The 238,913-nt window shown below is 30.3% G+C and overlaps 21 protein-coding genes across 32 annotated transcripts; 13 read left to right on the top strand and 8 right to left on the bottom strand.

Moving 5' to 3' along the window:
- Positions 1-2,846: 2,846 nt before the first annotated feature.
- Positions 2,847-5,496, top strand: LOC132939280 (zinc finger protein 120-like). The gene is made up of 4 exons (XM_061006366.1): positions 2,847-3,570; positions 3,641-3,995; positions 4,109-4,261; positions 4,326-5,496. Exons 1-4 carry the CDS (start codon positions 3,410-3,412, stop codon positions 4,614-4,616), a joined length of 960 nt encoding a protein of 319 aa, XP_060862349.1. The 5' UTR covers positions 2,847-3,409; the 3' UTR covers positions 4,617-5,496.
- A 513-nt stretch (positions 5,497-6,009) lies between these two features.
- LOC132939275 (mitochondrial ribonuclease P protein 1 homolog) lies at positions 6,010-7,926 on the bottom strand. The gene is made up of 3 exons (XM_061006360.1): positions 6,822-7,926; positions 6,608-6,744; positions 6,010-6,338 (listed from the first exon to the last, which is right to left on the bottom strand). Exons 1-3 carry the CDS (start codon positions 7,732-7,734, stop codon positions 6,144-6,146), a joined length of 1,245 nt encoding a protein of 414 aa, XP_060862343.1. The 5' UTR covers positions 7,735-7,926; the 3' UTR covers positions 6,010-6,143.
- Positions 7,927-8,747: 821 nt separating this feature from the next.
- On the bottom strand, positions 8,748-16,173 carry LOC132939283 (receptor expression-enhancing protein 5-like). Of its 4 annotated transcripts, XR_009663965.1 has the most exons (7): positions 15,956-16,168; positions 15,787-15,844; positions 15,296-15,460; positions 12,275-12,507; positions 11,905-12,040; positions 10,727-10,847; positions 8,748-8,948 (listed from the first exon to the last, which is right to left on the bottom strand). XR_009663965.1 is itself a non-coding variant. In XM_061006370.1 (5 exons), the coding sequence occupies exons 2-5, from the start codon at positions 15,423-15,425 to the stop codon at positions 10,801-10,803; spliced, it is 546 nt and encodes a 181-aa protein (XP_060862353.1). In that variant the 5' UTR covers positions 15,426-15,460; positions 15,956-16,167; the 3' UTR covers positions 10,723-10,800. The 4 variants fall into 4 exon arrangements, 1 of the variants encoding a protein (XP_060862353.1); XR_009663966.1 differs by lacking the exon at positions 15,787-15,844 and having other exon boundaries at positions 12,275-12,423; positions 15,956-16,173; XR_009663964.1 differs by lacking the exon at positions 15,787-15,844 and having other exon boundaries at positions 15,956-16,167.
- Positions 16,174-17,462: 1,289 nt separating this feature from the next.
- Positions 17,463-18,209, top strand: LOC132939287 (ragulator complex protein LAMTOR4 homolog). Its single transcript, XM_061006373.1, has 3 exons — positions 17,463-17,666; positions 17,768-17,876; positions 17,944-18,209. Exons 1-3 carry the CDS (start codon positions 17,604-17,606, stop codon positions 18,066-18,068), a joined length of 297 nt encoding a protein of 98 aa, XP_060862356.1. The 5' UTR covers positions 17,463-17,603; the 3' UTR covers positions 18,069-18,209.
- Positions 18,210-18,424: 215 nt separating this feature from the next.
- Positions 18,425-22,263, bottom strand: LOC132939281 (ribonuclease H2 subunit B). 2 transcript variants are annotated; one of them, XM_061006368.1, is made up of 8 exons: positions 22,044-22,263; positions 21,820-21,984; positions 21,515-21,653; positions 21,355-21,451; positions 19,945-20,065; positions 19,692-19,865; positions 18,781-18,980; positions 18,425-18,718 (listed from the first exon to the last, which is right to left on the bottom strand). In XM_061006368.1, the coding sequence occupies exons 2-8, from the start codon at positions 21,905-21,907 to the stop codon at positions 18,623-18,625; spliced, it is 915 nt and encodes a 304-aa protein (XP_060862351.1). In that variant the 5' UTR covers positions 21,908-21,984; positions 22,044-22,263; the 3' UTR covers positions 18,425-18,622. The 2 variants fall into 2 exon arrangements, with proteins under 2 accessions (XP_060862351.1, XP_060862350.1); XM_061006367.1 differs by having other exon boundaries at positions 21,820-22,263.
- A 748-nt stretch (positions 22,264-23,011) lies between these two features.
- LOC132939279 (protein prune homolog 2-like) lies at positions 23,012-34,022 on the top strand. Of its 2 annotated transcripts, XR_009663963.1 has the most exons (3): positions 23,012-23,587; positions 28,867-31,734; positions 32,269-34,022. XR_009663963.1 is itself a non-coding variant. In XM_061006365.1 (2 exons), exon 2 carries the CDS (start codon positions 28,887-28,889, stop codon positions 29,865-29,867), a length of 981 nt encoding a protein of 326 aa, XP_060862348.1. In that variant the 5' UTR covers positions 23,012-23,587; positions 28,867-28,886; the 3' UTR covers positions 29,868-34,022. The 2 variants fall into 2 exon arrangements, 1 of the variants encoding a protein (XP_060862348.1); XM_061006365.1 differs by having other exon boundaries at positions 28,867-34,022.
- LOC132938820 (protein slowmo) lies at positions 25,931-26,446 on the top strand. The gene has a single exon (XM_061005827.1). The coding sequence runs from the start codon at positions 25,931-25,933 to the stop codon at positions 26,444-26,446; it is 516 nt and encodes a 171-aa protein (XP_060861810.1).
- A 1,621-nt stretch (positions 34,023-35,643) lies between the features above and the next one.
- On the bottom strand, positions 35,644-37,928 carry LOC132939282 (enoyl-CoA delta isomerase 1, mitochondrial-like). The gene is made up of 6 exons (XM_061006369.1): positions 37,494-37,928; positions 37,240-37,364; positions 37,028-37,174; positions 36,394-36,512; positions 36,119-36,300; positions 35,644-36,049 (listed from the first exon to the last, which is right to left on the bottom strand). The coding sequence occupies exons 1-6, from the start codon at positions 37,588-37,590 to the stop codon at positions 35,892-35,894; spliced, it is 828 nt and encodes a 275-aa protein (XP_060862352.1). The 5' UTR covers positions 37,591-37,928; the 3' UTR covers positions 35,644-35,891.
- A 500-nt stretch (positions 37,929-38,428) lies between these two features.
- On the bottom strand, positions 38,429-40,392 carry LOC132939278 (uncharacterized). Of its 2 annotated transcripts, XM_061006363.1 has the most exons (2): positions 39,246-40,392; positions 39,016-39,169 (listed from the first exon to the last, which is right to left on the bottom strand). In XM_061006363.1, exons 1-2 carry the CDS (start codon positions 39,726-39,728, stop codon positions 39,158-39,160), a joined length of 495 nt encoding a protein of 164 aa, XP_060862346.1. In that variant the 5' UTR covers positions 39,729-40,392; the 3' UTR covers positions 39,016-39,157. The 2 variants fall into 2 exon arrangements, with proteins under 2 accessions (XP_060862345.1, XP_060862346.1); XM_061006362.1 differs by having other exon boundaries at positions 38,429-40,365.
- Positions 40,393-41,026: 634 nt separating this feature from the next.
- On the top strand, positions 41,027-46,862 carry LOC132939270 (mitotic spindle assembly checkpoint protein MAD1). Of its 2 annotated transcripts, XM_061006353.1 has the most exons (12): positions 41,038-41,321; positions 41,466-41,679; positions 41,744-41,925; positions 41,990-42,157; positions 42,841-43,044; positions 43,260-43,390; positions 43,477-43,752; positions 43,875-44,019; positions 44,080-44,420; positions 44,500-44,672; positions 44,731-44,921; positions 46,416-46,862. In XM_061006353.1, the coding sequence occupies exons 2-12, from the start codon at positions 41,490-41,492 to the stop codon at positions 46,602-46,604; spliced, it is 2,190 nt and encodes a 729-aa protein (XP_060862336.1). In that variant the 5' UTR covers positions 41,038-41,321; positions 41,466-41,489; the 3' UTR covers positions 46,605-46,862. The 2 variants fall into 2 exon arrangements, with proteins under 2 accessions (XP_060862335.1, XP_060862336.1); XM_061006352.1 differs by having other exon boundaries at positions 41,027-41,679.
- A 2,330-nt stretch (positions 46,863-49,192) lies between these two features.
- Positions 49,193-50,809, top strand: LOC132939286 (uncharacterized). The gene is made up of 3 exons (XM_061006372.1): positions 49,193-49,662; positions 49,765-49,972; positions 50,565-50,809. The coding sequence occupies exons 1-3, from the start codon at positions 49,554-49,556 to the stop codon at positions 50,608-50,610; spliced, it is 363 nt and encodes a 120-aa protein (XP_060862355.1). The 5' UTR covers positions 49,193-49,553; the 3' UTR covers positions 50,611-50,809.
- LOC132939277 (glucose-fructose oxidoreductase domain-containing protein 1) lies at positions 50,794-52,444 on the bottom strand. The gene is made up of 2 exons (XM_061006361.1): positions 52,280-52,444; positions 50,794-51,951 (listed from the first exon to the last, which is right to left on the bottom strand). Exons 1-2 carry the CDS (start codon positions 52,308-52,310, stop codon positions 50,828-50,830), a joined length of 1,155 nt encoding a protein of 384 aa, XP_060862344.1. The 5' UTR covers positions 52,311-52,444; the 3' UTR covers positions 50,794-50,827.
- A 4,458-nt stretch (positions 52,445-56,902) lies between these two features.
- Positions 56,903-71,706, top strand: LOC132939272 (uncharacterized). 4 transcript variants are annotated; one of them, XM_061006356.1, is made up of 13 exons: positions 56,903-57,070; positions 58,724-58,785; positions 60,643-60,726; positions 60,981-61,106; positions 65,867-66,052; positions 66,350-66,508; positions 67,225-67,392; positions 67,684-67,875; positions 69,046-69,105; positions 69,407-69,517; positions 69,586-69,901; positions 69,974-70,149; positions 70,934-71,706. In XM_061006356.1, the coding sequence occupies exons 2-13, from the start codon at positions 58,745-58,747 to the stop codon at positions 71,376-71,378; spliced, it is 2,064 nt and encodes a 687-aa protein (XP_060862339.1). In that variant the 5' UTR covers positions 56,903-57,070; positions 58,724-58,744; the 3' UTR covers positions 71,379-71,706. The 4 variants fall into 4 exon arrangements, with proteins under 4 accessions (XP_060862339.1, XP_060862337.1, XP_060862340.1 ...); XM_061006354.1 differs by having other exon boundaries at positions 56,904-57,234; XM_061006355.1 differs by lacking the exon at positions 56,903-57,070 and adding an exon at positions 57,737-58,045.
- A 2,209-nt stretch (positions 71,707-73,915) lies between these two features.
- Positions 73,916-79,992, top strand: LOC132939273 (zinc finger protein 436-like). The gene is given in 10 exon segments (XM_061006358.1): positions 73,916-74,416; positions 74,493-74,654; positions 74,729-74,800; positions 74,887-74,955; positions 75,620-75,665; positions 75,741-75,864; positions 75,924-75,963; positions 76,185-76,233; positions 77,483-78,469; positions 78,471-79,992. Coding segments are annotated over 10 exon segments (1,893 nt in total). The 5' UTR covers positions 73,916-74,351; the 3' UTR covers positions 78,750-79,992.
- Positions 79,993-83,802: 3,810 nt separating this feature from the next.
- LOC132938819 (zinc finger protein 845-like) lies at positions 83,803-97,500 on the top strand. Its single transcript, XM_061005826.1, has 14 exons — positions 83,803-84,005; positions 85,045-85,206; positions 85,281-85,352; positions 85,442-85,510; positions 86,176-86,221; positions 86,297-86,420; positions 86,480-86,519; positions 86,741-86,789; positions 87,836-89,100; positions 93,420-93,581; positions 93,656-93,727; positions 93,817-93,885; positions 94,542-94,590; positions 95,759-97,500. The coding sequence occupies exons 1-14, from the start codon at positions 83,941-83,943 to the stop codon at positions 97,058-97,060; spliced, it is 3,546 nt and encodes a 1,181-aa protein (XP_060861809.1). The 5' UTR covers positions 83,803-83,940; the 3' UTR covers positions 97,061-97,500.
- Positions 97,501-100,411: 2,911 nt separating this feature from the next.
- Positions 100,412-103,643, top strand: LOC132939285 (uncharacterized). Its single transcript, XM_061006371.1, has 5 exons — positions 100,412-101,301; positions 101,378-101,539; positions 101,614-101,685; positions 101,775-101,843; positions 102,500-103,643. The coding sequence occupies exons 1-5, from the start codon at positions 101,237-101,239 to the stop codon at positions 102,591-102,593; spliced, it is 462 nt and encodes a 153-aa protein (XP_060862354.1). The 5' UTR covers positions 100,412-101,236; the 3' UTR covers positions 102,594-103,643.
- A 5,097-nt stretch (positions 103,644-108,740) lies between these two features.
- LOC132939274 (zinc finger protein 391-like) lies at positions 108,741-112,151 on the top strand. Its single transcript, XM_061006359.1, has 6 exons — positions 108,741-108,930; positions 109,007-109,168; positions 109,243-109,314; positions 109,400-109,468; positions 109,883-109,928; positions 110,694-112,151. The coding sequence occupies exons 1-6, from the start codon at positions 108,866-108,868 to the stop codon at positions 111,897-111,899; spliced, it is 1,620 nt and encodes a 539-aa protein (XP_060862342.1). The 5' UTR covers positions 108,741-108,865; the 3' UTR covers positions 111,900-112,151.
- Positions 112,152-113,394: 1,243 nt separating this feature from the next.
- On the top strand, positions 113,395-114,317 carry LOC132938817 (protein FAM200B-like). The gene is made up of 2 exons (XM_061005825.1): positions 113,395-113,896; positions 114,223-114,317. The coding sequence occupies exons 1-2, from the start codon at positions 113,395-113,397 to the stop codon at positions 114,315-114,317; spliced, it is 597 nt and encodes a 198-aa protein (XP_060861808.1).
- Positions 114,318-115,008: 691 nt separating this feature from the next.
- LOC132939269 (myb-like protein P) lies at positions 115,009-124,346 on the bottom strand. The gene is made up of 6 exons (XM_061006350.1): positions 123,729-124,346; positions 121,120-121,226; positions 120,949-121,035; positions 117,631-117,767; positions 117,400-117,550; positions 115,009-117,334 (listed from the first exon to the last, which is right to left on the bottom strand). The coding sequence occupies exons 2-6, from the start codon at positions 121,149-121,151 to the stop codon at positions 115,405-115,407; spliced, it is 2,337 nt and encodes a 778-aa protein (XP_060862333.1). The 5' UTR covers positions 121,152-121,226; positions 123,729-124,346; the 3' UTR covers positions 115,009-115,404.
- A 5,645-nt stretch (positions 124,347-129,991) lies between these two features.
- On the bottom strand, positions 129,992-234,457 carry LOC132938346 (amyloid-beta-like protein). 2 transcript variants are annotated; one of them, XM_061005128.1, is made up of 11 exons: positions 233,888-234,456; positions 141,932-142,117; positions 141,085-141,211; positions 135,700-135,915; positions 134,389-135,110; positions 134,060-134,250; positions 133,815-133,975; positions 133,451-133,743; positions 131,398-131,541; positions 131,194-131,307; positions 129,992-131,078 (listed from the first exon to the last, which is right to left on the bottom strand). In XM_061005128.1, the coding sequence occupies exons 1-10, from the start codon at positions 233,948-233,950 to the stop codon at positions 131,194-131,196; spliced, it is 2,217 nt and encodes a 738-aa protein (XP_060861111.1). In that variant the 5' UTR covers positions 233,951-234,456; the 3' UTR covers positions 129,992-131,078. The 2 variants fall into 2 exon arrangements, with proteins under 2 accessions (XP_060861111.1, XP_060861112.1); XM_061005129.1 differs by lacking the exon at positions 129,992-131,078 and having other exon boundaries at positions 131,190-131,307; positions 233,888-234,457.
- On the top strand, positions 148,423-150,812 carry LOC132939076 (uncharacterized). Its single transcript, XM_061006094.1, has 2 exons — positions 148,423-150,071; positions 150,153-150,812. The coding sequence occupies exons 1-2, from the start codon at positions 148,781-148,783 to the stop codon at positions 150,305-150,307; spliced, it is 1,446 nt and encodes a 481-aa protein (XP_060862077.1). The 5' UTR covers positions 148,423-148,780; the 3' UTR covers positions 150,308-150,812.
- Positions 234,458-238,913: the final 4,456 nt, after the last annotated feature.

Here is a 238,913-nt window from a genome sequence, read left to right as displayed (position 1 = left end):
TATCCAAATTTATCCGTTTTTACGTAAATTAGTAGATTACACTTTACTTTGTAATAATATTAGCTCAAATATCAAATTATAGAATTATAGAAATATATCTAATATATAATAATATAAATATAAATATATTATTTAATATATCACAAAATATACTACACTCATATTAGTCAAATAGTCAAATAATATAAAATAAAATGTAAAACAATTTGTTTTTATGAATACAGTATACTGTATACACTCAATGAAATAAAATAAAATATTAAATAATTTGCTAAAAACATGCACGCACATAAAATGTAAAATAATTTTTTTTTATGAACACACAATAATATAAAATAATTTGTTAAAAAAATGACTACCTACACTATTTTCTAAAAATTTAGAAAAACGTTTTTAAAAATAGAAAAATTTATTTTATTCTCTAATAAAATTAGCAATAGCATTTAAAAAAATTGGAATGTCCCTACTTCCATCATTGTACTCTTCGCAAAGATGTTTTAATATATGTTTTCTTTTATTTTTCGATGGTGGTCCAATAGTAGGTACCCAGTTGATGCTGTGCGACTTTGGTTTCGTCTGCTGCATTTTCATGCCGCATCTTAGTAATCAATGTTCAAATTGTTGGATGTTTGTGATTCACCTTAATTAATATTTAAAAAATTAAATTGAATATTTTAATTGAATTTTAATACCTAATAATAAATAAGTACTTACTAAGTTTGAAAACCGATTATTCCATCCCTCACATACATTGGTAGTCCGATCTCCGTTGTTTAATGTTGTGTCTCTTACATTCCAGACAGATGGTGGAAAATGAGGAGATGTTTTTCGCAATTTTATACGGGTCTCCGATTGCCCGTTCCCAATTCTTTTATACGACCCTACATATGTGAGCTCAAAATACTCGACCAAATCTGTAGCTTCATCAGGCATGACACTTTTTAAATAATTTAAACCTTGAACAAATCAAACTATTTATAGATTCTTTTTTCTAAAAAGTTAGTCGACTCAAAAAGCTTGACAATGTAATACAATGTTACTTATAAGTAAGGACTTGATGACCTAAAACGAAAGTACTATTGAATTTTCAATTTTGTGTGACGTAAGCTGAATTTCAATAAAGATGAGCCTCAAATATAAGCTTAAAAAAAAACAAAGTGCAAATGCATGAAGTTCCGGGCCCTACTCATAAGTTTTTAATATAGCAGTACAAAAAAAAATTATTTCTGAAGTTACAAATTTATAAAATATTGAATACTACTACCTACTGTATAATAAAATAAATTACTTCAATAGCGTATAATACTATCATCACGAACTATACTAAAATTAGTAAAATGCACATTAGAGGGGTACCCCTCTTCCCATTTTTTAAATTATCAAATTACTATTTACCTGTATTAATATCATTTATTGGTAAAAACTAGGGTGGAGGAGTGCTTTGGGTCTGTAGCACCCCCTAAAAAATCGTTTAAAAATTTGAAATTAAAAGTTGATTATTTATCGAATTACAATTATAACACAATAGCATTGTTTATAATATAACATTGTACCACACCAAGTATGATTTTTGTTTTGTTTCTGTTTTTAAAAATAATTTGGACTGTCTTGTGTGGGCCCGGAATTATGGTTTTTGTTTTGTTTTAGTGGTTGTGTTTACTTGTTTACATAATAGTCAAATAATGGTGTTAGTTCCCATTGAGTCACAAAAAAAAACTAGAGCTAAGCACCTCCTTGTTCAAATGTCTAGTGGCGCCCTATATTAAAATACTAGTCGTTGATATTGTTATTGTTGTCTTTCTCTCTGATCTCCCTAGTGTGAGCTTGTATACTTCTAATATTGGCACAAATCTAGTTTAGTACCCCCTCGAAATTGCTAAACTAGATTTATACCCGAATCTCTAAATGCTTATAAAAAAAAAATGTGCCTATGTATTTTTAATATTTTTCAACTGCTATTGTAACAATATATCAGGAGCCTTGCATTAAATTTTCATGCTTTTTTACCCAACAAATAAAATTTTATTAATATTTATAGAAAAAAAAACTAAAAAAATTGAAATCTGACAATGTTCGTAAACAGATCAAAAAAGAGTCAAAATATTTTCAAAAGTGTATGGTATATAGAAAATGAAAATATAAACATTCAGTGAAATTTTCAAGTATCTACAGTCATTCGTTTTTAATTAAAATAAAATAAGAAAACCACTAAATGAGAAATCAAGTGAATATCCAATATTGTAAAAATATGAATTCTAACACTCATAAAAATAAAATTTGATTTTCTTGTAGGTATTTTATTTTTTGATAAAGGTAGACAAACTTATGGATAGTTTTGTATTACATTTTAAAATCTTAGATTTAAAAAGAAAAATTTTTATGAATTCTCAACACTTATTTGCTAATTTTCGTGATTTTTCCGTATTTTGTCAAGATTTGAACTTTAAATTCTTATAAATAAAAACTGTGACTAAGGATTTATAATATTTTCAAATATCATTGTAACAATATAGTAGTAGCCTTGTATTCAATTTTCAAGATTTTTTACTCGACAAATAAAGTTTTATTGACATCCATGGAAAAAAATACTAATAAAATTGGAAACTGAAAATGTTCCTAAACAGTTCAAAACAAATCAAAATATTTTTAAAATGTTTTCGTCTATAGAAAATGCAAATATAAACAACCAATGAAAATTTCATGATTATACTTCATTTGTTTTAGAGTTACACCAAAAACCAAAATCGATTTTCTCAAAAACTGATTTTGCGTAAAAATTCCCGTTTTTCCTTAATTTTAATTTTGTTTTTCCGAGCGCTTTTGAAAACTATTGTGAATTTTGACCTCCCTAAAGTACCAACTAGATTCATTTTTCCATCGAACAAAATACTGAAGTTGAAAATCGAAGCATTTTATCGACAACTAAATCGTATACAGACTCAAAAATAAAAAATAAAAAATAAAAATAAAAAACATCGCATGTTGAGGAGTATGATATAGGTAACTTAACAAGCACTGTCTACCGCCATTACTGCTGTTCTCTTATCAATACAATACTGCTTATACATAACTATTATCGTTTTTACTAATTTTTACCAGAAAATATAATTTATATTTTTTAAATATAATAACAAAAAATTAAAAATTGTATAAAAAATTACGTAATGCTATTTTATAACTCATTTGTTATTTGTCGTCAATTTTAATAATTGTTGTATTTTTCTACTAGTTTTTAGTTTTTAATGATATTTATTAATTGTTAATCCAAAAGGTTTTATAATAACAATATGAAAAACAAATTCGTATTAGAATTAATGTTTCCTTAATTGTTAGTATTAAATTTTTATGAAGTTTCACAATTTACATTAGCTTTACATTAATCTGTAAAATGTAATGATTTCTTACAATTATGAACTATTTAAATCAATATAAAATCCCTACACTAAACGCAATGCACCAAAATCCTTTTTCTAATTCATCAAATAAAAATTGTTCACCCCGTTTTCATCACCCAACAACCCCAACTATAGTTGACCGCATTGTTTTTCCACAAATGGTTAACGATGTCAGGTAATGATGAATGCATTTTAATTTTACCTTGAATATTCTGAAATTAATGTATTTTAACATTATATTTTAGGTACCAATCAAGTAATATATTTGATCCTAGACATTTAGATCTACAAAACACGTTGAAATTAGATACTCATTTCAATGGTAATGTGGATTTTTTTAAAAATCATGACAAGAATGAGTTCTATGACAATTATAGATATGTGGACACACAGTTACCTTCAAAACAAAATTCTTATAAAAATTCTAGTCGCTCACAGGTTCTTGAAGTTAAAGCAAGGATATCAGTAGACGTATCTACTATGACCGATCCTTTGACTTTAGAAGAACAAGAAAGGCTCGGTCAATGGGAAGGTTTTGCTGCTGTACAGTCTGGTAACAAAGTTGCTGAATACTTGACTAGTCTGAGAGAATTTCTTAAGGTAATATAATAAAATAAATAGTAGATTTTAATGATATTTCTTTCAAAGCTTTCAGAATTTTTTGAAATCTTGAATGCAGAAATTAATCTAAATATATAAAATTGTTTTAATAGTTATCTCCACCACAAGAAGGAAAACGAAGACAAGGATTGGGTGATGTTAGAATAGTTACATCACCTGATGGTTCTCGGCTATATTGCTGTTCTGAATGCTTAATGGCATACACGGATAAAACAGTTTTGGAACATCATTTAGCTAATCACAAGGTAAAAAGCTTAAATAGACTTCAAATACCATATTAGTGTATTTTAATGATTATTTTAAGTTTAGGTAGAGCGTAGATTTATATGTATGGAATGTGGAGCTGGTTTGAAACGAAAAGAGCACTTAGATAGACATCAATTAAGTCATAGTGATCAGAGGCCATACACCTGTGCAGCTTGTCCAAAGACCTTCAAACGTAATGAACATTTAGCTCGACATTATATTGTACATTCTGGAGAAAAAGCACACGTCTGTGTAGAGTGCGGAAAAGCATTTTATCGTCGTGATCATTTACAAAAACATGTCCAGGGTCATATTACTAAAAGACTCAAAGCGGTAATCAATGCTGTTGTTTAATCAAAATAATAATTAGTTTAAGCTCACATAATTATAGTGCCTTTCTTTACACATCTAGTCATTGTTATTAATCTGTGTATTATTCTGAATATATTAGTGAAATATTTTAACTCTGATTTAATTGAACTAGGGAATATTTAATTGTTTAATATATAATATTTTAAAGCCATCAAATTTAATCTAGAAATAATATTAAAATAACATCAATTATTTAAGATATTAAATTTTATTTTAAACGTTGGTTATTAGTTTGCAGTATATGCAATATAAACATTTGATGGTTGACAATTATACAGGACAATTAATGCTCAATGGTTTAATTAACTAAGAGAAGAGGGGTTTTATCTGGCAGATTTTTGGATAGATAATAATACAATATTTGGATAATTATTTACAATTGGCATCTTTAACTATTGCAATTGACTCCTGGAACAATTTTATGAACACTGAAATGTAGTTCCAAATAGTATTTAGTTTGGTGTAAATAAATATTAACTATGATAAAACTTTTTATGGATTAAGTTAATTAGTTTCGAAAAACTATTGTTAATTTGTAATAACAATTTTGTATATTTTAAAATATGTTATTAACAAATGATTAAAATTGCCTAAGACCATACATAATTATTATTTATAACATTTAAAAACTAAAGCTATATCTTATTAGATTCTGCAATAGTTGTGTTTTTTTACTTAGTGTTTTAAAATTTGTTAAATATTTTGTTATGTTTTTGTCATATTATTATTTTAGTTACCATAAATATTATGTACAGTTACCTTATCTGAAATTATTGTGTAATACTATATTAGTTCACGTATTATGTATTTAAATTTTAAGTATATGTTTATAATACAAATTATAAATGTTTATTCGTTTAAATTTATACTGTTTATTATATATTTATAACTGGATACATCTTTCCAATCCAAAATAGGGAGATTGTCTAAATTCTATAAACTATAATTCATGATTTATCTAATTGATAATTAGTTTTCTGGAAACATCCATTGTAATGTTACTTTTTAAGCATGGGAATACTAAAATGTATGTGTATAATAACACTTAATAAGTCTTACTTGTTACATATTCTTTTATCACATAATTTAAACAATAAATAGCAACAAAAAAGTTCATTTTCACTTATATTATTTGGATAAAACCAAACCTATTTAGGTGTCAAGTCTATTTAAGTGATTTTGATTTATAAATACAAAAAATAATAATAGATTAACTGATTAACAGTAAATATCTAATATGAACCAACTTAATTTGTATGCTTTTAAGTTTTTTAAAAGACCATTATCATAAAATATTATCTATTGAATTTAGTAAACATTTGTAAAAATTATCACCATTCACAACCCTACATTATAACATTTTTTTACGACTAAGTGACAGACCATCATACATTTATTTCCAAATCAAATACATTTTTTTTTCAAATAAATATTGAATGTCAGATTTTAAATTGATCCATTGTATATTAAATTAATAATTTCAAAACATATCTATAAATGTATTATGTACTACTTTTTAATTAATAAACTGTACACAGAATTTCTTCTAAAATCTTCTCTAATTCGTTTTGCTGATATTTTATGATTATGTCCAACAAGTCCTCTTTGGTAAGCGTCACCTTCTAAAAGTTTTCTTCTTGGTATATGTTTTAAAGCGTTAACCCAATTATTATCAATTTTTAAGTCGGCCATAATCATAATCATCTAAAATAAATAGTAAAAATTTAAAATATGTATTTAGTTGTTAAAAACATTGTTTAATATACTTTGTACCATACATAATATTTTACTTGGTTAAGATTTAACATAATAAAATTAATATTACTATCTTGTATGTAAGCAATTATTATGGATATTATTTAAATATTTATAGACAAATTATGAATGTTTATTGAATTAAAGTTTAAATACCTTTCCAAATTCTTATAGTAAATACATTTTAATATAGGATAACAAGATTGTAGTTAACATACTTGATTAATGGTTAAATTTTTAGTTCCTTGTTTCCAATCTAAATATAAATCAAGTGGTAATTTAGCCATTCTTATTTTATCTCGTTTCCCCTTAGCTAATGATAAAGGCTCAACTTTCATTTTATCAACCATTGCACCTTAAAAGTTAAAACATTGGTATAATTATATTATTATTTATTTATAAAATAATTAATTTTATTGTTGTAAACCTTACCAACGATATATACATCATCATGATTGTATTCTTTAAGTTCTTCATTACAATGAGGAGTCAAATACACAAGCTTCTCTCTTGGATAAAGATCTAAGTAACTTTTTTTTGTATAATTTAAAGGGAATGTTGGCTCATCAATAGTTGGTATGGTTTTGGATAAACCTTTGAATACTGTACCTTCTCTATCAACATTACAAAATATAATATTAAAAGGATCCTTGTGGGTACGATTGTAGGACCACATTAACAGTAATTGTTTAGCGCAGTTTGTTTGTTCTTTCAAAGACATGTGTCCATCATAACTACAATCAATTAATATGTCTTGTCCATACAACATGGCTTGACATAAACGGTAATTATAAAGAGAATTCATTTGCTTTTCATAAATTCTATGAAACATACTGTTCCTCAGTAATCCATACTCAATGTGATTATTTTTTGGTTCATTTTCATATCGTTCTATGCGTTCAGCTCTTTTTTCTAATTTTCGCACAACACGGTTTTCTTTTTTTTTTTCAATTAAAAACAAATATTTTAAGTGTTTCATTCGCGATGACCGGCTACTTAATTGTAGTAGGCTTTGCCATTGATCTACTCTGAGGCGGCTTGGTACTTGTTCACCACTCTCATACAGTAAATCAATCTCTAAGATCAAACGTTTTAATTTTGACAATGTTTCTTCATCACCTCCAGTAATTGAATCATAATCTATATCATCAAATGGTTTTGGTGTACTTGGTTCATAATTTAATGTATCTGAAGGACCTTCTAGTTTAATACAATAATACCGACTTGCACTAGTTACCGGTTCAAACAATTTTAATGAAGACGAACATTTTGATCCTTCAACTAAACTTTTAGTACGAAATGCCAACTTACTTAATATTCGAAGACCACATCTGGATATTAACATTTTAAAATCTAATTTAATATAGTTGAAAATAATTTTCAACTATATATTTAAATATTTATTAATAATAAGTATTTTTTTGTGTATAACACTGTATACTGTATAAAACTAAAAAAACCAATATAAAATATTAAAATTAAAAATGATTCAAACTTCAAAACATAACATCAACTTATATACCATAACATAACTACTAACTACATAACCCTTAAAATAAGATTAAAAATGTATGATAGTGTTATCACTTATCTTAATTCATGAATTTCATATCATATTATTTATAATTATACAATTATATTGTATAATATGTAAAGTATCTATGGATTTATTGCATAGAACACGGAGTGTGGACTAATATTTTGTTTATAGAATACAACCGTCAACCACAGTTTATATAATCTTTGATCCAACTTGTTTGTTTTTTGTCTAATCTCAAAATCTCAAATATAGAGAACGTAGACACGTCTAGACTTATAATGTATAAGTCTGATTATGATTTATAATAGAGCATTAGAGCATAGTAGCATACTATAATTGTATAGACTACCTATCAGACAAATTCTGACTAATCAGCCTGCAGCAGCCAGGGCAATAGGAATCCAAACTGCTTTGAGTCATTTAAAATGTTTATAATAATTACATAAAATTGTTTCTCAAGAAAAGAATTAAGTTATAAATGCAAATTAATTATGTTAATTCTCATAGCTGTGCATGGTAAAATAAAGTATTGAATCCATAAACTAAGGTATATGATATTATATTATAATTTCTTAGTTTGTGATTAATCTGAAAAACGGACTGACTATAGGCACCAACTAACCAAAATTTGGCGGGAAAACTATGAATTTGGTAGTGAGTTGTATGGGAGTATTATAATGGGCTTTGATTAGTTTCAGTCTCTTTAGACTCAGTTTGCCCACGCTAAGGCCCCAATTCAGTATATTAGATCTATCCAACTGACATCACAATGTGTTTACTATAGTACATTTTACCTAAAAATGAAAACAACAAATAAGTAAGGTTTAAAAATATTTTATTAACACTTATGAAATTATATTTTACAGAAATAGAAAACTTAATGAAATTTAAAAATATAATATAATGACACTTTACATTGATAATCTAAACATTTTTCGTCGTAATATTCTAATAAATAACTGTTAATAAAAGACCGAAAATAAAATAACTTGTAAAACAAATTTAGTTCTTGTTTGTACCTGAAAATAAAAATAATTTGATTATTGAGACATACACTATACAGTACAAACAATTTATTGTAATGAAATTAAATAAAACAAATGTTATATATTAGATAAAATATAACGAGTGGTTAATAATTAGCATATTATACAGTATTTTGATACTAAAAGGTACCACTAAATATTTCTGCTAGATGACAATGGATATAAATGGAATTTTTAGGAGGTTAAGGGTGTGACAACATCTCAATTTGCTGTTTTGGAATGTGCAACTTATTTATTTTAAATAACAACATCACTTTTTCTCGATACAGATTGGTTGGACAATTATTGTGTTATAAGTTTTTTTTTCTAATTATAAAATAATGCACGAAGTTAGAGTAAGTTAAAATTTAAGAATAATCTAATAACCTATTAATAACACCACTTCTATTTTTTATAATTTTCAATTAATTGCAAGACAAAATGTAATGAAATGAAAATTATAAAAATTAATATATTACAAATTCGTTTGTTTAATTCTTATCTGTGTAAAAATAATAATAATAACATTGGATACACAATAAATAAAATTAACATTTCAAAACAGAATTGTAAATTCCAACTTACTAATTTTGTAAATTTTGTAATTAAAAATCATTCAATAACAAAAACACTTTATATAAATAGTTAATTGTTGAAAATGAATAGTTTTTTTATATTATTTGTTTTATTTAATATCGGTTCATGATTTTATGCATAAAAGTTGTTTTCAATGTATCGGGAAAAAATGGTATTAATCATCACTACTATTTTTTTACTCACTTTCACCTCCCAAAAATTTGATTTAATCCAAGGTTGTCCAACTAAAAATATTTCTTTGTATCTTTTAATGAGAAAATATTGTATAATATACAGTGTTTTGAAAAAGGCAATTGGAAAGAAAAATTATAGGGTTGAGTTTATAGTTAATCACATAACATAAATTTAATATGCAATGTTTCAATATAAGCTATACCCAAAGTTAATATAAATAGTTCTCATTAAAATCAGAATAATTAGAAATCAACACAAAATTGTTTAATTTAATTTAGTATAGAAATCTTGATAACATTCAAAATAAACTAAACTAGAACCATCATGGCTCTCTGTAATTTGTAATAATGTACTGAAGTCTCCTTAATCTTCAGAAAGCTGCATGGGGTAAATTATTACTCCACTTATTTTAATTATTATTCTAGTTGGTGTAAGAGTGAGATGAAAAATAATATACTATTTATTTGTCTAAAAAGTAATACAAATAAACAATTGTAAAATGAAAAGTATTAATTACATTTTGTATACAGAATAAAATTTAAAATGTACTTTTAATTAAATGTATTTTAATGTGGTTAAAGTGTATTAAAAACACAAACATGTTGTTCAATTGTAATTTACTAATTTACTTTTGTTAATTGTATTAATAGTTTAATGATGTATAAAATGCTCTAATTAATACATTAATCAAATGTCCAAAGATTTTAATTTTAAAACGTTAATTAACTAATAATCTTAAACTATACTTACATAACGATAACTCTATGAATTAAGTACAAAAACATACAACAATTTTGATTGAAGAGAATCAAAACTATCATCTATTATAAAGTTCTGAAGTGATCCAGACTATTAAAAATTCTACATACCAATATTATGGCATAATACAAAAAAATAGGTTTGTACATAAAAACCGAACACCAATAACTCATTTTATACTTATCAAATTATCACTAAAAGTTAAATATTTTTTAATCAATATTTTCTATACAAAAACTTACCCTTTTCAATTTTATTGATGAAACCTTTATAATGAATGTTCAACAAATTTTAACCCCAAAACTAATTGTATTATTTAATTGACTTTTGCAGTAACTAGTTTCTCAAATGCAACATCAGTAGCTAAAAAAATAAAAAATAAAATCAATTTATTATAAATCAATAACAAATTATTTAATATTGTTTACCAATCACATGGAAATATAGAAAAATAATAGTAATAAATTATAGATTTTCATTAAGAATGTAAAAGATAATACTTCTTTTAACATTTTTTATAATTAAGTATTCTACCATAATGTTTATTAGATAAATTATGATAAAAATGATAGTTTACCATTAAAGTATGTTACATTGAGTCTATTTCAATCCATGTAAGAGTGATAATATGAGAAATAGATTAATATATAAAAAATAAGTAACTAGTGAAGAAATAGTTTGAATACTAATAATTAATATATACTTGTATATATTGTACTAAAACGTTGTCTTTTTACAATTTTCACCCTGTGCATATGGTAAAGTAAAAAAACAAGTCTTTAAAAATAACATAATGGAACTGCTCCTATATGGTCATACATCCAAATGTATGTATACATATTTTAAAACTTGCATTTAATCCTCGCAAAATAATAATAAAATTACATTCAGCCACACGTAGAGAATAGATCCTAATGACTCAAATTTGTGGCCAAATATTGTTGTAGATTTCTACATATGTTTTAACAATAAAATAATAATATAAAGCAATGACAAGTGAAGGTTTAAAACTGCTAAAATAATTACTATGAATAATCATAAATATTGATGTATTACACAATAACATATTTAGGTATATAGAATAATTTATGGAAGTTAGGTATTCAATAATGTAATACATAAATATATGTGAGGTGTCTTAAAAATAATTAAAAACTTAAGACTGTAGAGGGATAATATATGTCACCCTACCTAAAAATTTAAAATTAATTAATATATGAAGCACATTTTGCATAAGCATGATCAAAAGTTGAATCAGTTACTAACTAGAAAAAGTGAGTAGAAGTTATACAATAATTCCTCATTATTTTTTTATAACATTACCAGAGTATTAAATTATTATAAATTAAAGTAATTTAAAATTGATTGAACAATTAATTAAATACTTTGTTTAAGTGTTGGTAAAAACATATTTCTTTACCTTTTTTGGAAAGATCATTTACCGCTTGATCAATATCTCCTTGATGTTTTAAAAAGTATGGACGTATAAATCTATTATATACAACCACAGAACCATTATTGCTGATTGGTATAAAACACCACACAAAAAAGATTGTCTGAAAACAAAATTACACAACTATTATTTACTTAAACTATTTTGTTTCTAATTATTAACTTGTTGAAGAAGCAATAGTTAATAATTTAAATGGTTGAATGAATATTATTATACTGTAAATTAAATTTAAATTAAATTCTACCAAATTGAAATGAGTTTTATACATCCATAACAATATACATTAATTTCCAATTTTTATTTTTTGGTATATTTATTTAAAATTACAAAAACTTACTTTGATTAAAGAATAAAATGGTATCCAGCTTAATAAAATTGCAGCTGGTAATTCAATAAGTGTAATAAATGAAAATACCACCCAATATGTCAACCATTTTGTGTCATCATCTTTTCCACTAGATTCAACCGCTTTAATTGATGCATATGCTGGGTATAAAAAGCCAATCAAATTACTTAATAACAAGGTTCCATATCCTATTAATAAGTAGAATACAAGGAACACCGCTAAACCTAAACATTTTTTTAATAATTAAAACAAAATATTTATTAACATAAACAAGAAGGTAGGTAATTTGAAATATATATATATATTTTAAATATCTCTTTCTCTTTTTAGTTCTTCTAGTGAGTCTAATTTTAATTATTTTAATAGCAAACATTGAAACATCCAATAAGTATAATATTATAATGTTTTACTTCTAACCTAAAATTACTTAAAATAAAAATGATGAATCATGATGAATAACATTATTTATTTATTTTTATTTATTCTTCAAGAAGATAATGGGCCCCACTGAACATGTCCGTGTATTATAACAATATATTTTATAAATAAGGAAATAATATTGTGCAATTAAAAAATCTATTTATTTACAATTTTAAATGGCAATATTGAAAAATGTTTACTTTATAGTTTATATGATTATCATTATTATTTATAAAAACGTTAATTAACTATTATCAATTTATAAACAAATAAAAAGGTTAAAGGGCTACTTAAAAGTATTTTTTATTATTTGATAAAATAATCACAAATTGTAGAATTATATAAAGGAATTTCATGTTTTAAAAAAAATTATTTGTCAAATATATGTAAACTTAGTCTGACATTATATACATTTTATGTCAAAACTAAATAGATTCTATAAAATATGTGACATATTATGAAACAAAATTTGAAATATCTAATGAATATTATATTAAGTACCTAAGATAGTCATATCAATAAATTAATCAATGATATAATCTTTACCTAATATTTCATTAATATAAATGACTCAATATTAGTATAGAATATAATAAGAAATACTTAATACATAAATCAAGACTAATTACCTAAGTATGTATGATAACTGAGTATAATAAAGTAATAAGATCAGAGATATAAGCATTAATTGTATTTATTTAAAACTAGCTGTATAACAAAAAAATTAACAGATTTACCATACGTCGCTATACAGATGTATCTATTTTAGTACAACTCAGTTCACGGGAAAATCGGCACCGGCGTAACTCGATATTGCAACAATGTATTTTCACTTAGTGACTTAATTCAACCAAGATTAGAATTAGCACATCAATAGATTGGATATACCATTACCTAGTTGTATATTTTCGAACGTGGTTCATACATCATACTACCCTCCAAACTTAAACCTGATTTCTCTAACTACCCCTAAAACTTTAGTCAAAAATTGGATGAGTAGTTTATAAATTTATAAGCTACTACCGCACGGACAATGACTTTTGATGTACATTTGAACCATTTGAATAACAAACAATTAATAGAATATTATTTTTTTTATTTAAAAAAATCCCATAGCAAAGCGGTTGGACTAGTCTATACCATTTTTGTTAACCTGAGTACAGACATAGAACACATGTTGGTATTAATAAGTATAAGTATGATCTAAATTCTAAATAGTATTAAGTTATTAACATAAAGACAGTAGCGCCAATCACCTAATTTATCTAGGACATATGTCATATTAGATTATTTAGATGGGGGCCCACCATAGGCTCCTGCAGGGAATACTGCTGTAGATCCAGAATTTACATTAAAATGTAAAAATAAATTATTAAACATTGAACTATATGTAGGTGCTTTGATTGCATCTAATTCTTATACCTATTAAAAAAGGGGAGATTATAGGGGGTCCCTTGACATACAATGTCATAGTATATTTTAAGCACTTTGGTGCCACTGCATAAAGATGATAAATTATTACTGATTAATGATTAATATTCAATGAAAAACAAAAGCTGTAGGTAATTGGTCCTACTATATTTAAGATAGTGATATTTTATAGAGATTTTATTCAAATAAAATTTAAAAAATATTTGTTGATTTGTTTTTTTGGACATTTAAACTTTAACCTTAAACAAATTTTAATGTCATATAGATAAGTAAATAGTAAATACCTACATTATAGTGTAGCTATTTAAGCAGGGATAGAAAATAGGTATACATTTAATTTGTAAAAGGTCCAATAAATGCTTAATATTATTATTTGTAATAATAAATGAAGCAGTAAAAAAATAAAATAAATAATTGAATGGTTCAAGTATCATCAAATCACAGACCCAGAATAGTATGTGTATGCGTGTAGGACACAGCTTAAAAAACTGTGATTCACCATAAATTCCCAAGCTCCGGCCACAATATATTTATCAATATTAAGTACAAATTGTTTTTGATTTGAGTTTATTGTACATTTAAATTGATAGATTTATTGAATCAGTACCTTAAATTGCGCAGTTGTCCAATCGTTTTTTAGTTGAAATTGTTTTCATTAGTTTACCACCGTATGGTTTTAAATGTAGGTATTACTAACGTATTTAAAATAAAATGAACCTTATGTAAATTTATTTGTATTTATTGTTTTACTTTTTGTTAATAGATATATTCAATAATTATGTCCAATAAGTTAAAAATATTATTTCATCATTTATTCAAATTGAATAAATACTTAAAAGGTTTTTGTATATTATAATTTAACATATTATTATTTTATTAACGTATTAAACATTGTTAGAATTGAAATATACAGAACATTGAGAAATTACATAAATAATAAATTAATCTAATATTGATTGTAAAATCTAAAATGTTTGTACAAGAAACTTATAAGCAAAAATGTAATACTAAATAATATTTTCACAAAGGGCTAGTAAAATAAGGGCACCAAATTGTATAAACTATAGATGGCAAATTGATAACCAATAACCCTCACTGAAATTGTTTTTATTAAATCAACTCCCTGATAAAAAGCACAGTTGATAATTTTAAATTTCTTACCAATAAATAAATTCAGTCTATTGATTCCTGTTTGTGCTTCAGCCCAACCGAAAAATTTACACCAGGGTTTAGATTCATCATATAATGAATCTTTGATGGCTGATTTAGCCGAATCGAGGTGAACTGCCATATTAAAATCTTTGATCAACTTGACTGAAGAAAGAACTGAAAAAATAAAAAGTACTGAAAATTATTCACAATAGGTGGGTACTTCACAAGTAACTGACAGTTTGAATCACCAAACAAGTGTAAAATTATTAAAACTAGAACACTGTTAACAAAAAATATTTTTAAAATAAAGTTTACATTAATTACTTGTAAACCTTATTTATTTTTATAACTAGGTACACCAAGACTAGGGACTTGATAAATAGGTGATAAGTTAATATAACTTTTCTCCTGAGAACGGAGGGTTTGTGATTTCAAATATTTAAACCAAACACAATGCAAAATATATTTGGCGATTAAAATTATGAAATGCATTTAAGTACCTAACAAATACTGTGTAGACTGCTATTCGACGTAACCTGATATTTTTGAAAACTAAATCTGTAAAGTATATTAAACTAGTATGAAAATTACACAAAATCACTGAACTAAAAAAAAAAACATGTAAAATCAAATAAGTATGTCAAATTTAAAATAAAAAATTATAATTACAGTTTAAAACCCGGCGGCCAGTCTATTTGTTGAAAAACCCGGACGTCGGCACGGACCACTTAATTCTGTGCTTGTAGTGAGCGGTGGTCGACTCTCGAAATAAAACAGTAGACTATTCGCTGGACATATAAATAATATTATAATAAATACATCATCAGCAATCACAATGGTAAATATTGTAGTAACCTATCATGGCATAGTCATAAATTTGTAAGGTAAGATAATGGTGGCAGAGTACAGGCTGGTATATTATATACCGTAACCACTTTTACATAGATAACCTTGAACCGGCTGCCGAGTTGCAACGTAGGCAGGTACAGACGTCATGTAAAATTGTAAAAGTGTATAACCGTAATCACTAATCCGTAGTACAAAATTGGATAATTCGATTTCCGATTTTACAGAATAGAGAACACGAACTGCTTGTCTTGGTCGCCGCTGTCTATCGGTCCCACGCAGTGTTGTTAGGTTTCAAAAAAAATGCTTTGGTCACAAACTACAGTTGTAATTTACGCGGTTAAAAGCCGCTCCAATATCAAAAAACCTAAGCAAAAAAATGTAAAACCATCTTCCTCGCCAGCTAAATTTTAATTGTACATAGTACATACCCAGTGGCCCGGTATCCCAACATTATATTATTATGAATTTTATATTTATTTTTTTTGTAAATATTTAGTATGTTTTGAATGAATATTTGTACGTCCATTTTCTAAATTCGTACGATTTTAGTTTTTGCCCCACAAACAAAAAACTCGGGTGGTGCTGTACACTCAGTGGCGTATGCATACATTTTGTAGGGGTGGGGGGGGGGGTCAAAAAAATTTGAACCTATAGGTACCTGCACATTAAAAGAGTCAATAACAAAATATAGGTAATATATAATTAGGTACAATAGCATGTCTATACATATTAAAATTTGAGTTTAAATAATGTAAGTAAAAACTTAGTATTATTAGGTATACTAGGTACCTATATTCATAATATATTAGATTATTACATGGAAAATAAAAAGATTGAAATTTTGGAGCGTAACGAGGAAAAAAATGTTGTAATAATTATTATATTACATTATATTATATTAATCTGCTGAACTTTTTTTTGGCCTACCTACCTATAATAGTTGTTTGCATACTTTTCATATTTTTAATTTATATCTACAGTGGTTGGCAGGTGTGACTGCCAGATTTAATAATTACATGTACCTACGATTATGTATAAAATAAAGAAATAAAGACCACGGGTCAAGAAGACGCGACAATATCGTTACGACTTGCGGTATTCGACAAAGAAATCATAACTGTATCAATTATAGACTATTTACAGTAATATATAGGTATATAGTTTGAGTGCACACAAAAAGACAACAACTGAACAACACATCTTTGGATAACCGATACATTTAAATATTTTACTCAGGCTACAGTTTGTTATAAATGTTTAGCCCGAAAAGTAGTTAAATGCAACCAAACAGACATGGTTTCTTATCATTGAACTATTTTTGATATGACATAGATTGACAATTTAGTATGGACTATTCACGATTAGATAAACCTGTATAACTGTTACACTAGCATAATAGGTACTTACTCTAAATAAACTAAAAGGATTTGGATTAAAGTTAACCAGTGTATTCAAATAATTAAGAAAGATGGAAAGGATCCCAGAGCAAATGGGTTATTTGATCATGACGATGGACGGGGCTGTGATTTCCGTGAGTAAAATTACAAGAAACATGTTTAGAAAATTAACTTATTATGAATAGCTAATGATCTATCCTTTATGTTTATACAACAAATTAATCGATCATTTCAGTCCGGTGGTGATTTAGAGAATAATGAAAAAATTGCTGACATCATATCGAAAACAATTAGCACAAGTAAAAGCTTATACGTGCCCGATGAACAATTCCAGAACATGTCAAGTATGTTGAATTAAAAATTGAACCGTTTTTAAAATTAATATTTTTTTAATTTGATTATTATTAATAGTTTTGTTTCAACATTATCATTATTCTGTTTGTGTGTCAAATAAGAAAATCCACGTTTCCAAAATTAGACATGATCCCAATGCATTAGAAAATGATGAAGTCAGAGTGGTTACCGAAGGTTCTTGATTGGAAAAACTAGTATTATTTTTATATTTTAAAGTACATGATACAAATATCTAGGGTATGTGATTACTATTATATAAGTACTACCATTTGATATACAAAGTTAATAATTTTTCAAATGTATTAAATTTATTATAATATTTATACTTTTGTTCATATTATTATTAAAACAGTAAGTTAAACCATTAAAAAGGCACTTGAGCCATAAATTGTTTTTAAAATATCTCCATTTACGATAAATCAAACTTGGTTACAACCTACATTCAACTATAACCAAATATGATGTGAAGTTTTGTTTATTACCTTATGATCGTTGTAAATTGACATTTAAAACATGAATTCAAAAAGTAAAAACTATATAAATTTAATATTGAATTTATTTTAATTTTTTAAAAACAAATATCATTTAGCTTTTAAAAATACAAAATACATACATAATTGAAACATTTTTAATTTTTAATTCACAAACCAAGACAATACAAATTATAACAATCTGCCATAGAAGTATAGAACAAGAAAATTATACCAACCATAATTTATTTCATAAACACATACAATTATACATGTTTTTTAAAAAATGATGATATAGACTTTGTTCCCGATGCAGCTTTTTTTAATGCTTTGTCTTTAGCTGTTAACTTTGGAGTGACATTCTAAAAATAAAAATGAAGTTGAATTATAATTTAATAAAAAAATATAACTAAAAATAATTTACCTTTATAACTTGAAAAGGCATTTCATCATATTCAACTTCTTTGTGTTTCACCTTTTTATTTACATCACTTTTATTTTCATCGGCTTTACGTTTATTACATTCTACTATTTCTGGTAACTCGAGATGTTTCAATAATGATTTTTGAATATCAATGTGTAAATATTCCGAAATTATATTGTATGCATATCTTTTGAACTGTTCTATATTAAAAATACAATTATGAAAATGATTGATTAATATTATACACTAATTCATTTTAAAAAGCATAACCCATAAAATCATTAATGACGATTAATTGGCAAAACTATATGTTAAAACAGTTATTATAGTGATATTAGTACAATTAAAAAAATTATCTGGTTAAAAGATTTAGGAATAAGGGATTTTAACAAGTTTATTAATTATGATTATATAATAAATATTTTTTCAAAATAATATATTGGGTATTGCTGGTAAAATTATGTTAATATTAGACATTTTTGAAATAAATATTTTAATTGTTATAAAATTTAAATGATTTTTGTAAAATGGGACAGCGCTTGGGCTGATTTCTAATTGATTCCAGTAGACATTTTTTTAAATATATAAATAAACAGTGAAGTATTTTTGAAAATCTTTACTCTGTTATATTTTATTCCACCAATAGAACATGCCGGTTCTGTGTATGTAGAATAAGGTCTGTCGACCGACTACCCCATCATATCCCCTCCATGCGGCCAAATGTCACCGAAAACAACTGATCATAGTGCACAAGACAATTAATTTTATCGGCTGTAATCGACATAGAGCGGCTGTGCTACAATCGTGACACACCTATCAAGAATTCGGTGTTGGTAGTGCAGAGCAAACACATTTTGTTATAACGCGCGGCATATTCACTCGTGGAACAGAGTGTAGCAAAAATATTTTACCGTCAGTTGCCTTTAGGCTTGTTTCGCACACTTTAAACGAAGATGAAATGGCTGCATTTTGATTAACATTTATTTGTTGTGTGATTAACACTTTTGATACTTTTTCAATTTTAGGTGTAAGCCACTCCAAAGTTTTATTTTCATTGTACTGCCACAAAATTAAATCTCCAACTTCTATAAAAAATGTTTAAAAATATTGATTAATGAAATTAATCAAAATTAATTTTATTTCCACTTTTATAATATGTTATACCTTTTTTAGTAGCAATTTGTTTTAAATTGGTCGATTCTGATAGTTTCATTAATAGGTTATTTAATTCTGGAAGAGATTCATCCACTAAAATTTGATCCAATGGACAGAACATAGAAGAACACTATAAATCATAATATGATGTAAAAAAAAAATTAAGTTAATTATAATTATTATTAACTTTACCATTGAGTAATTACTAGGTATAGTATAATATTTTACTGTTATTTAAAATAATTTTTTAATCAAAAAGTATCAATAAATTTCTTTGTAAAATTACTACAGATGGGTAAAAGGATGGCTAATAATTTATTTGGGTGTATACTCTAATCTCTGTAAGTTAACCCACTTTTTTTTTTGTGCACACAGAGTATGGTGAAAATGGTGTGACAATGTAACTTGCCATAGTTCTACAGTTTCACGTCGCTAAACACCACGGTGTATACGTAGTGAACTATATTGTCACAACAGATTCAATATACACTGCGTGCGCAAAAAATAAAAAGTGGGTTAACTGGAAATATAGTATAGTGACAGAAGTAGGTCACTCACTCAATCAAACATTTCCCTTGGATAACATTAAATTGAGTCCCGCAAATACTTTTGGGTTATCGGACTTGAGACTCCCCAATATTGTTAGGTTGTTCGAATTGAGTCCCTTCAGCCTATTAGCGTTACCCAGGACACACCACATGGAGGTTGGCTGAGCAATCTTCCAAAAAAAAGGTTTGTGATTGTTTACACTTATTTTTTTTATTGTAATAATAGTATAAAGAGACAACTAATTAAAAATAATAATAATTATATGTAATATAATGTGCATGGTTAAAGGTCGCCACCAGCTAATAGGTAGTTATGATATTTTATCTATACGGACTCAATTCAAAGATATTAAGATAATAAGTTGGACTCAATTCAAACACATAAAAGTAGCACGGACTCAATTAGATATCACAGGTTCCCTCAACTTGTCATGCCAAACCACCTCGGCAGGTAAGAATATGAAAAACAGAATTATAATGCATTAAATCACTAGGTTGTAAGTTACATTACCTAGCAATGAAAAAAAGTATTTATAAAATATTTCTCAAACTTTTCAAATTTTAAAGTGTTATAATTTTGAAACTTAGGCCAACCTATAAATTCTGATTGCATCTTATTTATTTTCATCCGACCTACATAGCTATAAATTAAAACATTTGGGATTAAATAAGAACTATCCCTTAATTTTTTTTGAAATAATAATCTAGATGAGCACTTTAATTTTGTGTCAAAAATGTTAAAGTCTCATGGTTTTTTAGTTATTTAAAACTGTCAACAATTTTGTTATCAGTCTTTGAACTTTGTGAACTGAAATACAAATAATACAGCTTTAATAGAGAATATCTTTTTAGGCTATTGTATTATACTTACTTTCACAAAATACGGTAGAAAGAGAAACATAGGATCAACCAACGTTACAAAATCAACTCTATCTATAGGAATGACATCATTGCCTTTAAAAAATGACCTGTAAAAGTAATTTTACATTGGAAAATTCAGCAAGACAAAGAACAATGAAATATATATTTACCTATGACTAAACGGTAAGGATCGCATTTGTGCTAGAGTTTTATCATTTTCTGAATATACAAATATAGCCAATTCGTTAGTTTGTGGATGACGCAGTTTTATCAATTGCCGATCAGAATTTTCATCCTTTGTTAAAGCATCTAACACAAGCATAAAAATATGAATTGCAGACATTTTCCCTCGATAGATTTTTGATATGGACATTTTCCTCAGTCGGAGGGAAAATGTCCATTTACCATAAATACATAATATTTTTACCTATGATACAATTATTAATGCATATGAACAACTGTGCTGAAGACTTACCAGGTAAAATGATAAAACGATTTTTTTCAAACAACTCTGTGTTTTCTTGTTCGTTTTTTATTTTTGGTTTTCTACCTCGAGGAGCCATCACACTATAGTTGATATATTATATGGGACGGTTTTAATATTGTTTTTTACGATAAAGATTCAAAATCGAACACTGCACTAAATATTAAATAACAATAATTAATATCTTGACTTGTCAGCTTATAGTAGATAATTACTGTCGTCACTTTTAACTTTTACACCAGTCTCCAAAGGGTATAGAACTAAATTGTACAGTAAGACATAAGCCCTAAGGAGCAAGGGCTACAGCATAAAAAAAGAAAAATCTAACAAGAATAATATCACTTTCAAATCTCAATATTTATAAAAGATCACAAGAACAGGTTGGAAAAAAACGCGCGTAAAACGAATAGAGATAACGCACATAACCTTACTTAATACCACGAATATAGAATTTACTATGGTTGCACGGCGGCCCATATTGGATCACAGCGCTGAGCGGCGCCGAATGTTCTTATCAATTCTGACAAAAAATCGCGTTTTACTAGCGCCCTCTACAACCACGACTAGGTTACGTTAACCAACCCTGGTTACCTAGCCACTGTGGAGCGCTAGTATGACGCGACTTTTTTTGAATGGTTACTATGTATGCATATATGTAACATGTTAAGAACATTTGGCGCCGTTATATTATTGCTCGTTGTGCAACCATAGTATTTATATCCGTGCTTAATACCACGATTGAAGATATTATACAGGACGTTGCCTATCGGCATCAGTATTCTGATAAGGCGTGAATGAATTATGAAATGACTAGCAAAAATTAACCGGTAGCGCTCCAACCTACAGTATTACAATTAACTGATTATAGATATATAGGTGTAAAATTAGTTCTAAATGTCGACACATATGGTTAAGTGTTGACATCAAGCGCTAGTAGTTAATTATTAAATGCTGTTTTATATAGTCACTTTGGAAATCAATCTGAAAGCTGTTTATTATAAGGCGATGTGCAACCTGTATATCTTTAATCGTGCTTATACCTATTGGCCAGATCGGTACCACAAAGGAAACTATACTCCACCATAGAGTTGTTGGTGTACTCGACATATTTTGCATTATATATATATATATATATTATCCCTGATCTCGCACATATTATTACGTCGCATCAGCAGCTGTTCATACTTCATATCACGGATTCGGACTAGGATGATAAGCGGGCCACAGTCCTGAAAATTTTCTTGAATTTTCTGAATTTTCTTTGGTGGTGAAATCGATAACAGATGCCGTTTACGTTTTTCCTCCATGATTGTGCCGTATTTTTGCATAATCTGCCCACTATGGCACTTCGTCCGTATGTCGGGCGATATTCGACCCTTCCGTCTTTCTCTTTTTTTTCCCCGACAGGTACTCACGTTCTATAGCTCATTATAGGGAGAATACCTACGACGTACACGATTTGTGCGCCGAAAAAAATTATTTTGGACTTCGAGTTTGACGGTGCGCGTCCGTCCGGTGTATGGGTATTTGTGGTCTGTCTTAACTCTTAGACCTTAGTGCCGTTTAGTTCGTTGTGTGGCTCTTGCTGACTGCTGACCGGTTGTCGAACAAGCTCGACTATGAAATAATACTAAAATACGTATCGTATTGCTGTCCAGAAGCAAGCGCACACACATTGGTTGCAACATATCCTGTCCGTATCACTGTACGATCATTACGTTCAAGGATCATTTACTCGAATACTATAAACACGTATCAGGTGAGCCGAAAGATCATCTATGCACCTGCCATATTAATTAATAACAATACTATAATTTACATAAGTTTATATATATTTACTATTATTAGTCTGTTGCCTAACAAAAATTTTAACATTGTTCTAACAACGTTACCTCATTTTGGGTTTGATGTTTGTGGTTATTATTATAGTAGAGTGGTGCGAGAACATTAATATCTAATATAATAAATAATAATGTGCCTACTTATTCTGAACCAGAATTTAATATGATGACTGTCTATCCAATTTAATAGTAATATATAATCATACTAATGCATATTTGTCATCAGTAGTATGTCGTCTACGGTTTCATTTTAAATTATTTTATTTTTTTAATTGACACATTAACATAATATCTTTCTTCATATATATGACCTCTGAACTAAGATTTCTATTAAATACCATTATGGTCATTGACTGTACGCTCATAAAATCAGAGTATACAATATTTCAATGCATAATATATATCTTTGTATAATATGTGGCCCACTGGCCCATTTAAAAAATTAAACAAGCCATTTGCATATTGTATCTATATCTATAAAATTAAAAATACCCTATATAAATATTTCTTTAAAAATCTAATGAATTGACCTAGGTAGTACACTAATTAATATAATAATTTTAAGTATCTAAAATATTTCAAATTTTAATGCTAGGTACTTAGTTTTTATCCATGTAATTACCTAAATAATACCTAGTTTCATTAAATTGAATACTTAATTATTATATACCTGATGTGCATACCTAACTTTATAACATATTTAACTATTTATTTTATTTTATTTTACTAATTCATTGTTTTTATATGGTATGAAATAATTTACCTTCAATTTTTAATAGATTGTTCCTACAGAATACTAACCGAACATGTATAATAGTTGGTTATGGAAGTTTGACTTATGTCTCTAGTGATGTAGATTATAAAAATGTCATGACCTTATGGTAAATATATAATATGTATAAAATCCATAACCCTAATACTCATTTATTTTTTAAATATCTGTCTGTAGTTATCTACAAGGAAAAAAAGTTAAATGGTTAAATTAAAAAGATACCTATTTTAGAAGATCACTTAAATTTATAGTTTTTATGCACCCATTTAATAAATATATTCATATTGTTAAAGTTTTCTTATTATTTATATAATATTAATTTTTACTGTACTTAATATTAATTTTAATAGTCTACATCAATAGGACATAATTATTTGCCCCTCATGAAATAAGCACAGTATAATATTGAAAGCTATATTTGTATACAACCCAAGTAAAAGAAAAAATTAAAAATATAGGCACCTAGTTGTAACTTAATCATTTTATCATAAATTATATTTTAATATAGGTATAATACCAATTGAATCTATAATAGTATACACATTTCAAAACCTGGGACCCATTTACTCTTGCCCATATGAACTATGTTAACAAAATGTTTCTATTTTTCTAAATTGGTTGAAATTTCCAAGAGCAGTATATTCAACTTTAGCTCAGTATGGAAATTAATTATTTGGGATCTAGGTACCTATGTAAAATTGACTAAAATAAATAAAACATAAGTTAATTTTAAATTTTAAAGTGGTAAGAGGGTTATTTGAGCAAACAATTTGTAATTTGCTTGTAAAACATTTCTTGAAGTGACCCTGGCTATTAATAAATGCATGTGATTACTAAAGATTACAATAAATAAGCTCTGTTATGTTTTGTTATATACCTAGGTATATATAAAATATAAATTATAATATTTATGTAGTGTGATTATTCATTGACAATTATACGAATCCGTCAATATTTCTTTTTTAGAAGAATTTATTAAGTGAAGGTACCTACCTATTTTTTTTTTAAATTCTGTACTTTGCAGAAGTTTTGACATGTTTACACTTTGTAATTTGTTAGTGCATCAACTTTTAGTTTTTAATAGTAGTCCATAGTTACTATTACTAAATATATGGTACATCATATTTTAAATGGGTAGATACCTACTGCCAACTTATTAAAAACCATATACACACGTTTTTTTGTTAAAAAATCTAGGCTATATTCAATATTCATTCTTGACTAGTTCGTGTTGAAATAATCACTCTATAGGTATGTTTATTTATTGTAATCAGTCCATAAATCATAATGAATAAATATGTATCAATGATTTGTTTTAATTAGTTAGTAATAATAATAAATAATACTAAATTATACACATTAATCCGCATTCTTTTTAATAAAATAATTACTCATTTTCTATCTTAAATATTTTTTTACATCAAAAGACATTGGTGTGATTTAATTTAGGAAATATCGTGAAAGCTGATACCTGTGATCTCTCTTCATCATGAAAATCTGGACTGTTCAACATACATTTAACTATCCATGGGAGACAGTGGTTCAAGCAGCTTGGAACAAGTACCCAAATCCAATGAACACAGCTGTCCTCGGCATAGATGTTATTGATCGGCAAGTAATTAATGGAGAATTACATTCACATCGGTTAGTTACTACTAGATGGACATTACCGAATTGGGCATGTGCATTAATGGGTCCAATAAGTACATTTTATGCCAGTGAGTATTCTAAAGTTAATCGAGATCGTCGCCAGTTAAAGCTAGATAGTCAAAACTTATCATTGGGACCATTTGTCATAGTACGAGAAAAGCTCACATATAAGCCACATCCTGATGATCCACAAAAAACTTTACTCAAACAAACAGCTTATGTCACTGTAGAAGGCTTACCATGTAGTGGATATATAGAAAATATACTTACCAGTAAAATTTCAGGCAATGCAGCAAAAGGAAGACAAGCTATAGAATGGGTTATTGAAAAACTACAACATAAACAACCATTATAATTTAAAATTGTTATTTAGGCCTACAGTTATATCATTATATTGTGAAATTAAACTTTATGGTTATACCGATCAGCCATAAAATTTACAACACTCCTAATTTATATATTATATATTATTATTATTAATTTTTTTATATAATATTAAATAAATTGGAAACATTTGTAAGAATTGTATTAAAATGTAGAACATAATAAAAAAAATATTATATTAACCCTGAGTTTAATTTTGATTTTACTGATCTATATTTAGTTATAAAATAAATATTTAAAAGTCGAATTAAGATTTGAAGTAAACATCTGGATGCAACTAGAGTTTAGTTGTGTTGCTTTCTTATAGTAAAATAAATATATATTTATTTCTCAGAAGTATTAAGTTTTTTGATTGTTGTTACTTATAATATTTGCAGTGGTAGAATAAACATTAGATTACCTACATTATTGAATGTATACATAATGATAATTTTAATATTAACAATTATGAATATTATATATTAAGATTTATACTCTGTCCAGTCCCCAGTGAGAGAAATTAATATAATAATTAAAGGGGCCTACTACTCAGTGATGACCTATACCCATTTGAATATTTGATACTTTTTCAAAACTAAGTAATAATTACATTTTTAAACAATTCAAAAAAGGTTAACCTATAGGTTAATTTTATATGTTTATATTTTAGCTTATAAAATATTATTTAAAAATAAATTTAAAAAAACATTCATTTGATAAATATTTTTTATTATAAATTTGGATATAAATTTCACACCCACTAAAATGTATTCAAATTTTTAAATTAAATTCCTGACAGGTGTAAATAATTTGGATTTTATAATTTTGCCATGTCTTTGATTAACATGTGGCCTGCCATGCGGCCAGTCACACAATATGTATCATCGGTATGCCAACTATACCTATAGTGTCATTTGAAATTTGTATATACTATTGTATTTGAAAAAAAAAATCTAAAGAATGATAATGATTCCCGTTACACCACGTCACTTTTTTAGTTTATTATTGTAGCGCCATGGAAAAGTTAACAATATAAAACCATATTAATTTACAGTCGCCGGCGGTTGCAAAAGTATATTAAGTAAACTTGAAAATTACAGATGACCGCATGGCAGTCAACATGTTCAGATAGTTAAAATCTCATAAATAGTGATAATTTTATATAATGTTGTATTCATATTATAATAAATTATTAATAAATCCTAGGTACAGTTATGTTTTACGTATAAAAACATGATGTAACAATCACGCTGAGCCAGTCTACCGTACATATTTCTTAAGGGTATTCGATACCGTGATTTTCTGTTTTTGTCTAACAAATGCGCGACATATTATTTTAGACGTGTTACTTGCCAAACATTCCAATTGATCTATTGAAGCGATAAGAATTCTGAAAACAGATTTGAATTTGTCGTCAAGTCTAGTTGAAATCGATTTTCCCACATGTTTGATATTATTCCACAAATTCCTATAAATGTCATTAAAAAGAGTATTTAAAAATTGTCGTATTTTAATTTTTGGAGAAGTTAAAATCAAAAATGTGGGAAAGTCGATTTCAAGTAGACTTGACGACAAATTCAAATCTGTTTTTAGAATTCTTATTGCTTCATTAGATCAATTGGTATGATTGGCAAAGAACCAGTCTAAAATCCTATGTCGAGTGTATGTTAGACAAAAACAGAAAATCACGGTATCGAATCCCCTTAATAAATGATAAATGGAAAGATTGATGGTTATTTATTTATTAATTTTTCATTAGGTAATTAAATATTTAAATTAATTTCACAAACTCAAATAAAAACCAAACTTTGATATATTATTATTTATTATAAACCAAGATTTGAGTGATTTATTAATATTTATTATAATATAGAATGTGTATCTATTTATATTTACTACTTGTATGATCTTCATGCAGCACTTAAAAACTTAAAAAAGTTGTTTGTATTTAAATTATACTTTTATGTCTATTTAACATTATAAGTATTTTTGAATATACATATTATGTTGTAAATTATTTTAGGTTTATGGATTTTATTAAGTTTCCCTCATGTAATACAAACTACATCAAGTTTTACCTTTAATAAACACAATATGGTTTAACAAATTTAGATATTCAATCCAAATTCATTTAGTTTACTAGTTTGCTATTGAAAACTTGTAATCTACATGTTACTCAGAATGTACATATTTTATAATATTAGAAATTACTTATAAATAGTTATAAAAGCAACAGTGTGGTTGTCACTAAAGATAATGATGCATTTATATATCATTTCATGTTAAACATTTCACTCGTTCGTCTATCCCTGTTGCCAATTGAGTTCAATTAATTTTTTCAGTGGAGCAAAATATAAAAATAAAATAATAACAAAACAAAATGGAATTTAATGAAGAATGGTTTGGTTTCAGTCGTGTAAGATACATACACTATGGACAACGAAAAGGACATTGAGAGCGGCCAATCAATAAATGACAATAATATGGAGGATATTTCTCAACCAGATTTGCTGTGCCATACCTATGCAGTTGATTCTCAAGTGGCAAGTAAAACACATTTAGACATAAACCATTCATTGTCATTTAGTAATGCTTCTTGTGAACATTCTAAAATTCAAGAAGAAGAATGTGCTTTTTTAACAAATAACCTACAAAGTGTTCATCTGACACGTGACAATCCATTATCCATTAATCTTCCATCACGGAGACGTCGATTGATACCTATCAACAATAAACCTAATGATTATGACTATGAATCAAGTTCCGGTAGTGAATTCAGTGATAATACTGATAGATTCTTAAATGTGGACCTCGGAAACAAATCAATACCTGAGTTAACAGCTGAAGAAGAACTCAAAGATGAACGAAACTGGAGGTCTTGTACGGTAACTGGTGTTGTTAGTAAGATTGATATGAAAGTAATAGAGCCTTATAAGTGTGTGCTATCACATGGTGGTTATATGACAACTGGTTCACACAATGCTATTATTGTATTTAGTGCATGCTATTTACCGCATCGTGATCGTGTAGACTACAATTATGTTATGAATAATCTATTTGCATATGTAGTTTCAACTTTGGACCAACTAGTTACAGAAGATTATGTTCTAGTCTATCTTCAAGGGGGTACTTCTAAGGATTGTGTTCCTGGTTTCTCTTGGCTGAAACGTTGTTACAAGATGATTGATAGAAAACTAAGGAAAAATTTGAAGTTTTTGTATTTGGTTCATCCGACGTTTTGGTTAAAAACTCTTGTATTAATGATCAAACCATTTGTAAGCTCAAAATTTGGCAACAAGATACATTTCATCAACAGCTTAGATGAACTCTATGACTGTGTGCCAGTTGAAAGAGCTAGTATACCAGATAGGGTGAAACAATTTGATTGTACAAAATCAAATTCTAACAAGTAGTATTTTTTTTTACCCAACAACTATTTTTTAATATTATTACTATTGTTTAAAACTCTTCCTTAAACCTATATACTAGCCTAATTTTATCAGTTTGCATTAGTTATATAGCCCAGGAAAATAACTACTCATTTTATAACAAACTGTTATATTTATTATATATATTTTTATTTTTTATTCTCTGTAGTTATGTTATTTATTAAAAAAATAAATATTTACCCTTATAGCTAAATCAACTTATAAGATAATTTTTAAATCTAATATTGACTAATTATTCACCATTTTATATTCTTATCTATGCACAATTGTATAATAAAACGCTCTAATACATCTTTGTTTAACATACACATTGAAATATTTTTCTCATTAATCTAAACACCTAATAACATACTAAATAATAAAAATAGGAAAAAAAATAATATCAAAACAATTACGACTACTGTTATGTAGTATAATACCTAATAAATAATTAATAATACAATTTACAAAGAAGAAAATTCGGTAAATTACATTTAGTGTTGTTAGTTTTAATATTATGCTGCGTTTCACATAAAACTTAAATGTAACATCATGGTCTGTGTTTTCTTAATATCAATTAAAAGTTTTAAATTAAAGCAGTAGCGTATTTAAGGGGGAAGGCTATATGGGGCCTACCCCTCCCCTAAATTCACATTATTTTATACTTTTTTTCATAACACAGAGTATTAACCTCTCTTACTAATTAAGTGTTATGTTGCTATCAAACATGTATTTTGGTTATTTGATTAATAATTATGTTATTATTTTGAGATGGAAAGTATGAGTTATAACTTATAACAATGTAAAATTTTAATTTTTTCACGGTATAAGACATTTTTAAATATGCCCATAAATTAAAGTATTATGAATACACCACCTAACAATTTTGTGACCTTAAGGTTTGATAATAGGTAAGTTTACAATAATATTAAAACTAACAAAACTATACGTGAACTTAAATTTTCAATATAAGATGAAGACAACAAATGCAAGTATGGCGTTTATTCAAGAACTCAAATGTTAAAATTGCTTTCACTATTAAAAAAATATTACTTTTGATTTAAAATATTCATGAACATCAAATTATTATATAAACAAATGTTCTTAATTTCAATACTTAATTTTTAATTAGTAAAAATCTTTATTCACTCTTGATTAATATTATCTTTGATATAATATTGTAATATAGCCATAAGTAAGAAATATTATTACCAGTAATATATTACATTAGTTGTACACATTTTAAAAATTAAAATCAAATTTTTTCTATTTTAGTCCAGTGACATATTAAAGACAGTCATATTTAAGTAACACACGATAGCATCTATGTAAGCTAATTAATATATATTTTTGTTAATGTTAGTAAAAATGTTGTAAAAATTCAGGAAGCAATGTGTTTTGTCAAAATGTATTTTTAAACAAATGATAATAAAATTTCAATTTTACATAAAAAAAAAAATGTTCTAACATGTTGAATTCCTGGGCTTAATATACAAACTGCAAAATGTATTAGTGTAATACAGTATTATTTAAATACCTATCTAGTCTAATTTATTATCATCATGCCATGGTTTTACTAGTGTATATTTACTTTTGTGATAATTTTAATCCTAGTTAATATATTATATTTTTTCTATATTGCAATCCTATGTAGCCATGTTATATTTTTACGTTAATATGCACTTCAATTTTATTATTTGTTTGTATTGCATATTGATAATCATAATGACACAGTCAAACGTAGTCAACTCAAAGTTGAAGGGACCGGCCAGAAAGTTTGAGTTATTCAAGAATTCAAGTTATCCAAAGATAATACAATAGGAAATTCTAGGGACTGGGGAAAATGTTTGAGGTATTGTCAATTTTGACTTAAGACGATGGCACACCCGTGCGTCTTGTCTCCGTTTTACAAATGTACAACATACCAAAAACTGTTTTGCGCAGGGCAACTTTTCTCCCACCATATTTGTTGTAGAACTACCAAATTTTCACAACACGTAAAGAAGAACTTTATTTGTGCAACAAAGTGCTTTTTTTTAATAGCACTATCCAATCATTTTTTATAAGCAATTGAAAAAAACAAAAAAATCAAATGCTTAGAAGCAAATAACTTTTATTGTATTTATGTTATCTAAAATATGGGCACGCCGTAGTATAGATAATTTTCCACCCTATATGTTTAGAAATTTATGATCCACTACTACAAACTCAAAAGATAAAAATTGTCCCACGCAAAACAGTTATTGCTATGTTGTACATATGTAAGACGGAGAAAACACATACAGGTGTAACATCTTCTTAAAGAAGTTTGAGTTAATGTTCAATTGTATTATAATTGATTTTTACAAAAAAAATTCAAATATATTAATTTTGCAAATTTTTCCAGAATAATTTTTTTGTGGATAACATTAAAATTGAATTTGAAGCAAGACTTTCATAGCCTCGTAGGTGCCTTTTGCCTATAATTATAAAAATCAGAAGGAGAGATATAAGACATTACAATAATTAATAGTAAAACATTTTTTATTGTTTACTTTATATTGAGACATCGCTTCCTATGCATAAAATTTTAATTGCAATATATGAGTTTTACATCGTTTTTCAAACAATGTCCATACATATATTTATCATATATTCATATTGCAACCATAAAATTTATTAACTAGGATTATTATTCCAAAAACTATTTAATATTTTTAAACACACTTTTATAGTAGAAATTAATATTAATTTGTCTCGTGTTGTATTGTAATTTTTTTTTATATTATATTGTAACTAGAAAAAGCACAAAAAGACTGTTATTGTTGCTGATTTAACAGCATTTATTTTATGAAACTATAACTACTACTATAATATTATGTAAATCAAAACAAAAAATAATACAATTTTGTATAAAATTCTTTTACTGAATATGGATTAAAATCAACATATTTTTTCTTAGATAAAATTGTATTTTCAATTTAAAATTGAACATGTTTGCTGTTAAGTATAATATTATATTGTATAATATAACTAATATGAGTTCAAAATTAAATAAATTTAAAAAAAAATCTTATTCAAGCTTAAATGCAGTTCAAGATTTTTGGTTTTTATTGTCATAGTAAGTACAGTGTTCATTATTATTTTGTTGTATAATAAACCACTGTCAAAAAAATTCTAGACAAATTGAATACCTAATGTTCAATTTTTATGTGTTTATCATTAACCATAAAAAGTATTGTTCAGATTAAACATTGCCACATTGGACAATGCAATTTATTGCCGCACAATATTTTATGATAATGTTTGTTCGTTTGATAACCTTTTAGAAACAAAACTACTGTCCAATTTTAATTTTAGCCACATTGATACTGTTACATAAACATTTAAAAGACAGGCCTTGAACAACGAAATACTGCCAGTAATTGCCAAAACTTTTCATTAAAATATTAAAGCTAGGAACAATGCAATCAAGGTTAATACATCAACAGGTACAGGCTACCAATCATGCTCTCAACCTTTGGATTAATCTCAGTCCATAATGTACAATGTGTCCCTGCCCAAACTGACAGGTTGGCATGCGGCTCATAATTTCCTAATTAATTTCCCTCCTCTTCATCATTAGACTAAATTTAAATGACATTTTTTCTTTTCGGCCTCAATTTTTCATAATTTATTAGTGCTTTCTTTTTCAATAATCTAATCATAATAAAAGCTATCCTCCTTTTTTCCTATTCAAACTTTACTTTTCTTCTGTTTTTTTATTTTGCTCTGTTTAATATTAATCTTATTATAATTTATGATAGTTGAGAATTTGAGATACATTAACTCATTTTAGTATTTCATTAAACAAACAGCAATCGAGGTCACATAACAATAATTGAACTGTTTAAATCAAGAATAATCTACTACATAGTTTATAAATACTATTTCATTTTAGTGAGATTATTATGCAATATTAATTTATATAATTATAATTATACAATCAACACAGTCTCTCGACAGATTAAAAGTAATATTTATTAGATTAGAAATTTTAGTTACAATATAAAATAAAACTTAATGATGTAGGTATTAAAGTTATGTTAAATTAATTGTATTTATATTTTATAAAATAATTATAACTTGTAAAACTGTACAATGTTTCTTATTTCTAACCAATTCTTGATGTGATATAATTTTTTTATCATGAACCACTCATTATTTTAAAAAGTATTGATGTTTTTGAAAGACAAAATTTTACACGTTTTCCAGTTGAAAAATAACATTTAAAAACTTTTTTACTTTTTTGAATGACAAAATACAGTTTTAATTCATATGCCAATTCAGAAAAATTTTCTGAGTATCTCGATACATAAAAATCAAATTTATGGCAAGTAGTTAATGAGTTATAACTTAAGTTTAGGTAAGCAGAGTAGTGGACCAACATCTTACAGGGTAACCGCCAGAGCCTGATTGGTTAGGCTAGTTACCGTGAAAATCTCGGTAGGCCGGTCATGTGAAAATAAATTCATGTTTAAAATACAATTTGGTCACCTCTAAGCTCATAATAATTTTGGGCCTGTGAATAAGCAAATGGGCCGCTTTGAAGTGAAAATCTCGATGGGATGATACCTACCAATCCGCCCCTGGTTACCGCGTACCACTCTACTCGCTTATCAAAACTAAATTATAACTCATAAACTATTTGTCCTAAATTCAACTTTTATATAACAAAATATTCAGAAATATTTTTTGCTTTTAAAGATTAAATAAAACTGATCTTGTTATTCAAAAAAGTAAAAACTTATAAAATTATAAGGATAAAAAACTGTAAAAATATAATTTTTTAAAAACGTGTTAAAATATGAATGTTGATTAAAAATTAAAAATAATGAAAATTTGGAGGTTATTTTGCATTAGAAATTCATTAAAAATGTTCTTTTGATATGAGATTTAAATATTTAATACAAGATTCCTTCAGAAGATTTCTACCTTTAACAAAAAAAAGTTTACCGTAAATTCCCATCAACTGTTTTTGAGGGTTTGACGTTAAATTTCCATAAATTAAAGATTTTATTATTTCATTGTAATTCAAAAACAAATTACTAAAGATACTTGATATGTTCACCTCATAAGGTTGTTATAATAGCAGTTTAAAACTAATATGTCAAATCCTTAAAAATATTCTCTATAATTTTTGTGATTGGTGATTGCGGCATTGCGCAAGTGTCTGAGAATAAAAACAAATATTGCGCTAACATCCTCTCTTCATAATTAGATGAGAAAAATGAAAATGGAATAAAAAAAGGGAATAAACCTAGAAATGTGAGATAGAACTATAAAATTGAATTGTGAAAGGACTAAGAAGACTCAATAAAAGGAATTGTGTCAATGTGTCTCTGATTAAAAATGCGGGATACATTTAACTCTATGAATAGGCCGGATATGGTAAAAATCATGACACCTTTAGAGAACAAGCAACAAATTATAGGAATTTACGTTAAGCCCTTTTAATTGCTAATGCATCTAATGATAATTGAAGTCCCAAAGAACAGATCCGTACTTGAGAATATGATGGACAGACCAGGAGCAATAGAGAACCTTTAACAAACGGTCCAATTTCAACTCAAAAGAGATATGTTGCCTTAAGGTTTTAAATGTTTTACAAGAAAGATTTCCTGAATATAGAGTTATATCCTTTGGGGATAAGTGAAAACTTTTGCCTTAGCCAAAATCAGAAGAACTGATTGGGAATATCATGGATGGTAAAATGGTGTAATCAACAGTATTTTGTTTCACAGCACAAAAGTAAGTATTTAATACATTTAGAAATTACTTAAGTATACATATTTTTATATATAAAGTAAATATAATTAATAAAATGACAAATTAATTTGAAATAATATTATCCACCATAACACTTTGAAAATACCGTCGTTATAAAATTTGTATTCATTTTATACGTATAAAAATTGATATAGGTACCTATTTGTTTAATATTATAAAGAAATTAAATTAAAAATCCAAGTATAAAATTATATTGTTATCTTATTTTTTTAAAGATTGTAAATAAAGTCCAAGACTTTTTTGAACTTCTGGAGATTGCATGAATTTAAGAACAAAATCAAGATCTTTTTGCTTGTTATCAATTAACCATTGAACAGTTGGTTGACGACTAATATCTTTAGTCATCTTAAATGCCCAAGCTGTAAAATAAATAGTGAAATATTATAATCTCTACAATTTAATTTAATGCATAACTAAATGCTACTCACGAGATATTCTTTGAAAATTATTCAAAAACTGTGTTCCTTTCTTAAGAGCACTATCTGCATCTGGCAAACTTTCATCGACCAAACCAACTTGTAATGCTTCATCAGTAGTATACATTTTTCCTGTGGTCAATGACACTTCAGCTTTCCTCTGACCAATAACTGCAACCATAGTATCTTGAAACCTAGTAGATAATTAATACAAAATGTATTTGTATAATGAATTTAAGTTTTGTATTTTAGCTATTACTAAAATTATTTTGCTAATTTAAATTTACCATTTTGGAGCAACAATTCCTAATTTAGTCTCATTAAGTCCAATAGTATACTTTGGTCCAACCATAACTCTGTAATCACAACTCATGGCAAATAAGCAACCTCCTGCTGGACTATGACCCTTTGTATAATTTTAACAAAACGTAAGCAATAAGAATATATTTTTGTTTAACATTAGATAATAATGATAGGTCTTGGATGTTGCATTAATTATATGTTTTTAACTCAACATTCTAATTTGTTGCTTTACAGTTTACACCTCAATTTGTTAAAAACAATGAGTGTAAAAACCAATATCTAAATACTATTTTGAACAATATTATTTTATTTGTATTAAATTTAATGAAATTATTTTAAACTAGCACAGTTAGATGACTGTCAGGAATACTTTATAAATAAAAAATGAAAAAAAAAATCAATTTTGATAATCCTTGAGTATAACACCCAAGCTCTTATTATAAATATTATTATATCTTATCATACTGCATGCACTAACTTACTGATATATAATAATTATTTTTTAATATAAAGTTTGAATCAATACAATTTTTTAATGTTTTTCAAGCATATTAATTTAAATTTTTACTGTTAATATAAATTGCAACACTTTAATCAATTAATATGTAATTGCTTTACATTAATGACAGCTACAGTAGGAAACGATGCCATATAAAGCGAAAGCCATGTATCTTGTAGGACAGTCCAGAATTTGGCTAATCTGTCAGGATTTGGATTATAAAATTCTGTTATATCTAATCCTGCACAAAAAACTTTCTGCAAACCCTGAAATTACATTTTAATACAAAATAGTTGAGCATGTATATGTTTACGTACAAATATATACATACTGATGTCAATATCATTCCTCGGATTTTATCTTTTTGTAATTGATTAAGCTGAGTATTGATTTCATCTAAAAACTCGAGGTTTAAACTATTAACGGGTGGCTTATTCATTGTCACAGTAGCTATGCCTATAAAAATTAAATTTAAATTTAAAATGAGCCGGTATCTCAGTATCTGGTATAAATAAGGAATAATAAAACAAAATAGATGTAAATTGATGAAATAGAAAATTATAACTATAGATTAAATAATGGTACCTGATTTTTCATCAACCGTAGACTGTAACATTGATTGGGAGACATGCCGACAATTGACAAATTTATTAGTAGTGTGTAAAATATACCTTCTCAACATGTTAAATTTTTTTTTAATGAATATTTTAATTGAGGTCAATTAAAATTAACAGGATATTTAAATGTTGATCAAATATTGATGCTATAACGAAAATAATTATTTAAGAAGTGAACAACTTGAAAGATAATACAAAAAATTTTTATAAACAAAAAATCAATGATAAATTAGTAATTAGTTAATTTTTTTTTAAAACTTTTGAATTGAGATTAAGAAAGCTATTATTACAGGACTTCTGGTATTTATCTTACTCTTATTTACATGGTCGGTCACATTAGTAAATATCTTTGGAGTTTAAAGTTTTAGACCAACCTTGGATAAAAAATTTTATTTTACCTGTGAAATATTTACTTATTTGTTATCACTTATCAGTAATTATTTAACAACAGCTGTTTATGTTATCGTTTACAAGCAAACCAACAAGTTGTTGAATAATGCATTTTTTAAAAACTATTAATTTAAATTTGTATTTTTAGTTTAAATAACTGTTCCTGTCCATTTAGTCCATATTTTGAGTTTAAGTGTATTGTTTATCATAGTATAGAACATTTATCATAAATTCAAACAAGTAGTTTAAAAAAATGTTAAAACTACTAATACTGTATAGATAAATACTACCTATTCGACAAATATAATTTGTTTCGTTCACACTTAACTTGGTAATAAGTAAACATTACATAATTATTAACAATCATACAATTTGACAAAATCTTGAAAATAATAATTAAAAAAAAAAGGTTTATTCAGTATAATATTAAAATTAAAATTGTAGGCAATTTGTGTTACTATGAATAATATTATGTTCTTAATGAGATTTTTATAACAGAATAAGGATATAAAATTAAAAATACAATAGTTATTTCCATTTATTATAACATTATATATTAATAAAAAAATATAGAATATCATTATTTATTATACATAACAATGATACATTATAAATGGAATGTTTTTGTACAAAATATCTTAATAAATACGGACAATTAAACAATAAAATTAATAAAAATCATTAGATCATCACATTGTAATGAGTGATAATAGGGATAATTGGCAATATAATTTTACAATTTTTTATGTAGAAATTATTCAACTATATCTGTTAAATCTGTGAATAAATAAGATTTCCGCGATTTCTCAATTCCGGTTAAACAAGTTCCAATATGGAATTGTTTGTGAATTTCAGTTAAATATTTGATTGCACTCTGATACATTCTTTCTGATATTTGTATTTCTGTCACAAAGTAATCATTCCTCCATTTTTCCACAAAATCTGTAGATGTATGCCAAATAATACTTGAGCAATTTTTTCTTTCAAGTGTAAGAATGTTATTACAATTAGGATTTAAAGCAATAGCGAATTCACTTTTTTTAATGACTTTCATTAATATATAATGAAAGACATTTTCAGAATCTTTGAATTTCATTATAACATGTGAAATTGGTCCAAGCATTGTTCTAACAATATCATCAATTAAAATAGCAAAACAGTCATATGGTGGGGCGTATGTTTGTTCATCATTATTTCCAAATTTAAAACTGACAGAGTCTAACCACAATCTTAGACCGTATTCTACACATACACCTAAACACAAATTACAGTTTTTACATTTGACGGAATTGGATGATGTCCAATGTTTATTTCTAATATAGATAGATACTTTGTCGAAGTAGCAGTCATCTTCTTGCGGATGGAAAACTAAATTGTCTGTACCTCCGTGACAAAACATATGATCAACTTCATATAACTCCACTGGTAAGACTCTTCGAAAATTAAATGATTTTGTGTCAAATAACTTTTGACATGAGCAACATGTAATGAAGACTTCTTCAGCACTTTTCACTTCAGGCATGTATTTGGGTACAAATGAGAAGCATGACGATTCAGTTTTGGGGCAACTATTCAACTGTGCACGAAACAGCAATTTGTTGCCATACACTTTGATATCTCTAACTTCATCTTCTTCAAGTGTATATTCTTTAATGTTTAAAATGTATATATCTTTTTCTGCTAATGTTATAGTAATTGATTTTACATCAATTTCGATGTCATAATCGATAGGTACATTATCAGAAAATGTTATATAAACTTGACATGATAATACATATATTTCAAATTCAATACATACATGTTTAATGTGCATTTTGGGGCATATAAACAATTAAATTAAATATAATTTACAGGACAAATAAAAACAGTCCGTTTACGTTAATAAACTAATAAAAACCATCAATATACAACTTAATAAAATCTGATAAATCGTTTGTCTTAAAAAAATTTGAGATTCCGGATCCCCAAGAGATAAAGTCAAAAATTAAAAATTGGAAAAATTAAATTTAAAAAAATAACATTTAAATCCAAATGTAAAAGTAAAAATCATAACCTCAAATCTCAATATTTTTGTATCAACTATTAAGCACTTATCACCTCCTTCTACCAGGCTTATTATCTTCTTTGAAAAAAGATAATAATGTTCACATTAAATTTGTCCATTCGTGTTGTGTACCAATATTAATATATACCAAAACACGGTAGAAGACAATTATTATAATATTATACAGTGTACCAAAATAATCAATAGGTTTTTCAATTTATTTTTGGATCCCACAGAGATTATTAATTATTATATTCTGTGCTAAGATCATTCCGGCTTAACTACACTGACTGGTGGATATAAATTAATTTATTACAATTTATAGTGTCTATAGCCTATATAGGTATTTTCATAACTAATGTTTGTAAATTTTAAAACACAATTAAATTATAACCCCGATTTGTACTTCATTAAATTAATATAAAGACGACTCTTGTGGAGCTACAATGCTATACATGGTATATAATATAATGGTATAAACGATAGAATATAATAGTAATAATAACATTCCTTAAGTATTATTTCAATATCATTCTGTAGAAATAACGTTCCGTACATTTCGCAGATTTCTATATAGTAGTTACTGTAGTGAATAGTATTGAATACGTCCGTGGTACATTAACCACGATTAAAGATAATATACAGGTTACTCAACGCCGTATACATGGAAACTATAAAAATAGTGCGTTTCCGCTTGAGCGCTTCCCGTAGGCCGTAATGACTAATGGAGGTCTGAGGATAAACACGACTGGGCAATATGGGCATCATTGCATCAACAATAATGCTCCGTTGAGCACGAATTAATGTATTAATCCGTGCCGTTGAGTGACCTGTTACAGGTCACCTCACTCACCCGTGACACAAAATATATTTTCCCGATAAGTTCCTGAATGAATATTGTAAAGCCCTCCGATTTTCGGATGACGTGTTGTACATTTATATATTCGATGTAATGTCGTATAATTCAAGTGTGTTAACCCCTATACAAAATTACCAAAGCAGTTAACTGTAAGTTGTGTTTTGTATATTATGTTGTATGCTGCATGCCTGCATGATAAAATAACATATTGTGTTACAGAGTGCTACAGAGTCGGCAATCGGCATTCGGCAGTTCTTCGATCTTCGGTAGTTCAGTCTACTTGAGTTGAGTTGTTAAGTCTAAACTACTACTATTGAACCACTTAACATTAAACAGTAATATCAGTAAACACTTTAATAGTCTTTAATAGTAATTGCTAATCGGCAGACGGTTTCTTCCGAGTTCCGGAGAATGGACATTAATCGTTATTGTCGATTACACTTGTTTAAAGATGAATTATTAAGTTATCATGTTGTTTGACGTTTATTAAATATTGTTTAAAGGTTTTTTTTATTTTATTATTCCTGTTTTACGTGTATTGTTTTGATAATTATTATATCGATAATTTTAAACTACATTATGGTTTTTCAATAAACAATTTAATACTTTTAATTGTACGCTAATAGTTTTGTTAATTCTATTACCAGTTCTACTTCTAAATCATAATCATAATGAATAAATCTAAAGATAATGATCAAACATTTGTAATTAAAATATTGGACGATTTGCGATCGAATAATAATCGGACAAAGTCATCGGGGATGAGATATGATACCAGCATGATGTCTTCAAATGATTCATTGTTACTATCAAATAAACGACGACGATCTTGCAGTCCTGATCTACAAGAATCTATACTCAGTATGTTTGAACATTTAAATAATAAAAACTTATATTGTTATTAATAAAAATGTTGTATTTTTAGCACCTATAACTTCACCGTGGGAATCTCGTCGCATAAAACAAGAGTTGATTAATGCTCGTGCAGAAATTGCTTCACTCCAAGAAAGAAATAAGACTCTTTTCAATCTTAAAAAAGAATCTGATATTTTATTTGAAAAAGAAAAGTCTGCTTTAGAACACAACATCAATAAATCAAAATTAACGGTTTGAAATATTTTAAAGAAAATATTTGTTTATATATTTTGCTATTCTGTTTAAATGATTTTAGATTGATCAGTTGGATAACAGGCTTAAAGAAATCAGATACGAAAAATCAAATCTAAAAGAAGAAAATGATAATTTAATGAAAAAACTTGAGTCCTTAATGGAAGAAAACCGGCATTATACATCAAATCTGGAAAAAGAAAATAAGGAACTTGAAGATAAACTAACCAGCGTAAATATTTGAATTATATTTCTTATAATTTTGTACACTTTTTGGTAGAAATGTATTATTATTGAAAATTAAAATAGCATAATACTGTTTAGTATAATTATTTATTAGTATTAAAACTCAGCACAAATATAGTATACATTAATATCCATAAACACTTCCTGTGGATCACACAAATTGACGTCTTTTAGAACCATCCATGAGTGCTGAATGACACCATAACATGTCATGTACCTTGTTATCAGCTTACTCTTCTAAGTGTGTTGAAATAGATTTTAGGTGCCATGACCCGATGTGTTTTTGGAAGTGGTGATCCTGTTCACCAGACACCAGTGTGTGAAAACATCATTATAATAGTTACTAGTATAATTGCAGGATTAGATTCTTTTAATATAGTCATAGTAGGTTGCATGTAAATAAAAGTAAACTTAGGGTGGTTCTCGTACAAATAGACAATTGTCGAGCCTAATAAGGAAAATAGTAAGCCATGCCACTGTTTGTTATTTTATGGTCTATAATCCACCGATCTAAAAAAATGTCTATTTTAATTTTGTAAAAAAAATCCTCAAGACTTCAAATTATATAATAAATTACATAATAGGCATATGTCCATAATTTACAAGTTAAATTGTAAAATGTTAATTATGTTTATTATTAAATAAAAATTTTTAAAACAATATTTATAGGTGACTTTAGAGCTTACAAAATACCAAAATGAAAGTGCATCAAGAAATTGTACCGATTATGAATTAAATGAACTAAAAAAAACTCTACGATCAAATGAAAAGTACATTGAAGAATTAACCAGCAATTTAAGAAAAAAACAAATTGAAATTAATACATTGGAAAATGATCAAGTCAAAATGAACACTGCTAATCAAAGAATTAAAGTAATTAAAACGATTAATTGTAAAACAAAATATATATAATCTATATAATGTAGGTTTTTCTTTATTTGTTTGTATGTGTTCATATTTTAGTTAAGTATTTGTAACTATACTTAATTGTTGGAACATATTAATTAGCTTCTTTTATATTTTTATTACGTATGTTAGCTATTTGTTCTTATTTTTAAACTACCGAAACTAATAATTTTTATTTTTAGTGTTTGGAAAATGAATTAGCTTCTTTACAAGAAAGTGCTATGGTAGTTAACGCCCAACGAGAAAAATTGAAACGGTTTAATTCTATGGAAAATGAACTCATTTCATTAAGAGAAGAAGTAGCTATTTACAGGTGACAATTTACTTTTACAATTTATTGTAAAAAAATCAAATGTTATAAAATTCAAATTAATATTTTTTTTTTTTTTAATTTCTTAGAAATGATGTAAAGCAAACAGAAATTTTGGAAAATACAGTCGCTACTTTAGAAAGTAAATTAAACAAACATGAGTTAATTGAAAAAGAAGCTATGCAATTGCGATCAAGTTTAGCAGTTAGTGAAGATCGTTTGAAAACATGGATAGATGTTTGTCGAGAAGTCTGTGAAAATGTTACTGAAACTCAGTGTTATCCAGAATATTTGCGTTACTATGTTGACAATCTAAAAAAAAAAGATCTATTATTAGTCAATGAGAAAGGAGAATTACAAACCAGGTAAAATGTTGTTGAAATATTTGACTTTAGTCATTGTTGTCATCTATTGTTCGTAAAAAATTATTTTTATTTATTTCCCTACAATATTTGTCTATGAGTATAATTCATAATATATTTTATAGTATTGCTCGATTGGAATTAAAACTTAAGCAGATGGAAGTTATGTTGCTTAAAGCAAGAGAACAACTAATTATTGGAACAAATAATAATAACAAAAATGAATTAACCATTAAACGGTTAAAGAAACAAAACTACATTATTACATGGGTATTTATAAATTGTATAAACGAATATAGTATATATTAAATTAATAAACCAATATTTTAGGAACGCAATGATTTGAGAGAACTTTTAGATTCATTTCAAAAAGAAGTAACTGTCATAGGCAATATAAATGGCGAAGATACTAGAATTGAAGTATTAGAAAAAGCTATAAATGGTTACAAATTGCGTATGAATCAAATTGAGACAGATCCATCTATGTATGTGCCAATTGATAATAATAAACGCTGGATAGATGAAAAAAATTTACTTTTAAAAGAAAAAGAAGAACTTGTTGATAAATATAAACAATTGGAAGCCAAATGTATTGATTTAAATGATCAAATAGATCATAGAGCTTTGAAAGGAGATTTTAACTTAAAAGAAACTAAAGTGTTACATTTCAAGTATGTACCATTTATCACTCATTGCTTATTAAGTTTCTACAATTATCTAATTAATTCTTTTAAATGTTTTTTTTTGTAGAATGAATCCTGCATCCGAAGGATTTAACCATTATCAAAATGAATTAGCCAAAGCTAAGCAAGAAATAGAAAAATTAAAGGAACGAATTAAAGCTATGCAGGAAGGTATTTCTATGAATCTGACACAAGTAGTAGATAATAGAGTTGAAACAAATGCATCTCAGGAAGTAGAAGGTTAGTGCATTTTTTTCAAGTTATAAAAATTGTAATTTATGATGTTTATTACATTTAGGACTTAAAGAAAAATTAAAATCTCAAGAAATTCAAAATCAAAGGCTACGTGAAGTTTTCAAAAAGAGTAGTCAAGAATTTAGAGAGTCCGTTTACACATTGTTAGGTTTTAAGGTTGATGGACTTCAGAATAATATGTATAGACTAACAAGTCAATTTGCTTTTCATGAGGAAGACAACTTAATGTTCCAAGTATTTATTTGTTTTATAACTATTTAAAAAATTTTATTTTTTTACAATCGGTAGGTGCTCTGTGTCGATAATTAAATTTGATGTAACATAAAATACATAAATGGGCACACAGATCTTTCTAACCTGACCTGAACATTTATTATTAGGAGCTATGATTATACGATTTAATTAAATTTATTAAACTCTGGATAGGTTTAGATTGCTTGAGTAGAGTCTTGGGTTGAAGTTGAGAATATGAGTCTGTTGTGATGATGTTGCATTCGGAAATTAAGTGTGGAGTACAATTTGGAGGTGTTTTTTTTTATAGCTTTTATGTTTAGATCTGCGTAACAAGTTGTTAGTGACGAACCAAAGACTTTTAGCAACCAATCTAAGACGAATGGTTGTCTTGACGTTAGATAATTTGTAATAAATACCGTGAATACTGTATTATCAGATTGGTTTATATGGCATTTTTATAGTAAAAGAGAATTGAGCTGCTTAAGTTTGTTTTAACGTTTGAGATGAGTGTCGTCAGTCTTCTATCAAGTATAAAATCAAGATATTTTACTTCATTTAATTGAGAAATAATTTTGTTGTACTTAATAGCTAGACAGCGAAAGTCCTTCAGTAAAGTATTAGTCAGAAAGTCGATTATTTTGTGATAAGATCGTGGCCTGGAGGTTCATTATTTTAATTTATTTATGCTGGAGATTATCTTATCAGGAAGATTGTTTAACAGAGAAGTTATGAATTGTTTGACCTGAGGAAATCTAGGTTTTGTTCATTAGTAATTTTGGTGGTGTTCCATAAGAGTATAGTAAATTTGTTAATGTTTTATTGACATTTAGGAATAATTTTTCTTCAACTGGCGAGGAATGAGACTAAAGGATTTATTAGTTATTTTAAATCATTAATGTATGAAGCAAGTTGGTTTGTTAGGATCTTTGGTGCACTGGGTTAAGACGTTAAGTTGTGATTTTAATCACAACTAACACACTTAGGATGGTGGTTACAATAAACATGGGTTTGACCATATGATTGATACAACATAAAAATTGTGAAATAAATTTTCTAGCACGGCGCTTTGACTATAATTTTATTGATTTGATCTAAGTCAAAGAGATGTATCGACGCTAAGGGAATCTCTGTTGCTAGTATTGGATTTATTTAGCGAAACAGTAGGTTTATTTGACCACTGATGCAAGACTGGAATAATTAACTAAAATAAAGTATAGAAGACTGTCCAGTGTCCAGGCAGTAAATCACTGTATACAATTAACTACCACTATTCATTTTGGTAATAAATTAAGTTAAAAAAAAAAAAGGAAATAGTAGCTCTGGATTGCAGGTTCTTTATGTGATCCTGGAGTATAATAACTATTTTTTGGCTAGATTACATTTTTTAAAATAGAAAAAAGATGTATAACTTAATGTAATGATTGATAAAATTAAAATATTTAACTGCACACATAGTCAATGATACAAAATTAACTGATATATTTTTATTTTTAGTTAAATGAAGGTTCAATGCATTTGCTAGAAACTCCTTTTTCAAAAACTATTGAAGAAATGATAGCCCTACACCTTGGCCAACAACGTTCAATACCAGTTTTACTATCTAGTCTGACTATTGACTTGTTTAGTAAGCAAAGTATGATCATGACTGCTGATTCGACAAGGCTTGAATCAGCCATCAACTAGACTAAAAATTCAACATGACTTGAAATAGCCATCTATCAATATTTATTTTTAGATAAATGTATAAATGTTAAATATAACTATTTTTTTTATTTTCAAGAATTTACAAGAACTCTGAATCCAGACTTAAAAAAAAAAAAAAAATCTTCTATGTATAATAATAATATTATATTGTTTGACTTGCATCAAAAAATACTTTATAAATGTTTGCATTACATATTATTATTAAATAAATTATTTAATCAATAATACATTCAACCATGCTTTTGTTAGTTTTTTTTGGTCTAATAAACTACAGGTTTAACTGTTTATTCTCTATCGATAACATAGACGAAAATTTTAGTAATTTTTATTAGTATTTAAAAGCTTAAAATTTAAAGTAATCAGGTCCTAAAAATCCAATAAAAATGGCAAAAATATTTTAATGGCCATACAATGTAATCAAACTGCTTTTTAATTTTTGTTACTAGGAGTTTAGGTAAGTTAATGAGTTGTCCCACCTAATAAGTTTATCTAAAGGGACGGCGGAGGTTGTCATTCAAAAAAAAGCACAATGCAATCAATATTTTGAAACAAATTATAAATCTAACATAAAAACTTTTGTGGTAAATTGCTTTGGCCTTTAGTGTATACTGGGTGAAGTTGTACAAATCTATTTTGAAAATTTTAGGTATGCACTCATATGTATTATTCAAACTAGTTGCATCAATCGGTTATTTACCAGACTACCGCTATTTTTGCACATTTTTGTATACTATGAGAACCCACTATGTGGGAAAACCTTGCATTAAATGTTAATTAATCATTTTGACTAGGCTTATAAATGTTAATCATTACTCAAAATTTAAAATACCTATTAGGTAATAACTTAAATTTAGTCTAAATATTTTTAAAATTTCATTGATAATGATAATCTAATAAGTTTAATTTAAGTGGAATGTTACTTTAATTATTACTATTTGAATTTCATATATTTAAGGAAACTAAAATAATTTATTAATGAGAGATCATTATTTTACACAATTATTATAACATTTGAATGTCCAATTTATTAAAAATTTAAGCAAATGGTCAGAAAAAAAATTTGTGGAATTACACAATTTTTTTTATAATTCTTGTTAGCAAAACTTATTTGAAAAATGGAACTATGCAATTCCGATTTTTCCCTAATTTTAGATTCTGAGTGGAACGATGAATGTATTGATTTTACATTGATGTGTGTTTTTTTATTTTTATTTTTTGTGTGTTTACACGATTAGTAGTCGAAATAATGCTTCTATTTTCAACTTCAGTATCTTGTTTGATGGGAAAGTGAATCTAGTTGGTACTTTTGGGAGGTCAAAATTCCCAATAGTTTTCAAAAGCGCCCGGAAAAACAAAATTTAAATTAAGGAAAAACGGGAATTTTCACGCAAACTCCGTTTTTGAAAAAATCTATTTTGGTTTTTGGTGTAACTAAAACAAATTAACGTATATACATGAAATGTTCACTGGTTGTTTATATTTGCATTTTCTATACACGATAAAATTTTAAAAATATTTTGATTTGTTTTGAACTGTTTAGGAACATTTTCAGTTTCCAATTTTATTAGTATTTTTTTTTATGGATGTCAATAAAACTTTAATTGTTGGTTAAAAAAGCTTGAAAAGTTAATACAAGGCTCCTACAAAATTGTTACAATGATGTTTGAAAAATATTAAAAATCATTAGTCACAGTTTTTATTTATAAGCATTTAAAGTTCAAATCTTAACAAAATACGGAAAAATCACGAAACTTAGCAAATTATTTTGAGTTGAGAATTCATAACAATTTTTATCTTTAAATCTAAGATTTGAAAATGTAAAGATTATCCATAAGTTTGTCTACCTTCATCAAAAAAAAAAAATCTACAAAAAAGTCAAATTAAATTTATATGAGCGTTTGAAGTTATTTTCACAATATTAGATATTCACTCGATTTCTCATGAAGCGGTTTTATTATTTTATTGTTATTCGAAAACGAATAACTGTAGATACATGAAAATTTTACTGAATGTTTATTATTTCATTTTTTATACACCATACAATTTTGAAAATATTTTGACTCTTTTTGAGCTAGTTTTGTTTTTATAAATATCAATAAAATTTTATTTGTTGGGTAAAAAGCGTGAAAATTTAATGCATAGGCACAATTTTTTTTCTATAAGCGTTTAAAGTTCAAGTTTTGACAAAATTTAATAATTATTTTGTAGTTAAAAATGTATGAATCATAGACCCGTAATCTTAAATCGTGTTGAACAACATCTACTATCTCATTAATCGCATCGAAAAATTAAATTAATTGTGTAAAATACCTAGATAATTTTATATCGAGTGTACAATAATAAAATGTTTTAGGTATTCATAATATTCATAAATTAATTTATCAGCATGACAAAATAGATAGGTAGGTATGTCAGCAACTTTTTGATACGCATCGTGTTCGCCGACCACTCCTCACCCCGTCAATTAGCTGGAGCGCCCGCTCTATGTTGGCCAATGAAATGAGGCGAACTACGACTATTGTTGAGAAGGGTGGGATGCGCCAACCGGACTACATTGTTCAATTGTTGCCGACATTACCTATACTTTGTCACTTTCAGTGATCACTATTCACTGTTAATAATTGAAACATTTCTGCACTCCATAGTGTCGTTGTGATCGAGTGAATGATTGATAATAAATTGTATGCAATCGATTAATTATAATAATATTTTATTACGAAATACGATAATCCCAAGTGTCAGTTTTCATCACGAACTAAGATAATATAGCGTATCTTAGTTCGTGGTTTACATGTTGATTAATTATTTACATCAATGTCATTCGCGTATAACGTACATAAACGCGTTCGTGGTAAAACTGTAGGTTAATACATAATTTGTATTTTGTCAATATCGAACAAAAAAGAATTTGTAAACATCATAAATAAAATGAGCAATAAAAAACCTCCTATACCGCAGTGTCCTACACTACCAGTAGAAGAAGAAATCGAAGAAGATTTAAAAACAATAGACGAAACAGAAGCTCCATTGTTGACAGGTAAATTATGATCCTAATAGTTTTATATACCTGGATATCAAAGCCAAAATTTACAGTTGATTATGAAAGTGAACATTTAATTATGGGAACATTTTTTCTTAGATGATGCTAAGGTTTTATTAGAATCTATTGGGACTGAAGTAATTAAAAATGATACACAAGAAACAGCTCAAAAGCTCGTTGATAACGTTGATGAATTAGAACAAACAATTAGTACATTGGATAAGAAGCATAATGAATTGATGACTTGTGAGAAAGAATTAGAAGAAATTGAAGAAGAAATAGATAAACAGATTAAAGAAATGAATAAGTATGACATTTTACATTAAACGCAATATTTATATTTTTATTATTAAAATCAAAATGTTTAGGTACCTACTCCGTTTTTTTTTATGATAAACAATTTTAAATATAAACTGCTTAGCTTGTTAAGAAATGTTTAATAACAGATATCGAAAGTATTAAATTAATTTGAAAATCTACACCATTATATACAATTAAAATACATTATTAATAATTACTCATGAGCTGATAAATTCAATAAAAATGTTTTATGGCTAAAGAAGCTCTAAAATGTCATGCACCACCTATTTATATTGGGCACAGATTGTGCATCAAGATGAGGATTTTTGAATTTTTAATAGTTATTAGTTATAATAATTATTAGGAAATAAAATAAAGTGAAAACTTTTTTGAAAAAAAAACCAGAAATAAAGTTATGAAAATGTGTTGGTTAATGTGACGCATTGCATTATTGATTTAATATCTAAATTTGAAATACCAAAATGTATACAATCTTAACAATAAAACATGAATAATTTGGATAGCTGTGACTAAAGTACCCATTGCATATTATAATGGTTGACTTGCGTTTTAATATTTAATTTCACTTTCTGTTTCAGCTACATATCTGAAATTCAATCAAATGCTACTCCTGCAGTAAAGTAAACATGTTTAATTATCTTATATTAAATGGACCAATAATTGCTTCTATTTTTATATTTGTACAAATTAAAATTTATTACTTACAAAATGTTATAATAAAAATGAGATCTTTGTAAAAAGATTAGTTATATTTTTGTTATAAAATGTATACAATAATAATCTGTTATTTAAGTAAAAATGCCAATAAAGAAATTTAATAATATGTTTATATTTTTTTAAATTACATGGACATGCCACTCTTTCTTACAGCGGCGCTCAGTAAAGGATTAGGATCTGGTTCTTCTGTGATTACCTCAACTTTAACCCATTCTTTGTTTCCACTAGAAGACCGTATTGCATCAATCACTGCTTGGACGTACAAGCTGTCTTCAAAAGTGGCTGCGGATGAAACGGGTTCTTTTACCCAACCCCTTTTATCTTCAACTGGCAAAAATGCCTCTCGTAAAGCACTGATCATTTTTAGTAAACCTTTCATACAAGGTCTAGGCATGATATCCGCGGAAACCACATTTATCGCATCTGACTTTTGTAAGTCTTCCACATCCAAATACAATACTTCGTCTTTGTCCTTATATAAATCTCCACCTTTGACAATTAAATTACCCTCAGTGCCACACATAAGCACTTCTTGGATATAAGTTCCAGCAAGATGATTATTTAATGTAACTGTAACTAAAGACCTGTCAGCCATTTCCATTTGGAAAGTACAAAAGTCTGGACTAGTCACTTGCCTTACACCTGTCATACACTTAAAATCTTTATTAAATGTTTTAACAATACCATGAACGCGGATAGCCTTTTGATCAGTTAAATATGTAACCAAGTCTATAACATGACTTCCGACTAAAGTCAAGACCCCACCACCCATCGTTTTATCACATAACCAGTTATAATTATCCCCATACAAACGGCCCATCTGTACTTTGACATCGCATAAAAACACATTTCCAATTTTGTTCTCAATAATCTGTTTCTTCATTTGCACAAATGCTGGTAAGAATCTCAAGCTATGGTTGACAACTGATATAAGTGAAGGATAGTATTGAGCAGCATGTACCATTTTAATAGCTTCACTCTGGCACAGACCAGCTGGCTTATCGCACAGAACATGTTTCCCAATACCCAGTGCTTTGACGGCTATTTGTGCATGAAGATTTGGAGAGCACACAATGAAAATGAGATCTACGTCTTTTCTTAGAAGCACATTATCGATTTTGTTAGTCCAAAAAGGTATTTGAAGACGTTTAGCAGCTTCTTCAGCTTCATTCATAGTACGTCCCCATAGTGCTTCTACTTTGAAACCCTTATCACGCAAAAAGGGTACGATTATTTCAATAACTTTACCTGTTGACATATTAAATAAATTAATTACAAACATAATAATTGTTATTTGTTGATTTATTAATTAGTCACAGTTTGTATATTTTCATAACTAAAAAGTTGATCAATTTTATTGTTTTTCTTTCACATAAACTATGTTATAAAAATTATTATCCAACATAATATTATATAAAATGATACATTTAGTTAGAAAAACCGTTAACATAAAATAAAATCAACTGTATAGCAAACGATAAAAACAATATTAATATTGTAATTATTTAAAATTTCATAAGATATTTTTTTTTAATTCAAAATATATTAGATACAATTTTATATAAATAAAAATTACCTGTTCCAAAAACACCAATACCCGGCAACATTCTCTTAACGAGAAATCTTAACTCTTAAGAGTTAACTTATAGTTATTAATATTAAATCATTTAAATCGAGTAAGTTTTACATTTTTTTAAATAAAAAACATTTTATTCCAAGTACCTATAGTTTCAATTTTATTTTTCTGTGATAATAATATAATATTATTATTATGTTCCACAAAATATTTGTTCCAATAGTCTTTAGTTCCAAAATTTTTTGGAACAAAAGATCATTGGGACGAATGTCTTATGGAAAAAGTGGTTACTGGAAGAAATATTTTTTGGAGCAAATAATTGGAAGATGTTTTTATGGAAGCAAGGAGGGCCATTGGAGTAAAATATATAATTTGAAATAGAACTTCAGTGGACAAATTACGTTGAAAAAAAAATTTGTAGGGTTGGGTTAAACGAATAGATTTCAGCCAGTAAAGGAAAGAGTGAAAGACTGATATGACGTGATAGGTCATAAAGGGTTAGTTAAGTTAAGGGTAGGATACAATATGATATACATATACAATATTAATATTAATGAACTACCTATTACTTAATAATAAGAAATGCATAATATTTTCATTCTTTTATTAATGACACTAATGGTAGACATGATTTTTTTTTAAAAAAACTTGTAATGAACCTAGCCTCGTTTAAGGCCCCTGTCATTTTTAAGGAGTTGTGTTTAGGCAATTATTTTGTTCCTGCTATTACTGATCGTCTTTGTGTGTGTAGTAAATGATCATTAGTGTGTGTTCAAATGGGTACAAAAAATGAGATTTGTTAGAGGGGTTTTGACAATTTACGGACGACGCACCTCCCGCGAACCACATCAATTTACAATACATTGTTATTTCTTATCTGATTTATGGTCGCACGCACGCACATGCACAAGTCAATCAATGTTTAGATCAAAATATTCAAAACCAATTTATGGACGTGAAATAGCCGTCGCACTGACAAAAATTAAGGTACTTCTAGGGGTTCGATTTAAAAATGTAGAGATGTTTGTGTTGGTAAACAAGTTTCCTTTGCATCGATCGGAGAACTTTTTCAGTTTTAGCTAATTCTTGACGAGAATAAATATTTTACATTTTTTAAATTGAACCACTAGAAGTACTATAATTTTTGTCAGTCGCTAAGGTCGTTTTGATGAAAAATAATAGGGTTTGCAGGGGCCTTAAATGTTTCCCCCCTCGACTGTGAGGTTTCAGAAGATCACGACACAATTTCCGTGGGTTTCGAAGAATGGAAGGCACTGTGGGATTCCGTATTAATGGGTTTCTGTATGGGTGCTTAGGGGTTAGACGGTTATGGTGGAAACATTGGTAAGTATCCAATGTATTTTATCTATTCTTCATGAATTTATTTTAATTTTAGGTCGGAACGTATTAATGTAATATGTATAGTGTTGTTTGAAACGTATAAGCAGTAAGTAAGCATTAACCAATTATCTGAGTGCTTTATTGTTTTTGTTAACTCTATTTAGGTTTGATTTTTTTTGCATTTGTCAATATAATTAATATCATTTGCCAAGGATATCTAAGAATTATGATGCGTATGCGTTGATATGTCCAGACTGGTTTAATTATAGATTTATTAATGAGTCGCTATTAATTATAATAGTGTTGATGTTAGTTTTTATTACCTATTATATTATTAATAAATGTTTTGAGTAGGCTTAATCAAGAATTTATTTATAAGAGTCGAAATCGTTTCAAATTTTAACGGTTACGCTTTCGGTTTGAGAACGGTTTTTTACATTTTCTGGCTTTGGTTTTGGTTTCAAAAAAGGTTTTTCAAATTTATTGGTACCTATCAAGAACGGTATTTGAAAATTTTGATTTTTTTCATTTACCTAATATATTGTACCTAACTCTTCGATAATTTTTTTTATAATGTAATTTGGTTTCGCGTGCGACATGTATAATTATACCCATGTCCTATATATTATATACCTGCCTAATGCCTATACTGTATTTATAAATTTCTAGTAGTTTTAAAAGACCTTTAAAAAGTTGTTAAGTTTTTTTTGGTTTGTTTAATAGCTAGTCCAATAAGTATTATTTATTTTAATGTATATTACAATTTATTATTTGAATTGTTCAATCTCGTACCGAAAAAAGTGTGTCATCTCATCGTTTACAGCATGGTTAGAAATTTCGAATATCCTCGTAAGTCATACTATTTATAATTTTGGGCATATTGTTTTAGTTCTCTCTTCATCTTGAGTAGACACCATAATTTTTTTATACATAGTTGTACAGGGTGTAGCAAAAGTCGGTTCCTCAATTTAATAATAATAAGCAGTTTTTCGATAACAAAACAGCGGGAACCGACCCTTGCCGCTCTCTGTAGTTTTGTTATTCCGTTTATATACTTGTAAGTTGTAATCGTGTATACTAGTATATGTGCCTACGTCGGGATACCAGTATACCACTGTAAAAAAAACGCATCGTTATGTGTAATACGGTATTTACTAATACCTCATGAGTCATGATTTTATAAAAATATATAATAGGTACATCCGGTCATATATAGTTACCGGAGTTTGTTATTCGATATAATATCTAAGGTGGTGCAGTTGGAAAGGTGCACAGTTCTACTTTAATAAATACCTAATATGAACTTTTAACTATTTATCCAAAGTCCAAATTGTACTGTAAAAAAATAGCATAACGTCTGTGGTTCTATTGTCTGTGATTTACTAGTATATTTAAGCCATGAATTCTATCTTAAGATAATGTCAGCGCACTATTTGTTTTCTCTCTCTGGCCCACGCGCATAACATAGACAAAACGCATTTATGCAGAATCATTTTTTCTAAGTTTTCAAGTAATCTTAGAGTAAAAATGTAAAATTACCTATTACAAAAAAGATAGAGAATAATATTTTTGAAGGAATGACGTATCGATTTGTCTAAATATTGTCTCAAAACCATTTTAACATAATTTAAATTTACAATATTTTTTTGTTTATTTTGAAAGTCGAATAACAATAAAATATAAAATCGATATGTCATTCCCTCAAAAATATTATTCTCTGTCTTTTTTGTAATGGATGATTTTACTCTAAGATTTCTTAAGAACATTGAGACGTTGTCTCTTTGTCTCCTATGACGCTTCGTCACTGGTCACCATACAAAAACGCTTGCCAAGTCAGGGATCGGAACGTAAACTTTCTTGATTTTTTAGAAATTTATTAACTGATCACACCCAAGCAGTATAACAATTTGAATCCAGAAAAATATAGGTGTGACCAGTGGCGGCGCGAAATTGTGGAGGCTTTGAAGCATATTTTATACTTTAAATATTTTTACCACCGTACCCTTCATTGAACCAAAATTAGCAGCAGGGGGTCATTAATAATTATTAATTATAATTTATAATATTTTCCATGATATTTGTGTTGAGGCTTTACGATTATATATATATTTATACACCCACCCACCCATTTCAGACATGAAGCAATTGCTTCAAATAATCATATATCCCGTCGCCACTGGGTGTGACAGCCTCACAAAAGATCATTTTCACTTTCATTTGGCGAGATAGATCTCCGAAAGAGGAGAGCGGATTTTATTGTTTGGGGTCTTGTTAGATTCACATTGGTTAGGAGAACTGCAGTGAAGATTTTCAGAACTTTAACTTTAATTCACTACAGAACATTAAAAAAAATTAAAACAAATTTTATTGGGCGTTTTTTTATGTTTTTCAGCTTTACTGCTTAGTAGTGTATCTTCACTGCACTTCTTCTAGCCAATGTGAATTTAATAAGACCCCAAACAACAAAATCCGTTCTCCAATTTCGGAAATCTACCTCGCCAAATGAAAATCTAGCAAAAAATAACTCTTTTTTTCATCTGTAAAAAATTAAATAATTGTTTTAAAAAAATTTTAATTCCACATTTAGTATCCACTTGATAATCTTTTTTTAACGAGTTATCAACCAACTTTCTAGCTATCATGGTTTAGAAAAAAAGTTAAAAAGTTGACATTTTGGGACTGTTCACTCCGACGTTTTTATGGATTCATGTGGTTATACCGCCTGGGTGTGATATCAAATCTCTCTCATTAATATTTTATATTAAAGCTAGCTAAATTACCCTCCTACTCATTATCATTACTGAGTTACATTTTTATTATTTTCCTATTTAAAACAAATTCTTGAAGTTTTCAAAATTCAGACTTTTTTCATTTCTATTACCATACTTACTTGATTAAGAATCAAGAAATTAAAATGATTTTGCGTTAATGCGTTTTGTCTATGTTGCGCGTGGGCCAGAAAGAGAAAAAAATAGTGGGCTCTCATCAAGAACCGTGGTGTTTAGTGACACAAATAGACTGTGGAACAATTGGTCGTTGGAACAAACATTCTGAGAAATAAATACGCTTCGGAACAAACGTAGGTATGTTTTGGATATTAATTAAATTCAAAGAATTTCGCTTTGGAACAACTATTTTCCGAAAGTGAAATAAGTATATTATTATAGACAATCACCTTATCAGTAGCTGATACTCGATCGCGGCTGTGCGCCTAATTCAAATTCTACCATAGGCCGAAGATACGGTGGTTTATATATGAATTCGACTGTTTTCTTAGATAAAATTAATTTGTGTTATCCATAGGTGAATAGGCGATAAACTATAATAATAATATTATATAATAACATATTGTATAAGTAATATAAGCCTATGGAAATGGCGCAGGCGACAGATTACGGACATCGAGATTTTATATTTCACAACAATATACATTATATCTATTCTGTAGTAGTGAGTACAACTGAGTAGTCTATGGTTTTATGTTTTATCATTTATCACGACCTCGCGTTAACCGTTGTTAGTTTTCCGTCGCACTCAATAATTTATTTTAGGCTTTAAATTAGTTTAGAATGCACGAGTCCAGAAATATTGTGTAGTCCAGAGATACTGTGTCCGTAAGTAGTTGTCTAATGGCTGCTAAGTAGGTACTAATTATTATTAATAACAACGGTAGTCCGAACTCCAAAGTCTGATTAAGAGTTAGGAAATGACGGTAGTCAAAACGTGTCGACGTTGAAGAGTCCAACGCGTATAAACTAGCCATAACAATCAACACAATTTCATGGTTTCACATGGTTTAAACATAATAGTACGTGACACAAACACGTGTTTTAAACATTTAAACGTCATAAAATCGTATTTTGTACCAAATAGGAATAATGGCGTGGACTTTGTATTTTATAAAGATATAACAAATTTGTCGTAAATCGTAATATGTCGTATTATCTGACCTGTCACGTCATGATATTCGTGAATTCTTTAATCTATCGTCATATTATAATATGGATAAAAAAACCTCAAACAGTGTAAATATTATTCGCAATCATAATTATACTAGTATATTGTTTAAGTGCTATAGTTGCTCATTAGGTACATGTTATTATTGTTAAACGAACCAACCGAATTTTGTTTGATTATTGATAAATTATTATAATATAAGGTTGCTGATTGCTAATTGACATTCAATGATGATAATATGCTATAGATTTCCCAAGTAGTTCATGCAATTAATAATTATTGTAAACTTTATGATCATATTTGTATCGAATAAGGTACTTAATAAATATAATTAGATGGTTATATACCAAAATATTTTCAATTATTTAAGTTTGATAAATTTATGCTGTATGATTATTATTTTTCCTGTTGCTGTAAATTAATTTGATATAATTATAATAAAGTTTTCTTGGATTGGACGTTTTTTCTGTAAGTATGCTGAAATGTAGGTTATTACCTATAATATTTTATATAATTTTAAATTAAACACACTTTTGTATAGGTAATCTTCACAAATACCTAAATTTTAAAATGTTTTTTTTTAATAAGTGTAGGTAGAATAGGATAAAATAAAACTTAAATTTAATGCTATCTTCATTTAAATTGTGATATTACCACAGGGTACCTTAAGACATATAACATTTTTTCCGAGGCATGATTATTAGTTCTTGTAGATACCTCTTCAGTCATGAAACAAATCATTTATAAAACCAACAATTTAACAATAATTATTATTATGTATTTATTATAAAATAAATAATCTATTACCATTGATTAAATATACAGTATAATTAATCAATGCTATTTACTTAGTATAGTTACCGAACCCAAACACTAAAGTAACACCATGCGTATAGTATGTTCTCACAAATATTTTCCTTTCTTACCTTTTCAAATTTTACAAAGAGCAAATAAACATTTTATGTTAATTTTAAGATACTAATATACTTTTTTATTCAGTTACTTTTGCTTATTGAAATCACTGTAATATAATTGCTGTAAATTGTAATCCATTTACAGTAATAAATTCTATGATAGACTCAAAATAGTACTGGATATTAATTTTGTACTGATACCTACATAAATGTAATTTTTTTTTTAATCTAGAAAAACTAATTTCTGTCAAAAATGGACAAAATGGACGAAAAAAAAAGTTCTCAAACTAAAAGGTAACTGGTACTATACTTTATTCAGAATAAGAACAGACCAGGCGGCAAACGAAAAAACGTCGTTTTTTGCACATCCATCCCCACTGCGGCTGCCTCCACAAATACTCACTGTTGGGTACCAAATAATTAACGAATCCTCCAAAAAGTGGTCTGGCAGCACCAATGTCAGTTGCGATGCGGTCTGTTCTTATTCTGAATAGTGTTTATACTACTATAATATTATATACTTACCTTTTAAAATATTTAATTTAATTATGTATCCATTAAAAATCAAGCGTTCAAAAAGTTAACATGTAAGATATGATGTCAGCGAAACAGCCCGACTAATTCTGTCAGACCTAAACCTTGAATAAGTGAATACTTATTTATACTCATCAAATTTTGTTTCTTGAAAATTCTTAATTTTACTAAAATGTAAAAACAAAATTAAACTTTGGGCTATCTTGTCGTATGCGCTCTACCGGCAACATTGCGACTGGAGTATGCGCTCTACCATGTCTTGCCACTCTACAATTATATTAAGATTTTAGACAATATATTCTCATAATAAGTGGGATGATGTTAAGGTGGTTTTAATGAAGATCTGGAGCAATGAAGCAAATCTGGAATTGTACCACACATATTTTTCATAATTTTTAGCCTCAGAGGACGCCATAAACTTTCAATCTTTTGGGTATGTGCCTGCCTTTGATATTGGATCTACGAAATTTTCGATATGATTTACAACGTAGTGGTTGTACCCGTGTTCCGAGAGTCCATTATATCCTGACCAGCTATCGGAATGTATTGAAGACCCAACAATAACCTCTCTGTATAATTTCGTGCAAAATCTATCCCTTTTTTGGACAACAAAATACCTTCCTTCGTTGTTGTCACACAAGCCGAATACCCATGGCCCATCAAGCCGTCTTCCATAGTTTCTTGCCCTGTCTTCTATAGGATCAACGACTAAATATATGATCAAAAATTATATGATGCAGGAAAAGAGAGTCCTAATCTTTATTATCACGATAATAAAGATGTAAATTGCATAGTAGAGCGCATATAACATTATAACAAGTGTCCCGTAATCGCAGGTAGACCGCAATCTGGGGTAGAGCGCATACAACAAGATAGCCAAACTTTGAACTAGTGGACTCTCTAGTTAGGCATTCTAGACATAAATAGTAATTGATATACATTATTCTATCATAATATAAAAATCAATTCAAATTTAATTTAATAAAAACTAATGTAAATGTTTGTTTAGTTAACTGTTCTTAGTCTACGTACTGAAGTATCTGTGGCGTATTTAGACTCTGTTCGCCGAGAGAACACGCCGCGGCCCGACAAAAATCGGTTCGTTTTGCACATCCCATAGCTGCCGGCGACAGGATGTGACTGCCGACTAGCATAATGGCGTTGCTAGCATCAGTTTTGGTCGCCTATTGTCGTCGGGAATCTTGAAGGGGGAAATAGAGCCTCGGCGAGCGAACAGCCGTCAGTCTGCATGCACAGAACTGGCATGTTCTCTCGGTGAACAGAGTATTGGAATTTTTCATCCAGGGTCAACCCTTTTGATCAATCCCCCTGGTAGAACACCATTGTGAAGTATAAATATTATGATATAATATACATTTCCATGTTGCATTTTATATTTATATTTTAGATTAATGACATGGAATATAATTATATAAATATAATCTTTTAATTTAACTCTCATGTATTTTATTAAAATGTATATTATCTTTAATTTAAAAGAACTATTAAAGTTAATCATTCTTTTTCAACATCAATATTTTAGAGTTTTGGTTGCATAAAACTATTTATAAAAATAATGTTTATATTTATATTTAAATTTGTAATAAATTTATTTAGGAACATAGTAAAACCAACAGATAATAAAAAGAAGGATGTAAAGAAGAACCAAGTTAAAGATAAGAAACAAGGAAAAAAAGATAGGTATGTTTTAAGAACCTATGAATATATTATTTTAGAATAATTTTCTTTTTAACTATCATATTTAATTACTATTTAACATTTTTAATGCCTAATTGATTTTATTCTGTTAAAATATAAAATTAAGCATTATTTTTAATACATTTTTGTGAGCTTATAATATCAAAGATATTTACAGAAATTTCTTTATGTGTTTGTAAATTGTAATAAAAATAAAAATAATATCATTAATATTAAGTTAATTTATATTTAACTAGACCGAGTGACGATGAAGATAACACAAATCAAGGCGGTGATCAATCTTTTTGTGAAGATCAAAAGGATTCTAAAAAAATTATTTGTGAAAAAGATTTGAAATCATTGAACAATGATGATGAAGAAGGGTAAGTTGTCAGTTATTTATATTCTTTACTTGTCTCTGTTTATTTAAACAATTTTGTGTATCTGTCATCATCTAAAAAAACAAAAAAATAATAAGAATCAGGTATTGATTATTGTTTGGTAGCTGAGTCATTATTTTATTATTTTAGATTCTGAGTAATGGAAAAATGAATGTATTGATTTTACAATGTGTATATTTTAGTTTTATGACTGTGTATACATGATTTTAAGTAGAAAAATTCTTGTGATTCAATACTGAGAGTTGTTTCTGATAGCATATTGATCTAACTTCTAGCTGGTAATTTTGGGAAATCAAAATTGAAAATACCACCCAGTATTCTTCAAAATAATCAAGAAAAACAAAAAAAAAAATATTAAAGAAACTGGCATTTTTATGCAATACCAGTTCTAGACAATATTGATTTTGTTTTTTGGTGGAACCCAGTGATTCCCTACATTGAAGGCTTTTTAATTATGAGGAAGTGTTAATTTGTATTAGATTAAGAACTTTGCATGTAAAAATATGAGGGGTATGAGATTTTTCAAAATTTAAAAGGGGCGATGAGTAAAAAAAAGTTGGGAATCATTGGTGTAACTCATGAATGAATACATCAAATGTTGGACAACATGTCCAATATAATTTTATACTAGTATCTTTGTTTGTGGTATAATTTTAAAAATATTTTGATCATTTTTTAACTATTTAAAGATTTGAAATTTTCCATTTTTTTCTATATATTTTGATAAAAAAAATTTATTGATAAAAAGCTTGAAAAATTAATACAGAGTTTCTATTAAGTTGCCATTATTGATATTTGATCATATCAAAAATATATAGATGAAAATATAGACACATTTTTTTTGTAGACATTTGAAGTTGAAATTAGATATTTATACGAAGAATAATGATTATTGATTAATGAATATTATTCTTGGAAACTTTAGACTTTTACAGTTTTACATAAAATATTATATTTTATAACGACATTTTCAAAACATTTAGATTAATTTCATGCTATTGTCTATTACTTTCTTGATTTTTAATCAAGTAAGTATGGGAATTGAAATGAAAAAAGTCTGAATTTTGAAAACTTCAAGAATTTGTGTTAAATCATAAAATAATAAAAATATAACTCAGTAATGATGAGTAGGTGGGTAATTTAGCTTGCTTTAATGTAAAATATCAATGAGAGAGATTTGATATCACACCCAATATAACCACTTAAATCCATAAAAACGCTGGCGTGAACAGTCCCAAAATTTCTATTTTTTAACTTTTCTCCTAAACTATGATAGCTAGAAAGTTGGTTGATAACTCATTAAAAAAGGATTATCAAGTATCTAACTTAATGTGGAAATAAAATTTTTTTAATTAATTTTTTACAGATAAAAAAAAAGAGTTATTTTTTGCTAGATTTTCATTTAGCGAGGTAGATTTCCGAAACTGGAGAACGGATTTTGTTGTTTGGGGTCTTATTAGATTCACATTGGCTAGAAGAAGTGCAGTGATACACTACTAAGCAGTAAAGCTGAAAAACATCAAAAAACGCCCAATAAAATTTGTCTTAATTTTTTTTAATGTTCTGTAGTGAATTAAAGATAAAATTAAAGATAAAGTTCTGAAAATCTTCACTGCACTTCTCCTAACTAATGTGAATCTAACAAGACCCCAAACAACAAAATCCGCTCTCCTCTTTCGGAGATCTATCTCGCCAAATGAAAGTGAAAATGATCTTTGTGAGGCTGTTCACACCGATATTTTTCTGGATTCAAATTGTTATACTGCTTGGGTGTGATCAGTTAATAAATTTCTAAAAAATCAAGAAAGTTTATGTTCCGATCCCTGACTTGGCAAGCGTTTTTAGTACTCATGCAGCGAAAATGTTTATACTGTTCTTCGGTGTGTCTGTACTGAGTCATAAATTAATTTCTATAATATATAATATAAAATACACACTATCAGGGGCGCCCTTAAAAAATTATCTTAGTGGGTACAAAATTAAATTAATGTTATACATACATACTTACATATTTACATTATTATACACTGATTTTTTAGTTCATTAAAAGCCCCTGTACATTATTATAATGGTTAAATATTAATAATATAATAAATGCATTGTATTCAAAATTAACTAATTCAACTAATAGTAAAATAAATTACTATAGGTATTAGATATCATAAAATATATTTAGTGGCATAGACTGAAGTCACCGTCTTCACTCAGAATTGTTTTCAGTATGCTATGATTTATCTTTGAATTCATATTTAAAAGCCAATTATATTATTTTTATTGAGATTTTTATTGCATGATTAATGAATCATTATTTTACTATTTTCCAGTGACACGGTAGTGTTGCGAGCTAAGTAAAAAAGACAAAGCACTCGACTGTGTATATATACAAAAACCTAAACATTCCCATTTAATATGTGTTAATATTTTGGTATTCTTTATTAAAGGCTGTAGGTCTAATAAATAGATTAAATCGTTAGAATGAGGTATCAATCGATAGAGAAAATCATAGGCTACATGCTTTTATAATTTTCAATGGAAACGGTTGTATAATATTTCAGTTATGACTTATGAGCAAAAAACTGGATATTTTAGTGATCATTTTATATTATTTTCGCCGCCAGCTGCTGTATTATACGCGTCATGTGGACGGGGACGAGTGACGAGGATTTTTGCGACGGCGGCGTACTTCTCTCACTACTATAGCTTTCCTCCTAGACACATGCAATACAATAACACAATAACACATGGACATGGTTTACTATTGGTAATTGGTGCATTCCGTAATTTCGTCTCGCGATCGACGTTCGTGTTTTGTCTACATTAAAAATGGTAACCAAACTCCAAAAGGCGCAAGCTATGCGAAAAAAAAATATCAGGAGTCTACTTAGTCTAAGTACGTGGTTGAAAGTAGTAATAGTACTATATTGAACCGTGCAGTATTAACATGGTACAGGAAGTAGTACAAAAATCAGTAAAAAGATAAAAGCCAAAACCGAAACAGTTATTTCCATTTTATGTAAATATTGAAAAATGTACCAACAGATTAATTGATAAATTAAAAATGCCTCTGGTTATAGGTAGGTGTACTGCCAATAAAGTAATAAAATGGGTGTTGAACTATAGGAAACAAAATGTAGTGTTGTACAAAACGACATTTAAACATCTTAAAAAAATTATATATAAGAAAATTAATCATTCTGTGGTAGTACCAAATGATGATTAATTAGATTACCCATTACTAAGATTTATTTTAGGTGAATCTCGCCACTCTAAATATATGGAACCTTTCTATTGTGATACTATATTACCTTTCACGTTTAATAAAACATTAGAAGTTAATGACAAAGGTAAAATTATGAATTTATTTCAGCCCATTGACTACAAGCATACTCAATACTCATGAATATTTGTACTTTTAAATTCAACTTTGGAGTGATGTGGACCAAAAATTACAAACCTTCAAATAAATGCATTACCCGCTACTAAACTTACGGTTGATAGTAAATGTTATACTTTAAACTCTGTCATTTGCCATCATGGTCAATTTATGACTGAAACCCATTATACATTAATAATAAAACATAAAAATAATTGGGTAAGATGTAACAACGATACATCTGTACTATTTGAACGGTGGCCTCGTGGTGAAAAAGATGTTAACGTAATAATAATGGAAAAAAAATTAAAAATATTTTGACCCTATTAAAATAGATTTGATTTAAAATGCTTAAATTCTACCAAAACAATAAAAAAATTAACATCATTGTAAAATCATAAGATCTTTTACTTACATCAAAATCTAAAAGTATCTAGTATTTAAATAATATTAAATAATCTGTCGTTAGGCGCACGGGGTAAACAATTACCACAGACATATTTAATACAGTATATTATTAAATATGATAATTTATAAAAACTAATGGTATCCCAACAAAAACACTCAGTCAACTCCGTGTAAAAAAACGCTAAGTAAAAAAAAAAAATAAATATAAATGCTATAAAATGTGTGATATAAGGTAGAATCTAAGTAAATGGTCTAATGTGTAAAATGTATATATAAGCATTGATTATAAATACTATAGATCGCTCAGTGGCCTGTATTTACGTAACTCGAAATATTGACGAAAAATGGATGTGGCTGTTATGACAGCGCATCTTATTAATTATAATCAATAATATAAGTAATTAATTCAAATTTAATAAAAATTGGATGTTTATATTAATTTATAATGTGAATTATTTTAACTAAAATTGATCCTAATTTAGTTTACTTGGCCGGAAACAAATTTATTTATTTTAATGGGGTCTGCATTATTTATTACATAAACTTAGTACTTGGCTATACGTTTTTAGACTGAATCTTCCGGCCAAATAGAATAAATTTGGATCAATTTTAGTTAAAATAATTCATATTATAAATTAATATAAATAACCAATTTGTATTAAATTTGAATTTTTACTTATACATTTTACATATTAGACTATTTACTAAGATTCCACCTTATATCACACATATTATGGCATTTATATTTATTTTTTTTTTACTTGGGGGTTTTTTTTAGAAGAAGTTGACGGAGTATTTTTGTTGGGATTTTTAAATTTCAAATTTCACAAAATAACATTTCACACGAATAATCACAATAGTTTTAAATAATTGTATTATTGGGCACTTAAATAATATATTTATGCAATCAGCATTCATAAAAGTTATAAAATTATTAATATATTTTATTTTTTTAAATTAGATGGTGTGTACAAAGAAATAACAAAAAAAAAACTAGTCACCAAAGTTTGAGTGAAGAACAAAAATGTCATAAAAATGTTCCAGAGAAGAGCAAATTGTCTGATTCCAAACAGAATAAAACACATGATAATAACAACATTGATTCACATGAGGATAAACAAAAATCAGTAACTAAAATGAGAAAAAGGTATGTTATCAATTATTAATATTAATTTTTTCTTACTTACATATTTTTAACATGTAATCATCTTAAAGTTATAGTTTTTTTTTTTTTTAATTAATAAAAACTTAATTATGATAATTGTCCGAGAATATTTTATTATTTTTATACTACCTACAAATGTTTTCTTTAAATGACATGTTAAAAAAATAATAATCACTAGTTTTAAATCATTGTTGTGGTCACTAAAATGTATTTATGTAATTAGCATTCATAAATAATAATAGTAATAAAATCATTAATATTTTATATTGTTATAACTAGACGGAAGGATAAAAAAAAAATAAGTCAAGAGCAAAACGATATTTCTGACATGGATTTGACCATAGATGATAAATTTAATCAGACAAAAGTACATGATGGAAACAACATTAATGTGCATGAAGAAAATACACTACATTTATCAAATGATGATTCAGCAGGGTATGTTGTCAATTATTAATATTCAGCATTGACATTCTTTTACTTAAGTATCTTTATATTATACTTAAACTGTGAAAATGTCATCGTTTAAAATAAAATGTTGGTATATAAATTATTGTATGGTAATAATAATGTTTACTAAATAAATAAATATATGTAACACCCCTAAAGGTAAGAGTACAGTATTGAAAGACTAAAATTATCGTTAAATTGATACATGAAGACAACAGTTGAAATAACTGAGAACATGATAGTTGAATCATTATTTAATTATTTTTAAATTTTAAATTTCATAAGATTACAGTTTACATAAATAATCACAATAGTTTTAAATAATTGTTTTGGTATAGTCCTGTCCACGAGAGAACATTGCCAACATGTCCAATCTTTCACATCCCCCATTCAATGACAAAGGTTGGTTAATGTTCGGTAACACTCGACGCTATAATTTATATATATACCTTCACAGCACAAATTGGGGGAAATTGTGTCTCAGACCTTTTACTACCGTCAGTCTACATGCGCGAAACAGTAATGTTTCTTGTGGGCAGGAATATACCAAAACAATTATTTGAAACTATTGTGATTATTTATGTCAGCTATAATCTCATGAAATTTTAAATTTAAAAATAATAAAATAGTAAAAAGTATAAAAATATTTAATTAGTATTCATAAAAGTAATAAAATCATTAATATTGTATATTATTTTAACTAGACGGAGGGATAAAAAAAAAAAAAAAAATAGTCAAAAGCATAACGATATTTCTAACATAGATTCATCCATTAATGATACATTTAATGAGATAAAAGTACATGATGGAAACAACATTAATGTGCATGAAGAAAATACACTACATTTATCTGTAAATAATGATTCAAAAGGGTATGTGATCAATTACTAATATTCATCACTTACATTATTTTACCTAAGTACCTATATAATATTTAAATAAATTGTGAACATACAAAAAAAAAAAAAAAAGTTTGATAGTTGAATAATTATTTAATTATTTTAAAATATAAAATTTCAGGAGGTTAAATTTTACATAAATAATCACAATAGTTTTTGTTTTATACAAGTTTTAAACAATTGTTTTGGGTAGTTAAAAATATTTATGCAATCAGTATTCATAAAATTCATACAGTTATTAACATTTTATATTATTTTAAATAGATGGATGGATGAAAAAAAAAACAAAAAAACAAGCTGTCAAAGTTTGAGTAAAGAACAAAAAAGTCATAAAAATGTTCAAAAGCAAAACAAATGGTCTGAGAAAGATTCCATTCATGACAATATGAAACAAGCACATGATAGAAAAAAAATTGATTGGCCTAAGAATACACGCAAATCAGAGGAAGTAGAAAGGTATGTTGTCATTTATTAATATTTATCTCTTCTTACTTACATATTACTGCGGAACCATATTAATCCAGCCTAATTTGGGCTCATGATTATCTGAATTGATGAAAGTCTAAAAAACCTAACAAATGGTCCAAGATACTTATTTAAACACACGAGTTCAGTAAAAAAAATGTATAACATTACAGATTTAAGTAATTTTAGTATACAACATAATATAATGGCCTAAAAAATACAATATAACTAGTTATTCCGTTTATCTTTCTGATAATACTAATAATATTATGTATTATTCAACGGCTGTTTTTCAATAACCACTTTGATATTAAGCAACGACTTAATATTGTGAATGTCTTCGTTATTTTCATTCGGGTAGATCTCCACAAAGAATAGTGGAAGAGGACATCTATTTTTGTCTTAAGCGTTAAAAACGTATACAAAGGAAGGGTGTACATTTCTGATGGTGAACCTGTAAGGGCATTGGAAGTTAGGTAAAAATGTATGAAAACTAGCGTCAGTTTCATTAAGTGAGAAACAATTTGGTGAAAACTATTACGATTTGAAGGTTGGGCGATGAGATGAGAAGCCGAAGACTTGCAAGTAAAATTGTTTGGTTAATACTTGTCAGAATGGTGTTGAAGGCGGAGTAATTTGCAATATTCTTTATGTAGAGTGGTGGAGCTGGAGGATCAATATCCTGAACGGTGTGAGGTGACTTAGTGAGGTCTACTTTAGAGCTGTTTGAAGGTATAGAAACATTATCACAGGCATCATTATTGATGAGAATGGCAAATTTGTTTGGTGAAACAAAAAATTTTGATTTTTTATCATCCTGCCCTAGTTGACAAAGACAAATTTGACAAATGGCGTTTTGAAGTGCTGCGTGTACTTGGCAAATCATTACCAATTTTTGAGTATTTTTATTCATTGACATTGTTAATTGAAAGCGACCGATAGTCTACACTGAAATAGACAATGCGCACACTACAAGATAATACAAATTACGTGTGTTCATGTTAAATGTTACAGTTGACCTGATATTTGCATCATTATTTTATTATTTTTATATTACTAGTTTTAAACCATTGTTTTGGACACTAACATGCATTTATGTAATCAGCATTCATAAATCATAATTGTAATAAAATCATTAATATTTTTTATTATTTTAACTAGACCGAGGGATAAATACAAAAATAACAATGGTCAAAAGCAAAGCAGATTTTCTGATGCATGGTATGTTGTAAATTATTTTAATTCATCAATCTTCTTCTTTTATTAACCTTTATTTATTTATTTATTTATTTAAATTTATAACAAATTATCTATCGTTGACTTGAATAAATTGAGAATTATAATGATTATTGTATAATAGTTCCACTAACTATATTATTAACTTGTTCCTTTACAAAATATTTTTGTTTTTACTTTATGCCTTAATGTTTATAGATTTAAATTTTGAAGACAAATTTAACATTATTTTGGAATATTTTATTCAGTTTAAAATGTATTTAAAAATGTTTCATTGTTATTTAAGTGTTTTAGAGGAAATAGATGAAGACATTTTCAAATTATCAAAGGAATATTCTCTTGCTCATTGTGTTGCTGAAGACTTACGAATGGGTGCGGGCATAGCTGTTGATTTCAAGTAAAAATGTCTTATTTTTGTTTATGGTGGTATATACTCAGTTGTAATTTATTTAATTTACTTTCTAGAAATATCTTTGGTGGTGTTGGTAAACTAGTTGATCAGAAATTAAAAATAGGAGATGTTGGTATAGTTAAGCGCCACGATCAATATGCATTTTATTTGGTAACAAAAAAAACTAGTAATGGTAAACCTACAATGATTACAATGGAAAAAGCTCTCCATTCACTTTTAAACAAGATGAAAGAAAACAATTTAACAAAATTAGGAATACCAACAATTGGTTGTGGATTGGATAGACTTGATTGGTCTGATACAAAATCGCTCATAAATAAAATATTTTCTGGATCTGGTATTCACATAACAGTATGTGTACCTTCAAAAGTAAGTGTTACAAATAATCACTGCTAATTACTAAATATATTAGTACGTTTATTATTATAAAAATATTGTCAGTTATTAGATTCGAAAAAAACGCCGAGATTAACAGTTTACATTACACCAAAACATTTATGGGAGATGGAAACCGAAACTATTATTATTTTATTTATTGACATAGAAAAAACATGCAACAAGAATTGGACAGATCATATAATGGATAAAGTTGACGCCAAATACCCATTCAAAGAAAAGTATTTATATTTTTGTTTAATTCATTCCATATATTCATTGACTTATAAGACTTAGAAAATAAGAAATTGTTGAATATATTAGATATAAGAGCCATTTTGTTCAAAAATAAAAATATTAAATATTCTGTAAGGTAGGTTAAGTAATCAGATACTCTAATCAGTTGCTGTACTACCATTAGTCAAACATTTTTAATAATAAAAAAGTTATTTCAAAATAATGATGTTCTAGTACTCTTGGTAATAAATAGGTTATCACAATATGATGAATATCCATATTCCAAGTAACGTATGGTCCATGTTCAGAATTTTCTTGTCATTCACAAAATTAATTAATATTGACTATCTAAAATTATTTCATTAGTGATAACTTATAATCAACCCACAGTGGAAGAGTTGAATATTTTCAACTATTTGGTATATTGGGGTAACGACTAATTGGTTAACTACACAGATACACGGCTTACATGGAATACAGAGACAGTGTCATAGAGCCTTAACTGTGTAAAGTAAAAATCTAATATGTAAAGAGATAAAAAATTTTGATTCAAGTTGCCATCATTTTGTAGAATATTTTTCAAATAGAATTAGCATTATACCGTCACTAATTGGTTTTTTTTTATGACAATTAACTTATCCACTTATTATATTTTTTCAAGATTTTAAGTTTAGTATTTTTTCAAGTCATGGAAGGGGGTAATGGAATTTTACAATTTAAATAAATTACAACATCATTAAACATCTTGTATATCAAATAATGAATAAATTATATATTATTTGTTTGTAGTTTATTAAAAGATATCAGAAATAAGAAGCCTGACCCTGGTGACATAAAAAACTACAATGTTAAGAACGAAGTTATAATTTGTATATTTACCACTGAAAATACATATTACGGTTCTCTAGAAAATGGATTTAAGACCATAGATCATAACTTCAAAGGATATAAGTATTTGGCTATTCAAAGTGACCCTATTGATTACCCTAGCGACAACTTTCAACGTATATCATGGATAGTATTAATATCTCGTTCGGTTATTCACTCTTCTGAATTATGGTTATGTGGTGATGTCAAACAAAATAATTACAAGGTGTATTATGATGAATATTGTAAAAATGTACTCTCTATGAATAATTCATTTCAATATAATTCTCCAATTCAAAAATACAACAGATATAATGATGATCGTCGTAGTAATTTTAATACAAAAGAAACAAGTAATCAACGATGAGGGTGTCAAAATAGTTTCTATATAAACAGATGCATAAATCCATACGGTCACCTGAATAATAAAACTACTAGGACATATTGAACATGTGATACTTGTATAATCTGTTAAAATAAATATGTCATTATTTCCAATTAGTCAACATAATCTTTTACTTGAAGTAGTTATTTATATTTAATGTTTCAAATGTTTTATAATCCTACTGTAAAAAATTTATTTTGTAATGTATTAAATACAATAATTATAATATGTTTTGTACTTGAATATCTATTGAAAGTTACATTATATAATAAAATACATTATGTTTATTAATAAATGTTCTTATTTAATATTTATAAATAACTTATTTATTCACATTACATGTTACATGGAATTACAATGGCGTAGCCAGGATTTAAAAGTGGGAAGGTGGGTGGGGGCAAAATATTAAAAAAAAATATTCAACAACTAACAATAATATTTTATTTTTATGTTTTGATATGGCTAATGGTGGGAGGGGGCATGGCCCACTGCCCCTTCCACCATGGTTACGCCACTGATAATAATAAAATTAATTTAGAGTAAACAATTTAGTTAGGAAACATTTAATGTGTATTTGACAAGTTATTATTACTAATTTTTTTTTTTTTTTATTGATCATGAAGTCTGTCCAGCAACTGGTCATTTAGGTATTAGCTGTTTTTGTTTGTAAGGGAGAAAATTATAGGTTAGTAAACACGTGTGATTCTGATTTAGCAGATTTTTTAGTGGGCACCTGTAGGTATCTGCCATGCCCAGGTGGGGGATGGCGGCACTTCTCTCCGGTATTTCTAAATTATAGGGATTTGTATTTTAGATATTAAAAGAGACTTAACATTTAACCTATGGCAAATCGATGGAAGTAGAGAAAATTTGAGATCAGTATTACCTTTAATTAGATGACAAAATGTGAAATTAGGATACCTATTTAAGATTTTGTTGTTTATACCTTATTGTACTCTCTAACTGTTGTTTGTGAAATGTATTAATTTTTTTAGTACAAATTTGATTTAAACAAGTGAACATTTTTAAATAACATTGTATTTAGCTATTTAACAATTAAATCAGCAATGTAATATTGTGTTAGAATTTTTAAATAAGATATTTCAGTTTTCAGACAATTTATGTACACTTAAATTTAACTAGCTTAAGTGTAGACTAGCAGTGGATTCATAATACCGAATAGGATACATTTGAAATAAATAGAGTAGTGGCATAGCCAGGAATTACCCAAGGAGAGGGGGGATTTTGACAATTTTTTTAAGGCATGACTAAACTATTATGAGTTTTTTTATACCCATGATAATTTTTTCAAATTTTATAAATTATTATTCAGTTAGAAATTCATAATTTTTTTTCTTTTCATAGCCAACATTACAAATTTGAATAGAAGACTCCCCACAAATTGTTTTACTTAAACAAAAAAAAATTTCAGTGAAATATCACGCTATTTATAGCCTCTAGATATTTTCGATTATTATATATTTTTTTTAACTATTAAATTTGATTATTTATGCAATACATATAGGCTGACATAACGTCTCCGCTCAGAATCGTTTTTCGTATACAATGATTTATCATTGAAAAAAATTCAAATATATAGCACATCCATTACAACGACATGCTCGACAACCACTGTACAGAAAAGCGGTACCCACTTGTCTACCTTTTTTTAAAATATTGGCCAAAAATATTTTCCTTTTTGATTTTTTTTGTTCCATTATCCCTAATTCCTATATATTGTTTGTGACATCTTTTCTTTCATAGGTAGGAAATGTTAAAATTATTTATGAATTATACTTAGATATAGTTAGCTAAAACTTAATATTACAGCATTAATTATAAATTAGCAAATGCGTTTTTTTTTTTTAATAAAATATTAAAATGTTACCATTGATATGATAATTTTAGGTAATTTATAAAATAAAATTTTTTTTAGCTTATTCAGTCATTGATACCAAAAACTTGGTAAGTTGAAATTGTTATATGCTATCTATAAACATTTAATTTTTTTTATGCAAAAAGTAAAAACATTGTTTACACTATGCAGTACTGAATTTGGCCCCACCACTACATGTCATTTTAAAAAATAATTAGATAGGGATTTTGCGATATTTTATAATACATAGGTAATGATTGAGGTTGTGATTTCGATGTACTTTAATTTGTTTTCTGAATCTAGCGATACTTGTTTTATAACTTACGCAAATAGAATAAGAAGTTTTTATTTTGCATTTTTAATGATTTTAAAATATTATGGACATTTTGAAAAATTTAAACGCTTTTACATAATATTAATAATATCATCAAATATACTTAGTAATATGCGACCGTCTTCGCTCAGAATCGTTTTTCTTATACAATAATGATAATATTGTATCATTAAATTAAAATTTAGCACCATCCATTACAGTGACTAACTTGTAACCTACTGTACAACAGAGCCACACCCACTTGCCCACCTTTTTTTTTATAAACATTATAATAATAAAGGTTTTATTACTAAAATAATTCAAAATGTAATTATTATTTAAAGAAAATATATAGTTTTTTATTGAGAAGAATTTTACTTAAGAAGTTGGATTATTGGTGTGTTGGAAATTATAAGTTAAGAATACTCCTCTGCACCACCAGAAATTGGATCCAATTTACGCATCTGGGAACATACAAAATATATAATATTATTTCTGGAACTAGGAACTTCCATATGTAGAGTAACCTGGGGTATTATAATGGCGCATGGGGCAAAAATTGCCAAAAAAAATTATTATGTATATCTCATTGTATATTTAATAATTGCTATCTGGTCAAACATTTTTGTTATTATGATTATGTTATCATGGCCAAACGTGATAAACATTTGGAATGTTCTCCTTTGGAAAATGGAAATTTGAATTCTCTAATTACGTTGCGTACCTAATTAATTGTAATTTGTATTGTATTAACTAAGAAGAAAACATGGTCCATCGTTGTATATTGTGTTGTAGTGCATCAAATACACACAAAGACGTCAGTTTCCATCAGTGAGTCATAAATTAAAATTTTGTTTTATATAGCAATATAATTTTAAGTTTATACTTTTGACAAACATTGTTATAGTTTTCCAAAGAATGAAACTAGACGATCATTTTGGATTGACTCTTTAAGTATAAAAGAAGTTGTTAAAGACTGGCATCGAATTTGTAGTGCACACTTTTCTCCAGATCATTTTACTTTTAAAAATGAACGTAAGATTTTAAGAATAGGCGCCATTCCAAAAATGTAAATATTTGTCTTCATAATATTTATTCTAGTAATTTAAGTTATTTAAATATACTATTTTTATTGATTTATAGGAAAGAAGATAAAGATGAAGTCGGAAATTGTGAAACTTCCTTAGAATATGACGTCAATTTAATAAGTAACAGGTATTAAATTACATTTTTCAACTATATATACTCATAATTTTTATTTAATATAAGTATTAAATAACTACATAATATCTTGTTTTTAGTTTAGTTGATGTTGATTGTTGTCCTGATATTGACTTTTTAAATGAATCTCCACCAAGTACAAGTAAAAGGTATAATAATAAAGTATTTCAACCCATACAAACCCCTTACGTATTTAATTAATTTTATATTATCTATGCATTATAGCCTAGGTTACTCTTCCTTTTTCTGTCGTGTAGGAACTAACAAATATATTTTTTTACCATATTTTCCTAAGGATAAGCACTATTAGTTGTTGTGTAGAGATTTAGTTAAGTATGTCTTTTACAAACATTTGAATACCTGTTTTAATTATTGTTCATTATTATCAATAATAAAATAAAACTACAATGAAGTGCATAAGCTCATCATAAAATTCCATTTAACATTACAACATGTTTTACTATTATTAATAACACAAGACCGGATTTCTAGGTTCTTAAAAGTTTAAATATGATTCTAATATGTTCAAAAAAAAAAATCTTAAAATGTTCACTTAATTGTCCATAAACTTGAATATACTGAAAATATGTTTTTTTACTTCAAAAAATTTATATTTATGTTCATGTTTATATTTACTAATTACTTAAACATAATTATTACAAACATTTTATCTGATTATTTTATCTAGGTAATATAATTTAATACAAGAATGATAAACATTAGTGTTATAAGGAATATTGAAATTTTAATTCTAAACTAACTTGTAAAATAATCATTTATTTAATGTTAAATAACAGTTGTTTTTTTTCGTAGGTTACAGAAATTAATTATAAAAAAAAAAAAGAAAACTAATCAAAAGGTTATATATTTTTCTTGTTGTTTCATTAAAAATTTAAAATAATTCATAAGCGTTTTATGTTTTTGTTTGCTTTAGATTCAACTTATATGTAATTTGGAAAGTGAAAATGATGTGGTTCATATACAAGAAGCTAGTAATATAAATGAGTGTACTGAAATGCTTTCGGATTTTAATGAACCACCCAATATAAATCATAATTGTTAGTATTTTATCAATTAATTATGTGGACAATGAGAATTAATTACACTTGTTGTTTAGATTCGGCCGCCACATCAGATATAGAATGTGTTAATAATTTGTGAGTATTGTATAAAATGATTAAACAAAGTTTAGGTAATGTGGCTATGGTTTGGTTTGGTTGGGTATGGTTTGGTTTAAATGTATGGTATTATAAATTTGTGTTTAGACACAGATAGTTTCACTTATAATTTGTATTTTACTTTGTACACATAAGAATATTGAAGTATATGTTTATTATTTTACTTCATTGTTTAGTGAAAAACTGTATTTTTGTCTTAGGTTGAAAAGTCCATCAAAAAACACCAAGAAAAAAAAGAAAAAATCTAAGGTATTCAATGTTTTATTTGTTTATACTATTTTGCAATTTATTTGAATTATTAGAAATATTTGTCTAATGCTGATAAAAGTAGACTTTGAAAGCTGTTTGGCATTTTTGTAACAGAAATAAACATGCTGAGATTCTTAAAAATTTTATTTTATTTTATATTAGCATTGTCTATATGCGATACAATTTTCAAAAAATATTGATTCGTTTTGAAGTGTAAACATTGATTTTTAATTGGACGTTTTCAGTTTACAATTTTTTTAGTTTTTTTTTCTGACAAATATTCATATTATTTTAAATTATAAATTCATAAACAATTTTCTTTTGATTTGAAAATATAATAAACGATTCCACATAAGATTGTCTATCTTTATCAAAAAAAAATGTCTACCAGAAAGTCAAATTAAACTTTTAAGTTCTATTTTTACAACATTTGATATTCACTCAATTTCTCACGTAGCAATTTTCTTATTTTGTTGTTATTCAATATTGAATAACTTAGATACTGTGGAGTTTACTCCTAATGTTTATTTTATCAATTTCTATACGTGATATAATTTTCAAAACTTTTTGACTTGTTTTGAAATGTTCACAGGAAAATTCAAATTTAATTTTTTTAGTTTTTTTTCTATTATGAATAATAATAATAATAATATAGATCTGCTGGTATGAAAATGTAACACAAGGCTCTTGATATATTGTTACAATAGTAGTTGAAAAATATTAAAAATACAAAGAAAATTTTTTTTTATAAACATTTAAAGTTCAAATTTTGACAGAATGTATAAAATTTAAAATTTAATAGTTATTTTGTAGTAAACATTTATAACATTTTCGACTTTTATAGATAATAGCTAAGGATTGAAATTTTAAAACAAGGCTCTACATTAATTACTTTATTTACAATAATATTATTAAATATATTTATTAATATCATTGGCTGACTGTCCGTCTTCGCTCAGATTCGTTTTTTCTTACTAAATGATATTATATCAATAAATTCAATTTTAACACTATCCATTACATTGACCCACTTGTAACCTACTGTACAATAGAGCGACACCCACTTGCTCACCTTTTTCTCATTGCAATTAAAAATCCCAACATTTTAAAATCACAATTTGTTTTTATTTTTTGATTTCACCTTTTTAGAAATTCATATTAATTTGAAGTTAAAATTCACTACAGTTTAGCAAGTTTTCTTAATTATACCGTGTATGTAATTCGGAATTATCTAATGAATATTTTATAGGTTATAAATAGTAAAGAAGCAATGTCACCGAAAAAACCAAATAAATTTAAACAACGGACGTCAAATAAAGAATACAAAAAAACTGATACCTCTCAATCAGTGGACACGGAAATGGAGACATATGTTAGTAATAATTATATTGGTGAAGACAGCGGCAAGAAATCAGAATTTTTTGATTCTCTGGATGAGCACACTTCGGAATATCGTACCATGGCCGACACAAGTATTTATTTAAGCCAATATTGTAATCAAACGTCTAAAAATGCCTACAGTGACAAAAATGATCTCACTGGAAACACTCCTCTCCAGTGCGACTTTTGCTTCAAAACCTTTGCGTACAGATCTAATTTGCTTGTACATAGAAGAACGCACACCGGTGAGAAACCATATGGGTGTGACATTTGTGGATTAGCATTTATGATGCAAAGTCATTTAGTTAGACATCAAAGAACGCACACCGGGGAGAAACCTTATGCATGCGATGTTTGTGGAAAATCATTTCCGGAAGAATCAACTTTAGTTAAACATAAAAGGACACATACCGGTGAGAAACCGTATGAGTGCGATGTTTGTGGACAATCATTTTCGGAAAGAGGAAATTTAGTTAGACACAAAAGAACTCATCCAATGTCTAACAATTCTTCTCTCCAGTGTGACTTTACCGTCACCGGTGAGAAACCATATGAGTGCGACGTCTGTGGATTAGCATTTAATATACTAAGTGATTTAGTTAGACATCAAAGAAAGCACACCGGAGAGAAACCATTCGCGTGCGATGTTTGTGGAAAATCATTTTCGCTGCAACATCATTTGGTTACACATAATAGAACACACACCGGGGAGAAACCATATGCGTGCGATGTTTGTGGAAAATCATTTACGCAGAAAAATCATTTGGTTGCACATAATAGAACGCACACCGGGGATAAACCATACGAGTGCGCTGTTTGTAGCCGATCATTTACGGAAAAAAAAACATTTGGTTACACATACTAGAACGCACACCGGGGAGAAACCATATGCATGCGAAGTTTGTGGAAAATCATTTTCGCAACAACATCATTTGGTTACACATAATAGAACGCACACCGGGGAGAAACCATATGCGTGTGACGTTTGTGGCCGATCATTTTCTGAAAAAGGAAGTTTAGTTAAACATAATAGAACGCACACAGGCGAACGACCATACGAGTGCGGTCAGTGTAAAAAAAAGTTCTCAACAAGCCGTGACTGTAAAAGACATACACTAGGTGTTCATAGAAAATGATTTTAAATTTGATATTATTATTGTTGTATGGACCTATTACTCAAGAAAAATAATCTATAAACATCAAATTATATATGAAAACGTCCAATCATCGCGGCAAGGGTTGAGAACTCTTAAAACGCTATCACTACTTCGTAAAATCATCAATTTCCAAAACGTTGTTGTGTGCATTATATGTTAATTGATGTATTGCTTCTCCCTCCACAGTTTAAATTAAATAATTTTTACTCCAGATTACTTTTGTAAGCATGTAGTATTAGCTACTCAACTAAAATTAGTTATTTATATAATGTACTTATTAGTTATAACTATAGTCTGTTGTTCAATGACTTTTTTAATACATACTATATAATCATATAAAACAAAAATTAAATTAAGTTTGTTTAAAATTAGGTTTGTTCTGTGTAAATTAATTCTATTTATAGACAATACAATAAAAAAAATTAGAAGTTGTATATATAATAAAAGTCCAATCATTTCGGTAAGGATCTACTGTCTAGAAAACGCTATCACTACATCGTAAACGATTGATTACCTCTGCTCGGGCGTTCGGAACAAAGAAGTAATACCATTATGTCCACAATGTTTACGACAATCGTATGTTGTGAATTAAACTTTGAATACAACTTTGTAGTATTGGTGCAATGCTCACTATTTAGTGTCTTACTGTCTTCAATCGTACTCGAAAATGCTCGCACTGGAAAATCTTTATAATCGTGAGGGCGATGCTTGTACCAACATGTACATCAGTTTATACAAATTCTCTGAACACCGAAGACGATTGCACGTTGGTTTAAAACATCACGCGTTTGACCTTTGTGGTATTTGCTTTTTTGTAGAAACTACTGTTGAAAAACCACTATAGAAACGCATACCGTAAAATCTTGTTACATCATTTCAAAATGCATACCAAAAAGCTATTTTGATATTTTTGATTTGTTACAAACATTATTAAAACCATCAACAACCAAAAGGTTGTTATGTGCACATTACAATAATGGATGTATGATTTTCCCTCCACTGTTTAATCAATGAAAATATGAATAATCCTACTGTAAAAATTGATTCTGTAATGTATTAAATCTTATAAATATATTGTGTTTTTTATTAAATATCTATTAAAAGTTACATCATATAATAAAATACATTATGTTTATCAATAAATGTTCTTGTTTAATATTTATAAATAACTTATTTATACACATGCTTGAAAATTTAATACAAGGCTCCTAATATATTGTTACAATGGCGTTTGAAAAATATTAAAAATCCTTAGTCACAGTTTTTTTTATAAGCATTTAAAGTTCAAATTTTGACAAAAAGTATCAAATTTAAAATTTAATAATTATTTTGTAGTAAAAACTTATAAAATGTTCAACTTTTATAGATAAGGATTGAAATTTTAAATCAATTTTCCAGTTATAGACGACTGACCTTTACTCATAATCATTTTTCTTATACATTGGTTTATTATTGAATTCAAATTTAACTCCATACATTACAGTAACCACTTGTAACCTACTGTACAGCAGAGCGACTTTCCCATTTGCCCACCTTTTTATTTCTTGATGCTTTACGAGATTGTCATACCTGCATATTAGCATATTATTATCACAGATTATTATTTTATATAATCGGCAAATTGATTTTTGAGCTATTTATAGCCTAGAAGAATTTTTCAAATTTTGTAAATTTTTTCTGTTAAAAGTTCATAAAAGTTATGCTCTTCATAGTTAACATTAGAAAGAAGACTCCTGACAAATTGTTCTTCTTTTAACAAAATAAAATGTTAAGCGCAAAGTGACGCTAGTATTATTGCCATAAGATATTCTAGTTTTTATAAATTTATTTTATTATTAAATTTGATTATTCAATTTATTATGTTAGGACTCAGGATAACGCAACATCAAATTCAAATAACACATCCATTCCAACGACATGCTCGACAACTACTGTACCCACTTGTTTACCTCATTAATTTCTAAAATATGCAGACAACTATAGATGGCTACTTTTAATATGTATATAAAATGTTACAAAATATAAATTATCCATAAAATAATAAACTTAAAAGAATAGAGACAAAAAGAGCACACTTCTGAAAAAAAAAAGTATTAATATTTATAGAGTTTACATTTTTAATGAGCAACAAAGTGTACTGGGTTATTTTATTTTATGTACATAGGTAGAATATATATATATAATATATTATTTTGATTAAGCATGTATAACTATCAGAAAAATATTCCAATAAGCAACATTCTAGTAGTAGCTCAAGTATAAAATAATGATAATTTATAAAGTTATCAATTAAATATATAAAAAAATGTTTTTAATTTATGTATCTTAAATATTAAAAAGAATTTCATTTTGAAATTTTGAAAATTAATTAAACCCATCAGCTGCTACTATTTTAATTTTATCTTTTTCATTTGTAGATAATTTTGTTATACCATGTAATAGCCTATTTTACTTTGACCATATAAACTAGTTTTTGACAGTTTAATTGTATATATTTTGAGTAAAATTAATTGTTTTTAAGATCTGTTACAATTGTTATTAAAAAATTTACACTAAGATGTCAAATATTCTTCTTCCAAACAGAAGGTTTCTTAATCATTTCAACACTGTACTCTGCAGGCCCATATTAGCGTTTATGCACTAAATGTACTGTGCCTAGGTCCTACGATAGTGTTAATTCGGGCCGGCCTACCAGTGCCATGGCTTCAACTAAATTTATATTTTCAAATTGAATAAGTTTACTGAGAGTTAAACTTTTTTAGTTATTTGCTTATGCTAAATACTTTTGCCAGCAGATATATAGCTAAAATAAATGTAGGTCGCATAATAGCACACAAGAGTTGGTAAGCTCCTGATAATAAATCTCTGTCCGGTCATGTAGAAATAATCGGTGATCTATCAACAACTGCATCAAATAATTCCATAAAAGTAATTATGGACTATGGAGTCATGCCTATTGACCCATCTAGTTGGACAAAGTAATTTTAATTTAGTAATCTGTGATCTAGGATAAACACATTTTATTGAATCTAACATTACGTTTTGTTGTTTAGGGTATTTAAAAAAAACGCATACTTTTACATTCTTGATTTTTAATCAAGTAAGTAGTAGGGTAATTGAAATGAAAAAAGTCTGAATTTTGAAATCTTCAAGAACTTGTGTTAAATAGGAAAATAATAAAAATGTAACTCAGTAATGGTGAGTAGGTGGGTAATTTAGCTAGCTTTAATGTAAAATATCAATGAGAGAGATTTGATATCACACCCAATATAACCACTTGAATCCATAAAAACGTTGGCGTGAACATTCCCAAAATTTCTATTTTTTAACTTTTCTCCTAAACTATGATAGGTAGAAAGTTGGTTGATAATTCATTAAAATAGGATCATCAGGTAAATACTAAATGTGGAATTAAAATTTTTTTTTAAAAATTATTTAATTTTTTACAGATAAAAAAAAGAGTTATATTTTGCTAGATTTTCATTTAGCGAGGTAGATTTCCGAAACTGGAGAACGGATTTTGTTGTTTGGGGTCTTGTTAGATTCACATTGGCTAGAAGAAGTGCAGTGAAGATACACTACTAAGCAGTAAAGCTGAAAAACATCAAAAAAACGCCCAATAAAATTTGTTTTAACTTTTTTTTAATGTTCTGTAGTGAATTATCTAAAGATAAAGTTCTGAAAATCTTCACTGCAGTTCTCCTAACCAATTTGAATCTAACAAGACCCAAACAATGAAATCCGCTCTCCAGTTTCGGAAATCTATCTCTTTAAATGAAAATAAAAATGATTTTTTGTGGGGCTGTTCACACATGTAGTAAACCGGCAGTATTACTAATATTCTCAAAGTACATTCTCACGATAGGACAACAACAACAAGAAGGTTAACTACATCAACGATTCACCAAGAACCACGTACAATGTACCTAGAGTTTGACAGCGTAATTAAAAAACATTTTGCATTTCCACGATAATACGAAAACCTATGAAAATAATCCGTGAGTGACAGCGCAATTTAAGGACTAAGTAAACGGATTATAAATATCTGCAAAACTTAATTAACTTTGTACCAATAAGTGCCAATCATTCGCTCGGGTTGTTTTTGCAATAACAACGTCCAGCTCCGGTTCCTTTCAAATATCCACCTCCTGGACTCTACCGTGTACATTTGTATCCATATAGATTTTATATAAATATAAGATAGAATCTATAGTAAGATTAGATTTAGTACAAAGTCTGCACTACGCACACGCTGAGTCTCGGGCAGATGCTTTTCGTTCTGTCCTCAAATGTATATATGAAATTAATTACTTTTTAATAAATTACTTATAACTAACTTGTGCAACTTGTCTCTCTACAACCTTCTCTCCTACATTAACCATCAACGTCGACGAACTCAAAAATATAAGCGAGCAGTGAGGAATCACTACACACAGACATTTTTCTACATTCGAATTGTTATACCGCTTGGGTATGATATCAGTTAATAAATTTCTAAAAATCAAGAAATTTTACATGCCGATCTCTGACTTGGCAAGCGTTTTTATATGGTTACCAGTGGCGAAGCGTCATAGGAGACAAAGAGACGTCTCCACTCTTAAAAATTAGAACACTGGACGAATAAATAATGATTATGTTTTATAAAATATTACAAATGTGAATTTTATTTTATATTATAAATAATAAATATGATGTATGTTTTAATATTTTAAAAGCTAAATACAATATTATTTATATATCGTAAAACTTGTTTTCATCAATTTTGTAGGTACTACAAAAATTAATAAATCTCACTAACAAATAACATAGTAGCAAAACTGCTAAAGAGTAGACTAAGTCCCCCTAAGCCACCATCTATTAACGCTAATGAGTATGCGCATTAACATATGTACCTGTTTTTTACCTTGTAGGAACTTACATATGTAGAGTAACCTGGGGTATTATAATGGCGCATTGGGCAAAAATTGACTATATCTCATTGTATATTTAATAATTGCTATCTGGTCAAACATTTTTGTTATTATGATTATGTTATCATGGCCAAACGTGATAAACATTTGAGATGTTCTCCAGAGTTTTCTTTGAAAAATGGAAATTTGAATACTCAAATTACATTGCGTACCTACTTAATTAATTGTAATTTGTATCGTATTAACTGTAAGACGAAATCATGGTCCATCGTTGTATATTGTGTTGTAGTGCATCAAATACACACAAAGACGTCAGTTTCCATCAGTGAGTCATAAATTAAAATTTTGTTTTATATAACAATATAATTTTAAGTTTATACTTTTGACAAACATTGCAGTGTTGGGAAAGTTCCTTTTAAAAAGGAACTCGTTCCCGTTCCTCGTTCCTACTGTAAGAAAGGAACTCGTTCCCGTTCCTCTTTCCTGTCCCGAAATAAGAACGCGTTCCCGTTCCTTTTTAAAAAGGAACGCGTTCCCGTTCCTTCATGTTCCTTTTTTTGCAATTTGAGTGGTGGTCAATGGTGTATTTTGCGAACAATTTTTAAGTCAGAAATAATCGAACCGAGAGAGTTAACCGATTATTTCTGACTTAAAAATTTTTCGCAAAAAACACCATTGACCACCACTGAAATCGGTTAACTCACTCCTTTCTAGGAGCACCGATTTTTAACAAAAATGATTTGTCTTAGATTTTTTTTGTTATAATTCAAAAGTTGTATAGCGTAGACTTGAAACTTTATATATATACATTCATATTGCATAATTGCATAATATTATACATTTATATTACTATAGTAGTATAGTATACAGTGTATAGTGTGTACTATACACGATACACCACACATAGAGACATGCTATAGGTTATAGGCTTATAGCCCATAGGAGTATAGGACATAGTATGATACAACAATCTGTTTTTTTTTTTAATTCAATTTATTTGAAAAAATATTTTTATACTGACATTTTGTTTTGTTTGAGAAGAACTAATTTGGCGCGCGGAACCGGAAACGACCCGGAACACGACACGTAGTCGACCGACGGCGTCGCGGCTCAGTTTTGGCGCGGAAACACACTATATGCGCTTCATAAAATATACTGTGGCACTCAACGTGTTAAAATTTTTTCATTATTTGAGGAACGGAAATTTTCGTTCAAGTTCCTTCAAAATAGGAACTCGTTCCCGTTCCTCGTTCCTATATTTTAAATGGAACGCGTTCCGAGCTTCGTTCCTATAAAAGGAACGCGTTCCAGGAACGCGTTCCTCAAGGAACGCGTTCCTTCCCAACACTGAAACATTGTTATAGGTTTCCAAAGAATGAAACTAGACGATCAATTTGGATTGACTCTTTAAGTATAAAAGAAGTTGTTAAAGACTGGCATCGAATTTGTAGTGTACACTTTTCTCCAGAACATTTTACTTTTAAAAATGAACGAAAGATTTTAAAAATAGGCGCTATTCCAAAAATGTAAATATTTGTCTTCATAATATTTATTCTAGTAATTTCAGTTATTTAAATATTCTATTTTTATTGATTTATAGGAAAGAAGATAAAGATGAAGTCGGAAATTGTGAAACTTCCTTAGAACATGACGTGAATTTAATGAGTAACAGGTATTAAATAACTTTTTCCAACTATATAATATACTTATAATTTTTATTCAATATAAGTATTAAATAACTACATAATATCTTGTTTTTAGTTTAGTTGAAGTTGATTGTTGTCCTGATATTGACTTTTCAAATGAATCTCCACCAAGTACAAGTAAAAGGTATAATAATAAAGTATTTCAACCTGTACAAACCCCTTACGTATTTAATTAATTTTATATTATCTATGCATTATAGCCCAGGTTACTCTTCCTTTTTCTATCGTGTAGGAACTAACAAATGTATTTTTTTACCATATTTTCCTAAGGATAAGCACTATTAGTTGTTGTGTAGAGATTTAGTTAAGTATGTCTTTTACAAACTTTTGAATACCTGTTTTAATTATTGTTCATTATTATCAATAATAAAATAAAACTACAATGAAGTGCATAAGCTCATCATAAAATTCCATTTAACATTACAACATGTTTTACTATTATTAATAACACAAGACCAGATTTCTAGGTTCTTAAAAGTTTAAATATGATTCTAATATGTTCAAAAAAAAAAAATCTTAAAATGTTCACTTAATTGTCCATAAACTTGAATATACTGAAAATATGTTTTTTTACTTCAAAAAATTTATATTTATGTTCATGTTTATATTTACTAATTACTTAAACATAATTATTACAAACATTTTATCTGATTATTTTATCTAGGTAATATAATTTAATACAAGAATGATAAACATTAGTGTTATAAGGAATATTGAAATTTTAAGTCTAAACTAACTTGTAAAATAATCATTTATTTAATGTTAAATAACAGTTGTTTTTTTTCGTAGGTTACAGAAATTAATTTTAAAAAAAAAAAAGAAAACTAATCAAAAGGTTATATATTTTTCTTGTTGTTTCATTAAAAATTTAAAATAATTCATAAGCGTTTTATTTTTTTGTTTGCTTTAGATTCAACTTATATGTAATTTGGAAAGTGAAAATGATGTGGTTCATATACAAGAAGCTAGTAATATAAATGAGTGTACTGAAATGCTTTCGGATTTTAATGAACCACCCAATATAAATCATAATTGTTAGTATTTTATCAATTAATTATGTGGACAATGAGAATTAATTACACTTGTTGTTTAGATTCGGCCGCCACATCAGATATAGAATGTGTTAATAATTTGTGAGTATAGTGTAAAATGATTAAACAAAGTTTAGGTAAGGTGGGTATGGTTTGGTTTGGTTGGGTATGGTTTGGTTTAAATGTATAGTATTATAAATTTGTGTTTAAACATAGATAATTTCACTTATAATTTGTATTTTACATTGTACACATAAGAATATTGAAATATATGTTTATTATTTTACTTCATTGTTTAGTGAAAAACTGTATTTTTGTCTTAGGTTGAAAAGTCCATCAAAAAACACCAAGAAAAAGAAGAAAAAATCTAAGGTATTCAATGTTTTATTTGTTTATACTATTTTGCAATTTATTTGAATTATTAGAAATATTTGTCTAATGCTGATAAAAGTAGACTTTGAAAGCTGTTTGGCATTTTTGTAACAGAAATAAACATGCTGAGATTCTTAAAAATTTTATTTTATTTTATATTAGCATTGTCTATATGCGATACAATTTTCAAAAAATATTGATTCGTTTTGAAGTGTAAACATTGATTTTTAATTGGACGTTTTCAGTTTACAATTTTTTTAGTTTTTTTTTCTGACAAATGTTCATATTATTTTAAATTATAAATTCATAAACAATTTTCTTTTGATTTGAAAATTTAATAAACGATTCCACATAAGTTTGTCTATCTTTATCAAAAAAAAAATGTCTACCAGAAAGTCAAATTAAACTTTTATATTCTATTTTTACAACATTTGATATTCACTCAATTTCTCATGTAGCAATTTTTTTATTTTGTTGTTATTCAATATTGAATAACTTAGATACTGTGGAGTTTACTCCTAATGTTTATTTTATCAATTTCTATACGTGATATAATTTTCAAAACTTTTTGACTTGTTTTGAAATGTTCACAGGAAAATTCAAATTTAATTTTTTTAGTTTTTTTCCTATAATGAATAATAATATAGATCTGCTGGTATGAAAATGTAACACAAGGCTCTTGATATATTGTTACAATAGTAGTTGAAAAATATTAAAAATGCAAAGAAAATTTTTTTTTATAAACATTTAAAGTTCAAATTTTGACAGAATGTATCAAATTTAAAATTTAATAGTTATTTTGTAGTAAACATTTATAACATTTTCGACTTTTATAGATAATAGCTAAGGATTGAAATTTTGCAATTAAAAATCTCAACATTTTAAAATCACAATTTGTTTTTATTTTTTGATTTCACCTTTTTAGAAATTCTTCTCAATGATTAAAATATATAAGTTATTTTGTAGTTGAAATTCATTACAGTTAAGAAAGTTTTCTTAATTATACCGTGTATGTAATTTGGGATTATCTAATTTATATTTTATAGGTTATAAATAGTAAAGAAGCAATGTCACCGAAAAAATCAAATAAATGTAAACAACAGACGTCGAATAAAGAATACAAAAAAACTGATACATCTCAATCCGTGGACACGGAAATGGAGACATATGTTAGTAATAATTATATTGGTGAAGACAGCGGTAAGAAATCAGAATTTTTTGATTCTCTGGATGAGCACACTTCGGAATATCGTACCATGGCCGACACAAGTATCTATTTAAGCCAATATTGTAATCAAACGTCTAACAATGCCTACGGTGACAAAAATGATCTCACTGCAAACACTTCTCTCCAGTGCGACTTTTGCTTCAAAACGTTTGCGTACAGATCTAATTTGCTTGTACATAGAAGAACGCACACCGGTGAGAAACCATATGGGTGTGACGTTTGCGGATTAGCATTTATGATGCAAAGTCATTTAGTTAGACATCAAAGAACGCACACCGGGGAGAAACCATATGCATGCGATGTTTGTGGAAAATCATTTCCGGTAGAATCATCTTTGGTTAACCATAAAAGGACACATACCGGTGAGAAACCGTATGAGTGCGATGTTTGTGGACAATCATTTTCGGAAAGAGGAAATTTGGTTAGACACAAAAGAACTCATCCAATGTCTAACAATTCTTCTCTCCAGTGTGACTTTACCGTCACCGGTGAGAAACCATATGAGTGCGACGTCTGTGGATTAGCATTTAATATACTAAGTGATTTAGTTAGACATCAAAGAAAGCACACCGGAGAGAAACCATTCGCGTGCGATGTTTGTGGAAAATCATTTTCGCTGCAACATCATTTGGTTACACATAATAGAACACACACCGGGGAGAAACCATATGCGTGCGATGTTTGTGGAAAATCATTTACGCAGAAAAATCATTTGGTTGCACATAATAGAACGCACACCGGGGATAAACCATACGAGTGCGCTGTTTGTAGCCGATCATTTACGGAAAAAAAACATTTGGTTACACATACTAGAACGCACACCGGGGAGAAACCATATGCGTGCGAAGTTTGTGGAAAATCATTTTCCCAGCAACACAATTTGGTTACACATAATAGAACGCACACCGGGGAGAAACCATATGCGTGCGACGTTTGTGGCCGATCATTTTCTGAAAAAGGAAGTTTAGTTAAACATAATAGAACGCACACAGGCGAACGACCATACGAGTGCGGTCAGTGTAAGAAAAAGTTCTCAACAAGCCGTGACTGTAAAAGACATACACTAGGTGTTCATAGAAAATGATTTTAAATTTAATATTATTATTGTTGTATGACCCATTACTCAAGAAAAATAAACTATAAACATCAAACTATTTGAAAATGTCCAAAAATCGCGGCAAGGGTCTAGAATTCTGAAAATGCTATCACTACATCGTAAATGTTTGAATACCTCTGCTCGGGCATAAGCAAATACCTTTGTGAATATAACCTTGAAGACTGCTGTGTAGTAGCTTCATATCTCATTGTCTGGCATCATACTGTCGTCAATCGTACTCAAAATTGCTCGCACCGCAAAATCTTCACATTTGTGGTAAGGGCGACGCTTGTACCAACACGAGTACATCAGCTTATATAAATTCTTTATACACCAAAGAAGATAGTACGTTTGTCAGAACATTTCAAAAAGCTATACGGATGTTTTTAATTTGTTACAAACGTAAATAAAATCATCAATCACCAAAATGTTGTTGTGTGCATTATATGTTAATTGATTTATTGCTTCTCCCTCTACAGTTTAAATGAAAACATTTTTACTCCAGTTTTCTTTTGTAAGCATGTAGTATTAGCTACTCAACTAAAATTAGTTATTTATATAATATACTTATTAGTTATAACTATAGTCTGTAGTTCAATGACTTTTTTAATACATACTATATAATCATATAAAACAAAAATTAAATTAAGTTTGTTTAGATTTAGGTTTGTACTGTGTAATTTAATTTTATTTATAGAGAATACAATAATAAAAATTAGAAGTTGTATATATAATAAAAGTCCAATCATTTCGGTAAGGATCTACTGTCTAGAAAACGCTATCACTACATCGTAAACGATTGATTACCTCTGATCGGGCGTTCGGAACAAAAAAGTAAAACCATAATGTCCACAATGTTTACGACAATCGTTTGTTGTGAATTAAACTTTGAATACAACTGTGTAGTATTGGTACAATGCTCACTATTTAGTGTCTTACTGTCTTCAATCGTACTCGAAAATGCTCGCACTGGAAAATCTTTATAATCGTTGAGGGTGATGCTTGTACCAACATGTACATCAGTTTATACAAATTCTCTGAACACCGAAGACGATTGCACGTTGGTTTAAAACATCACGCGTTTGACCTTTGTGGTATTTGCTTTTTTGTAGAAACTACTGTTGAAAATCACTATAGAAACGCATACCGTAAAATCTTGTTACAACATTTCAAAATGCATACCAAAAAGCTATTTTGATATTTTTGATTTGTTACAAACATTATTAAAACCATCAACAACCAAAAGGTTGTTACGTGCACATTACAATTATGGATGTATGATTTTCCCTCCATTGTTTAATCAATGAAAATATGAATAATCCTACTGTAAAAATTGATTTTGTAATGTATTAAATCTTATAAATATATTGTGTTTTTTAATTAAATATCTATTAAAAGTTATATTATATAATAAAATACATTATGTTTATTAATAAATGTTCTTGTTTAATATTTATAAATAACTTATTTATACACATGCTTGAAAATTTAATACAAGGCTCCTAATATATTGTTACAATGGCATTTGAAAAATATTAAAAATCCTTAGTCACAGTTTTTTTTTATAAGCATTTAAAGTTCAAATTTTGACAAAAAGTATCAAATTTAAAATGTAATAATTATTTTGTAGTAAAAACTTATAAAATGTTCAACTTTTATAGATAAGGATTGAAATTTTAAATCAATTTTCCAGTTATAGACGACTGACCTTTACTCATAATCATTTTTCTTATACATTGGTATATTATTGAATTCAAATTTAACTCCATCCATTACAGTTGCCCACCTTTTTTTTATATAGCATATTTTTATCACAGATTATTATTTTATATAATCTGTAAATTGCTTTTTGAGCTGTTTATAGCCTAGAGGAATTTTTCAAATTTGTAAATTTGTTTTGTTAAAAGTTTATTACATTTATGCTTTTCATAGTTAATATTAGAAAGAAAACTCCCGACAAATTGTTCTTCTTTTAACATAATAAAATGTTAAGCGCAAAGTTACACTAATATTATTGCCATAAGATATTCTAGATTTTTATAAATTTATTTTATTATTAAATTTGATTATTCAATTTATTATATTAGGACTCAGGATAATGCAGCATTAAATTCAAATAACACATCCATTCCAACGATATGCTCGACAACTACTGTACCCAGTTGTTCACCTCATTAATTTCTAAAATATGTAGATAACTATAGATGTCTACATTCAATATGTTTATTAAATGTTACAAAATATAAATTATCCATAAAATAATAAACCTAAAAGCATAGAGACAAAAAGAGCACACTTCTGAAAAAAAAAAATTATTAATAATTATACATCGAAAAATATTTACTAATTGTAAAAAAATGTCATAAATTAAATAATTTTAATATTATTAACAAAAATTAAATTTTTTTACTTTTAGACAACTCATTAAGTATTAACAGAATTTTGATAATTGTAATAGTCTTCAGAAAAATAGCAAAATAAAATATATTATTGTAGAATATGTCAACTTTCATACGTTATCATTATTTAGACAAGTTAATCATTTCTATAATAATTCCAAATTTGCATTGTAAAGTAATGCTTGCACAAGTATTTTGAGATTCAAGATGGCCGATGAAAATTGTTAAGTGTCAAAAACCATTACATCAAATAGGTATTAAATAACGAATTGAACAAAGTTTAAATCATATAGAGTTGACATTTTTAACGACCAACAAAGTGTTCTGGGTTATTTTATTTTATGTACATAGGTAGAATATATATATATAATATACTATTTTGATTAAGCATGTATAACCATCAGCAAAATATTCCAATAAGCAACATTTTAGTATTAGCTCAAATATAAAATAATGATAATTTATAAAGTTATCAATTAAATATATAAAAAAATGCTTTTAATTTATGTAATTTAAATATTCAAAAAAATTAATTAAATGTATCTTTTTCGTTTGTAGATAATTTTGTTATACCATGTAATAGCTTATTTTACTTTGACCATATAAACTGGCTTTTGACATTTTAATTGTATATATTTTGAGTAAAATTAATTGTTTTTAAGATCTGTTACAATTGTTATCATATTAAAAGAAATAAAAGTTTAGATTTGAATTTTATGCTGTAAATATTTTTTGTTATTAAAAAAAATAACACTAAGATTTGAAACTTCTTCTCCCAAACAGAAGGTTTCTTAACCATTTCAACACTGTACTCTGCAGGCCCATATTAGTGTTTATGCACTAAATGTACTGTGACTAGGACCTACGATAGTGTTAATCCAGGCCGGCCCTGCCAATGCCATGGCTTCAACTAAATTTATATTTTCAATCAAGTAAGTAGGGTAATTGAAATGAAAAAAGTCTAAATTTTGAAATCTTCAAGAACTTGTGTTAAATAGAGAAAATAATAAAAATGTAACTCAGTAATGGTGAGTAGGTGGGTAATTTAGCTAGCTTTAATGTAAACAAACCTAACAAACCTAACTGGCCAGGGTGTTCTCTTTGATATATTGACACTTATGTAAGTTCCTACACGGCAAAAAAAGGTGAGTACCTACCTACGTTAGGTTTTATAATCATCATATATGTATTTGTGAAAATGCGTTATGCGATTTGTATTATATTTTATAACCATCATATTATATTATACACATAAGAATTTACATAATATATAATATTATTTCTACAGTATACGCATACGCCCAAAATGACTAAATTTTTTGGGGGGACTCCAGCACCACTCCCATAGGCCATATTGCTTAGTATCAAAGAATATAAAAATTAGTACTAATTACTGGATTATGAACTGGGGGGATTTGACCAAGATTTGGGGGGACTAAGTCCCCCCAAGCCATCCTCTATTTACGCCAATGAGTATGTGCATTAACATATGTACCTGTTTTTTTACCTTGTAGGAACTTACATTATGTAGAGTAACCTGGGGTATTATAATGGCGCATTGGGCAAAAATTGCCTATATCTCATTGTATATTTAATAATTGCTATCTGGTCAAACATTTTTGTTATTATGATTATGTTATCTTGGCAAAACGTGATAAACATTTGGAATGTTCTCCTTTGGAAAATGGAAATTGGAATACTCAAATTACATTGCGTACCTACTTAATTAATTGAAATTTGTATCGTATTTACTGTAAGACGAAATCATGGTCCATCGTTGTATATTGTGTTGTAGTGCATCAAATACACACAAAGACGTCAGTTTCCATCAGTGAGTCATAAATTAAAATTTTGTTTTATATAACAATATAATTTTAAGTTTATACTTTTGACAAACATTGTTATAGGTTTCCAAAGAATGAAACTAGACGATCAATTTGGATTGACTCTTTAAGTATAAAAGAAGTTGTTAAAGACTGGCATCGAATTTGTAGTGTACACTTTTCTCCAGAACATTTTACTTTTAAAAATGAACGAAAGATTTTAAAAATAGGCGCTATTCCAAAAATGTAAATATTTGTCTTCATAATATTTATTCTAGTAATTTCAGTTATTTAAATATTCTATTTTTATTGATTTATAGGAAAGAAGATAAAGATGAAGTCGGAAATTGTGAAACTTCCTTAGAACATGACGTGAATTTAATGAGTAACAGGTATTAAATAACTTTTTCCAACTATATAATATACTTATAATTTTTATTCAATATAAGTATTAAATAACTACATAATATCTTGTTTTTAGTTTAGTTGAAGTTGATTGTTGTCCTGATATTGACTTTTCAAATGAATCTCCACCAAGTACAAGTAAAAGGTATAATAATAAAGTATTTCAACCTGTACAAACCCCTTACGTATTTAATTAATTTTATATTATCTATGCATTATAGCCCAGGTTACTCTCCCTTTTTCTATCGTGTAGGAACTAACAAATGTATTTTTTTACCATATTTTCCTAAGGATAAGCACTATTAGTTGTTGTGTAGAGATTTAGTTAAGTATGTCTTTTACAAACATTTGAATACCCGTTTTAATTATTGTTCATTATTATCAATAATAAAATAAAACTACAATGCAGTGCGTAAGCTCATCATAAAATTCCATTAAACATTAAAACATGTTTTACTATTATTTATAACACAAGATCGTATTTCTAGGTTCTTAAAGGTTTAAATATGATTCTAATATGTTTAAAAAAAGAAAATCTTAAAATGTTCACTTAATGGTCCTTAAACTTGAATATACTGAAAATATGTTTTTTTACTTCAGTTTAACAAAGTTTAGGTAAGGTGGGTATGGTTTGGTTTGGTTGGGTATGGTTTGGTTTAAATGTATAGTATTATAAATTTGTGTTTAGACATAGATAATTTCACTTATAATTTGTATTTTTCTTTGTACACATAAGAATATTGAAATATATGTTTATGATTTTACTTCATTGTTTAGTGAAAAACTGTATTTTTGTCTTAGGTTAAAAAGTCCATCAAAAAACACCAAGAAAAAGAAGAAAAAATCTAAGGTATCCAATGTTTTATTTATTTATACTATTTTGCAATTTATTTGAATTATTAGAAATATTTGTCTAATGCTGACAAAAGTAGACTTTGAAAGCTGTTGGGCATTTTTGTAAAATAAATAAACATGCAGAGATTCTTAAAAATTTCATTTTAGTTTATATTAGCATTGTCTATATGCGATACAATTTTCAAAAAATATTGATTTGTTTTGAACTGTTTGAACAGACGTTATCAGTTTACAATTTTTTTGGTTTTGTTTTCTGACATTTGTAATACATTAAAAATCCAGTCAGAATTTTTTTATAAGCAATTAAAGTTTGAATTTTTTAAAAATCGCGAAAATATGCAAATTACTTTGAGTTAGAAATTCCTAAATAATATCCTTTTTAAATCTCAGATTTTAAAATTTATTCTAAGATTCCATATAAGGTTATCTACCTTTATCAGAAAAAAAAATTATAGTCGGTACCTTCGGGTGAAATAATTTAAGGTGTTATTGAATTCAAAAAATTACTATAATAAAAATATACAATATCATAAAAATTATAAATTCAAACTCTCATAAAAAAAATATTGTTACTTAACGCTATACTTATTATTTTGTTATAAATATAAAATTTTGTTGGGAACCTTTTATTAAAATTTCTTATCTTAGGTTTGAAAAAAAAAATGTTACTAATAAAAGGTTCCTCATAAGTTTGTGTATCTTTATTAAAAAAAAGTCTACCAGAAAGTCAAATTTAACTTTTATGTGCGTTTGAACTTCATATTTTTACAGCATTTGATATTCACTCGATTTCTCATGTAGCAATTTCCTTATTTTGTTGTAATTCAAAAACAAATAACTGTAGATACTGTGGAGTGTTTTTTTTTCTATAGTTAATAATATAGATTTGGTGGTGTGAAAATGTACCACAAGGCTCTTCATATATTGTTACAATAGTCGTTGAAAAATATTAAAAATACATATTATAAACAATTTTTTTTTATAAGCATTTAAAGTTCAAATTTTGACAGAATGTATCAAATTTAAAATTTAATTATTATTTTGCAGTAAAAAATTAATAAAATAACTAACCTAACTTTTATAGCTAAGGATTGAATTGATACACATTATTGTGTATCTAATTCGAGAATATCTAATCAATATTCTGAATTAATATTTTATAGGTAGTAAATTGTAAAGAAGTAATGTCACCGAAAAAATCAAATAAATGTAAACGACAGACATCGGATAAAGAATACTCAAAAAGCGATATCCCTCAATCAGTGGACTCGAAAGTGGAGACATATGTTAGTATTAATTATATTGGCGAAGATGGCGATAAGAAATTAGAAATTTTTGATCCTCTGGAAGATCACACTTCAGAATATCGCACCATGACCGACACAGGTATGAATTTAGGCCAATACTGTAATCAAACAGTTAACAATGCCTACAGTAATAAAAATGTTCTCGCTGGAAACAATCCTCTCCAGTGCGACTTTTGCTTCAAAACGTTTGCGTACAGATCTAATTTGCTTGTACATAGAAGAACGCACACCGGTGAGAAACCATATGGGTGCGACGTTTGTGGACTAGCATTTATGATGCAAAGTCATTTAGTTAGACATCAAAGAACGCACACCGGGGATAAACCATATGCATGCGATGTTTGTGGAAAATCATTTTCGGAAGAAGGAACTTTAGTTAAACATAAAAGAACGCACATCGGTGAGAAACCATATGAGTGCGATGTCTGTGGCCGATCATTTTTGGAAAGACATAAATTGGTTAGACATAAAAGAACGCATCCAACGTCTAACAATGCCTACAGTGACGAAAATGTTCACACTGGAAACACTTCTTTCCAGTGCGACTTAACCGTCACAGGTGAGAAAACATACGAGTGCGATGTTTGTGGACTAGCATTTCACCAGCTATGTCATTTATATAGGCATCAAAGAAAGCATACCGGGGAGAAACCATATGCGTGTGATGTTTGTGGAAAATCATTTTCGCAGCAACATCATTTGGTTTCACATAACAGAACGCACACTGGGGAGAAACCTTATGAGTGCGCCGTTTGTAGCCGATCATTTTCGGAAAAAAAATATTTGGTTACACATATTGTTAGAACACACACCGGGGATAAACCATATGAATGCGATGTTTGTGGACTAGCATTTAACATGCAATGTAATTTAGTTAGACATACTAGAAAGCATACTGGAGAGAAACCATATGCGTGCAAAGTTTGTGGAAAATCATTTTCCCAGCAACACAATTTGGTTACACATAATAGAACGCACACCGGGGAGAAACCATATGCGTGCGACGTTTGTGGCCGATCATTTTCTGAAAAAGGAAGTTTAGTTAAACATAATAGAACGCACACAGGCGAACGACCATACGAGTGCGGTCAGTGTAAGAAAAAGTTCTCAACAAGCCGTGACTGTAAAAGACATACACTAGGTGTTCATAGAAAATGATTTTAAATTTAATATTATTATTGTTGTATGACCCATTACTCAAGAAAAATAAACTATAAACATCAAACTATTTGAAAATGTCCAAAAATCGCGGCAAGGGTCTAGAATTCTGAAAATGCTATCACTACATCGTAAATGTTTGAATACCTCTGCTCGGGCATAAGCAAATACCTTTGTGAATATAACCTTGAAGACTGCTGTGTAGTAGCTTCATATCTCATTGTCTGGCATCATACTGTCGTCAATCGTACTCAAAATTGCTCGCACCGCAAAATCTTCACATTTGTGGTAAGGGCGACGCTTGTACCAACACGAGTACATCAGCTTATATAAATTCTTTATACACCAAAGAAGATAGTACGTTTGTCAGAACATTTCAAAAAGCTATACGGATGTTTTTAATTTGTTACAAACGTAAATAAAATCATCAATCACCAAAATGTTGTTGTGTGCATTATATGTTAATTGATTTATTGCTTCTCCCTCTACAGTTTAAATGAAAACATTTTTACTCCAGTTTTCTTTTGTAAGCATGTAGTATTAGCTACTCAACTAAAATTAGTTATTTATATAATATACTTATTAGTTATAACTATAGTCTGTAGTTCAATGACTTTTTTAATACATACTATATAATCATATAAAACAAAAATTAAATTAAGTTTGTTTAGATTTAGGTTTGTACTGTGTAATTTAATTTTATTTATAGAGAATACAATAATAAAAATTAGAAGTTGTATATATAATAAAAGTCCAATCATTTCGGTAAGGATCTACTGTCTAGAAAACGCTATCACTACATCGTAAACGATTGATTACCTCTGATCGGGCGTTCGGAACAAAAAAGTAAAACCATAATGTCCACAATGTTTACGACAATCGTTTGTTGTGAATTAAACTTTGAATACAACTGTGTAGTATTGGTACAATGCTCACTATTTAGTGTCTTACTGTCTTCAATCGTACTCGAAAATGCTCGCACTGGAAAATCTTTATAATCGTTGAGGGTGATGCTTGTACCAACATGTACATCAGTTTATACAAATTCTCTGAACACCGAAGACGATTGCACGTTGGTTTAAAACATCACGCGTTTGACCTTTGTGGTATTTGCTTTTTTGTAGAAACTACTGTTGAAAATCACTATAGAAACGCATACCGTAAAATCTTGTTACAACATTTCAAAATGCATACCAAAAAGCTATTTTGATATTTTTGATTTGTTACAAACATTATTAAAACCATCAACAACCAAAAGGTTGTTACGTGCACATTACAATTATGGATGTATGATTTTCCCTCCATTGTTTAATCAATGAAAATATGAATAATCCTACTGTAAAAATTGATTTTGTAATGTATTAAATCTTATAAATATATTGTGTTTTTTAATTAAATATCTATTAAAAGTTATATTATATAATAAAATACATTATGTTTATTAATAAATGTTCTTGTTTAATATTTATAAATAACTTATTTATACACATGCTTGAAAATTTAATACAAGGCTCCTAATATATTGTTACAATGGCATTTGAAAAATATTAAAAATCCTTAGTCACAGTTTTTTTTTATAAGCATTTAAAGTTCAAATTTTGACAAAAAGTATCAAATTTAAAATGTAATAATTATTTTGTAGTAAAAACTTATAAAATGTTCAACTTTTATAGATAAGGATTGAAATTTTAAATCAATTTTCCAGTTATAGACGACTGACCTTTACTCATAATCATTTTTCTTATACATTGGTATATTATTGAATTCAAATTTAACTCCATCCATTACAGTTGCCCACCTTTTTTTTATATAGCATATTTTTATCACAGATTATTATTTTATATAATCTGTAAATTGCTTTTTGAGCTGTTTATAGCCTAGAGGAATTTTTCAAATTTGTAAATTTGTTTTGTTAAAAGTTTATTACATTTATGCTTTTCATAGTTAATATTAGAAAGAAAACTCCCGACAAATTGTTCTTCTTTTAACATAATAAAATGTTAAGCGCAAAGTTACACTAATATTATTGCCATAAGATATTCTAGATTTTTATAAATTTATTTTATTATTAAATTTGATTATTCAATTTATTATATTAGGACTCAGGATAATGCAGCATTAAATTCAAATAACACATCCATTCCAACGATATGCTCGACAACTACTGTACCCAGTTGTTCACCTCATTAATTTCTAAAATATGTAGATAACTATAGATGTCTACATTCAATATGTTTATTAAATGTTACAAAATATAAATTATCCATAAAATAATAAACCTAAAAGCATAGAGACAAAAAGAGCACACTTCTGAAAAAAAAAAATTATTAATAATTATACATCGAAAAATATTTACTAATTGTAAAAAAATGTCATAAATTAAATAATTTTAATATTATTAACAAAAATTAAATTTTTTTACTTTTAGACAACTCATTAAGTATTAACAGAATTTTGATAATTGTAATAGTCTTCAGAAAAATAGCAAAATAAAATATATTATTGTAGAATATGTCAACTTTCATACGTTATCATTATTTAGACAAGTTAATCATTTCTATAATAATTCCAAATTTGCATTGTAAAGTAATGCTTGCACAAGTATTTTGAGATTCAAGATGGCCGATGAAAATTGTTAAGTGTCAAAAACCATTACATCAAATAGGTATTAAATAACGAATTGAACAAAGTTTAAATCATATAGAGTTGACATTTTTAACGACCAACAAAGTGTTCTGGGTTATTTTATTTTATGTACATAGGTAGAATATATATATATAATATACTATTTTGATTAAGCATGTATAACCATCAGCAAAATATTCCAATAAGCAACATTTTAGTATTAGCTCAAATATAAAATAATGATAATTTATAAAGTTATCAATTAAATATATAAAAAAATGCTTTTAATTTATGTAATTTAAATATTCAAAAAAATTAATTAAATGTATCTTTTTCGTTTGTAGATAATTTTGTTATACCATGTAATAGCTTATTTTACTTTGACCATATAAACTGGCTTTTGACATTTTAATTGTATATATTTTGAGTAAAATTAATTGTTTTTAAGATCTGTTACAATTGTTATCATATTAAAAGAAATAAAAGTTTAGATTTGAATTTTATGCTGTAAATATTTTTTGTTATTAAAAAAAATAACACTAAGATTTGAAACTTCTTCTCCCAAACAGAAGGTTTCTTAACCATTTCAACACTGTACTCTGCAGGCCCATATTAGTGTTTATGCACTAAATGTACTGTGACTAGGACCTACGATAGTGTTAATCCAGGCCGGCCCTGCCAGTGCCATGGCTTCAACTAAATTTATATTTTCAATCAAGTAAGTAGGGTAATTGAAATGAAAAAAGTCTAAATTTTGAAATCTTCAAGAACTTGTGTTAAATAGAGAAAATAATAAAAATGTAACTCAGTAATGGTGAGTAGGTGGGTAATTTAGCTAGCTTTAATGTAAACAAACCTAACAAACCTAACTGGCCAGGGTGTTCTCTTTGATATATTGACACTTATGTAAGTTCCTACACGGCAAAAAAAGGTGAGTACCTACCTACGTTAGGTTTTATAATCATCATATATGTATTTGTGAAAATGCGTTATGCGATTTGTATTATATTTTATAACCATCATATTATATTATACACATAAGAATTTACATAATATATAATATTATTTCTACAGTATACGCATACGCCCAAAATGACTAAATTTTTTGGGGGGACTCCAGCACCACTCCCATAGGCCATATTGCTTAGTATCAAAGAATATAAAAATTAGTACTAATTACTGGATTATGAACTGGGGGGATTTGACCAAGATTTGGGGGGACTAAGTCCCCCCAAGCCATCCTCTATTTACGCCAATGAGTATGTGCATTAACATATGTACCTGTTTTTTACCTTGTAGGAACTTACATTATGTAGAGTAACCTGGGGTATTATAATGGCGCATTGGGCAAAAATTGCCTATATCTCATTGTATATTTAATAATTGCTATCTGGTCAAACATTTTTGTTATTATGATTATGTTATCTTGGCAAAACGTGATAAACATTTGGAATGTTCTCCTTTGGAAAATGGAAATTGGAATACTCAAATTACATTGCGTACCTACTTAATTAATTGAAATTTGTATCGTATTTACTGTAAGACGAAATCATGGTCCATCGTTGTATATTGTGTTGTAGTGCATCAAATACACACAAAGACGTCAGTTTCCATCAGTGAGTCATAAATTAAAATTTTGTTTTATATAACAATATAATTTTAAGTTTATACTTTTGACAAACATTGTTATAGGTTTCCAAAGAATGAAACTAGACGATCAATTTGGATTGACTCTTTAAGTATAAAAGAAGTTGTTAAAGACTGGCATCGAATTTGTAGTGTACACTTTTCTCCAGAACATTTTACTTTTAAAAATGAACGAAAGATTTTAAAAATAGGCGCTATTCCAAAAATGTAAATATTTGTCTTCATAATATTTATTCTAGTAATTTCAGTTATTTAAATATTCTATTTTTATTGATTTATAGGAAAGAAGATAAAGATGAAGTCGGAAATTGTGAAACTTCCTTAGAACATGACGTGAATTTAATGAGTAACAGGTATTAAATAACTTTTTCCAACTATATAATATACTTATAATTTTTATTCAATATAAGTATTAAATAACTACATAATATCTTGTTTTTAGTTTAGTTGAAGTTGATTGTTGTCCTGATATTGACTTTTCAAATGAATCTCCACCAAGTACAAGTAAAAGGTATAATAATAAAGTATTTCAACCTGTACAAACCCCTTACGTATTTAATTAATTTTATATTATCTATGCATTATAGCCCAGGTTACTCTCCCTTTTTCTATCGTGTAGGAACTAACAAATGTATTTTTTTACCATATTTTCCTAAGGATAAGCACTATTAGTTGTTGTGTAGAGATTTAGTTAAGTATGTCTTTTACAAACATTTGAATACCCGTTTTAATTATTGTTCATTATTATCAATAATAAAATAAAACTACAATGCAGTGCGTAAGCTCATCATAAAATTCCATTAAACATTAAAACATGTTTTACTATTATTTATAACACAAGATCGTATTTCTAGGTTCTTAAAGGTTTAAATATGATTCTAATATGTTTAAAAAAAGAAAATCTTAAAATGTTCACTTAATGGTCCTTAAACTTGAATATACTGAAAATATGTTTTTTTACTTCAGTTTAACAAAGTTTAGGTAAGGTGGGTATGGTTTGGTTTGGTTGGGTATGGTTTGGTTTAAATGTATAGTATTATAAATTTGTGTTTAGACATAGATAATTTCACTTATAATTTGTATTTTTCTTTGTACACATAAGAATATTGAAATATATGTTTATGATTTTACTTCATTGTTTAGTGAAAAACTGTATTTTTGTCTTAGGTTAAAAAGTCCATCAAAAAACACCAAGAAAAAGAAGAAAAAATCTAAGGTATCCAATGTTTTATTTATTTATACTATTTTGCAATTTATTTGAATTATTAGAAATATTTGTCTAATGCTGACAAAAGTAGACTTTGAAAGCTGTTGGGCATTTTTGTAAAATAAATAAACATGCAGAGATTCTTAAAAATTTCATTTTAGTTTATATTAGCATTGTCTATATGCGATACAATTTTCAAAAAATATTGATTTGTTTTGAACTGTTTGAACAGACGTTATCAGTTTACAATTTTTTTGGTTTTGTTTTCTGACATTTGTAATACATTAAAAATCCAGTCAGAATTTTTTTATAAGCAATTAAAGTTTGAATTTTTTAAAAATCGCGAAAATATGCAAATTACTTTGAGTTAGAAATTCCTAAATAATATCCTTTTTAAATCTCAGATTTTAAAATTTATTCTAAGATTCCATATAAGGTTATCTACCTTTATCAGAAAAAAAAATTATAGTCGGTACCTTCGGGTGAAATAATTTAAGGTGTTATTGAATTCAAAAAATTACTATAATAAAAATATACAATATCATAAAAATTATAAATTCAAACTCTCATAAAAAAAATATTGTTACTTAACGCTATACTTATTATTTTGTTATAAATATAAAATTTTGTTGGGAACCTTTTATTAAAATTTCTTATCTTAGGTTTGAAAAAAAAAATGTTACTAATAAAAGGTTCCTCATAAGTTTGTGTATCTTTATTAAAAAAAAGTCTACCAGAAAGTCAAATTTAACTTTTATGTGCGTTTGAACTTCATATTTTTACAGCATTTGATATTCACTCGATTTCTCATGTAGCAATTTCCTTATTTTGTTGTAATTCAAAAACAAATAACTGTAGATACTGTGGAGTGTTTTTTTTTCTATAGTTAATAATATAGATTTGGTGGTGTGAAAATGTACCACAAGGCTCTTCATATATTGTTACAATAGTCGTTGAAAAATATTAAAAATACATATTATAAACAATTTTTTTTTATAAGCATTTAAAGTTCAAATTTTGACAGAATGTATCAAATTTAAAATTTAATTATTATTTTGCAGTAAAAAATTAATAAAATAACTAACCTAACTTTTATAGCTAAGGATTGAATTGATACACATTATTGTGTATCTAATTCGAGAATATCTAATCAATATTCTGAATTAATATTTTATAGGTAGTAAATTGTAGAAGAAGTAATGTCACCGAAAAAATCAAATAAATGTAAACGACAGACATCGGATAAAGAATACTCAAAAAGCGATATCCCTCAATCAGTGGACTCGAAAGTGGAGACATATGTTAGTATTAATTATATTGGCGAAGATGGCGATAAGAAATTAGAAATTTTTGATCCTCTGGAAGATCACACTTCAGAATATCGCACCATGACCGACACAGGTATGAATTTAGGCCAATACTGTAATCAAACAGTTAACAATGCCTACAGTAATAAAAAATGTTCTCGCTGGAAACAATCCTCTCCAGTGCGACTTTTGCTTCAAAACGTTTGCGTACAGATCTAATTTGCTTGTACATAGAAGAACGCACACCGGTGAGAAACCATATGGGTGCGACGTTTGTGGACTAGCATTTATGATGCAAAGTCATTTAGTTAGACATCAAAGAACGCACACCGGGGATAAACCATATGCATGCGATGTTTGTGAGAAAATCATTTTCGGAAGAAGGAACTTTAGTTAAACATAAAAGAACGCACATCGGTGAGAAACCATATGAGTGCGATGTCTGTGGCCGATCATTTTTGGAAAGACATAAATTGGGTTAGACATAAAAGAACGCATCCAACGTCTAACAATGCCTACAGTGACGAAAATGTTTCACTGGAAACACTTCTTTCCAGTGCGACTTAACCGTCACAGGTGAGAAAACATACGAGTGCGATGTTTGTGGACTAGCATTTCACCAGCTATGTCATTTATATAGGCATCAAAGAAAGCATACCGGGGAGAAACCATATGCGTGTGATGTTTGTGGAAAATCATTTTCGCAGCAACATCATTTGGTTTCACATAACAGAACGCACACTGGGGAGAAACCTTATGAGTGCGCCGTTTGTAGCCGATCATTTTCGGAAAAAAAAATATTTGGTTACACATATTGTTAGAACACACACCAGGGGATAAACCATATGCATGCGATGTTTGTGGACTAGCATTTAACATGCAATGTAATTTAGTTAGACATACTAGAAAGCATACTGGAGAGAAAACCATATGCGTGCAAAGTTTGTGGAAAATCATTTTCCCAGCAACACAATTTGGTTACACATAGATAGAAACGCACACCGGGGAGAAACCATATGCGTGCGACGTTTGTGGCCGATCATTTTCTGAAAAAGGAAGTTTAGTTAAACATAATAGAACGCACACAGGCGAACGACCATACGAGTGCGGTCAGTGTAAGAAAAAGTTCTCAACAAGCCGTGACTGTAAAAGACATACACTAGGTGTTCATAGAAAATGATTTTAAATTTAATATTATTATTGTTGTATGACCCATTACTCAAGAAAAATAAACTAATAAACATCAAACTATTTGAAAATGTCCAAAAATCGCGGCAAGGGTCTAAAAACGCTATCACTACTTCGTAAACGTTTGAATACCTCTCCTCTGGCATAAGAAAAACCATGTAGTTCACACTGTTACAACAATTGCCTGTTTTGAATAAAACTTTGAATTCAGCTGCGCGTATAGTAGCTTCAGTGATCACTGTCTGGCGTTGTGTCGCGTGCACTTTACATTAATGGATGTATTGCTTCTCCCTCCACTGTTTAATATCAATGAAAATATTTCTACTCTAGAATTTTATTGTAAGCGGATAGCGAGTCTTACCTACTCGACCAAAATTATACTATGTACATATTAGTTATAAGTTATAATCTTAGACTGTAGTCCAATTTGATTTTGTAATACATATACCACTTAATCATAATAAATTCAGCTTGTACAGAATTAGGTTTTTGTTGTGTACATTTATTTTATCTATAGCGATAGTTGAATAATAAAAATATAAAGAATATAAAGGATTCGTGTATATAATTACAGTTTTTTGTTTAAACATTTTTTAGAATTATTTCTAACGTATTGATTTTACTCTGATGTGTGTTTTTTTTAAACACTTAATTTCTTCAACTTTGAAAAATAACAAAAAAAAAAATTATATAGTAGAAAATATCAATTTTCATACATTATCATTATTTAGACAAGTTAATCATATCTATAATAATTCTAAGTTCGCATTTTAAAGTAATGCTTGCACAAGTATTTTGAGATTCAAGATGGCCGATGAAAATTGTTAAGTGTCAAAAACCATTACACCAAATAGGTATTATATAACAAATTGAACAAAGTTTAAATGATATAGAGTTGACATTTTTAATGAGCAACAAAGTGTACTGGGTTATTGTATTTTATGTACATAGGTAGAATATATATATATAATGTGTGAACACTGTACACACACACACACACTAATGAACAGTCATTACTCATTACACACACGGTCACACAGCACTTACGATGGATGTACAATATTTCCTAAATCCGACCCCTTCAAAATGGTTCGCTTTCGACAGCCTTAACTTTTAATTTTTATCCGACATAGGTATAATATAATATAAGTAAGTAAAAAAAAAATTTCGGGGGAAACATGTGCTCCCAACGCTCATCCCCAGGCTACGACACTGCCTTAAATCATGCATATATATGATATATATTAAATCGTTGTTCAAATTATTCAGTAATAATTATCATAGTTACTCTATATGGTTCAAATGTATCCTATTAGGTATTATGAATTCACTACTCGTATACGCTTGAGCTGATCAAATCTAACTGTGTATAAATTGCCTGGAAATTTAAATATCTTCATTAAAAATTCAAACACAAAATTACATTATTGGTAAAAGCTAAATACAATATTATTTAAAAATCGTAAAACTTGTTTTCATCAAATTTATACTAGAAAAATTAATAAATCTCACAAACTCGGAACTAATAAATAACCGAGTGGTTAACCTGCTAAAGAGTACAAGTACAATACTCAACAAAATGTTTATAGTAGAACTACTAGGTACTATTTTTTTGCTTATTGGAATATTTATAACTATCAGCCAAAATGTGTAAAATTTTTAATAAATGATATTATAATGAATAGGTGCGAGGTGCCTATACCTATTATGTATATGCATTTAATATATTTAACAATTTTACACATTTTGCTAGCGGTGACTGTACAGTTTCGTATAGATTTAATGTCACATGTATCGGATATTGCTAGGTTTAAACAATGTGACGACGCAGTGCATTTTTTAAGAAATGTTCACTTGGCGACAAAAAAATGTTTTCTCAAAATAAATAGTCAATTATTTTACGCTCACCCCTCGTAGTTATTAAAAATAAATCTTAGGAGGATGTCAGTGCACTATTGGTTTTCTCTCTCTGGCCCACGCGCAACATAGACAAAACGCATTTGCGCAGAATCGTTTTTTCTATGTTTTTAAGTAATCTTAGAGTAAAATCACCCATTACAAAAAAGATAGAGAATAATATTTTTGAGGGAATGTCTTATCGATTTCTCTAAATATTATTTCAAAACAATTTAAACATCATTTAAATTTACAACATTTTTTTGTTTATTTTGAAACTCAAATACAAAGTCAAATAACAATACAATCGAAAATCGAAACGACATTCCCTCAAAAATATTATTCTCTATCTTTTTTGTAATGGGTGATTTTACTCTAAGATTACTTGAAAACAGAAAAAACGATTATGTGCAAATGCGTTTTGTCTATGTTGCGCGTGGGTCAAAGAGAGAAAACAAATAGTGCGCTGATATCCTCTTAATAATAGAAGTAAATGACGGGTAAAAGTTATAAAAAACCATAATTTATTTAAAAGAAGATGTTATTTTAAGAAAGCTATAATACACAATATTAAATTATTAACATTTTTAATATAATATGTATAATGATCACTTATTTATTCCAGAGTCTGAAAAAATTTCAGTTTTTGTTTTGATTTTGTATGTAAGTTCCTATTTTTTTCGATTTTAGTTTCAATTTTTCAATATCAGTATTAGGGAATTTCGGTTTCGGTTTTGGTTTTGTCTACCGTTTCCAATTTTTTTTTTCCTTAAATTTGATGTAAAACTGTCAAGGCCCTCTTAATCAAAATTATTAATTGTTTTTTTTCAAATTGTTTTTTTGTTTTTTCCAAAATGTACAATTTCACACAGATAAATTATTAAAACATATAGTAAATTAATGTATTTTTTTAATATACTTTTGAAAAATATTAATAATAGTATTACAATTTAAGTATTTAAACTTTTTCCATAAACGCTTAAAGCACAGAATATATATTCTGTGCTTAAAGTTTATAGAAAATAAGCACTGATAGGATAACTATATAAATATATCAACCATTTAGCATATTGCATATAGATATGTTTCTATCCCCAAGATCTCTGTTAATAATATATAATAATATATAGGTAATAGCATTGATTTTATAATATACTTTAAATACTATAAATTTATTATAAAATCAATGGCGATAGGTATAACTGAGTAATAAATGCTTAAAAAAAGGTATACAAAATATATGCATTTTGGTAACACATATAGTTAATATGAAAAGCTACTAGTATTAACCTCATTATCAACATATTATGAATTGTATTTAACATCCATATATTAATAAATAATATATAATTATTATTTGTTAATTGTAACACTTTGAAAGCATTATGTATGATCATTTAGTAGTGGATTAACTCTCACATTTTTCATATATTTTTTTTTTATAGGAAATTTAAAAATGACAATATTTAATAATATTATTAACTGTATTTGATTAAAAGAAAGTATTTAAATACATGCATATAAATAATTTAGAACATAGAAGTCATTATTATCCAATGAAAAATTTTGAATTTTATTCCTTAATTAATCATAATATATTTACAATTTTCTATAGCTTTGATGTACAAAACTGTTCATTTATCGGCCTCTTTAGGACATACAGCGCTCCCGGTGGTGACGACTTTCTATATTAAAATTTTCAATCAAGTTTTCAAACAAGGGACGACACCTTATCAATACACCTTACTATATAGATATCTGTGCTATCAGCTGTCAAACATTTTTGTTATTATGATTATGTTATCATGGCATAACGTGATAAACATTTGAGATGTTCTCCTGAGATTTCTTTGGAAAATGGAAATTGGAATACTCAAATTACATTGCGTACTTAATTAATTGTAATTTGTATCGTATTAACTGTAAGACAAAATCATGGTCCATCGCTGTATATTGTGTGGTAGTGCATCAAATACACACAAAGACTTCAGTTTCCATCGGTGAGTCATAAATTAAAATTTTGTTTTATATAACAATATAATTTTAAGTTTATACTTTTGACATACATTGTTATAGGTTTCCAAAGAATGAAACTATACAATCAATTTGGATTGACTCTTTAAGTATTAAAGAAGTTGTTAAAGACTGGCATCGAATTTGTAGTGTACACTTTTCTCCAGAACATTTTACTTTTAAAAATGAACGAAAGATTTTAAAAATAGGCGCTATTCCAAAAATGTAAATATTTGTCTTCATAATATTTATTCTAGTAATTTCAGTTATTTAAATATTCTATTTTTATTGATTTATAGGAAAGAAGATAAAGATGAAGTCGGAAATTGTGAAACTTCCTTAGAACATGACGTGAATTTAATGAGTAACAGGTATTAAAAAACTTTTTCCAACTATTATACTAATAATTTTTATTTAATATAAGTATTAAATAACTACATAATATCTTGTTTTTAGTTTAGTTGATGTTGATTGTTGTCCTGATATTGACTTTTCAAATGAATCTCCACCAAGTACAAGTAAAAGGTATAATAATAAAGTATTTCAACCTGTACAAACCCCTTACGTATTTAAATAATTTTATATTATCTATACATTATAGCCCAGGTTACTCTAAACATTTGAATACCTGTTTTAATTATTATTCTTCTTTTTTTTTTTTTTTTATTGGTCTTGAAATCTATAAAATTTCTGCTTCGTCAACTTGGTAATTTGCATGCATTAATTATTATTCATTATTATAAATTATAAAATAAAACTACAAAGCTTACGCACTTCATAAAATTCCATTTAACATTAAAACTTGTGTTACTCTTATTTATAATACGACCATATTTCTAGGTTTATAATTTGTATTTTACCTTCCACGCATAAGAATATTGAACTATATGTTTATTATTTTACTTTATTGTTTAATTGATAACTGTATTTTTGTTTTAGGTTAATAAGTCCAAAAAACACCAAGAAAAAGAAGAAAAAATCTAAGGTATCCAATGTCTTATGTATTTATATTATTAGAAAACTAGGTTCATTCGTTTTTATGTTACAACAAAATATCAAAAATTGATTGATGAAAATAACCTAACCTAACCTAACCTAGGAAAATCCAATATCGTAAAAATTTTAATTCAAACACTCATAAAAAATGAATGTTCCTTTTCGGTAAACTTTTTTTTTTTTATTAAGGTAGGTAAATTTTTCTTCTTTCAGCATTTATAATGATAGCTTTGAAAAGTAAACCATTTATGAATTTCTAACTGAAAATATGTTCGATATTTTGTTGAATTTTGTCAAAATATATGAAAAAAAAAATCTTACCGTAGATACATGAAATTTTCACTGAATGTTTAGCAATATTAACACTTTCTCAACAGCATAAAGTTTTCAAAATATTTTGACTTGGTTTGAGCTGCTTACGGACATTTTAAGTTGTCAACATTTTTTTAAAATCAATAAAATTTTATTTGTTGGGACAAAAAAACTTTAAAATGTAATACCTTACATTCCTAATAAATTGTTACAATGGCACTAAGGCAGTTAAAAAATATTAAAAATACATATGAACAATTTTTTTTATGAGCATTTAAAGTTTGATTTTTGACAGATTGTATCAAATTTAAAATTTAATAATTAGTTTTGCAGAAAAAATTTATAACAAGTTAAACTTTTATAGCTAAGGATTGAAATGATACATATATTCAAATTCTAATTCAAAAATATCTTATGAATATTTTGAATTAATATTTTATAGGTTCTAAATTGTAATGAAGTAATGTCACCGAGAAAATCGAATAAATGTAAGCGACAGACGCCGGATAAAGAATACTCAAAAAACGATACCCCTCAATCAGTGGACACGGAAGTGGAGACATATGTTAGTAATAATTATATTGGCGAAGATGGCGATAAGAAATTAGAACTTTTTGATTCTCTGGAAGATCACACTTCAGAATATCGCACCATGACCGACACAGGTGTGAATTTAGGCCAATATAGTAATCAAACAGTTAACGATGCCTACAGTGATAAAAATGTTCTCACTGGAAACACTCCTCTCCAGTGCGACTTTTGCTTTAAAACGTTTGCGTACAGATCTAATTTGCTTGTACATAGAAGAACGCACACCGGTGAGAAACCATATGGGTGCGACGTTTGTGGACTAGCATTTATGATGCAAAGTCATTTAGTTAGACATCAAAGAACGCACACCGGGGAGAAACCATATGCATGCGATGTTTGTGGAAAATCATTTTCGGAAGAAGGAACTTTAGTTAAACATAAAAGAACGCACACCGGTGAGAAACCATATGAGTGCGATGTTTGTGGCCGATCATTTTCGGAAAAATATAGATTGGTTAGACATAAAAGAACGCATCCAACGTCTAACAATGACAAAAATGATCTCACTGGAAACACTCCTCTCCAGTGCGACTTAACCGTCACAGGTGAGAAAACATATGAGTGCGATGTTTGTGGACTAGCATTTCACCAGCTATGTCATTTAGTTAGGCATCAAAGAAAGCACACCGGGGAGAAACCATATGCGTGCGATGTTTGTGGAAAATCATTTTCGCAGCAACATCATTTAGTTGCACATAATAGAACGCACACCGGGGAGAAACCATACGAGTGCGCCGTTTGTAGCCGATCATTTTCGGAAAAAAAACATTTGGTTACACATACTAGAACGCACACCGGGGAGAAACCATATGCGTGCGAAGTTTGTGGAAAATCATTTTCGCAGGCACACCATTTGGTTCCACATAATAGAACGCACACCGGGGAGAAACCATATGCGTGCGACGTTTGTGGCCGATCATTTTCGGAAAAAGGAAGTTTAGTTAAACATAATAGAACGCACACAGGCGAACGACCATACGAGTGCGGTCAGTGTAAAAAAAAGTTCTCAACCAGCCGTGACTGTAAAAGACATACACAAAGTGTTCATAGAAAATGATTTTAAATTTGATATTATTATTGTAGTATATACTAAAATTATCTTACCTACTCGACCAAAATTATACTATGTACATATTATTTATAAGTTATAACCTTAGACTGTAGTCCAATTCGATTTTGTAATACCACTTAATCATATTAAATTCAGTTTGTATGGAATTAGGTTTTTGTTGTGTATAGAGTTTTTGTGTATTTATTTTATCTATAGAGTATGGATGATAGTTGAATAATAAAAATTAGAATTTTTGTATATATATATAATTACAGTTTTTTGATCAAACATTTTTTAGAACTATTGTTTGTAGAACGTATTGTTTTTACACTGATGTGTGTGTGTGTTTTTTTTAAACACTTAATTTCTTCAACTTTGAAGGCATTTGATGTTGTTTTTTGTAATCGGTGAGAATTTCATGTATTTACGATAATTTGTTTCAGGTAACGCATCAAAAGCCAAAATCGATTTGGCGTGAACATTCCCGTTATTTCTTAATTTTTATTTAGTTTTTCCTGGTGCTTTTTTAAACTATTGGGAATTTTAAATTTTGCCCTCCTTATTGGCAACGGGCTGATCGGAAATTTTTCCGCAACAAAGGAAATGTCTCCACGGATAAAACGATCAGTCACAACTCGTCCTCCTTTGGTTGCAAACTTGCGACCTAAGACTTGCAAAACGCCGATTTATTTATTTAAAAATAATAAGCCGAACCTGAATGGTATTGAAGTCAAGTGACCAAAATTATGAGCCTGTCACTCCACCTATACCTGTTAGAAATTTTATGTAGCTTATACGATTGTATATAATATACATAAACGAAGCAACTGGCAATCTACTCCGTAGGTATTAGGATATTATTAGGTATTATTTTGCTGGATTAATATCCACCTCGGAGCTTGTATATATTGTCGACCGTTTCCATTTACAACCCTTAGATCATAATACTATACATTTGTATATGATATAAGGTACTTAAAGGCAGATACAACCAAATAGTGTATAGCAGCGGTTCCCAAACTGTGAGGCGCGCCTCCCTTGGGAGGCGCAAGCTTTTGGCAGGGGAGGCGCGAGCCGCGTGGTAAATATTGATATTTTTGAATCAACAATAATTTTGTTGAAATGTCATAACTATTCCAAACAAATATTTCATACTGATGAAAAAAAATAATAATAAACCAAATTACTCTATAGAATTGCTTATCTATGTATTATAAAATCAATGGTATTACTAATATAAAGTCGCGTTATATTCGTACAATAATATACTTGATTCGGTGATTTCCGTAAATGTCGTTACAGCATTATCGCATTATCGATAACCGAATATTATTGCGTCTACCCTACCTAATAGTGTAGAATTGTAATAAGTAATGACCAATATTAATATATTTGTACGGCAATAGCAGCAGTAGTCGTCGTGAATGAACCGTACGTAAGGTGTATTCGTCATTTTCGAATTGCGCATTATCAACTCGTGTTTTATATCTTTTCTGGAAAAATGGAAAAATTTCTTAATATTAAGAGTACAACCAAGCGTTTAAATGAAGACAACAATAAAGAAGAAAATAAACGTAAGTTCAGAAAATACGATGATAGTTATTTAGACTTTGGTTTTACTTACATTAAAATAGACAACGAAGAACGTCCGAAATGTGTTATTTGTTTAAAAGTATTAGCTGCCGATAGTATGATTCCAAATAAATTAAAGCGTCATTTTGAAACTAATCATGGATCGTTAATTAATAAAAAACGTGATTATTTTGTAAGGCAACGTGAACAATTAGAAAAACAATCAACCAGTTTTATTAAACAGACAAGTGTTCCAACCAAAGCACTTTTAGCTTCTTATAAGGTAGCATTTCGTGTTGCTCAGAGTAAAAAACCTCATACAATTGCTGAAGAACTCATTTTACCATCAGCAATTGATATGGTTTCTACTATGATCGGGGAATCTGCTGCAAACCAACTTAAAAATATTCCCTTGTCTAATAATACAATAAGTCGGCGAATTCATGATATTTCTGAAAATATAAATGAACAGCTTATAAAATATCGATCAAAACTTAATATTGAAAAAGAAATGCGTGTGGCTGTCACAACATTGCTACCTAATTTTGAAGAATTATTAAACAGAAAACAAGCACATTGTTCACATTAAGTTTAAATATTAATACGCATTGTATTTTGTAATACTTTTAATTGAAGTTTAATAATATTTACTGTTAACTTATATTTTCATAAAAATAAAAGTGTTTGTATATTTAAATACTATAAATTTGTAATTTAATTTTTTATAGGAGGCGCAATTATTTTTTTTAATTTTTAGGGTGGCGTGAACTTAAAAAGTTTGGGAACCGCTGGTGTATAGAACAGTTCAAAGTACATGTGACACAACCATTGATTAAGGGAACGTTACAGTGACATTTGTTGTCTCTGTTTTACAAGTGCATAACACAACAAATTTTACGCTCGGCAGAACACGTTTATCTTCGTTAGTTTAAAAATTAGAGAAAATTGACCTATTATAAAATGTAAAGGTAAGACTTATCTATACATTGACATAGGCTTTTTATTGTATTTTAATTTTAAAGCGAGTTATGCGTATTTTAAAATTGTAAACTGTTTGTACATCTTAAAATACTCATAATTTGCTTTAAAATTAAAATATAATAAAAGGCCTGTCAATGTATAGATAATAGTCTTACCTTTAAATTTTATAAGAGGTCAATTCGCTCTAATTTTTAAACTAACGGAGATAAATGTGTTCTTTTGAGCGTAAAAGTTGCTATGTTACGCAATTGTAAGACGGAGACAACAAATGTCACTGTAACATCCCCTTAAGTATACTTTAATCAATGCTTATTTATGCTAATATCACTACTCATAATATAAACATTTTTTTTTCAACTGAATTTGTTGTTTTTGTTTGGTCAATAAATTATTCCAGGTAAGACCTTTAAGGTTACAAATTGAAACCAGTGAGTGAATGACCATTCATGGGTAGTTATGAAGTGTCAACAAACTTTTATTGCTTGACGTTTTTTGATGGTTTGCTACTGCTGTTAGCAAACTAATAACTATACTTATTAATAAACATTAAAATACGGCTCAATAACTATGTGTCGTTTAAAATGTATTAATAATAATGAGAATAATAAACTCGTACAATGGTTCTAAAGTCCTTACCGAATAATTCGTTATAATGTACACTGGTTACTCAATGATAAATATAAATTTACAATAAAAAGAAAAAAAACATTTGCACTATTCTTTTTATACCCAATTGATATTCGATACGAATATCAAAGCAAGATGGGTTGAAAGTATTTATTGCCAAAAAAAAAATCACACACTAGGAGAAATTGGTGGGAAAAAATCGAAGCAAAAATAAAACACTGTACCTTACACAATACTTGGGGTTCAATGCTACCGAGGTATCAAAACCTAAGTATTTCCATTGACTAGATGACGTATTAATATTACGTTTTGTGATAAGACTACATATTTATTAATCTTTTAAATATGGATTGCCCACATTCAACATCTTGTCTCTGAGAACCTGATGCTCCAGTTTCTGGTTGCCAAACATGTGTTGCATGTTTTGCTCTTTGAAGTTGTGGAACTGCTGCTGGTTAGGTTGCATATAGTTCACATCTTGAGGCATCTGTGCATAAAACAGATTGGCAGGAAACAATGGAGGGGATGGATCGATGTTGAAGTTGTACGAGTTGGGCAGTGTGTTGGGCATGAACACATTCGGCTGCACTGGTTTGGACTGTTTCATTGGTTCTCGGACAGAATTAAATGAAGAGTCATTTAGTCGTGTCTGTTTGTCCTGGACCAAATTATACATGGGAAAATTCATTTTATCCTGCCCTAGCGATAGATTGGCTAACCTTTCGATGTTAGTCTGATGTTGATAGGGGTACAGACCATTAGGTGGTGGCACTAATGGGTTAGGATATATGAGATTATTGAATTGGGGGTTAAGATCTAAGTTTAATGCTGGAAACGCACTGTTGCCAGTAAGATTGAAATTGTTTGAATTAGCAGGCATAAACGATGTCTGCTGCTGTTGCTGCTGCTGCTGCTGCTGTTGTTGATGCTGCTGCTGCTGCTGCTGCTGCTGCTGCTGCTGGTGGTGTTGTTGCTGTTGAGATTGCAGCAACTGGTTAGGCAACATAAAATCTGATTGCTGTTGTAGCACAGGCTGGAACGGTTGATACACCTTCTGGGTAGCCTTTTGGTTCCAGTTCAGATTCTGCTGTATTTGATTCAACGTAGGTGGTTGTTGAAGTAAATCAGGTTCAACACCACTACTAGTTGCACCGACTGGCAAGTCTGAAAGTAATTGTTTATTGTTGAGACCCAGCCTATCACATATTTGGGTCATGTTGGCCAAAAAGTGTAAGTTGGAAAGGAACTCTGGCGAGTTATTAGTTTCTAACACCGAACTAGAGGTTTTTGGAAGGACAGATTCCATGTTGGAATACAGACTATCAGTATTTGTCTGAGATATTTGGGGTTCTGTGTGTGGTGGCACATTATATGGCGAACTCTGACTAAGAGCTTCCAAAAGGTACCTATTGAAATCTGGAGCCGGTAGTGGTTTTTTTTCAACAAACTTAGGACTTTCAATAGGTTTGGGAGGTTCTTTAATTTGAGTACTCATCGGTCCCCAAGAATCAGTAAAGCCATACACGTTAGGCTTAATTTCTTTCCGTTCAGACTGAATGAGTTTTTCATCAATACCATCATCTTTGGCTTCAACTGGGTCATTCCAAACAACTGAATTACTTTTGGGGCGATCACTGCTCCAAATATCTACGGATTCTGTTTTAACAGGCTCTGAAGACCAGTTGGAAGCTTCCCATTTATTTTTGGACACATTGACACCTACATCACCATTCCACATGTTGGACGGCTTTTTTTCATCTTTTTTTTCTTCGGGTTTGTTCCAACCAGATGTAAGAACGCTCCAATCATGGGCTTGAGGTTGAGGTCTTTGATCATCAATATCATTTGATCTCACATTTCTTTCTGGTTGATAGTTGTCTTTGATGAATGTTTCCTTCCAGTCACCCCTCTGCCTAAGTTTTTTTTCTGGCTTAAGAGGGCTGTCAGTAGGTGATGGTTTATTTTCTTTAGGTTTGTCTTTTTGAATGTGTTTTGACTTGCTTTTAATGTCTTTTCGTTCTTTGGACCTATTGTTCTTGGAATCATCTTCCCAGAGTATCCCAACTTTAGGGCTTTTATTAGTTTTGTTGTGTTCAGACGCAAAACCATAATCATCTGATTCTTTAGCAAATGAACTGTTATTCCAACAATTTATGGATCTAGATTCCTTAGATCCTCTGGAATTCTTTTTGTTTTGGGAATTATGTTTTTTTTGGAACATCAAGTCATCAGAACCAATAGCATTTTCTTGGTCATTTTTCCTGAAATTAATAAGTTTTATGTAAAAAAAAGAAAGAAAATTTTATGACATTTCAATTATATTTACCACGAGGAATCTTTGGTTCGAGAATGTTCTTCGGCACTTTTAATACTTTCAGCAATTGCCATTTTTAACATTTTTTCTTCCTCATTATCATCTTTAGCTTTGGCAAACAGTTCTGACCCTTTTTTGCGTGCCCAAGCATTTGTAGTAACAGCTATAAAATAATATAATGTTTAGTATTTATTACACATAGACATAGCTATACAATTTTACTACAGTATATTCTAAACTTACGGAATGTTGCAGCAGCTTTAATTGGCTCTGAACTAACAATATTATTACCAGTGCCATAGGTACATACAAATTCTTCAATATTGATCATCTTGCTCTCTTTCTTGGGCTTACGCTTGGATTTAGGTTTTTGTGTAGCACTAAAAAATAATATAGTAAAAGCTCTCAATTTAAATGTATAGTTTTCTAATTGTTAGAAACAAATCAATACAAATTCAATTTTACCATGTTATCAGATAATCAAATTAAGTTTAAAATAAAATAATAATGTAACCAAAAAAGGATTTATTAATACTTTAAATATAGGTATAGTAAAATAATATAACATTAATATGATTTTCATTTCATTTATTATCTTTTTTTTTTTTAAATATTAGTAATATTATATCTAAATTCTAGATTCTTTAATTTAAAACCTTTGACACATTTTTGTAAAATTGTCACATAGCCAAATATTATGTGGTTTTACTAACCTACATCATATAATTTATACATCATAATAAAGAATTAATCATGGTTTAAGAATAACTTTTGTGTTTAGAGCCTATTCATAAATAAAAGGTATAGGTAATACAATTAGGATTATCAATTTTTTTGATTTAAATTAGAAAAACTGTTACCTAGTTCAAAAACAAAGAAGTTTCATTTTTAAAGGTAGGTATATTTATAAAATTATTTATAGATTTTTTTTTAATACTTTGGTATTTGACATAAAAATTAATTATGATCTGATAGAATCAAATTTTTAAAACTAATATTTCTAAAATTGAAATGCATAATAATAAAAAGTTATCCATCTGTTCATTATATTATATTATACATTATAGAAACACATTTTTAGAAAAGTATTAAGTTTCAGACTATATAATTAAAAATATAAGTTGCCATTATAAAAATCAAATGTATATATTATAAAGGAGGGGATTTATCAATAAACATATAAGTATACTTAATATAAAATGTTGGAATTGTCTTAAATTGTTCAAGAAACTTTATACTTTTTAAAAACCTATTGATTGACGGCAATCAAAAATATTACCTTATATAATATAAAAATAAAGTTTATATTAACATTGAAAAATTTTATGAACATTTTATTTATGTAAATATTTAATTGAAAAAAAACATTTATAAAATAATTTGTTTATAATTTTAAAATAAAAATAACTAATGTGGGTAGGTACTATATATTCATAGTATTTATAGTATATTATAAAATCAATGCTATTACCTATATATTACTATATATTAACAGAGATCTTGGGGATAGAAACATATCTATATGCTGAATGGTTGATAGATTTATATGGTCTTCCTATATCAGTGCTTATTTTCTTTAGACTTTAAGCATTTATGAAAAAAGTTTTAAAGAGTTAAATTTTAACACTATTATTATTATTTTTCAAAAGTATATTAAAATATTAATTTACTATACATTTTAATAATTTATCTGTGTAAAATAGTACATGTTATTTTAGTATATACCTAATTTAGAAAAAAATATTAATAATTTTGATTAAGGGGGCCTTGGCAGTTTTACATTAAATTTAGGGAGCCTGATGATAAAAAAATTTGAGAAGCACTGTACTAGATTATACTGTAGAATATATAAATATATATAACTAGCTGTCCCGGTAAATGTTTGTAATGTTGCATTTCAATTTAAAAACTTCATAATTATACATTTTTCACTGTTTATTTTTCAAACATAATTTGTAGTCATTGGAGAAATATATAAACAAAATTTTTGATAAAGATTGGTTGCTCAATATTTTTCTTCTAATAAATATTTAAATTTTTTTTTCGGTACATAATTTTTAAACAATTGCACTATAAGTACAGTCTCGGTATAACATTTTTTATTTTTAATAATGAAATAAACATTTTAAAATTAAAAATAGCAAATTTGTAAAGCTAATATTTAGACAAATTTTGATGGAAAAAACGTTTATCTAAGTCAAGTAGAGTTCATTTTTTACAATATCAATATTTTTTTGGAGTAAATTAATTTGAAACGTCATAACTCAAGACCGGATTCTTGTGCAATTGTATCTTTTCATTAGGTGTTCCAAAACTTATAGAAACCAGTTATAAATCTGTAACTATTGTTATGACTTATTACTAATATTTATACTTTTCGCTTGAATGAATTTTGAAAAAAAAAAAAAGGATAAAAAGAATAGAATATATAATATTATATGAATAATAATTTTTAACTTATTATACAAATAATTTAATTATTTCCCTGGATGTAAAGATTATTGTAGAACCAATATTTTAGTTTATATTTGAAATAAGAATAACTAGTAGGTACAACATTATGTCACCAGGAACTATATCTATAAAAAAAATAGGCTAGTATACTTTAATTTTCTCTCAGCTTCTATTGCCTGGACAAACTTAATGACAGGCCGGGATTCCGGGATGAGTGACAAAATGGCAACCATAATTTGTAATCGCCGTGTTACTTATCATTTTCACTGGACTTTTAAATTTAATTTAATACGGTGTAATAAACATAAGGATGATATTATACTATGACTTATGTACCAGATCCGATTTAGAATTCATTTGGTCCAATTTATCAAATTAACCAGATTCCATTCCACAACTCGAAAAGCAAAATTTAACTCTAAATTATCAAAAAGATATTGTAGAAAAAATACGAGATGAATTTGAGCAAATTGAAAACGAAAATGGACAAATACTATATGAACAATTTAAAACACTATTTGATAAAAATCCTAGATACAATATTATAAAACAATACAATACTTCATCAAATGGAACCGACGTCAATTTAAAAATAGATCCAGCTATTATAAGCTGTTACAAGCAATATTCAATAACAAGTGTCAATGTAGAATGCATGTTTTCACAACTAAAACACATATTAAGTGATAGAAGACATAATTTCACGGGAAAAAATTTAGAAGTGTATTTAGAAATATAAATTTTAATAAAATGCTGTAAATTAGATTAAATTTTTATATTCTATCCATACTTACTATACATATAATAATAAATAATAATATGAAGAAAAATAAATAGGAATAAAGGTAAAATTTGAATTACCTACATGGAAAAAATTGTTTTTATGTAACTCCTAATATATCAAAAATTTAGTTATGCATATTTCAGAATATTTTAGATGAACGTTTTTAGTCATTACTTTTTGGGAATTTCTGGATATTAGTACATTTCTTAAATTAATTATTATCCATACAATTTTCATAATTTTTGTCATACGTTTTACTAGTATCAATTTTTATTTTTATTTGTCAGGTCTTCCTGTTAGGTACAGCCTGTAAAAGTACTTACCCAAAATATTCAACAGTATCGTTCGCTTTTTTATTTCCGCCACCAGAAGGTCTTCTATTTTGAGAACCTGAAGTTTTATTTATTTTCCTGCACACAAAAAAAGTAAATAAATATAGGTATTATACAAAACTAAAGATTTATATTATATTGATTTTATAAATATATATATACCCTTCTGGAACATTGCTCTTCCATTCCATCATGGAAGAATTTCAAAGCCTGAAGACTCAAGTACGTACTTGATTTATAGAGATGGTTGTGATAAAAATGTCAACTCCCTGGAAAAAAAAACAAAATTAAAAATACATAAAATCAACTATAGAAACATAATGATTTAAGTAACTATGTATACCTAAATGATTAGTTCTGTATACCTACTGTCTTATACATAATATATTTATTATTTAAATTAATTTGAATAATTTGATTTACTTAACAAATACAGAACAGGTGTATTATTTATGAATAAGAGTTAAGTAATTAAACTTAGTAACATTCTCATGTCTTGCCATTTTAATAAAAGTGTGTTAAACTAAAATTGTACCTATCTTTTTTGTGTAACATTTAATAATTTACATAACAATAAAAATCATTACTTAAAAAGTTACAAATGCAAGTAGTAAGTTTTAAGAATTATTTTATTCTGAGTACCTACATACGTATAGTTAGATGAATTGTAAATTGTAGTTATAATGATTTCAAAAATAATAGTGTTCTGTATAAAATGAACAGTGTAAATAACATAGCATAAATTGTGGGAAGTTCTAGTTGATGGAAAACATTCTGGGCCAGAAGGAGGAAGATGAAGGTGAGTTGCAATACATATACACTGTCTCAAAAGAGAACAATCATTTTTAGCGCATCACAAATGATGCAATTCATTCAATTGGTACATCAAGAACCACATGATCATGCTAACACAGGATCGTTGATGGTGGGGGGGGGGATGCGTATCCCTGACAAAAATCTATCGGCAGACTGATTATTTTCTTTGGAGACAGAGTATAGGTAATAGACCGGAAAGTCATCAAAACAACACAAAATCAGTCTAGACAGAGATAACTAGCGATAAGCCTTTTTTAATTGTGCTACCAACCCTGAGGGAGAACAAAGAGTGTCAATTTTATTAGGTAATATAAAATAAACAATATGGGGCAGGGTGGAAGTAATGACAATGCCTCATGGCTCAAATAGAAAAAGGGTAAGTAGTTCAAGTTGCAAATTTTTTTTAAATTAATGAGAGAAAATGTTTAAATAAAGTAGGTAGGTAATGGTGGTACATTTATAAGTAGTTATAAACAAAAAATTACAAGCATAATGAAATATAAAATTGTATTAATTCAATCTACATGTTCAAACATTATTGTGTGTTAGCCATTAATTAAAAATCAATATAACTACATTAGTATTATAAAGGTACAAGGACGACATATCTAATATTTATTGGAAACATAGGTACCTTTTATATTATGGTATCTACGTGTTATAAATCTTATAATTTTACATAACCACATAACTAATACTGATATAAGTACCTACGTGACATTAATCAGAACTAAATTTTTGAAGGTCTATATACATCCAGAACTGAGAAATACAAATAGTTAACATTATATAATATGAGAAGACAAGAACTCAACTTTTTGAAAAAAATAAATAATTATCAGTGGAAATTGGTAAGTTTCACACAAGGTAGACATGGTGGTAAAGTATTTCAATGAACAAAATAAGATAAATTAGGTAATGATTGCTGATTTAAAACTAGGTACCTACCAAGAACCTATCAAGTAATATGAAATTGTCATTATGATCACCACACATCAGTCATAAGAATATTGTCTCGAATATTGTTATGCCTCATTATTACGTAGAGATTTTTAGATGAATAAAATTAACAATTTGTTACAATGTAATAAACACATTTTGGCAATTAATTTTTTTAAATACCTATGTATAAAAATTAAGTCACACATTAAACAGAGCAATAAATATCATAGGCAATTGGATTTTAATGGTTAGATAATGAATATTTATATTTTTTAAAGCTTCTCTACGATGTAGGTAGGTACACAATAGGTATATTAATGGAATGTTAGATTTTTTTCAAATTGTATCAAGTATCTAACAATTTCATAGGTATAAGGTAGGCACCTAGGAAACACGTAAGATAAAATTAATGAATTAGCAAACTTATTTAATTTGTAGCATTTATAAGACAGGTAGTGTATCGACTTGTACACTGTATACAATATAGTGTATAATGCACCTATAAGGTACCTACCTAATTAAAATATGTAGAAGTTAGAGTAAAGGACCTAGACAGTTAAATTTATTGAGCAACATCAATAAGAGAAACATTACAGTCAACAGATAGGTATAGGTTGTACCTCTCTATGAGCACACCATAGATGAGTAGAATTTTTCTTTTCTGTAGCTTTAGACATACTAAATAAGTCAATCACATAGACTATCAAGTATCAGAGGAACTATAATATTGTGTCATTGAAATCTTTGTGAGAACCGAACATCTGTTCCTAGGCAGGGTCGAGTGGACATTACTGTAACAATATAACAACACCCGGGCACGTATCTCTAAGGGGTTCACGAAAAAAACAGTGGCGGCGTACATGTCTTGAGGACGACGGACACCCAGATAAGGACGTGGTCGCGAGGGGGAGGAGACGACGACGTTCCGTCAGGGGCGGCTCAGGGGAAGGCGAGAGCTGTAGTAGTCGTACCTAGCCCTGGGGGAGGCGCAGGACGACAAACGGACGACTTACCCTGTGGTGTCCTCTGCGGCGGAGACGGCGAGATCCTAGTAGTTGCCCGGGCGGCGTGTCGTGTGCAATTCTCGACGGTCGACCGTGCGAAGATACGTCGGCCGGCGGTGATAACCTCAAGAATATTATCGTTGTGGCGATGTCGAAACGGTGGCGGCGGCGGAGAGACGAACGGACGAGGTGCACCGACTATATAATATTATTGTAATACCTACTCCAAACAATAACCGAAACGCACACACACACGCGCACGCACGTACAATACTCGCGCACACACGCACGCACACACACACACAGCGCGCGCTCTCACATCCGACAGTAACTCGAGTTTTACCTACGAGATTATGCGACGAGCCGGGAACGCTGTAGATAAAAATATAATAATAATAATATAGTACTGCTGTTTTTGTTCGTTTTTCGTTTATTATTGTTATTGTTTTTCAGTCAACGACGATCGGCGGACGACGTCTTCGCTATTTCCGATCGCATATCCGTCGCAGGTACAACGACCGAATATAATATAATATGCGAGTAGGTTTTTTATTCTTATTTTTTCGGTATTTCCTTCTATATACCCAACGAGCGTTTACACTCCGTCACTTCTCTATCTCTCCGTTCCACGGGTGACGGGACGGTCTCGGGACTCGGGAGGAATATTCATTACGAATGGCTCTCAGTGCGACCAACCCCCGCGGTCCCACAGAATGCCAACGGTAGAATCCGCCCACCCCGTGTATTTTAAGTTGACGACCGACCAAAAATATATTTTATATTTATAATAATAATATCCGTTGTCATCGTAGGCTTTTATAAGTAAAGTAATTTAGTGTTTGTTATTCATGTGTCTATGTTGATGTTAATAATATTTATAAGTCGACTGTGTCTTCAAACTTCTAAAAGGACCGTATACGAGTTCGTAGGACGCAGGACAGGTGTCAGGTCGTTGTTATCGCCGTCGCTTATCGTTTATCATATTTTTTTTTTTATACACAAACTAAGATACCTTAGTATATCTTAATTTATCTTAGTTCGTGGTTTTTTTATAATAATTATAAATTATTTGTAGATTATATTTTTTTAGGTAACGATAGCTGGTATAATAGTACAAGAAGATTATCATTATTTCACGGTTCAATGAGGTTGGTTCCAGGGGGGGGGGGGGGCTAAGGGATGCGGCGTCCAAATCCCAAACCCGTATTTATAAAATATGTTTATTGTTAAAAACAAAATTTAAAAAATGTATTGTAGGTACTATCGAAAGTTTTTTGAAAATTATGACATTTAGGTATTCTATAATATTTTAGTAAGTACTTAATATATTGTAAAACTGTCAGTAGGTACCATGTAATTTATAGAAAGTAAAAATGCTAAAAAATTTTAGTTTTGGATAAATTTAAATATTATTTTACCGAAAACCGATGGAGATGTTACAAAAGCTATTGTTTACACCGAAAATGTGGATATGCATGATGGAAAGATTACGTCGTAGCTACTACTAATAACAATTATTGTCAACAGTGGCGTGAACTTTTTTTTTCTATGAAGCAACTTCCTCAAAAAGAAACCCAAGTACCCGCACACCAATTGTTCACATTTACACTTATCTTTTCATGCATTTTAAACGCAGGTCATATGTGACTATATGCGAGTATAAATTATAAACTATATAGTCCTAGCCGTCTAGGTCTTGGAGACGGAGACTGGAGTCATTGGGATACCCACCCCCACTTTTGCATGAGGCAGTCACCCCATAGACTGATAGTGAATCGTTTCATTCCCACTTTAATCAACAGTTTTATAAATAACACGCAAATATATTCTATAGGTACCTACTATAGGTATATTTTTTTAAAAAAATTGATCAAAAGAGACATTTCCATTAAAATAATTAGCGCCGATTCAAAACAATCCAAAAAATAAGTTCACTTAATTAAAATGTACCTACTAGGGCCAGTGGTGGAATTTCAATGTTTTTCTGGGTTGGTGGGGGGGGGGGGGTGGGAGTTCTGAATTAAAGATAAATTAAAAATATTTATTCAACGTATTTTTCAGTATATTTGAAACAGGTACACAGCGTGACGGTAATAGTGCGAAGCTAAGTAAAAAAAAAAAAAAACGAGTACACACTAACGTACTTACGTACCTACATTAACTGCAGGAGCCAGAATTGTACGACCATTGAAAAACCGTCCTAATTTGTGCTAATCCATCGGCCCCGCTCTACAGGACAAACGGCTGAACATATAAGGTCGTATAAGGTATCAATCGATCAGAAATATTGTGCAGATGTCAACGAAGGAACTCGAAAGTATATTGGTTGGATGGCTTAAAAGTTACATCCATTCAAGTCCGGTTTGTTGTACCTATGCGATGAAAATATCGTAAAATATAATTTTGTATCCCCGATCTGCCGTTTATCCACCCCACTACTCTCGTTTTGCGGCAATTGCCAATTAGTAATACAATATAAACAATATGTGAATATTAAAAGGAATAATAATATATATTATATTATTAAATGTATACAAACGTGTATAATATATAAATAAATTAAGCGTAGCCTCGAGTATTATTATATTTATATTTAACGACCGGTTTCGAATTCAAAATTCATCTTCTGTAACTACCATAATAAATTTACGTAAGTGTTTTAAAAAGAAGTTATTACTTAATAATATCTTAAAGCACGTTATTGATTATTAGTTATTTCTAGTCACGTAATGTCGTCGTAACAATGACTTACAAATAATAAGGTAAGTATCAGAAAAAAATTAGTGATATACCAACAAAAACAAATGCTAGCGATATGATTTTGCTATTATTTATAAATGCTTTCCCCAAGCAACTAAAAAACCGAACTACAGCAGTCTTAATCCTTAATTTAATATTATTATTTCAGTTAATAAGTACACCATCTTCAAGAAATATTTCTTATAATATAATACCACTACCACTAAAAAGAGTGAGGTCCTTAGAGCAAAGGTGCGCATAAGGTAATTATGAGAGAAGGGATGAGGTTAAAGTAGATTTTGAAACATATTTATAGTTTATAGACTATAGGTAGATACTAGGTAGTAGATTGGGTTTCTTGAAAAATAATGAGGCCGATAGGGTATGCAGTTATGTAAACATTAACTCCAAAAAAATAAGTTTGTATATTGCCATTGCAGGATACTCTTATTAATTAATATGATATAAAAATCTAAATAATTGAAAATATGATATCTAAGTGATGGCGAACATGCTTGGTAAACTATCCTGTATATTCCCGTATAGTATTTAATTATATGTCAACGTTTTATTTACTTGTACAATTTTAATTAAAATATATTTCAGAAATGGCAACAATATAAAAATGCAGTTTTCATGGGAATGGTCAGCTAGAGTCAAAATAATATCTATAATTTGTCTTATTTCGTCTCGAAATTATTTAAAGACTGTTACAAAAATACAACACGTCATAATTATTGTCTATAAACAATGTACTAATTGGCAATTATAGTATAATATTATAACTTACTGTCGTATTATACTGTCATCATGTCATCAACTACGTTAACCCACATGGACTTGGACGAGACATGCTGGCTATTATGCTCCAAGTCGGCAGACAAAAATCCAGTGTTCCATGCCGAACATTATGTCGATGACACCTGAAATGGAAATCCAAGCGCCGTCCGACACGATAGTCAAAACAGAGTAAACAATGCTGACCGAACTTAATGTGACGGTGCCGGTTGTTCGTGTGGCATGTATATAGGACGATTAGGACGAGGATGCTGCAATAACGGACCCAGTGATAACCGCGAACACGGTCAAACCTAGACGACCATAATTGTATTTATATTTTTTATCGGTACCGTGCTAAAAAAAATCTTTAGGCGTATTATAGGTATTGTAGTGTGCGTAGTGCTAAGCAATTGTTGTGTACGTAGGCTTATGTAGGTACAATATTTATAGTTTATATACCGTTATTATACCGTTTTTATCTCTCAGAAAAAGTTTTCGTTCGGTTATTTATATATATAGCAATAATAGCAAAATCGGTGAGTGGATGTTGCTCTGCTCTACAGTAGGTTACAATAGTAGGTCACTGTTTAATGGATTGCATCAAATTTGAATTCAATGATATAATATCATCAGTGGCGTAACTGGATAAAAATCTAGGGGGGGGGGGGCAAAAAAATTAACCTCCCGTTCGGTCGTTCCTGTAGTCATAATCGCGTTTTCAAGATAATAACGTGTTCACAAATCACGGATAATAATCGTCACGAATAATGCGATTATTGCAATAACAGTCACACTGACAATACCTACGTCAACATAATATTATTCAACAAGAGAAACCTAAAATAAATATAAACTTTTATAAAGTAATTTGAGGAAAAAAATATTTTAATATTATAATATTATGTTAACAGTATTGTTAAGAATACTTTTTAAATGTGGATTATTTGGAGGGGCCAAATGATACTTTTTTGAAAATGTTATCAAGTATATAAGAATTGATAAAATGAATATATGGTGTAAATTTTAGTTGAATTGAATTTAAATTACAACAAAATATGAAAATTGCTATATGAGAAATCGAGTGAATATCCAATGTTTTAAAAATTTGAACTTCAAACGCCCATACAAATATAATTTGACTTTCCAGTAGACATTTTTTTTTGATAAAGGCAGACAAACTTGTGTCAAATCTATTGAATTAAATTTTCGAATCATAGATTTTAAAAGAAAATTTTTTAGGAATTTCCAACTCAAAATATTTTGCACATTTTTGTGATTTTTACGGTTTTTGTCAAAATTCGAACTTTAAATGCTTGAAAAAAAAATTGTGATCATGGATTTTTATTATTTTTAAAATGTCATTTTAACATTATATTAAGAGTTATGTATTAATACATAACTCTTATTACATTTTCAAGCTTTTTGACCGAATGAATAAATTTTATTGACATTTATAAAAAAAAAAAATTTTAATAATTGGAAACCGAAAATGTCCGTAAATAGCTCAAAACAAGCCAAAATATTTTGAAAATTTGTTCGTTTATAGAAAATGCTAATATGCACATCCAGTGAAAATGTCATGTACCTACGGTCATTTGTCTCTTAGTTAAGTACATCAAAAACCAAAATCAATTTTGTCAAAAACCGATTTTGCGTAAAAATTTACGTTTTTTCTTTAATTTTAGATTCTGAGCGGAGTGAGGAAGCTAGTGGTTTTACAATTGTGTTTATTTTTATTTTTTTTTTTATATCCTGTATACAAAATTTCTACCAGATGGAGTGCTTCGATTTCAACATATAAGTAGTACATTATCTTTTAGCAAAATGGATCAAGATGGTACTTTAAAGAGGTCATTTTTTGATTTTCTCAATAGTTATTTATTTAATGCCACGGGAAAAAACTACTCACAAATTACGAAAAACCGCTTAAAATGGGATTTTAATTTCTAACGATTTGTATATCACTGTAAAACGAATAAAACATTATAATATATTATAATATTAATTTTACTTAAAGGCTATAATAAATAATAAAAATGTAAAAAATCCAGACTGATATAGACTGTCTCCGCTCAGAATCGTTTTTCTTATACAATGATATTATAGCATTGAATTTAAGTTTAATACAATTCATTATACATTGTCCCACTTGTATAACCTACTGTATAGCAGAGCGAAATCCACTTACCCGCTTTTTTTATTTGTTTTTCCCGGCGCTTTTGAAAACTACTGGGAATTTTGACTTCCCCAATGCACCGACTAGATTCACTTTCCCATCGAACAAGATACTTAATTGAAAATCGAAGTATTATTTTGACTATTTATCGTGTATACCGTATATACAGACAAAAAAAATCACATAGTTAAAATGTAAAATCAATACATTTATCGCTCCGCTCAGAGTCAAGAAATTTATTTTATTTTGTATTAGTAAGTTACTTGTTGCTGTAAAATGATTTTAATTACAATGAATCTTTCGATCTTAGGAGTATTATAGTATAGTATTATAAAACACTAGAGGTATAATTTATGAAAGAAGTAATAAGATAAATTAATAAATAGACAATGTAATCAACCATTTCTTTTAATGTATACAATTTTATTTTTATAAATAAATTAGTTATACATACATTTTTAGGTAGGTAATGATAACATTTTGGAAAAACACTTAGTAATTATTATTATTTTAAGTTATATCAGATTCAAAAACATACGTTTTGTTCCATTTTATTCTTAAATTTACACAAAAATAATATAAATTATAATAGTATACTTTCTAAATGCTTAAATAATATACCTACCTATAATATAATATAATATCTTACTAGGTATATATTTTTATATAATAGAGTGATGATGAAAAAAAAATATAATAATAATAAAAATGAGAAATCTTAATTGTCCTAATAGGTAGTGTCTTTTAACAATTAAAAAAGTAATCTTAATTATGAATATGAAATAAAAAAAACTAACTAAAATAATCAGAATTTAATAACAAGCGAGACGTACAATATAATATTGGAAGTTGTAGATAAATCATTATAACCATTGTTTGTTCTTTTATATTGTTTTTTCACTATTATTTTTTGTCTATTGTTATTTTATTGTCATTATTAAAAAAATAATAATATGAATAATAATAATAATAATAATAATAAAGAAAAAAAAAAAGAAAAATAATATAGGTACTTAAAAAAAATGAAAATGTGTATACTATTTATTTAAATGTAAGTTTTTTTTTAATTATCGTATTGTATCATAATAATTATTATAATTCAAATATCTAACTATAAATATATGTCTAACTTAATAATGCTGATGGTACTACATAGTTTAAAAAAAAGCGCTAGACAAAGGTTAAAAGATAATTACAATGTACACGTTTTGAGTATTATTATTATTTAAATGTTTTCAAAATATTGTGTATAATATGAATGTCCAACATGACTAATGAAAAACAAGCATGTTTTGACTAGAACAATGCATTAGGCGATTTCGTTAAAACTTTTCGTAAAATAATGGATATGTTATTATTGTTTTTAAATGGAATGAAAATAAAATGGCACTTTTGTCTAGAAGTTTATTATGGTCCTTCCTACATCTATGCTTTAAACGAAGTTAATTTTGTAATTAATCAGACCTATATATATATATATAATTATATATTATATAGTTATATAGATACATTATATATATATTAATAATATGTTCCTATTTGTATCACGTACATCCATATTTATGTAAATATTTATGCATATAGATAAATGGTTAAAAACGCTGCTGGGTGGTTAAAATCGTCTCCTTAAGTACGTATCTCGCTATGTGGGCTATAGATTTTTTCTGAAAAATAACAAGTAAGAATAGAAATTATATTTTTGGTAATATTAAACAAAATATGACGATTCTACACGACAAATTAACAAAATTATAATTATATGTTACAGGTTGTACCCACTTATTGATCTTTAACTTCAAAATATTTATAGGTGGGATTCTCGTATCCGTTTATCTGCATGTTGGCCACGTGACGTTCCTCTTGAGATATACCTTGATCGACTTCGATAAATCCCTATAAAAAAACATAGAAAACGATAGGGGTTAGATATGTTTAACAATGCAAACAGAAAAAGATTTAACAAAAGCAGCGCGATCACGTTACCTGATTTTGTGGCAATCTGGCGTTTCTTCTGCGGATCACGGCTACTCCGACACAAATTGCGGCTATTAACGACAATCCTGCAAATGCCAACGTTAAGTGGACGTTCCTTGAATCACGGTGGAAGTTCTTCCGGGTGAAGAATGTCTGCAAAAAATTACCGAATCAGAAAGAATTAGTTTACTAATTACCTATTAAAGCAGTGCGTACCTCGAACATTTGTTTTTTGAGGGGGCGAGGGGGATATTAAATAACTTACTATGAAACAATAAAAAATCCAATAGTAATTCTAGCAACTTGATAGTAAATGAGATAAGGACTTACTAAAGTATTAGATGACAACATTACATTTAACATTCATTAGGATTTAGGACAGATATACCAATGTCTGGAGCTAAGATTTTGGTGACTTGCATTTTTTTTCTTTAAGTGCTATACAATTCTAACCAAAAACTAAATTTGTTTCGTGATAGAACAATTTAGAGTATGTAATTTTTATTTTGCATTTTTTGCATTTTTTGTGTTAAATGCATTTTTAAGGTCATTTTTACGTAATATTTGTAATATTACGTTCATTTTGTGTATTTAAACTAATTTTTGTTTATTTTAAGCTTTTTTAATATGTGTTGTAAAGGTAATCCCAATTAGTACCTATAGGCAATTACCTACTCCAGTCCATTGATATTGAAAAAGTAATTTAATTAATTGTCGATATATCCGATAAGATTAAATATCGAACTAACCCAAAACTATATAGGTATACAATAGTAGCTTAAGAAGTGAATTCGAAACGTACCTATGTGGTTCTATACCGATCTTAACTGTACACAATACTGAACAAATAATATTACTACTAATACTAAAAATTAAAAATTAATATTAAAACTTTAAAAATCTTACAAATCTTAAAAATGCCAAAAATTAAGTCAACAGTAGAAAGCCGTTTACGTAGTTTTGTGCCGATATTTTTTCTACGGACGGTATATGGTGCTTTTTTGTAAAGTTTGTAATGTAGCAGTTGCCTCCGAAAATAAATTTACAGTTCAACAACACATTAGTCGAGATAAGTATGCTCGTGGAATTCAACGAAAACTGAATAAAGTGAAACAAAATAACCAAGTACTATAATCTAATTTAACAAATAATAGTGATCAATCGTCATTTAATTTAGAGCTTTGTAAGACATTATATGCAGCTAATATTCCACTTGCTAAATTAAATAACACAAATTTTAGAAAAAAATATAAAATTTAAAATCTTAGACGAGTCTCCATTGCGTAAAGGCTTCTGGAATCTTATTATCAGAATCTTTAAATAAAATAAAACAAATTGAGACTACATTGTCCCTTTCTCCTAATGTAATCGGAGAAACAATATCAAACAAACTAAACTATGTTTTGATGAAAAATAACGGGTTCAAAGTTTTAAAAAATATATCTGCTATTCTGGACGTTGAAAATACAACAAGTAGAGTTGGTATTCCGGAAGACCTATAACTTTAAATGATATGATTCATTTCAAATATGCCTTTGTTACTTCTGTGGACGTTGAACGAAGTTTTTCTTCATATAAAAACATTTTATTTGACCACCGTCGCAGCTTCCTGTTTGAAAACCTTAAGAATCATCTAATTGTGCAATGCAATAATATGTGTACAGGTGAAAAAAAAATATGATATATTTTTCATTAAATTATTTTAATTAATGATTTTATTTATTTTTCAGAATAATCATACCAGGAAGCGGTTACATTCACAAGTCAAATTTATACCTATTTTGTTCGTAATTAATAATTAATAATAATATTTATTTTAAAAATAAATTCTTTTCGCTCATCTAAGTACATTTTTTGGTCATTTTTAAGTTCATTATTTAGAGTTTTTAGGTAATTTTGCATTTTTTTTTAGTGCAATTTTGTGTATTTTTTAGGTCATTAAAATCCTAGCTCTACAGTCATGTCTTTAGGTAATTAGTGGGGAAATTCACCTGTTCCCACTCATCAGGTACGCCACTGTTAAGTAGTGCAGTTACAAATTTTAATTATTTATCAAAATTACCGGTTCTCCGTGACTTATGTCATGCACTTGAGCATGAGAGACTTTTGGTTCGGAATCGTGGTCGTGGTGTTGCACGGCAGCAGCTGGAGCGGCGGCGGCGTTTTGGTCTGGTTTGATTGCCGTGGGTTGTTGTTGGGTCTGTAGCTGCTGACCTGGATGTGGTTGGGTTTCGGCGTTTTCGTTAGCATCGAACTCAGCAGCTGTTTCAACTTGAAGTTTGGCTTCCTTTGATTCAACCATTTCGTGCGGTTGTTTGCGTTTCATCTCCATCGGATATCTTGCACGGGATTTGTCTACACAACAAACACATTCAAATAGTACAAACAATAATCAATTGTTAATCCTCAATAAACTCTTAGCTAACCTTCTTGTGTTGTTGAGATTTCTTCTTTGTATTTATCCAGGATACTAGCTTCGGCATCTCGGGTCATGGCCAACAGCGATCCCGGGGTATCATCCTTGCTCCTGAGTGCTTGGATGTAGTCTGACATCAATTGTGAAATCTTGCGTGACAACGTTGGATATCTGTACAAAATGGCACAATTTAAGTTAAATATACATTTTTTTTTAAATGATTTGATACAATAATATTCCTCTAAGAGTGCGTACCTGTAAAGCATTTGCAGTGATTGGTTGACCATGTGATCAATGTCTACCAAATGTTCCAACGTCACTGATTTTTCACGTTCCGCCAATTCAATGCTAGATGCGAGCAAGTGTCGGTAATGTGCAATTGTGTGATGACGGTCCTTATGCAACGATCTGAGAAGTTTTTGAAGACATTTTTGTACTTTGTGTGTCTGAAAACAAGCATAAAAAGCATTAGTTGTATTGATAATTATTATAAACGATAATGATCAGTAATCTGTCCGATATAAACAACAACTGCATCTAAATAATAATATTACGTTTGATTAAATCAGGTACTTAATACTTACATTCGGAGGGTTTTCGTTGAGAGCAAAAACGTAGCAGTTCATGGCTTCCTTCTTTCTATGATTAATATGGGCGTTCACTCTCTGTTGATGCATGGCAAACAGTTGGTGTTTTTCCGCCGAGCCTTCTTCTTCCAGGGACTGTACGGTCTGCTGGAATCGGAGCGTCATTCGTTGTTTGAACTCTTCGGCCATGTGTGGGTCCTTGGAACGCATTTCTTGGTACCGTTCTTCCAAATCAGACCAGTCTTTCATTACTTTGGTCACCTTCTCGCGGTGTAATTCCTCCAATCGGTTCAGAGCTTCTTTGTACAATTTATGCTCATCTCTGGGATCGAAATGTGTGAAATATGTGTCCGGGGTTGGCAAGTTCCTAATTGGACTGGATGGCGTGGTGTGAGAGCTTTCGGGAGTAGATGGTGGCGGAGGAGGCGGTGGTGGTACGGTTGTCGTGGTGGTAGTCGCTTTCCTCGTGGTCGTGGCCATCGTGGTAGTGGAGGTACTGGTGATTGGTGCTGCAGTCGTGGTCGATGTAGATGACATGCGAGATGGTGGCATGTCATCATAGTTATCATAATCATCATCGTCATCTTCTTCGTCATTTGTTTCGTCATCATCATCCTCATCGTCATCATCGTCGTCGATGTCTTCTTCTACGTCGAATTGATCTGAAGATAGAAGACTATCTGCAGCTACTGGTGCAGTTTTCTTCAATTGAATTTTATCTAAATTTACAGGAATCATAATTAAGTTAGTAAACAGTAATTAAGTTTGAATCATCTTTGATGGATAACAGTATTATAATAATTAATAATTATTTATTATAATTCTATAAGAACAGTTAACTAATTTTAGAATCGCCCTCAATACATTTCGCAGTTTCTATAAATCTTATTTAATAATATTACTCTCACAAAATTAATCGCAGTTTAATATTTACTGATGATTTTATAGTATATTTAAAAAATATACTTTTTTAAAAAACAACAGTTTTTAATTTTGAAAAATAATTTTACATAATATTATAAGTAGGTAATTAAACATAGTATAATATTGGTATTATTTTTAAGGCCATACAATTTTTTTTTTAAATTAGAGCTCGATAATTTTCATATTTGTTTTTATTTATAATAGGTACTAATATAATAAAATAGTCAATAAAATAACCAATATAAATAATATACCTATATTAATTAAACGCCCCGAAAAACTAAATTAATTTTATTAAAATGAGAGAATAAAATTAATAGTAATTTATGCAAATTATATTTTAAACTATATTTCATACAACTATTTACGCGATAAAATTCTTACCTTTATATGGACAGCAAACAAACTCTACGCCGGAAAACAACGATATGCCACAAGGGAGCAACATTGCGAAACTTCTTAAGTTGTGGTCACGATCCTGACAAGCTTGACCCGCAGTTTGGTTCCAGCGATCAAAAGGCCAGCATTTGCTCTGATTATGCACGTGATCGAAGATGCAATTCTCGGGCACCAAGAGAGCATCACTTTGGAATTGTCCTTCTGTAAACGTACAAATTACATTAAATTTAGGTACCTAACTGTTTATTTACTCTTTTGGCATGTTTATAATTTCAGGATTAACGCAAATAATGAACAAATAAACAACCAACTTTGTACCCCTATAATAGAACATTGTAGAGAACATTTTCGACAAACATTTAGGGAATTCATGGATTCAATTTACCAAGGTGGCAAAGTTGTTCATTTAATAGCAGTGAGTCGTAGTTGGTAAAATCATTACACCTATAAGGATACAAATCTACAATTACATCAAAGTAATGTTATATTTACCGGTTTGGTTACATACCAATCAAGTTTTAAACAAATTAACGTTTAACAGTTTAATACGATTAATGTTTAATTAGGGGAAAATTATAAATAAATGGTTAAATATCTGAGTTAACCATAAATAAAATTAAAAATATACAACATGTCAAATCGTACTCATAAAAATGTGTGATATTTGATTTAATTAAAATGGTTTTATTGGCGTAAAATTAAAACATAATACACATAATGACATAATGTATCTTATGCCATTATATTATGTAGGTTTTTTTAAAATTATGAATGAAAAATACGTTTAATTTCAGTAAATATAAAAACAATTTTTTTTAACGCATGTGTCAACATTGAAAGGATGGGTCCAACCGATTCTGTTATAAACAAATAATTTATATGATGGGAGTATCGAATAGTAAAATCAATTTTGATGTTTAAAAAAAACATTTTAAATCTATAATGCAAAGACACAGCAAATTAAAATATTTAAATGGGTCCTACAAAAACTAGAGTATATATCTATGATAATGTTGAGTCATAGTATAGTATATATATGAATTGCTACAGAAAATTACAATAAATAAGTAGGTCACGTCTTATAAGTTATAAGTTGGAAACAGAATCCCTCGGGATACGTATTCCTCCATAGTCCCATTAAGAGGTTTAATTGACTTGAAGATAAAAAAAAAGGTTAATTATTACTATTAACCTTATTATTTTTATAAGTAAAAACTAATAAGCAATAATAATAATAATATGTTATCATGTCCCCGAGGACGATTAACGTCGTTAGCAGCCACCATCAAGTATTATAGGCGACCACATATTCAAATGATTATATTCTATAGTCTCGTAAGTAAAATACGATATCCATTCCAAATCTAGAACAGTGAATACTATTAAATTTGTCCACACAGAAGCTAAATAGTATCCATCGGAACAATTCGAATGATAAAATAGTATTTTTTGTAAAACAAATTTAAGATATAAAAGCCTTGCTCACATGGTACAGCACTGCAGCTGTATTCTACTATATAGACGACACGTCGAATGCTATGTTTTCTCTCTCATCGCGTTACCCAACATCTCTGATAAAAATTATTAAATGTAATCACTCGATAACTTGTTAACGTTTACACATATAATATCTAAAGAACGATTTTAGTATTTGTATATCTCTAATCGAGTGTTTTTGATGTGGAGCGTGCATGTCGAGAGAGAGAAAGGGATTGTATAATATAATAATTGAAATCTACAAAAAAAGTACTTCGGAGAAGTAAAAAAGGCTTTATGTGCGTAAGTTGAAGCGATTGGGTGAACAAATAGAATTCTCATGTTAATAAAGAAGTAAAATCAATCTCAAAATTCTGTGCCAAAAAGGCCACTGGTTGAAAAAGTAGAATTCGGAGCTTAGTAAAGAAATTAAATCAATACCCTAATTCTGTGCCGAAAAGGCACATTGTTGAAAAAGTTCCCGAATTTTGAGATTAATAAAGAAGTGAAATCAAACCAAAAATTCTGTGCCTCAACTTGAAAAAATATAAATTCACAAAAATTTAAAGATGTTCAACTGTACAAACATTGAAAAAAAAAATTAGCACAGAACGGCGCGAATTATAAGATTGTCAACAATCATTCGAGTCGGACAGATTAACTCGTAAACAAGTCGACAACTCCAATTTATGGCTGTTTTTATCATTAATATACGCCGTTCTGGTATGGCTTGTGGCCAGAGTGGCCGGAGTGTGGTCGGTGTGGCTAGAGTGATCGGGGTGGCCAGAGGGGCCGAGTGTGGCCACCCCGGCCGTCGTGCAGACCCGGGCTCCGGCGTGGGCGGCTTTTGCAATTACACAGCATAGCACGGTACGGCGGCTCCACGGAACGAAAAATGAGAATCATAAAACTGCAGTTTTTAGTTCTGTCTCTCTCGCACTCCACATATAACCAACGCGTGCGAGTGAGAGGTCCGAAACTTAATGTATAATAATTTCGCTATCGTAATTTGTGTGCTGTTTTTTCTCGGTGTTTATTACGCACAGAAAGGAGTCCCTAGCGAGACTCTTCGATATATGCCTTTCCTTGATATAACCATCTCCCCTCTAGATGTATCAGAAATGTATTTCAATAATTTTTATGTAATTCTGGTAAAATTTAAATTAATTTTTATGTAGTTTTAATTATAAAATCACATATCTATAGGTGCAATATTTTAAACTAAAATGTACATTATTTATTTAAACACAATTGTATACAAATTAGAAAAAAAAGTAAATATATTTTATTTAAAACTACGAAATCAGTAATTAAAAGTTTCAAAAAGAAGTTCAGAATTTTTTGAGCTATGGATTGAAATTTTGAAATTGTTTTTGTTATAGTTGTCGTCCACTTGAAACTTTTTAATTAGGAGATCTAAAGACTAAATTAGTTATGGAATAAGGCAATATTAATTTTGTTTTACACATATAGTTTGAGTACCTACCGACATTTTGTTTATGAACCAGGCTGCAGTTTCAGTATTTAATTTTATTGCACAACAACTTTTAACAAAATCAATTTATTTTTAATACTTTTGAAAAATATTATGTAGTAGATCTAATGAAAAGGTGCTGTAGAGTTATTAAATATTTGACAATTTGTGGTTATTATTTACTTATTAAACTTTAATCGTACACTTTGAGAAAAAAACTATTCAAAATAAAACACGGTTTTGCTTGTGATTTCACGTGTATTTTTCCAGGAAACTTAAAACTTTAGAAAAATCTAAAATGTATAATATTAGTGACTAGTAATTACGGCGTATTTAATACTTTATAATAATTGTTTGCACCGTACTGCGCCAATCTGTGATAAATAATTATAATAATATCTCTAGACTTAATTTGTAAAGAGCTTTCATAATTCCAAAATAAATCAGCAAAAAAAAAAAACAAAACCACATATTATTAGTGAGATACATAATAACATAGACGTGGCATTCTAAAAACGAGATAAATGATAAGACTTGTTCAGCACAGATGGTTGGGTAATAAAAATAATAAAATTAATATTAAAACGTTCGGTGGCTCATCTACTTCCCATGTTATAACGATTTGCGTGAGCCGAGTGCACAAAGATATCGGTGCCAGATTATAATTGTCTCGAGAGCGTTGTACGAGCCAGGCGATTGACGAGTTTTTAAGCCCTGGATAACCTCTTAAGAGTCTATTGTTTTTTAATTATAATTTCAACGATAGTGTAGGTGAGTAGAATATATAGACACCTATACTCTCTTTTACGCGAGTTCAAGCGTAAAAACGAGGAGATAATATCCGCTGCGTAAAATTCGAGGAAAATACTTTATGTTGTTATAAATTTGAATTTCGAATACTTAATGAAAATATCGTTCATCGTTTTTAAATACCTCGCATAAATATAAAAATACGTCAATACAGATATAGGTGTTAAATATTGAAAAAAATAAATACAATTAAGCTAATAGAACATAATAATAATATCATGTTGTTAGGAACAATAATTAATAATTTAAATTTAAAATTAGACAATTACACATTGTTTAATATTATTATTAAAACTGTACCCGGCATTTGTGAATTTTAGTTGATAATTTAGTTATTTTTTGTCTTAATTATCTATTTTGTGAAAAACTAAAGGATACGATTTCTCGTATCTATCACTGTCTGTTTCGGATAAAACTGCGACTGCAGGTATTATATTTAATAAATAAGAAAACCATAAATTATAATATTATAACAATATTATTATCGGAGTTTTATTGAAAAATGTATAACTGTACCAAATGTACTCAGTCCGATATGCACGTTGTTCGTTGTCTAACGTAAATACGTAATTCTGATGACAAAAACAATATTAACGATGTCGTTCATTTTACATTGTTCATATAATACCTATAATTATACATTATATTGTACTTACATAGGTTTTCATCGTAACCACACAAAACAATCAGTCATCCGCAGACTTCGGGTCGTGACGATCATTAAACGAAATATTAACAAACCCTGTTAAATCAATAGCCTGGGCTGAGGGCACTACTAGGTATAGTTATGTATATAATTCGTGGAAATCTAGACGAATTATTAATCGATTTATTTCTACAATATCCCAGAAAAAATTGTTTTACGTGGTTTTACTATCAAGATAATTGATTTTTGTATTTTTTTTCTTATCTCATTGTGTATATAGATAAGATAGGACCTTAAATTATATACTCAGATGTATATGAATTAAGGATAGGACGTATGTTATAGCAATAGTATATTGCAGGCCAGGTAATCTCACATAATTTTATTATATTTTTTTATCTTTGTTTAAATATCCAATATTTCTGCGTTCTGCAGAATTATATTGGATGATGGTAGAAATAAAAATAAAAGTGATAAGAACCGACAACTTTCCTGATAATTGGGATGTCATAATAAAATCAATTATTTTCGCTAATGCAATGGCGTATAGTAGTTTCCTTGCACGCATCCACTACCAATACATTACAAAACGTCTGCTTCGGGGTTTTTTTTTTTTTATTCAATTCAGGATTCAGAGCACAGAAAAGCTTTCGGAAAGGTACTGCCAATCAGTAAGCCCTCCAAAGTCCAAATACTCGGTGTAATTGTAAGTCAGGACAAGAAATGGTGGCGCGAGAGAGCTAATCAATCACGGGAATAAGGAACGAGAGCCATAAAAGACTGTAAATCGACGGACTCGGGGGGGGGGGGGGGGGGTATAGCGATGAGTGTGCAGCGAAGAGGGTGGACCAGTATTAAAGGGAGATTTACAGACGAGAGAAATTATGGTCAAACAAAAACGGCAGCAGTTTAATCTTGCGCCGGTTGAAGGGTTTGCGATAAATAAACCTTCGCGAACACTTACCGAGACATCTGTACGGTTTCACCCAGTCCGTGTGCTTGCATTTGTTGAATCCCATTTTACACCAGTTACCGATTTTTACGTAATGGCTGGATTCCACTATGTTGGTAATGTCGTTCTTGGGGTAAACCTATAACACGGTAAACGCACGCTTTTAGATCGTATTTTGTTACAATAGTAAAACTTTTTATGCTCAAATATATTTTATTACACCTATTATAATACGTTAGTGCTGGTGAAATAGCTCAGTATTAGGGCCTGGAACTTGATGCATCTGCATGTTTTTTTTTCTAACGCTTACTTTCGAGGCTCAGGTTTATAGAAATTCGACTTACCTATGCAGAATTCAATAGTACTAATTTAATTTTTTTTTTCAGTATTTCTTGTTTGAAAGGTAATTTTTTTTTTATCAATTTTGGTGTATTTTTTTGTATTTTTAACACTTTGTGGGTATATTTGCATTTTTTACAGTTTGATTAGTAAAACAAATAACAAACAAGAAAAAAAAACTGAAAAGAAAAAAGAATATTTATTTCAAACAAGATACCAAATCGTTCTTAGTGTTATATTTCTAATTTGAATAAATTGTTTATTTTTATGTCATTTTTAAAAATTATTTTTTCATCGTGTTGTTGCAATTCAACTATTTTTTTCAAATAAAATAAAAAATGTTAACGTAATTTTTTTTTAGATCATTTTTAAACATATTTAATATTTATTTCGTTTTATGCATTTGTTCAAGGTTTTTAGGTCATCAAGTTCCAGGCCCTACTCATTATTAACGTGATAATATAAGTGATTTTGTTTTAAAAATAACATAGATGGGTATAAATTAACGTGGTGTTCTCACTTTTTTACAGTAGTCCAAAATGTCCACTTTTTCCTTTAAGCATCCGACTTTGCGTTTCGTGTCGGACGTCCACCGACCGTTCTCCGACATGTACTGGCTATAGTATGGGGTATCTGATTTCGCATCGCAAAGCACAGCGACTTGAGGCTCGAAGTGCACTGGTGCCGGTCCATCAGCGCCTATGCCCTAAAATATAAACAAAAGGGTTGTAGTACATTATTTTCAAAAGTCAACGATTTATTTGACCAAAACGTCGTTTATTTCTTATTAACATATTATAGGTGAGTACATAGTAGGTACATACAATAATATTATCGATACCATATAATAATAATATACAATACATCGTAACATATATATTTTTTTTTTTTTTTTATTGGGTAACCCGCGGCAACATAGGCCATTGGGTGTGGGGAGGGCACTGTAGGTTTTTTTTTATATTGGGTAGGTTGGTACACGTGTGTATTGTGTTTGGCAGAATTTCTAATGGGGCACCCGTAGGTTTCTGCCGTGCCCCGGGGTGGGGGGATGGCGGCACTTGTTCTCCGGACACCGTGATTTGCACGGAGAAAAATGCCGCCCAGTGATCGAGGATCGAACTCGGACCGGCTGTGCCGAATCCGTTAGACCGCTCGGCCACCTCGTCCCCCCGTAACCTATATATTTATATATTATTTATAGACAATATTTATCACTTGTTACTTTCATTATATTATCTGATTCTTACACCTATTACAATTTAAATACTACTACAATTTAAATTAATAAAGCCATTTTGTGTAAAATTTAAAAATTATAAAAAAAATTTAATATATTATTGGAAGTGCGTCAAATCGAAGACGGTAAAGTAGATTCTAGCACGCAGAGAAAACCAATAAGCTGTAAACCTATTATAATACTCAAGTCATATTAAATTGATAGAATAATAATAAAAAAAAGAACACGAAATTATATTATGTCTGATACCCAATCCGTCATAACGAGTTCAAGACGTGTTGACAGCTAATAAAATTTACTCGGTTTTAGCGTAACTTAAAAGTATAAAAAGTATAAAAGTATAACAAATTACTCAACGTAAACGAAACGTGGATGTAAAATATATTATACATATTATTATTATCGGCGAACGGCGACGACGCATGTTTACCTTCACTGTGGCGTGAACGCATATTATACTAGGCAGGTATACAATATGTGTTGTACCGTTGTCTTTTGGGTATCTTTGGTTTCAAATGTTATAATTCATAAGCGTCTCTCTTGTGTGGGTGGCGCATTCGGATGACGAGCACGCGAAAGACGTCCGGAAGATGGTTTAAAACGACATCAGCAGGAGGGATGAATATTGTGTGCGTGATGATTGGAGGGGTGCTGGTGCGGGGTGTAATATGACGCACTCGGTGAGCTTAAACTGTCAACGGCCGACAGAGATGCGGCAGTGAGTGTGTGTGAAATATTATAACGAAATGGCAGACGACAGGCGTAAGATGCGACCACGGGAAAAGGTACGACGACGACGAGACTATACATGCGTGGTTTGACGTACACGGCGTGCAGCTATGGAAGATTTGAAATATTATTGCGAAATGGCACACGACAAGCGAAATACGCCTAAAATCGAAAACCTTGGGATGGACGGTGGTTAGTGGTGTCGTGGCGAGGGAACCGATACATATGTAGCTAGGTAACTGTTTCACGATCCGATTTGTACATGACTATATATATTGACTATAATATCACAGATTATATAATCTGTGATAATAGTATAATATACTAATATGTAGGTTTATATATTGTTGGTTAAAATTGATCCCCAAGTTCAGCGTACATACCGAGAACAGTGTTGGCGCCATAGTAGGAGGGATGGTGGGATGATAGGAGGTTCGGTGGGAAGAAGGGTGGGAGGGGAAATGGTGGTTGACCTCTATCAACAATTATTGGCGTCAAGTATGCTATTATTCTATTTTTTACTAGTATTATAAATCACCTCCAAATGTTAATAGCCGATTCTGCGTATGTATGTATACGTGTTACAGTTACCTACACCGAGTAGATAACCGTGATATGTACCTACCAATACTCAAATTTGTAGAATAATATTATACTTATTATTATGATATCTATTGTGTTCGATGTATATCGTCGCACGATCACGAGTACGAGTGTTTAGATTTATATTACCTGCCGTTTACATTATAATACCTATATAATGGTACACGTTGCATGCGTATTGTCAATAATTTATTATAAAGTCGATTGTATTAGATGCGAATGGATTTGTTAATCAATGCTTTAGTATAATAATTTATAAGTTTTTCACATGTATCCGTTTCAAAAAAAAAAAAATGATTGCGACAATACCTATTATCGGAGACGACCAAAATAATAATAAACAATCGCACATTTAACGTGGCGTCAAACCTAAGCTACTGTTATTAAATCGATAGTTGAAATGATTACTTTGCCCTCGATTAACAACAATACGGGCTATATATTTGCAGCAGTATGTAGTATGCATACATATAGTATGTTAAGTCCTCAGGAAATATAATAATAATTAATATGTGTAGATTTTGCGTTTCAAAAATACCAATAGGTACTCGTCTGGTCAGGAACAAACGCACAAACGCTATTAGGTACTTACTACTATTTATTACTTATTATTGTTTTCTATGAGTATAATAATAGAGTATAGGTACATTGTGTATTTTTTAGATTTAACTAAACACACGTGATAATAGCTAACATATTGTAGTATAAGAAAATTAAAACCCATGTATACCACGATAACACTCCTAAAAAATTGTATTTACCTATCTAGTTTTAAATCTTTAATATTTTTACAGCTGAAGATAAAACGCTCGTAGATTTTCATTCCATACATAATGATACATATATCAAAATACAATACAATTGAGATGGGCATAACAATGTTTTGCATTCATTATTGCATCAGTAAATGCATTTATATTGTAGGCACGTGTTAAATGTTAATTATAAACCTAAAAAAAAAAAAAACCAACAACTGTACAGTTATATAACCTGTGTACAGGAGAAGGAAGCTGAATGAAAGAATGACTATAATATCGACCGACATCTCTAATTTCAAATACCTCTAACACCAGCTATAATTAGAGTGGTATATTTTTATATATCGTGTTACCACGACAACAGACCTAGTCAATGAACGCATTAAAAAACCGTGTCGATGAAAAATACTGCTTATAATATAGTTAAAATAAAATCTAATCAACATTTTGGGTCACAGAGTTCACAAGTTTGCGCACAGGGGTCGTTTGCATAATATTAGATTTGACATTACATATTTCTACGTGCGGAAAATAATATCACTTAGAGCTTATGAAAGATAGATACACATTTTAATTATTAGTCGATGAATCACAATTAATTATAACATGTTTACTGACCATATTAATTGTTAGAGACACCCGTTCTTTTTTTAATTCCAAGGCTAGACGGCTAATGTATATTTTGTCTTATTCATATTATTATTATATTCGTGACAATAATTTAAGCAAATGATTTTCCTATAACAACGATATAATAGGATACCCCTTTGTGTCGTGTACGTGACCGTTGCATTCAATAAAATATAATAACATAAGGTGTACGTACCGATCACATAACTATACACAAACGTGATGCTTTATGACATTATTAAGTATGTATGGGTTTATGCCACAGGCTTGAGATCTCGTGGTGAATATCAATATTCGGTTAAATTGTATACGATTGTATGATATTATATACTCACTAGGAATATTAATATTAATTACCGATTTGGTGTCATTTTTAAACTTGTTATCGATGGATTAGAATAAGACTATGAGTCGCTTTCACGAAAAGTGGCGGGGCCGACTGCAGCACTTCCAGTGGTTGATTCGCCCGTAAACAGGGGTTCTCATTATTACGTAAACTGCGCGTTGCTACGAGACGGATTTATTTATTTAATATTAAAAAAACGATTTAGTTTGCCGCAATTTTATTTTATTCCAATTCTACCAACAAACACGATAATAAACATGACAATAACGATCTTACCTATTCAAAAAGCCAGCGAAATATGTCAATCGTTTTAATAACCCCTTACGCATTTTAACCACTGGAAGCTCTACAGTCACCCGCCCTTTTCGCGATAGCGGCTATATAGGCGTATTTATATTCACAATATTATATTAATTTATAATAACTCCATAATACGCTATTGTCATTTTATTTAATATGATTTCTCCACGAGAAGCGTGGATCCAAAATGGTTATCGTTGCAGAGTTCTAGAATTCGAATTCATTTTATGGGGTTTATTCGCTGCAGAAACGGTCAGTTTACAACTTTTCAGCAGGAGGATTCCACTCTATAATACACCTGGACCACCTCTCGTGTTATACTAACTCGCCGGCTTTAATTGAAAGGCCCTTTGCATTGTCTCATTATATACGTGTGCAGTAGACATTACAATAATATTATAACTATACGGCGGACGGCGGCGGCGTCGATTCGCGCACAGACGTCTCGTCATACCGTTTTCGGATTTAATCGGTAGCGATAACCCCTAAAGTGCAGAGGGGACGAGGGGCTGCAGGTTAAAGATATAGCTGCCATCGTCGTCCCTCGTGTTTCCGTGTCGTTAAATGAGTAGCCCTCGCGATATCATATTATTGTGCCGGCAAACGATCAATGAGCACGCGAAGACACTATAGCAATAATAATAATAATAAAATATAAACTGCTGTGCACAAGACGGCGGGTAATAACAATTATTTTTTGAACTAGAATTCTCATCGCGACGAGATTCCACCTAGGTAGGTAGGTATGTGTGTGTGTGTGTTATGGTGCGTGGAAGGCTATAATATAATAGCCGAGCCCATAGAGGTCATGTATTGGTTTTCAAAGTATGATGATGTATAACCTTAGTATATATCAGCGTATTATATTATACACATCGTCATGTCTCTCGCACCACACAAACACCATGGTAGGTGTGGTTGAAAATCCCACCATGTTATATAACGGTATATAATATTATATTGTTCACATATTGCACAAGACACACTGCACAATGTGAAAACGATGATCATATTATGTGAACAACAAACACTGGTTAATTAGTGATTTGTGTAGGTATAGCCTATGGTGTGATATATGTATTTTATTATTATCTATATAGATAGGTATATTGCAGTCGATATACACTCTCCATAGTTCATAGTTGGGATTTCGAGTATATTACACACAGTATAGCGTACGCAGGATTTTAGTTCGGTTAGGGTTTTACTTAAGTAAATAATTTACATTATTTTTTGCTAAACGGTTTTTATATAATTGGTTATAACAAATTATATACTTAGTTAGTATGAAATTTAGTCTACATTTAGAACACTTGAGTGTTTAACCTGGACACCTGGTCATCTATAGTGATCCTGGTAGTCTTCGGGTCGTAATAAACGTGGTCACAATCGATGGACGATGATACATGATGATACACCATATGACGATTATGGCAGATGTTTAGCAATGTTCTAAATCAGCAAAAAAATAAAAAAATTGAAACTATGATTCTTGACGTCTTTGTCATGTTTAGCAATTTATTTTATATCTATTAAAAATGACCAACAATTGATCGACTTTGTGTATTGAAATGGCGGTAAATAAGATTTTTTGTAAGAGGGAGATATTTCAGGGGGAGGGGGGGTCAGAACCTTAGAACCCTACCCTTACCCTACCTGTACACCACTGGTATTACAGATGAAAGTTTGATTTTTATATTTGGTTCGTTAAACTATGATTGATAGTTACACCTATTGCAAACTTGTGTCCAGAGAGTGTCAATTTGTACTATACCACCACAAAAGCTCTGGTGGGCCAAAAGTCGACCGTGACGTTTTAAGATAAGTCGGGATAATAGTAAAACTACTATATTGTATCAAAATATTTTTTTATTCTTAGATCTTAATCGTTTTGTTAAAATTATCTAAATCAATGATTATCATTAATTATATTGCATTGTCTCAATAATAATTATAACGATGGTTATGTCTACAAAAAAAAGGTTTAAACCAAGACGCAATTTATTTTTACTCGAAAATCCGTAAGAACATGGTTTATTCAAGTGACTGACGCTTATAAGTGAGCATATTACTTTGCTCATAAAGTCACGGTGTGAGGTATGGCTGTATATGAATGTTTGTTCTCAGAAAATTGTTTTATTTATAATTTTAGTGACAAAAAAAACACAATAAATAACATTTTTCGTCCCTCTTTCTTGATCTATGTCATTATAATTATATAGCTCATTCGGACCACTCATATTCTCTCAGCTCTATAATTTTGTCATTTATTTCACATAGTACTCTACTATTCTATACAGTTATTAATGCATGTTGTACCTATTATCGACTTACACTATATCTATCCTATTACTTTATATATTGTTTTTGCAAAAAATTACCTTTGCGTTTGCCTAATTATTGGAATACGGACATCCGGCCGAATCCAAACGGCCGACGGCTATATAGGCCGACAGTCAGATAGCCGAAACTATTTTAGCCGACAAGGTCAAAAGGCCGACACTACGAAAAGCCGACACTAAAATAAATTAAGTATAAGCTATACATTTTCAATTCGATAACGTAGTGTTGTCTTTTGTTGTAATAATGTTATCGATAACTTATCGAAATTTAACGATACCTAATACCTATAGCCTGTAATCTACAGTGGGTATTGCTATTGCATGTTCATAAATACTGTTTCAGTTGATTCGTAACCACGCCGCGTCTTTGCATTCATTTTTGTGTCGTTGTTTAATTTAATTTATGTATTTGCATTAAATAATTATGGAATATAAAATTGAAATTTTTGGTACAAAATTATTAATTGACAATTTTATCATGATTAAAAACAAAAACCGTAACAATAAATATTATTGGGAATGTGAAAAGAGGAAACATACTAAACGGCATAATAGTAATAATGAATATTGTAATGCAAGAGCAGTAACAATTCTTGTTGATGGTAATCATATTGTTAAAGATAATTCTTTTTTAAATCACAACCATGGGCCTGACCCATGCCGATTGTTGGTAAAGAAAAACATAAAATATATTGTTTCAAAAGCTCTGTCTTCGAGAGATAAACCTTCGCAAATAATACAGGAAGCAACGAGTCGCATCCCCGTCAATTCTCAGCCATACATGCCATCAGTTGAAGCAACGCGAAAAATTATTTCACGGTGTAGAAAACATCAGAATCCACCAGAACCAACAAGTCTTTCACAAATAGATATTCCTCTTAACTTATGTAAGTCTTTTAATGGTCAAACATTTTTACTAAAAGAAAGTACTATTGAGAGTCACAAAATATATATTTTTTCTACTAAAGATGAAATATCAAAACTTGTCAATGCCAATTATTGGGTTATGGATGGTACATTTAAAACTGTGCCAAGTATATTTTTACAAATGTACACCATACATGCACCTGTTGGTGGAAATAATTCTAGAATTTTGCCATTAGTATATGTTTTAATGACCAGTAAACAACAATGTTGTTACGAACGTTTATTCGAAGACCTAATATCAATTTGTGATGATTTCGGTTTCGATGTTTCACCAAAATGTATTATAACAGATTTCGAAAAAGCTGCAATTAATGCAGCTAATAAAGTATTTCCAGAATGCCAACAAAAAGGGTGTTTTTTTCATTTAGGCCAAAATATTTGGCGAAAAATCCAGTCTAGTGGATTGGCTACTAAATATGGAGAAAATGAAGAATTTAGTTTACAACTTCGATGTATGTGGTCACTTGCATTTTTACACCCATCAGATATACCTAATGCTTTTGATCAATTGAAAGATTCATTACCCTATGACATTCAAAATTACTTTGAAGAAAATTACGTGCATGGAAAAGTACGAAGGAAATTTAGAAATGGAATAGTATCTCGATATGAGCCATTGTTTCCACCATCATTTTGGTCAATACATTTCAATCATGAAAACAATATTCCAAGGACACAAAACAAAGTCGAAGCATGGCACAAAAGATGGAAAGTATTAGTAGGAGCTGATCACGTTGGGGTGTATCGTATAATTGAGGAAATGAGAAAAGAGCAACAACACGTTGTGGGTAAGATAAGTTCACGAATAAAAATATTCTACTAATATTACAATAAAATATAATTTATTTATACATACATTTTGATTCCAGGGCAAATTCAAATTATTTTATCCGGACAAGCAAGGCCAAAACAAAGTTCAAAGTACGTAAAACGTCAAAACCAAATTCAAACTATTCTAAATGATAAAGAAAACAGAACAACCCTCGAGACAATAAGAGGTATTGCATACAATTTGCACTATTAATTTTTATTTATTAACATTTAACTATATAACATAATTATCAATTATAATTTTATAAACTATTAGTATTTTTTATTTTTTATGTATAAATATCAAATTTTTTAATTTTTAAAACATATTAGGAATATAAAATGTACTTATAATTATTAACAATACACTAAATTTTATTTTTAAGAATAAGTATCACCTATATATATATATCTGTGTGTGTGCATAATTTACCTATCTCAACATAAAATTACTTAATCGGCCATTTAATATGTCGGCCTAATGCGTGTCGGCCTATAAATTTGTCGGCCATTTAGTATGTCGGCCTATTGCGTGTCAGCCAAATGTCTGTCGACCAAATGTCTGTCGGCCGATTGTACCACACCCCTAATTATTACAAATTGAATTGTATGTGCATGTAACACCAACGTATTCTACGACTTTTCGAAACCATGATTTCATGTACAAAACAAACAAACGGGCAATGTCATAAAATAATATCGTAGGTTACAGCTGCATCGTATTCGTCGTTAATAAGAATAATTCGACATTTTGGGGGCAATCTTTACGCTATTAGGTACCAGAGGCTTTACGTTATACCTCTGCACCGTCACAGACTCGTTACACCGGTGTGGCGGCGCTAATGACAAAACAGTTTTGACCCATATATTATACTATTATTACCATGATCTGTCGTCTAATCTATACTCGAGCGAGCCGATTTGTGCCAACGTTCGATAATATTATAATACCACACTATACCACACACGAGTGCATAATACACACCAACACCACCACAAACGCTGAGGTGAATTTTCTTTCCATTAAGGAAATGTAATGATAACAGCTTAAGGGTTTCAACTTTCAAGTGGTGTTTTATTAAGAAAAAAAACCGAATACAATTTAATGAACTTTTTAGGAATATTACAATATTTTAAGAGTAAAAAATCGTTTCAATACGTTTTATAAAAGTAATTTACTGTAATTTAAGTTGTCTCTTATCCCGTTTAGAAATTTCAAATCTGTTCAAAAGCAGACATATTATTCTAACACTATTCAATTATCTCACAACTATATTATAATCTCGTGAACTAAAAGATCCAATATACCTATATTGTAACCTTTTTTAAATATAATATTTCAAAATATGTTCTCTTTTATTATTAAAAAAACACCAAGTTCGCATAACTGCTTAAAGGGTACTAAAAATACACCACCCCATATTATATATAGTAAATGCTTTTGAGTTTATTTTGGTTAAAACATTAACTTAGTTCGACCATTAATGTTTTGGCATACCCACTATACTATACCACTGTGTTGTATATTATATTTTATATTATTAATGCAAGGACATGTTGCTTGTTTGCAAAGCAGAACTTATTATCACTATTGTGCCCACTTAACGTAAATATAGGTATATAATATAATACATTATGTAACATTGTGATCCGTACTGCAGGATATACTTAATAACGATTGTCCTCAGGGTCAAAGGGGAGAGGAAAATTGGAGGACGCGTTTATTTAATCATTCGGAGCTTGGAGACTGCTGCAGGTTCTCTCGGAAAAAATAAATGTAAAAACCCTCTAAAACATTTTGCTTTAAGAGCAGTAACGCAATAGTACCTATGGTACATCTGAATGTACACAATAAATTATTATGTGGGAGGAACAAATACTTAACGATGAAGAGCATAGACACTGCGAATAAAATACGTGCGCATAACATATAGGTATAGGTACCTATTGGAAAATGTAAAAAATAATATATTTTACACCAAAAATCTGGTTTACTGCAAGCTTTCCGTCGGTCGGCATAATACGTGAACGCATCATGACGTATTATAGGCATCACGAAATAATTATTTCAAAAGCTCCTATTATATTATATACCACGGTATATTGGTATATAACGTGTATTGCGTTTATATTATATTATCGAGGAATATACGGAGAGGAGGAATGCGTGCGTCGCGCGGTTTTGGTGAAGACTTTGCGGCTTAATAAAAACGCATTGCCGAATTCGATCGTTTACATTTCCTTTGGCCACTGCGGCTTTCGCATCAAAGAAAAAAGGAATATATACGTAATAATATATAGGTAGGTACTATGGGCGAAATCATTATCGCGATGTGGAAAATTGAATTTCGAGTATTTGGTTACGGGAAAGAGCTCCCTATATATTATATACTCAGCGAAACTACATTATGCTATATATAATATATATATATATATTAATATATATTATTTGAAAAAAAGAGGAAAAAAGGAAGAGCTCTTCTTAGTCACTTTCATCGTCATCTGTGCGCGCGCGTGTCAATATAATAATATACGTACCTATATACACACTATGTGCAGTATGGATTTCAAAGCAGATAACGATCCGAAACATTAACTTTATACATTTTGTATACACGACGGATGCAAAGTTTCAACGTATAACGATCTTCGTAATTTGTTTATAGTTTTTTTTATAGCCTGTTTTTATTTAAAATAATATTTTAATCAGTCTTGTGGTGCTTCACAGCAGTGTGGGGGGTAATTTTAAAACATTACATTTTCGTAAATAATTTAGCAGGGTTGTAATAGGACGGCGTTTAGTTATGTGTTAAAATAGCATCGTAAAAATTGAATTATTAACAAACGATCTCTCGAATAACGCATTAAGTATTTTAGCAACAGTCATTAATGGGTCATGAATATTTAAACCAACCAAAATATAATGGAAGTGCGTAATAATTACTATATTATATCTTTACGGATGAGAGACGACTTGTGCGGCGTTTTATCAAATATTATAACACGACGATGACGTGTGTTCCACCCCGCGGTTGACAGTAAACAAAACTATAACGATTTAAATATTATAATTGATATTATTATACGCGGGCATTGTCTTACATGGCGTAATTAAATGCGGTATAATATGTTGCATATTCTACTTTTGTGTGTTTGTGAAAATTCATAGTTATTCATAGTAAAGAGACAAAAGCATAGGTATAATTATAATATGCGTGTGAGAAAAATATTGTCGATTAACGAGAAGGGGAGATAAGTCCAATAACCAATATATTTTTTTTTACACCGAGTTATCCATTCAAAAGTTTTTTAGTACAGAGAGATTTAATGAAAAAAGTTTGTATTTATAATGAATTGCTCAACTTATAAATATTGTAACATAACATAATATAGTATCTTCATAATTAACAATCTGGATAGGAACTCACAAAGTTCACAACCAGAAATTAAGATATCTAATTAAAATTAGTGGATTTAACAATTTTCCTCTTCTATGGTAAATTGAATATGTCACTATTCCATACAAAAAAAAAAAATCACTTCTGTCCAATAAAATATTTAGGCGTAAGAATGTTTCCTCAATATTTTGTTTTTAGGTACTTATTTATTCTTTTCCATAAGAATTGCAATTTTAAAATATCCCTATTTAAATGTATTATATACCATTTATTTTTAACAAATAAGAATTTAAGTTATCATGTTTCTAATTAATTATAACACACAAAAACGATGAAATGCCATACATTAGTTATAATAACTGTAGATTTTTAATGCAACAACTTCTCATAGTTGGATAGATTCTGTAGGTACGTTTTTTTTCTATATTTCATTCTTGCAAAGTCATCAATGATACCTTAATAATATAATTATGAATAGTATAAAATATAATATTTTTATCAAAAAAATACATTTAATAAAATAAATATTATAAAAATTAAATTAAAAATTTATCTTTTATTGATTTTTTATATGAAACAGTCTCATAAATCCTCCACTGATAAAGGGTGACAGATGACTAGTGGTTGGGAACTCGCGGTCTCGCAGAGAACAGCTCAGAACGTTTTCACGAGGAATAATAATAATAATAATATCGCTTTACAGACGGATGTATTCACTGCTAATGAGTAAACAGAAATTATAATTACACACGGCATTTGTCATTTGGACCCTTTCCTCGTGTGCGATGACTTAACAAAGTTATGCACCACAGTCCACATAGTCACCGGGAAAAGTCTCCAGACATTGCGAGGGCTTTTGTGCGTGTCCTCGTGTATTTACATTCGATTAACAGTGTGTATGTAAACGTGGTTAAACCGTTTTCGCTTTATCGTTAAACCCTATGTTCGTATTGACGATCAAATCAGTAATCTCATCGCAACGGTCATGTTTGTGCAACGGAAAAAGTTCAATGGAAAAAATACATATCATGTGGCGAGGTATAGGCGAAATAAGTAAAAAGAGGAAAACCGCTGAACCGAAAGGGCAAGTGTGTATACAACAAGTCCTTATGATGGCGTTCGAAGAGGGGCGGTGTTTGTGTAAAAAAATAAAATAAAATAATATTTGCTGGATTGATGGGATAAGACGAAGCAGACGTTTCTGTCACGCGTAAACCGGCTTCTATTTATGTGTCAGTATCGTTGAAAATGGATGATTGTCAACTATTCATTAACTTTATTTATAAAGTAAACAATGTTATGGTATATAATATAATATTATATAAGACAATTTTCCTGATATATTATATAAAATTGAATTATTTTTTCGATATCCTTACAATATAATATTAAACCTCCTACTGCATAAATCTATTTATTTTCCAAAATAAACTGTCTCCTCGAGAATTTAGGTGATAACATTTACAGTCACACATCTGAAGGAGTAGGGACACTTTTATTCTGCTAAACGTTAATCTTTCATCTACTTTTTAAAACGCTACTGGAAAATTACTTTGATATATATAAAAAAAAATATATAACACTTTTAAAATATATATACGTATATTACGAGATATGTGCATACTTAAAATGAAAATTAATCAAAACTAGTACATACATTTTTTAATTAAAAATATCATACATGCAATTTATCAAACAGAAAAAAGTTCACTCGATTTTTATATTTTATATATTCTATACATACAATATTTTAAAATTTTTCCATTTATTCTGCATTTAAGCTAAAAAATAATACAGTGTTCTACGTGTGGATGAATATTGCGAGCACGTAAAATATAATGGGTCATATACAATGTTTTTGATATATTCTATAATAAGTTATAACAAAGTATTTTCATATGAGTAGAAGTATCTTTTATTTTCCCTATGTAGATTTTAATTTAAAATAAAAATGTATATAATATACATTCTTATAAGTTATGTTATAACTTATGATCACATTTGTATGTAATAAAAACCAGTACAAGTGTTCACAGCTTACTTATTTTCGTAATAATACATGAATGTATGTCAACAATAAAGAGTTGTGTTTTTTATACTTAATGTATTATTAAATTAATTTTGTTGTTAAACTATGTTAATAGTAGTTATCGTTTTAAATTAAAACCAGTTTGGTGAGTTTCAACAATTTAATGTTATCATAATAAAATATAATAACTATGTATTATAATATTGGACATATAGTTACATTAAACTACATTTTTAGTGTAGGATTTATTTTGTAGATTGAATTCTAAACAACATGAAACTCATTACTTTAAATAAAAATAGCTCAAACTGCTCAAAGATGTTTGTACAACAATATCTATAATAATACCCACGTACACTTATAACTCGTTGTTAAAATAGATGATAGGCATATAGTCATTAAGAATACCTACATAGTTTAATCAAGAAACTCAAAACACAAACAAAGTATAAATACATCTAAATGAAAAAAAAACATTTAAGTTTACACAAAGGATGGAATTAATTAATTATTGAACAACGTTGATGTTCTCCTACACAGTAATGTACCTATATTGCCTATACATAACGCCGTTTCACATTATTTGCTAAAAACGTTGGATTAAACAAGTAGACAGTGTTGGGAATAATTAATCTTGCTTCGTCCATTTAGACACAGAATATTGGTACTATTAGTGGTTACTATAGCAGTACATTTTAAAGATAAATGAAATAACTTAATTTATCACAAATTTAGTGGTCTTTAAAATACATACTATATATATATATATATATAAAAAAGTTTAATTTGGACGTTTAAGTCTTGCTATTTTGATTGAAACCATTTATTTATTGATCTATACACGATCCTTATAACTGAAGTAAAAATAGTAACTCTAATAAACAAAATAAACAACTTCTACTAGAAAGCTCGAACATTAAATGCTTATAAAAAAAAATTGTGCCAATGTATTTTTAATATTTTTCAACTGCTATTGTAACAATATATTAGGAGCCTTGCATTAAATTTTTACGCTTTTTTATAAAAAAATATACCCAACAAATAAAATTTTTTTGATATTTATGGAAAAAAAAACTAAAAAAATTGTATGGTGTATAGAAAATGCTAATATTAACATTTAGTAAAATTAATGTATCTACAGTTATTCGTTTTTGAATAACAATAAAAAAATAAAACCGTTACATGAGAAATCGAGTGAATATCCAATATTGTAAAAATATGAATTTCAAACGCATCAATAGATTCATCGTTTCACTCTGAATTTAAAATACGAATTTCATAGTTAAATTAGTTACATTGATTTACATACATTCGCTAACCAGAGCGTTGTGAAGGTTTGAAAGTTAAATCATTATATTATGTATAATGTATATAAAAAAAAACCCCGTCGTCTAACACGTGTGTTTTCATTTAATCCAGATTCACTTTTTTCGTTTCACAACGATTAAAGATATTAAAAAAAAAATTAACGAACAACAAAATGAGATACCATGCATTTATACGATACAATAATATATCATAATAATATAATACGGCGACGTGGTCATTTATTATTACAATACCTACACGTTTTATCGATTGTGCCATTTTTTATAATATCTATCCGCGGTCTGCAAGTTTAAATTTGTTATGCTTACTCGCCGTGGAAATGACAACCTTATCGATAAGGTATAAATTTTTTTACACAGTCTATATAAGTGCAGTATCTATTCTATATGTATAAATTTCACGACATTAGGCAACCTTGTAATTTCTTTACATTTTACATTGACCGTGCGGCGGCGGCAGTAATACTGAATATCAACCGTTTTCTGCTTGTGTCGTGTGTCGGGGTCGAAGGAATGGTGTGTAAACTTGGTATAAAAAATGGATTCGTGTTTATATTCTAATGAGTTTATGAGTATAATAACATATTATCGACGCTGTTTGTTCATGTAACGTATCTCACTGCACCGCAGAACACTATTATAGCTATATTATGTACTAAAACGGTCGGTGTCGACTTTTGGTGGGCCTAAATTTTCCATTTCTGAGACAATTTCCCCGGCAAGCAACTTCTAACTATTGTAATATAATATATTTACATATACACCATAAATAAACCACGCCACTATACCGTAAAATGAGGTACGTGTAAAATATTATTATAGTTATTATTTGATACGGCGATGGCGCGCGCGTATCGATAACGGGACGAAGAACCAAATAATAACAATCACAAAAAGTGCCCCCGGTCGGTGGCGTATCGACGTTTTTTTTTCGTTTTATATTCATATTATTGTCACGCATATCGCTTATAACAACTATAATAATAATAATAATTATTATTATTATAATATATAATATCATTATGATCCGATCGATTTCACGTACGCCGACAGTTGTGGTATTATTATTATTATTGTCGTGCACGCACGCACGCGACTGTATTTTAATGATAATATAATAATATATACACATCATTACGCCGTTTATGCGTGTGCCACTGCGTCGTCGTCCCATGCCGTTGTCCTATACACGCGTTATATATGATATATTATCTCCGACCTTAGTCACCCCCGTCTATCCCTAGATCATAATATGTATATATATATATATATTATGTGACATGTATATATACACGCGATACATACGCACGTACCTCGAGATCTAGCCGCACTCTTCACCCGGCCAAGGTTGCACAGGCCCGTCGTCGTTTATCGCGTCCGTTCCGCTGTATATATAACATCGTGTCGTACAATAACGACGGGGACCGGGTAATTTCGACTCTACCGCCGCCGCCGCCGCCCGAGGGAAATCAATAGCGAGCGGCGCTTTGCTCCGACGGTCGCCCAGCGCGCAAAATAATGCCAGACGCACACACACGCGCCGCTGGCACGGCCGGAACAATACTCCAACACGCACACACACACACACGTATGTGGAAAAGTCTCACGTCAATGATGTCGGTTTGGCATTAAACTCGTATTAAAAGCGGTCCGATCGTATACATCACGACGCGTTTTCCATCGATTTCCGCACGCGCCCGCGCACGTTCTTCGGACGGTTGCCGCGAGTTACGCGTCGTAATAATATAATAATATCGTATAATACACATTATAATATACGAGAGACGGTCGTCTTGCACTCTTCATCCCTCTGCGGGAGACGAGACGGTCGTCATCATTATTATACGCGCGGCCGTTCTCGGGAACGAGAAATCAAACGCCAGCTGTGACAATGATAACCGCGGATGAGACGGGCGATCGCGAGCGTGGCTAACCGCGCACGCACAGCGTATACCGCGGTTAACGCTCAACCGTACGAGACCGAACGCGGTCCTGGTAGGTGGTTAGTATACGCTGCTAATGCCCGTAGCGGTATAATATTATGTAGGTGTATTATACGCGCGAAATCGAAACGGCTGACGCAACGCTCAACAATAATATTATGAAAAATATTTTTATTCTCGTATATGGCTCGGACACACCAGAGCGGTTTCTTTTACCTGGGCGTGTGATGGCTGCGTTTCGTTAAGAGGACAGCGTACGCGTTAATAACATGACGTGTAGGTACATTATAATATTAATATGTAAACAATAGAAAGACGAAGTGATAAAAACTGGTCGTAAGAGATTATCACGGACCAATCGAACGCGCTGCGTTAATTATAGGTACGTTTATTATTTTTTTTCATCTACAAACGCGAACGGATGTCTGCAGATAGGTAATGAATTTATACTTTTGCCAATTTCCCTTAATTATTTCGTTTTAGTACGCGAAACAATACATTATATTATATACTTTTTAACTACACCTAAATATAGGAATATTAATTCTCCTAAACGAATTCGTTCAACTGTGGCACAGATTCGTTAACGATTTTTTTTTTTATAATTTAATTTCGAATAATTGATTTTACTTTTTCGTTTATTTAAACGTGTCATTTGTTAAAAAAAAAATGTGGGAGGTATGGGTTCGAAAAATCGTTGTGGGATTGAATTATGACGGTTAATTAAAAGAGAAAATTGGAAAATGATTCGCAAAGTGAATTATTCTGTTTCGTTCGCCAAAAGCGATTGTTGTGTAATTGCTGTGCAAATTGCTTGTTGTTTTATGACAAAAACGACGTTGTTTCTACTTCCCAACTGAATTAAACTTTCTCTCTCTCTCTATATATATATATATATTGTGTATATTTTATAGTGCATACAAATTATCTATAATAACATATACGTAGTCCATACATCTGTTCGGATAAAAAAAAATGTAATCCAGTGAGTCTGCATTTAACGATATCCGCAATTATATTATTATAATTTATAACCATAGTTATTTTGCGGTTTGTACGTTACATTTTCAGACAATAATTATCATTATTTCCGTAGTTGAGAATTCGTAATGAATAATCTATAAAATAGATATTTGACTGAATTGTTAGACTAATAATTAGAGAGGGCCAAGAGGATTTGCCTATCTAAAAATGTACCTATTTCTAGACCTAGTACCTAGGTACTAAATAAATGTCTTTATAGTTTTATGTCAATTTGGAAAATGTTATTAAAAATTTTTAAAAAACAGTTTTTATTCAACCATGTTGTATACACTACTTTATGTAATGTAATCTCTTTATTTGTTTATAGTATGGCTTTTGTGACTTTTAAATCCTATAGTTATACCCACAAATATAAGCAATTATGTTTGATTTTTTCACACTACGATTCTACAATACCTAAATAACAACACATTTATATATTATAATTTTAAAAATATTAATTTTCCCAGTATGACACACCAATTGCACTCATTACGAATATAATTTTTTGAAAATACCTCAAATATTCATCTGTATTCTTTTGCCTCTGGAGTTATTATTATTTTTTTTTAAACAAGTATTAGGAAATACTTGATATAGGAATAGAAAATATTTATAAAATCAATAACCTTCGAAAATAATGCGAACGAAACCCTTTTGTGTATACCTAATCGAATTTCATTTATTCCTACCGTAGTTGGTATATCGGTATGATATTATAATATATTATGTAGGTATACCTACGTCGGGCATATTATTATTATGCGTTTATTTTCGATATCGCCTTATTATTTTCGACACGAGAATCATCTACCACATGTATATAGTCTACCGTTTTCATGTAAATAAATTTGCATACACAATATAACAGGCACATCACACGCATTCGATCGTGATGACAAAAGAAAGAACCTACCACGGTGGTTACAGTTCGCCTCGACACAAGGTCCTTATGAGGTTTACAATAGTATTAATAATACGTTACGTCCGATGTCTCTGTTGCTCATTGTGACCTCTGCACGCGTCTAAGGACGTATTTTATTCTGTCTCCCGAGCCTCGTCTATACCGACTGGACCACCACCACAGGTGCATTCGTTATAGTTGATAGATACTAACTCAAAAATAAAAACCATACCACGATACTCGATATCTTTCCTCTACAAATATGGTTTTGTTAATAAGTAACCATAGCAATAAAAAACTTACAAAACATCGATCAGAAACAAAAATGTTTGTATCCAGCCTAAAAACATATAGTTTATGTTAAAAACCACCACCACCGACTTCACTGTCAATAGTCAATAATCGATTGATCTGGAAAACAGCACGCATAGTGTATTTCGATTCAAAGTTGGATGGTTAAAGGCACTGGCACAGGTATAAATTATACACGTGCCCTGGCCAGACCCACAGTGGCATCGAATAATACCACCCCTGTATACATTAGATACTTGGGGTACATATTATCATATAATATATGCGGGTGTTATGAAGGTATACGAAACGGGAGTGAAAAAAACGTGACGTCACCAAATGGAAATTTACACGAAGATTACAATTTCTTCGCGGAATGTCGAGCTTGTATTATTATAGGTATATATATATATATATATATATATATATATATATATATGGCTTAATATTTTATATTGTTCCACAAAACCGTTGCTCACATAAACTTCCCTCGTAGTAACTCTTCCAGATTTATTGCGCTGGCCCAACGTTGAAACCCAATTAAAAGCCAAACAATGGCTGCCACCACCGCCACCGTTAGAAACGTATATATACACAATTTCCATTTATTATTCCCTAGTCACATCCATCTACCGGTGGTGGCACAACCCTCTCCACTCCCGTGCCTCATCCACCCTCATCGCCTACCCTCATCACCTGTAGGTCCGCAGCACGACCACCGCCGCCGATCTCGCTTCACGCCTCTCGCGCAAAAGATAAGCTCGTTTTTGTTTCAGGTGTATAAACGCGGTTTTTATCGGTTCACTCGCTCTCCTCCCTCGCTGTATATAATATTATGTTTGTGTGTGTGTGTGTATGTGTGTAAGTGTGAGTGTGTATTTTATTTTTGATGAATTATCCGTCTGCGATAAAGAAGATGGACAGAATATTTCCAAAGCCAAGGGATTACTGGAGAGATTTATAAATAAAGGACCAATTTTTATTTTTTTTTTTTTTTACTTTAATACAACTGAACAATCTACCAGTTACGTTGAATTCCCAGGGCCGCGTATTATGCACACTCGACTCAATTAAAAACAATCAATTATGTCTACCAAAATATACGCGGTGTTTATATATGTCCTGCAGGAAAAAAAACCGGCCCCACGTAAATAGCACACAGGGGCATTGTTAAGGGAGAGAAGTGAAAAATTGTAAAGGTAGAGTATTTTATATTTGTTCATAATTTATATCCGTCGCCCGAGCTCGATGCGAATAACGTAAATGAGAGTACATTCCACCTTTACTGAATTATACGAATTTATCTAGCCCATTTGATAGGTGTGGTGTGGTGGGGGGGGGGGGGGGGGGTCGGGAAGAGCCACAGTATATTATATTACGAAAGTAATACCTAGGTACAATACGGATCGTTGTCTCGTCGTTCCTGGTATACTACCTACGTTATTATCGTCCTAACAAAAATAATATTTTCCTAAATCTTTGTGAAAATTGGATACAAAATATGAACCATTAGCATAATATCAGAAATATAAAATAGCTAAGTATAATAGTTTAAACAAATTATTTTCAAAGGTTTTTCGAATCAGTCTACTAAAAATTCTTGTTAGACATCGTATAATAACACACATTGCTTTTTGATTGTACCCATTTTAGATTCTAAGCGGAGCGAGGAAGCTAGTGGTTTTACAATGGGGTTTATTTTATTTTTTTTATAAATCCTCTATACACAATTTTTACCGGAAGGAGTGCTTCGATTTCAACATATGGTACCTTATCATTTAGCAAATTGGATCAAGATGGTATTTTAGAGAGGTCATTTTTCGATTTTCTTAATAGTTATTTAATGTCACGGGAAAAACTTTGTCTGAAAAACCACTTAAAATGGGATTTTAATTTCTAACGCTTTGTTTATCACCGTAGCAACGAATAAAAAATTATAATATAATATTATTAATTTAACTTAAAGGCTAAAATAAATAATTAAAAATTAAAAATTCCAGACTGATAAACCGTCTTTGCTCAGAATCGTTTTTCTTGTACATTGATATTATATCATTGAATTCAAGTTTAATACAATCCATTATACATTGACTCACTTGTAACCTACTGTGCAGCAGAGCGACATCCACTTACCCGCTTTTTTTATTGTTATTTGAGTTGGCGAGTAAGTTAGTAAGTTTGTCAAAAAATATGTTTCGTACTAATAGTTATATCTACTGCCAAATTCCATACCTGTTCTGTTTTTGGTAAAGCGACCTCACACTGTGTTCTCCTTCGATGTTATTGTTCCATTTAACAATATTTTTACTGTGATTCAGTTAATGTTCAATTGAACCCTTTAAAAACGTAAAAGCCTCATCTAAAAAAACATAACCGATCGAATGACATAACGCATTATAATCATATTCAGCCGTTAGGGGCCTAAGAAGAGAGTAGAATTATTACAGTTACATGGTATACTTTCTTATGGGGGGGAAAAAAAGTTTAGTGTATAATGTATATCGTATATAGATGTGAGAAGTTGGTCGTTTCTTTTTACTATTAGTTCTGTGCCACTCCGGTGGATGTTGTATAAGTATTATCTACGATAACGCAGAGTTTATGGTGGTAGTTTGCACGGCGATTTCACGTAGTTAACCATTATAATCGTTCCGAAACATCAGAAAAACCTTTTCATTTGTAATCCACTGTTTAAATCCATTGATACCCATAAAAAAATATAATCACCATAGTTTTTTTCCGCCAAACAGTTATTTAAGAGTTTTTATTTGTGTGTAGTGCATTTTTATAATTTTAAATATGTCGGTTCCAATGTTTTTTCTTTGGAAAATATTATTTTCTGGTAAGAAAAAAAAAGTACATAAGTAAACACAATATTGAAATAATTTTAAAATATAATATGACTGCAAACACTTTTACGTATATTTAAAGAAATTCTGGGTAGTCTGGAATGGACGTTTAAAAAAACACTACTGCGACAAACATAAAGTTCTACGTACGATAAAAAAGTTAAAAGTGGCTTTTAAATTATGCATATTTATAAAGAAAAACTTCAGCCAAAAATTGATTAAGCTTTTCTTGATGTAGAACTTCATTGAAAACTTATTTCTAAAGTTCATGACGATTAAGTATTCCAACGATTTGATTATGTTATTTTTCTAAAAAGTTTCTAGGGAAGTAAATTTTAATTAATTATTTGTCAAAATACGAACACGTTCTAATATTGTGATCTGAAGCCAAGAGCGGTTACTTGATAAAATTTTAATTGACAATTAAATTCAATACTCGATTGCTGTAATCAAGTAATCAGATTCTCTTTTCATGAAAACACGTTGTTTTATGAACAATAAATTATTTCAGTTTTTAACCATAAACTCCATGTAAAACTATTCACTTAACAGCTAATTAGTGTCTAGTTTCATTATTTATGATTATATTTTTCGGTATATTTATAAAAACTGACTAAAAGTGAGTCATACAAATTAAAAAATAAATATGGGTTTTTAATGAGTTAACTTAAAAAAAGGCTTATAAAAAGATATTAAAGCATTATTATACATAGAAGTAATTTATTAAAGAATATAGCGGTAGAGACAATAAAACAACGTATTATGTAAAAATCCACTGTTTGCTCCTTTATTATAAAAAATGATTAACACAAGAGGTTATAGAACATACAAGCAATAGATTAATTTCTCGTCAATTATTGTTTGTTACTACCTATCCATATATTATATTTTTTTAGTAAAAAAGAAACTTAATTTGGTATAAAATAAATAGATAATGACACATAATATTAGTATACTCTAATTTAAAATTTAAAAGCAACAATTATTGCCGAAATAAAATTTAATTTGCCATAAAAGTCATAGTATTTGGTTATGACTTATAAACATGTCCCTGTTCATATATTTCTTGATATGTTTTTTCGATTATATTGAAAGGGATATAAGAATATAATTAACCACTTTATTAAGTTCATTTAAGTATTTACATTTTACTTTGTTAAAAATCAGGTTAAAATTAAGTTATTTTTCCACCATAAAAAATGTATGGTCCCCTAAGAAAATCAGAGTTTTACAAAATCACTGTGGAACAAATAATAATGGATTATTATTATTATAATTTTACAAGCCATCATATAGTATAATTATCTTTATAATATACTAATAATAATTTAATAAATATTACATAACATCATAAAACATAATGAATATGATCAACATGGAATAGAGTTTCAAAATTCGGTGTTATCCTGAGGTGCGTGTCCAAATTAACAACATAATCTCTCAGGATAAGTCTATTTTTATCTGCTGCGCCAATTGATTTTTCATAGTATAGCTTTTTTGGTACAATCCGTAAGAGGAGCGGAAAACAGAAAAAAGGTAACAAGTCGATTTAGGGAGACTGGAAAAATAAATAGCGATGGTAGAGGGGGCCATTCGATTAATTCATTCACCGCCGCGGTATAAACATATATAGGTACCTGCCATTTACGGCCAGAGCGGTATATTGCTGGACGGTCGTCCGTCATTCGGATTACATTTTTCCGCTGTTTTTTTCGCCGCTTTTACGTAAAAAAAAAAAAATAAAAAAAAATATACAGACACAAAATAGATAACAAAAACCTCGTCGGCGGTGGGTGGTGTTGGTGGTGGTATATAATATATAGGGTACGTATGTATACGCGTGATATATGTGTGTACATTGAAATCGATTTCATCGACGACGACGACGACGCCCTCCCATCCCGTCAAGTACCAATAACGGCCGACCCACCACCCTATACTCGTCCCATATCCTATGCAGTCACGGCCTACGAGCTCCCACCAGCTCACCACCACCCACCCTCCAGTAAAAACATGCGTATACCACGAGTATGTTGTACGTCATAATAATATATATGTTATGAATTATAATATTATATATTATGTAAATACATCTACAAGTCGAAGACAGCAATCTCGCCATTCATCGATTATAATAATAATATGACATATACTATATAATATTATATAGCTGGTACACGACTATAATAAAGCACTACACATCATCAGTGCTGTACTATAATATATATACAATATACGCTACGTGCTGTATGTGTGTTCGGCGTGCGCGTGTCGATACGGTCGTTAATAAGTCGTTAATTAAATTGAAATCAACGTTGTAAACCTGCAGCTGCAGCACACCACCGCCTCCACAGCCACCACCACCACTTCGTCGTCGTCGTCGATAATCTCTACGCCTGTTTAACCCTTTGCGAAGGACGATGGTTGGTCGCGTAGGACATGCGTGAAATTCAATTTTCCCATGAATGGCTGTAGAGTGGCAACAGAGGGTGGGAGGAATAGGTATATAGATTGTATTTTTCAAACGTCAAGAACTACTCTGCGGCACCGCGTACGACGACGACAAGACGACCGTCGGGATGGGTACGACTCCGAGAGATTGACGAAGGGCACGTGGCCGTGAAGTAGAGAAATCCGTGGAATTTAATTACCGCAAAATAATGTGTATCCTCGCTGTAGTTGTCGGACGGGGGTGGCTATAGGGCGAGCGCTCAGGTGGAATGCGAGAAACCGATATACGCTGCACACTTATATATAGCTGATTGCTTCGCATGCGTATTTACGAATAATATATTATAATATGCGTCATACACCGCCCGTGGAGTGGTGGAAATATGGGGGGGGGGAGGATAAACCCCCAAAATCTTAATAAGCCTCTTCAAACAATACACGAGCGATATACCTATACATTTATTCATACTTAAACTTAACAGGTACATTTCTCCTACAGGGTTATACTCGTGTAAAAAATAGCTGCGGGGGCTGAAACACCTCCTTAGAATTTCGCCTGCTCGCGTCACTCAATATAACGTAAACTATAGTAATATAAGAGACGCGTAAGTTGTCATCGGCTGTGATCGCGACGGTGGCGTAGTTATGGCAGTTGTTGTAGACCACGCGTCATGGTATTCTGCTTCTTTGCTATACACTACAATACGATCTCTAACTGTTATTCCCTCTCATTTGTGTCCTTTAAAACGCGAAACCTCAAAAGCCTTTAAGGGGTTTCCGGTCGTCTCGCCATCTTATATTTTTCCCACACTCCATACCGCGGCCACCCTTTCGATGCCCGTATAGCGTGTGTACTGTGTATATGTGTGAACCGTCGCGTCTGCAATAAGTACCTATGGTTGCCATGTCGGTGAAGGGTATAAAAAGAAAGTTTCTACCACCAGCGACAAAAATCGAAACACTTCGTCCCACGTATACAGTAGTGCAATACTACAGACAATCGTCACCATCTGCACCACTTGCGAACGATATACATATATAATATATAGATGTGAATCCGCTAACACTATACTGACGCGTTTTGGAGGAGTTTTTCAAAAATTGGTCGTCCGAAATGGGTCGACATAGGTACGTAATTTTATAATCATAATAATAATAATAATAATAATAATATTATTATCAAGAGAGGAAAATAACTTAATTATTGTGTTCGGGTGAATGGTAACATAATATATTACTGCCATTACGTAAAGAACTCTTTGGTTGATTAACGCACTACAATGTAAATGCTATGAAAGTATACATGAAGTTGGCGATGAGTAAGGGGAGGAGGACGGAATATAATAAAAGGAGACTTTATTTCTTGAACCGTGGTATACCAACATTTCGATAAATATTTATTTCACGCTACGCAACGTTAACTTAGATATCGGAATGGTTGTGATGTTAAGACACCCTAAACATTATTATGATTTACCGAAAGAAAAAGAATATAAAATTACAAATGAATCATCCCTATAAAATGTCGATATTACAATAAATTATTTAAATTTTTAATTAATGGGAACTAGAAAAGAATTGCAATGAAAACATTTTATACAAACAATTACGTATAATATAGTATTATGATCCTCATGAAAATTTCTAAACGCTAAGTATTTTGTATACTGTTTTTTAACGAGGTCGACAATTTTGTGTTTATTCGTTTTTATATTATAAGTAAAGCATTTAATAATTTGTATATACATTTATATTATTATTATTAAAAAAAAAAAAATGTTATTACAAAAAGCTATTAGGTAGTAAGCAGTGGCTAATACGCACATATATTAATGTATATTTTTTAGTAGACTTATAACTACCAAGGTTAATAATATACGCAAACAACGTATTATATTATGTATCTAAACTGTACAGTCACTATCCGCGTGTAGGTTAATGCGACGTTGTGATAATGACACGGCGTGTGGCGTAATTTTTTTTAATGTTTAATTCAGGAGTGAGTCGAGATAATTGAAAAATTCTTCGTTTAATATGAATAAGTAATGATGACTGCAGTGGAAATATTGTTGAACAATATAATAACACAGATATTATAGTCGTGTTCTACACTAAATAGCTCAGAGACATTAATACAGTCAATGGACGTGGACGTATGATAAAAAAAAACACTAAGAACACGAGTTTAATATGACATAATATGGTATGGCGTATAATAATATATCAAACTATAAGTAATTTAAAATATGTTTATAAATAGTTATAATAAATATGCGATGAACAAAATACCTACGGCGAAACCTCGATAACTCAAATCGGTCGGGGACAAAAATAAATCCAGCTATCGAAAAACTTCGATTTATAGAAAATGTTGTATGTAGATATTATTGAAATACAGGGGCAAAGACATTCCTTCGAGTTATCGAAAATTTTACTTATTGACGTTATCCACTGTTCGAGTTTCGAAGTTGCACTGTATAATGAATAGTTAAAATTAGTCACCATGCATCGTGATGGGTTTGAACTGTTGCTGGTATAGCAGCTGACAGCAAGGGAGTAGCCAAAGGGGCATGGGGGACAATTGCCTCCCGTTCGCAGCTAACAAATATATAAATGTTTTAAATAGGGCTAAATATTTAAAAATACACATGGTTGTCTGATGAAATGTCTAGCTATGCCAAGGGCTGACTGTAGTAACATCATGGTTTAAACATAGGCGTGTTCAGAGTTTCAAAACAGGTGTAGGGAACATTTTGACCGTCCTGTTTATTTTTCATACACGATCTGGGAGACGGTGGTGGTGAAATTATTAATATTAGTGTATACCTATAATACTGCATCGTTATATAAATGTGATAATGGAAACTCTGGTATTTTTAATTTTTTGATCAATTATATTAGATAATGTACGTCATATAAATCGTTAATGAATGTCACAATAAATAATAATTATTAATTATAATATACTGTGCTGGTCTGTGTTAAAGATAGGTACATAACCTATTTGATGACATCAAATATTAGTTTGGTAATTCAATACATTTTTTGGATAACTAACTTATTTTTATTGAGCATTATATTTTGGTGCCCGGTTTGGACAGTTGGACCTGTTCAGGCTTCACAAATCCATTCAAACCGTTCAGGGTGCAGCACACCGTGCGCACGCCTATAAATGCGTTTGATTAAAAATCAATACCTATCGATTTCACCATTACGTAGTCGTTTGATTTAGATTTATTTATAATATCATTATAATATATAACTATCATCATCTCCGCCTACCTGTGTACCTGCAGTAATACGTGTATGATATTAGGTTAAATATTACGTCGACAAATTTCTGCGTGGTAAACGACCGTAATATCGAGTTTGTAATTTATTATTCAAAATCGCGCATGTTTACGGTGGTATATTATACAATATAATAACATCGTATTGCAACCATAATGACGCGTACAATATAATAATATCGTAATGCTATGGTCGTTAAAGCTTTAATAGTATTCGCATTTATAGAACGGCGGCGGCGGTGGACGAGGCGTTTGACAAGGGGTTTGCAGTGTACCTACACATTTTATATTTACGTACGCGTTTTATATGCATTTACTACATATTCTATATTATTTATAATATTATTATACGAAACGCCCATGAGTTTTGTACGATAATACAACACACGATAGCACACGGGCCACCGATCGATAGATGTCTATCTATATCTAGTAGTGATATATCGACGGTATACGACGCTCAACATGTGTACGAGTAACGACAATAAATATGAATTATAAAATACAATACACAATGCGCTGCAGTGTACGATTATAATATATAACCTATATCATGTTGTGTGAAATCGATCTGCTTCCGTGAATTATTCATCATATACAGGGTGTTTTTTAAGCATACTCACCACCCCTCCAAAATTTTCCATTTAATATTACATTTATAAATATTCTGATTTTTAGAATTTTTAAGTAATCTTACTTAAAGATCATATTTTAAAATGTCTGATATTTTTTGAATTACTTAAGAAATGTCTTGTGGCAGTATATATAAGTATGTAGTGGTAAACTGTTAAAAGTATTTGTATTTTGGTAAATGTGTCGGAAGTATGTATATCCTATCGAATAACCCACCACTAATATTTGCTAGGACCGCCGTCGCGCCATGTGCTCGAAACAGAGAAACGTCGACGACGAATTGATTAGAAAAACGACGAGAGAAGTAAAAAAGAAAACGGAAAATTCATATTCAATTGTAATGCGTATTTTCGTTCGTTGTCTCCGCAATAACTCCGAATACGAATGTCCTCGAAAACTGGCTGGCTGATTGCCATGGCATTTGTCCGCCACGCATTGTTCAATATACATGCGAATATATCACTACTACTATATTTTTCTCCGTTTTATTATCTTAATAAATAAATATATAATAATATATGTACGCGCAGACGTATAAACACAAAAGCACACTCTTAGGTTTTGGAGTGGAGTGAGAGAGATATTGGTTTTACAGTCGTGATGTGTATTTTATTTGTGTTTGTTTCTGGTGAAACATTTTTGAAGCAGTGAAAAGCCCTAAGACTCTAAAGCTCTAAAACTTCTTGTATAATATAGGAGAAACCGAACAGAGACGAAGAGGTAATTCTTCCAAAATCGTTATAACTGTTTGATAGTTATAATTATTCAAAGCCACAACGAATGACAAAAAAAATCAAAGCGATAGGGTTTTAAATAATATACGTAGCCACCTCGGGCAAACTGCAGAGTCGTCATGCCAATAATCGATTTTCGAACTCAAGAATCGATGGTTTTAAATTTAAAAACACTCACACAATCGCGATATTGGATGAGTCTTTTGAAACACTAAATACCCAAAGTCCAGTGGTAGAACATTTTTTTTAATATTTAATTTATTTTACTGTAAAATCAATATTGTATACGAGGGCAATATACTACATACTATATAGGGTAATTAACTATGTACAAAGTAAGGACTAAAAATAATATAATATTCACTCTTCACTATTCTTCTACTCCGTTTTATAATAATATAAAACTATAAAGTATAAATTACTGCGCTATGTTGTCATTTGTTTCTTATTATTTTTTTTTTCTATCGTCTCTGACTAAATATATTTGTCTGTTTTTAAGCTAATTGGAAACTCAGAGGACATCTTCGTATTGCTCTTTTTTTTAAATTTGTTTTTCCATCGAATAATTTAGTACGCCGGTCTAGGGGAAATGTTATTTTCTTCTTTTATATTTAATTTCACCTTCCGGTGTTTTCCAGTAATTTAATTCAACGACCCAAAACACACTCCTTTTGATGCTATAAATCCAACGGCCGTAAAGAGGATTAGTTCTTTACGTTCTAGAAAAAAGGAAATATATTTTTATTTTTTTTTAAAGTAATCACCCGTGTTTAAGATAAGTTGTATGATAACAAAAAAATAATAAATAATGATATTAAAAAATAGATTTTGATTAATTGTGAAGGTAAAAATATTTAATCACCGCACCTACGCCACGTCGTGAAGCTGTATACAATATTATAATATATTGATTACAGATGAAATATTTTATAACCGTTAAGAAGAATTTGACGAGGATTTCACGGTGGAAGGTTAACACCTAGCTATGTAATACGCATAATAATAATAATTATTATTATTATACCACACACCCTTCGTCTGCGCCGCTCATATTATATCTATTATAATATAATAGGTATACATATATATGGGAACGGTAATTTCCTATAGTACGCGATTCCCATGATCGCATACGAATCCATATCCTATACGACGTATATAGGTAGCAACAATATTATATTATTATTTTACACTCACACTTCTCGGATATAATACTACCCGCGCGAAATCGTCGACAGCATATACATAATATATACATATGATAAGTCAATACACAGGGGCGTATATAATATAACTCGCGATAAATCGATACAAGCGCGTATCGTGTGCGTGCAAAAATAATATTAATATGATATGATATTATTACGTCTTCCCGTGGTGTATAAATTATTATATCTCAGCTGTTGTACGGCTCGAGAATAACTACGATATTATAGTCGGTGCACTGCTGGCGGACGTTCTCCTTTTTGAATTTAATTTCGATCCGCGTGCGTTGTTAGCTATTATGTTATGTATATGTATTTGTGGGTGGGTGGGTATGCGTGCGTGTGTGTGCGTGCGTGTACTGCTGCGGTAATAGTGTATAGGAAATTAGTTTTAGGTTAGTGGAAAAACGGATTGGATTTCTGTCCCGGGAGACGATTGTTAGGGAATATTTATATGGTTGTTCGATTTTTTTCCCTCGCCCATATCGTGTATACCTACCCACACAATAATATTGTATACATTGTATATTGTATATTATATTGTATACATTGTACGCCGCACCGGTGCAGCGTACGGGGGCGGTGGGTCTCTCGAGAAATTTCAGTTTACGTTAAACGTCATTTTCATTTCGTGAAACCGTTCTCGCACGTGTTTATCAAAATGTAAATTAAACCATATACAAATAGTATTATGTTCGCCGGCCGCGTAGAATAATAGTATTACACTATTACATATCTTCATAAATCGGGCGGTACTATATACATACACCTAAACCTAATAATAATAATAATGTGATTCAACTGTTTGTGTTGACTAAATGTTTAATAGGTTTAGCACAACGATGTTTTATGTTCACCGTCTTGCATAGAAATAATTGGAATTTAACGGTTTGAGTATATTTTAGACGAAGTTGGTCCGAAGTACTCTAAAATCGTTTTTCACCAGAAAGTAGCGGTGCCATCGGTTTTACCTTTTAGCACGGTTTGGACAAGGGACAAGTCGAACGCAGTTTTGGTTATTATTGGACTGTGGTCATTGGTCACACAGACGGTGTTCAGGTTTTCGAAAACAATCTGTTAGCATAATATATTATTACAATATACTCTGCCTGCAGTCTCCACATTCCAGAATAGCATTGCCATTACCAGAGCATATGGTAGAGAGGGTAATATTATTTTTATGTATGAGCGAAGGAAAATAAGTGCTCAATAATTATTAGGGATCGCAATCCGGAGTGATTTTTTTTTAATTCAGCTCGAATATGTAAATCGGTATACACATTATGTATTATTTAAATAGTGCATTATGTATTATTTAAATAGTGTATAGATTAATGCTGTTCAGAATGGACTAATTTATTTATAACGAACACTTTACATTTTTTAATCATTACACAATGCATCATCTGCCATCATATTATGTAAACACGTTTCGTTTAATTACTATAAAATATCCACGTGCGCTTCGATATAATATGTACATGAATAACAAATCGAATTAAAATGTAATTAATTGACAAAGACGGGCCCGGGATGAAAAAAAAAGAAAAAAAGACGTTAAAATTATATACGTTTTACGCCGAGCTAATATAACAACACAAAAAACCAATGCCACGATTATTATAATATTGTTATAATAATATTATTACAGAGTTAATAACACTATAGTTGCACGCAGAAATTTCTTAACAGCCCGAGGGGCAATCGCCTTCGCACCGATCGTTTCAATGCACCCCCGTTAAGTTACATTCTTTTCATCTACTTGAATTATGTTCTCTTTGTGTACATTTTTGCTGCAGTAAATACATACACGACGCACTGTTATATAATCCACGACGCTTTGTAGTTCATGGACGATAAATATTTTTACTTCCACGCTAACGGGTTCTCTGTTTATGGAAATAATAATAATAATAATAATAATATTAATAATAATTCTACAACGATATTTCCCTCCGGGAAAATTCACCGTGTGTAATATCGCGTTTGTGACCAATCGAGTTGCGATAATTATGATATTGAGTTTATAATTATTATTACATTATAATATATTCGATTAAATCAATATTGATCTGAAGTGTTATCCGTTTTGCGTGCAGGATTTTTTTTAGGGTAATATTATACGTTATCAAAGTCTGTTAGTTAACAAAACTATATTATAAGGTGATTACTGCAGGTCGCTAATAAGTAATAACTAAAAGAATAAGTTATCTTAAATTTCGGTTGAGGGTTTGTATGATCAGTATACAGTTATATTTTTTTATTATTATGATAAAAATGTATTAAATAAAATATATTATAATAAAAAATGATAATATATATAAGATGAGTTTTTTACGGAGTCGATTGTCATTTTACAAATACAAGCGTTAAAGTACATTTATTTAATACCAGCCGTTATAAAATGTGCTCGAACAGAGTTTTAAAAGAAAAACTTTTTTCTACTTTTTCTTTAATTACATTTTTGTTTCTGCGCGTTTTGACATTACAAACTTTTTACAACTCGGCAATTAATAAAAAATAAATAAATATTACTCATCAGTGCTACGGATTTTATTTAACATAATTTCAAAAGTTTACCTAATAACATGCAAATATAATATATTATGTAAAATACAAAATATCATTGCTAATCGTTTGATATAGATACGTAGGTAGACACTTATTTGGCTAGCCAATGTAGTATCCCGTCAACTGTTTTTGTTTCATGCCGGAATCAAACTAACCTTGGAATTCATACAACAAGGAACCGTAGTGTCCTTGTCACCTATATAGGTGTTTTTAAACAATAATAGGATCATGGTGCTGAGAGATTATAGCAAATCCGTCTTTTATTCTCGACTTTTGCTGTGGAATAAGATAACGGAAATTCAATTGGTCAATTGGAAAATACCACGTCGGATTTAAAGGACCGCAAGTAGAGTTAATCTGAGAAAATACCGAACTGTGTTTGCATCAGTACGCCCAGCTATATAATACGGAGCATCTGCGTATTAAATTTAGATCTGAACCTTGGATAAACGGAAAATATAATTTAAAACTGTCACAGGAATACAGGATATATGTATGGACAAGTTTTGGCAGCATTATTTCATAGACCTATACAACTCTGACCGCGATGAATGAGCACACTCGGTGTCATCAATATTGTTGTGTTCTAGGGTCGGCGGCTGTATTCCCCGGAGTGCCGAAGTTCGCCAAAGTGGTTCCGGTCTTTAACAAAAGGAGTCCTGCAATAACTTTGGGCAGGTCAACATCACGCTGAAATTGGACGGAAGTTATTAAAGAGTCAGCATAGATGTTTTGGATCGATAAACTTTTGTCCTTACTTTCAAACTTCATACGGTTTTACAGTAAATAAATGGAACAAAGACTTCTCAAGTATACGTAGGTATTTATTATATTTTAATATACACTTATGTGGACTGAAGTAGGTAGATCATTACTCATTTTTACGTTTAATTATTTGTTTTTGTAGGAATTTGTAGATTTTATATTTCATCCGCGGAATAGTGCAATGGGCAATAAACAAGACGTTTTGAATAAAATTGAATTTCCAAATGTGTTTCAATACTTGTCGGGGATTTGTCTATAAATCGGCAGAGTGTTTTTCAGCACGTGTGTGAAAGACTCGAACAAATTCGAGCGCGAACTTTTTCTTATAACTTGACGTGTATTAAGGGGTTACTTTTTCATTTTGAAAATGTTTGTCGCGTTATCGAACCATCCTCTACAATGGGTGTGTGCAAGGGAAGGAAAAATAACGTAAAACTTTTCTCCTGAGACTTTGTTTTTAACTAAGTTTTAAAAGAGGTTGTTGAAGTTTGGCTACACGATCGATTTCTAGAGAGTAACACAATCAGAAAGAAAAGGAGGTGCGAATGCCAGTTCAATAGATTTTTTTATCAGAGTTCGTAAGATATGTTGTCTCAACACGGTCCTATTACTTCTGGTTTTTTTGGCAATGGTATCGCAATTGGCCATTTCCGTAACGTCTCCCGTATTAAATGAAGAGATTTATCGTTTCATTGTTAGAGATGTCATCTTATTAAAAAAATCTGACTTTTGAAAAGAATTAATTTATTAATAATACGAAAAATGATTAAAATGTAATTTTGTATCCGCTAAAATGATATAGTATGTATTTATAAAGAAACTCGTAATTTTATATTTCCTTAAAATACCTAATCACTATAAGAATTAATTATTTGCATATTTCTCTATTTAGTGTTTATTTTAATTATTTATTAATTAATTCAATCAAGTAACGTAAATATTATCTGAATTATTAATTTTGTTTTATCAGAGCCACAAAAGAATTTTCATTTTATATTATAATTAAATTCCGTAGTATATACTGTAAGTCGTAAGAGACCACCCCGACTACAGATAATTACATAAAATGTTAGGATCAAATGAAATATGAAGTTGATCTAATTATAATGCAATCTTCCAAAGCTGGCTATTTACGAATTGACAAGAGTCCCTCTACTAGTAAATATCTAATTATAATATTATGATACTCTTTAGGTATATTGAGATTATTACATACAACTTTTGTACTTAATGCCAATTAATGGAAATATTTATATTTATTATATTAGTTATTTTTATTTAAAGTTTACTTAAGTACAGTTATTATAGTCTTATAAATGATTGTATAGCATAATATAAATATTAAGTATTACCTGCCTATTATAAGTTGAATTATTTTTAAATCACAAAATATTTTAGGGAAAGTATGTGGGGATGCATAAATTGTAAGGATAGTATCAATATCGATTTATCCATCACTATTAATAATTACGATAAAATATTGTGAGTTTATGTATACAAGCCCATTATGAAAATAAATTGTCAAAGTAATTACGAAAACAGTATTAATATTAATACAGTAACTAGGTAGTGAAATTTCTTCGCTAGAGTTATGAAGATAATTTTGAAAAACGTGAACTAATAAATAATCGTAATAATAAAAAGGCTTTTGTGAAATATTTCGCATAGAAGTCTAACGGCGAAGGTAGGTACTCGAGGAGCATAATTACCTCCACGGCAGAGTTGTGCACGGTGCGGGGCTAGTGCCGATAAATAAAAAAAAACCCAAAATCTAGTGTTAAACAAGTGCGTACTAACATCAATCAGATAAGAATAACGAAAATGAACGGAAAAGACATTAAAAATGTTTTCGGAGCACGTAATCTGCGAATTTATTATACATACATAATTCTACACAACAAATCGCATAGTCTACGAAGACATTTCGCTGTTTACCAAAATATATATTTTGTATACATAAATAACATGGGCAGACAACTAAGTAAGTACAGTAGGTATAAAGATACGTCAAACTGAATGAACATACGACTAAACTGAGTTGAATTGATGCGATATCGACATATTATTATCATAGTAGTTAGGACACAAAAATAATATATGTTTAGTTGTTTATACATTTTTACAGCTTGAGTTTGAAATGCAAACCCTCCCCTCAAATAATAATATTATTTTGAAATTAAAAATACTAATTTTATCACCTAATAATAATATGATCCTTAAACAAAACTTAATATTATAGTTATGTGATTATCTACCTTAAAAAAATCAAATCTCTCTCATTAATATTTTATATTAAAGCTAGCTAAATTACCTACCTATTCATTATTACTGAGTTACATTTTTATTATTTTCCTATTTAACAAAAATTCTTGAAGTTTTAAAAATTCAGACTTTTTCATTTCAGTTACTATACTTACTTGATTAAAAATCAAGAAAGTTAAAAAAAATGCTTTGTGTGTTAGCCTTTAGTTCGATAATCTTATTATGTATTGTTTCTATATAAACTCAGTTAGTTTATTGCTAGAATATGTACAATCATATTATTTGAGACCGAACAAGACGGGGAAAATGTAGGTGTTCTATACTATTTGTAGGTACCTAATACAATTGATAGTGGAGCACCCAATGCATTTTTGATAACTATTGACACCTTTGTATCGTGAACTTTGACACGTCAGCGAATAATATATAACGGAGAGAGAGGTTCGATTGATTTTTCGTCCTCTGACAGGTTTTGTGTTGATATTGTGCACAACAATTACAAGTGGTACCTATAGTACCTATATACTCACTTGCCGTTTGCAAATGTTGTATTTTATTTCATACAAAAACATTGATAATCTGTTGACGAAGCTCTCGAATTAACAAATGACACTCGATAAAACAGTTGTTGGCTTTAAACGTACCTATACAAATATTATAACCTATTTCCTTCGAGCTCAAAAACCATTAATAATCGAAAAATAGAGGATTTTAACAGTGTGAGTATTTATTATTTTTCTTTCAATTCGGGCTCTAATAATATCGAATGTTTAAAAATAATAATAAAAAACCGGATTTAATAGATATTTAAAATTTTTTTTGACATCTGGTAAATCAAATCTGATTAAATATGTACATGAATTGGACTAATTACAGTTTTCCTATTTAATTTTACCTTTCAATTTTTTAACGTGATAAAATATACAAATTATTATACCTTAAGTAATTTTCCAATAAAAATATATAAAACTTCGATGTAAACTTTCACATTATGTTTTTCCACAGATATATATATAATAATTAGATAGCCGACTCCATGTACAACAACATTATTGAATTATGATGCCCTACGCCATTTGTCACTTATTGGGCAATGTTTACAAATTCTTATAATTTTTTAATCGTTTTGATTGGCAACGGACTTGTTTGGTATGAAATGTTGTTATTTATTATCATATTACCTTTCTAACGATTAGTAAACATTGCCCAAGTTGTACATGGCTACCAGCGTCATTGATCAGAAGAAGTCGGCTATCTTAATACAATTAATCTGATCTTTAATAATTGCATACCTAATTTAAACAACGTAATGAACGGTAGTATTTAAGTGGAATCAACTGCATTATGTATTATTAAGATGTTCTCACATTTGAAAATTATCGTTTTAGATATTGGATAGTCGGGATTTGGGTGGCTTGGATAAATTGAATTATATACCTCAGTTATGTTATTCTATATATACGTAAACCCAACCCAATTTAGTCGGAAACGGTTTGAAAATCTTTATTGTCCCATTGTAATTTAGAAATTTGGCTTATAATTAGGTACCTAAATGTAAAAATAAAACGAATCTGGCAATCGCTTAGAATATTAATTATTATAGTAAATTCGAGTGAAATTTAGTCATATTGAGACAAATTGTTTTTGAGAAATTTATGTGGATTTTTTTTGACGTAAATAATACGATAATATTATTAATTTTTGTACGCAGAAACGTTTTGCTAAAAAAATAATAGAACAGATATAGTACATAAATGTTTGTAACACTGCTGATGATTGTATTTTCATTTCGTATTGTTTCTTTGATAGTATTGACAAATACAGAACAATGGAAAGAGTATACCGAATGGGAAATATTAATTTAGATTTATCGTGATATTATATTTTATCATGATACGTTGTACAATAAAAAGAAAACTTATTACAAATTTTTTGTTTCATATTTTTAAAATCCAATATGTTAAATGCGATACCTATACGAATGAAAGTTGTATTTATTTATTTTTATTTATTTTTACGAATTTAATGAATTCAGTCTTTTTAATATGCATCAAAATCTAGTTCCTATATAATATATTATTATGTATAACTTTCACCATATATTATCCTCCGTAATGTCCTCGGAAAAAATACAGCTACATTGTAATAATATTATATCCGCTGAGCGTTGACACGATCTTGTCAATCTTATCTGTTGCGTGCGTTAATACATGATTTATGGCATTTTTCATAATACCATATTATATATTATAACATGTGCGACATGGTGATCTGACGGTTTTCATTTTCATTTCGGTTTCGCTCGGCTGAAAGTCGTGTAACCAAATCACACAAAGTATATACCTACACGTCGATTATGGTATACGTATAGAGCGGTCCATCATCCACTGTTTGCTCGGCATATATAATATTATAAAATATATATTAATCCAACCGAATTAAAGTAATAGGTGCATAATATCGGTCGGGGGATGATGTGATTTTATTCGCGTATAATATTATAACGTGATATAATATTGAAACGCAGACGGAAATACAATGTATACCTAATACCTATATACTACCTATACATTTATCGCTATACGACCATCATGATAATAATATATTATTATATACTCGTGATGATTGCCACGAAAGTCCTATGACCTGCGAGCTTTGGCGAGAGCACAAACCGAACATTACGAAAACAAAACAAAAAATTAAACCATCGCGATTAATATACGATATAATATTTTAATACAACTTGATATCATTAACGTTCTTGTATATTTTAATATAAACCCGTGACTAGATGATTTACACACAATATATATGATATTATGTATAAATCACAATATCGCCAGCTCTAATCCTAGCTTAGCACGTTGAATAATAATATAATATAGGTATATATACGCTGCCCGCACGACGTATACAAAAATGTATACATATGAATATTTCGTACACATTGGTTGTTTGTGAATGGACGGGAGAAAAAAAAACACTGCAGTACATAATATTATAATATATCGAATTATTATTATATATTTATTATTATATAATACCTATATATGTATAATGTAAATCGTGATATTGTATGTATACGGTGTGATTTGCTGACACGGCACGACGTTCCAAACACACGAGCGAATGATGGTCGGTCGACGCGAGTGTCATTTGTGCTGACTAGAAGAAATGCAACGATAAAAGGTCTGTCGCGTATTTTGCATTTTTATTGACAACGCTCTCCATAGCCCGGGCGGGGGAGGCGTCGTAATAACATAATAATAATAATAATCATAATTATTATTATTGTTATATTCAACTCGTGCAAAGTTTCACGCTCGATGACGTTTCTCGTCCGAGTGCTTGTCTTAGAGCGCGAGAAGATTGTTATATTATTATTTGCGCATCGCCGCGCTGCAAGCTTCTCCCATAACACGATGGTGATGATAATATTATTGCCTATATTATTATATAAGATATTGTTATTTTGAACGGACGTTTAATACCACGCAAACGCGGTTTCTGCTATTATTGATGGGACCTATATATAGCTGGATTCTATACAGTGTCTCTGGCCACGCATTTAAGTATTTTAATGGACAGGTTGAGCGTCCCACGCTTCAACAACCCAGCATAACCCATAAGTTCTTAGCCCTCAGGCCACACTACTGCAGGTCTATTATACAGAAGGCCCTGATAAATTTCGAATTTCATCACAATATAATAAATTGTTTTATTTTCTACGCCGATAGACCCGCATTGGTTTTTTGTCCTAATTTTAATGATAAATTTAAAAGTAATTTAGATGTAGTATATTGATGAGTGTTCAGTGTTACTAACGAGGAATATAATATTTACTTACCTATATCTGAAAGTTATTTAATTGTTCTGTGTAATAATAAAAGGTACTCGGACACGTTTAACATATAATATTTTATCAATAAACCATTTATAGCTTATAGTTAATAATTGTACTTGTTAAGAGCAATAGATTAGGTATTAATATATGATAAATTTAATTTAATTATACACTTTGAGACCAATTTAGGTTTCATAGTTGTCATCCCTATATAATGGCTGTAACAGAAGTAAGTGACAAATTAAATTATTTAACTATGAAATAACTTCTGTACTAATGAGTAAAATATATTATAAAACCATTTTTAACAATTATTTAAAATCACAATAATTCATGAAAACAAAAATAATAATATTGATTAGAACGAAAGTTATTTTATAGTTATTTAATTAAATTTGTCAGTTCCATCTGTTGGACCTTGTAATTAATAATGTTGGTGATTAAATGCTAACTAATTAATTGGTGTAAAAAAAAACAATTCCAGTATACGAAAATATAGCTGCGTAATCATATTTCACTCCACTACAAGGTAGATACTATAAAAACAGTATTTCATTATTTATTTTTTTTTGTTTATCATTAAACAATAACTAACTTAGATATTTAACTATCTAAGCACAGTGTGAGAGCAGTTTTTTTTTAATTTCAACGGATTTTTTATTCTGTTTCTATTTTCATAGTTACGAATCCATTGTTTTGTTCATAAAATTAAAACTCACTTCCAGGGCAAACAATTGACAATGGGCATGAGCTTACCTGAAACAAACAAACAAACAAACAAATGAAATCATAAGTCTTTTAATTAAACGAAAAAAAAATAAATACTATTGCGGCATTATATATTTTTAGCTCTTACAATATTGCTCTTTAGTGCAATATTACGAAAAACGGACCGACGGTGGATCAAAAATGGTGGCAAAATGTAAATGAGTATTTATATCGGGATTAAACTATACAAAACACTGTGCCATATTCAAATTCTGCGCGTATTATCTCCTTCGCATAATATATTACAGGTATACACGTAGGTACGAAACCGAGAACCGCTTTGGATTTCAGTTTTATTTTTTGATAGCGTCGAGGGAAACTACAACACTATAGGGTAGGTACCTAGCTAGCCAGACTATGTGTTGTATAGTACGAAATAATATTTACAATACGCACGCATAATATACATATTTAATATAAGACGTAAAAGAAAAACGCCGAAAAGGGTAACACGCCGGCCGTACGGTTGCCACAACAACTCGTGGTCGCACAACAAAGCGGTTCCTTTTCCGCGCAGTGATAAATTATTTACCATTTCGTTCGCCCGCACACGTACAACTGCACCGACGACGACGACGGACGTTTTACTTAACTCTAAAATCACATACACACCCACACACGTACTCACTGCACGTACGCATCTGTTCAATTCTCTTAAAAAAAACACATTAAAAACACGTACGCGTTGCCAGCCACTATCGCCAGCCACAAATCGAACGCGTTTTCCCGAACTCGTAAAAACCACCAGCGACTTGCCCACCCTTCTCCTCCCCTCCCCCCCCCATCCACTCCAACCGCCGTCACCCCCGTTCAAGCAATACATAATGTATAGCCTCACATCGAATTTTCCGCAACCGACGTACTATGTATATGTACAATATATATATATATTATTGTATACGAACCGTTATAACAATATTTCTCTCACCCGCCCCCGGCTAGGAATATAATAATAATATATAATATTTTACTGGCGGGTCGGAGAAAATAAATTATGTAATTATAAATAATTACAAGTAGCATTAGTGATTATGACGTAGTAGGAGGACTAACCTATAACCTACCTACGTATATATATTGTTAACGATGTACACCTAAATGTTATGCGGTCGTAACAGGGGGGTGTTACTATGGCGGCAGAGTCGAGCGGTATACAGCTAGGGCGGCGTTGCGTATAAAAAATATGATACTGTATAAGTATGTTGTTATTCGCGTTTGTTTCTGAAAAAAAGTCGACGGAGAACGGAAAAAAAAGTTTTGTACGATTTCATATTATACAAGTAGAGGTGGGTACCTTTATTATTCGACGACATCGCGTGTGTTCAAACGTCTGAACTCACGCGTATATGCATATAATGTATATGTTATATTGAATTCGTACGAAAATGCTCGTAGGTATCCGCGAAAACATCAAGAAAATATCGATTGATCATGACTGAAAATATATAATATTGTGCTCTGGGCGTGTGGTATTACGAAAAGGCGATACGATAATATTCAACACGCTATTAACCATAACAATATTATGTTTACACATTATGTACCTGCAGGGTGATGAAATGTGTGTGTGTGTGTGTGTGACGTGGTTACATAATGGCTCAGTACTTATATTATAATATAGTAATTATAATTTAATAATTATTGTACCAATATAATGTACATCGAACATGTACGCACTTCGTAATTCCTCGTAATCAATAATATTATGCAAACTGTATATTTATTTTTACGTATTATTATATTGCGACCCTGGTGATTTTGAATATTATACTATATATTAATACTTAATACTATAACGTGATCCGTACACTATACTATATATATATTAAAATTAGGTTTATATATAAATCTATAGGTACTCTTATATTTTAAGAGCTTATAAACCACCATCGTCATCAAAGTTATTTTTTTATTATTCCTTTTGTATTAATTTATATCATAAAGACCCGTAATCGACCTTGTACGGAATTAGGAGAAGAAAATAAATTAATAAAAAAAGCATTTACATTTCCAAAAGTACCTGAATATATTATAATATTATTATTTAGATGTTGATTAGGATAAACTGAACTACTGATTAGTACTGAACGATACGTTTTTTTCATAATTTCAAGACATTTGAATAATGAAAAATACTAATTGATATAATTGTTTGTTCTCGCTTGACAATAATTTTCTTTGCAAGGTAGAGGTATAGGTAATATAGTTGAGCTCGTCGATTCGTCGTGGTTGTGTTCGAACAAGAAAAATAATATATGTTTAAATACTAATAATGACGTTGCGTTCCGACTAACTAAAGTAAAGACGACACTTTCAAAAAGTAAATGTGTAAAAATAAAGTTTCATTTGTACGAGATTCGAAAATCAGTCGTTACATGTATCGGTGGTAGTCAATGGTAGATTATAAAAATATATCATAGCACTTTCAAATGATATGTTATCTCGCGTAATATTGAAAACTCTCTCGTTACAGTCGTTTTATCCTCTATTACAATATTATACCTATATCCATCACACGCGTGTACAGCTCGAATCGACTGTGCCATAATATTATATTATATTATTATTTTGTGAGCAGCAGCAGTGAACTATATACTAAAATATATACTATATCAAATACCCTCCTCGGATTTGCGCGTGTTTCGTTTACGATTACAAACACACGAGGCATTTACTCGAAATCAAACGAATTGTATTGCACCGAATTACGACGTACAAGACTAAAGTTGGCGAGCAATTTCCTTTTGACACGAGCTGAAATCGCGGGCCGCTTCGACGTTGTTCGTATACGCTTATTTAAGGCTTTTACGGAGTGACGATACAAGTCTTGTTACCTACAAGGATATCGCGAATCAATACAATGTTATTATTATATTGTTATGACGCCCATTTATGACGCCTGGTAATATTTTGTATATAAATCCGACGATTCGACCGACTTATATAATATTATCATGGTATGTAGGTCGTAGGCATAAGAAAGAAATAATATTAAAATACATAATATTATATTAATATGATAAAACGTTCACGCGTTGATAGTAATATGCGTAATGATAAGATAGGTATTTATACAAAGTCGATAATTTCATATAATATATTATGTAATTAAATATATGATTGATATATATTTTATATATTATAACTGTTTTGTATTTAATTACGTACGTTTATATGTTATTTGCACATATTCCTGCAACATTCGTAATAGGTATACGAAAGTTTACTGAATTAATATTTGAATCGCAAGTTAAAACTTAGGAATTTTGTTTTTTTATTCATAATGTTCCTTTCCATTATGGTAAAAATATATACATGACAATTTTACTTATGCTGACTTCTCCAAGGTTTCGTATACCTACGGATATAATATAATGCGTATAATGAGTAATATTTTACGATCAAGTTGTATTACGCTATACGTGTGGTTAGGTCGGGTTGAGTTATACCCAGTGAAATAGTTTTCGCGTGTACAATATTATAATTTATAATAAACTATAATATATTGAGTGAATTTCTGTTATAAGTTGTAATATATAGAAATAAAAACTGACAAAAACAGTAAGTTCGACCATAAATAATGAAAAAAAAAAAAGAAAGTTTCAGGTTGATAAAAACACCGGCGTCGGTCTCGTATATGTGTAACAGTATAAAATATATATTATAACTCAGAACGATATAGGGCGGCGTGTGCTATGTGGAGTTTATTCTAACGCGTTATTATATTATATACAGGGCGCGTATATTGGCCGATGCGGTAGGTAGGTATATAAATAATATTCAGTCAGTTATATATATAACGTTTTCACGACCACGCGCCCAGCCGATTACTATATATGGGATGGTTTTTCCGAAGAGAGGAGTAGAACTTTGGCCCAGTAAATATAGACACAATACACGAAGTTTTCCGCCGAAGGAGCTTATTTCGAGAATTTTTGCCGCTCTCGCCACCGCATACACCGCAGCACACTGCCAGCACTATATGTACAGTAATATAATATTATGTAAGGCACGTATATATATACATAAACGAACGAACCGCGTCGTATACCAAGTCCCGACAGCTCCATACCAGTAAGTATACATAAGAATAACTATTATTATTATTATTATTGTTTTACCACAGATGATCGATGAACGTCTAAGAACATTATTTCATTACGGCGACAGTCGCGTTATAAATATATACATACATATGATGAGATATTATATTATGTGACAACGTTGTACATGTATGTTTCTGCACAGCGAGTGTGTGTATGCGATGCTTTTTATATATTTTTTTTCTATTCGTCGTCGTCGTTGTAAATTTGATAAAAGCACACTCGGGACTCGACGGCGACGGCGACGACGACGACGAGGCAAAACGTACCACACCGTAGTCGTCGTATACATACAATACTCGTTTATACACGCGGACGGGGCAAAAATGGCGTTGGTAACATAAAAGGGTGACGTCACGGTCGAATCGATTTTACGGTGACCGGTGGGGAGGTGAAAAAATACGCGCGTGGAGAGAGGAAAAGCCGCCGAGTGAAAAGCAACCCTCCCCCCCTGGCTTTCCATTCTGTACCATCTATCCACACTCACACACACGTCTCTGCCATCACCGACATCTCTTCTCTCCACTCGACTTCTCTCACTCTCACTCGCCCCGGTAACTTTGCTCGATTCATACCTAACTTGTGTACTAGCCCGAAATATCGTACACGTACAGCACGCGCGCCACTACTCCATCCCTCCCAACACATATAAATATATATATATAATATAATATATGTAGTGCATTCGGCCAAGCGCGCATTAACGATTTGTGCGAGCGACCCTTTCTCACCACGTTTGTACCATACCACCACCACCACCACCACTGTTACCTTCCTTCGATTTTTAGTTGTTCTTTGTATCTGGCACGACCCGTTGTAATAACAATAAATAAATAAATAATTTATAATATTATTATGTATATCGTTCTGCGTGAACGGATGGCTTTAGAACACAGACACAGACACACACACATATACTTTACTATACAACACTTGATTTGTCGTCGGGCGTAAACCGACGGCGATAAAAACAATCGTGTAACACTGAGTTGTTGTCGATCGTATATTATATTTTAATCGGCGACGTAACGACGACACAGCGAAAACACAATCGGATAAACGCCCATCCCTCTGTACGCCTATCCGTCAGACGGCGTCAGAGCCGTTGAGATAATAATATATTATCACGAGTAAATGTAACCGAGGGCGAGGGCGGGGTACCAGCCAAGACTGAAAACGATAATAATATATTCGCAGACGATTTTTAGCTGCACGGCGAAAGCAAATAGTTTTGAAGCCATTTGGCGCAATATCGCTGAGACGTATTATAAGGTATACCTATTATTACAATATATTTTAGGCAGGTGCATACGTTTTAATTTCTCGCGCTGTCGCGTGAGAAGCAAACGACATACTTTCGAAATGTCAGTCGATTGTTGGAAACTTTGAACGTTTGAACTTTATGCGCGCAGGTATAACGTCGTTACGTGTGCACGGTTGCGGTCGCTTTTCGTTTTACCATGTACAGCCGCACACCGCCTCCACTTCCTTTATCCTTGACACTTTAAGTCAAACGGTTTGAACATTTTTGTTTTTTTCATTTAACACACGGTGTACCGCAAGCATTTTTTTTTTCACTCGACGAGCAAACGAAACGGTGTTCGTGTTCATCAGAGTTGTAAACTCGGTTAGTACATAATATTGTGTTTTGTGTGTGCTCACATTAAAGAATAAAGGGATGTGAAAAAAAAAGGTTTCGTAGTGCGCACTCACACACCCGTATAATGTTCATTACGATAATAATAATATAGACACGATATGTGCTCGTACTTTGTAGACATACATTATACCCACGGAGGGATGATGGGTTAACGTTGAGTGCGGGTACGTAGTGTACCAGCTATAGGTATATGTATGTATAGGGCACGCGCATGTGCGTATTTCGGGGCATTTTCAAAAATATTTTTTTTTTCTTTTGCAATACTTTGCATTACAACGTATTTTTATTTTATACTGAGTACGTATACGATTTGTTTTGAAAAAGAATACAAAATAGGTTTTGAAAAACATAACGGCGTTACAAAGGAATAAATGACTAAAAGATAAACATCTAAAATTCTGTTAGCTCTTGACTCTAATGAAAAGCTAAGTGTTACTACTAGGTAGTTATATGAAAACAAAAAAAAAACACTGACTGAGGATACTTGATCCTGTTCAAAGGATCATCACTTGTTGTAAAGAGCATCAAGAAATTAGTCTATATAAGCATAGAACTTTAATTCTTATGAAAGTAAAAAGTTTATACGAACTGATTTTATTTTACAGAAACACAAAGTCTGTCTTAGAGTTTCATTATAAAAAAAAGACAAGATTTTATCGTCAAATAAGGGTAATCATTTTGTGTTTCTTTCGTTAATTCAAGATTATATCTCATATTTTTTTCATCATTAATGTTTGCAATAGGCTTAACTTTTTTTGTTTTGGTATTTGCATAAAAATATCACATTTAAAACAATTTAAACAGCAGCTTTTTTTACTCATGCATATAGTTTATTTGTATTGCTTAAAGGTATAAAAGTAGAAAAATCTGAATAAAATTATTTGGATTATCCAAATCGATGTAAATTAAAATAAACATAATAAAAAAAGAATTATAATAAACTCACTAGCATATTCTTTGACTATAATATACCTAGATTTTTTTACTGCAAAAATAAAACAGAATGTTGTAACTTGTAAGTAGGTTATTTTAAACTACAATAGTTTACTGTAGTTCTGTTTTCTGAAACATGTGAATACTTGTCGAAATAATATCATGGATGTGTTTTCAAAAGAGTAGAACAAAAAGAACTTAAATAAATATGGTATATTTAAATTTTGAACTAAAAAAAAAATCAGTAATTTTTATTCATTGTAATATGTATATGTATCTTTGATATTATAATATTTAATTTTCGATTTCTAAATCAAGTTCTCAGAATAGTCAATAAATTTTTCTAAACTTTTTGTTCAGCAAACTACCAGGTGTTTATTTTCCACTACCGACGAAGAACACACAAAACTGAGCATTTTAGGTTTTTATCAATCGGTATTTCAACACTCGTGCGTCATTACGTCTATACCAAATAAATAAATTTGATTGCTATAACACTTTAAGTTTATAATCGATGATAATTATTCAGTTATTTTATAGACCAGTATACTTCAAAATACTTCAAGTATGCTCAAAACAATGAAAAAAAAATAACAAAATAATATATCGTGACCCTCATCAAGTATGTATAGGTAATATTATATATTTTAATGTTACATTATTATTATTATTATTATTGTGAAACGTAAAACTGCAATATCGGAGCTAAGTAATAGTTTTCGTCGATGCCGCCGAGTGATCGTCAAACAGGTGATTGGAGTTTGCAACGGTAAAACGATTAGCAGAACGATAGCTGTAGACACTATACTGCCGTCCACCAGCAGTGGTGTTGATGAAACTCGGCTGTATATACGACCTATTTTTATTCGAAAGCGTCAATAGGGATTTTCATGGGACATTTTTTTCATTAAATTCCCGAGGTCTTCTAATAGACCGGCGCTTCTCGATATTGCGAATTCCTTTCGTCGTGCACATGCGTCTATACACGTATTATATAATATATTTATATAGATAGGTATATAATATTCCTTTTTATTCATCACCGTTGCGGATTACCGGTAAAAATGTCTGCTCACTGTAGATGGCCTGCTCGATGGTTTTTCTTCTCCTTCCCATATTTTTATTTACATTTTCTTCACGGTTTTTTTTTTTATTTAGCGCCGGGACAGAGAACTGCAGCAGTTTGTGGGAGAGGGCAGAAAAAATAAAAAATATAATATAAGGTTCTCGATAATCCTTGTGAGAGAAGTTTACCTTCCAAACGGCGGCGTGTCTCGGGCGAGCGTTTAGCTAAAATTCTTTCATACCTAGGATCTACATAAGCCCCGAGGAATACCCAGCTCCTGGCCGAGTGTAAACACTGTACGTCCATATGCCTTGAGTGGGTGGAGGGGGAGGGGGAGAATAAAATCTACCAAAGCTTTCACACCAAACTTTTTCATATTTATTCATCCGGCTGAATGTTTTCTTTATAGAGCTGAAAATTGATTGGTATATTTTCCACGTATTTCTCATGCAAGTATGTCATTCGAGGGGAACGCGCGACGTGTCCAAATAAACGTAACTTCGTAACTTACTATGAACGCCAGACGTATAATACCATACATCTTATGTGCATATACTAAACACCAAATATGTGTAGGTACTTATTTCGCGTCTTAGACGTCATATTATTATTTTATTCGAGGAATTTTATTTCACGAGATATTTTTCAATCTAAATAAAATATTCACGTGGCTTAATATATAATATTATGAATTTTCTTAATATAAATCCAATTTTCCGATTTTCATGGTTTTCCGTGCGAGGACTGCTAAAATATTGCGAAAAATGTGTTTTTTCGAAAGTTATGGCAGCCATCAGCCTAGGTCATCAATTCACGTCGGTATAATGGAATCCCTCGATACTGACCGTATATCCCTGTGCGAGGGTCCACGTAGTTTTTTTTTGTTTTTAACAACCACGTCGTGTTAATTATATCAAGGGGGTTGTTGGTGGATATTGATGGTAAAGGCATGGGCGAGAGAAGAGGGTTACCACTTTATTAACCTTTAACATTAATTCTTTGTAAACCAAAAATAAAAACATTAACTCGAATTGACACTCAACTCGGACAGGGGATCTTGTATCTATACCCTTCCATTGTACATGCCCAGTCAACTGTGTCTTTTTCAAATTTTTATACATTTACCGTGTCGAGTTTATTGAAATTGTGAAATATGTTGCAATTATTATAGTGGTATATATTACAATTATTGTTAGGTATACTTATTACCACGAAAACACACGCTTCAATTGTAGCAGGATAATAATTATAAAAGAAAATATTTTTTAACTTATAAAAGCCTTTTTTCATTAAATTTATTCTTAGTATAATCAAATAATCGTACACAATGTAAACGAGTATTGAGTAATAAAAAAGTTTCCGAGATCATGTGCCAATCTATCGAGGAATTTTGATGTTCGCATAAGAACATTTTAACAGCTCAACTGATTCAAGCTCTAATAAAGGTCACTGTATTTTAACTGTTAAAGTATAGTCAGTTCATTCTACACTATGGTTTACAGGAATGTCATTAAATTCAGCATAAAAGGAGCGTAGTGGGTGAACCAGTCACATTCATTCTAAACGAACTATTCGGAGCATTCTTATTATTTAAGTATTTATACTTAGGTATATAGTTTTTTAATTTCACTTTCTTTTAGTTGTAAATTATAATTTAGAGTTCAACAAATCCTTTTCTACGGCTAAATGGCCAAGCGGCTAAACGTCTCGAGTAATCTCATTTTTTTTTTTTTTTGTTTCTAACGAATCGTATATGAATAATTATGACAACCATATAATATGATCTACAGTAACTTTTCGATTTGTCTGACATTATTTTTCGCAAACTTTCTGTAATTTTGGCAAACAGATGCCATCAGAAAAGTACGAACCTTGCATAAATCAACACAGTCAAAGAACTTTACACCTCCGAAAACTTTCTGTAAGAAAAGTATAATATGGAAAATCTAATAAATTTAAGTAAGCATTAAAAACATTTGAAACTGAATTGTATATATTTAATGTCGTAGATTATGAAATCTGTACGATACAGACCGTCAAAACATTTTATGATTTGACAACTTACAGTAAAACAACTAAAACGTATACATAAACATTTAAGACAGTTTCTGTATTGTTTTATGGCAGGTAATGCAAAATAAAATAAAACTCTTGAAAAATAAACTTATTTTATTATATGTATGCTTACGATAGAAAATAAAGTATAAAATTTCAAAAATTAAAAACGGAATAAAAAAATGTAAAAATACTTTCGTAATGTAATATATATATATATATATATATAGTATAATATAATATTATACTATATACCTATAGGCTATAAATAATAATTAAATATTGAAATTAGGTATATTAATGACAAACAACTTTAAAAAAATAAAAAATTTAAATTTTTAATGACGGCTTATATTATAATAAACATTCGAAAACCTCGGTAATGAAACTAATTATAAATAAAATTATTTTTTAATCCTACTCGATGCGACAAATAACGAATTTTCGATTTTAACACGCAATATTATACGATGATAATGTTCACACAATTATTGTTTAGTTAGCGTGATGTAAAACTGAAGTTATTTACTAAGTTAATGTATATATAGCGACGGAGCAAAACACAATTAAGAGAAACAAATTGCTTACATAATCTAGCCGAGGGAAAGAACTAAAACTAAATGAGTTTACTAAAATTGAATCAATTACTTTAGTTTTTAGGAATAACATCATGTTATTGATGCTTGCATTCTTCGATACATAATTAACAAAGTAAAATAACGAAATCACGTTAAATGAATCATATCTTTTAACATGATTAGTAGCCCTGATAATTATTATCAAAGAACCGAGTGGGTACACACAATGATATTGGACCCTAATTGAAATTCCCTGGGTCGTACGAAATGACGTAAAATATCGTATATTTAAAAACATTTCATCAACGGATTCGATTTATTCATTAATAATTATCCGACAACACTCTGCAGCTGTACCCCAATGGTATTAATATAAAATTTAGGTTGCGAAAAAGTATGATATTTATATTTTATATATTATAGTATTTTATGACTATATTAGGTTTGAAAACAATTTAGTCCGTGATAATAATATAGACTTCCTAATTGTGGCATACTAGAAAAATTAACTCACCGACCGTAAATTGCGCAGATTAATGTGCACACAAATTCCGATCGACTGTATATAAAATGGTATTTATATTTGTCTAAAACCTTAACAAGCATTTAGCATAGGTAATATTATATTTCGCGCTTGCGCACACCATAAGCGCACATGCGAATATATTATTATTATTATTATTATTTCGACGAGTGTAATAATATATTATTGTACTATCAGGCGAAACCTAGCGCGTCCTATTACTGGTTTATTTGCGCATACTTTATCACCCAATTAACATGTTACACGTTATCTATATAATATATATATATATATCATTTTCATCCCTCGCACCGAATAATTATTGTCGATTCCATGAATGATAATTCCGCCGTCACTGTTTGTTTGCATTAGACGGATATATGTTAATTAATTTATATAATATATATTACATAGGTACCTATATGTAGTTATATAGGCGCACGTCAATATCGAATATAATATATACGTATGATGTGTATAATATATACATATATATGTGGGTGTGTGGGTGCACACAGTTCAGAGTGAATTCGGTGTTCGCGGTCAATAACACCGGCTGGCCCGAGACCGATCTTTCAAGTCGTAAACAAAGGCGCGCGCACAGGAGGGGTCGGGACCTCCCGCAGCCAGTGGAAAAATGTTTTTTTTTTAATTTTATTTTTAATAATAATATATTCAAATATTATGTCAGTCACAACACACAAAATCTTAATGTCCCAAAACCAGCAAGGCTATAGGTTAGTGGTATACCACCATATATATAGGTATATATACCTATTATATAACACGTGTTGTGCAATGACCAGCACAAATTCAATTAGTAAAATATTCTAGACGAGTATAGGATGTACCTATTGAGCATCGACAAGAATTTTAATTTCTGAGTATAGAACAATAACTTTATTGACGTTTTAATTAAGACGATATTATAATGGCGTAAATGTGTGCGTTGTTCTTCGTTAATTTGATGGGGCGGTGGGGCGAAAGAGACTTTCTGAATAGGTTTGTCCGCCATCCTTTCTAAAATATTATAATTGACGAATTCGGTTACGCGGGGAGGGAGATGGAGTCACAAAAAACACGGCCACTGCGCACTTATAACGATACGAACGACACGCGGCCTGCACCGGGCGCCACCTGCGGATCGGCTGCAGGTACAGCGGGGATCGCGGGAGCTCGAGCTGGTTTATTCACACGGAAAGAGGAGCAGGAACGCGAGATACCGGAAGAAATAAATTGAAATAATTGAAAACGAGCCTTTGGAACTCTACTAAGACGACGTCTCCCCGACCTCGCGCGTTCGTATATTTTATGTTTTTCGCGTCCGTATTGATTTCGTTGAGCCGCCGCTGTGGTCCCTCCTCCGCCGCCGCTGCAGCAGTTAATGAATATTCACAATCGTCAATATAGCGAAACGCCGTTGTAACGGATATTGAAAAATATAACCGTGGCTGTATTGTATATGTATATAAGATGGGTAGGTGCACGAAAGTCGCTCGAGCCGATTTCAAAACAAATTGTATTACAAGACGACCAAGTCGAAACGCGTAACGAGCTCTGCAGACACTGATCAACGCATCGTCATTATTCACCCGGCGAACAATAATAATAATAATAATAATAGTAATAATATTAAATACTCTGAGAAGACCGCGCGATAACCGCAACGATGGCGATGGATGATGGAATGATGCGCATTTCGGCTTGTCACCACCGCGGCCCCATTTAGTATTTTGACGTCGACCACAGCACGCCTTCGGGTTTTCCGTATACAATAATAATGATATTATGTTTGGTTATTGTTGTTAATTGTTTTTTCTCCTTTTTAATCAATCACCGTATTATTTATTATACCCGGCCCTTCTTTTACCGGCGGACCAAACGCCAAACGCCTCATTAAGTTTTTCCTTTCTGTCGCATCGCGCCCGAAAAATCGTGTCCAGTCGGGTTTTGGTCAGAATATATTATATTATAAATGCTTCACAAATGATTCGGGTCATAGTGAGTCACGTTTTGTCACGAGTTGTATATAATAATAATAATAATATTATGTAGATTCACCGATTACCATCGGACCAGAAACAGAATGATGCGCACAGTATGAAGAATTATTATGTGATTTAACCCAACCCCCCCTCCCCATTCGTCCACTTGTTCTTTTGCCTATTAAATAATATGCTTTCGTTCGACCAACCGTGTTTAATACGCATTTTGAACATTTTATTTAAAACTGCGACGTTCTTATTTAATTTTATCTTAATAGTTAGGTACAGTCTTGCGCCCATGCGGCGTGCAGGCTGTAAGCAATTAAAAGTAGTTAAACAAAAATAATTAATGGGCAGAATAAACAAATTATATTAGCACCTCCGGATTAACGAGGGACTGAAGCTCGGGGACTTCCAAAACATTTTTAACTCCACTTGGTTACATAATATCGTTAAACAGCAGAATGCAGAGAGATAATTGACGCCTTATAAATAAATTAAAATAAATATTGATTCAACACAATATTTATTATATATACCTAGTAATTATATTAATTATTATTAACAATTCAAATTGCAAAAAAATAACAAACCAACACGGTTATCTTCACGAAAATATGAAAGTTCCTATAATAGGTGTATACCTATATTGAATTATTATAATACTGGGACGACTTAAACATTTCATGAGACACATAAAAGTCTTTAAATTAAATTGTTTTTTAATATTAAAAAATCAAACAAAGTAAATCGTATTGAGGGCGAGGCGTTTTAATTTACGTCACTATGGCAAAGACAACTTATAATAACAGAACGTTGTATTAAACTCCTAATGTAATTATATATTATTGGTTTATATTAATGATAAATAATCTTGTTTAGCTCATTGTCTGCATGTATACAATGGTTATGATGATCAAACAATATAGTCAGCCATTCGTCATCGATCATAAAGGTCAGACCTATAGAAGCATCGTCGGACCAATCCATCTTCATTGAAATCTTAACGAGGGTACAATAATATTGTAACGTAAAAACAATCGAATTAGCCATAATCATACCTTTAATCTTAAGAAAAAATAACGTACGGAATTATTTCAATTTATTTAAAAATGGTAAAGATTTTGTTAAGAGCTGTTGTACTTAGTGAATAGTGATGATCCTTAATTATTTTTTTGGAAACTTAAATATTCTAAAATTTAATATTATTGATGCGTATTGTTTGATTTTTCATATAATACAGATGAGGTGTCGAATGAAAGTTTTTAACTTTTTCACTACTCTAAAAAGCATTTTCTTTACAAAATATAGGTAGGTACATATACATTATACTCGTATAAGTGGTAAAATTAGTAAATCTCCCGCTGTACTTAAAATCTACGAAATATAATATATATTTTATTCTATATTATTTGGGTCAATTATTCTTCTTTTATTTTATTTCTCTTTAGTCGTGGAATTGTTGATAAGTGTGATCTGTTCGATCAATGGTGTAAAATTGATTTCCACTTGTGAAAAATATAACTTATGAAATACATTTATTTTTAATTTTATTAATCAAAAGAAGAAATAATACTAAATAATATATATTATTGTTAAATACATTTCGCGTTGATATATACATATTTTCATACGAGTGCCTATACTGGTTACGATGTTTGATTTAATTATTAATTACCGAGTGTCATATTATTATACATACAATATACTACCTATATGAATATTATACTATACGATTGCGCCATCTTCTTTATGTGATTAACGTGTAATTAATTTGTCATAATATAACATACAACATTGCATTTTATAGGGTTTGACAAACTAATAGGTACTTTTATATTCACGCAATTCATATGTGAAAATCTATCTTTCTATAACTCAATATTAAAACTTGTTTAAATATAAATATGATTTACAATTTTCTATCGAGTTTTAGTTTTAAGAAAATATTGTACCGAAATAATATTATTACAATTTACAGTATAATCAGCTGATAAGGTAAACTTTTTAAAAATTCAAACATTTTTTATTCATGCGCATAACTTACTAAAACCTAAAAACAATAATTGTCTTCCACCATTAAGAATTTGTATTCAGTTTGAAATTATTTATTGATCAGCTTTTTGTTATTTTATTTTTTAGATAAACGTGCACCACCTAGACAGCTTATCAAAAAAATATAATTTTTCCTCAAAAGTAAATGGCGTTTGAATAGGTACGTATTTAAATATTTATTGGTTGAAGACACACAGTAGGTACTTTTGGCATTTGTTCTGTTATTGAATATTATGTGTTAAATATTTATATAATCAAATTTAAGTAACGGTAACGGTAATATGTATAATATATTACAGAAATTAATTAATCATACAATTTTACAACCTAACTTGGAACCCAAGTTCCAAAAACCTACAAGGAGTTACGGCATGAATATTAAAAAAATAATGTGATAGATAATGAAATGAATTTTTGGTTATTATAAAAATATACGACAGTATACGTTATTGTCAATTTATGGGTGAAAAAAAAGGTCAACGAATTTATATTTACATATATTAAAATACAACTGTATTGTTCGAACGACACGAATTTAATTTATACATTTAACAGTTAATACCTATGTATAGGTAGGTATGTGTATTATAAATTATTTAGTACCTATATATATTATGTTTGATTCGTAGGAGTATCAAAGCGACAACAATCGAAAATGTTAAAAAGGTATAGCTAAAAATATATAGATAATATGCTGGGAAACACGGATATCGACGATATTAGGATGAAACAAAAAAAAATTTAGATATTTTTCGTGTAATATTTTTGGATTTTATTTCGTCCGGTCGTAATTTAATTTTTGTAGAAATTTACTCTAAAAGCAACGACGCCCACCAAGTATATACCGCAACATCCCACGGGCATTACTTTATTACATTATATATACTGCTGTAGTCTGCAGATGGACATTATTATTTATTATTATTATTTATTTTGTCGTTCAACACCTCAAGCAGTATTTCCTTCTCGTTGTTTACGGGCAACGCGTATAGTGTTTATAGCCATAATCCATCTCGTTGTGTATTATAAGTGTACATTTTTATATTATTATTTTGAACGCCTCTGGTAAATTATATATATAATATTTTATAGTAAAGTTGTAAAATTACCAGTTTGCGGGATATTGAGTATATAATTTTTTTTATGCGAGTCTTAACTTTCACCTCCTCACCACCCCTCCATTGAAGGACTTGACGTGCGTGGTGTGTTTTGAAATTCAATGGATTCAAATGAACCCGGGCTCCCAGCCGTAGGTATTGTCGTATAGAAATTGAATGAAAATCGTATAAAAATATTTCGACGATTTTTTTCATGACGTGCTTCCTGTGTGTATACTTTTAATACACAGCTGATGATAAATATAGTAAATACATTTTATCGTTTGACGTTTTTCTTTGTTTTTAATTAACTCGATGTTTTTTTTTCAACTCGTGTCGACATTCGAACACAATCAATTTCAATAGGTACACAGCTTTACACGGTTTTCCGATGACGGACGTTACGACGATATGAATAAATTAAATGGTATTGACTTACTTTTTTTTCTTCTGGAACGCAGTTATATTATTATAGCAAATAATTATTAATATATTCATCTGATCACATCTAATACTAACTTTTTAAAGAATATCTTACACAGCCGATAAAGCGAGATCCTGAATTTCACACGTGGCACTGGACTTACTGATTATATTTACTATACAATTTTTTTCTAAATTTAAAATTGTATTTGTATTGAAAATTCTTTGACCTCACCGAGATAACTCGTATGAAGGCCCAGGGTAATCTATATCTTAAACACTCTAATGATGCTTAAATATTTGAAATTCAAAAGTGTAAAATATAATTTAATAGGTATACCATAATATTATAGATTGAGACAAATATAAAAATATTAAGAAGATAATATTATTATATTGTACAAGCAGCGTTATATTCATATAGATTAGCCGTTGTTAAACCTGCTGATTTTGATATAGAAGTGATATAGGAGATATAGGAGTACACACCTACAGGGGCGGATTCACATTTATTTAACGGAGTTTGTGAATATCCCATGTTTTTAAAAAATAAAATAAAGTGTCTAATGTAGGCATTTGTGTGTGTGTGTTAAAAAATGACTTATACAGTTATGTTGAATACAACGTTGTAATAAACGAATAAATACCAAACAGTAAACTTAAAATAAATACTGATATGAAATATTGAAAAACATATTTAATCTTTAGTTAAATATAGCCTACGAAGGGGGTGGTCACCCCTCCGCGTTCCACTGAATCCGCTCCTGAGTATACCTATAGTTCCATATTAGCTAAGTAACTGAGCGTTGAATTATAAATATATTACGAGTCCCAACAAAATCGAAAACCTTTCGACGGCCAGTTTTTTGTTGTCAAATCTGCAGAAAGTACATATTTGTTTGATGCACGGCCATCGTGTGTAATAAGTATAGGTGTATTGTGTGTATTAGTTATATTGATTATTTTACACGTGCCGATGAAATCGTACATGGCAACAAAAAATTCCAATAGGTATCTACTGAAAACCGTGCGATAATATAGTATTTTACGCAACACGACACGTATTACATAATAATAATAATATTATACGTTCTTTGTACAATACAAGACATAATTTTTACGAAGTTCAAACACGCGCAAATCAGTTCATTGCGGTAGTTGGTGTTCGCGGTAGGTAGATAGGTAGGTAGGTATAGTTACAGTAATGATTTATTAATATAACAATGGACTCGGTGTTATACGATGTAACGATACAGCCATAGGTACGCAAAAATCTTGTTATTTTATATGTACTGCAGAGTGCAGACGATATATTATAGGTAATATGATATTATATACCCGATAAAAGGTGGAGTTATTTCTATTGTTTTTCGGTGAAATTGATTTAGGACAGGATAATTTTTTTTTTAATAGATAAATTATTTTCGAAACAAAAATAAAATGCCATTTGAATTATGTATAGAATACATTTAACCGTGGGAATACGATATAATATACATATATATGTATATACACATAGGTACATACAGTGGGGCCAACGCGTTTTTTTAAAAATTTTATTTGTACAATATATTATAGACACAAAGTAAACATTGAAAAAACAAACATGCACAGATGTTATGCATAATGTTTACGATTTCGGTACTCGGCAGATTTATCAATTGATAATTGATTTTTATCGCACTATAGAGGTATTTAAAAAATATATACAAGTCACCGAGGTAAATCTTCATGTTTGTATTAGCACAAAGAACTTACGACACTGAATTTTGAATGGATATAAAAAAAAAAAAAAAATGAAAACCGCAATGGTTTTGAATATTATATTAACAATATAATATGGCGTAAGTATATAACTATTATAGCACATAAACCAAGTAACCTGAAAGTCAATAATATATGCGCATTTCGATTGTTTAAATGTGTGCAATTGATGAACAAATTAACTTGTTGAGTTAGAAGGTACCTAAGTCAACATTGAGTAAGTTAATAGTTATAACTTATAAGTTATTCGTACCTACATAAGAAGTATATTTAACATTAAAAATGTAAAAGTTAATACTGAGAAAAATATTACTTTAACTAGGTTCAAAAGAAATACATAAATTATTTTAAATAAATTATCAACTAAGTCATAAATAGAGATTTTTAAATTTTGTTTTAAATAATAACTAAATATTCAGTAAAAAAAATAAAAGTGTGTTTTTTCACACTAGTTAGTATTGATTTAGGCAATCATGCGTTTTTATTAATTAATTAATTAGTTTATTTTAATTAAAAATATTTATGTGTTCATCTGCGTGATTAAACAAATAATTTATTGGTTTTAACTAAACTTGTAATTAATATAATGTATTGACATGTTATTTTAAACTTGTGCATTATCTTTCAAATTAACTGAATGAAACTTGAAAAAAGTTACTTTTTAAGTAAGTAGGTGGGTAGGTAGTATAAACGCCACCCGCCTTTGTGAATTTTGTTATAAAATCGTTTTTAGTACTATTATATTATCGTCTTAAGACATGATAAAAAATTATAATTATATTTAATAAAAACATATTTTCAATCTTCATATTATATAAATATTATATTGTTTGAATTTCTAACAACTGCAGATAATCAAATAACGGATGCAATGTGAACACAACAATACTGTGCATACTTTATCTGATATATATATATATTATATATTACGGCGTACCTATATTTATATTTGTATATGTAGTTACTTGACAACTGACAAGTTGACTGCCTTGAGTATTATATTATGTGATGCACGTAAAACTTTCAATTATCGCCCTTAATATTTTACTTATACTTGCCAATTTCGTCTTGAGTATCATAACATATTATGATACTCAAATTTTTTCGAGATTATTTCTTTATTTACAATATTATTATTATTATTATCTAGGGAATTTTCCGTGCCAGAAACACTAGAGAAAAATTGAGTATCATATATTTATATTATGTTCACCGGGATAAAGTGGCCAACACTTTTAGAAAAAGATAGCATACACCTTAGGTATAGCCTGCAGGTTCCATTATATTATTACACAGGTATTGACTACATATCTCTTTCTAACAATGTTGGCACTTGGCAATCTAGAGTAGGGTATATGGGGAGAGGGGAACACAGTCCATATACTAATAAGTCATATGTCTATGACCTGGCTCATGAAACTACTGCGAGTGCATTAGTATGACACTGGAGGCGATCGTGGCCAGGATCAGTGAAATCGGTACGGGGCAGTTAACTCGTAAAAAACGTAAAAAAACATTGGTCCGTCACACAAAGTTGTAATATCGAATTATTCGAATTCCTCGTTTACGATGATACCAATAATAATGATAATATAAAAGTATGCAAAAGTACATCAAAGTGAGCGATTTGCATTAGTTTTCAGGCGGCTGCGCGCGACGCTCGTCCGAGAACCGGAGGGCCGTGGCCGCGGAAAATTACGCTTCCGAGACGATTTTCCAACTGTACAGCCGAATGGCAATCGCGCGCGCGCGGGGGGGTGGAAGCGGTGGGCGGACATATTGAATATTATGCAAAAGCATGGCTAATAAAATTCCGTCCGTGGAATCTCCGACGACCATCTGCACCGTGTCTCGTGCTGCAATACTCGCCGCGCATTAAGACATCGCGAAATTATGACGACGATCAAACTTCCGTTTTGGTGTGGGGGGGGGGGGTGGAGTTTTTTTCCTTATTATCTTTAAACGCGCCGGGACTCGAGCGAGAGGGGAGATTATAACGTCCGATTTGAGCGTGATTGAATTTTCGTTCGGATTTCGTTCGCGCGCGTTTATATATATTTATTATATATATAATATGTATTATATGTATATAGGAATTTCGCCCGAACGAGCGATTCTCCTTCGCCGTAGTATATATATATTAATATTATAACCTCCACCGCCATTTCTCATTAAAATCGCCTCGTCGTAGGTTTATCCGGTCCTGCAGAGGGGCGTCGTGACGACGAATATTGTGCTGCCGCCACCGCCGGCGACTTCATCGTGACCTGCGTCGTTTTGCAGGCCATCGTCCCCGACGATAGTCCTTTTCAAAGAGCGTTTCGCATCTGTCGTCTCGCATTATTATTACTATCAATAATAATATTATATCGTGTCACCGCCGGCCACGACGACGACGACGCGTTCCGCTGAATGATTATCACCATCGAAAAGGGACTAAATCCCATTAGGCCGTATATACACACGCCCGACCAAAGTCGATAATTTACAAGCGGACCCTGCTCGACGGGTACGTGTAAATATGCGCATTACTCCAGAATCCCGAGTTTCTGGGGGTTCCAATTCACTGCAGCGATATATTTAGGCAGGTATAGGTATTTTATTATAATATATTATATTGTTATTGTATATAAGATGTGTTATTAGATTTCACGAGCGTTATGGCCGTTTTTATTCCTCCCCGGAACGTGCGCTTACCGCATTCCCGGGTTTTATTCGAGGATCCACCGTAAACCCATACAATAATAATATATATTTGCTCGTCTTTAGAAGTATTATTGTACCTCTATAACAACGTAGATATATGCTGCGAGTTTATCGGCAAGCGCGTGACGTATCATATAATATCGATGTATTTTATTCTTAAACTCTGACGCCATATTATAATATATCTGCACCGTCCTAAACGTCATGAAATAATATCGTCGTATAGATCGAAAAAATAATCAAATTGTATCGCTTTCAACCGGCGTCGTTTGTCATCTCGACAATCGTATTTGAACCGAAGATTGTTTGATATAATAAAATATATTATTACTTATCATAGTCATACCTATTTGGCTGCATAATAATATATTTTACAATATACGAGACTACGGACGACTCATGTGCAGTTTAATAATAATAATTTTACGATTCTGCAAATTAACAAACTGCAGCGGCAGCATTTTGAATTATGTAACTTTGATTATTGATTATGTCCGGAAATGAATTTCCGGAAAATTCAGATGGACCTTCGTAAATACATTATTATTTATGATGTGCAGTTTATCTATAATAATAATATAAATACTATAAAGTATAAAACGTATTAAGCGTTAATAATAATCGTTTTCCGTGAAACATTCGAACATAAAACTTCGAGAAAAAAACCTGAAAATTCTATTGACTGCATATTATATTAACAAAAATCGTTATCCGCAAAACGAGTCATCGCGATGACTGTCGCGAAAACACGATAGATATTATTATAATGTGGGTATAGTGGGTATCCATAATACGGACGTACTTCATTAGTCGGAGTTTTGCTTTTTACGCAATATTGCAGGCGCGTATAAAAATATTACAATTCCATAATATTATGTTTTAATCATATAATCGTTGTGGCCCCTCGATGGTCGTCGAATGATGGGCATACAAGTTACGACCTACAAGGCTACAACTCGTCGAGCGCATTATAATATTATTATATAATTTTATACCGTGGTATGTTTAGGTACAATAACCGTAGGTACCCCGGAGAACGCGTGCGCATAATATAAGAGACCCAACCATTGCAGCACCGCTGGTGGTATTATAGCGCGTGTGCGGTAAAAAGGACGATAAAGTTTTCCGGAGACTTCACTATACCTGCACCCGAAATCCGCCGAGTCACGACTACCGAAGCCGCAGATAGGGCTCGCATTTATACGATTATTACTATAATACTATCGTAATTATTCATAATATAATATGCGGTCGTTGATGAATTTTGTTGCTGTTGTTGTTTTGCTGGCAATCATGTATACTTATCTATATCTACACATTGTCGCACAATCAACGGCCATGACGTGTGCTGCCGACGTTACCATCGCAATGCGATTGACGATGGTCCCGACCGAACTCCTCAGGTAGATAATATGATTATTATTATTATCATACAAATAAAGACGAATGAATAAAAAAACAGAAAAAACGAGTAATATAGTAACTATCAAAACTAAATTTTGATCGACGCGGCGTGTGTGGTCGTCATCGTCGTCTCCGGGAAACGAGAGAGTCCGTACAATAATAACATGAGAATAATAATATTTTACGTTATTGCGTATTTATGTGTTGTTCTTACTAGAAATTAGAAGAACTGCGTCTGTGTTCGTCGGCGCCGACCAAAAGAAATGTATGCAAACAGGTCAAGTATTACGTCATAATTCGCCCTCGTAAGTATATATATATATATATATTATTATTATTATTATTATTATGAAGACTGTCGGTGTGCGTGACGTCGCATGCGCTTGGAAATTATTTCGCCCCCCCTCGCAGCCCTTGGCACATACCAAAAATCGTTGAGCGCAGACTGCTCTGTTATTACGACGACTCGACACGAAACTTCCAAATGGTAACACACCGCATTATTGGTTGAAATGCTAATAAATATGTGTAATATGGGAGCATATATTATAAGGAAGAAGATATCATTATTACACATAAAAATTTGTGTACGTTGAACAAAATTATATTATTATACGGTAAGTATTAATGTGTTGTTAGATTATATTACGGTTTGGTTTGTATAATATACTTAAGTGGTATTAATAATGTCAACACAACCGTAATTATACTATAACCGCGCGTGGTAACCATAATAATAATATATTATAATTTCGATACAAATATTTTAGTCATTATAATAATTATTATTATCTTTAGGCGTTATTTATTATTTCAAGTATACCTATATCATAATTAATAATATTATACGTTCGACTAATAAGGGAATAAAAACTATGGTGCGATGACACTGAGACATAAGCTGAAATCAAATATTTTCTTTGACAACAGATTTATTTGACACAGGGGAAAATTTATCTGTAAAATATTATAATCCGCACTACAACACTACGCTGCGCAATGACGTATCTATTTTCACGAAATTGATCTTTAAAATGAAATGGATGCTCCGCCGTGTGCGAACCTGAAGAAATCTGTTTCAGAGTTCGTCAACTGTATTGTCATTTTATATACCTCCAAAACTGGATACTTTTTTTGGAAACGGATACTACTTAGAATGTGTATTGTGTAACTGTTTCACGAATTTCGAAGTCTACCAAAGGGAATACAATAAAATGCTTGAACTAAATATTATCTTAGCTAGGATAATAATGTTATGAATTTAATAAATATTTATTGAAAGTTAAAATTGTTCCACTGCACGATTATACGGTTATCGGTAAGGGTTTTAGAAATTGAATAACATGTACGTACCACATTTGTAGCCATACGTTTGTTTTAAAAATCAAATTTGTAAAGCTTAAAACTAAAAGTATTAGCAGTACTGACATACACAAAAAATAAAAATGATTTTTATTTTAATGAAAAACCACACACACATTTAGGAAATCATAATTACTAAAGATAAAAAGTTAGTGCATTTTTTTACAAATATTTTATATTCTCTCGTTTCGTGGTTAAAATTAAAAACGTGTTATGTAAAATTAATTTAAAGCGTACATTTTCACAAAAAAAGTATCTGTTTTGTAAAATGGATAAAATGAGTATCTCGTTCACGAACTTAAAAACGGATTTCACAAGGCTGATGAGCTTCGAATTTTAAAAAATTCAAAATCACGAAATGGATAATATGACATTATACTGTTATGCATAAATATATAATAAAATATATTTCACACGATTATTGTTAAAAAAAAAATCATACTAGGTATAAAGTTTAAGTTATTTTTCCAAAGCTTTCGAGATTAAAGTTTATTTTGAACTCGTTAAATTAAAAAACTTATTTTAATCGTAATTTATTTTTAACGCATTATTCATGATATTAAATACATCACTCATAAGCATAGATTAAAATTGTATAAACTTTGTACGCTGAAAGTTTTGTTGAACTTTTTGACATTTTTTGCGTTTTATTAAAACTATACCTATTTTTTATTTGAATATGATATTATAATCAATCACAGAGGTGCCTACTCTTCATTTCATTTAAGAAAGTGGTAACATATCATAATCGTATTAAAATATACCAAATAATAACAAAAACGAACAGCGCGAATTAACGTAAATAATAATAATTTGCGGTCGCCACAACACACTTATTTACGCACACACATTATATATACTTAAATTTAGTCGACGACGTTAGTTTTGACACGACGTCTTCTGCATAGTATTTGCAGTATAAAACCAAGTTATATTTTTTTTATTGAAAACTGCATGTCTGTAGTATCACTGTGGAATAATATTATGTTATTAAGAAAACAAAAAAAAATAAATAGTTTTAGGGTTGTGGGCGGGAAATCGTAGGGAAATCGAAATAATAACAAGTAAATGATAACTGTCGCAATAGCGTGCAGAGATTTTTTTTAGGTTTTGTTCATCCGCGACGAAAATCACATTGTCACGTCGTCGACCCTCTCATCATAATAATAATATAATACACGATATTGCAGGTAACCGGAGACAATCAGTATCGCACATACCCCTTGGAGTTTAATAATGCACGTAATAATAATAATAATAATAATAATAATAATAATAATAATAATATGCATTATATATAATATAATATAATATGTGTAACACTATAGTAGTCCGGTCCGTCCGCCAGACGTTCGATTTTTCTTTATTTATTATTTTGTTTTTTTGTCGTTGTCTCGCGTCGCGCGCAGTGTGCAACCGAGTCGAAGAGTAATCGGGTCCAAAAATGTTAGCATTTTCCGTGAAACATTAATGCAATCTTTTTCGGTGACTACGGATGACTTGCGTTTGGCACGCCATTTACAACGTATACCGACGTATACCGACATATACGTATATACACCTCCTCGGGGAGGTCAGTGCCGGCGGCGTGAGCACATATATATATACGCACGACATACCTAGTACCGGGTACTTGGTCTCGCGGGGGCGCAGTGGACTGTGAAGTCGGCCGGTCGGTATAATATATATATATATATTATATGGCCTGCTATATAGACGGCGTTTTCCCAAATCGGGTCGCCTGTGATTCGCCCGGTGAGTTTCGTTTTCGTTTTATTTTCGGTGCGGTCCTAAGCTGAGTGCCGCGTCCTAAGCTCCGCGACACGAGGTCGTTCCGTGAAATCCCCGTCGGATTAAAAAAATATATATCCCGACTGTGCAGTGTATACATATTTTACATTCTTACAATATATCATACTATATATAGCCGCTTAAATGGACGCGTGTAATATATTATTATATTGTATGCCGACGCGGCGTCACACACGTCGTAATATTATACACGAAAGTACTAAAATAAAATATAATATACGAATTTGTCGAAGCATTTTTATTGGAGGCAACGGTTTTCACTCGGTCGCGCTGTACAATATAATAATATATTACAATCCAACGCCGTCATCTTATACGCAGTGTTCGTCTTAAAAAGTGCACCTGCTCGCATCACCTGTCGTTTGGTAAAAAAAAATAATACAAAACCGGTTGACTGTACGAGCGCCATGTGTTTTATTTTTTTTTTTTAACAATCACGATATTCCAAATGCATAACGAAACTTTAGAAACTCTTTTATGTATATTATAATATAACGATAGTATATAATGTTATACTGTATTGCGTTGTACGTTATTATTAAACGGAACAATAAATCGAACGTTGCGATATCTGCAATTATTAGTCATACCTCCGGGCGAAATATTGTTAAAGAAGAAAGTCAAATCTGATTCTCTCTGGCGAAATATTTAGTCCATTACTTTGTTACTATTACTATATATATTATACTTAATAATGAACATTTCTCGGAATACAAAGCGCTGCATATTATATAATATTTCACGAATACGGAATATTTGATACATATTTGGAAGGTTTGAGTTTTCTTGAATAGATGAAACGATATTCCGAGAAAACGACGTATCCTTGTGGAGAATTAGGTAGGTACGCCAACTATTCCAAAAGACAAATTTTATATGACTTGTTATACGAATTCAAATCGAATGAAAGCTCGATCTGCATAATATAATAATATAATATATAATATTTATAATATTAATAATAATATTTATATTTATAATATATATAAACACTGCAACTAACGAATATATTTATCTCGAAATCAGAATTTCATTTATCGTGATATAATATAACTTTATTAGCATCATTGTGTGCAGTTGCAGCAATCAAAGTCAATTGCGTTGCATTCAGTAATTTGTACTGAACGATGGCAAACCGTAATAATATAATATAATCGTATAAGATTATACGGTTTCGGGGGTTGAACCGGAGTGGAATCTACATTTCATCATGGCATTTGGACTGCCAATAATATTCACAATGTCTACAACTGCAATATCAGGTATACAAGTATATTACGTGCGCACTCGATAATATATTTTTACTATAATATGCTCGTCGGCAATGCTATTTGGGCGTTAATTGATTTCTGCACACCGTTCATAGTATAATTATTATTACTGTGTTTGCCGACGATGAGTTTTTCGTTTTCGTGTGTTTGGTACGTATAGGCATCCCCTCCACTCAAACCGTCATCGCCGCCGGCCCTGTGGTACGAACACGATGATAATGACGATGATAATAACAACAACCGTCAACGTGACGAATAATGGGCATTTCGACAGTTATTATTGTAATATAATTACCGCAATCGCGTGTGTTTCCGCGGACGGCCATACAACTACTCTATGTACGCGTAGTTATAATAATTATAATATAAATAAAATAGAAAAATATAATAATAACATAAAGCCGGACTATTGTGCACACGTCACGACGATTCCGCTCGCTGCGGGTGCGTCGTATTTCATTTCGGACGAGAGGAAAACGCTGTGCGCGTCAGACTCGACGAGTAAATTGGAAATTTCGACGTGGATAATTAGCCCGGAGGGTATAGGTATGCCCTGCACTTGCGGACGTTTGCCTGAATTGGCAATCAGCGGGGTGTTAAATTGAATTTCCGCTGGTCCGATTCGCCGCTGCGGCCTATATGTGTGTGCAGCGCGAGTACAATAATAGAACTACCTACGCCGAATCTGTTCAAGCGACCACTGACTGTCGATGATGGTTATAGGTAATAACCTATAACTGTATGTGAGTATATTATTATAGACATCGGCGGTCATTTCGTCTCGCCACTGACGCTGCGGCGCCAGAGTGACGTATAAACAGATAATATAGGTACGAAATATTATCATCGCTCGGCGAGACGAACGATTGCCAAACTGACACCGTCGAGTAGGAAAGTCGTGGACTTTGACCTTTTCGACTTTTTTTCGTAAACAAAATATGTTTGCGACCCGTGTCGGCTTGCAGTCGGCCATGGAAGGAAAAAAAATCTTTATAGCTGCTAGTCTTGCGTATTTTTCCGTGCACACCGAAACATTTACAAAGAAGTTCGGTAAGCATTTGTTTAGGTTTGGCATCACAAGTATAGGTAAGCTCAATCAATCGATTTTCTACGTCGATAGACATTTTAACTGTCATTATAATATCTACTGTAAACGGTTGTACTATGCGTTCATAACATATTCAAATTCATAGCTCACGCGACCCAAAATTGGGTCATGACCCACTAATTGAAGAACACTGGTCAGGAGGACGTGTTCGATCGTCGAGGAAGGCCTGCTCAAAAGAAAATTAATAGAAACATAAAGATCCGCCGAAGGTTGGCTGTAGTTGCACCGAGACCAGACGTCGCGATGCGGTTATCACTGTTATTATAACCACGATTATTGTTAGACCGTGAAATAATACCGGGTAAGACGTATACTCGTTTTATACTTTGTTGATACACGCGTACAATTTTCCAACTTTAAAAAAATAATTAACAGTTAACCATAAAGTGTTACGAGTAAACTATATAATATGATAGTTTAAAATACGTATGTTTAACAATTAGTCATGACTCACGACGATGCAATAAAAAGTCCAAACTTGTTTTTTTCTTCAAACGTCTGCATACAGACTATAGAATTTGACTATAAATTTTCAACGGTTCTGCGGGAAAATGTAAAACGAATGTAAAACGTTTGCAGGTTATTATTTAGATACCTACCTATATACACAGACTGCACAGAGGGATCGGGGATGACTACAACTGTCGTCGTAACACTCGTAGCTTCTCATTTGCGGATCACCTCCCGGCAGAATAATAATAATAATAATATGTTTATTAATTTTAATGTCTAATATATTTATTACATAGGTACATATATCGCAGCAGATATAACTATATATGGCGTTCAACACTTCAAACGTTTTGTAAACCGTTCAGGACGGCACTTTGACAAAACGTATGTCATTTCACCCTCTCGCGTACACACACACACACACACACGCGCACACACACACACGCCCTCACAAATATTTTAATGCTATGCGAGACGATACAAGGGGAGGGGGGGGGGGGTTCAGTCTTATACCACATTCCACGCAGCAGCAGCAGCAGCAGAAGCACTGTACTTATATTATTATCAACGTGTCTTTTAACCCGCCCGACAAATATTCCGTTTAAACATTCCAAAACGGCACTCTCACGTTATTTCCACGAATAACCAGCGAAATGGTCCCATATAGCTGAACCGCGAGTATACATAATATTATACAGAGTAGAAAATATAATAATATTATAGTATACACGTCATTGAGCCGTCCATTTTTCGTTTTTAACACAATTTGAAATATATACATTAAAACAGACATATAAAATATAATTTATGACTATATATAGGTTATATTATATTTTAGTACTTGATATTATATGCATAATTACCGAGTATTATTATTATTATATTTTATTCCTCTGGCGTTCGTGTCTCTGACGATAATATTATAATTCCCTCTGACACGTTTAGCTAGGTACTGCGCCACTCGTTATTTTACTATTCAAATATTTATTTAAAAATTATGTTTAAATGGAAATAAAGTAATATCATAATTATTGTCATGGCAATTGATTTCACGTGCATATTATGCTTTATATTATATATGACAAAAAAAAATAGGTTTATAATATTATATCACCTGTTATATATTATATAAATTATAACTTATTAGTACCTGCATGCCTATAAAATATAATACAGTTTTTGGTCGATATTTGTTACAAGACGTGCCATTGTGATCGATGCACCTTGTACGAACGAAATAGTTCAATAATGAATTATTCAAAACTCTCTTGAAGAAAATGTCCAGTCTTTAAAAATAAAATACAAAATTAATTGGTACATTTTCTTTTTGAACTTTGTATCGACGCTAAAAATATCTAAGAAAATGAAAATTACAGAATATTTATTTTCTTCCGCATACTAGGTATATGCGATAATATAAACACAATAGTAATTGAATATATATTTTTTTACCAATTATTTGACATTTGTTTTGTCATTATTTGCATACTAAAGGAAGTGAAACAGTTGTCAATTGTGAAAAGTTTTTGTATTTAGAGTTTTTTTTTATAAGCTGACGAATATGGTAAAATTATATATTTTTAAATTTATTTGAATTTGTTAAAATAAAATACAAGAAGTTGATACAATACCATATCTCTATAAAAATAGTAATGTATACTTTTAAAAAGCTATAAGTAAATTGTAAATCATACACGTGGTTGAAAAAACTAAAACAGAAGGTTCACTCAGCATAAATATGCATAGAGAACATTTTTGTGTACACACTACACAATGTAGTAAAAATATTTACGCGTAGTTAAATACCTCTGCTTTTGATTTCACACAAACGTGAGTATGAAGGGTGGTTAACGTAGGTAACGAAGGCAAGTGAACAATTTGATTTTACATACATTTGCATTTCCCCTCAGCGTGTAAATATCAATATTATGTAAAGTATGTTCAAACATTCAATATTTAAATTCATTATTTCATTATTTCATATTACATCGACGTTCAAAATAATTGAAAATTTTTTATAAACATAATATTAAATATATCTCTTGTCTTTATAGATTCATCAGTAGTATTGTACAATTGGATTTTCTTCAGACAATTACTGTACGGTTTGACTTAACAGGTAAAAAATGTATCCAGTTCTTTTCTTCTTTTTTTTTCTCCATCAACTATAGGTACGCACAGTAGAATAAAAATGTTTTTTTCAAGGAATGGATTTTTTCGGTGCACTTAATGTAATTATTATTTGAATGTGCGGTTGGATTTTGTTATTTTCAACGACCATCCGCCGGTTTTGACGTATAAAGCCCGGAGAACCTGCGGCGGCGTCTGTGACGAAAAGCGTGTGTCTCGGAGAATTGTCAACAAAAAAACATAATAAAATATTACGTACACAACGCTAATACAATGTGGCGGATAAGGTGCGAAAAACGTAGACACGTATATAATCCTACGTATAACAACAATAATAATAGCTATAACACAGGTACACGTCACACTATATAATAATTAATAGCCACTGCGGTAGGTCGGTCGTAGGTATAAGTTCTGATAAATGTGTGTGTGTGTATAATGTATATATGTATACCGGAAGTAGAGGAAACGCAATCAGCGGACCGATGACAGATGGATACTCGCATTCGGACTGGCTATTATATACGCGAGCGCGCGCGCGACAAGTCATTAGTTATCTGCGTGTTATTGTGTTAAAATCATCACACACTATAGCGCTCGCACACAATGCGAATGCCGGGGATGTGGAAGAAATCTTCATTATAGAGAAAGATAGAGTGGGATGAAAATGGCCACGGGGTGGTTTAATTCGAGACGTCCGGCAGCGGCAGCGCATCACGCAGAGACAGGACTGATAAATAGTGAGAGAGAGGGTGATGATCGGGAGAGAGAGGGTGAGAGAGAGAGAGAGAGAGAGAGAGAGATAGTATATATATATATATATAAATGTAGTATTTGTATAATATGCGCGATGATGACGTAAAACAATGGTCCATTCGGTCTGCTTTAATTAAAACTATCTACAAAAGCGGCGTCGTCTCTACCAAAAGCCTCCTCGCGTACTTTATTCCGCACAACGAGTGCGCCTACCTCTCGCCCGTCGTGTTATACGGGCGGCACACGTCATCTCTCGCCCATCACACGCGCGTCTTCTATACCATACGAGAAATATGGACCTCTCTGCATCCTCTACGACTATGCGCGTGTTTTATATAATGTACGTGTCGTCATTGTTATTATAAATTGTTGATATAAATACCATATTATAGTAATATTAATAATCATTGTTATTATTATACAGACGCAGATAACGAAAATAATAATAATATGTGGCCTTTATAATATAACGAAACGTTTCATTTTCCCGATATACGCGAAACAGGTATACGAACATTGGACGTTTCCTCTGAATCCGCAATCATATTATTAAACATAATATTATTATTACGCACATATAGGTACGAATTTAATAAAACAAGTCATCTGCATTAATCCGCCACCGAGCTTTTAACCGGATTTCGAACATAACAAGAGACAGTGTTACTGAATCGGAAACTTGCACGCTTATAATATATATATATTATATTATATATTCATATATGTGCTAATATGATAATATATATAATAGTACCGTACCGTTAATACGTGAACGTAAAACCCAGCGTGATTTTCGCAAAGTTTTGGCCAATCAATCGGACGGGGCATAAATAATGATTCGTCGAGCATACGCGCTCGATACGGTTTTTATCTAATGGACGTGGTAGGTATTTTGCGAGTAATTATTCTGAACGCGATTTCGCATCGTCTGTTCCTCTGCAGTTGCTATATTGGTATATACTTTGATCGATTCAGACTATATATAATTAGGGTTCTAAATTTGAAATATTTCAATGAAATTATGAAAATTTTTTTTTTTCTTTTAAACGTGTTCGGTTATAGATGATTAGAAACAATAAATTGATTACACACTTAGAATTAAAGAAAAACATATTATTTTTATTGATTTATTATTTCATATTTGTATATTCTATATTTTATAGTGCTGAAAAATATTCCTGGCATTATTTTGAGAATAAAAACATTTTTTTGATCCAAAAGATAATGGTTTGAAATAAAGTTGAAATCAATTCCAACAATGAATGAAATAATAGTGTATTTTTAGTAATTATAAAGTGTACAAAAGTCGTATAAAATGTGTGTATATGAGTGATGTGAAGGTGCTCTGGGCTCATTATTTAATACTTAGAATTTAGATCATATAGTTTGTTATAACTATTATAGATTTGTTAAACAACTTATAAATTATATGTAAATATGTTACATATTTTCTTTGTTTCATACAATAAACAAACTTTTAAAAATATTCACTTAGAAGTTGATGACTATAAATTTTTAGGTATAATAAACATTTTATTTTTATTTTTCATCAAAATGAAATGTTTCAAGAAAATAAATTTCATGAAATTTTAAAACCCTATTTATAATATATAGACATATAGTATGCCGTTATTGTCCGCGATTTATGGCATATTATAATGCATCGTATTAAGCGGCTTTAGTATAAAATATTACAGTTTATTTACTGATCATCCATACCTTATCCACGGGTCACATTCAGAATAATATAAAGGATTTAATACTGTCAAGTATATGAAAAAATAGCCGACAATTTCGGAAGTAAAACTATCGCGAATAAGGTCAAACGTCCGACGCTTGATATTTATTATTACTCAATAAAGAAAATAATAAGACAGCGACAACCGAAAATATTGTGATCGAGCGAAACACGCGTGTGCGGCACAATACGAATTATAATATTATATTATATAGGTAGGTACAGCTTTCGGCGTTTATATATAGGTACCACGGGACCTGCGGAATTGATCGGTGCGAATTGGAGCGTCTAAAATTCAGCAGACCATGAAAGGATTGGTCTATCGGCACCGCGGTGCGAGGGATGAAGAGTTGTATTGACAGAGTGAGGGAGGAAATTATAACCTATATGGCACGTGAAAGCCAGCGAAGGTTTCAAAGGTTAATGGTGCGTGCAAAACGTCCGTTCTTTCAGTAAAATAAGCAAAATACGGACCGAGGTGAAAATCTACCGACAAACAATGCTGCAAAACAACGTTTTCAATAACCGACGTGTCAAATACCTGTACACACATATAGCGTTAAAAACAACAATTTGGTAGGCAAAGAAAATCACTCTCTGCGCTGGCACGAAATACATTATATATATAGATACTTTCCAGGTTTCTATATGCGTAATTTATGAGTCTACATTGGAATATGAAAAATAATAATAATTAATGACACTATACAGTATAATAGGTACCTATATTTACTATTACAATAGCAGCACTTGGTAATTTATTTATTTTTGTTAAAATCGACATAATATTTTACTAAAATGGTGTAATACATGATAATATAATAATAAATCACGACATCACGTCTTGTATTAAACTTGTCAAAATAACATAATATAATTAATCTGATAAAAATATAAAATATATAAATATATCGAAATACATTTGCAAAACAATGGTAGGTGTTCAAAAATATAACTATAATTTAACAATCGATAATAATATTAAGTACGACGTATGTGTGTGTGTGGAGGGATGTGCAGGGCACATAGATATTGAAAAATAAAATCATATCATACCTATATTGCTACAATAGTAACCATGGCAACAAAAGTCGTGATGACGGTCTGGCGGACTTAAAAGGCACCAATATTGGATACGTACGATAATAATATTATTATATAAAATATAGAATTCCTAAATGCACGACGGTGGTTGGTGGTTGTTCGAGCGATTTCATTTTTAAACAAGAAAAAATGGGAGAAAATCAAATCCAGTACGTTTTTATTTTTATCGTAGTTTAAGACCTGGTCAACTGCAGAGTGTATTTGTGTGTTTTGATATACTATATTATATAAATATATATATGTATACACCGACAACTGTGTAGGGGGGGGGGGGCAAAAAGTAGGATTAACTTCAGGAAATTGCAAAGCCACGTTCTGAGATCTCACTTCAGTGCGTATAATGCATTAAGCAATCAGAAGAGTAGGTATATATTTGGATTAGATTTATTTAACGTCCACAGTCCATTACACTTCTAGGTTGGTAGGTTTATCTATATAATTCTGCGTTGACGCAGTAAACGAAATGGCCTTTGTTTTACATATTTCGAGTAGACACAACTATATTTCACTCAAATACTATTAGGATTTCGGACCCGAAGAGGATTAAGTTTAAATCGTATAATAATATAATATACCTACATAAATGGTATTATAGAGTACAACAGACGGGAAATGACAGATTTCAAAAATTGGAAAATCAATATAATATGAATACTTAAATATTAATATAATAATATATTCCATCAACTCGTTTCTATATGTATTGTTATTAAAAAATCTCTCGATATCTTTTTCCGTTTAAGAAATTGGCTGAACCGCACGTGTGCTTAACGTAGATATATGAAAGACATCTGGTAAATAATTTGTTTTCTCCGTGGAAAAAAAAGTAGTAAATAAGTTATTATAATTATTATAGTAGTTATTAAAACACAATAATATCTCTATAATAATATTCGATATTCCCTTCGTTAGACGACGACTGTCGACCGCGGTTGGTGGTTGCGGTATTTTGTCTTCGCTCATATTATGATATTATAATATAATTTTTAGAGTGGCAACATTATATTAATATATTATTATAATGGGCTGCGCGTTCTATTGAGTCGTACGACTTGTAATAATATTGGTATCTCGTCAAAGCAACAGTTGAAAAAATGTGCAAGTGCACGCGGAGGAGGTTCGACGCAAATTCACTGTATTGTAATTTTTGTCTCCCCTAAATTTATTCGTCTCATCTTCATCTCGGCGGCGGTGGCATTCATAATAATAATAATAATATTATGTAAGAATTCGACGACCGCGTTTAACGGGGCTTTTCTTTGATCGGCCGGTGGTGGTTGTGGTGGCGGCGGCGGAATCTCGATTGGTTAAATTTAATAAGGTATATGACGGATCAAAGTAAACTAAAATCTGAGGGGTTTCGATTATTATTATTATTATTATTTGCTGCATAGTCGTCCTCAGCCGATGTATAGCTCTTCTCCGTCAATAGTTCATCGTTCAATATAATATTATAATATATAAGTACAAGCGGTGTTGTAGCTTCGTATAACTTAATATACGATGTTGGGAAAATGAAAATCACCACCAAAGTTTTCCGAAATGTATACGATTATTTTCCGACGATATTATTATTATGCATCGATCTTGATATGAGTGAAAATTTCTACGATTATCGGGTAAACTATTATCATTTGCTGTATAAGCGTCCTCGGCCGACGACGTCTTCTTCACTCACAAGAATAATTTATTCATCGTTTTATACATAGGTAAACGCACACCTAGCCGTGCAGCAGATCGGTGTTGTAGCTTCGTATAACTTCATACGGTGTTGTGAAAATCAAAATCACCGCAAAAGTTTTCCGAAATGCATAAAATCGTTTTGCAACGATATAATATAATATTATTATTATTGTTATTATTATATGCACCGATCGTAATATGATTGAAAATGACGACCATTATCGGGTAAACTATTATTATTCGCTGTATAGTCGTCCTTAGGCCGATGTATATAGCTCTTTTTCGCTAACAAGAATAATAATTTATCGTTTTATACTAAATAGGTACACGCGCACCTAGTCGTCCAGTTAGGTGTTGTTCATACTCGATGCTGTGCGCGAAAATCAAAAGTTTTCCGAAATGTATACGATTATTTTCCGACGATATTATTTTATTATTATCATAATGCATCGATCGTAGTTCGAGTTAAAATTACGACCATTATCGGATAAACGCTTAAATTTAATATTATAATATTTTATACAGACCGTCGATCACCCGTACCAATCTGTGCGCGCATTTAACTATCATTATTCATCACTCGTTATATTATATTAGGTATGATATACATTTTATAGTCTTGATATTATATTGCTTATTTTATAATATTCAGATCTTCGTAAGCTTTATAATAATAATCTGCACCTGCGTCGACGTCGCATCGTAAAACATTTTATTTTTCATTTATTATCATGTTAAAGGCACGTCTTGGCGCACCTATATAGTCGTTCAATTTTCGTCGTGTAATTACCTACGCGTTGTTTACAAAACGTCACAATACAATATTGTATTAGGTATTATGATCGCCGACCAATTAGCAATATTATACAGTGTAGATCCGGTAGACGATTACAACCGCTGTGATCATAACCGGGGTAGAGGTATAATAATTCGTACACGATTTCAGATGATATACCTATGTATTATGTTCATTTACTATAAGTATATCAAAACATATGAAAACTATATACATATTACACATAATAATATTATTGTCAAGCAATATACGATGCACTGCAGCGATCACCGAATAATATTATACGAACTTATAGTGATAGGCAGCTGATAACAATACAATTGTATACGGTTTATCACCATAATAGTGATAATCTTCTGCATACATTATGGTAAAACGTTTAATTCAACGATGATTTTGGTATATACTCAGCTGCACTCTCTATAGAAGTGACCTATTTTCGTACCGGTGGCGTTGGTACCCAGGGATTGGATCCGTTCATCTTCCGCTATTCAATGTACATATAATAATTACTATCGAAGGGCTTCGGAGACAGGCTACTAAATATACACGTCAACTGTCGCTCCGTTATTAATTAAATCGGTTTATCATAAAAAAATAAAATATACGGAAAACTCAATGCTATGGGGCACCTACACCCGATAATGTATAAGGTGCCAGTCCGTGATAAAATACCAATCGAGTTACGGGAAATGAGTTTTAAAAATTGTTTAGTCGAATAATAAAATTTGTATCATTATTTTTACGATCGTTACGACAACTACGACAACATTTCACATACATGACGTGATCGTATTTATTTTACGAATTTATTTTATCGCATAGCAATTCTTTTACAATGACGATAAATCGAAAAATCTGTTTGCTTAAAATTACTGATAATATAATGGTCATTTAAAAAAAAAACTTTAACGCGCTATTTGACAAGAACATTTCTATTGGTGTGGTTTTTGTAGTAGATACTTAGGTTATATACAGTCGAATAATCTAAAGTATTTTATTTTTTTTATTGTTTTCTACTACTATAGATAAACTGTGACTTATATATTACCTTTATACACACATTCCGGACTTGGGTTTCTTTTACTTTGAAGTTAACGATTATATTATATTGATAAAATAAGTTAACCCAAGATAATTTTTATAATATATTTTGTTAGTTATTACACACGTCATGTGAAAATGTAAAGGTGCGTGATAATTAATACTTTTTCATCACCTCCGATGTGTATATGCGAATAAAAATAAATCAAATTATATAAACGTTATGTTTAAAATTTGTTTGCGTACATATTGCGGCTATAGAATAAATAATAATTCTGTCGTCTGAATAATATTTTGTATATTAATCTACTATACCTAGTACTTATGTAATATGACGTCACAACGAATATTCCGTGTCCAATTATTGCGATTTCGGTTTTTAATGTAAATTATATTTGATTCAATTTTGCTCTAAGACGACTTTTAATGATAACGCACATATTATTATATATAGAAACGATTCACACTGAATATATTGAGCGATTTAATGACGGTACCTAATAATAACGTTGAATTTACGTACGTATTATCAATGATAAGTCAATAAGTGCATCGAACGTAACATTTATGTGCCGAAATTGTGTTCCCAATATTATTCTCGTAATATTCTTTTGATTGGTTTACAAATATAATATACAATACATAAAGTGTATTAATATCACGGTATTCTCACGGTCTAATAATAATATAATATACAAGTGTGATGCGCGTAAAAGTTGCGATTCATATTTATATTTTTATGTATCGTCGTGTATAATATATTCGTCAAAGTATGGGCATTCAACGTAGGTATACAATTTCACATTTATGTGCAGTGGGTAGTGCTCAGCGGCCATGGGGTATGCAATTTTAACGAGACGGCGGGCTTAAACTCAAAGTTGTTCCAAATCGAGATTTAGTAGGTAGGTAGGTACATACTTTGTCTCTTCCACTAGCTTTCCTCGATTATTCCGTCTCTCTGACACTCTCTCTCTCTCTCTCTCTCTCTCTCGTCAGCGTGTCTCTCCTCTGCGCAGGTTAAGTCGAGCGCGTATATTATTATACATTTTAATATGTATATAATATATATATAGGTACCTAGTCATCGCTGCTCGTGTTAGTTTTTATGAAATTCCGCGCGCGGTAAATGTTTGCTGCTCTGCTGCTGTTTAACCGCACGTAATAATTCACTGCCGCCTTCTGTTTTGTACAGACTTTTGATTAAAGTACACGGGGCCCCTGAATAGGACACCGGGGAATACCGTGGGCACCGGCTTGTCGGATCGCGATATAAAGTTATCACGAAGTAGTCACCCAAACAATATAATGATAATACTCATAATAATAATAATAATATTATATGTCGCCCCGGCTCTGTATAATATTATATCCTTCACGTCCGACGAGGAGACCGTCGAGTTGCACACGGTTTAATTTTGACTCTGCAGATGGAGATAAAACTGTTTTATGTTTTATTTTTATCGCCATAGGTATTGCATGTGATTCACGGACCATATGTTCACCCCCATTTCTCCTTCAATTATATACTATTATATTATTCGTTAATTCAAATCCCGATTTTCGGCATTTTCAAGTGTGCTTAAATATTTGGAAAAGAATAAGTTTTTATGGCCAAAGAACACTTCTCAAATGGCAGTACACAAATCGAAGTAATTGAAAATATGACCTTTAAGTGTATGTACGTATTTAAAAATTGCAAAAATCAGAATTTGAATAAATGCATCGTTAAATGGGGTGAGCATCGGAGCATGTTTGGTGTATTACCCCGCAATAGTCTGTTGGTATGTACCGCAGCTACCATCAGAAAACTTTTTACCATCTATAATAAGTACTTCATAAAAATATTATACAATAAATAACAAAATAAATGTGGAATATAATGCGATGCTATCAAAAAGTCAATGACACCAAGAAAAATCACTATTTTCATCAGCACATTTTATAGTAAGTAACTATACTATTAATACGAATTAAAGTTATAATATTTAATGTATGATAGTAATAGATATTAGATATATCTTTTTACATTTTTGTTCAATGATGTTATGTCATTTTTCCAGATTATCGTACTACGTACCAATGTACTATTGTTGTAATAATAATAATAAATGAAAAATCACGTTTAAGTGTTGAAAGAACGAAAGTCGCATGTGTCGCACCTGACCAGTTTCATATCGTTCACTGCAGCGATGATATCATTATGCAGGTATACGCCTATCGTAAAAACTATCTCACGAGTATAATAAGTATAGTCAGGAGGTATACCTACTACATAGTAATATTGTTTATTTAAAATTATATTAAAGCCCATATTAATGACAAAAGTACCCATACTGCATTATAATCCTCGGGTATATATTCTAAGGCCGTATTAAAACATACGGTGTTGTGAATTAATATAATTGGGTTTAGCAGCAGCGACGTGGCACTCCGACAATTTAATCAACTTTTGAGTTACATAAACGGATAATAATAATAAAAAAAAAAACCCGGTAAAACACATAGAATATACTACGCGATGTAATAATCTGATTAGACTAATCCCCGAACGATGTTCAAAAAAAAAAACGAGTTGGAGGACACAAAGGTAAACCGAAAAAGTGAAAAACGAACATGAAAAATAAGTCCCTGATTATAGCTGCGACCGACGCGCATATAGACAAAGCAGCGTCATTGATGATGATCCCGCGGGATAAATGTTTTAGTGTGCTGGCAGCTTTATATATATATATATACGGTACGTATTTGGCTTTTGACATTATGTTATTATATTATATTATTATAGCGAACGTATATGACATATATATATATATATATATATTATATATAGCGTGATATTTCAAACCGACTAAAACCTGCAGCAGCTCGACTTATAATAATAATACGTATTTTTATATAAATACGCAAACTGTGAGTGATATTTTTATGCCACGTATCGCATAATACCCTACCTACCTATATGATATTATGCTGTAGCCGGTATTATGTTATTTACAATGCAGAGATCTATTTTATTATAATATATATTATTTATGCATTAATAGTATATCATAATAATATTATTATAATATCGAATGTCCGATTAAAAAACGTGCTCGTAAATAAAAATGCAACGACGCGATAATACGCGCGATTGCCGGTCGAATGAAAAAATATGTCGTTATTGTTTTAATACAATATATAATATTGTTCATTATACATAATACCAAAACGTTCTGCAAAAAGCACAGGGCTTTTGACGAACCTATTCAACCTGTATCTGCGCATTTAAAGAGGGCACATCTCGACACGAGACGATGAAACTATCATACAAATATATTATTATCAATCACTCTTTTGCTACTCACATCATTTCGATACTGAAAATTATTATATTAACATTGTAACAGACCAACGACGAGAACTCGTGAATTCGTGTTACGCAATAGATATTATAAAAACAATGGTAATGAGCGCTTTCAGAAATCAACTTTTTATCTTTTAATATTGTAAAATTTCGATATCCGATCGTTACTAGGTATATAATATTATTATATCAGTGGTAAATTTTTCGTCATTCAAGTATACAAATCTTTACAAATTAAAACTCCTAACCAAAAAGATTTCAGCTTCTAATAGATATATAATATTATATATAAAGATAAATAAGAACTAAATAATAATCGGTCATAACGGATTGCTGAGCAAAAAAATAATTTCTAAACTGAACTCGCTACAATGCCATTTAATTCGGTTTATATTTTTTTTTGCACAGAAACAAAGAGACAATGACAAAACAAACGTGTATTGCAAGATACAATCCCTCCATAATATTATTATCATTGTCAAAATAATAATGTTTACGTTGACAATATTATTATTGAAGTAAAAGTTAAAACAAAAGAAGCATAACACAATGATAATAAAATAATACCAACACAATATTTTTTCATAATTTACATAAGAGCAAAATGCAATAATTCATTTCTCCAAATCGAATGTTATAAGTCTATTTGTACACGTACTAGGTCAATAAGGTACTAAACATAGTACTTTCAACCTTTCCGACGTTACGGTTATTAATAATTGTGTCGTGTGATTATTCAATTTATTAAATTCCGAGTAAAAATATAATGCGACATATTATTTTATACTGACACGTGGAAATAAAATAAACGAATTACGCGGCATGCCTCCGTGGCTCTGTGAATTACTTTTTCCATACCTAGGTACCTATTGTGTTCGTGTTTTTAAATTCAGTCGTTGAAATGTTTAATGTCATTAAAATCTGACGATTGTGGGTGAGTTTTGACCCGGGTGTATTATATTGAGATGAAAAACAACCTACGCTGTCCCAACTACTCCCAAGTAATAATTGGGTGACGGGCGTACAGAAGCGTATAAGAAATCGCATACAATATAATGTTAGGTATCCGCGTGAATATGACAGTAAATTAATTTATATATTGTTATATTATATAGTACCTACGACTCCATAGTTTATTCTCATTTATAATTTATCTTTCGTGTACCTACTCGTATATAATATACCTATACATACGATAAACTATCGGAAGATATATTGAGAACGAGAATAAACTATATGTAGTTAACCGGGTCGAACGACCTGCTACCGAGCGCGGTAAGTTTGTTCGGAACACCGTAATTAAGAAAAATGTACGAGCGTGGTGTTTACATCCCAACAACCAACTCTGCAGAAGAAAAATAACACCTATCTATTTTGGCTGTAAAAATCGATCCAACTACGATAATGTATTGTCGTAAAATACGCGCTATCTTAGCAACAGCAGCACACACAAAATATAATAGAAAATAAGACACGAGTCTTTGTAGTCTTATGTAGTCTTCATAGTGCTTCTATTCATATTACTATATTGAAAGTGTCCGTTGTGTCTTTTACTATCAAATCGTCCTTAAAAAGTCGACCTCCAACGCGAAACCACCGCAGAAAGATACGTCAAAGGCGCACTCATCGGTCGCCTAATTTTACACAAATCTCGTCACAATACCTATCATCATTACGCGTGCTCAATAGTTATATAACATTATTTCTGTTATGTTTAAATATTATATTCTTTCGATATGACTTTCCGCCGTCGATCTGCCCGTGTCACACGGATATTATATAGTTACTGCGTTATTATCAGTCGTGTATGACATATATAATACATATAATAGATAATAACACGTGTCAAATGCATACGTAGGTATTATATTATAAAGTAGTATTTGTATATATTATATAGACACGTCTATATAGGTATAGACACATAATAGCGTATTAAACCTACGCTGTGCGTATAATAATAATGTAGTCATCGCCGGCGTTCTTCTCGCCGCCCGGGTAAGTCGCGCGCGCGTGCGGAAGCCACTGAAAGTCGAATCTAATTTGTGTGTTGCACACGAACGTGGAAACGTGACTCTGCCCGTACTGCCACACGCCTCCTGGTCCCGTACCATTCCGCTCTGTCGTTGCAGTCCTACCTATATACTATTATATTATATACACGACGAGCGTATCGTATCGTATACAATATATATAACATATACGACGAACATATACATATTGTATATACGACATAACATATATACATATATACGATTTCCGACGTGGAAATTAAACTTCGCTCATCTCTCTACCAGCGGCGGACGGTTTGAAAAAAAAAATCGTATTCATTGTGTGTATGTGTGTGTGTATGTGTGTGTGTGTATGTTGTTGTGTGTGTGTGTGTGTGTGTGTGTGTGTGTGTGTATGTTGTTGTATGGAGGAAAACCAAACAACAAAAAAAAAAAAACGTATAAAAATAACCGAAATAAAACAATGGGGAAAAAAAACAGTACGCGCGCACACACACACGCAGGAAACGGGTGCTGGAAATCAATAAATGGACTGCCGCCGGCGAGCGTACATATACACTTCCTGACGTGTACACTGCAGCTCTACACCGCCTCCACCTCCGTGTCCGGCCAGTGTGTACAGAAATCCTTTTGCGCGCGCGTGTGTGTGTGTTTGAACACGTATATCATATCGTAATATAATATTATATATATTAATTAGTGTTGTTGGTTTCATCAACTAGTTCCCCCTCCACCTAACCATTCACCCCCCCCCCCCCCCCCTCAACTCCTCGTCCAGGTCGAACCAGCAGCGCGATGATCGCTGACCGCATAAACTTTGCCGGACGAGGGTCCGCACGGTAGTCCGGTCCGTCCTTATAATATTGCACAGCGATGGAGGGGTACAACAACAATACGGTGGGCTTTCCGTACAAACTGTATACAACACATATTATATTGTATAGGTACTAGCGACGACGGTTTTGACGCCTAGCCAGCGCATTCGTGTGTGTGTGTGTGTGTTTGTTCGACTACCGGTCTTTGCGTTGTATTATATTATAATTATACGTAATTACGAAATTATATACATAACTACAGTCTACAACTGCTGCTGTGACTGGAACCATCCGAACCACCGTAGATACATGATTACAATATTCTTGTTTATTATTATTCCGATATTTATCTATATTATTATTGCATCCTCCCACAGTTATCCGCCAACGTTTACCTATAATATAATTCCACTCGCCATCGGTCCGTAGACCTTCCCGGGTCTTCGTGCAAGTGGTTTTCCCCTAGTGCCTTCCGCACATTCCGTCACCGCTTGCTCTCAGTCACTCATCTTTTCAAAACGTGTTCAGGCAAATGGATGACGTATGGACATTATTGTTTTAATGTCTTCCAACGAGGCTGCAGGTTATATTATAGTCTTGTGGATCTCTGTTATATTGAGTCAATCCCATCAACCGTCCGTGTCTGGATTAAATATCGATACATGATTTATACTCTGCGCTTTTTAATATGTTCTCACTTTCCTTTAGCTAATATTATGCAGTACATACTCTACACTAAACTCCATGAAATCAAACAAAATATCAATAATTACAATCCTATTCTCTCTTGAGCTTGTAAAAGTTTGGAGAAAATTATAACGACACCACTTAGAGAGTTGATCGCGCTCCAAAGTATTGGAATATTTGAAAATATCCAAAGAGGATGACTCGATGAGTGCACTTGCGAGGTTAGTGCAACTAATGAACATAATATTTTCACCGACTGCCGCCGACGCTTAGGGCAGAGAATATTCAAAGCTCTCGGAATCATAATTTAGCTGAATCGCTCAATCAGCACACCGCCGACTCTATATAATATTATATTATGGTATAGGTACCATTAAGTTCGTTGTCGCTATCCGCCGTTTATACATGACGACTATTTAAGATTAACGTAAATAATTATTATAATCGTTTTAAACGTCTACTGTCATAACAGTTATATAGTTATTACAATATAACAACGTTTGAAATGTCACCTTTAAAAAAAAATCGATTATAATAACTATTGTACGTATAAAAAGTGTAAATCCACTCTCGCGAGACCCGAAGGTGGTAATTCGATCATTTTAACGACTTTTTTTTCTCCTTTTTTTCCTTCTCCGATGCTTTTTACTTTAAAATATTTATAAATTGATGACGTTATATCACTAATGGACTGAAAGTGCTTAAAATCGAGGTTGTTATTCGTATTGATCTATGTTATTACGTACATTGTTAAGTACAATAAAATAATACTCTTTGAGACATTGAATGATGGCGGTGTAGATTAAAAAGTTGTAATCTATTAGAATAACTAAATGATACGAGTATAAACTAAAAACTAACAATTATTATTGTTGTTGCTGGTGTTTAAATGGTTAATATTTTTTATAATTTAATAGATTGTTTATAATACAAAATTTATAAAATCAAACTTTTCTGATAAATATTGTATTCATGTCAATTTTTCAATTTCGAAACACCGAGGTAGATAGGTTCCTAAAATTTTTAAAAAATAGGTGAAAATTTTAAAAAATAAAATAATTATTGAATAAATAGTTAGCTATACTCATTATATTACCTATACCTATACAAGTTATCATTTATTTTTGTTTGTTAATTCAAATATTTTTTACACTGTTTTTATATTATTACCTAATATTGTTTGTACATGTTTATAATATATTTTAACAAAAATCCGAATAGTATATATTTAAAATTCCTAATTGATCTGTATGTGTTGGTGATTGTATATTATTTAAAAATGTTTTTGTTCATATTCGTTTAGGAGCACACAGTTTTTTGTAACAAATTGTATCGATATAGTTAGAACACATCTACATAAATCAATTTGCTAAAAATGTGACCTATACTCAATGACGTCTGACGAGCCACGCTTAATACCTATACTTTACAGCAAAGCTAGTCATCGTATTTGTGTTTAATTTTAGTGGATATTTTTAGACAAAATCACTGTAAATTATTTGAAATCGATTCTGTGCAATAATCGTCTTAATAAGAAGTCCATTACTGCGGTTTCTGAAATTGGTCTAATACGGTCTGGCTGCTCTTAAGTAATAAACTTATATGCATAGTTGAAACACATTATACTAAACAAATAGGCGTTGATTTACAAGAGTTTAAATTAAATATATATTTTAATATTCATACGGTAAACATGCATAATTTTTGTGTAAATAAGTAAATATTAGGTATGTAAAATACACATGTTATGTACATATTGCTTTATTTGACGTAATTATTATCATGGTGTCGTAGGTGTTGCAGCGTTTCGGCGGACGTGATCAAATAATTAAAAATAGGCATATTCTGCTTATTGGTCTTTTAGGAAGACAAACAATGAAATAATATGTTTATTAATATTAAGCACTAAAAAAAATATGTCAACAACAACGATCCAAAAAGTTAATTCGAAAAAAAAATAATATTAGACATTACCGGCTGGAGGTGTGGAACAAAGCCGGTCTATAATCTTGTGAAGTAATAAACAACCGATCTTTTAAGACAGCTTAGCAATTTACAACATAATATAAACTTCTTTCAACGTAAAAATTAAAAATGAACACCTATTATAATTTATAATAATTTAATGGATTTATGAAGATAAAAAATAGTCCTACAACGTCACGTCGATGAACGATATTATAGAGAAAATGGATTTCACATTTCTGGAAGTTTTAATCAAAATTAAATTTCAAGAAAACTCGACTGACAAAGTCGCTTTGGACCCTTTCCAATTTAGATTTTAGACCACGGAGATGCGGTTTAATTACTATGACGTCATCAAAAAGCTAAGTTTTACTGTGAACAAATCCTAACAAATAACACCAATTGACAAACATTGACAGAGGAAGTATTAAACATTATTATCGGGTAACAGAGACTTATAAAATAAATTCTGGACGTTAACAACCAAAGCAACAGATCAATACACAAAACAAAACCGTCATGTCTACACATAACTGCACGAATACGGAATGCAAGTAAGGTACCTAATCAAATACATGATCAAAAAGTTGTGAATTTATAAATTTTGATTTTTAGTTTCAAAAAGGCATATATTAGATATATTGTACCTCATTATAATGTGTGATAAAATGTTAATGCTCATTATGGACCTCCTATAATAGTTATTGTTTTGTCAAACTTCGGGCGATTGAAAATGTTTGAATATTAAATGGCCTTCGAAACTTTCACTCGTAAATTAACGGCACAATAGGTAATAATGTAATATGATTTAGTAATGAAACAGCAGGATGGTTCGATGACAGCTGCCGATTAAACGGTGATCAAATTGTCGTAAATCCGATAGTTAAACTTAGGTAAGGAAAAAAACCTCGTCGATGACGACGAGACAGGAAGTCGAAATATAATGTTTCATTTTGTTATAAAATAGAAAACAAATGGATGGAAAAACGAAAACACGACAGTATAAGATTGTACAACGGTAAAACGACATATCATCCATATATCCTGTATACTTATTTATGTACGTCATGCTAAATGTGGAATATAGCAGATGATACTATTATATATAGGCGCTAACATAATATTAAAGGTACATGTGGTGTATAGGTAAGTATAATAAACGATTAACCCCTAAAAACAGCCGAGAGACGTTGTGATATTTGTTATAGATCACAAACGACGTCCCAATAATATATTTAACTAATGACTACATTATTATCCAGGTAGAGTTAGTAAAAATCGTCCCATGTCAACGGGGTCGAGTAGATACCTAATATATGCGTGTAAAGGAAATATATCATAATAATAATTATCGTAGTCACTGAAAGATGGTGCAACACAATATCATAAATTATAATATAAGTATTATTATCGATGAATGTATACTTATAAACTAAATAAATAAACAACGATATTACAAAGCTGCTGACGCATACAAAAGAGCTAGCCGGAAGAATAAATGGCGGGCACTTAAAGAAAACGCGATTAAGTAATGTGTTTGTATTTGTTATTTTTAATAATTGTTACATTGAATGTCAAACCTGTTATTTTAGCGAGTAGTACACGATAAAAATTATTATGCTGATTGTATTATTATATTAACTTCAAGCTTTGGTATGGACCAGATGGGTCCCTAAACAGTTATGGCGAAATAATTTATTATATATTATGCCATTTGGGTGTCTGCGTAATGGAGGGAAAGGCTTGTGGAAAAATAAGAAAACCAAGGGAGAGAAGAAAGAGAGGGAGAGAAGAGATAGAGTGTATGTGAGAAGTGGAGAAAAAATGGAAAGAATGAAGAAAGCGTAGAGAATAGAAAAAAAAACGGTCGCCGAGGCTCTCTGTAATTACCCTGCGGTTGCCGTCCACGCGCGTCAAGACGTTAGGCACCGCCCCTCACCAGTGCTTACACCCTGTGAGACAAGGGGTGCTGCGAGGGGGTGTTCGGTGGGTGGTGTTTGGAGCGAGTGGTGCTCGCCGCGGCAACGTCGGGAAATATTGATTGTCCCGCGCGCCCTCCACACGCACATGTGGAAAACAACCCCCGCGCATCAGGCTATTGCCGCCGCCGCCACCGCCGACAGTGTTTTGCCGCCGGGTGAAATTTAATAATCGAGCCCCTCAGGTTACGACGACTACGACGACGACGACGACGACGGAAAAGGGACGCTGTCGTCGTGGTGCGGGCAACGCGTCGCATTCTTCTCTTTTTGCATTAAACGTTTTATTCTCCCCCGCTCATACACACATGACTGATACACACATACACACACACACACACACACACACACACACACACACACACACACACACGCACACACATACACGACCATCTACCTTAGAACAGCGACGATTCACCCCTCGTCGTCAACCGTCACCTGCACTGACCGCCACCACCACCACCACCACCACTGCTCGAGTAAGAGTCACCCCTCCCCGCCGGAGTATACTCGCATACCTACGCCGCGCGCCACCCCGCTGGTAATATTATTATTGTTATTAGTCAAACACACGTGCCGAACGTTTCCGACCAGATCCAACGCATCAGCAGCGTTCCCACCACTACCACCACCACTATAGTGTTCTCGAACGAATTTGTTTGCAACAATATTAAATGCGATTATCCGCCAACATGTAATCGATCCCTACGAAGTACATAATAATCGTGCACCACTCACGGCCGAAGACAATATATTATATACGTATAGTATATGCATTTAAATCGCTTCTATTCCTTTCCTATTTTATGTGTCTTAACGATTTAAGATAATAATTCTCGGGAATAGAAATCATCGATGCGCTGTACGCATTATCGTATGAAGACGTCCAAGTTTCTCTCTATATTTTCGTACATTACTTCCCACACGATACTACGTAACATATTGTAGACAACTATCGGTGTACTTATATAGACATACGGATCGTTGACGGGGTTTTTAGTGGAAACGAAAAATATTAATCTCGGTGGTGCCTCGATAAACTTCCCTCCGTAAGTAATGAAGCGTCCTCTCGGGTACAGTTGAAACTCGAAGGAATTACATCGGGGAATTCTTAATCTCCGGTACGTTCGCCAACGGGAAAAAATATAAAAAGAAACGTCGTACAATAACGTTGTATAAGAGCTTGTATTCAATAGTTGATTACCTACATAGAGACGCGCGCACATATTGTTCTGTACGGCTACATCATTTATGAGATGAAAATGAAAAGAAAAACGAAATGCGTCGTTTCCTTTGGAGTTTGTTCAGGGACGTCTGTAATGAATTTTGAAATACTCGGAAATCATAGCCGTCTGGTGTGTCACCTGATATGAAAATCGAAAAATGGGAAATGCAGTCTAAAAGGATAACTTACTGACATAATAAGATATCACGTTTTTAATAATGAAAAAATTAAATATTATAAATTTAAATTGTTGTTGAACACTTTGCTATAAACTCTGCATACTATACACTAACAATATTTCGAAGTATCGGTAAACATTGTTAACGATATAACAAGCAGGTGGACGATATAAATCGTCAATTATAATGTTGTTATCATTATTATAATGGCGAGAGCGCTTTAATCACCTATGGTCAAAACAGACTAATTCTTCACGAGTTCCTGCATAAAGACAAATAACTCGTTGCTTCGGCTCAATTACGAGCACGTGAATTTCCTATATCCTAATTATTATTGCAGTTAGTCGTTTTTCGACTGGTAGTCGCATCGAGGTCCACGACGAGCAGATGGTGAAAAAGAGCAAACGCTTACTAACCGGTTTTATATGTGTAATAATATATTATTCACAACGTTCGTCTGACATATATTAATACCATAAGTATTGTTGTACTGCAGACAGTACAGCACTACAACAGCGGCGTATACAGCTTGCAAAAATATACACCGGCTACGTTATTATATGTTGGATATGAAACATAGGTATTTCTGCGTAAGCAAAAACTCATTGTTTTTGCCAAGTAAAACATCTTTAATGAGGGTGTTATTTTTGTCATCTACTTCCGTTTTGTGCGACATCGGTGGCAGTGCCGTTGTCGAAAGACAATAAAATAATAAACTACAATGGCAGTCGTTTTTTATTTCTATTCCAATCGCCTGTACAAATGAAAAAAACGGTCCACGGTCCAATTGTAATAATAATAATCATTACCGGCGGAGATGTCATCGTCGCGGTCGCATATCGGCTATTATGCTACCATTATAATTGCGTTACGAGGGTCGTCTCGGTGGACCGTTTTATCTGGTGTTCGGGTCATCGAGAAAAAAATTACTACCCACACACACTATTGACATTACTAACACACGATATATACCTATACCTGCTAATAACTGTTTGCTTGATTATTTTCTGTTTCTCTGGAAAAAAATCACCCGGTTGTCGTTGTTATACTGTCGGATCAGCTGTCAGCGCAGTTACTGAAATGTGCATATCCTTGATATCAAATCAGGAGCAAATTAAGAAGTCATTTCAGGAAACAGAAATTTGGCCAGCACTTAGATCATACGAAAATCATAGTTTGTACTGCTTGTAACTTTTTTGTCTCAATTTTAAAATAGTAAGCTCTTCGATCAATTCAGATATTATGTATTATACACTCATTATTTAAGATATAAAAGTGACCGTATTATCTCTATACAAATTTCTCATAATAATATGTACTACAAATAGTAACAATATTATAATACTTAATTAAAACAATAGTACCTATACTTATAATTTACATACTATCACTATATTATATTATCCAATCAACCTATGCAAATGATTTAAATACAAAACACAAACAAATTCATGTGGCGAGGGTTAAGTACATTCCGATAGTAAAAGTCAAGCCGATCACACCAACCACCGTACCGACGGGCCGTTTTTAAAATCAGACGCGGCAAACGGCCACCTTGACCAGTGTACTACCCAAGCGAACGACGAAATATGACGCCACGACAGACGTTTACCACACACACTCTACATACGGGTACCCACACTACCCACACTACTGCCCGTTATATTAAAAGGACCGTGATTCACTTACCTTGAGAGTTAGGGCGTACAGCGGAGCGACGAACAGGGCTGCGCACAGGACGACGGTCCGCATGGTTGCAGCGGCGGTCGATGTCGCGTTATAGTGCGCGTCCGAAAGCACTCGGGCGGACGGGTGCCGCTTGGCCGTTGGTTGGCAACAAAAAATAAAAAGAGCTGCAAATGGAACCGACCGAAACGAAATCGATGCGAAACGCGGCGGCGGAGACGAACCGGCAGAGACGATATTATTATTGTTACAATATTATTACTATGACGTTGCTTTGTATAACTGTTCTCGAACCGAACGGCCGTCCGAATACTACTGACGGCGACGAGGTACGGTATTATACCCACTACACCCGGTCTCTGCAGTCGGAGGTCGTATAGTATGCGTGCGCGCGCGTGCGCTCTAGCGTCCGTGTGTGCGTGTGCCGTAAACGACTGTTATACTTATATATATATAAACGTATATAATATGTATATATATATATACAAACGTATATAATATATATATATATATATGCTGTGTGCCGGTGGACTAAATGCGCGGGGAACGACCGACGTGTCGCTGGCTCGTCGCAGGAATGTCGTGTACGACGCGACCGAGTGGGGCCCGGGACGAGTGGTGCAGCGGCGGAAGACATCGGTGGCGGCGGGCGGCGGAGGTGGCGGTTCGCCGAGCGCGCGCAGGTGCGCAGCCGCCGCCGTCGTCCGGATCTAAAATGTGTACGCGTTTTCCCTCTCCGCGCCGCGTCGGTGCAGAGCGCTCCGCCATCTGTCCGCCGCCGGACCCAACCGACCCGGTCGCCGCCGCCGCGATATGTCGGCCACGACCAGCGCGGTTTTTCAACGTTTTTCCGACTTCCGAGATTCCGTTCCGTTTTTACCGCGGCTTATAATAATATAACGACGAACGGAAGTTGACGCACAATAAAGGGTATATTATGTCGGCTATATTATTACATATTTGATATTTTGATATCGCAGCGCAAGTTGTAGTGACATAGGTACCGAAAATCGTCGTCACGCAATCGTTCGATGGTACCGACGTGCGTATAATTGCAAAAGAGGGGGGGGGGCTTTAGGGGCTATGCCCCCACAAACATTTCCCGATCTTTTCTCCAAGCTTATTCAATATCAGTATAAGGCTCCAGTACCACAAAATCTCAAACGATATTTGAGTCCATGCCAATAATGTGCGTGTAATCCTCGGAAAACGTCAATCGTCATCGAGCTGGTGATCGCCAATAATACGGACTCGCGAACGGTGACCCAAAATGTTTGGTTGTAGACGGTCAAAATGTCGTCACAGTAATCCTATATAATATTATAAATTAGTTTTCACGATAAAAAAATAATACTATGGAAAACGGTTCGATCTACCGGTGGGGATGAATGCGGAGGAAACGGCGCCGACGATTTTTTTTATGACTGATGGACGAAAAATATCGTGGTTAACCACTTGTCATGATATAATGTATTGTGTATACCGTAAACAATAGAGTCGGCGATCGCCTCGGAAACTCGGCCATGAGTCAGAGCTTATACCGTGGTTGGATCATGTGGGGTTAGAACCTCCCCGGATTTAACCGGTAAATGTTTCGGTGACAACTTTCCAAACGCGTCAATCCGTGAATTTCATAGTGATTTAATAAATTAAATATTAATGTACCTATTTAGTTATTTAATCTATATAGTGAGGTTCTATAAACTCGGCTGATTTTATACCGTTGTAGTCTCGAGGTGAGTGAATAACTATAGTAGGTTTATAAATCATAGACAAATTATATAGTGTATATACCTACTGTATGTACGTATATTATGTGTGTGCATGTGACAAAATTCCGAACTAGAGTTTTAATATATTATACTAGTAGTTTACGCGAGTCGACAATTTATATAATATTCGAAATAATGTTGTCACGGAAAAAAATGGAGTACAAAATAATGTGTTGTGCAGTTGTTTTGACTCTTAATCAGCTCCTGACCAATGACTACACACTAGGTGTCAAGATAACTAGGATACACAAAGTCACCCATATTATTAATTGCAAGTTCCTTATAAGAATTTCATTGTGACAAATCCATAATAATATGATGTACCTACCTCTCAAAGTCTCAGGTGACTGTTTTGAATTTGTCACATTTTTTTTTTTTTTTTTTAATTAGAAATCAAAATAAATGGTTACAAATTAAACATTTTTAACAAATATGTACAGTTTTGATTACCTACCTCCTGTAAGCTAATAGCTTGTGATGGAGGTAGGGAGTTATTACATTCACCAATAAAATAAAATAAATAATAAAATTATTAGGTAATTTCTTATAATATTACGTACATTGACTTATGAATATGAAAAATTTAAAAAAAATATAATATAATAATAGAGAAGAAAAGACAAAGTGATGTAAAGTTTAACATAAATAAATTAGTAATACATTTAGTTGATACAGCATTATAGCAATCAAAATATACTGTTATACTTACATATATATTATAATGTACACATAATATTGTATACAGTGTGACAGAAAAACGTGACAATTGAATTAACTTTTATTCTAATCAATATTTAAACATTTTGTTATTTTTAATACCTATCGAAATTTTTTAACTTTGATGCTAAAAAGTTTATCTAAGTCAAGTAGTTTATTTTTACAATTTTTTGAAGTATCAAAATTTTTTTGGATTAATTTAATTTAAAACGTTCTAAATTTTTCAAAATATTGTTTTTGGTAAAGTATACATGCCATTATATGCATATGTATAATTTTCACAATTTTCGTCGTACGTTAAATAGTAACGGATTTTTCTTTTATCTGGTCTATCTGCAGCTACACCGCGTACCTATCTATAGTGTGCAGGTTTTAAAAATACAAGTAAAATTATGGCGTGACCAATAACAATATTGTAAGTACCTAATAGTGTTATAGTGCATTTTTGTTGCTTGGTATTTGTTCATATTATAATAGAGTCATATATAGAGATACTTTAGATAGAACAGCATCGTTACAATATTACTGTGACTACGGAGATAATATTATATTATAATTGAGTTAGTTGAAAGTTATATGTGGGAAGAAAGATGAAAGCACCCCGAGCATAGGACGGAATCGTATTTTATTAGTTGTTAGATAATAATGGTGTACCTATGTGTTGTATACTACACCTAAAATAATATATTTTTGTGGAGAAGCATCGACCGAAAAAAGTAATTTTTGTAAGTTAAGTTTTTTTATTAACCAATGATATTTTGAGAATGTTTAGATTAATTTTAAACTATTTATATACTTTTTGATACCTGCAGTATACTTACAATCATTATCGATAAATTGATTGGACTGCGCATAGGCATATACCCGTGTTCGACACCCGATACCGAGCAGGGGTATAAAAAAATTAACATGATATCGTGATATGAGGGTATCGGTTGTCGCCGATTTCTAGTCATCCACCGAACGCAATTCGTATAATATATGCATGGATACATATTACATAATATGTCAACTTTGATCTTAAACGAGTGAGCTTTCGTTCGTAATAATTGCCATAAATAATAAAACTGATACTATTATTTCGGTCGGACGCGTGAGTTGCTTCAATACTTCTTCACAATTCAATCATCGTACATCTATATACCACGAACTTGCTCGCATTTTTCTGCTATGTTGTATAGTATATCTACAACTATACACAGTGAAGTTTTCAAAATATTATCGAAACTTACAGTTTTACTAGTAGAAATATAGATAAATAAAATGTAAAATAACATTAAAAATAAATATATTGGGGGTGACAGACAGAGTGTCGCAGCTCAGAATCGTTTTTTGCATAGAATTATTAAAAATTGTCGATATACAATTCAAATTTAACACATAAATTACAGTGACCCTCTTGTCCGCCTTTCTTTTCTTATTGTCACCATAGAAAATATAGTAAACCTGCTCATTGGCGATCAGGTGACCAACTATACAACAAATCGAGTTCCCTGGTTTTTCTCCGATCATAGGCGTGTCCAGACACTTGACGGCTTAACGCAGAGTGTGCGACCTGGTGCGTACAGCCGTAGTCCCTCTTTTTGAACAATTTTTGTTATTCTCAAATTCGTCAATTCGTCATGATTTTAATTGTAAATCTAATACATGAGCTAAAAATAAATTGCCCCCCTCCTTTCAGATTTCATATAACGGATGTATGTAACCAATTAAAATAAAATCATGTATAAATATTAAATAGGCAATAAACATAATATTGGCGAGTACTACTCGATACTAAAATGTTCCTTTCCATTTTACCAGACTTATAATAGTATTAGGTATTTTTTTTTTAGTTTCTTTGAATTATAAATATAAATTATTAGAATTTTACGAATTGTGATACTATACAAATATTAATTAAAGCCGTTTATTTATTTATTAGAATAGTTTATTTATTATATTCGGAGACTTCGATCCTACGACGTAGCTGCACCTACAACTCTTCCGGTAGTGTACACACACGACAGTTTATGTTCTACGGCCAAGTGGCCAACCTTTCACCGTGAACCGTACCACAAACCTACACACAGGGTTCATGTGTCATGTGTGAAGGCGTCCGTGGTCAATATATTATTTTAACGGATAATATAGTTTAGTGTTTAGACGCGCATGTTGTTTTTCAAGCAATGATACATCGAAGACATTAACCAATGATTATCATCGTTGGTAAATGGTTTACGTGTTACTAATACAAGTATGCCACGTTGGGTTTCCTGCAGCGATTTGAAAAATTTAAAATATTTTTTCAACACTTATTAAATTGGTTCACGTCGGCTACAATCCGTTTTTGAATGGGACGAGATAGAATATTAATACGTTGTCTATGTTAGGTTATAATTGTTCATGTTTAAAGTGTTTAACAACGCATTTATAGTTTATTTTTTACGTTATATTTTACCAACTTATAACCGAATACTTATCAAAATTATTGTTTACAGACGTATTTTAACACGCTGCGTATAATACCTATATAATTTTACTAGAATTTTAACGGAATT

This window comes from Metopolophium dirhodum, chromosome 2, assembly GCF_019925205.1.
Source record: "Metopolophium dirhodum isolate CAU chromosome 2, ASM1992520v1, whole genome shotgun sequence".
In the NCBI taxonomy this organism is placed as follows: Eukaryota; Metazoa; Arthropoda; class Insecta; order Hemiptera; family Aphididae; genus Metopolophium; species Metopolophium dirhodum.
This window is presented reverse-complemented; position numbering and strand designations above follow the sequence as displayed.

What these genes read in the sequence shown, in the direction of transcription:
- LOC132939280 (XM_061006366.1), top strand. Translation starts at nt 3,410, where the DNA reads ATGAACTATTTAAATCAATATAAAATCCCTACACTAAACGCAATGCAC. An exon ending in CAAATGGTTAACGATGTCAG is followed by an intron (nt 3,571 to 3,640) that starts GTAATGATGAAT and finishes ATTATATTTTAG; the next exon opens with GTACCAATCAAGTAATATAT. An exon ending in GTCTGAGAGAATTTCTTAAG is followed by an intron (nt 3,996 to 4,108) that starts GTAATATAATAA and finishes TTGTTTTAATAG; the next exon opens with TTATCTCCACCACAAGAAGG.
- LOC132939275 (XM_061006360.1), bottom strand. Translation starts at nt 7,734, where the DNA reads ATGTTAATATCCAGATGTGGTCTTCGAATATTAAGTAAGTTGGCATTT. An exon ending in TGATGATGTATATATCGTTG is followed by an intron (nt 6,745 to 6,821) that starts GTAAGGTTTACA and finishes TTAACTTTTAAG; the next exon opens with GTGCAATGGTTGATAAAATG. An exon ending in AAAATTTAACCATTAATCAA is followed by an intron (nt 6,339 to 6,607) that starts GTATGTTAACTA and finishes TATTTATTTTAG; the next exon opens with ATGATTATGATTATGGCCGA.
- LOC132939283 (XM_061006370.1), bottom strand. Translation starts at nt 15,425, where the DNA reads ATGGCAGTTCACCTCGATTCGGCTAAATCAGCCATCAAAGATTCATTA. An exon ending in TAGACTGAATTTATTTATTG is followed by an intron (nt 12,508 to 15,295) that starts GTAAGAAATTTA and finishes AAAAATGTTTAG; the next exon opens with GTTTAGCGGTGTTCCTTGTA. An exon ending in CATTTTATTCTTTAATCAAA is followed by an intron (nt 12,041 to 12,274) that starts GTAAGTTTTTGT and finishes TTTTGTTTTCAG; the next exon opens with ACAATCTTTTTTGTGTGGTG.
- LOC132939287 (XM_061006373.1), top strand. Translation starts at nt 17,604, where the DNA reads ATGGAAAGGATCCCAGAGCAAATGGGTTATTTGATCATGACGATGGAC. An exon ending in TGGACGGGGCTGTGATTTCC is followed by an intron (nt 17,667 to 17,767) that starts GTGAGTAAAATT and finishes CGATCATTTCAG; the next exon opens with TCCGGTGGTGATTTAGAGAA. An exon ending in ACAATTCCAGAACATGTCAA is followed by an intron (nt 17,877 to 17,943) that starts GTATGTTGAATT and finishes TATTATTAATAG; the next exon opens with TTTTGTTTCAACATTATCAT.
- LOC132939281 (XM_061006367.1), bottom strand. Translation starts at nt 21,907, where the DNA reads ATGGCTCCTCGAGGTAGAAAACCAAAAATAAAAAACGAACAAGAAAAC. An exon ending in TCCTTACCGTTTAGTCATAG is followed by an intron (nt 21,452 to 21,514) that starts GTAAATATATAT and finishes TTACTTTTACAG; the next exon opens with GTCATTTTTTAAAGGCAATG. An exon ending in ACAAATTGCTACTAAAAAAG is followed by an intron (nt 19,866 to 19,944) that starts GTATAACATATT and finishes CATTTTTTATAG; the next exon opens with AAGTTGGAGATTTAATTTTG.
- LOC132938820 (XM_061005827.1), top strand. Translation starts at nt 25,931, where the DNA reads ATGAAAATCTGGACTGTTCAACATACATTTAACTATCCATGGGAGACA.
- LOC132939279 (XM_061006365.1), top strand. Translation starts at nt 28,887, where the DNA reads ATGGACAACGAAAAGGACATTGAGAGCGGCCAATCAATAAATGACAAT.
- LOC132939282 (XM_061006369.1), bottom strand. Translation starts at nt 37,590, where the DNA reads ATGTTGAGAAGGTATATTTTACACACTACTAATAAATTTGTCAATTGT. An exon ending in GAGGAATGATATTGACATCA is followed by an intron (nt 37,175 to 37,239) that starts GTATGTATATAT and finishes ATGTAATTTCAG; the next exon opens with GGTTTGCAGAAAGTTTTTTG. An exon ending in GGAATTGTTGCTCCAAAATG is followed by an intron (nt 36,301 to 36,393) that starts GTAAATTTAAAT and finishes ATTATCTACTAG; the next exon opens with GTTTCAAGATACTATGGTTG.
- LOC132939278 (XM_061006362.1), bottom strand. Translation starts at nt 39,728, where the DNA reads ATGCACATTAAACATGTATGTATTGAATTTGAAATATATGTATTATCA.
- LOC132939270 (XM_061006352.1), top strand. Translation starts at nt 41,490, where the DNA reads ATGAATAAATCTAAAGATAATGATCAAACATTTGTAATTAAAATATTG. An exon ending in CTGCTAATCAAAGAATTAAA is followed by an intron (nt 43,045 to 43,259) that starts GTAATTAAAACG and finishes TTTTATTTTTAG; the next exon opens with TGTTTGGAAAATGAATTAGC. An exon ending in AAGACAACTTAATGTTCCAA is followed by an intron (nt 44,922 to 46,415) that starts GTATTTATTTGT and finishes TTTTATTTTTAG; the next exon opens with TTAAATGAAGGTTCAATGCA.
- LOC132939286 (XM_061006372.1), top strand. Translation starts at nt 49,554, where the DNA reads ATGAGCAATAAAAAACCTCCTATACCGCAGTGTCCTACACTACCAGTA. An exon ending in AGAAGCTCCATTGTTGACAG is followed by an intron (nt 49,663 to 49,764) that starts GTAAATTATGAT and finishes ATTTTTTCTTAG; the next exon opens with ATGATGCTAAGGTTTTATTA. An exon ending in CAGATTAAAGAAATGAATAA is followed by an intron (nt 49,973 to 50,564) that starts GTATGACATTTT and finishes TTTCTGTTTCAG; the next exon opens with CTACATATCTGAAATTCAAT.
- LOC132939277 (XM_061006361.1), bottom strand. Translation starts at nt 52,310, where the DNA reads ATGTTGCCGGGTATTGGTGTTTTTGGAACAG. An exon ending in TATTGGTGTTTTTGGAACAG is followed by an intron (nt 51,952 to 52,279) that starts GTAATTTTTATT and finishes ATATGTCAACAG; the next exon opens with GTAAAGTTATTGAAATAATC.
- LOC132939272 (XM_061006356.1), top strand. Translation starts at nt 58,745, where the DNA reads ATGGACAAAATGGACGAAAAAAAAAGTTCTCAAACTAAAAG. An exon ending in AACAATGATGATGAAGAAGG is followed by an intron (nt 61,107 to 65,866) that starts GTAAGTTGTCAG and finishes TTTTTAAATTAG; the next exon opens with ATGGTGTGTACAAAGAAATA. An exon ending in TCAAATGATGATTCAGCAGG is followed by an intron (nt 66,509 to 67,224) that starts GTATGTTGTCAA and finishes TATTTTAACTAG; the next exon opens with ACGGAGGGATAAAAAAAAAA.
- LOC132938819 (XM_061005826.1), top strand. Translation starts at nt 83,941, where the DNA reads ATGGTCCATCGTTGTATATTGTGTTGTAGTGCATCAAATACACACAAA. An exon ending in ATAGGCGCTATTCCAAAAAT is followed by an intron (nt 93,582 to 93,655) that starts GTAAATATTTGT and finishes ATTGATTTATAG; the next exon opens with GAAAGAAGATAAAGATGAAG. An exon ending in CCACCAAGTACAAGTAAAAG is followed by an intron (nt 93,886 to 94,541) that starts GTATAATAATAA and finishes TTTTTGTCTTAG; the next exon opens with GTTAAAAAGTCCATCAAAAA.
- LOC132939285 (XM_061006371.1), top strand. Translation starts at nt 101,237, where the DNA reads ATGGTCCATCGTTGTATATTGTGTTGTAGTGCATCAAATACACACAAA. An exon ending in AAAGACGTCAGTTTCCATCA is followed by an intron (nt 101,302 to 101,377) that starts GTGAGTCATAAA and finishes ACATTGTTATAG; the next exon opens with GTTTCCAAAGAATGAAACTA. An exon ending in ATAGGCGCTATTCCAAAAAT is followed by an intron (nt 101,540 to 101,613) that starts GTAAATATTTGT and finishes ATTGATTTATAG; the next exon opens with GAAAGAAGATAAAGATGAAG.
- LOC132939274 (XM_061006359.1), top strand. Translation starts at nt 108,866, where the DNA reads ATGGTCCATCGCTGTATATTGTGTGGTAGTGCATCAAATACACACAAA. An exon ending in GTGAATTTAATGAGTAACAG is followed by an intron (nt 109,315 to 109,399) that starts GTATTAAAAAAC and finishes TCTTGTTTTTAG; the next exon opens with TTTAGTTGATGTTGATTGTT. An exon ending in AAAAGAAGAAAAAATCTAAG is followed by an intron (nt 109,929 to 110,693) that starts GTATCCAATGTC and finishes AATATTTTATAG; the next exon opens with GTTCTAAATTGTAATGAAGT.
- LOC132938817 (XM_061005825.1), top strand. Translation starts at nt 113,395, where the DNA reads ATGGAAAAATTTCTTAATATTAAGAGTACAACCAAGCGTTTAAATGAA. An exon ending in CTTGTCTAATAATACAATAA is followed by an intron (nt 113,897 to 114,222) that starts GTCGGCGAATTC and finishes TTTAATTTTTAG; the next exon opens with GGTGGCGTGAACTTAAAAAG.
- LOC132939269 (XM_061006350.1), bottom strand. Translation starts at nt 121,151, where the DNA reads ATGATGGAATGGAAGAGCAATGTTCCAGAAGG. An exon ending in AAGAGCAATGTTCCAGAAGG is followed by an intron (nt 121,036 to 121,119) that starts GTATATATATAT and finishes TTTTGTGTGCAG; the next exon opens with GAAAATAAATAAAACTTCAG. An exon ending in CGAACCAAAGATTCCTCGTG is followed by an intron (nt 117,335 to 117,399) that starts GTAAATATAATT and finishes TATTAATTTCAG; the next exon opens with GAAAAATGACCAAGAAAATG.
- LOC132939076 (XM_061006094.1), top strand. Translation starts at nt 148,781, where the DNA reads ATGGAATATAAAATTGAAATTTTTGGTACAAAATTATTAATTGACAAT. An exon ending in AGAGCAACAACACGTTGTGG is followed by an intron (nt 150,072 to 150,152) that starts GTAAGATAAGTT and finishes TTTTGATTCCAG; the next exon opens with GGCAAATTCAAATTATTTTA.
- LOC132938346 (XM_061005129.1), bottom strand. Translation starts at nt 233,950, where the DNA reads ATGCGGACCGTCGTCCTGTGCGCAGCCCTGTTCGTCGCTCCGCTGTAC. An exon ending in TTTTGGACTACTGTAAAAAA is followed by an intron (nt 141,212 to 141,931) that starts GTGAGAACACCA and finishes ACCGTGTTATAG; the next exon opens with GTTTACCCCAAGAACGACAT. An exon ending in GAAACCGTACAGATGTCTCG is followed by an intron (nt 135,916 to 141,084) that starts GTAAGTGTTCGC and finishes GTACGTTTACAG; the next exon opens with AAGGACAATTCCAAAGTGAT.